Source organism: Esox lucius, chromosome 17 (assembly GCF_011004845.1).
Source record: "Esox lucius isolate fEsoLuc1 chromosome 17, fEsoLuc1.pri, whole genome shotgun sequence".
Classification (NCBI taxonomy): Eukaryota; Metazoa; Chordata; class Actinopteri; order Esociformes; family Esocidae; genus Esox; species Esox lucius.
Window position 1 is genome coordinate 25281752 of NC_047585.1, and position 288358 is coordinate 25570109.

The 288358-nt window shown below is 42.1% G+C and overlaps 7 protein-coding genes and 2 long non-coding RNA genes across 26 annotated transcripts; 3 read left to right on the forward strand and 6 right to left on the reverse strand.

The window, feature by feature from the left end:
- Positions 1–22118: 22118 nt before the first annotated feature.
- LOC117592713 (H-2 class II histocompatibility antigen, A-U alpha chain-like) lies at positions 22119–33364 on the reverse strand. The gene is made up of 4 exons (XM_034287579.1): positions 33282–33364; positions 23169–23414; positions 22680–22961; positions 22119–22438 (listed from the first exon to the last, which is right to left on the reverse strand). The coding sequence occupies exons 1-4, from the start codon at positions 33358–33360 to the stop codon at positions 22323–22325; spliced, it is 723 nt and encodes a 240-aa protein (XP_034143470.1). The 5' UTR covers positions 33361–33364; the 3' UTR covers positions 22119–22322.
- Positions 33365–53918: 20554 nt separating this feature from the next.
- Positions 53919–63473, reverse strand: LOC117592920 (rano class II histocompatibility antigen, D-1 beta chain-like). The gene is made up of 5 exons (XM_034287327.1): positions 63404–63473; positions 62841–63113; positions 55057–55338; positions 54474–54587; positions 53919–54307 (listed from the first exon to the last, which is right to left on the reverse strand). The coding sequence occupies exons 1-5, from the start codon at positions 63462–63464 to the stop codon at positions 54294–54296; spliced, it is 744 nt and encodes a 247-aa protein (XP_034143218.1). The 5' UTR covers positions 63465–63473; the 3' UTR covers positions 53919–54293.
- A 9740-nt stretch (positions 63474–73213) lies between these two features.
- LOC117592899 lies at positions 73214–73720 on the forward strand. Its single transcript, XR_004574633.1, has 3 exons — positions 73214–73264; positions 73446–73532; positions 73639–73720. It is a non-coding gene; the product is annotated as an uncharacterized LOC117592899 (long non-coding RNA).
- Positions 73721–93723: 20003 nt separating this feature from the next.
- Positions 93724–98810, reverse strand: vamp3 (vesicle-associated membrane protein 3 (cellubrevin)). The gene is made up of 5 exons (XM_010896153.4): positions 98709–98810; positions 96797–96869; positions 95081–95239; positions 94946–94997; positions 93724–94824 (listed from the first exon to the last, which is right to left on the reverse strand). Coding segments are annotated over exons 1-5 (303 nt in total). The 5' UTR covers positions 98711–98810; the 3' UTR covers positions 93724–94807.
- Positions 98811–101755: 2945 nt separating this feature from the next.
- LOC106024722 lies at positions 101756–182200 on the reverse strand. 9 transcript variants are annotated; one of them, XR_004574663.1, is made up of 23 exons: positions 182005–182200; positions 178020–178115; positions 170899–171002; positions 144084–144151; positions 138867–139002; positions 136171–136242; positions 132325–132478; positions 127090–128987; positions 124378–124504; positions 121086–121220; positions 116351–116487; positions 116092–116276; positions 115903–115981; positions 115545–115812; positions 114953–115467; positions 114703–114863; positions 114360–114612; positions 113745–113816; positions 113476–113496; positions 113212–113357; positions 112933–113004; positions 105386–107870; positions 101756–101793 (listed from the first exon to the last, which is right to left on the reverse strand). It is a non-coding gene; the product is annotated as a calmodulin-binding transcription activator 1 (long non-coding RNA). The 9 variants fall into 9 exon arrangements; XR_004574658.1 differs by lacking the exon at positions 101756–101793 and having other exon boundaries at positions 102415–107029; positions 107194–107870; XR_004574662.1 differs by lacking the exon at positions 101756–101793 and having other exon boundaries at positions 102415–105474; positions 106949–107870.
- A 141-nt stretch (positions 182201–182341) lies between these two features.
- On the forward strand, positions 182342–192237 carry LOC105025462 (dnaJ homolog subfamily C member 11). Of its 2 annotated transcripts, XM_034287044.1 has the most exons (17): positions 182342–182420; positions 183805–183983; positions 184509–184638; positions 184743–184816; positions 184968–185069; positions 185194–185322; positions 185463–185585; positions 185692–185765; positions 185934–186123; positions 186246–186331; positions 186447–186563; positions 187637–187792; positions 188034–188103; positions 188492–188549; positions 188703–188845; positions 189937–190066; positions 190204–192237. In XM_034287044.1, exons 2-17 carry the CDS (start codon positions 183861–183863, stop codon positions 190227–190229), a joined length of 1731 nt encoding a protein of 576 aa, XP_034142935.1. In that variant the 5' UTR covers positions 182342–182420; positions 183805–183860; the 3' UTR covers positions 190230–192237. The 2 variants fall into 2 exon arrangements, with proteins under 2 accessions (XP_034142935.1, XP_010894454.2); XM_010896152.4 differs by lacking the exon at positions 182342–182420 and having other exon boundaries at positions 183778–183983.
- A 4807-nt stretch (positions 192238–197044) lies between these two features.
- Positions 197045–200811, reverse strand: phf13 (PHD finger protein 13). 3 transcript variants are annotated; one of them, XM_029114126.2, is made up of 6 exons: positions 200651–200811; positions 200291–200334; positions 199572–199673; positions 197948–198148; positions 197412–197847; positions 197045–197286 (listed from the first exon to the last, which is right to left on the reverse strand). In XM_029114126.2, exons 2-6 carry the CDS (start codon positions 200330–200332, stop codon positions 197054–197056), a joined length of 1014 nt encoding a protein of 337 aa, XP_028969959.1. In that variant the 5' UTR covers positions 200333–200334; positions 200651–200811; the 3' UTR covers positions 197045–197053. The 3 variants fall into 3 exon arrangements, with proteins under 3 accessions (XP_028969959.1, XP_028969960.1, XP_012993644.2); XM_029114127.2 differs by lacking the exon at positions 200651–200811 and adding an exon at positions 200557–200633; XM_013138190.4 differs by lacking the exon at positions 200651–200811 and having other exon boundaries at positions 200291–200549.
- fbxo2 (F-box protein 2) lies at positions 199908–212913 on the forward strand. Of its 7 annotated transcripts, XM_034287356.1 has the most exons (8): positions 202663–202808; positions 208939–209037; positions 209243–209245; positions 210606–210673; positions 211132–211258; positions 211472–211564; positions 211876–212014; positions 212119–212913. In XM_034287356.1, exons 4-8 carry the CDS (start codon positions 210637–210639, stop codon positions 212251–212253), a joined length of 531 nt encoding a protein of 176 aa, XP_034143247.1. In that variant the 5' UTR covers positions 202663–202808; positions 208939–209037; positions 209243–209245; positions 210606–210636; the 3' UTR covers positions 212254–212913. The 7 variants fall into 7 exon arrangements, with proteins under 7 accessions (XP_019911388.1, XP_034143249.1, XP_010894452.1 ...); XM_034287358.1 differs by lacking the exons at positions 202663–202808; positions 208939–209037; positions 209243–209245 and adding exons at positions 199930–199979; positions 200822–200824; XM_034287355.1 differs by lacking the exons at positions 208939–209037; positions 209243–209245 and adding an exon at positions 205100–205102.
- Positions 212914–213331: 418 nt separating this feature from the next.
- Positions 213332–215008, reverse strand: svbp (small vasohibin binding protein). The gene is made up of 2 exons (XM_010896148.4): positions 214601–215008; positions 213332–214237 (listed from the first exon to the last, which is right to left on the reverse strand). The coding sequence occupies exons 1-2, from the start codon at positions 214712–214714 to the stop codon at positions 214151–214153; spliced, it is 201 nt and encodes a 66-aa protein (XP_010894450.1). The 5' UTR covers positions 214715–215008; the 3' UTR covers positions 213332–214150.
- Between the last annotated feature and the right edge of the window lie 73350 nt (positions 215009–288358).

The following is a 288358-nucleotide window of genomic DNA, read 5'->3' on the forward strand; positions in this document are numbered from 1 at the left end:
CCAGGGGGTCTGTACCTCTATATACAATTTAGACTATGTAAGACCTCTCAACTAGGTTTTCTAGAAACATAACCCAATGCAGAATTACTTCCTCAGTATCAATTAAAACATGGCAAAATTTAGTAAACATGTAAGGAATAACAAAATGTGCTCCCTGCACGTTTTTACCCACTTATTCCATAATGCATGAGATTAATATGATTACTTCTAATCAAATATTATACAAACTGAACAGTAACACTCCCATCAAATTAGTTATTTCTTAGCTAAACCATTTCAAAATGGCAAGATGTATTCCACTCAACCATAACCATGTTAGATTTTGTATAAAACAAACTTCTCAAAAACCTAATTAGACAAACACTGTAAAGGGATGTTGATTTTAACAGATGCCAATTTTCTGCAATAACTTTTGGAAACAGAAAAACAAAAATTCTTCATGTAACTCTCTAAATGCCTATTAAATTCACTTTGAACTCTAAGTTCAACTCTTTATCATCATAGATAATCATTTCATACAATCCCCCCTGCTTTCACGACAGAGTTAACGGAAATGAATCAAAGTGAAAGCAGAACCATTACAGGACCAAAAATGAAAAGAAAATCGATAGTTGGGAGGAATCTAACATTCAGTCAGAAAAACGTCGCAAACTGAATATGCAACCAAAACAACGTTAAAATGATAAATACACCCACAAATAAAAAGAAATATCCATAAAGGAAATAAAAAACAACTGTACCACACGGTTGCTCGTGTGAAGTAAGCATATTGAAACAACTCCCAAATTAGCATATCAAAATTAGCATTTCCACAGGCAATGGCCAAACTAAGTTGAGACCAACAAACATCATGATTCAATTTACCTCCTAAAGTCTAGGGAATTCACTCAATTTTAGATGTAAGTCTATGTCATTCAAAATAGTGGCGGACTGCCAAAATCGCTACTTCCATGCATATCTCATGCAAAGACATCAAATTTGTACTAGCAATTAACAATGTTGGATGACTTAAGGTCTCCACCCTCACTACAATTTGATTCGAAATCATAAATGTAAACATTAAAGCCAGTGAGAGGAAACTTATTTAGCTTTCACTTAATGTCTGATTAACCCAAAACTGAATATGCTTGTGTTGGTAAAATTAACATGGGTGAGAACAGGCTGAACACTCGAATTCAACCCTTAGTAATAGGCTACCTTGATATAATATTAAGAGTGGTGGAAGCCATCCCAGTGGACCTGCCCACCCTTCCTGAAGCTCTGAGCTCCACACGTATATGGTGAGCCATTTAACAAGGCCAAATGTTTGTTTATGGTCTTCAGACTATACTATCAATTTAGCCTACATCGTCCGTTAACTGAAGATTCAGATGTGGTGTCCAACACATCCTATAGTTTCGCATTTCATTAAAAATAAAAAATACATCTGCTTATCAATATCTACACAACAAGTCAACAGAAAACAGACATATGACTTCACTAAAATCAAGGAACAATCAGTGAGCGAACCCCAGGATAGAATTTAAACGCCAGCAACGAGCATCAGGCGTAGGTTTTAAAAACACAAGTAGTATCCCAGTTATCGTTGGTAAATACAAACTAAGCGAAAGAAAATAATGAACCAAATCCAATTGAACGTTTAAAATAAAACATCTAATCCTATGGGTTATTTATTCTGGGAATAAACAGGCTTTGGTTATTTGGGGAATAAACAGGCCGTAGTCATTTTACCCTCTTTTGCAGGCTATGACTATATTTGCTGAATCCAGTCTTCATTGGAAACAGCGAGTTATCTTAAAATTAAAACTTTCGCTATAGTCTGCATCCCACTCCATACAAGGAGAGAGAAAACAATATTTTAACCCCTCATTACGAAACCACGAGATCATAGTTTACCAAATCAGAGAAGCATCCCTCTAATTACATTTAGGACATTATTTCCATATTCAAACCGAAGTTATCAGGCTAACACTCCCACGTGTGCCAGCCATCAGCAAAACACTAGAAGGCAAATTCAATTACGCAATTTCAGCACAAAGGCAAAAGCCGAAAGAGTAGGCCTCGCATAGTAACCATATTAACAACGCAGTGTATGCGTTCACCCAAACGCACCCCAAACAACGCAAAACCTTGCGATTTCAAAACTTCCAAGTTAACACCAACCTTTAACACATACACATTATCCCACCAAGGAACACACAATGCAGCCAATCGGAACCCCCGTGCACAGGGATTACAAAAATGGACAAATGCATTTACTAGATGATGACCACAAACAGATAACGAAAAATGGCCGTGACTCGGGCCACAACCACACACAGAAGTGGCGCGCGCATGCACAACTTCTGTAGCATAACCACTGATCCAAACCATAAGCTGACCAACAATTGCGGCAATTTACTGGAGCAATCCCTACTCCCTTCTACAGGCCCTGAAAGTATGAGATCCAATCTCAAATGCATATTTAAGTCCAACCTAAATTGCAGATTTTCAAGCAATCCAACTGCTTATAATTCAGCACTAATAGCAACGCAAAAAGGTTAGCTGCACAGGAATGGGTGTCAGGACAAAACAAAAACGACATGTTTCTAACTACATTCGCTATTAACCAAAACACCTCAAAAATAACTTCTAGTTACCATACTTTCTCAAATCCATCTATCAACTTCCACAAAACCAACAAATCTGTCAAAAACCAACCACATTGTTTACTAAAGCAAATGAAAACTGTATAAAGGAACAATCTCACCGGTTGATGCTCCCTCCGTCCGTCTCCTGTCTGACCGTCCACACCCCTCCCTCAGGCGGTTCAGCGTTCCTGCGTGTTCCCGTTGGATCGCTCATGGCGAGGCCAAAGAGAAGCCGAAACTGTTCTCTATTCTTGCGGGAACAATACATCTGTACAGTCGTTGTCTTGATTTGCACAGGCATCTTCCCAAATCCAATGTCCAGTCGAATGTCTAGAGGTAGCTTCATAAATTTAAACGTAGCGGTTAGCAAAGTCTCTTCCTCAACCCCGGGTCTGTAGTCTTCTTTGGTCTTGTAGGGATATTTTCATAAAATGTTATTTCACATTAACCTGATGAAGAGTAGACAGAACGTCTCATGTGATCACTTGCATATTGAGTGTTAATTGATAAAACATTTAACCAGGGCTCATATTATTTTCCCAAACAGTTTAATGGTTAGGAGAGAGTGATGAACTATTGTTCCCATGGTCAGTGCAATGAGTGGTTGTTGTTATCTCATATTGAGGACAGAAGGACCTGTAGCTTGTCCTTGACTGTCTTGGCAAAATCTTGGGAGGATGAGTGGGCCCATAGATAAGGAAATCTTTCCATTTCAGAGAATAGGCTGAGTCATGATGAGTAGTGGCTGGGGGAGCGAATCCCAGAGGGTTGTGCAAAACATGATGGAAAATTCGAGAAGGATCCATCCAGAAATTAGCATATTGGGAGGACCTAATATCATTGTATAACCATACTGTATAAAAATGTGTGTTTAATGTTTGGAAGTCGGTGGTTCTGCAGACCAATATGGCTTGGTTGCTCTGCAGATCAGCACGGCTTTATGACGTCAATAAAGTCTACTTTTGGATTCGAAGGCTCCTGAGTCTTTGCATCTTTTATTGTCTGGAAATCTGAAGTGTTTTCCACGACAGTCTCAGCCGCAAACACCGGAGATTACGGATGTGTACACCTGGTGTGTACAACTCCCCACTTATGGAACTTTTCTTGACTCAAACAACGAAAAAGGTCCATATAGCTTGGCTACGTCGACTGTACGACTCCAACAATGCAGAGTCCCGAGCGGGATGGGACCATGTATCGGTCCGGCTGAACTCCGCGGGGTGGGGTGACGGGCGATCAGAGGAGAACGAGCCATCGAACCTGAGCAAAAAAAACTACAACACAGATCAATAGACTCCACACAAACTTTCCCAAAGCTTCCATCACTACACTGTCTACACACCGTAGCCTACGCCTTCCAAACAACTTCACATCATGCCACCTGCAACTCCCATACGTTACCACGTCCATCTAGCTCCAATCAGCCCAGCAGGCCGCGCATCCATCACCGAACGAAAACGCTAGTCGCCTGAAAACCTAATAACACTCCAAGAAACATCCGTTCACATGTACATGTACCATAAACATAAACACCGTTGCCAAAAACTTACCACAAAGCTTACACAACATCAAATGCAGCAAAAAACAAACGCGGCGAAACAAACACTATTTTATTGACAAATCTCATTACCATTCAAACCCAATGTGCCCCAACAAATATACCAGCGCCCTAACGCTTTCATCTCAATCAACGTGCCCTTAACATCGTCGATAGACCCGTCGGCCCGTAAGTGAGATGTTCAAGGCCCTAGCCTTGTCTGCAGAATTTAAATGTGCCCTAACACACGTACTTGCGTCCTAACGCAAAAAGGAGCCCTAACCCCCGTATAAATGCGCCCAAAACGCAAACTAAAGTGCCCTTAACTCCCGAGTTCGAAATTTAAGCCTGGGTATACCTGTACTGATCAGGCACGAGTCCCAGCTCCAGTCAGGCACTCTTTCTCAGCCCGTCAAAGGATAAGCCTCTTCTGGACGATACTAGAATTCCAGAGCTATCTCTGGCCGTGCACGGTTAACCTGTTAGGAAACAGACTCGAACCGAGCAGGAGTAGGATCACAGACGAGCACCCCAAATTGTGATGGAAATTCCAATGTATCGACACTCGGAGTAAGGGACACAGAGACAAAATTATCTTTGTACATTATAACCGTTTTATTAACTATTATGCACAGAGACTATTATGAGAGACACGTCAACCGCTTACACACACATAATCGTCTGAGGTGTCTCTAACTCCATACATGAACAATCCGTATTTATTACATAGAAAAAGGGGTGTGGTAAGATGCTGCCATCGGTCTTGTCACAAGAGTTTACCCAAAGGGTGGGCTGTCCCCCCACCTTATCCTTCTCAACTCCTGAGGAGACACAATGTCTGGATAGTCAACAGAGACACTAAAGGGTTATCCTGTTAGGAAAGGGACTCGAACCGATCAGGATTAGGATCCCGGACGTGCCCCCAAAATGTGATGGCAATTTCTAAAATCCAAATAGTTGTATGAAAATGGTAGGTAAGACAGGAGAAATCAATTGCGCAATAAACGGTTTTAATCTTGCTTGCAAGGAGAAAGTATACAGGTTACAAAGTAACAGTGGATAGTCTCTAAATAAAAACATCATTTCGACAGTATTTATTACATAGGAAAAAGGGGTGTGGTAAGATGCTGCCATCTGTTTCATGTCAATCAAACACCTTTCCCTTTGTTCTATCACACAAGTCAAATGCTATCTTCCCCCACCTTATCCTTCCTGCCATAATGTTTTCTGTAGTGTTTACCCAAAGGGGCCAACTGACCTTACTGCCCCCTGTTGTATCTTTTCCTATCCTGACCTAAAACCCATTGATCTGCATCTGGACAGACAATAGATGTCCCCTATGCAAATACCAGGTCCCACACATTCCTGTACCTATCTTAACAGTGGGACTCAGTCCTTTACTCAGTTAGAATACATTGTGCATAGAAATTTCCACAACACTTATACAATCAATACATCTACAATAGTCCACTATATTATTAGCATTATTCAATGATTTTTGTGAGATTTGTTATGGAAAATTTTAACTAAGGTGCATTTGAGAAATGTCTGTCTTTCTATTGGCTGGTATGTAAATCTGTACTTTGATTGTGACACACATGTCTTCATAATATCAGAGGATTAACAGGTATTTGGGCCATGTCCTCCTGCCTAGAAGAAGGATGTATTCTTTGTCGTCCTATACATGTATGAATGAGTTACTAGTTAAAGATACAGAGAGGGGTCTGGTGTTTGAATAGGAGACATCCTTGACCTTTAGAGGGGTACTCGTAAATCTGTATAACCGTGCACGGCCAGAGAAAGCTCTGGAATTCTAGTATCGTCCAGAAAAGGCTTATCCTTTGACGGGCTGAGAAAGAGTGCCTGACGGGAGCTGTGACTCGTGCTTGATCAGTACAGGTTTCCTGCGGAAATTGAATTTGGAGGTAAGAATGCAATTCGGTTAAAAAATTTTTTTAAGTTGGACTTTAAAATCTGCAGTAAAAGGTTGGACCTTTTAAAATCTCATTTGTGGGCTGACGAGCTTGACTTCGCTTTCTGGTTGGTTGAGTATAAATTAGATTTACTGGGTAAATCTGGAACATGGGGAAGTGCGACAGTAAATATTTGGCGGTCTCTCGTGTTTACGCTGGACCGGCAAAAATTATCACTGACGTATATGGTGTTTGGACATGTGAACAATGTTTCTTTGAGTGTTATTAGGTTTTCCGGCGACTGGCGTTTTCATTCGGTGATGGATGCGCGGCCTGTCGGGCTGATTGGAGGTAGATGGAAAGTTTGTGTGGAGTATATTAATCTGTGTTGTAGTTTTTTTTTGCTCAGGTTAGATGGCTCGTTCTCCTCTGATCGCCCGTCACCCCACCCCGCGGAGTTCAGCTGGACCGATAGGTGGGTCTCCTTGGAGGCCCGCTCGGGACACTGCATCGTTGGAGTCATAACGTGGCCAAGCTCTGTGGACCTTTTCGTTGTGAACGTGGAAATGCTGTGGGCCGCTGGAGGCCGTTTTCTGCTCCGCTTTGGAAGTGTTGAGCATGTCTACGAGTTTCAAGAAAAGTTTTTGTTCCTTAATACAGTTTTCATATGCTTTAGTAAACAATGTGGTTGTTTTTGTAAGTCAGATTTGATGGTTTTGTGGAAATTGATAGATGGATTTGAGTAAGTATGGTGACTAGAAGTTTTTTGAATATTGCAGTCAGGGCGGCTGTAGTTAGAAACATGTCGTTTTTGTTCCATGTCCTGACACCAATTCCCGTGCAGCAGTTGGACTGCGTGATGGAGTATAGCGTGCTCCTGTATGTTTGGATGTTTAAGTGTGGCGTTTTGGTTAATAGCGACTGTAGTTAGACCTGACAACCATTCCTATGCTGCTAACCTATTGCGTTGCGATTAGTGCTGGATTATAAGGCTCCTGTAAATTGCCGCAATTGTTAGTCAGCTTATGGTTTGGATCAGTGGTTATGCTACAGAAGTTGTATATGCACGCGCCACTTGTGTTTGTTCTGTTTGTGGTCATCATCTAGTAAATGCATTTGTCCATTTTGGTATTCCCTGTGCACAAGGGATCCGATTGGCTGCATTGTATATTCCATGATAGAATATTGGATCTCGTTTACAGAGGTTGGTGTTAACTTGGAAGTTTTGTAATCGCAATGTTTCGTCTTGTTTGGTGTGCGTTTGGGCGAACGCTTACATTGCGTTGTTAACATGGTTATTATGCGAGGCCTACTCTTTTGGCTTTTGCCTTTGTGTTGAAATTGAATTTGCCCGATGGCTGGCACACGTGGGAGTGTTAGCCTGCTAACTTAAGTGTTTAAGAGAATATCGTCCGAAATATAATTAGTGGGATAGCTTAGAAATTGGTATAATGATGATTCTGTGATTTGGTAAAATATGGTCTCGTGGTCTCGTAATGAGGGGTTAAAATAGTGTTTTCTCTCTCCTTGTATGGAGTGGGATGCAGACCATAGCGAAAGTTTTTAGTATTAAGATAACATGCTGTTTTCCATGAAGACTGGATTCAGCCAATATAGTCATAGCCAAAGCCAGTTTATTCCTCGTTTAAATAAACCCGTAAAATTAGACGTCCTATTTTAAATGCTAAATTGAGTTTGGTTAAATAAGGGAGTTCTCTTAAGTGTTTTCTAATGATAACTGGGATAATACTTGTGTTTTTAAAACCAACGCATGCTACTCGTTCATGGAATTTAAATTCTGGAATGGTACATTAGTGAATAAATAGGGTATTGATGTAAAGGTGTTTAAGGCTACATTGAGTTTCCTTTGGATTACTTATTGTACCTTGATTATAGTGACGTCATAAATCTGTTTTCTGCCTGGATCGCCATTCTTAAGAGTTTCTTAATTTCCACCATAATGTTGAGTTGTTGTATAGATAATGATAAGCACATTTTTACAAACTGCGAAACTATAGGATGGGTTGGACACCGCATCTGAATCTTCAGTTAACGAACGATGTAGGCTAAATTGATAGTATGGTCTGGGGACCATAAACAAACATTTGGCCTTGTTAATGGCTCACCATATATGTGTGGAGCTCAGAGCTTCCAATGGGATGGCTTCCGCCACCCTTAACATTATATTAAAGGTTGCAATATTACTAACGCTAAATTCGAGTGTTCAGCCTGTTCTTACCCATGGTAATTTTACCAACACAAGCATGTTCAGTTTTGGGATGACAAAACATTACGTGAAAGCTTTTTTCCTTTTGGTTGCTTTAATGTTTACATTTATGATTTCGAATCAAATTGTAGTAAGGGTGGAGACCTTGAGTCATCCAACATTGTTAATTGCTAGTACAAATTCGATTTCTTTGCATGAGATATGCGTGAAAGTAGCGATTTTGGCTGACCGCCACTATTTTGAATGACATAGACTTACATCTAAAATTGAGTAAATGCCCTAGAGTTTAGGAGGTAAATTGAGTCATGATGTTTGTTGGTCTCAACTTCGTTTGGCTATTGCCTGTGGTAATGGTAATTTTGATATGCTACTTAGAAAGTTCCTTTACACGAGCGACCGTGTATGTGGTACAGTTTTTATTTCCTTTGTTTTTCTTATTTTCTGTTGTTTTGGTTGGATATTCAGTTTGCGACGTTTACTGGATGTATGTTAGATTCCTCCTAACTATCGATTTTCTTTTTAATTTCGGTCCTGTAATGGTTCTGCTTTCAAGCTTGAAGTCATTTTCTGTCTTGAAAGCAGGGGGGGATTGTATGAAATGATTATCTATAGTGGAAAAGAGTTGAACTTAGAGTTCAAATGAAAAAGAGTTGAACTTAGAGTTCAAAGCAAATTAAATAGGTACTTAAAGAGGTTACGTGAATAATCTAGTTTGTCAAATTGGGTCTTTGAAAAGTATGTTTTATGTGAAATCTAACATGGTTATGGTTGAGTAGAATACATCTTACCATTTTGAAATGGTTTAGCTAAGCAATAACTAATTTGATGGGTGTGTTACTTTTCAGTTAGTTTGATATTTGATTAGAAGTAATCATATTAATCTTATGCACTATGGAATAAGTGGGTAAAAACGTGCAGGGAGCACATTTTGTTATTTCTTACATGTTTACTAAATTTTGCCATGTTTTAATTTGATATTGAGAAAATAATTCTCAATTTATATTTCTGGTAAACAAGTTGAGAAGTCTTTTAACTTTTAACTTGTTTGGACTCTTTAGAAGAGAAACAGACATTATCAAAATTGGGTATTCTAACTTAAGTTCTGTCCTAGTAGGCAATCATTGGAATGTTAATGGTTAACAGAGGTTTCTTTGAGGTGAATGAAGAGAAAAAAGGTTGTTTTACTATTGTCAATGCCTGGGGTGTTTCAAGATAACAACAGTGTCCCTTAGTGATAAGGTGACAATCCTCCAAGACCAGGGTCTGTTATCCTTAGGTTAGTAAACCACCCCCCACTCCAGGGAGAGCCCTGTGGTGATAAAGGAGTAAAAAGGGGGGGTCATGATTTATGACAGGATTTCAGAGTGTGTTTGATATGCTAGGATAATAAGAAGAGACTTGGAGACATTCACACTAAGTTTCATCTTGTAGAGAAATTAGGCTAAATAACATTTATGTTAGCTGACCTTCAAGATGGTGTGAAATGTTTGATTTAAAATAAGGTATTTGGTCCTTTATGTGAAACAATGGTGAATTTGATTGTAGTTCCAATACAACACAATCAGATGTAAATTATATAGGTGAACTGAGAATTGTTCATGAACTGCTCTTAGAGAGTGGTACTTCAATGTAAGCAAACTATCTTAACTGATGAGTTTTTAGAACAGTAATGAGAAATGTGAAATTGTGTTCTTCTGTTCTTTGTGTTGGTTGTTACACCAACTATAGAAAAGAGTGGAATTGTTATTTTGCTACACTAGCAGAACAGAAGCACCAGAGATGTTAATGTTATAACGATACTGTTATTGATTTCAACTGTTCTACTCTATTTGGAGAAAAGAAGTAGAGAGATATTAGAAATATAGGGTTTGAGTGTTTGATAGTGTGTGGTTCTAATGTATCAGCGAGATGCAACAAGCTAACGTGATGGACATATGTGATGATGTACTGTGCAGTTGGAACTAATCTTCTCAAGGATAATTCACACATTCAGATACAGAACACTTGAAAGCGATTCAACAAGAGAGGACTTGCTGGAGCCCAGAGAGAGACTGAGCTTGGCTTAAAAGGACAACTGTGAGGTGGCTGAGATGAGATGGATCTCACAGACAGACTGTCCTACTACTCTGGAGCGCTGCATGTCTAGGTGCTGCACGTCTACAGGATGCTGAGTTCCTGTGAGCTGAACTGATTCGAGTCCTGATGATTCTGCAATGTGATGGAGAAGGTAACCTCCGACCGAGAGGATGGAGGCGTAGGAAAGATCTACTGCACAACATCATGCTACGCTGATTGGGTCCATACCAGGTACATCTCATCTGCTGTCCAGGTAGCTGAGAGAGGAACCTGGGGTCGACGACACGCTACACGAGGATTGTAGTGTTTGAAGGTTAGACACAGTGAATTGAAGTCACTGAGGGAAAGTGAATTTTCTGGTGCTAGTAACCAGTCACTTTCTACTTGGCCTTTAGCTCTAGAACCTTTAGCTAAAACTGGTCAACTTGGAGTTCACAAGGGAGAACACACAGATTCTCCTGGCCTGGCTGATAAAACAGCTAGAATGGAGACAACAAGAGGTGTGTCTGCATTTGAGCTGTGAAGGACAACACCTTGGAATATACATCTGACTTTTTCGTTCTGTTACATCGGCCTGTCAAACAAATGGTTCAACTTTGGAAGAACATCCAAATGGAACCATGGAGAGGACTTTTCAGTGAATTGAGCAATTGGCATGAGGGAACTTTGTAACAGTGATGAATTGAAGGATGCATTCAGTGATAAGTGTTTATGATGATTTTAACATAAAAGTTTTGCTGTACTATGTTATGATTCTGTATGATGACAATGTGTGATCTTGGTGTTTATACGGAAGGTAATGATCTAGAAGAATGTAAAGGAGGATCCAGACATTTCAGATTTGCTAAGTTCTCTAATCACTAAGGGTAACGATATTGACTGGGTCATGTTGTTAAAGAGTACTGTTTTGTTGCAGTCTACATCCTAATGAGTGAACTGTTTAAGGTTTGATACCAAGGTTTGACATGGTATCAAGAGGATGGATTGTTGTGGAAATTTCTATGCACAATGTATTCTAACTGAGTAAAGGACTGAGTCCCACTGTTAAGATAGGTACAGGAATGTGTGGGATCTGGTATTTGCATAGGGGACATCTATTGTCTGTCCAGATGCAGATCAATGGGTTTTAGGTCAGGATAGGAAAAGATACAACAGGGGGCAGTAAGGTCAGTTGGCCCCTTTGGGTAAACACTACAGAAAACATTATGGCAGGAAGGATAAGGTGGGGGAAGATAGCATTTGACTTGTGTGATAGAACAAAGGGAAAGGTGTTTGATTGACATGAAACAGATGGCAGCATCTTACCACACCCCTTTTTCCTATGTAATAAATACTGTCGAAATGATGTTTTTATTTAGAGACTATCCACTGTTACTTTGTAACCTGTATACTTTCTCCTTGCAAGCAAGATTAAAACCGTTTATTGCACAATTGATTTCTCCTGTCTTACCTACCATTTTCATACAACTATTTGGATTTTAGAAATTGCCATCACAATAAGTTAGTGAACTGTTATAAGCTGTTGTAACCAATGAAGCAAAATATTAATTGTTTGTAATATGAGCTAAAATGGAAGGTGCAAGTAGGAGAATAGGAAACCCTGTTCAAGCGGTTGCCGGGGAGAGAAAGATTTAGTATGTCTGTCTTTTGAGAAACAGGACACAGGTTAGAGACACACACACACACAGTCGGACAGACAACACAGACACCACAAGGGGGGCAAGGGGGTACTTGTAGTTATCCTATGAGGAATAAAACTGGGATTGGGCCAATGGCACACACTTTGTAAGTTAACGCCTCTATCTTTTTGGGCGTAGTAGAAGTATAAAAATGATGTTTTGACTGTTGATCCTTAGACATTGTGCGGCGACACTTGTCTCCAGAAGCTTCTGTAATAAATGGATATATGATATGGTAATTGACCTGACTCCTGGTGTTTTATTCTCCTTTCCAACAAACCAACTCGGGGAAGTGTTAGACTTCAACAATTTTGGGGGCTCGGTCCGGGATTGGAAAAAGGGAGAAGGAATTCGACTCGGTCCAGTTGACCTACACGGGACTCACAGGTTCCAGCACCGGTGCATCATAAAAAAGGTAAGCAGAGCCTGTTATATCTAAATCTGCATATTGGCTGTGAACTAAATTGTGGACCTGTGGAAAACGTATTGGGATACTGGTTTAAATTCAGGAGGTCAGAGGAACGGTGTGTGAGTTAGAGTCTCACTGTAAGTTGGGTTAGAGGCCCGTTAATCGTTCTAGGGTTGACTACCCTACGCCACTTCCCGACGGGGACGGTGGAGAGTTGCGAGTTAGAGTCTTGGCAACCAGTCGGGTTAGAGGCCCGAGGACTTAGGGGCACCTCGAAATACTTATTGTGTGTAAAGGTTCAGCTGGGTTAGAGGCCCAGGGAGTTTGGAACTCCCCAAATTTTTTATAAGAGAACTGGGTTCAAGTCCCAAAAGTGTTGGGTTAGGGACCCGTTCAGCTGGGTTAGAGGCACAGGGAGTTTGGAACTCCCCAAATTTTTATAAGAGAACTGGGTTCAAGTCCCAAAAAATGTCTGGGACTCACAGTAACATAAGTCAGGTTGAAATGGACAGGGAGTTTGAGAGAGAACTGTTGAGAGAAGTGTTGAATTGTTTGTTGTCAAGGAGAAGTGAGGAGTAGAGTAAATTGTGTTTTAAGAGAATTCTTGTCTGTTTGTAATGAAGTATGTGAAAGGAGACTCATTGGGAGTGATGCGCATAGTGGATAAATTGACAGTAGATGATAGTGATATTTGCTCGAGTTCTAGAAAAGGGACGTCTGGATAGATTGGAAGAAGGGTTAATGAAGAAAATAGCCAGATAGACAAAGATTTAGTGGGAGATGTGCCATGAGAAAGTATTCAACAGTGGACAAAGGTTTTGGTCAAGTTTTGGGTAATTATTTGTGTAAACATAGTTTTCTTTAAAGTGGTTTCATTCAATTGTTTGAAATTATTGTAAAGGTGGTCTGTTGGTTAAGTTTGAATGAGTCCAGTTAAAGGATAGTGAGAGGAGTCAAATAGATAAGACGGCTTTTGGCTGCCGTCCCAGAAAGTAGGGAGTAACTCTAAGCCTCCCAATCCAGAACACAGAGACACTCTAGGAGAGAGGTGCAAAGGATGACAGACACACCAATTGAAATTCAGGGAAGTAGATTCCCAATATTAAAATAGAGCAAAATCAGGTTCTATATTGCAATATTAAAATGGCAATTGCTTTCCCATTCCAATTGGAGAATTCTGTGTACACGAAATTGTATGAAAATTGAGCTCATCTAAATTAAGAAACACGACAAAGACATGTCAAATTAGAATCAACTGGCCAGGGTTAAATGTAAAGAAAATGAGTGTAATATTTATGAAACATTGGTAAAATAGTAATTCCCAATTTAGGACATTTATAAGAGATAGCCATTAGATTGGGGTTTAAAATTGTTGATTAACACATAACTTTAAATTCAGTAAGTTAATGCTAAACTCTCCAGTCAAGGTTTTAACTTTGTGTTGTGCGAGATTCCATCTTCGTTTCTCACAGAGTAGGAGTCCTGAATCCTGCAACCCTGATACACCTTGTCCAATAAAGGGGTACCTCACACAGATGGCCCAGATCATTCCAAGGCCAAACCAAGCCCAGACCTGTGAGAGACTGCCTTGGGTCCAGAATAAGAATATTGGACACTGATGGTTCCAGCTGCACCACAGTCAAGGAGAGGGTGGAGGAATGGAGAGACGCATGCAGAACAAAGAGGCTCCTACATCCATGACTGTAACAGCCAGGAGCCACTTGACTGGACATGGGAAAATTAAGGAGGAGAAAAAGGGAGGAGAGATAGAACCCCCAGCATATGAAGATGACCTTGTACACGGTACAGACCGGGCACCATTATATCCAGTGTTACGTTTAGAGAAGGGGATATTATCTTTAGACACACAGAACAGCAGGCCCATAACTCAATTCACAGGAAAGCAAGATAAGAGAAAGTTGAGTAGGAAGGCGGAGTCAGAGAGCGAGACAGATGCTGAGGAGGAGGTGAAACCGTTCAAGGCAAGGGCAGTGTGAGAGTACGGGAGATACGAGGAGAGGAGGCGACTAGGAGATAATAGACAGGATGAGATTACAGGGGCCATAAAGAAAAGGTCAGGCCGTACTAAAGGCAGGTTAGGTGAGGACTCAAGGTCGGGGTCGGACGATAGTGACACAGTGAGAAGGACAAAAACTAGGCAGAAAAAGGGAAATTCACATAGAGGACGGGTGGTACTCACGGGGCAAGCAGTAGGGAGATGGACTGACTCAGACGAAGACCCTGACGCAGACATTAGCGGAGATGGGAGTAAGGGAGACGCAGAAGTATACTCTCTGCCGCGTACGCCCCCACCAGAACATAAACTACACCATGACGCAGTAGAATCAATTCAAAAGACTCAAAATAAAATGTATACGCGGTCACAAGCAGGGGAAGCTGGTTGTGCTGGGTTTCAGCTGCCTCTCTTTAGAGTGGGAGGCGGCGAACCGCGATATAAACCATTGGGGCTGGGAGACGTACAGGCACTGGTAGATAAATGACCCCCAATGGGAGAGGGAGGTGGACTATGGTTGTCACAATTTGATAAACTCACAGCTGGTCAAATGTTGGCACTGGGGGACTGGAGGGCAGTAGCCGCCCGAGCCGTGTCCGCCCAGGCTATGACTGAGATAGAAAAAGGGGCCGCCACTAGGCGGAGCCCTGACAACACCCCTTTCAGTCAGGTGGTCGGGCGCATAGCCACGGCCCTGAGGGAACGATTTCCCTTGCCCGCTGGGGCCCCGATGCCCAAGTTACCTTGGGAAAAAGAGCAACACCCTAGACAGTATCTAGAAGCATGTAAGGACACATGGGCCAAACACACAGGGCACCACCCGGGGAAGGGAGGTCTGCAGCAGGAGTGGTTTAGAAGGGCGGTCTTAGAGGGACTTCCAGAGAAAATAAAAGAGGCAATGATGGCAAATCCTGACTTGCCGGGTAGTGAATCACACGTATGGGAAAGACACATAGTGCATCATTTACAGCGGGCTAAAGATGATGAGACAGAGAAAGACAAACAGATACAGGGACTGAAAGAGAACCTGTTGCGCTTACAGCTGGGTGAAGCCAAAGGGAGGCTCAATGAAGGGAAAAAGAAACACAGACAGATGGCAGCCCTAGGCTCAGGAGAACCTGACACACCCGATTTATACCCTGTTCCCACATGGGCACCCCAACCTCATGGTGGCCGGAGGGCATTCACCGCGCCCTATCGACCAGGGACTACGAGGGGAGGTTATGGTAGGGGGAGGGGGCGGGGTAGAGGCAGAGGGGCTCCAGGAGCCCAAGTCCCATACGGAGCCTGCTTTACGTGTGGTGACCCGAACCACTGGTCCAGAGAGTGCCCACAGAACACTGCAGGGGGCAGAGGATACCCAAACCAAGGGGCAGCTCCAGTTCCCAACCCACACGCCGTCCCACCACCTAGCGCACCTGGACAATACCCACTCTCTTATGAGGGAGGGTGGGACCAGGCGTGACGGTCTACAGGGAGGGGAGGGGACAGCGGGGGAAGGGCAGACCCTATGCTGTCCCTGAATGTCGATGGGAAGGACTTCCCCTTTCTGGTTGACACAGGTGCCACTTTTTCCACCATCACCGCCCCTCCCGTCACAGGACTACTATCCTCCAAGACAGTGGAAGTTGTGGGGTTTGAAGGGGTGGGACAGACTTTGCCAGTGACATTTCCTCTTAAAACGATACTGGGTAAACAGGCCCTCAGCCATCCGTATGTGGTGTCGACAAACACACCAGTGAACTTATTGGGGAGAGACTTGTTGATAAAACTGGGGGCTAATATCTTGTGTTCTCCAGATGGACTAACTGTCACGTTACCAGACGGGACATCGGCGGTGTGCGGACCTGAAACCACACGCAAAGGGCAGTACCTGGCACAACCGGTGAAGGGTGAAATAGCAGAGATATACTGGGGACTATTGACACCGGAAAGGCCGGACAAACAGGGTTTTTGTCCCAGTACTTCAAATGGAGGCCGTGGATCTCCCTCCTCGAGCCGTACTTTCCTCCTCCAGACCCCCCACATGTAACCCTATTTTATGATCGGCAGGGCGATGAGGTGTATAGAGAGGGGTTTGGGGATGTAGTGTATGGGGACACGTGGCAGGTCGGGTCTAAATTCATATATGTAGGCCCTGAAGGGGTAGCGGCAGATGTACAGTTGACAGAGGAGCAGGATCAGTGGTACATGATGGCGGAGGAGTCCGTCCCACATCCTAAACACCAAGCAAAAGACCTGGGGCCCATGGTTAAAAGGGCGGTCGAATGTTCTGATTGGACACTCACTCAGGCGCCAAACGTATGGTACTCACCCAGCTGTAAGACGTATCGGTTAGAAGCACCAGGGACGGATTGGGTATATTTAGAGCGAAGGGATATAACTCGGGATCATGGGAGGGAAAAGATGGATCACCCTGTAGCCACAGCCAGACTTAATGAGTTACCGGACTCACTGTGGTCCAAGGGCCCCACGGACGTGGGGCTCACCGATTGCCCACCAGTCATCTTTAAAATCAGCCCGGGAGAGCCCATATGGCTGCCCCAAACCAGAGGCAGAGGAAGGGTTAGATGTGACATTGAATGGTTTGTGGCCCACAGGGGTGTTAGAGGAGTCAGGTTCCGCGTGGAACACGCATATCCTCCCGGTAGAAAAGAAAGGGACAGGGAAATACCGTATGGCCCATGATCTCAGAGCTATTAACAACATTTTACTCACACCCACTATACCGGTACCTAACCCGTATGTAGCACTCACTAATTTGACCCCGGATCAAAAATGGTTCACCTGCATTGACCTGGCTAACGCTTTTTTCTGTCTCCCACTAGCAGAGGAACTTCGTGATATTTTTTCTTTCACACATAGGGGTCGGCAATGGCGGTACACGAGACTACCACAGGGGTTCTCGCTTTCCCCTGGTATATTCAACCAGGTACTGAGAGAAGCGCTGCAGGGATGTTGCCTGCCGACAGGGGTAACTTTGGTCCAGTACGTAGATGACCTGCTGCTGGTGGCCCCGACGGTGGCCGCCTGCATCCAAGCTACAATGACGGTCCTCACCAGACTGGCTGAGAAAGGGTTCAAGGTGTCAAAAGAAAAGCTACAGCTGGTAAGGACGCAGGTCTCCTTTCTGGGCAGAGTAATCTCGCAGAAGGGAGCGGGGCTTTCCCCAGCTCACCGCACAACCATCCTCCACCATCCTAAACCCACTACTGTCCAGGAAATGCTATCATTCCTGGGGCTCACGGGGTACAGCCGCAATTACATCCCTAACTATTCAGGGATCACAGAGCCACTTAGAGCGCTAGTTAAGGAGCAGGGAATGCGTAAACTTAAAGCCACTCTCAACTGGACTTGCCCGGCCGACCAGGCCTTCATTTTGCTGAAACAACAACTAGCCACCGCAGCTGATCTGGCAATTCCCGACTACACAAAACCCTTTTTTCTAGATGTTTCTGAAACAGGACAAGTCATGAACGGGGTCCTGTTTCAGAAAAAAGGGGGAGATAGGAACATCCTTATGTACATAAGCGTAGGATTTGACAAAACCGAAAAAAGGCACCCCACCTGCACACAGCATGCAGCGGGGGTAGCGAGACTCATTCAAAAATGCGCACACATAGTGAGGGGGCATCACCTTCAGATACTCACAACACACAGTGTAGTGGCGTATGTAAATTCACAGATGTTCACTATGACTTCCCTCAGGCAACAACACCTAAGCAAAATTCTCGGGGCTCCAAATTTGATTTTCACACATGAAGGGATAAATATTGCAGACCGAATGGGGACGGGGCTACCACATGAGTGCGCGCAAGAGGTAGTGAGGGAGAGTAAGACCCGAACCGATCTGGAGGCAGAACCCCTCCCAGGGGCAGAGGACCTCTTCACTGATGGGTGCTGTTTCAGACACGAACAAGACGGCCTGAGGGCGGCCTTTGCGGTAGTGAAACTAACACCAGAGGGTTTAGTCACGCTGAAAGCAGAGAGGCTCCAGGGGATGCAATCAGCCCAGAGAGCAGAAGTTAGAGCACTAATAGAGGCCCTCAGACTGGCCCAGGGAACAAGAGTAAACATTTACACAGATTCGGCAAACGCAGTAGGCGCAGCGCACGTGGAGCTAGGACAGTGGTTAAAAGCGGGGTTTAGAACAGCAGGAGGCAAACCGATTAAACATGAGGCAGAGATGAGAGAACTAGCTGAGGCCCTAGACCTGCCCGAAAAGGTATCCATCATAAAATGCAAAGGACACGATAATTCAAATAGTGTAGTAGCTCAGGGAAATCAAGCGGCAGACACAGCAGCAAAACAGGCAGCAGGGTACACTCCGCGAGTGATGGTGGTAAGAGCAGAAGAGGAAGTGGGGTGGGGAGAAGGCCCTGAGAGAGACGGGCTAGTGAGACATCAAAAGGGGGCTTCCCCACAAGAGAAAACAATTTGGCAACAGAGAGGAGCAACAGAGACGAGCGGGCTCTGGAGAGGGCCAGACGGTAGAGTAATACTTCCACCAGCCATGCGGGGAGATAAATTTGCAGAAGCCCATGGGTTGGGCCATGTAGGGCCAGCACAGATGTTGAGGAACTTGTGCCATTGGTGGCACCCGTTTATGGTAGACATGGTACGTAACTACACTAGGACATGCACCATCTGCACACACCACAATCCAAAACCGACGATCAAACCTGAGATGGGGGCGTTCCCCATGACGACGAGACCTGGACAAGAGATAGTGATAGACTACACGGACATGGAGGAAACAGTATGGGGGTGCTGCTACATGTTAGTGTGTGTGGACATGTTCACAGGGTGGCCAGAAGCCTGGCCGGCAAGAAGGGAGGACAGTCAGACAGTGATCAAATGTTTAGTGAACCAGTACATTCCCAGACATGGCTTCCCAGAGAAAATCAGGTCAGACAATGGGACTCACTTTAAGAACAGTGATTTACAGAAGGTAGAGAGCTTATTGGGCCTAAAACATGCTTTTGGCACTGTATACCATCCACAGTCCCAGGGAAAGTTAGAAAGGATGAACCAAAACTTAAAAAACAAGTTGGCTAAGATATGTGCACAGACTAAATTGAACTGGGTGGATGCACTGCCACTGGCACTCATGACGATTCGATGCTCGTTAAATCAGACCACTGGGTTCACCCCATACGAGCTGCTGACGGGGAGACAGTTTCCAGGACCAGCCGCGGGGCCTGCGGTCCCGTAAGGGGAAAAGTGGTCCAAAGACCACAGAGTGTATTTTGATGAATTGCGAGCTCTCGTTTCAGAATTCACCAACAGAGTCGGAGAACGGAGGGACCTGCACCCGCTGGACCAGAACCTGCCCCAGGCGGAGTGGGTGTTGCGGAAGGTCATCAAGCAAAAGTGGTCGGAGCCAAGGTGGACGGGTCCTCATCAGGTGGTGGAGAGAACGAGTCATGCGGTCCGCCTAAGGGACAAAGGAGAGACGTGGTACCATTGGAGCCAGTGTACACCAGCGCAGGAGCCAGGGAGGTTGCTAACGGACCTCATCCAAACCGGGAAGGAGGAGCTTTCCCCAGTGTGGACGGAAGGAGGACCAGCACCAGCCGGACCGGTGCCAGGAGCGGACCCCAGGACACGGCGGGACTACGAGCGAGTGAAGGAGACAAAGGACGGCGTCAGGGGAATAGGCTCTTAGGGGAAAGAACTGAAGAATACTGTAACAAAAGGGGGTATAGGACACCGAGTGGCTACCACTCGTACCAAGATGATCACAGAGAAACGTCTGGGGAGATGATAGTAGAATGAAATGGTATATGGGAATTGGTGGAATAATGATGTGTGTTGTGTGTTGTTACAGGTTTCCCAGGTTGGCATTGGGTCTTCATTCCCCCAGCGAAGAGGTTCGCGACCCCATCTGAGGACACTTGTTTGAGGAAATTAGAGGGTATTGAATTGGACTATGTCAAGGGGTCGCATACGAGCATTCTGGGATTGATAATCCGCTGGAGGAATGGATGATCTCGATGTTCAGCCAGTGGAGAGGTTTGATAATGTCTGTTCTTTTATCGCTTGCTACATTTGGTGCTATAATGGTTACTTGTGGGTGTTGTTGTATCCCATGCATAAGAGGGCTTGCCATGAGAGTGATCTCTACAGCCATTGAGAAGGCTCCAGGATCGCCATCAGGGATGCTGATGCCTCTACTGGAGCAGCATGACCCGGGAGAACTGGAGCTTGGCGAATAGGGGTGATCTCTCTGGGGAGAGATTAAAAGGGGGAATTGTAGATGTAGTGATTGTATGAGTTAGTGAACTGTTGTAACCAATGTAGATGTATTGATTGCATAAGTTAGTGAACTTTTATAAGCTGTTGTAACCAATGAAACAAAATATTAAATGTTTGTAATATGAGCTGAAACTGAAGGAGCAAGTAGGAGAATAGGAAACCCTGTTCAAGCGGTTGCCGGGGAGAGAAATATTTAGTATGTCTGTCTTTTGAGAAACAGGACACAGGTTAGAGACACACACACATAGTCTGACGGGCCAGACAGAAACCAGGAGGGGACAAGAAGATGTTTGCGTTTATCCTTATAAGGAATAGAACTGGAACTGGACCAATAGCACACTTGTTTTGTGAATTTAACGACTCTATCTTTTTGGGCGTAGTAGAAGTATAAAATGATCTGTTGAATGTTGATCCTTAGACATTGTGCGGCGACACTTGTCTCCAGAAGCTTCTGTAATAAATGGACATATGATACGGTAATTGACCTGACTCCTGGTGTTTTATTCTCCTTTCCAACAAACCAACTCGGGGAAGTGTTAGACTTCAACACACGTCAAACGCTTACAAACATAACCGTCCGAGGAGTCTCTAACTTAATACATCAACAGTCCGTATTTATTACAGTGAAAAGGGGGTGTGCTAAGTTGTTGCCCCTCTGTCCTATGTCAATAAAACACATTCTCTTTGTTATGTTACTACCTAGTCTTCACACAAGGGAAAAACTGTCCTCCCCCCACATGGGTAACCTATAGAACTCTAAAGAGCTCTTACACGTCTGGACAGACAATAGATGCCCTCTAGGCAAATACCAGATCCCCCACATTCCTTTTCTTGAATTTGAACAAGAGTACTCAGTCCTTTAATCAGCATTGGTTAGAGAAATTTCCACAACAATCCATCCTCTTGATACCAAATCAACCCTTGGTATCAATCCTTAAACAGCCAGCAAAGGATTATCGACAAAGTATTAAAAATGAACAATTTATTTATGATTCTGTTAATTTGTCCAATTACATTTGAGCCCCTGAAATAAGATAACTGTGTATGAAAATGGTTGCAATTCTTTCGTTTAATACTTTTTTCCAACCCCTTGAATTAAAGCTGAAAGTCTGCACTTCATTTGCATCTCAATTGTTTCATTTCAAATCCATTGTGGTGGTGTACAGAGCCAATGTTATGACAATTGTGTCAGTGTCCAAATATTTCCACACCCAACAATTATTTTTAGTAGTCCTTATGTGATCACATTTAAAAAAAGCCACATATGAAAAATATTATACAGAATATTATTTTAATATATTAATGATTATAATGATAGTGATTGTTAAAATTAACAATAACACTACTGATATTGTGTTGCTACGTCTTTGAAGGGGAGAAGAGAGAGATTTTCAGAGTACACACTTTCCTCACACATTATCTGTACAGTTTACCCTCACATTCCTAGGGACAAAAAGTTATTTCTCTCATCTTGAGTACATATACACTTTAAACAATAATAACATACTTTAAATTAGAGCAGAATCCTCCATATGTATACAGATTAGACCATGATGCTCTGACAGCTGTAGTCTCAGTTTCACCTGTTCCCTTTGATGAGGAAGAATGTTCCGGTAGCCACTCCCAGCAGCCCCAGAGTCAAACCCACTCCACAGAACACTGTAGGACCCACACTGGGATGGGTCCCCTCAGGCTCTGTAGAAGAACACACATTACACATTCACCTTAGATATAATTGTGGGGGCTGACTAAAGGTCAATGTCTAATTTTCCTGTGGGGATTTTCAGTAAAATGTCAACACATACAGAGGAATAGCATCACATAATGTACTGTTGACTTCTAGCTAATAATTGAAACCCTGCAATTGTGACACTTAAATATGAACATGAAGTAATGCAGGCTAAATGTACAGTATTTCAACAGTGTATAATCTCACCCCAAATCCGTGTCTGGGGCTCAGAAATGCCTTTGTGATCCACGGTGCAGCTGTAGATGTCTCCCTCCTCTGGAGTGAAGGTCAGACTGGAGAACTGGCTATAGGAGAAGTCCTGGTTGGGGTAGGGATTGCTGATACGTATTCCCTCTGTTACATTCTGATTGTTCCTGGTCCATCTGATTCTCACAGGTGGTGGGTGGAACCCACTAACATGACAGATGAGAGTGTTCTCCAACCCCAAAATAACATCATCCCTGTGATAGATGCTGCTGTGAGGAGGGACTGAGGAAGCACATTTAACATCATAATCATTGTTACTGACTAAGCTTTACCATGTTTTTTTTGTAGTAATGTAAAAAAGCTACATTGATCAAAAGTGGAACTCTATGCCACATAGTATACAGCATATTGAAGTTCATAGTGAGATAACTATTTTATAACTTAAAATGTGTTGACTAATTCACAGACAATTACTTTTTTATCACTTACCTATTTTCTCTTCTGGTTTATTAAAGGCTTTTGAATCTACAACCAGGTTGTGTTTGCATATCTGTTGGCTGGATACAGCCCGTTCATATAATCCTTGGAAGCTGATTGGATCTGCAAATGGAGGCAATGCCCCCACTCCCTGGTGTTTGTTGAAGTCTGCAAACCATAGCTCATCACCATCCTCTCCAATCGTATTAACTCTATCTGAATCACTGCATCCATCAATAGATAAATCAATATGCAGAACTGAAAGAAAAGCAAGCAAATCATTTGGTATATTGCATTACATTTAGAAAACCAATCATTGTGGTTTACAGCAAATAGTAGATTATTTAATAGTTCCATGTTGATCTCCTGCTTTCTGAATATAAACCCCTATCCTCTTCTGTCCTAACGTGTTTCAACAAGACAGCGGTATATGTGATCCCACATGTGTCAGACCGTGATGTGAATTTCTTGGTCATAAGCAGACATATTGTTATGTCCAAATGTGAAAAAGATTGTTGAGTCCTATTTTTTAATATCCAACTTGCAATTGTCGCCTTGTATTATTGTAGAAACTCCAAGCAGGTTGGAGGAGTAAATAATTGTGAAGATGCCTATCTCACCACGTCAATCCTGTGTCGCATTGTAGACACACACAGAGACTGATTCATGACCCCCCCCCCCCCCCCCCCCCCAATTATTGTTTCATAGTCCCCTACCGATAGCGTACAATGTTCAACTATAACATTGTTTTAACTATTCTTTTTTAACTAGTCGATAACTAACACTAACCATAGCTCTGTTACATTCACCAGATATTCAATGTTAAGATAAGTAACGATATGTCCGATGTTTCACAATGGCGCGCCAGGGTCCGGGAATGTTAAATTCCCAAGGCATAAGATGTTACGGTGCATAATTTGTTGTTTAACAGTAGGGTGCCAAGGTTAGAGAATGTTTAATCCCACAGGCAATCGATGTTATGATTAGTGTGTACAACAGATGGTCTATAACCAGTGGGTGGTACCTTTCATGTTTTACGACGCCATAGGTGGCTGGCGTGGATTTAAACCACTGTGTATTTAAACCACACAGACACCAGATGTTGGTCATTCAGACTGGCCTGAGTAAACATACATGTACATTACAAAACATGGCAAATTCTACAGCAATCAACATGTCAATGAAAGCTTTTCTGAAAACCTGTGAGAATGTGGAATACAGCTTAAAAAAAGTCCAGGATGTGATTATGACCACTTGTGGACAACATTGTGTGTCCTTTCTCTATCAAATGACAAGAGGTCTTTGTTACAAAGATGTTATGTCTTTTTTTATACGGAACTAAAAATGTATTAGAGTAAGTGTGATAGATAAACATTTAATTGTATACAGCATGCTCAATCTTGTGAATCATTTATTTTGTATCATGGTTGTAAAAGAAATAGACAGTTAAAAGTATATCTCATGCCTGCTTTATTGTTCAAAAATAAAGGCAATTGTAAAACAACATTGATGTATTATTCATACAACAAATAGTCAATGCAAAAATATACACTTTGACAATGAATCACAAATAATTCATAACAATATGCAAAACAAATAGAAACAGCACACATTAAAATGGAAGCGATTTTGTGGAGTCTATAGTAGGGGATACAAATAAAGCTTCGGTTGATTCAGTTGTGGGTGGAGTGGTACTGGAATTTGTTGCCCAGGTGTAGCTAAATAATCTGTGTCGCCAGGCATTTGTTTAAACAAATTTATTTTACATCTTACAAGCTCATTTGGAATAGTTGTAAAAGGCATGTTGAGACATGTCATGGCCTCTAAGTACTCCCCCCACCCCAATGGCCTTCTAGCGTTAGCATGTTTTTTGGTTACGGTCACACTTTTACTGTCACACATGATTATCTCTCCTTTGAGAATGAATTCACCATTTGTCCTTGAAGTCAAATATTTAGCACTGAGCATTCTATTTGGAATATATTTAAAAAATGTCTTACTCCTTGCAGGCACATTGTCCAGAATTCATCAGTAAGGTTAACATTTCGATCAGCAGTTTGATTAGTCTCAGGCATGTTTACTACATAAGCCCCAGTCTCAGACCCGGGTAGACTTACAGTCAGTGTGTTTGTGTCAAGCTCCCCCTGTCTCACAACAGTCAAAAATCTTTGTAAAATGGCAGAGTATCTTTTAGCTTTCTCATGTAAATCCATCAGGCTTCAACAGTATATTGCAAATCGATGAGTCCAAATCATTTTCAACAGATTGTCTTACATCGGTGCTAGTTGTTTTGGATTCTCACAGTTTTTCTAACTGATTTCTGAGTGTGATCCCTGTTGTTGAACCACGTCTCGATGCAATTAGACTGGTTAGGAACTGCACTGCTACGCTTAGTAGCGGTAGTAGAAAACCTCCAGATTGGTTGATAGCGACTGAAATGTTCTTTATAGATATTAATATGATGTTGAATTTTTCTCTCTTCATTTATGCAGCTGCGATTCTGGCAAGGGTATATTACCATGCCTTACGTTAAGAGCAATTTAACAGTGATAGAATGAGGTCTGTGGAAGCGTTTTCTAATATAACTTTTTATTGACTCTGCTGTGCCTTTAATAGCATTTTCAAAAGTGTTCGAATTCTAAGAATGTGTTTAGACATGATCAAACTTTCTTACGAATGTACACAACAGGCCAATCCCTGGAAAACAATCCTGTTCTCAGACGGTTGTCTTCTGGTGTTGTAGCCTTACATTCTATAAATAACAAAAGGGTGGGTGTGTTGCATCTTTAAAACTCTCCATGAAGAATACTAAAAAACTAATCTGCTGATAGTCGCATGGGTTTTTAAACAAGATGAGATAATTTGTGTTAAAGTTAAGAGTATTACTTGATTTGCCTTTAACAAACATGTTTTTGACAAGGTAGATGGTTACGTTGGTGTGAATATTGTGTGAAAACTCTCTCCATCTCCAAACCCCCGATGCACTTTTCATAAAATCGTCAATTTTTTTTGCTGTTGAGTGTAATGCCTTTTGCTTTGAGACAGGTCAGACCTTTAACAGTTTTGTAACCATATGTCTTTGGGCCACCATTAACAAATTGTGCTATGCTGTCACCATCTGGTAACTCATCGGTCAAGTCACCCAAGAACGGGCATAGAGGGGGCACCCAATCCCCATGGCGTGTGACAAAGATCACTGAATCAGTATCTGTGTGGAGTACACGTCTATCCAACTTCTCCAAGAGTGAATACAACTCGAGTCTAGCATAAGCAGTTGTGAACGCGGCGATAAAAATATTACCGTGACGTGGTTTGATTGGTGTCTGTTTTGTGTAACGCCACTGTACCAATGCAACTGTGTCTGAGATGAAAGAGAAATGTCTAATTTCTATTTCACTGGAAAAAAGGTAGTGGCTAAACTCCTCTTTAATTAACATTGTGTTCATGAGGTTAGTCCGCTCACCCATCTTACCCCAAAGACTATTCATTGCCAATTTAGCCAAAGATCGCATAGCACTGTTTACAACGTTTTCCTTGTCAAGCTGCACACCCTCCTTTTCATGATATTCATGGATATACTGTTCTTTAGCATCATCATCAACCACTAATGGTGGGAAGCTACTAGCTTCCTGCTTGTGCTTCAGGAATGTAATCATGTAATCTGCACAAAGATTATCTGATGTTCTGGTGAAATTCCAGAATTTGAATATTTTCACAATGCGATAACCTTTCTCAACAGCATTAACCAGCATAATAGAAACTCAGTGATTCTGTTTTCTTTTTTTTTTTGTTCTGACAAGTTGGTATTATATCTTTCACAATGTTATAAGTTGTAAATAGAGCTGAATAAAACAAAAATAGTTTTTGTCCATTTTCATTTCAGGTTGCAAAGTAACCAAATGTGATTATTTTAAAGGGGGTGATTCTTTTCTATACCCACTATACATACAGTTAGTGCAAAAGTTATAAGGCAATAGCCTTTAAATTGTAAAATGCAATGTTATACAGTGTGCAAAGTGAGTTATATTTTGCAAGGCAGTTAGTGTGCAAAAGTGGTGTGGCAAAGACAATAGAGAGCATAACACTACGGCATATCTGTGCAAATGGTAGAGTGCAAAGGAGTGATAATATAAGACAATTGTGCAGATAAGAGTGTAAATGTGCCATGGGGCATGACAGAGATAATAAGGGCAACTATGTGCAAGAACAATGTGCACATGATGGAGGGGAGTTAACACGTACAAAGAATGGTCAGTAGCTCAGACAGACGTTTTTAAAGGCAGTGAGGGGTATGAGGGTCTCCAGTTTCAGTTTTTTTACTATGTTCCAGACGTTATAGTTATGTAAAAAAAAGAAAACTGATTATTATTATTTTAGTTAATTTGGATATTGTGTAAAACAAAAATATACTTTTCTTTAATACAAATTGTAGCTTTTATACCAAGTACAATCCACATTAATACCTAAAAGCTTATTTACCATTCTTTGATTCTGGTATCATTTAGTTCAGTAATTTCAAGTAAATATTATTTGTGTTATATTCGTATGGAAAAACCAACCAGGGTCATGGCTAAAAGCAGCTTCACCAAACATTAAATGTATATGGGTGCCTGTCTATTCAGTGCTTTAAAAATCAATATAGCAATTTTATTTTTGATATGGGGGTAATACAATAGGGCTCCAGGGTTATGGAAATGTTAAATTCACCAGACATTCAATGTTAAGATACGTGATAAATGATTTTGGAGAATTTTCCCCATTTATTATTTTAACATGAAATGGATTTTAATATCAAATCCACCCATTGTAATGGTCCCCCCCCCAAAAAAAAATATTGAAATTATATTAGATTAGATTCAACTTTGTTGTCATTGAACATGTACAAGTACAATACAACAAAATGCAGTTAGCATCTAACCAGAAGTTCAAATAGAAGAGTGCAAAAAAGACAACATTTTAACAATTAAGACCAATGTTATAAGTGGGATGTACAGTGAGGATTTCTTTTTTTTTTTATCCCCTGCTGAATTTGTACGTTTGCCCACTGACAAAGAAATCAGTCTATAATTTTAATGGTAGGTTTATTTGAACAGTGAGAGACAGAATAACAACAAAAAAATCCAGAAAAAGCATTTTAATGAGTGAAATAAGTATTCGACCCCTCTCAATCAGAAAGATTTCTGGCACCCAGGTGTCTTTTATACAGGTAACGAGCTGAGATTAGGAGCACACTCTTAAAGGGAGTGGTCCTAATCTCATCTTGTTACCTGTATAAAAGACACCTGTCCACAGAATCCAATCCACTTTATTTATATAGCACGATTTTAACAAACACAATGTTTCCAAAGTGCTGCACAAAAGATAAAACAAAATAAATAGATAACACAATAAAAGCACAGAGGTACCCAATATAAAAAATAAATGCAAAAAAAGAACACACAAAAAAAAAAGATTTAAATAAAAATTCAATAAGTAAACATCAATTAAAATAAGCAAATATACACATAACTTCAACACTCTACCTGGTGTTAAAAGCCAAAGAAAAGAGAAGAGTTTTAAAATTAGACAGAGAGGAGGCCTGTCTAATGTGCAGAGGCAGTCCGTTCCAAAGTTTTGGAGCTGCAACGGCAAACGCTCGATCCCCTCTGAACTTGAGCCTAGCTTTAGGCACCATCAGGAGCAGCTGGTCAGCTGACCTGAGAGATCGGTTAGGAGTGTAGGGGTGCAGAAGCTCAGACAGGTAAGGTGGGGCAAGGCCATTCAAGGCTTTAAAAACAACTAAAATAATTTTAAAATGAATCCTGAAATGGACAGGCAACCAGTGGAGTGAAGCTAAAATAGGTGAAATGTGCTCATACTTTCTTGAACCAGTTGAAGACGAGCAATGGAGGACCCACTAGCCCCTATGTAAAGTGCATTACAGTAATCCAGCCAAGTAGTCACAAAGGCATGGATTACTGTCTCAAAATGTTGTCTCTGAAGGATTGGTTTGATTTTTGCCAGCTGCCTTAACTGAAAAAAGCTAGACTTCACCACAGCTTTAATCTGGCTGTCAAATTTGAGATCACAGTCCACTTTTACCCCCAAATTTTTTACAATTGGCTTGCAATACTGTGCCAAAGAACCCAGATCAACTAGGGGAGTGGTCACAGAACTACCACCAAAGACCATGACTTCTGTCTTTTCTTCATTAAAATTTAGAAAATTCAAAAACATCCAAGCTTTAATGTGGTGTAAACACTCTAGCAGTGGATTAACAGAGTAGGACTGACTTTTTGAGGGGGACGTAGATCTGGCTGTCATCAGCATATCAGTGAAAGGAAATGCCATGTTTCCTAAGAATAGAACCAAGTGGGAGTAGATAAATCGAAAATAAAAGAGGGCCAAGCACAGAGCCCTGTGGGACCCCACATGAGAGAGGCGCAGTGGAGGACACCGAGTCATCAAGGCCGACACAGAAAGTCCGATGTGACAGGTAAGACCTGAACCATTTCAGTGCTGTGCCACTGACGCCCACCCACTGCTCCAAACGAGCAATGAGGATATCATGGTCCACTGTATCAAATGTTGCAGTCAAATCTAAAAGTACAAGGATAACACAGTGACCAGAGTCAGTAGCTAAAAAGATATAATTAAAAACTCTTAAAAGCGCTGATTCTGTGCTGTGCAGTGTTTTAAAACCGGATTGGAAAATTTCGAGAATACTTTGTTCATTTAAAAATCCATGAGCTGGGAATATACAATCTTCTCTAAGATTTTCGAGAAGAAGGGCAATTTGGAAATAGGCCTAAAGTTTGCCAAAATAGTAGGATGCAGCCAAGGTTTTTTTAATAAAGGCAGTACAACTGCATGTTTAAGATTTACAGGAACTACTCCAGACGACTGACTGCTATTAATAATCGTGAGACAAGATTGCCCAACAGTAGAAAAAACCTCCTTAAAAATTTGGGGCGGGACAGTATCATCCGGAGAACCCGAGGGCTTCAGATGACCCACAATCTCCTGCTCGAAAGGCAGGGTCACAGGCTCAAGCGTGTCAAACACAGCAGGGCAGGGGACAAACACCGAAGGATCAGAAGCAGCAGGTGAACTAAGTGATCTGGTAGACGTGACTTTATCAATAAAATAGTGAAGAAAATTCTCACACACAGCAGGAGAGGCCTCAATGACATTCTGTAGTGCATTTAAAGCAGAGTTAATAACTTTAAACAACACACGAGGTTTACAACAGTTTAGAAGAACAATGTCAGAGAAATAATTTCTTTTAGCCTCTTTAACTGTGGATTGGTAATAACGCCAGCAATCCCTCAATATTTGAAAAAACACTTGCAATTTGTCCTTTTTCCACTTTCGTTCAGCTCTTCGACAATCCTGTCTGGCAGTGTGGGTAGCTTCATTCAGCCAAGGCTCTGATTTGGCTTTCTGCTGCCTAGTCTTTAATGGAGCCGCAATGTCTATAGCAGTTTGACAGGTATGGAGAAACCAAGTTAAGAGCCTCTGTATTCTCACACACAGACTCGGGAATGATGCAGATTTGGCTGAAAACTGCGGAGAACTGAGCAGCAGTGGAGGGGTTAATAACTCGACATCTGCGAGCCGCAGCGCAAGGTTTAACTGTCTGACAGCATACAGCAGCTTCAAAAAGTACAGGCATATGATCCGAGAAAAAAGAGTCACAGACCACCAGGTTAAGAACAGGCAAACCATAAGATAAAACAAGATCAAGTGTGTGACCACGTTCATGTGTAGGAGCAATCAATCAATCAGATTCAAAAAAATGGGCTACATGACCATCGCCAAGCAGCTTGGTGAGAAGGTGACAACAGTTGGTGCGATTATTCGCAAATGGAAGAAACACAAAAGAACTGTCAATCTCCCTCTGTCTGGGTCTCCATGCAAGATCTCAACTCATGGAGTTGCAATGATCATGAGAACGGTGAGGAATCAGCACAGAAATACACAGGAGGATCTTGTCAATGATCTCATGGCAGCTGGGACCATAGTCACCAAGAACACAATTGATAACACACTACACCGTGAAGGACTGAAAGTCTGCAGCGCACGCAAGGTCCCCCTGCTCAAGAAAGCAGGGGGAGTCTGGAAGTGCGTCTGAAGTTTGCCAATTAACATCTGAATGATTCAGAGGAGAACTGGGTCAAAGTGTTGTGGTCAGATAAGACCAAAATCGAGCTCTTTTGCATCAACTCAACTTGCCATGTTTGGAGGAGGAGGAATGCTGCCTATGACCTCAAGAACACCATCCAAACCGTCAAACATGGAGGTGGAAACATTATGATTTGGGGGTGTTTTTCTGCTAAGGGGAAAGGACAACTTCACCGCATCAAAGGGACGATGGACGGGCCATGTACCGTCAAATCTTGGGTGAGAACCACCTTCCCTCAGCCAGGGCATTGAAAATGGGTTGTGGATGGATATTCCAGCATGACAATGACCCAAGACACATGGCCAAGGCAACAAAGGAGTGGCTCAAGAAGAAGCACATTAATTAAGGTCCTGGAGTGGCCTAGCCAGTCTCCAGACCTTAATCCCATAGAAAATCTGTGGAGGGAGCTGAAGGTTTGAGTTGCCAAACGTCAGCCTCGAAATCTTAATGACTTGGACAAGATCTGCAAAGAGGAGTGGGACAAAATCCCTCCTGAGATTTGTGCAAACCTGGTGGCCAACTACAAGAAACGTCTGACCTCTGTGATTGCCAACAAGGGTTATGCCACTAAGTACTAAGTCATGTTTTGCAGAGGGGTCGAATTCTTATTTCACTCATTAAAATGCAAATCAATTTATAACATTTTTGACAAGCATTTTTCTGGATATTTTTGTTGTTATTCTGTCTCTCACTCACTGTTCAAATAAACCTACCATTAAAATTATAGACTGATCTTTTCTTTGTCGTGTGGGCAAATGTACTAAATCAGCAGGGGATCAAAAAAAAAATCCCTCACTGTATAAATGTGCAGTGAAGGCAGATGCAAGTACAAATGGCAGTTCTTAATGTGCAATGAAGGCAAATTGAAGGTGCAAGGTAGCATGTGCAACTGAAATGCAGGGATAGCAGCATTGAGGTTCCCGAAGTAAACGTACACAACTGAAAACGTCCTTATCAGACTTGGCAAAGCAATGTCAGAGTCCAGTAGTACGAAGAGAGTAGTGCAACAAGGTCCCTGAGAGGCAGTACTATGCAGTGGGTGGGTGGGTATGGTTAGTGCTGGGTCACAGAGTTAGCAGGGTTACAGTAGCTGGAAAGAAACTGTTCTTGAGCCTGCTGGTGTGGGAATGAAGAGACCTGTACAACCTGCCTGATGGTAGGAAATCTGTGTCGGCTGCATCTGTGTCTGTCTCCTGCAAAATGACTGACAGAGTGCCCCCTCCCCCATTTTTTTGTGATAGTTTAAATTGTGACCTATGGGAAATATGAACTCAATAAATTGTTCCATTTATTAAATCTGCATAGGCAGAATTGGGTGCTTTTGACTGGTGTCCCCCAGGACCCCAATACATTGGTATTTTTAAAAAGCACTAATTAAAAAGAAACTGAAAACAATGATATGAAGTCATTAAGAACAAACTGATTGACACAGTCATGGAATATTGGAATGATAGAACAAAGCACCTGTGAGATATGACAAAAAGTACACCTCAGGGGTCTGTGGGTACCCCAGTCGGTAGGATGAGAGTTAAGCATGCTAAATTGATGACCCATGCAGAAAAACATATTTTAAAGGTTATTTTTATGTTTTAAAATACAAAGTTTTATTAAATGCAAGAGATACATTGGTAAATATATTTAGAATGCATACATTTGTATGGTAATATTTTACCTGGATTTACTGGATAAAAAAAAAGTTTTTACCATGTTTCCTATGAATTTCATATGTATTTGTTTTCCATAGCAGTTAGGTATATATATATATATATCACACCAAGTGTAATTAAGTTTATAATAAATGTGATACTGTAGCCAGAGTTGTCATATACATAACCAAGTTGTTTAACTCATTCAGTTATTTTCAGTCATAGTTATAAACAGTACTATTTATTATAATATTTATCCAAAATATACTATATTTTGATAATATTATTATTATCAACTGAATAATATTTACTTACATTTTCCTTCTGTATAGACCACAGAGGCAAGGACGAAGAAAATCATAGGAGTCTTCATGTTTAGACAACAGCAAATCATGCAAGAGGACTTTGCAAGAATAGTTTACCTACTGTATGACACTACAATATCTTTTTCACTACAAGTTTGCATCCTTAACAGTGAGACCAATCAGGTCACGTGTTTCATCCTTACTCAGCTGTAACTAGGTAGGCTGACTGACTAATTACAGGGTACAGATGTAAGAGATACAGGCTGGATCCATCGGCCCGAGATGTGGTGGGTGAAAAAACGTTTGCATACAGTTATATGTGAACAGCAGGAACATTAGAAGTGGCCAAATCAACCATTTGGCACATTCTGAGGAAAAAAAGAAGGCACTGATGAGCTCCTGCAACACAAAATGGCCTGTACATCCACGAAAGACAACAGATTGTAGGATCCTTTCCATGGTAAAGAAAACCCCCTTCACAACATCCAGCCAAGTGAAGAACCCTCTCCAGGAGGTAGGCATATCATTATCCAAGTCTACCATAAAGAGAAGACTTCACCAAAACAAATACAGAGTGTTCACCACAAGGTCATAGGCGGTTCTGGGGGGGGGGGGGGGTCCAGTGCCCCTGTGACAACAAGCTTGGACCCCCTTGTGGCCCCCCTAAATGTAGAGTGTGAAATAATTTTTCCTTGTGGCCCCCCTAAATGTAGAGTGTGAAATAATTTTTACCAAACTTTTTTTGTCGCGATCGTTTTTTACATCCGTTATTAGACCGTGGCAACGCGGAACAGAAATGTCACCCACACATTTTCTAGAGGGGCTGTTTAAAGCGGAACACAACAGTGCGTAGAACATGCATCTGCAGGTTTTTCTCTACTCAGAAGTTGGTGGAAGTTTTGCGCGAATATTATAGTTGAAGACTTCAAGCAAAGAAGGAAATATAGAGGTGAGTAAAGTTGGTAATATGTTGTATTATGTATATGTAAATGCATAACGTTAGATCAGCAAATTTTAACCTGGCCGTTTGTTATTTTGTGGCAGTTTGAAAAGGGATAAAACATATGATCAACAAACTCATGGTTCTGAGTGTTTTTACTCAGTAAACTAGTTGTAACATTAAACGTTTAGAAATAGTTAGTTTCCTAGCAAGTCAGTTATTTTCAGTAAATTAATTCATAAGCTTCTTGGTCCCCATTGCTTTTGCTCTATAGTTCTCAGCTTCTCACCAAAATGAAGAGAAAGAAGGACATCTTGTCGTTCTTCCAAAGAAAAGATAAGGTAGACAGTGAGACAGAGCCAAATGGTTCAGGTGTGGAGAGAGCAAGAGAGAGCAGAGAGCCTGTAGAGAGAGAGCAGGAAGAGTTGTCCATTGGAGAGACGGAGAGTGAAGGAATATTAGAGGAGGAAAGTGAGACAGATGGAGAGACTGAGGCTGAGAGTGATACACCTACAGAGGAGCCATGTGTGTCCACTAGCAGTGGACCATCAGGTTTGTGCTGTTGAATGCAATAAGTCAGGTTATATGGTTTATAGAAATTAATCAATTTGTGATTGAAATTAATTCTTATTTAACATGCTTGTGATATCAGGTGGATTTCAGAAGTTGCCTGATACCAATTGTATATCTAAAATTTGCCAAATATTTGTTATGATTTTTTTTACATTATACATTCAGGTTAAGAAGAGAAAAAACTGTAAACAAATAAATAAACAGGCATAAGTAATCATAACAGTAGTAATAACCACAAAAAGTCATGACAGTGTAATATGAAGGTGGTAAAATAAATATATAAATAGATTCTCATCAGCAAATAATGAAAAACTGAAAAATACTAAGTTAGACAAACAAAGTAATAAGTGCACTTAATTCTCAATATTTATGTAAATGAAAACTATTTGCTGAAAAGGGTATACATACTTTTATAACATATATTTTTTTTCTTGGGCAGATATCAGCAAATCCCGGGAAGAACCACCGGTGCAGCCAATGATGAATATATACCCAAGGACTCTGATGGGGGACCGGAGGAGGAGCTTCAAGGCAGCCTGGTACCATATCCACCCCTGGCTTGAATATTCCAAACAATCAGACTCTGTGTTTTGTTATGCCTGCAGGCATTTTAGCCTTCCCAAAGTCTCAGAGTCTGCAGAGTCAGATAATAAAGGGAACTTCATGGCAATTTAGAAACAATAGCTAAGCATGATAAAACTGTGCAAAAAAGGTTGACTTCCATTCATAATGCAAAATATACCAGCAAAGGGATTCAGAATGAGGTTCTGAGTTGTTTGGCAGACATGGTTCGAACTAAAATTATAGAAGAAGTGAAAGACAGTGAGGTCTATAGCATAATGGCAGATGAAACAAAAGATGTAAAAAAGAAGGAGCAGATATCTCTAGTACTCAGGTACTATTTCAGTGGAGCTGTCCATGAGAGCTTTCTCCACTTTGAATCGCCTGATCGACTAGATGCAGCAGGGCTTACTGACAAAATCATACACATATTAGTAAGTCATGGTCTTGAATACAAAAACAACCTAGTAGGCCAAGCTTATGACGGTGCTTCAGTTATGAGCGGGACGCATTCAGGTGTCCAGGCACGCATTAAAGAACAAGCAAAGCATGCTTTTTACATCCACTGCAATGCACACTGTCTGAATTTAGTTTTAGTGGATACAGTCAAAGCTATCCCTGAGGTAATATAATTAAAATGCAATTACAGTTACTGTGACATACAGAATATGTAATGCAAAATATAAAAATGATTAAAATGCAAATAGTTACTGTGACTGATACTGAATATGTAATGCAAATGGAAAAATAAAATGGAAATGCAATTACAGTTACTGTGACTAATACTGAATATGTAATGCAAATGTAAAAAATTAAATGGAAATGCAAATTCATTGTTGAATGGTTATATCCATGGTATTTTGCCTGATAATGCCTGCAGTGCAGAAAATTATATGAGAAGGTCTTAATGTAACTGGCCCCTCTAACAGTACACCTGGCCCCAGCCTGGCCCCCCCAGTTGAAATGGTCTAGAACCGCCACTGCACAAGGTGCAAAACATTCATAAGCCTCAAGAATATAAAAGCCAGATTAGACTTAGTCAAAAAACATCTAAAAAGCCAGCCCAGTTCTGGAACAGCATTCTTTGGACAGTGTGATGGTAATTCCATCGATTGACACTCTTAAAGGAGTAAGAAACAGAGACAAAATTCTCTAGGCACATTCTAACGGTTTTATTAATATTTGCAAATATGAGAGACGTGTCAAACGCTTACATACATAATCATCCAAGGAGTCTCTGACTCCATACATGCACAATCCGTATTTATTACAGCGAAAAGGGGTGTGGTAAGTCCTATGCTGTCCTATGTCAATAAAACACATTCCCCTTGTTATGTTACTACCTAAGCTTCACACAAAGGACAAGCTCTCCTTCCCCCCATAGGTAACTTCTTCAATTCTAAGAGTTCTTACAGCATCTGGACAGACAATAGATGCCCCCTTGGCAAATACCAGATCCCCCACATTCCTTTTCTATTTTCAATAAGGGGCTCTCAGTCCTTTAATCAGTGAGAATACATTGGTTAGAGAAATTTCCACAACAATAGATGAATCTAACTTCAACCTATACAAGAAAGATGTGAAGAAAAAAGTAAAAACATGGTGGAGGCAGAAACAGCCGGATGAATTCTGAAGTGTATAGGGATATATTGTCAGCTCAGATTCAGCCAAATTCAGCAAAGTTGATTGGACGGCGCTTCATTTTACAGATGGACAATGACCCAAAACATAATTCGAAGGCAACCCAGGAGTTTTTTAAGGCAAAGAAGTGGAATATTTTGCAATGGCCGAGTCAATCACCTGATCTCAACCCGATCGATCATGATTTCACTTGCTGAAGACAAAAGACCTACAAATAAACAATAAAGGAGGAAACCCTGCGTTTGGTGATGTCCATGCGTTCCAGACATCAATCAGTCATTGCCTGCAAAGGATTCTCGACAAAGCATAAAACATTTACATTTTATTTATGGTTGTGTCAATTTGTCCAATTACATTTGAGCCTCTGAAATAAGCGGACTGTTTATGAAACTCTCACCAACTTCTACAGGTAAACCATTGTGAGCATCCTCTCAGGCTGCGTCACTGTACAGCAGCTGCTCCGCAAGTCCCTCCAGAGGGTGGTGAAGTATGTGGAGCGCGTCATTGACTGCCATCTCCCCTCCATTCAAGACACCTACCATACTCGATGCCTTAGGAAAGCACCGAACATCATCAAGGACCCCAGCCACCTGGGCTATGGTCTGTTCACACTGCTACCATCTGGTAGACGCTACCGGTGCATCGGGGCACTTCCAGACTCAAACTGTTTTTTCCCTCAGGACATAAGGCTCCTCAGCCAGCAATACTGATCTATTATTGAAGGAACTGGATTTTGACCTGTTTTTGATTAATTCCAAATCAACAATGTAACAAATTAATTTAATATATAAAGAGAGTATTACAATTACACTACAAGTATCAAAGATAAATGTTCTCTGGAGATTCAAGACGTTCGCAAGAGCAAAGATGCAGGCAGGAGGGAGGAAAATGCTAGAGAGAGCTGCCCCAAATCCTGGGGGTTGATTAACTGTCCAAAGGATAACAAACTAGTCTTGAGGTATAGACCCCTTATCAAATAGGGACACATTCCGATCTGTTCTGGGGCCATCTCATAACACAGAGTGGTGTTAGCTTGAGAAGCAAACTATCTAGGCAATAATAAGCTAACTTTTTTGTCCCTGCATTCACATCTTACAGAAGCATCTCTTAACCATTAACATTCCAATGATTGCCTACTAGGACAGAAATTAAGTACATGTCTATACTAAATAGTGAAGAATCATTGAATATGTAAATAAACAAAGAATTGAAATTTTTTGGTTCCTTCGGTCCCCCTTCGGTTTCCATAAGGACACACATAATAAGCACTCACATTAAAGTAAGATTATTCAGAGGAAAGACAGTTACTTGGTAACAGAAACAAAAGCAATGACAACTGAAGAAAAACAATATGAAGCATAAAGTAGGACAAGTGAGTTCAAAATAAAGGAATTGAACTACTAAAAACCAAAGATCAGTGACCAAAATTATGGGAGTGAAAACGGCACAGATTTGTTAAAATAATCATATGGTATGATCATAAAGCCTATAAGACGTTATAGCCAAATCATCAATGAAATGTAGATATTATACAAATTCTGTCACGGGCTACCACGACACCTTAAGTCAGAATAAGGCCACCAAGTAAAACTAAACCATGGAACAAACATCTAGGAAACAAGTTTGTAGAATTCCATATTAGTGCTATTACCCATTTTATACTTGTACTGATTTTATTTGTATTAACTTTATTTTAATATTATAAAATCTTAGTGTACAGAATTTTGGTCAACATTGGTAGTTTAGAAGTAAAATAGACTTTGACTTACGCTCATTCATTCTTTCATGAAGCACAATAGCTGGTTTTGGTTAGTGTAGATGGTTTAGACCATAGTCTAGAAATAAACTGTGATTTTCACGTTTTGTTCTACAACTAATGGCCCTTTTCCACTGCATGGTACCGGTTCAAATCTACTCTCTTCATGGGGGACAGTTCTTTACTGTGTTTAAACACTGCCGTGTCCATAGATGGGGCTGTATAAACCAAATCGAATAAGAAGATTGCGCTGTAGCGAATGTGAATTGCACCCGAGCCAGAATACAACAAGGGATGGGCCATCTTTGTTCACACCACCAAGCTTTTTTCGATATCTGAGCCACATATATAGCTACAAGACTAAAACTAACACTAAAACTAATAAAAACTAAACTAAAACTAAGCATTTTCAAAAACTAAAAACTAAACTAGCAAACCCATTTTAAAAACGAATTAAAACTAAACTGAATTTGAAAACAAAAAGTCAAAACGAAATAAAAATAAAAATTTTGGTGGAGACTGCAATTTATTGAGTTCTGAGGAGTGTAAAATAACCTGATATTTAGGACTGAATAATAAACTGTTTGTCTTTACTTTCAGAACATTTGGAGAAGGTCAAGTGACTGACTTAACAGCACTTGGGTTGTCGATGTCAAAACACTATAAGCTGTGATTCAAATATTAAATAATGTTATGTCATTTTTACTTTTACACTGAATGTTTGCTGCTTCAATCCAGGTGAGTAGGCAGAAGTCTATTGTATAAATTTAGAAGAGGGTGTGAAAATTGTACAGCTGTGGTATTTGTATTGAGTGTGAATTCTGTTTAGAAGATGTGTAATGTTAGATTTTTGGTACGGCGTGTGGATTTTGTAAGAGGTAACTTTAACGTTAAAGGAATTTCCATGGGGTGTGAATTTGGTAGGCCTCTAGGGCAGTGTCTCCCAACCTTTTTCAGTTACTGTACCCCCAAAATGTTTTTGCACTGCTTTCAGTACCCCTGAAGTACCCCCTCATGTTAATTTCACTAGTAAGTCTATGGTGTCATGAGTGTTTTCAAGTACCCCCTGTGGAGAGGCCAAGTACCCCCACGGGTCCTAGTACCCCTGGTTGGGAACCACTGCTCTAGGGTGTTAAATGTGTATATTTTGTGAAGGCGTGAACCATATTTGATATAATAAAGTTCTGTGTAACATTATTAACGAAGGAATTATTTAAACTATACTTTTTTCAAAACATTACAGCAAATCTACTAAATAGCGATCAGATGGCTAAAAACTTCATCTGCATTTTGAGTTCACTTTGCCCCTAAACAACATAGTTTTTGTTGAGTTATTATTACACAATACTTTTTCTGACCTTTTTGAATCTTGCCCCTGACAAATAGCCCATATTACAAAACAAGACTAAAACTAACACTAAAACTAATAAAAACTCAACTAAAACTAAGCATTTTCAAAAACTAAACTAAACTAGCAAACCCATTTTAAAAACTAATTAAAACTAAACTGAATTTGAAAACAAAAAGTCAAAACGAAATAAAAATAAAAACGAATAAAAAATGCAAACCTATAATAACCTTGCTGAAAGACCATTTAAAGGCCTTTGCAGGTATTTTGGGTTAATTAGCTGATTAGTGTGGCACCAGGTGTCTTCAATATTGAACCTTTTCACAATATTCAAATTTTCTGAGATACTGAATTTGGGGTTTTCATTAGTTGTCAGTTATAATCATCATAATTAAAAGAAATAAACACTTGAAATATATCAGTCTGTGTGGAATGAATGTATACATTATACAAGTTTCACTTTTTGAATGGAATTACTGAAAATAATCAACTTTTTGATGATATTCTAATTTTATGACCAGCACCTGTTTATGACAGCTCGTTGGCTACATCTCCTGGCCAGGAGGTGTAATGGCCCAGGAGGACAAGGGCCTAATTATTACACCTGCAACCCATTATTGGGGGAGCAGTGTAAAATATTCGACCCGGTCTTCGCAGAACAGAGGGAGGGAGAACAAGACCTGTAATTCAGGGAGACCCAGAGCGAGAATGAACACGGGAGGCAATGTGAGCCCACAGACTGCACCACTAAGACCTGACCTACCTTGTGTTTGTGTTTTGGTTTTGTTATTGACTGCCAGTAAACATCTGTCCGGTCACTGAGAGGGATGTGTGAGTCAGTATGAGTGGAGTAACATCCCCTAGGAAACATGTTCTCCAAGCCTTTCTAGTGAGGTATAGCTTGTAGTTGTAAATATTTTCCACGCCTCATTTTCTTCCTTCATTTCAATTTGTCCAATTTCATCCAATTTGTGAACACTACAATCAATGTTACCAAGAATAGCATTATCCACCACTTTGATGGGCCAGGCACACCAACCCTGGGACGGTCCATGTTGCCCTCCCTGTAACAGAAAGAACATCATGGTGAGGTCAAGGGTCCTTACTGTTTTTTGCTTCCTACTCAGTGGCACCTTGAATAGGAACTGGGGTTTAAAGGGAGATTTCCTTTTTCCCAGAACCCCAGTCAGGAGTCTGTTCTGGGTCTTCTGTAACTATGTATTGCTGGGTTTTCCCAGTGTCCCAGGCCCACCACATCAGCTCTGTGCCCCTAGTCAGGCACCAGATAGTAACTGTCAGCTTATGGGTTGGGTCACAGCAGCTGTTAGGTATGTACTTTCCTTCCGAAATAACTTAGCCCCTATGACTTTGTTCGGCACTGTCTCAAATGCTTCCATTTAACGAGCTGAATAAGTTATTATTTTATCCATCTCATACGGTGTTTTATCCCCTCCTTCTTTTTATCGGACCTCACATGAGTTAATCTGTTTGATGAGAAGGTCCCCTGGGGAAAATATTCTATAGTTGACCTGGCTATCTTGTCTTTTCAACCAGGCAAACCCTACTCCCGATGTCAAACCTGGTAACACCATTCTAACTTTCCCAGCTCCTCTGGATCTGGTGGTATTTTAAGATCAGCTCATTGAAACTGACTATATCTAGTACAGTTTGGACTTCCCTGTGCTTTGGACCCCATTGTCAATCAATCAATCAAATTTATTTATAAAGCCCTTTTTACAACAGCAGTTGTCACAAAGTGATTTTACAGAGACACTCGGCCTTAAACCCCAAGGAGCAAACAACAGTAGTGTTAAATTTCAGTGGCTAGGAAAAACTCCCTAAGAAGGCCGAATTTTAGGAAGAAACCTAGAGAGGACCCAGGCTCAGAGGGGTGACCACTCCTCTTCTGGCTGTGCCAGGTGAGATATTAAGAGTCCAATTGGAATAATAAATACATTTCTCTGGGTTGAATCCAGTCTATTTGATTTTAGACTAGGTCAGAAGTATGACCAGGTGGACAAGGACAGGGACAGCAACGGGCCCCCCGAACCAGGTAATCCGCAGGTGTGGACCAGGACCTCATCTCTTTCTAAAATGTAAAACTGGAGGAGACTGAGAAAAGTTAGTAGTGCATTCCTCATATCCCCCAGCACAATAATATAGCAGCGTAACACTTTGTTCCAGATGGGAGCCCATGTCATCAGCAGAGGGATCTATGTATAGAATTCCCTGACTTAAAACGGGGTGAGGGGCATGACATTGCAACATTAGCATTTTCAATTGGTTACATTAGCCTCCTGAGACCTGTGTCCACTTATGAGGACACTAAGTTTTAGGCTTCCTGCACCATGTACTTCATTCTGCTTAACATATACCTATTGTAAAGCCCCAAAATTAGCTACTTTGGAAGCATGCGTTTCAGATATTAGGAAGTGGATGACAGAGAACTTCTTGCTCTTAAACTCAAAAATGACAAAAATGCTCGTTTTAAGACCCAAGAAACCAAGAGCGTTGTTAGCAGATCTCACTGTGAACCTCGACGGCTGCATGGTCGTATCCCAAAAAACTGTAAGAAACCTCTGCGTTACCCTTGACCCTGACCTCTCCTTTGATGAACATATAAAATGTCTCAAGAGTTGCTTATTTTCATCTTCGAAACATTTTAAAAATCTGAAACTTAATATCAAAAACTGATTCAGAAAAATGTATCCATGCTTTCGTTAATTCTAGACTAGATTACTGCAATGCTCTTCTTTCCGGTTACCCTGACAAATCAATAAATAAACTTCAATTAGTGCTGCACACGGCTGCCAGAATCCTAACTAGAACCAAAAAAATTTAACACATTACTCCTGTCCTGGCGTCCTTACATTGGCTGCCTGTTAGGGTTAGGGCTGATTTTAAGGTTTTACTCTTAACCTATAAATCAATACATTGACTTGCTCCTACTTACCTTGCTGAAATGATCCAGCCATACATACCTACACGTAACCTACGATCGCAAGATGCAGGCCTTTTAATTGTACCTAGAATTTCTAAACAAACAGCCAGAGGCAGGGCCTTTTCTCATAGAGCTCCAGTACTGTGGAATGATCTGCATATAAAGGTTAGAAATGCAAACTCAGTGCAAACTTTCAAGTGTCTACTAAATACTCATCTCTACAGCACGGTTTATAATTAGATGTAGCCTGGCCCGGGCGTGTGAAGGTGACCAGTAGGCTTGATACTGTCCACCCTTGCTGTCTTGCCAGGTGGGCTCTCGTCGCCACTGGGATGCCCTCCCTCCAATCCCTTTCGGGGGAAGAGTCACTGGCTTGTTGTTGACTCTCTGTTGCGCACTTGTGCAATGGGGCTGTACGCTGCTAGCAATACTCAGCCCTCAGGAGTTTTTCCTAGCCACTGAAATTCAACACTACTGTTGTTTGCTCCTTGGGGTTTAAGGCCGGGTGTCTCTGTAAAAGCACTTTGTGACAACTGCTGTTATAAAAAGGGCTTTAGAAATACATTTGATTGATTGATTGAACAAAGCATACATTATCAAAGCTCAGGGGAGGATATCCCCATTATATGGTTAAATTGATTGCAAAATTCTAATTTAATTAACATTAAAAACCTATTTCTTTCATCTCTCTCATCTCAAAAAAACTATTTCTACTTTTTAAAATACATTTTATAAAATTCATGACATATTTGGAATACATACATTTGTCAGGTAATATTTAATGAAATTATTAATATTTCACATTGTACGCTATATTAAGAGTGTTTCACATGGATTTCATATATATTTGTTTTCTGTAGGGGAAGTTAGATTTCTATTTATCAGACGCAAAAGGTAATAAAGATGTGATGATAAATGTGATACTGTGGCAACAGTTCTCATATTCTTAACCAAAGAGTTTCTTTCATTCAGTTAATTTCAGTCATAGCCATAATTTCTTTCACAAATCAACTGAGTAATATTTACTTACATGTTATTGCTGCATAGACCACAGAGGTCGAGGATGAGGATATTTACAGAGCTCTTCATGTTTAGAAAACAAGACAACTTCACAGAACAGTTAGCTTCTGACTTTGCAATCACATTTTTTCTTTCTCAATACAAGCAGCTTCATTAACAATAAGACAAATCAGATCAGGTATTTCACCATTACTCAGCTGTAACTAGGTAGACGCTTTCACAGCATCCGGTCTCAGGACACTACGTAGACTATTTTACGGAAATTCATGGCACCCAATTTCGTATGATATGTGATAATACGTTAGGTTACATTACAATGGGCCACCAAAACATATGATACATAACAAAATTATTAAAACGTAACATATCTTATGAACGCTATTACAATGTATCAAATGTTACAAGCGCTATTTAAATGTAAAATAACATACCTCTGCCAGACAAACATATGATATTTACGAACGCTATGAAAGATGAATATTTTACAAAATGTTTCACCTGTGTTTCAAACTGGTGACGTTAGAATGAGAAGGCATTGGATATGTGGATTTAAGATGAGTAACAGCAACATCAAGGTCTCTAGAATATGTTATAAAAGCATTTTATCATTAAAGTTTGGTTAACTTTAGGTATCACAGCACTGGGGTAAGGGTTAGGGTTAAGGTTTGGGCTACAGTTAGGAAACAAAAAATGTTAGGTTAAGGTTTGGTTAGGGTTAAACTCACTGCTCTGGGGTTCAGGTTAGGGTTTGGGTTAAGGTTAGGTATCACAGCACTGGGATTAAGGTTAGGGTTATAGTTTGGGTTAGGATTACAAAGAAAGTCACTTCAAACATATTTATGTTGTGACAACACCACTCGCCTTTGCTGGTTACAGGTTCCTCACTGGAACAGTGGGTAGCGCATCTGTCTGGGATGCAAAACGTTGCCGGTTTGTTGTCTGTTTTTTTTTCTCCATTCCGACTTTAACGTTTACTGAAAGTAATATATCTTACGAAATCCCCTGGCTAATATTTACATAAAGTAGTCTGCGTAATCCTTCTGAGACCAGGTTGTTCACAGACATCTCTGTTTAGGCTTTAAGAATATTTTGAGTAAGTTAGTATGTACAGGGAAATGACATGACATTAAGTTCACAGAAACAATGTCTAAATGACAGTTAAAACTCCCAATGACGTAGCATTCAGACAGAATATATAGGCTTTATCTCAGTGGGTTAGCATGGTATTTTAGTGCAGAAAGGATGTTATATACCAGTATTTATAGAGAAAGTGCATGCCATTTAGCAGATATTTTATCTAAAGATATTTTATCTCTGTTATTTTGAGAGTCCCAATTTCAATCTGTAGATAGTCTACAGAGAGTAATTTTATTAAAAAACAAATGTTAAACAACTGCTTAGGTTAGGGTTAGGCTTAGAAAAAAGATTTTGGGTAAGAGTTAAGGTTACGATACTTACTTTCGTAACTCCAGGTCTGTGAGTGGAGCATTGCCCATAGGGGCTTCGCTCCTATTGGTTTACCCCTCTGCCAATAGGCAGTCACTGAAAATGTATATATGCAAATCACACCTCTCATGGCCATCTGCCCATACTCTGCTCTGTCTCCCGACATACCTTTCTTCACAAGAAAAGCAGTCAGAGACAGGTCAGAGTATTAACCTTATGGGTGACGCTCCACTCACAGAACTGGAGTAACAAAAGTAACTATCTTTCTATATAGTGAAGCTTTGCCCATAGAGGCTTCGCTCCTATTGGTTTAGGGCAAAGCGAGCGAGACCAAGATGTACTCCCTGCCGGTCTCCTACCTCACCAACTAGATAAGTGCCCAACAGGACGGCTCAGGCGTGGAAAAACCACAACACTGAGCCGCTACCATCCCACTCACACCATACGTTTGCACACTGAGAAACGGCCTCAAACGAATGCATACACGGCACCAACCCAACTGGTACCTCCTCAATTAGTCTAGACTGAATCAAAGCGTCCGAGGCCAGCCCAAAGAACACCCCGAGATCCTGACTCGGCACACAAGCAGACGCTCAAGCACACATAATGCGAGCGTCTTACTAAAAACAGCACAGGCACACCGGAGCATCGGACGGAACCATGTCAAATGGACCGTCCCAGTAGTTCAACGGACCCAACTCACACCCCAGTCTTAGCCACACTGAACACAGAGTGAGCCAGCGTGCCCGCAGCCATGTCACGCAAGTAAAACCGGACAAAAGGTGACGGCGTCCCCCAAGACGCAGCCGCACAGATGTCCTCCACCCCCACGCCCCTAAACAGAGCGGCCGATGCCCCCACCCCACGCGTGGAGTGTGCCCCAAACCCACTAGGCGTAGGAGTGCAACGTGACTTGTAGATCAATCGCCTCACACAACCAGTGAGACAGATGCTGTTTCGACAACAGTGACACACAAAGAGCTGGGGCGCGGTCCGCACCATACTGTGTCAAAGCGTGCAGCGGACACAGACGATGCAACCTCTCCTCCCTCTCTCCCGCATGGGGAAGGGGAGAAAATGCTCACCACACCATCTTCATGGAACAAAACGACGCCTTGATCACCTTAGGGACTATATCATACAGTGAGGGAAAAAGCATTTCACCTTTTTCTGCTGTAACCACTGGAGGGTCAACTTGGCCTTGTGCTTTGGATCATTGTCGTGCTGAAAAGTCCAAGAGCGTCCCATACGCAGCTTTCGTGCAGAATAATGCAAATTGTCTGGCAGTATTTCCTGATAACATGCTGCATTCATCTTGCCATCAATTTTCACAAGATTCCCCTGTGCCTTTAGTGCTCACACCCCCCCAAAACAGTCAGACACCCCCATACTTCAACATGGGGATGGTATTCTGTTCACTATAGGCCTTGTTGACCCCTCTCCAAACATAGCGCTTATGGTTGTGACCATGGTTGAGACGTGTCAAGGTGTTGTCGGTCATATTATAACCAGCCTTTTTTGTGCCATTGGAGCAGTAAAAAAAAAATGTCTGGCAATTCGACCATGCAGCTCATTTTTGTTCAAGTATCGTTGTGACAACTGCACCTTTAATTGCCATTTGTGTCACCTTGTGTGTCTGTAACAAGGCCAAACATTCAAGTGTATGTAAACTTTTGATCAGGGCCATTTGGGTGATTTCTGTAATCTTTATGATTTAAAAGGGAGCCAAACAACTATGTAATAATAAATGGCCATCATATTTCTCACACTAAACCTACAGGAATCTTTCAAATCTATTCAAGTGCATAAGACACAAAAACTGAGTGAAACTGCCCTTGATCCTGATTTGTGTTTAGCGGGTATAGAGTAAAAAACATTCTCTCCACAAAATTGGTCCTATGCAATAAATCTTTATCTGAAGGATCCATTTAATTGCACTCCAGAAAATAGGAGTAGGGTTTGTAGGGTTTATTTTAACTTTTAACATTACTAACACTAAACATCGCATTATTTAAGGAACAAACACAATACATATTTTGGCCTGGAAATAATAAAATAATGGAAATGTTGCACAGTTCTCATAGCAGGGAATGCATGAATAATTAATATAACATGAATAACAGGAATTTCTAGAGGAGACCATTTGTGCCAGTTTGTGTGTACAGGCAGAAATATACAGAACAATAAAAGGTACTGGTAGTTCTGTGTTGGTTCAATACGGCTTGGCTGTTTTTATGGTGTGTTTCTATTTTTGGGTATATCAGCCACAAGGTTTTACACTGCTATATTATTCTCTGCGCTGCAGTTTTGGTTGTCCCCAATGTTTGCTGCTTGTCAGTATTTGGTTTGATGGTCCTTTTGTTGTTCTCTGTTGAGAAGAAGAAAATTAAAAGCATTTATTCCAGCTCTGCACCTCTGAATACAGAAACATACCAAAGACTGGAAATGAACACTTCTTGGCCTTCTGCATCAAAATAGAGGAGTTTGGAGTTAAGGCCTTGCAACAGACCACTGTACCGCTGAAGCTGCAACATGCTACAAAAATTGCAGATTGGCTCCTACATCTCACCATACTCCATTGTTGACAGACAAGTACATTATCAAAACACAGAATAAAGGTTGTGTCTGTGTAGATGACCCTGGAGTCATATAATTATCAGAATACAGAATAAAGGTTGTGTCTGTGTAGATGACACTGGAGTCATATAATTATCAGAATACAGAATAAAGGTTGTGTCTGTGTAGATGACACTGGAGTCATATAATTATCAGACAAATGCATTCTCCTTATCCAAAATGTGTCCATGTTGCTGGTATTAATAGATTTGACTGAAGACAAGAACACAAATAGATAATCGCAAGAAACTGCCATGTGGAGAATCGTAGTTGTCCTGTTTCAGCTCATTGCATCTTGTTAGTGATACTATTTCTGGTTTTGACTAATATCACATCTATGCTAATATGATAATACGGGTTGCTCAACAAGGTTGGTGACATTACAATATTCAGTAATGCTACTAGTCTAGACTACTATAAACCAGAGATATTTTAGAAAGTGCAGAGTTGTTTAATTAACATGTAGCTTAAGTGCAGGTGATGTCCCACGGAGTTCTCACCCAAGGAGTCATACAGTACCCATATCCTGGGGTCAGTTCTCATTAGAATGGTAGAGGGGTAGACATACTGATCACAGGTACTGTAAATACACATACACTGTGAAGGCTGGGATCGGATTCAACACACTGTACACGTTAGTAATTTACATATTACACATTTAGCAGACGTTCTGATCAAGAGTGACTTAGAGTGCTTTTGTTTCATACATTGTTTTTATACAGGTCTTCTGTGGGTATCACACCCACAACTCACAACATGCTTTACAAACAGACCGATCCACACAAGACATTATGAATTATTGGTCTATAGTTAACTGCACTTTGACAGGGGAGTTACATTCCAGTAACGCAGTTATAAAGACGTGACATTTCATTGATGTTGTTGCATCTTAACTTTGTGTTGGTGTAGCATTTAGTCTTGTTTGTCAGCTCTTGGGAGTCTAACCATCAACTTTGGAAACCTTCTATTCATAACACTGACGAATGACACCAGTCGAGTATTCATGATGTAAAGACTAATTCATTAAACAAAAAGTACTTATTTTTCAGGGCTTTATTCGATGGCGTCCATGTGTGACTTGGTAAGTATGAACGTTAGCTCTAGGCACAGGCTTAACTAAAGACTTGATGAAACTGTGGTGTGAATTTAGTTTTACATTTGAATCTGATGCTAATGGATTATTAGCAGAGAAGGAAGCAATCAAAAAGCATGTGTGTTAATTGTCTAGAAAAGACTTCTTCTGACATTATACTTCTTAATACAACATACCATTGCCATATCCAATATATGCTGTCAATCAGGGGAAGATATCTGAGTGAGAACATATAATTGATATAGCTGTGGTCAAAGGAGTTGAACTAAATAGACAATGATCAATCTATGGTCATGAATAATTTGTCTCTGTCAATAATTCTATTGAAATGTTGACATGCAGTCCTGTATATATATTTATATAAATCAACCTATATGCCAAAGGATAGTTCAGCCTGCTAAACATGTACTATTTCCAGTGAACTAATCCCTCAGCAGGTGTGGGATGGTTGAAGATCGATCCCATGCTTCCTCCAAGCATTTGTCACCAAGCCATCCAATTCTTATCACACTGATCTTTCAACACAGAAGCTTTGAGTTGATCCCTGGTGATTTAATTTAGACACTGCCAAACTACACACAAGGATTCACTAAAGAGCGATATGACAATGTGAATTCAGTCATGGCTGTATAGTTGATGAAGGTGTAGCTTCCCATTCGTATATCAACCAACGGCTTCCATGGTGAAGGAGCACTGGGATAAGAATCAAACAGCTTTGTGATGCATCCTTGGATGTACCTTCAACTATGCCACACTTGCTGTGGAGTTGCCGACAAGGTCAAAGGGGAATTGGATATGGCATATTTGGAGGATAGAAAAAGAGATAAAAAACTTCCCCTCCCCCAAAAAACGTTCACATTGATGGGATGAGTATAATATATTTTCAATAAATAAAATATTCCATGTTCATTTTCTGTTTATTCACATGCTTACACATCTAACTCTACAGTTTGATATCATTATTTTAATTATCAAATTCTTCACAATAGCTTATTCTGTACAGCAAACATGAAATATTCTGTTGGATAAGTTGCAGAATTGAAACCAATACTTGAATCACGTATGAGAATGGATAGGAAAGTAAAATTTTTTATTATCAGCACAATTTTCTATAAATACTGGATCAGGTGCTACAACAAATGTGCCTGAGAGTAGTTAACGGGAGAGGAGAGGGGATAATTGAGTCAATTGAAAACGTTCGATCAATCGAGCTACACTCACCTAAAGGATTATTAGGAACACCTGTTCAATTTCTCATTAATGCAATTATCTAATCAAGCAATCACATGGCAGTTGCTTCAATGCATTTAGGGGTGTGGTCCTGGTCAAGACAATCTCCTGAACTCCAAACTGAATGTCAGAATGGGAAAGAAAGGTGATTTAAGCAACTTTGAGCGTAGCATGGTTGTTGGTGCCAGACGGGCCGGTCTGAGTATTTCACAATCTGCTCAGTTACTGGGATTTTCACGCGTAACCATTTCTATGGTTTACAAAGAATGGTGTGAAAAGGGAAAAACATCCAGTATGCGGCAGTCCTGTGGGCGAAATTGCCTTGTTGATGCTAGAGGTCAGAGGAGAATGGGCCGACTGATTCAAGCTGATAGAAGAGCAACTTTGACTGAAATAACCACTCGTTACAACCAAGGTATGCAGCAAAGCATTTGTGAAGCCACAACACACACAACCTTGAGGCGGATTGGCTACAACAGCAGAAGACCCCACTGGGTCCCACTCATCTCCACTACAAATAGGAAAAAGAGGCTACAATTAGCACGAGCTCACCAAAATTGGACAGTTGAAGACTGGAAGAATGTTGCCTGGTCTGATGAGTCTCGATTTCTGTTGAGACATGCAGATGGTAATGTCAGAATTTGGTGTAAACAGAATGAGAACATGGATCCATCATGCCTTGTTACCACTGTGCTGGCTGGTGGTGGTGGTGTAATGGTGTGGGGGACGTTTTCTTGGCACACTTTAGGCCCCTTAGTGCCAACTGGGAATCATTTAAATGCCACATACTACCTGAGCATTGTTTCTGACCATGTCCATCCCTTTATGACCACCATGTATCCATCCTCTGATGGCTACTTCCAGCAGGATAATGCACCATGTCACAAAGCTCGAATCATTTCAAATTGGTTTCTTGAACATGACAATGAGTTCACTGTACTGAAATGGCCCCCACAGTCACCAGATCTCAACCCAATAGAGCATCTTTGTGATGTGGTGGAACGGGAGCTTTGTGCCCTGGATGTGCATCCCAAAAATCTCCATCAACTGCAAGATGCTATCCAGCTATACAGGTTTTCGAGAAAGAAAAAATTGCGGGGGGTAGGCCTTCTCTAGTAGAGGGTATGGTTGATATGGTAACAGAGATCGGTGAATTTTGTTCCCCATAGGTTATCATTTTGGATTAATGCTATAGCCTTTTTGATCTTTCCTATATTCCGCTCAGCCAATCTGTTTGTTTCTGGGGTATATTTGTGCATACACTCTTTACCCCATTTGCTAGACACCATGCATCAATCTGTTTATTTGAGTATTATTTCCTATTATCTGTTTGCAGTTCTGCAAAGGCTCCTTGGGCCATTCAAATTAAGTCCAACATCTTTTATAACATGAACTACTCAGGTGTCCACACAGGATTTTGCCATACTAAACATGTCTACAAGCACTATGAAGTACCGATGTCCCCCGACTGTAGCTAATAGAAATGGTGTCTGTAACCACCAAACTCTATGGTATTGTGGATTTGATTGTGTTCCGATAAACCCTGGCGAGGTTCCCTTGCTTATATTCCTGACGTGTCACACTTGGATTTCCCAAAGTGTTGTTTTCCATCCTATATCCTGTTTTTTAAGGAGGGTGTGCAGTATTGTTGCCCCTGGATGTCCACTATCCAGATGATGGGCCCTTATCCCTGCCCCGAACTCCATTGTTAGGTCACAGCCCTTAAGAATTATGACTTGTTGTATATTTACTAAGCTGTCAACATTCCTACTTCCTTTCCGAATCTCCCCAGTATTGGTCTTAGTATGGACCTTCTGTTGAACACACTCATATTGCTTTAGATTTTTAAGCTGGCTATTTATTTTCATCCATTCACCTTGAAATGTTACTTTGTCATTCCTGGATGTCCAAAACCCATTGCTTAACCAGATGGGTAAGTCAGTTATAATTGTATGGTGGGGCGGTAATAACTCTCCGTTACTATTGTTAAACGATGTACCTGTATTCGGTGTACCTATATGAACAATTAGTCAGTCTTTTGACGCTCAAGGTCACTTCTCACTTTACTTTAGAGTTAACATTGCAGAGAATATACTTACCTTTACCCTTTCTTAGACTAAGGTTATCAGACTAGCAGCAGGAATCATCAGGTACCGTCTTGTTCTGCAACACAGCCAGGAGGACTTTGGACAGTGGCAGCAATGAGTCTTTAGAGCCTGGTACTTGGGAGGTGTGAGTTAAACATGAAGATAATATGCTCGGAGCAGTTTACAGATGCAGCATGCTTTGCCATGGCAGCATACCCCAGGTAAAACGTGTTCACCCTTCGTAGTACAGGTTAATTGGGAAGTTACACCCAGCATCATCAAGTTACTCTTGAAATTACCTTTATAAGCCAGTTACCTCGCTTCATAGTATAACCCTTTGGTCAGAGATGTTCTGGGAATTCTCAGGACAACTGAGATTTTGAGGACTATACCTATTTAAAGAGGAGTCTTCTAATTAAGAGGTGTTTTCTAATTAAGGAAAACCCACTTCACTTGTTAAACATAGCTTCTTTTTTTTTTGGTTCACCTCAATCAGGTTGGAGAAATAAGCAGATCGAGCACATGAGTGCTTTTCAGTATTCTAGTGTACTGTCTATCCAGGTTAGTCTAAATACTTCCAACTTGGTGGAGCACCACCTTCTCCAATTTTCTGGATGCTTGCTTAAGAGCTCTAGTATTGTCTGTGTACCAGGGAGCGAGTTTCTTGTTGTGCATTTCTTTTGTTTTTAGTGGTGCAACCATATCTAAAGACATTCGCAGTGTTGTTTAGACCATCGATTGGATCGTTTGCTAATTTATTTACTCTGTCATCGATGAGCGAGCCTGGAAGAATAAAAAGGAATCTATTTCTAGTCTGACAATTTATATTACGGCTTTTAAAATTCATATTTAGGGTGTGAGTGGGTTTCTTGTTTTAACAGTAAATGTAATAAGACTGTGATCCGATATTCCAGGATTATGGGGAATAATTATAATATCTGTTTCTTGTGAAAGGACTAAGTCTAAAGTATGATTGTGGCAGTGTGTTGGACCTGAGACATGTAGGCCAAAACTCATTGGGTCAATTATGGCTTCAAAGGCTTTTTGAAGAGGGTCATTGGACTTTTCCATATGAATATTGAAATTGCCAAAATAGAATCTGCCATGACTACAAGGTTAGACAAGAATTCAGGAAACTCATTGTGGAACATTGTGTATGGCCTGGGGGGCCTGTAAATAGTAGCTATGAAAAAATATTTATCAGTCTGGTTAACTGTCATGAGTAAAACTTCAAAAAAATGAAAACAGTGAAGTGTTTAAGTGTAAAATTATATTTACTGTCATAAATATTAGCAACACCCCCCCCTTTCAGGATGCGCGGGGGATATGATCACTAGGGTAGCCAGGAGAGACAAACACACACACACACACACACATACTGAGAGGGAGACAGAGTTCTTACAAGTTCTTCCCTTTATTCGGGTTAGTCAATCAGCAGTACAGAGAGCATATATATATACATGCTCTCTGTACTGTAAAATATAATCATGTATATTTTACATGATTAACATATGAACTATACATTCTCTCCCATAGTCCTTATTTGGGGTCTATGTAGGACCTCCCCATTTCTTCACAGAGCCTTTGAAAGTTTTCTGTTTTCCTGGGGTCTTCGGATGGTTCACAGACAAACAACAAGAGGGAGTGGGTAGTTTGACCTAATCTGTTTCAGGCCCTGGGGTTTAGATTGTTGATCCGCCATTGGCTGCGGCTCCTGGAACCCTCGGCTCACATCCTGTACTCAGTTCTTTACCAACACACCTCAGCACGTTACGGGAGCACCCCTGTTGTAGAAAAAAGAGAAAATAATTCGAGCAAAAAAAACATTAACAGGCTGATTTTCAGAATCCAATATACTAATGGACACTATTGCATTATATTGTCATCATCTGAGAAACTCTTGTCCTATCCAAACTGTATTCATATTTTCTCCACATAGATGATCCTCACCAGCAGACTTCTTCTTGTAGTAGACCAGTCCTGCTAATGCTATGATAGCTCCCAGAACCAGCCCAGATGCCCCAATAGCTATCTTATTCCTCTCAGACTCAGGCATGGACGGGTCTGTCAAAGAGAAAATTACATTCATTATTTTGATACAACATAAAAACAATATATCAATTAAACACTTTCTACAACCACCATAATCTGACATGAAATAGTCCCATTTAGACTATTTCATGTCAGATTCAATGTACCGTTTTTAGCTCATGTATCACACACTGATCCCACTCAGACACTCTCACATGGACCCCAACCACTTCCACCCCCTTTACCTTGATCTTATAATCTTGCCTCATACATACTAACCCACTCCTGTATTAACATTAGCATTTCCACACATCATTACCCCCACCCTCAAACAATAACACCCCGTCGTTTGATTTTTATTTTAGTCATTTACAGACACGGTTACACCGAGCGAATTACATGCGTGAGTGGAAACACTTTCCATGGGAACGTAAGCTCCCTTCACTACCAAGTGAACAAAAATCAATACTGCAAAACCTCATTAACCCACTCCCACCCTTACCCCAGTCATACACCATGGGCTCCGGGAGGCTGATGTGCTCCACCATACAGGAGATCTTCTCTCCAGATTTGGGTGTGTACTCCAGATGGGAGTGGATCTGGTAGTACCAGTCCCTGTCAGCCAGCTCCTCAGTGGAGATCACATCAGATTTAATCTCATGTCCGTCCCTCAGCCAGCTCACACTGATCGGTTTGGGGTAGAAACTGTAGGCGCTGCAGATCAACATGGCAGGGTGTCTGTCACTGGGGGGCGTCACTGACCTCAGTCTGAGAGTGGGCTTAACTAAAGGATGTAAAAATCAACTTTTGTGTTAGACATAGATGAACAGTTATGTACTAATCAAATGGTCAGTACATTTTTGAAGAAGTCACACTACTGCATGTTCTGTCTATTTAAAATTATGTTAGTTTTTATATTCAGGGCTCGACAGTAACAATGGCCCGATGGCCCCGGGCCAGTAAAATGTCAAGTTGAGACTAGATAAAACTAGCAAGTCACTGTCCCGATTGGGCCACTGCAAAAAAAATTAAGATGGCATTATAAACTCTGATCTGGCACACGCACAAATAACTAGCTTGCAGCTCTGCCCTGACCCACCTAGACAAAACCAACATCTATGTGAGAATGCTATTCATTGACAATAGCTCAGCATCCTGTACCAGAATTATTGGAAGAAAAAAGTATGGAGAAGGCTTGAAACAGCTCATGATCCAATGCATACCACATCAACTGTAAAACACAGTGGAGGCAGTGTGATGGCATGGCTATGCATGGCTTCCAATGGAACTGGGTCACTAGGGTTTATTGATGATGTGACAGAAGCAGCCGGATGAATTCTGAAGTGTATAGGGATATATTATCTGCTCAGATTCAGCCAAATTCAGCGAACTTGATTGGACGGTGATCCACTTTACAGATGGACAATGACCCAAAAAAATTCTGCGAAAGCAACCAAGAGGTTTTTTAAGGGGAAGAAGTGGAATATTCTGCAATGGCTGAATAAATTTGTCCATTTACATTCGAGCCCCTGAAATAAGGGGACTATGTATGAAAATTGATGCAATTTTGAAAGGTTTGATAGCAATATTTTTGTTCAACCCCTTAAATTAAAGCTGAAGGTCAGCATTTCAATTGTATCTGGGTTCTTTCATTTCAAATACATTGTGGTGGCGTACAGAGCCAAAATTATGAAAAATGTGTCAGTGTCCAAATATTTCCAAACCTATATGTATTAACTTACACCTCCAACTTGCTCGAATTGCCATTTGTACTTGCATTTGCCTCATCGGACAACCACTCATTTCCACTCAGTCTTTTTGGGTAGGAGTCTATTAGCATTGCACATCTTGACGAGGCAATATTTGCCCACTTCTTTGCAAAAGCACTCCAAATCTGTCAGATTGCGAGGACATCTCCTGTGCACATCTTTCTAATTGACGTCTGAAGGTTTTGTGCCAAAATTGCCTGGTATTTGGAACTGTTTATAATTCCCTCCATCCTGACTAAGGCCCCGGTTACAGCTGAAGGAAAACAGCCCCAAAGCATGATGCTGCCACCACAATGCTTCACTGTGGGTATGGTGTTCTTTGGGTGATGTGCAGTGTTGTTTTTGTGCCAAACATACCTTTTGGAATTATGGCCAAAAAGTTCAACCCTGGTTTCATCAGAACAAAAAACATTTTCCAATGTGGTTTTGGGGAACTTGATGTTTGTTTTTGCAAATTTCAGCCGGGCTTTGGTGGTTTTCTTTGTAAGGAAAAAGCTTCTGTCTTGCCACCCTACCCCATAGCCCATTCATATGAAGAATACAGGAGATTGTTGTCACATGTAGCACACAGCCAGTACATTCCAGAAATTCCTTCAGTTCCTTTAATGTTGCCTCTTGTAGGCCTCTTGGAAGCCTCCCTGACCAGTTTTCTTCTTGTCTTTTCTTCAATTTTGGAGGGACATCCAGTTCTTGGTAATGTTTTCTCTACTTGATGATGACCGTCTTCACTGTGTTCCATGGTATATCTAATGCTCTCGAATTCTAAGAGCTGCAAAAGTTGGTTGATTAATGACTGTATCTAGCTAGAAAACGTCAGCTAACCGCTAGCAAACGTCAGCTAACCGCTAGCTAACAAATCGTGACCAGTTATTCAGTGCAGTGAAAATGAATAAACTATATAAAATGCATACAACGGGGAATGTAACTTCTAGAAAGTTTTTGCAATGGTTTTGATCGGTAGTAGTCACTAATATAATTTGTTTTTGTGTATTAGTGTTGGCTGTCTGTTGGTACGTAAGTTACACTTCTTGTCCCGATTTGAATGCTTTCTACCTGGTTAATATCATAGTATGGTCTTGAAACAATTACAATCAGGAAATAAAGTTATAAATACTGTTTGAGCTAAATGTGAGTAAATAACAGCGTGGTCTGACCAGCCATTGTTACGTTACTCGTAGCTAGGCATGCTAATGGTGCGTTCTAAACATGACGTTCTAATCACACCAGTGTGATCGTACACTTCAGGGACCACTCTAGACTGATCACACCGGTGTGATCATACGTGCCAAAGGGTTAATCAGAGTCACTTTAAATGATGGCAGGTGTGTAATGACTTCTATTTAACATGAGTTTGAATGTGATTCTTATTCTGAAGTTATAAGAGGTTGTGCACACTTATGCAACCAGTTTATTGGTTTTTATTTTAAAATGTTCCTCCTCAAAGATTTCAGTTTGTTTTTCAATTGAATTGTTCACATTATAGGTCACATTAAAAGTGGAAAAAGATCTGAAGTGATTTATCTTTGTTTAATTATTTTACATCACAAAAACCTGGCATTTTTACAGGGGTGTGTAGACTTTTTATATCCACAGTAAATTTCCTGCCCTCTTCTATTTACACTTCTGGTTAAATGCTAACTGCATTTCGTTGTACTGTACTCATACTCAATTACCATAAAGTAGAATCCATTCTAAATACAGGAATTTGTTTCCCCCATGTTGTCCAGGCACATGGACGTTTGCTCATAGGACAATTATATTTTGCTGACACTGTCGAGTTTTGGCTCAGTGGAAGCCTGCTTTATCAACAAATAAGTAATTGTGATGGTTCAAATCAGTTCAGTTTGTAAATCTGAATTACTCCTCTGTCATGCTGTCTGTCATACTCCATTTTGAAAGACATTAATAATAATAATAATAATAATACATGGGATTTATATAGCGCTTTTCAATGACCCAAAGACGCTTTACAAAAACAAGCAAAACAAAGAACACTGAGAAATAAAATATACAACAACAAAGGGGCTATGGGAAGGCTTGTTTAAACAGAAATGGCTTAAGGCGGAGTCGGAAGGTGTTAAGAGAGTCAGAGTCAAGGATGGATTGTGGCAGTGAGTTCCAGAGCCGGGGAGCAACCCTGGAGAATGCCCTATCACCAAAGCTCCGTAGCTTGGATCTGGGGATGATGAGGTGGCCTGCTGTACAAGAGCGGAGTGAGCGTGAAGGTTGATAGTGTTGAAGAAGGTCCGAGAGGTAGGGGGGAGCAAGTTTGTGGAGGGCTTTGTAAGTCAGGAGGAGTATTTTGTATTCAATGCGCTGTTTGACAGGGAGCCAGTGAAGCTCACAGAGGATGGGGGTGATGTGCTGCCAGGACTTTGAATGAGTAAGAAGCCTCGCAGCAGAGTTTTGAACCATTTGGAGCTTATGGAGGTATGAGGAGTTGATGCCGGACAAGAGGGAGTTACAATAGTCAAGACGGGAGGAGATGAATGCATGAATCAGAGTTTCAGCTGCAGGTGGGGGGAGGGAGGATTTGAGTTTTGCAATGTTACGAAGATGAAAGAAAGATGATTTGACAGTCTGTTTAATGTGTTGCTCGAAACAGAGGGTGGAGTCAAGGATGACCCCAAGGTTGCGAGCACAGGGGGAAGGAGAAACTACAGTGTTGTCAATGGTGAGAGAGAATGTGCCAGTTTTACTAAGGGTGGATTTGGTGCCAATGAGAAGTTCTGTTTTTTCACTGTTGAGTTTGAGGAAGTTGTGATGCATCCATATTTTTATTTCAGAGAGACATGATTCAATATGGGCCAGAGGTGGGTTGGTGAGAGATTTGGTGCTGAGATAAATCTGTGTGTCATCAACGTAGCAGTGGAAATTAAGGTTGAAGTGGCGGAGGATCTGACCAAGGGGGAGGATGTAAATAATGAAGAGTAAGGGACCCAGAACAGAGCCCTGGGGGACCCCCTGCGTGACTGTAGATATTTCAGATTTTTGGTGACTGAGGGAGATGTAATGGGTTTGATTTGTGAGGTAGGTTTGCAGCCAGGAGAGTGCGGTTCCCTCAACACCCAGACCCCTGAGCCTGGTGAGGAGGATCTGGTGGCTCACGGTGTCAAATGCGGCACTCAGATCCAGGAGAATCAGGATGTTGAGGGAACCAGCATCAGCAGAGATGAGGAGGTCATTGACAACTTTGAGTAGTGCAGTCTCTGTGCTGTGGAGTGGGCGGAAACCAGACTGGAGGGGTTCAAACAGGTCATTGTGAAGCAGGTGTTGTTGGAGTTGAGAGGCAACCGTCCTTTCCAGGGTTTTGGCAAGGAAGGGGAGGTTGGATATCGGGCGGAAATTGTTCAGGATGGTGGTATCTAGTCCAGGCTTCTTTAAGATGGGAGTGACAGGAGCAGTTTTATAGATGGACGGGACAATGCCATGGGTGAGGGATAGGTTAATGATGCGTGTGATGTAGGGACAGAGTGCAGGCAGGCAGGCTTTAATGAGACAGGCTGGAATGGGATCAAGGGAACAGGAAGTTGATTTGGACGAGAGTATAATTTTGGTGATATAGTCAGAGTCAATGGGGGAAAATGTATGAAGGTGAGTGCGAAGGACAGGCGGTGGACAGAGTGAGTAATCAGCGGTTGGAGAAAGGGAACAGGGAAACTGACCTAACAGTGATGCATTGATTTTTTTGATTTTGTCTTTGAAGAATGAAAGGAAAGTGCTGGCAGGGAGAGTATGTGAGGTATGGTTGTTATGGCGAGGCTGAAGTAGCTTGTTGACTGTTGAGAATAAGGTATGTGAGTTCATATTAGAGCTACTGATAATGTTGCAGAAGTAGGAGGACCGAGCAGTACTGAGGGCATCTCTGTATGTAGAGAAGTGATGTTTGTATGCTTCGGTGTGAATAGTGAGCCCCGTTGATCTAGCCAGGCGTTCCAGGCGTCTGCCAACCTGCTTCAGAGAACGGAGCTCAGGAGTAAACCAGGGAGATGAGGTGGTGAATGAAACATGCTTAGCTCTAAGTGGTGCCAGAGTGTTAAGGGAGGAAGAGAGAGCGCTGTTGAACTGATTTGCCAGATCATCAGGGTTGTTGGGAGCATGTTCCAGGGGTAGTGCAGAGCAAATGGCAGTGGAGAGATGGAGAGGGTCGACAGCTTTGATATTACGGAAGGAGATTAGACGCTTATCAGTGTTGTGGGGTATTTTGGAGGAGAAAGAAAAATGTAAAATCTTGTGATCAGACAGGGGGAAAACAGAAGGGGAAATATCTGAGAGGTTAAGGCCGACAGAGCAGACAAGGTCGAGTGTGTGGCCCTTAATGTGAGTGGGGAAATGGACGTGCTGGGTGATATTAAAACAGTCCAATACAGCAATAAAATCAGAGGCAAGTTTGGAGTTTGGTGTGTCAACATGAATATTCATGTCACCGAGCAGGAGTAGGTGGGGTGAGGAAGGAGTAATGATTGTGAGTAGGTCTGCTAGATCAGATACAAATGATTCGTTGTGTTTTGGGGGACGATATATAAGAATGGTGGTCAGGGAGCATGATGCTTTGAAAGCAATGTATTCAAATGAGGAGAATGAGGTAAATGACAGTTCAGTTAATTTGTTAGTGGAATTGTATAATACAGCTAGGCCACCACCACGACCAGTGAGACGGGGGTGGCACAGATAATTGTAACCAGGGGGAGTAGCTAAATTGAGTGATAAAAAAATCATCTGTCAGTTGCCAGGTTTCCGTGAGAAAAAGGAAGTCCAGTTTGTTATCCAGTATTAATTCATGTAGCAGTGGAGCTTTATTGTTAATAGAATGGGTGTTGAGGAGAGCAAGATTGGTAGTTCGACAGGGTGCAGTGGGGGTGCAGATGGTCATAGGTTGGAGGGGGCGAAGAAAAGAATGATTTATAGTTCGATATGGAGGGTATCTAGGAGGACGGGACTGAGACCATATGGAGATTATGTTGCTATAGGTGTTAGAGTTGGTAGACCAGTTACGTCGGGAGCCTCGATGTTGATAGAGACGTCTACAGAAAATGCCAGACGCACGGGCACGCTGGGTTACAACAGGAGGAGGTGGGTAGTTGTTATTCAAAGCTAGTAGATCCAAACGGGAGTAGAATATTATAGGAGGACGGATGTTGGGTGTGAGCCTTAATAATCCAGGGTACTATGTCAACAGCAGAAGCAGGTGGAGGTATGGTTGCTGATACATGGCAAAGATTATGGATCCAGTTGAGTTGTCAGAACAATCACACGGAAACACAAGACAGACTATAAAACCAACCTAGCCAGTACCAGACCCTGGCTGCTAAAAGACCCCACAGCACACACAGCCCTCACCAGTAGACAACAGACAAAAAGACAGTGGTGACTTACTCAGAGTAAGTCGTCTGCTGGAGCCCAGGTCACAACAAACAGGTGAAGACCAGGATGACACAACGCAGGCCAAAGAGGGATATATGAACTGTAGAGCTAACCAGCCAGCAATGTGGTAGTCTGGAGGAAAGTATGAGCCAATCAAGTTTAAAACGTGTTTCAGGTGAAATCCGGTGTGATGTTGATGTTATCAAAATGCAGAGGTGTCCATTGAAGTGGAATAAAATCGGAAGTCCTTCAACACAGTTCAACGCGGTTGTAACATTAGCGTTTCGGCTACCCAGCTCACAAACCACGCCAAGATTAGCTACTAGCTTTATGATGTTAGTGATTTTTCAAAACGAGGCAGTCGACTGATGTCCAACTTCACATCCAGAATAGCCAGAGGGTAAAGACAATAACATAAGCAAACTCATAAAAACAAAAGACAAACAATACGTTACAAGGACAGTTTCTAAGGAAAAGCGGCAATTCAGAAACAACGCCAGCAGATACTCTCCCCGGAAGTCAACACATTGCCAGTGTTCACATGGTTTATATGGTTATATAGTTACCAGTGACTTTTACTGCATGGCAACAATGTCCAGTTTATGACAGTATTGTACATAGGCAATGAAGTGGTCTTTTGTGGCTCACTACAAACACCAAGATTGTGGATTTGAATCCTACAGAGTTTAAATACAAATCAATGGCCTTAGGTTGGTAATTCTGTACTTTTCAATTTGAACACAGTAGGCAAAACAATATAAAATATATACAGTATCATCACCAAATGGTTTACTGATGATCATTTGGAAACAATGTGCATAGTGATAGTAAAAAGTATTTTAACAATAGAGAAGAAAATCTTATCAAAAGTGATGCATGTATGAACAATGTATTTCAATGTGAAACTGGTCATTCTAGATGTTTTTTGTGAAATGCCCTCAGATGTGACAAAAGGGCTTTTTTGATGAGCTTTTGTGTTTTTTGTACTTAGAGTGGTGAAATATTACCACATACCTGTGTGAGTAGTAACAAAGCTTCTGGAAAATAAATAGTTGTAGTTACAACTGTTATAAAAATATTTATCAAAAAAAAAATATATTGCATTTGATAAATGAAAGAAGAACATAGTCATGTGTTGAGGAGGTCTGCTCACCTGTCTTATCCATTATGCTTCTGTAGTGGTTCCAAGCATTGGGCTTGCAGACACTATCCCGCTCTGCTTGTATGGCAGCCAGGTAAGCAGTATCACTGTTCATTCTCTTTGCAATGGAGAAACCATACTCTGTGTATCCCACAAACTCACCCACAGTGCTGTTGAACCTGATTATTTCTACCTGATTAAAAACTTCAGAGCGTATGAACTCCATATCCTGGAGGTCCTTTGAGATGAATCTGCACTGGTCTATTAGCTGCTCAAAATATCCATCTAAAAAATTAAAAGACGTACCAATGATTTTAAAAAGGTTATTTTCAATTCAAAGTTACAACCAATATGCCATGAGAGTTGTACTTGACGGTTAATTTTTTTATTTTATTTTCCTGGAAGTCGCATTAAGATGTTGTTGTACTATAGTTTCTACAACATCTTAATGCCAACTGTCTTACTCCACACTGTCAGAGATTATAGAACAATATGGCTTGGTACATCTGAGTTACCATAATGATTTCCATGATTGTAACAACTGAGACATGATTTCAAATATTTGTACAACTTACCTGTTCTGTGGGATATGGACAAAATTCCAATCAGGAACATGTTGATGTTTATCAATCCCATATTCCTCTGTGTGTGATAATGAATTAAACAGCAGCTAAGTTTGACAAAATACACTGTTGTGGAAATTAGCCAATACTCTTTTGTAAACACTAAATGTCACATGTTACCAGGCAGATAATTTTTTTGAGAAGTGTATTAAAGGTTAAACTAAGGGAACATGTAATCATCACAGTCAATTAAACTTTAGGGATATCAATCTGTCCAGTTAGGAAGCATAAGCGATTGTGAATCAATGCCACCTGTTTTGTTGCAAATGAAAGTGACAAAAGGTGCACTGGAGAGGCAACAGCAAGACAAGCCTACAAAATGGGAATGGTTCTGCAGGTGGTGTCCACAGACAATTGCTCTCTCCTCATCCTTCCTGACTGATTCCTCTCTAGTTTTGCGTTTTGCTAGTGTCCTTGCAGGGCCGGCCCGTGGAAAGGTGGAATAGGCAAATGCTAGGGGTGCCATCCATCCTTAGAGGTGCCCAGATTATAATATTTTTTTACTAATACTATTTTAATACTATTAATTCAAAATATTACTAAAAAATTTCTTTATTAGGCCATATTTTCTGTGTTGCCCACAGTGTCTCCCTCCTGCTCTAGTTAGACTTACCTGATTGTGGGGGATGGAAGAGTTCAGTTTCTTAAGCGGTGAGTGTCACTGTACGTGAAACATGATAAATTAGCGGCAGTAGCCTACTTCAAACGATGTTAGAAGACCATCGCCCTCTGGTGCCCATGGAAGAAAAACATTCTTTAGAAATGTTGGCCCATATTGATAGGATAGCATCTTGCAGTTGATGGAGATTTGTGGGATGCACATCCAGGGCATGAAGCTCCCGTTCCACCACATCCCAAAGATGCTCTATTGGGTTGAGATCTGGTGACTGTGGGGGCCATTTCAGTACAGTGAACTCATTGTCATGTTCAAGAAACCAATTTGAAATTATTCGAGCTTTGTGACATGGTGCATTATCCTGCTGGAAGTAGCCATCAGAGGATGGGTACATGGTGGTCATAAAGGGATGGACATGGTCAGAAACAATGCTCAGGTAGTATGTGGCATTTAAATGATTCCCAGTTGGCACTAAGGGGCCTAAAGTGTGCCAAGAAAACATCCCCCACACCATTACACCACCACCACCAGCCAGCACAGTGGTAACAAGGCATGACGGATCCATGTTCTCATTCTGTTTACGCCTAATTCTGACTACCATCTGAATGTCTCAACAGAAATCGAGACTCATCAGACCAGGCAACATTCTTCCAGTCTTCAACTGTCCAATTTTGGTGAGCTCGTGCAAATTGTAGCCTCTTTTTCCTATTTGTAGTGGAGATGAGTGGTACCCAGTGGGGTCTTCTGCTGTTGTAGCCAATCCGCCTCAAGGTTGTGCATTTTGTGGCTTCACAAATGCTTTGCTGCATACCTCGGTTGTAACGAGTGGTTATTTCAGTCAAAGATGCTCTTCTATCAGCTTGAATCAGTCGGCCCATTCTCCTCTGACCTCTAGCATCAACAAGGCATTTTCACCCACAGGACTGCCGCATACTGGATATTTTTCCCTTTTCACACCATTCTTTGTAAACCCTAGAAATGGTTGTGCGTGAAAATCCCAGTAACTGAGCAGATTGTGAAATACTCAGACCGGCCCGTATGGCACCAACAACCATGCAACGCTCAAAGTTGCTTAAATCACCTTTCTTTCCCATTCTGACATTCAGTTTGGAGTTCAGGAGCAACTGCCATGTGATTGGCTGATTAGATAATTGCATTAATGAGAAATTTAACAGGTGTTCCTAATAATCCTTTAGGTGAGTATATGTTCCTTGAGGTCCAATAATAAGCCCTATGGGGTATGTTAGTGTACATTGTACCTTGGAGGACAGAAATGGACCTGTACCTCTATTTCTGACAGTGAATTGCAACCAACAGCTACATGCTCATAAAAGTGCACCTATAATAAAGTGCTCCACAGGCTCCAGGGGGTTAATAAATAACTTCTGAAGCAGCATTTGTGTAAGAAAAATATTCATATTTAAACCTTTATAAAGTAAAATTACTAGCTTCCGGCCTAACAGCCATACTCAGGCCCTGTCCCAAATGGCACCCTAAGCACTCATGGTCTTCTTACAAGTCCGCACTTTCGTGATGTAATGCCGCTTTGACTGTTGGGAAGAAGTCTGCTGCAGAGTCCGCATCAGTGCGGGCTCGGCAAAAGTGCAAATTGAGGGTGCATATCGACCACAAAGGGGGCGCTCGCGAGCACCCTTCTGAGGCCTAAAATGACAAATGGGAGCTTTAGTCTGTTGGTTGCAATCCACTGCCCTTATAAAGCTCAGAAGTGCCAGGCCAGAGTGTTTATTAATATTATAACTTTCTTATAAAAGAAAGTCACATACACCTAGGATGGCTTGAGGGTGAGTAAATCATTGGGTATATTTCCTTTTAAAGTGAACTACTCCTTTGATACACGTTTGTGGGGCAAGTATGGTGTGGAGGCTTATTGTAAAGTAATCATGCATAACCTGTAAGCATATCGCTGGTGTGAAAAGTTCATGGATTCATTTAAAACCAATGAATGTATTTGTTACAGTATGTGGACATAATATGCAGTTGATCTTCAGCTACAAGTCTAAACATTGTCAACTGGCTTAAGTCTGGCTAATGGAATAGGATATAACTCACTGTACGATTATTACATTTGCTTAGTGAAGACCAGGGAGATAGTGGTATGTTTGAGAAGAACACCCCACTGACTCTGCTTATGGGGCTCCAATCAAACATGCACATTAAATTGCACCTGGACAACACATTGGAAGGATAGGAAACACCAAGGCCTTAAACAAGAACAGAAGGTGTACTTCCAGAAGAAACTTGGATCCTTTGAGTGTATATGATGCTGAGTATGTTCTGCCAGGCTACTGTTATGAGCTATGATCTATGCAGTTGTGTGCTCAGTCTGCAGCATTTAATGAGCTGAAGCCAACAGATCAGAAAGAAAGATATGCTCTGACCTGGGGATCAAGACTATTGCCCTCCATGTATGTAAGTCAATAGAAGCGCCGGCCATTTGTGGTTCCACCTCAATTCGTTGTTTTTGCTATCAGTCCTGAAGGTCACGCTTCAGGTTTATATTTTGCTAGTGGTACTGTATAGACTGGTTGTAGGCAAAAGTATAGGTTGAGAAGATAAGACTGGGGTAGGAGAATGCTATCTGCTTTCACAGTTTGTCAGTATTCTGTATTTTGGCTAGACTGGCTCATCAATAAACCCTGAAGCATATCTGACTCCATATGATTCTGGAAGGGCCCAAATAAACTCAACCAAATGACACATGATGCATATCATTTAGTAGGCATAGTAAGTAAGCCCAGCTTAGTGAGGCTTCCTAGGTAGGGTGGATGGAGACCTAAAACAAAAAAATTGTCCCAGCCCTTTAATTAAGGATTTATTGAACGAGGATGTAAATGAGGCCATAAAAGCTTTGAAAGTGTTTTAACATTCAGTGGAATGCTTGTTTAATGTCTTCATATTATATCTGGGTTTGTTCAGTTTGTATTAACAAGTATTCCGTTTTTATCACATCCCTAAATGTGTGGTGGATGAAAAAATAATTGTTCTAAATTCAAACCCAACAACCAAGTTCATGATAGATAGAGGATAGATAGATAGCAAACCAATAGGCATACATCATTTAGATATTTTCATTAGTTGTAACTGGCTTGATTAATACTATTACCTGTATTGTAGCTTTGAGGCTGCTTAGCTAACTAACTAGATACCTAATAATTATATTTTAAGGTAGTCTACCATATTAGCTATAAAAATATAATATATATATATATAAAATGCATAGAGACAAGCATTTAGGATATACAAATACATATTATAGATAAAAATTATAAAATATATAATAATCTCCTTAGGCCAGAATTGTATTATTTTTTTGAATATTTCGATATATATATATATATATATATATACATATACACATACATACATACATATACACACACACACACACACACACACACACACACACAGCTATATCGGCAATTCATTTTGTTTAATATATACATACAGTACAGGCCAAAAGTTTGGACACATCTTCTCATTCAATGCGTTTCCTTTATTTTCATGACTATTTACATTGTAGATTCTCACTGAAGGCATCAAAACTATGAATGAACACATGTGGAATTATGTACTTAACAAAAAAGTGTGAAATGACTGAAAACATATCCATATTATATTCTAGTTTCTTCAAAGTAGCCACCCTTGGCTCTGATTACTGGTTTGCACGCTCTTGACATTCTCTTGATGAGCTTCAAGAGGTAGTCACCTGAAACGGTTTTCCAACAGTCTTGAAGGAGTTCCCAGAGATGCTTAGCACTTGTTGGCCCTTTTGCCTTCACTCTGCGGTCCAGCTCACCCCAAACCATCTCGATTGGGTTCAGGTCCGGTGATTGTGGAGGCCAGATCACCTGGCGCAGCACTCCATCACTCTCCTTCTTGGTCATATAGCCCTTACACACTCTGGAGATGTGTTTGGGGTCATTGTCCTGTTGAAAAATAAATGATGGTCCTACTAAACGCAAACCGGATGGGATGGCATGTTTCTGCAGGATGCTGTGGTAGCCATGCTGGTTCAGTATGCCTTCAATTTTGAATAAATCCCCAACAGTGTCACCAGCAAAGCACCATCACACCTCCTCCTCCATGCTTCACGGTGGGAACCAGGCATGTAGAATCCATCCGTTCACCTTTTCTGCGTCGCACAAAGACACGGCGGTTGGAACCAAAGATCTCAAATTTGGGTTCATCAGACCAAAGCACAGATTTCCACTGGTCTAATGTCCATTCCTTGTGTTTCTTGGCCCAAACAAATCTCTTCTGCTTGTTGCCTCTCCTTAGCAGTGGTTTCCTAGCAGCTACTTGACCATAAAGGCCTGATTCGCGTAGTCTCCTCTTAACAGCTGTTCTAGAGATGTGTGCTGCTAGAACTCTGTGTGGCATTCAACTGGTCTCTAATCTGAGCTGCTGTTAACCTGTGATTTCTGAGGCTGGTGACTCGGATGAATTTATCCTCAGCAGCAGAGGTGACTCTTGGTCTTCCTTTCCTGGGGCAGTCCTCATGTGAGCCAGTTTTGTTGTAGCGCTTGATGGTTTTTGCGACAGCACTTGGGGACACATTCAAAGTTTTCGCAATTTTCCGGACTGACGGACCTTCATTTGTTAAAGTAACGATGGCCACTCGTTTCTCTTTACTTAGCTGATTGGTTCTTGCCATAATATGAATTCTAACAATTGTCCAATAGGGCTGTCAACTGTGTATCAACCTGACTTCTGCACAACACAACTGATGGTCCCAACCCCATTAATAAGGGAAATAATTACACTAATTAACCCTGACAAGGCACACCTGTGAAGTGAAAACCATTTCAGGTGACTACCTCATGAAGCTCATTGAGAGAACACCAAGGGTTTGCAGCGCTATCAAAAAAGCAAAGGGTGGCTACTTTGAGGAATCTAAAATATAAGACATGTTTTCAGTTATTTCACACTATTTTGTTAAGTACATACTTCCATATGTGTTCATTCATAGTTTTGATGCCTTCAGTGAGAATCTACAATGTAAATAGTCATGAAAATAAAGAAAACGCATTGAATGAGGTGTGTCCAAACTTTTGGCCTGTACTGTATATATACAAATATATAAATAAATAATCTGAAAATGAATTAAATAAATCTCAAATCTCAATTAAACTTTCTAACTAACTGTTTATTCTGTAATCATAATATTAATAATAAAGTATATTTCACAAATAAAGAAAAGTGTAGCCAACTACACTCAGTATGTTTGTGCACACTGGCAACAGTAAAATTACATTTAGCACACAGTGAAAATGTCTTATGGGCATCTTAATATAGCGCAACATAGTTTGAAATCAAGGGTTTAAAGTTTGTCGTGTCGCTCGTGGGTCTCCAGTGAAGCTGAACTAATTCACACTCTGTCCGTCACACGTTCATGCAGGCTACAGATACACACTTCAGAACACATGACAGCTGTATTCGATTAAATTTGCAAGGTTTGTGAAATTAAATGTTTATTAGATATTCAAAGATTTGTTTAAATGATATGCGCATTTGCTGAAGCAAACGCTGTAATACTTTTCCGCATGCCGTTTACTTTCTTAACAGTTGTATATGATAACGTATTAGATATGATTTTAGTGTTAAACAGAGACCGTAAACTAATAAACACAGAGAATGTGAGTACTCTATGCTCAGTGCCTATTACGAGGACATAAAAGATCGCGATCTCTACGATTCGCTTGAAAAGTAGATCGTGGGCGTCTTCAAGATCGATCACCCCCATGGCTACATAACTGGTTCAGTGCATGTGGTTAGTGTTAAGAATTTTACGTGTATCAGAATTTCTGAAGAAGGACGAGGCTCCGGTCCAAATGGAAATTTAGCACAAAGATTTATTAATATGAATTGATAAGTCAAAATACATTAAAACCAACGAACGTGATCTCTGCCTGCGCCTGATTCCTCCAACGCTACACCACTAAAGTGTTACAACTTTTGTCCTGATATGTCACAAATACACACACACACAGGTTAGAAAAAGCTGTCTCCCGCGTTTGCTTACCATAATGTTTTCCAAACTAATGGCCCTTTTCCACTGCATGGTACCGGTTCAACTCTACTCTCTTCCTGGGGGACAGTTCTTTACTGTGTTTAAACACAGCCGTGTCCGTAGATGGCGCAGTATAAACCAAATCGAAGAAGAAGATGGCGCTGTAGCGAATATGAATTGCACACGAGTCACAATATAACTTGGGAGGGGCCATCTTTTCTCACACCAACAAGCTTTTTTTCAACATCCGACTGTAAATGATTGAACGCGGAGCCATATATATTCGTCTTTCTTCGTGTCCACAAGATCTGTAGCTTACTATTTTGTGTTTCTTCTTTTATCCACAAGTTTTGTGCTTCTTCACATACCAGCAGTTGAACAGGTACAGTCATGTTAGCTAACTTCACTAAATCGTGTTTCTTTGTGTATCCACAAGTTAGAATGTGGTGCTTATTCCTCGGAGCTTATATCAACTGTGGTATGTAACGTTAGCTAAGTCGTGTTTCTTTTTGTAACCTTACTCAGATGTGCGATTGCTAACTTGGCAGTAACATTGTCTGTTGTTAGCTAGATTAGATAAACCTGCACTACAATTCTGTTACTTGTGTGTGTCTTTGTGTATCCACAATGCTCCTTAACTAGACTGTGTCCTATGCTGCTGTAACACAAGCAACTGCCATTTTACTAAACCTCTTTTCTAAACATTGCTTTCAGATTAGGTTTCTGTAGTTTTGCTCCCGGAGGAGGATGACTGGGTGGCAGTAGTTCCACGCCTGTGGCTCAAACGGGGCCTTGTCTACTGGCCACCACACAGCAGAGGTGGGGGACTCGAGTCACATGACTTGACTCGAGTTTGACTCGAGTCACAATTTTCAGGACTTGTGACTTGCTTGATTAAAGTATGAAAATGACTTGACTTGACTTTGACTTGAGAACAAGTTACTTGAGACTTGACTTGACTTTAAGTGGAAGACTCGACAATGACTTGAACTTATAATAAACAAACAGCAATAAAATTATTTTATATGTTGTGACATCAGCACCACTAATCAGCGTATGTGCCTTTAACGCTGCACAATTCAAACCGCGCCAAACATGGCAGACAGTAACGTTAGTCGAGCTCCACAAATAGTATCGTTTGGATACAAGGACTTTGAACAGGACCGTGTGAATAAAAAAAGATTTGCCAGATGCAACATATGCAACAACGTCAAATTTCATTCGTTATTTTAAGAACCACAAGGAATGGTAAGAAAGTAATCTCTTTATATTCAGTTTCATAATATCTATAACGATTAAGTTACTAATGTAATGAATTAATCTTTTGTTTGTCATAATTTGGCCTGGTTGCATATTATGTTTTTTTTTTTTTCTTGTTAGAAATGTGACCATTCTCATTACTGAATACGTCTGGTAAATAGATGTAAGGGAATTTGACTATAACGGTGGCATAGCCTGAATTTTAATGTTGATCGGCATCTTAAAATAAGCGGGCATGTATATTATTACACGTAGGCTATAATGTCTGTATTAAATGTGGGCATTTTCAAGTGTTTGTGGACTGCGTGTGGAAACTAAAAAGCATTGTGCTTACACCATAACAGTTAACTTTACTGCATGAAAGGCTAACATGGAGGCGCCGATTTGATTACTAGCACCTAAACATTTCGAATAGTTTTTTTTTTTACTCATACAGACAAGAATAATTACAGCGTAATTACATATTAGGCAGTTTTTCAGTCACAATAATTAGTTTATAAGGTTGTTATTATTAGCCCTTAATACATGGATTGGCTGAATTCCTGTGCAGAATGCGTGTTATTTCTTGATAACAGACCGTTGCCATGAAAAACAGCGCGTTGCTATGGAAGCAGCAGGATTATAACCAGAGACGGAACGGACTATTTTCTTTAGAGGAAGCAATACAATCGTTTTTAAATCAATAAATTCCTTTTGAAATCAATATTTTGTTTCAAATTATAGATTTATTTGTTAGGTAGCCATGTAATAAGCAGGATAAGGTATAGCGAGGCGGTTGTTTGAGCGAATACAACCCCTTCAGGCTGATTCAAGATCCCTCCGCTTCGTCCCCCCAAAAAAGTGTACCGCGGAGGAGAACAATATTTGATTTTGAAATCGAGCTTCGCACCGAGCGCTCGTCAGAAACAGAGGACAGTGTGTGTGTTCATCTCTTTAGTACTGTGACTTGACTTGACTTGAAACTTATGAGGACTTGACTTGAAACTTATGAGGACTCGACTTGACTTGCTTAGGGTGAACCCTTGACTTGACTTGCTTGATTTATCTGAACTGTGACTTGAGACTTGACTCGAGACTTGATGGTTAAGACTTGAGACTTGCTTGGACTTGACCATGTGTGACTTGTCCCCATCTCTGCCACACAGCATCACCAGCAGGAAGTCCTTCAGCCACAGATTTGCCAGAACTATTTCACCACCTGAAGACACTTGGGAGGCTGTCCCTTATAAGCTCATCAAGCGTGCAGGTAAATTTGAAAACGTAATAATTTGAAACTTGGGATGAAAATGTGTTTTTAAGAGTAAATGCTTCCAAAACCTTATGTGGGAGACCACATGTGAGTGTCGCCAGAGGAGTGAAAATCATTCCAGCGTGGGCGCCTACCACCCCTAGGATGCACATCTATACCACAACACCCTGTGGATTGCAGCCCCAGAGGTATGTGAATTCCATGTTGATCTGGTAATTGCTGCAATGTTTACTTGGTTATACCATATTTACTTATTCACCAACTTTTATGTTTATTTTGAGGATGGAGCAAGCACAGCACTCCAAGGCACCAGAGAGGTACTCCACGCCACCATGTGGAGGACTGCTACATTCACTTAACCCAGGTGCTTAACCTCTGTTATTAAAGCATGTTTGCTTTCAATTTTATTTGTCAATTCTTATTTATTTTTAAGGGCAAGAAGGCAGAGATTGGGGGACATTTTGGCTCTGCACATGAGGGTAAAAATGAATATTTTGGTGGAAACTGCAATTTATTGAGTTCTGAGGAGTGTAAAATAACCTGATATTTAGGACTGAATAATAAACTGTTTGTCTTTACTTTCAGAACATTTGGAGAAGATCAAGCAGCTGATTTAACAGAATGTCTAGCTGAGGGCACAATTGGATCTACAGTCAGGTAAAAACAAGACTATAGTTAGGCTACCATCTTGTTTCATCATAAAACATTTAATTTGTCTGAATTTGTGCCCTTTACTAAAATGCTAAATACTTCACAGCCTTTCTGAAATTACATGTATAAGGCAGTTAGTTATCTTTATTTCACTATTAAAATACTGAATTTTTTTTGTGCTTTTTAGCTTCAGATAAATGGCAACTGAAGAGAATGTCGAGCTAAAGGCACAAAGCCAGCTTTAAGGAGCTTTTCTTCAGGACTATTCTTCAAAGTAAGTTACCTTGTAAATGGCTATTAGATTTTTGTGGTTAATTTATTACTTTTTCTCAAAAACATGTCAGACCATTTAAGTACAATATTTGATTACTGTATTACAGGAGCAGTAAGGAAGAATCCTTCCTACTGGGGTGCAACTGACAAGGCTATCCAGAACCATTTCACCAGGTACCCAAAAGGGGCAGCTGTCTGTGCAGGTGGGAGAAGACGTTGCAGGGTTACCAGGGACCTGCCGTGAATATGAATGACACAACTCCTGCACAAAACCACAATGCCACATGCTTGGATTCCGGCCCTTGCTTATTTAGTACTTTATTATGTTTATTTGGTACTTTTTCACACTCAAATATTGTGATTTTTCTATATTTGTTGCTGGACAGATGTATATTGCACATGTTTAGATTTTTTCAATTATTTTTCACATGTTTATTTTGTATGCTTGCTGTATAATGCATATGCTTTTTTGTATGCATCTTGCACTATTTGAAATAAATGTACATGTGATTCAGTTTTACTTATGCTTTTCTTTATCCTCATATTGCATTCAATAACATATACATCTACCCACACGCTTATTATATAATTTGTCTAAATAAAAACTTTTGAGATTTTTTTTATTTGTTCCATTGCCTGAATATTAACTGCTTGCGATCACTCCTTGCATGTTAAGTGAGGCGCTATTTCACAAAAACAGTGAAGTGCCCGTTAAGATCAGTTAAGTTGGAATAAGTGGTCCAGAGCACTTGTAAATTAACAAGTGTTACGTGCCGATGCTTTTGGAAAACGCGTCGATAAAATAACGAGGCACATGCATGCATCTTACAATCTGTAAGAATACGAGACGGACACAGATGGTGGAGGGGTTCTCTATGCAGAGCGTCGGTTTAATTCAAAATCCAAAAGGCAGTAGTCAGACAGGCAATGGTCGATACACAGCAGATCAGAAAGGCGTAGGTCGAAAATAAACAGGAAGACTGGTCGGTACACAGTAAACGCTAATATCACAGAGAACGGCTTAGTATGTCGTACAATTACAATACTTCACAAAGAAAAAGCAGCATCAAACTGAACAAAATAGGGAACAACTAATCAATTAACCGTCAAAGAACTAGAATTTTCAAATCCACCTTGATAATTGGCTTCTCAAATTGTCATCCTTTATAGTAGAACGAAGTGTTTTATATTGTGGATTTCTGCAGACCCTTAGCTACATGAATGATGTATTGAAAACACTTTTTTTGGACACTTACATTTGTAATAATGTGAAATAAAAATGCAAGTGCACATATTTTGATTTTATATTGAAAAGGATAAGTAAAATATAATGTTGCCTGTTTTACATGAAATCTGGATACCTCCAGAGGTTCAGAATAACTACAAGTTGAATGGTTGTGAAATAATAAAATGAACATGGCCTTTTTTTCCCTGTCGTCCACATCCGTGTTTTTCTCAAAAAATCTGTAAATCATTGAAAATGCCCACTGACCTTGTTCTGTTGTATTGTACTACCAAAAGCCACCACTAGATGGCAGTCCCTTGTGTTTTGAACTGAGGATTTTGAAAAAAAAATGCATGGGGTGTCTTGAATAGGGATGTTTCCAGTCTTCCTTTGGATGGTTATATCCACAGGTGACACCCCACACAACTCAGTCACAAGCTGCTCCACAAAGGCCAACCTGAGTTGGTTGGCATGTTTTGATTCTTCTGGATGTATATTTTGTACACATTTGTCATGGCAATGTCTCTAAAGTAAAAGAGTGAAATACTTGCAAATCAATTTATAACATTTTTGACATGTGTTTTTCTGGATTTTGTTGTTGTTATTCTGTCTCTCACTGTTCAAATAAACCTACCATTAAAATTGTAGACTGATCATTTCTTTGTCAGTGGGCAAACATACAAAATAAGCAGGGGATCAAAAACTTTTTCCCTCAATGTAGATCTCCTGGTCTTGTGGTGCACAGTGCAGTATTGGATTAGCTGGTCTCATAGGTGCACACCCCTCCTATATTTGTTGTATTCAGCAATGGTTACTGGGACTGGTACTCACTGTAGCACAGGACCCCTCATTCTTCTTTTGTTTGCTTTTGACTGTGTCTGCAGTTATACAAAATGTTATATCTTTACCTCTTCACAGGTTTCCCGTATAACCCACATAGACTCGGACACCAACGTTACGTTAACAGTTTATTTCAGTCACTATGGCCCATGAACTTCCTCTGAATCTTACCCAGAATCCCCCGGTTCTTCCTTACTATGGAATCATAGTAAACCAAAATACACAACACAAAGTCAATGGTAAAATACCAAAATCCTAACAACACAACCCATGTTTGTGAACCTTTTCATTAGCAATTTGCCTCATAAAGGGAATAAACAACAAATAGCACTCAAAGACGACCATAGACGGCTGAAAGTGCAATAAGAGTACGCTACAGTAAGTTTCCACTATCAACTTCAATCTACATAATTTAGAGGAAATAAAATGTAAATACCACATAGGCTGCTGCAGTTATTATAAACTAAGCAAATTACTCTGAAACAAAATAAAATGTACCATTCTATGCTAGTGTAGAAATAGAAAAAACAGCGTCAGTGCCACCAGGAAGAAACAATAGTTTTGTTAGCCCCTCGGCACAGCTCCTGCTGCCGGGCAATAACTTTCTCTTGGTCACTGGGAAGAAATGCTGCCGACCAGTTAAACCTGAATCGTTGATGAATCCAACTGAGACTTTCAACAGGTTTTCCCCACTGGAGTCGGAGTCAAGGCCCGAGCTGTCTTCAGAGGGGAATGATCTATAAGTTTACAATTTGAGAAATATAAGTTGACTCTCAAACATATCACTGAGTTTCATTCTTTTGAAGATTTACTCATGAAAGTTAACCAGGCCGATAAATCGTTTTACATAGCTACTATTTATAGGCCCCCCGGGCCATACACAATGTTCGTCAATGAGTTTCCAGAATTCTTGTCTAACCTTGTAGTCATGGCAGTTAGTATTCAAATTTTTGGCGATTTCAATATTCATATGGAAAAGTCCAATGATCCTCTTCAAAAAGCCTTTGAAGCCATAATTGACTCAATGGGTTTCATCGAACATGTCTCAGGTGCAATACATTGCCACAATCACACCTTAGATTTAGTCCTGTCACAAGAAATAGATATTGTAGATCTAATAATTTCCCCCCAAAATCCTGGATTATCGGATCACTGTCTTATTACATTTACTGTTAAAACAAGAAATCCACTTGCTCCACAAACAATGAGTTTCAAAAGCCGTACTATAAATTCTCAGACTACAAATAGATTCCTTGATATTCTTACAATTTCGCTCATTAACGACAGAGTAAATAAATCTGTAAACGATCAAATCAAGGATCTAAACTCAATACTGCGAAATACATTAGACACAGAGTTGCACCACTAAAAACAAAAGAAATACGCAACAAGAAACTTGCTCCCTGGTACACAGACAATACAGAAAATTGGAGCGAAAGTGGCGCTCCACCAAGTTGGAAGTATTTAGACTAGCCTGGATAGACAGTACACTACAATACCGAAAAGCACTCACATCTGCTCGATCAGCTTATTTCTCCAACCTGATTGAGGCGAACAAAAACAAAAACTTTGATACAGTTGCAAAGTTAACAAAAAAGCAAAGCTTATCAAGTGAAGTGGGTTCACTTTAGTTGTAAGGAATACATGAACTACTTTGATGAAATGATCATCACCATTAGAAAACAAATAACTGACTCCTCCTTAAATAGTTATGGTCCTCAAAATCACAGTTGTCCAAAAAATGTCCTGAACCTCCCTGATCAGGTGTCAATGGGGACACTTGAATTTTGATACCTTATCGCTCGACACATTTACAAAATTTGTAATGAGTTCTAAACCCACAAACTCTCAGCTAGACCCGATTCCAACAAAATTACTTAAGGAGCTATTTCCTGTGCTAGGTCAGCCAATGCTGAACATAATAAATTGCTCCCTTTCCTCCGGATGTGTACCAAACTCACTAAAAATAGCGGAAAGTAAGCCTCTTCTAAAAAAATCTAATCTGGATCCCGACATATTAAACAATTATAGGCCAATATCAAACTTCCCCTTCCTCTCAAAAATCTTAGAAAAATGTGTTACCCAACAACTGAATGTCTTCCTAAAGACAAATAACATTTATGAAATACTCCCATCATAGTACTGAGACTGCACTCGTGAAGGTAACAAATGACCTTCTAATGGCCTCGGACAAAGGTTCCGCATCCGTCCTGTTGCTTTTTGATCTTAGTGCTGCTTTTGACACTCCCTTCTCTTAGAGAGACTGGAAACCCATATTGGGCTACGTGGGCATGTTCTAGCCTGGTTTAAATCTTATTTATCTGATAGATATCAGTTTGTTAGTGTGGATGGCATATCCTCTGACAAGTCAAAGGTATGCTTTGGTGTTCCTCAAGGCTCGGTTCTGGGCCCATTATTGTTCTCACTATATATGCTCCCTCTGGGCGATGTAATCCGAAATCACAATGTAAACTTTCACTGTTATGCTGATGACACACAGTTATATATTTCAATGAAGCATGGAGAAGCCCCTAAATTAGCTACTTTGGAAGCATTGCGTTTCAGATATTAGGAAGTGGATGACAGAGAATTTCTTCCTCTTAAACTCAAGGAAAACAGAAATGCTTGTTTTAGGACCCAAAAGAGCGTTGTTAGCAGATTTCACTGTAAACCTCGAAGGCTACATGGTCGTATCCCAAAAAACTGTAAGAAACCTTGACGTTACCCTCGACCCTGACCTCCCTTTTGATGAACATATTAAATATGTATCAAGAGTTGCTTATTTTCATCTTTGAAACATTGCAAAAATCTGAAACTTTCTATCACAAACTGATGCAGAAAAACTAATCCATGCTTTTGTTACTTTTACATTAGATTACTGCAATGCTCTTCTTTCTGGTTACTCTGATAAATCAATAAATAAAGTTCAATTAGCCCATGGCTGCTACAATCCTAAATAGAACTAAAAAATTTGAACCCATTACTCCAGTACTAACCTCTTTACATTGGCTGCCTGTTAGGGTCAGGGGTTATTTTTAAAGTTTTACTGTTAACCTATATATCAATACATGGACTTGCTCCTACTTACCTCGCTGAAATGATCCAGCCATACATACCTACATGGAACCTTAGACCGCAAGATGCAGGCCTTTTAATTGTACCTTGAATTACTAAACAAACAGCCGGAGGCAGGGCTTTCTCTCATAGAGTTCCACTACTGTGGAATGATTTGCCAATTAAGGTTAGAAATGCCGACTCAGTGCAAATCTACTAAAGACACATCTCTACAGCATGGTCTATGATTACATGTAGTCTGGCCCATGGGTTTGAAGGTGACCGGAAAGGCTTGATACTGTCCAGCCTTGCTGTCTTGCCAATGCCATTCGGGGGCGGAGTCACTGGCTTGTTGTTGTCTCTCTGGTGCGCACTTGTGCAATTGGGCTGTACTCTGCTGGCAATACTCAGCCCTCATTCAGGGTGATTGTGGTTGGTGGGTGTCCCTTTGATTGATGCTTGGCAATGTGGGTGGATGGATTTCCTGCCTGTTGGGCCCTGTCTGGGGCCACAGTGTCACTGGACCCCCCTGTCTCAGCCCCAAGGTCTTACACTGCTATATTATTGTGCTGGGGGAGTAGGTTCAGTTCTCCCTCTCCACTATAAATCCTTGTAGATCAAAGGAATGCATTTTCTAAACTTTCCCTGTCTCCTGCCCTGTTTTAAACTTAGGAGGACATAAGGTCTTGGCCCACACCTGCGGAATACCAGGCTCGAAAGACTTGTTACTGACCCTGTCCAAAGTCCTTCTGGTTGTGTTGCAGATCAAGACGATACCTGACGATATCAGCTGCCACTCTGCTGACCCCCCCCCCCCCCCCCCCCCACGGTAAATACATTTGATTGGTAAAACAATGCAAAATAATAAAAAAAACATAATCATAGAATAGCATGTAGGCTACACTTACCCTATTTTACAAGTGAGTAAATTCCGTCCTGATACCTTTCATCGTCTGAAAGTTCAGACCCATTTTCACTATCCTCGCTTTCCATAATAATTTATGCCACTTCTTCCACCATGAATATCCGTTTGGCCATTTCTTTTTTTCTCAAAACAATTGCTTGTAGCTACAGAATGCGTGTTTAATACAATCCAAGAGCATAATTAATTTCTTGGGAGCATGGTAAGTGCGACACAAGCGCCTCTCCCCCTGGCACGCTCGCTCGCTCTCTCTCTCTCTCTCTCTCTCTCTCTCTTTTGGGGAGGGGGGTGACATGGATAGACTTCACGTTGGTTGTTTTACCGCAGTCTGTGATTTGTTCATGCATTGTAGACTTCTAAACAACAGAATAAGATCAAGTATAATTAGTTAGGGCTCCTGCTGAAATCCTGAAGGACTGTAGATTTTGTGATCACAACTGCGGGGCTTCTGGTTTACGAAAGTTTTTGCAGCAGAATGTCCTCTTTCACGTGGAAAAAGAATGAAGCATCTAGCTTCTACAGTTCTAGAGCAGTGAATAAAACTGTTGTTCACTGAGAGGGGTCCATCAACCAGTCAGCTTCTCATCAACCAGATGGGTGAACAGGTGATTAATATTCAGGTGATTGGGAACCAGGAAGTGAGTTGCGTTCATTGAGACCGGGAAGTGTCTTGTGTTCTGAATGTGGAGGAATGACAGGTGAACTGGAAGTCAGTCTCACACTATCATCTTAGTCAGAGGTCTCAAACCGGTTCCACGGAGGGCCATGTGTCTGCAGGTTTTGGGGTTTTCCTTTAAATTGGTTCCCAGTTCAGACCTAAACTATCAGGTTGGGATAGAAACGAACCAATTAGTGACCTAATTAGTCAATTAAGTACAAGGTGAGAGCTAAAACATGCAGACACTCTGCCCTCTGTGGAACCGGTTTGAGACCTCTGATCTTAGTGGTTTGGGGAACCAGGCCCAGGTCATCCGGACAAGTTCAAAAATGCTTAAATGTTTAGGTGCAATACATTTTTGGAAATAATCTTTAATACTTCAAATGAATGATTACAGCTCATGTCAGTTCCAGATGATGAACAAAATTCATCGTCATCCATTTAGTTTTTCTCCTTTTACCTCCACCATCTTGACTTCTGTTTTGTCCTCTCTTGGCCAACAAACAATTTTTCCTTTGTCTTTAATCTGTACTTGATCTGTACCACACTCTCCATCTGTCCTCTAGGCACGACTTCCTCAAAATCCATCTTGCTTAGCCGGAAAATGTTCTTCGTTGGTGATGATCCTTTTCGTTCTTGATGGTATCCTTAATGCACCATGATATTTAAACTTGAGCGCATGCGCATCAGAGGCAACACATTCAACCATATCCTCTAGTAGACACCCATCACACAGCCCTGTCTCATGCTTTCCTACCACCTTCAAAGATGAGTTCAGTCCTGTATACCCTAACCTCAATATACACCACATCACCTCTTCGCTCCTACACCCCATATTCCCTACCTCTACCCTCACCGTCCGCTGCACCCCATAATAGCCTCTCCCCTTCCTGTTACTATCCCATTTCCTCTGCCAACATTCATAATCCACCCCCTTTATCAACGCTTTCATTTATCCCCAGGAAAACCAAACCATCACATAAATTATCTTTAATCCCAACAGCACCATCATCATCTCCATCAACATCTCACCTCTACCTGACCTTCCAGTATGCTGCTAAACACCGCTGCTGAGTCGGAACACACCACCACTCTCAATGGTCTCACCTCCTTCACCCACCTCAACCCAAGAATCATCGCCGCTCCCAGCAAAGAGGGATGCTTTTAACTGGCCTACTTGCTTGATCCTCGAGATAACACCAATGTCATTTGAGATGGCCTCAGGAAGCATATCTGAATGTGTCACTGATTGATAAGGGTGCTATTCTACAGAACTAGTTTTGTTTTTCTTAGGTCAGTAACCAACCCCCACAACTTTAGTTTTTGGATATAAACCAGAGTAAGGTTTGGGAAAGCTCTCTTGCATTTTCCTCCCACCTGCAAGTTGCAAGTTCTCCAGTGAACTTATTTATTGGATACTTGTGCTGTAATTGTAATACTTTATACAAACCTGATTCCAAAAAAGTTGGGACACTGTACAATTGTGAATAAAAACAGAAATGCAATGATGCGGAAGTTTCAAATTTCAATATTTTATTCAGAATACAACATAGATAAAATATCATATATTTAAACTGAGAAAATGTATCACTTTAAGGGAAAAATAAGTTGATTTTAAATTTCATGGCATCAACACATAAAAAGTTGGGACAAGGCCATGTTTACCACTGTGTGGCATCCCCTCTTCTTTTTATAACAGACTGCAAATGTCTGGGGACTGAGGAGACAAGTTGCTCAAGTTTATGAATAGGAATGTTGTCCCATTCTTTTCTAATACAGGCTTCTAGTTGCTCAACTGTTTTAGGTCTTTGTCACATCTTCCTCTTTATGATGCGCCAAATGTTTTCTATGGGTGAAAGATCTGGACTGCAGGCTGGCCATTTCAGTACCTGGATCCTTCTTCTATGCAGCCATGACATTGTAATTGATGCAGTATGTGGTCTGGCATTGTCATTTTGGAAAATGCAAGGTCTTCCCTGAAAGAGACGACGTCTGGATGGGAGCATATGTTGTTTTAGAACTTGGATATAACTGTCAGCATTGATGGTTCCTTTCCAGATGTGTAGGCTGCCCATGCCACACGCACTCATGCAGCCCCATACCATCAGAGATGTAGGCTTCTGAACTGAGCACTGATAACAACTTGGGTTGTCCTTGTCCTCTTTAGTCCGGATGACATGGTGTCCCAGTTTTCCAAAATGAACTTCAAATTTTGATTAGTCTAACCACAGAACACTTTTCCACTTTGCCACAGTCCATTTTAAATGATCCTTGGCTCAGAGAAAACTCCTGCGCTTCTGGATCCTGTTTAGATACGGCTTCTTTTTTGACCTATAGAGTTTTAGCCGGCAACGGCAAATGGCACGTGGATTGTGTTCACCGACAATGTTTTCTGGAAGTATTCCTGAGCCCATGTTGTGATTTCCATTACAGTATCATTCCTGTATGTAATGCAGTGCCGTCTGAGGGCCCAAAGATCACAGGCATCCAGTATGGTTTTCCAGCCTTGACCCTTACGCACAGAGATTGTTCCAGATTCTCTGAATCTTTGGATGATATTATGCACTGTAGGTGATGATAACCTCAAACTCTTTGCAATTTTACTCTGAGAAACTCCTTTCTGATATTGCGCCACTGTTTGTCGCCGCAACATTGGGGGAATTGGTGATCCTCTGCCCATCTTGACTTTTGAGAGACACTGCCACTCTGAGAGGCTCTTTTTATACCCAATCATGTTGCCAATTGACATAATAAGTTGCAAATTGGTCCTCCAGCTGTTCCTTATTTGTACATTTAACTTTTCCGGCCTCTTATTGCAACCTGTCCCAACTTTTTTGGAATGTGTAGCTCTCATGAAATCCAAAATGAGCCAATATTTGGCATGACATTACAAAATGTCTCACTTTCAACATTCAATATGTTATCTATATTCTATTGTGAATAAAATATAAGTTTATGAGATTTGTAAATTATTCCATTCCTTTTTTACTCACAATTTGTACAGTGTCCCAACTTTTTTGGAATCGGGTTTGTATATTAAATTCATTTAATTTTATATTAATTCATCAACTATTTGGAAATCATCTACAACGAGTCAAAATCCAGTTCCATCACAAGTCAGCTTCTCATCACACCATATGCCAAGGTACTTGACCTCCGACACTTGCATTAATTCCTGCCCTTAAAGATGTAGTCTCACAACTTGAACCTTTCTCCTAGAATATATCATAACAAGAAACCAGCTGCAAGCCTAGTTCAGCCGGGTTGTAATAGAAATTCTTGATTGTTGTCCTCCCTAGATTCAAACCCAGGTCACCTACATGAAAGGCTGTTTCTTTAACCACTACACCACCGAGCTATACATTTGCTAGGTGTCGGTACTGCCTCTTGACCTTATATAATTTTGTCACCTATTAACATCTTGCCAAGTTTGAATATTTCGTTAGACACCATTAACCATTGTGTTAAACTGAGTAACTTTTCTTAGTAAGTTTACCTCCACCACAAATAGCTTCTATGAACATTATGGCTTTTGCTACTGGCCATTTTAACAACTTATTAGCCATCTGTAGATGACATTGATACTATAACTACTGTATCGATATAGGTGATGATAACTGACTTTATCGTCAAGTGAAAAGATATGAGAATTGTGTAGTCAGCAAAGTTTTTGTTTATCCTGAACAAATCCTAATATCCACCAGAACAGTTTTATTTTAGTCTTCCTATTACGTAGCTACTGAAGGTTGTAGCTGGCAAAGGTTTTGTCTGTCCTGAACAAATCCTGAGGCATAATATGTTTTAACAGTGACGGGAGGCGAACGTGTCTCTAACCACTACTGCAATACCCTGTAAATATCTAAGGAGTGCAAACCGTGTTATATAAAAAATGTAGCTAGTGTTCAGGCTTTTGGGCTAGTTTTGAGCAGTCTGTTGCCTGGAATTGTTTTCCTTTGACCTGGCAATCCTGGTTGCACAATGTTCCTTTCGGGGACTTTCCTGACAACTATCAATCTAGCGGTCTCCATTTTAAGTCTCTACAAACGTTTATTAATAACATAACATAACGTTAACATAACGTTAAACCCCTCACTTCTTGCCCCTTTTCCGTCACTAATATAATCACACCGATGCATCGCCTCAAACGCCCCATCTATAACATTGGCTTTATCCACATTTGTAACCACAGTAACACCACCTTCCACCAACAGAAGTATCCCCCGCAATCCTTCCCCAACATCATTGGCCAAGAAGCCAATCCTGTACACCACCAATGTACAGCACTGTGTTCTCCTCCAGAGTTACAACACTTCACTTTATCCCCTTCTTCACACTTGCCATACTCACGTGGTCCCCCTTATATAGCACACCACACCATGTACCATTTCCACACCATACAAAAACTTCTTAAACTCCTGCCCATTAGCCACCGAACTCCATGCATTCCATTGAAAAACACAGCAGCTACGCTGACACTGGAAACACCACAGCCACATGTCCCATACGCTGACACTGGAAACACAGCAGCTATATGTCCCATACGCTGACACTGGAAACACCACAGCTACATGTCCCATACACTGACACTGGAAACACAGCAGCTACATGTCCCATACGCTGACACTGGAAACACAGCAGCCACATGTCCCATACGCTGACACTGGAAACACAGCAGCTATATGTCCCATACGCTGACACTGGAAACACAGCAGCCACATGTCCCATACGCTGACACTGGAAACACAGCAGCTATATGTCCCATACGCTGACACTGGAAACACAGCAGCTACATGTCCCATACGCTGGCACTTGAAAAACCTAATTAAGGCATGCAGTAACTGTAACTCAGATGGACAGCTCAAATGTAGTCTAATTCACACTTATATCAAAGAATAGGCAAATAACCTAGGTTCATCAGTGGGCATCAGATTTTGTATTCACACCAACAATAGTTCTTATCTAAATGTAAGCTACTGTGGAGAGCTACCTTGCTTGACCAAACAGTACTTGATAATATTATGTAGGTAAATACAGTGGGGAGAACAAGTATTTGATACACTGCCGATTTTGCAGGTTTTCCCACTTATAAAGCATGTAGATGACGGAGTCAAAGCAGCATCTGTCTCATTGGTTGTTTGAGGCGATTGTTCTGGCCTACAACTCACGTGGTGTCCCTACGCCTGGTGGGTTTGGGGCCCACTCCATGCGCGGTGTGGCGGCCTCGACCGCGCTGTTTAGGGGCGTGGGGGTGGAGGACATTTGCGCTGCTGCGTCCTAGGGGACACCGTCGCCGTTTGTCTGATTTTACTTGCGTAACATGGCCGCGGGCACGTTGGCCCACTCTGTGCTCGGCGTGGCTGAGTCTGGGGTGTGAGTTGGGTCCGTTGAGCTACTAGAGTGGCTCATTTGACATGGGGCCGTTCGCTGCTCCGGGGTGCCTGTGCGCTTTTGTGAGGGACGCTCGCTTTTTGTGTGCTTGAGCGTCCGTTTGTGCGCCGAGCCGGGTCTCGGCTTGTTCTCTGGGCTGGCCTGGGACACTCCGATTCAGTCGAGACTGATTGAGTAGGTACCGGTTGGGTTGTGTGTGCATGCGTTTGGGGGCTGTGATCAGCACGCAACCGTATGTGCTTAGTGTGAGTGGGATGGAAGCTGCTCAGTGTTATGGGATGGAAGCGGCTCAGTGTTGAAGCGGCTCACGCCTGGGCCGTCCTGTTTGACACTTATCTCTTAGTGAGGTGGGTGACAGGCAGGGAGTACATCTTGAGCTCGCTCGCTTTGCCCTAAACCAATAGGAGCGAAGCCCCTATGGGCAAAGCTTCACGATAGAGAACTATGGTTACTTTCGTGAACCCAGTTCTATGAGTGGAGTGTCGCCCATAGGTTTCATGCCCTGACCTGTCACTGACTGCTTTTCTCATGAAGAAAGGTATGTCGGGAGGCAGATTGGGGTGTGAGCACTGCTTTTATAGCCATGGGGCAGATTGCCTAAAGCAGTGCTATTTGCATATTAAAATTTTCAGTGACTGCCGATTGGTAGAGAGGGTAAACCAATAGGAGCGAAGCCCCTATGGGCAAAGCTTCACGATATAGAACCAATGGTTTTCTTTGAGACTGTGGTCCCAGCTCTCTTCAGGTCATTGACCAGGTCCTGCCATGTAGTTCTGGGCTGATCCCTCACCTTCCTCATGATCATTGATGCCCCACGAGGTGAGATCTTGCATGGAGCCCCAGACCGAGGGAGATTGACCGTCATCTTGAACTACTTCTATTTTCTTAATAATTGTGCCAACCGTGTGCCAAATGTTGCCTTCTCACTAAGCTGCTTACCTATTGTCCTGTAGCCCATCCCAGCCTTGTGCAGGTCTACAAATTTATCCCTGATGTCCTTACACAGCTCTCTGGTCTTGGCCATTGTGGAGAGGTTGGAGTCTGTTTGATTGAGTGTGTGGACAGGTGTCTTTTATACAGGTAACAAGTTCAAACAGGTGCAGTTAATGCAGGTAATGAGTTCAACAGGAGGGCTTCTTAAAGAAAAACTAACAAGTCTGTGAGAGATGGATTTCTTACTGGTTGTTAGGTGATCAAATACCTATGTTATGCAATGAAATGCAAATTAATTATTTAAAAATAATCAAATGTGATTTTCTGTATTTATGTTTGAGATTTCGTCTCTCACAACTGAAGTGTACCTATGATAAAAATTACAGACCTCTACATGCTTTGTAAGTAGGAACACCTGCAAAATCGGCAGTGTATCAAATACTTGTTCTCCCCACTGTAACTAGCTAACTAGCTGTGTGATTAAGCTAGCAGAGTAACAGGGTATATTAGTTAGTTATGTTATTGATAAAAGTTTGTAGACACTTAAAATGGAGACGGCTAGTTTGATAGTTGTCAGGAAAGACCCCGAAAGGAACGTTGTGTAACCAGGGTCGCCAGGTCAAAGGAAAACAATTCCAGCCCAAAGACTGCTCAAAACTAGCCCAAAAGCCTGAACACTAGCTATATTTTTTATATAACACGGTTTGCACTCCTTAGATAATTTACAGGGTATTTCATGCACCGCACCCAGCATCTGAGCTGAACAGACCAGTATTTTTAGTGTGCGTTTAGATATTTACAGACAGGGTTATATTTGAAACGATAACTTTTGAACTGTACTTGCTAGAAGCTCACGTTTGTTTCCATTGGATTCCTGATTTCCTAACTAAATTACATTACATCCGTCCTTTTCCGTCAAGGCGAGGCAACGTAAAGTGACGTTGAGTTTACTCCATTTTGGAAGGTCTCGCCCCAGAGAAATACATTTTTGACGGTGAAAATAGCATCTAGATATTCAGCAAAGCAAGCATTGAGTGTAGACCATGTGAGTGTAGATCCAGGTGATCTGACCCTGGCATCATTCTGTCATGTGAGTGTAGATCCAGGTGATCTGACCCTGGCATCGTTCTGCCATGTGAGTGTAGATCCAGGTGATCTGACCCTGGCATCATTCTGTCCTGTGAGTGGTCAGGAAGATTTGGAAAACAATGTGTCCAGTGTAGTTGTAGTGATCCTTGTGAAAGTTGCTGTACTCACACTCAGTTGCCTGTTTCCAGTCGATGATGTATCACCAGAAAGGTGCTAGTGACGTCCCAACTTGTTGAACGTATAACTGCAACACTTTAGTGGTTAATGCTGTGAGATTATTATGAATGTAAGCTTTGTACCAAGTAAAATGTGTTTAGAAATTGAAGAACAACAGAACACAGTTTTGCATTCGCTCTCAGGAATTCCACACGATCACAAGAAATCACATTCTGTCAAAGCTGGTGGCTGTAATTAGTCAATGGGCTTATAGTACTCTGTTGTAGAATTATGGGTAGCCACGCCTACCATATATTTACCAGTGAACCGCCATTTTCACTGTGAGATGACAAACATATGCAAGAGACATTTGCTTCAATATTTTCAATGAATAATTGAATTCTCTCCCTTCGCTCAACCGGGTATGTTCTTACATTTAAAGCACTATACGTATTAACTGCTAATATAATATGCTCAAAGAATATAGGGAACATCTAATCATCACAGTATAACACCCAAGTCAATCAAACTTCAGGGATATCAATCTGTCCAATTAGGAAGCATGAGCGATTTTTAATCAGTGTCACCAGTTTTGGTGCAAATGAAAGTGACAACAGGTGCACTGGAGAGGCAACAGCACCACAACCCCCAAAAAGGGAATGGTTTTTCAGGTGGTGGCCACAGATAATTGCCATCTCCTTATCTTTCCTGACTGATTCTTCTCTAGTTTTGCATTTTGATAGTGACTTTGTCACTACTGGTAACATGGGGCGGTACCTGGAGTCCATTCAGGTTGCACAGGTAGTCCAGTATCTCCAGGATGGCACATCCATACGTACCGTCGCAAGAGGGTTTGCTTTGACTCCCAGTACAGTCTCAAGAGCAAGGCCATACCAGTAGACGGGCCGTTACATGAAGAGAGCTGGACAGGGCCGTAGAAGGGCATCAACCCAGCACCATTGACTGGCCCTGACGTACCCCAGATCTGAATCCAATTGAGAACCACTGGGACGTAGGATATTGGTGCATCCGATACCGCCAACAATGCCACAGATTGTCCAGGAGCTCACTGATGCCCTGATCTAGGTCTGGGAGGAGATCCCTCAGGACACCATCCGCCATCTCATCAGGAGCATGCCCAGACATGGTCGGGAGAGCATATGGGCATGTGGGGGCCATAAACATTACTGAGTCAAATTATGAGTTGCCGTGATGAAATTCACACAAGTTGGAACAGCCTGTGATTTGAATTGTTTAAATTGATTTCATTTTGGGTTTGAATCCAGCCCTCAGTTAGTGATTTTGGTTTCCATTGACCGTTGTTATGTCATTTTGTTCTCAATTAATTTAAGTTGCAAAGTTTATTTGTCAAAGCACTGAAATCGTCCTCCTGCACAATGAAATTCTTGTGATATGGCACCCAAAAACTAGGTAGTGAGAATTAAGAAAAATATATAAAGCAAAAAATAAAACAATAATATACATAACACTAAACTAGCAGCAGTTTATAAAGAGTACTGTAAACTAGCAACAATATGGGTAGAAGTATTTAATATTACAGATACCTATGTGTAATATGCGTATGAATAGTACATGCAAAGGAATATTCTAATGTACACAATGTACCTGATAAGACATCAGAGCATCTGAAATTAGTAGATCTGGTTGACGAGCCTTATAGCCTGAGGGAAAAACTGTTTTGTGAGTCTGGAAGTGCGTGCCCTGATGCTCCCCTAGCGTCTACCAGATGGCAGAAGTGTGACCAGACCATAGCCGGGGCGGCTGTAGTCTTTGATGATGTTCCGTGCTTTCCTAAGGCATCGTGTATGGTATGGTAGACGCCTTGCACCGACGGGAGATGGCAGCCGATGAAGCCCGCTTCCTGAAGCCCACGATCATCTCCTTAGTCCTGCAGACATTGAGAGGTTGTTGTCGTGGCACCATGTAGCCAGGACTCCTACCTCCTCTCTGTAAGTGGTCTCATCATTGTTGGAGATGAGACCCAGGATGGAGGTGTCATCCGCGAATTTGACGATAGTGTTGTATCTGTGAGTGGCCACGCAGTCATATGTGAACAGGGATTACAGGAGGGGACCGGGTATGCAGCCTTGGGGGGCTCCGGTGCTCAGGGTCAGTGCAGAAGAGGTGAGGTTGGGCAGAGGTGAGGCTGGAGTCTGCCCATCAGGAAGTCCAGGATCAAATAGCAAAGGAAGCTATTAAGTCCAAGGGGCCTGAGCTTAGGAACAAGCTTAGCGGGCACAATAGTTTTGAATGCAGAGCTGTAGTCCACAAACAGCATCCTCATATTTGTGTTGACTTTTTCCAGGTGGGAGCGGGTGGTGTGTGTTGTAATTGCACAATGTACAGAAAATATTTTTATCTTTAATGTATTTCGGTCATAGAGACCCGACGTGATGTAACTGTTCCCTTAATTGTTTTGAGCAGTGTATTTTAATAAGTTAAACTGTAACTTTTTGTAAGATAAACTCACTAAAATATATGCATTTCCAATGCATTTTTAGCAACAATGGCTTTGGGAAATGTACACTAAAATATTCCCTTTCAAGTGCCATTCAAAAGCATATGGCGCTCATATGTATCTACATCTATATCTAATATTCAATACTTGTACCCATATTGTGCATTCTCCTCATCCTACTCCTTCCTGATGCTAGTTTACGTTGGTAAGAATATGTATATTATTGACATACTTGCCATATCCATAATATTCAGTACTACTACCCATATTACAGTACTTTTTCAATTGCTGCTAGTTTTACAGCATTACGTATATTATCACTATCTTGATATTTTAGTCTTTGTTTTGCTATATTTTGCTTTATATATTCTTCTTAAATCTTACTATGTAGTTGTCGGGTGCCATGTCACAAGTATTTCATTGTCCTGGATAACGCGGTATATTCGGTACATTTGAAAAATAAACTTCAAACTTGGAACTTCTCATCTCCTCTCATCTTCATCCGCTTATCAGGTATCGGGTCACGGGGGCAGCAGCTCCAGCAGGGGACCCCAAACTTCCCTTTCCCGAGCCACATTTGCCAGCTCTGACTGGGGGATCCCGAAGTGTTCCCAGGCAAGTGTCAAAATCTAATCTCTCCACCTAGTTCTGGGCTTACCCCGAGGTCTCCTCCCAGCTGGACGTGCCTGGAACACCTCCCTAGGGAGACGTCCTGGGGGCATCCTTACCAGATGCCGAACCACCTCAACTGGCTCCTTTCGACGCAAAGGAGCAGCAGCTCTACTCCGAGTTCCTCACGGATGGCTGAGCTTCTCACCCTATCCCTAAGGGAGAAGGCAGCCACCCTTCTGAGAAAACCCGCTTGTACTCGCAATCTTGTTCTTTCGTTCATGACCCAGCCTTCATGACCATAGGTGAGGGTAGGAAGGAAAATTGACCGGTATATCGAGAGCTTTGCCTTCCGGCTCAGCTCTCTTTTCGTCACAACGGTGCGGTAAAGCGAATGCAATACCGCCCCCGCCTGCTCCGATTCTCCGGCCAATCTCCTGCTCCATTGTCCCCTCACTCGCGAACAAGACCCCGAGATGCTTGAACTTCTTTACTTGGGGTAACGCCTCATTCCCTACCCGGAGGAGGCACTCTGTTGGTTTCCTGCAAACTTGAACTTGATAACTATAATATATATTTCTCACAGTAAACTCATCAAATCCTTTCAGATATATTCAAATGCAGAAGGGGTAGAGGAGGATGGTCTCTTGACGGTTTCTGCCAACAATAGCCCCTTCAAGATGGAAATAATTGCAGCATTGATTCATCCAAAAACAGTCACCCACTCTCTGGAATGCATACCTACACAGACACATGTAGACTTATTAGTGATAAAAGTTAAATCTATTTTTATTTAAGCAAGACAACACAGCACTCTAAGGTCACAGAGTAAAACAGCAGGTATTTCTAACAGGTTAGATTTGGGTAAGGATTATTTGGAGATTATTCAATTCATTTTTGCTTTTAGAACAGTACATATTCATACAGACATGCAATATAGCAGGAGCAGGAGTATTCAACTCTTACCCAAAATAGTGTTTCCCAATCCTGGTCCTGGGGACCCCAAGATGTGCATGTTTTTGTTTTGCCCTACAAATCACACCTAATTCAAATGTTGCCCTACCACTTATATACCTGATTAATGTAATCAACCTATCATCAAGTCTTTAAATTGAAACAAGTGTGTGAGTGCTAGGGCAAAAACAAAAATGTACACCCCTTGGGGTCCCCGAAGACAGGATTGGGAAACACACCCCTACAAGGTCCAGAGCATGCTGGTTTTCGGTTCTACCTCATAATTAATTGCACCCATCTGGTGTCCCAGCCCTGATAAATGGGTTGCAATGAAAAAACTGAATGGTACTGGCCCAGAGATCCAGTGCTGAGTTTGGCGGTCATAGAGCAGTGCTTCTCAATCCAGGTCCTGGGGACCACAAGGGGTGTATGTTTTTGTACTAGCAATCACAAACCTGATTCAAAATATTTTGATAACGTAAATCAAGTGTGTAAGTGGTAGCGCAACATTTGACTTAGGTGTATACATGGTTGGGCCAAATAAAAATAAAATAAAAATGCAACCCTTGAAAAAACTCCTGGTCCCCAGGACTAGGATTGGGAAACCCTGGCATAGAGTAAAAACATTCTCGCCACAAAACAGTTCGAATTGGTTTTATGCAATAAATCTCGATCTGAAGGATCCACAGCATTACACTCCTGAAAATAAACTCTTATAGATTTTTGGTACAAAGAAAACTTTTAAAATAACTAACACTACACCAAATCATTTTTTGAATAAACACAATACATGTATTGGCATGACAGTTAAAAAATACTGGAAATATTGTACAGTTCTCACAGCTGTGAGTGGACTTGTGATTATTTTAGTATGAAGAACAGCAGTTTGGAGAGACTGTGCTTCCACATATTTATAAATATATGTATATGCAGACTAATAGAAGGCACTGCTAGGTCCATGTGTTGGTTTGATAAGGCTAGCTTGTCTTTATGGTGTGTATCTATTAGGAAGGCACTGCTAGCTCCATGTGTAGGTTTGATAAGGCTTGGTTGTCTTTACAGTGTTTTTATTAAGAAAGCACTAAATTCCATGTATTGGTTCGATAATGCTTGGCTGTCTTTGGGCTGTGTTTGTATTGTTTAAAGCAGCGGTTCTCAAACCTCTCCTGGGGACCTCCAGCTGTTCCATGAATTAGGTGTATCCCAGAGCTAGCATACCTAAATCAAGATTCCTACTATTTGTCAAACACCTAACTACTTCATTCAGGTGAGCTAGCTCAGGGCTACAATAAAATTGATAGTTGACTGTAGGACCCCAGGAGGGATTGAGAACCACAGGTTTAAAGCAGGAGAAATGTGAAGTCTTTCTTTGTCTACTGTTTGGTGCTTTGACATGAATCAGTCTAGAGTCACTTTAACATGTGGTACAGTTGGCAGATAAGTGTCATTGTCATTTTTATCAAAGAGAATACCAGTAAAGAAACAAGGTTCTTGTCTCGGTATAATGGGATTCTTTCTGAACTAAATCCTAGGTCGTATTAGGGCAGTGTTTCCAAAACCTGGTCCTGAGGACCCCAAGGGGTGCAAATTTTTGTTTTAGCCCTAGCACTCACAAACCTGATTCAAATTAAAGATAATAGGTTGATTACATCAGGTGTGTGAGTGGTTGGGCAAATAAAAACATGTACCCCTTGAGGTCCTTCAGGACCAGGTTTGGGAAAAACTGTATTAGGGGCACTCAGTCCCATTACATACAGTGAGGTAAAATCAGAAGTTAAGAAAGAAAACAGCTGAGAGTGGTGGAGATTCAATCTCTGCATATAATAACTTCCAACAACCCATGACAGTAATTTGGTGTGTTTCAACAACGGATTGGTCACATTTGTGTATGTGTGTGTGTGTGTATTAAAGGGTTGGGGGCTGCTCCTTGGCACATTTCAATATTACAATGGAGACTATCAGGAAGGCACAGCGAGTAAATCACTCAAGCATTTGTCTCGCTTTGCCACAAACAATCACATTTATAATTATTAAGGGAAAATATAACAGGAGAAATGTTAGCAATGTGCTTTACACCTGTTACTGGAGGGCCACATGGAGGAGTGTGTTACTATCCTGGTGGGGACATCAATCCCAGCAAAGATCTTTTTCCTTGTGAAGTGAATTCAGTGGTCCCATTTGAGGAAACAAAATATTTTAGGGGTGAGGTTTAGGACAAAAACTGAAATAGGGTTTAGGATTAGAATCCAGACCAACGCTCTCCCAGCTAAAACCTGACTTGTCTTCATTGCACCCAGTAAAGAATCAGAATCCACATGAATACATCTTTATTTCTCAGTTCTGAGTCATGTTTTCTTCATGTTGTTGACTTACACTGAGAACATCTCAAAACATCCAACTCATATCAACCTACTGAGAGGTTTAAGCTGGCCAAATCAGCACTTGGAAAAACGATGTGCTGTTGGGGTGAGCCCTTCAAAACCAGCAAAATATTTCACTCATATTGTAAGTAATTAGAGGTAATATTTCATAGAACACTGGAAACACTGAGCAATTAGTTTAAAGAGTGTTTTTGAATACAGTTAAGGTAAAATGGATTTGAATAGGAATAAATTTGGGTCCCCAGAAGGATAGTAAAACAGAGTGTGTGTTTATACACTATGTGGTTTGTGTCTCAGGATGACATTTATATGCATTTGAACCAGGGGTCTATTCAGTAGCTACATTCAGAAGGTCACAGACATTTTATTCAATACATTTCTAGCTACAACTCTTCCTTCTAAATGTGTCAGGATGGGCCCTCCAGGAGCAGGGGAAAGACCACAGCTGTAGAGAAAAGGCTTAGGAGCTCAGTAGGCTAAACCGTGAGACCTTGTGTTTCTGAGACATTCAGCTCTTCCTTCACTTGTATCATCACTCTCCTCTTCATCATTCACTCCACTCCTCTTCTTCCTCCAACAACTGACTCTTTACGACAGGTTCCAGACTGACAGAGAAAGCAGAGCAGTGAGACGCACAGAAACCCCACCAAGGAAAGTCAGATCCTCAACCTGGTTAGAACATTAATCCCCAGGGTGGTTGTACTGGTTCTACCAAGAGTTACTCACTGATGATGATGGCCACGATAATGACGATGACAGCTATCAGGATGGCCCACATCTGGACAGCAGACACACACACATCATAAACATCTGAAAATGCCACTCTCTGTGTGTGTTTGTGTGTGTGTTAGCGGTGTGCACCTTGCAGTTCTTCCACCAGAACTTCCTCTTGAGTTTAGCAGCGCTGGTCTCAAACTGGGAGGCTCCAGCCTGCAGCGCGTCCGCTCTGTCATCCAGCTCTGACAGCTTGGAGTCCCGTTCCAACACCTTGTCCACATTCACACGCATGATATCCACCACCTGCACGCACGCACACACACATGCAGACACACACGCACCTAATTTAAACCCATTGATAACATTACCCTGAACACTAAGGCCAAAATAATTACAGGAGCAATGTCCTCATTAGTCAACTTGATCTGATTAAACCAGAGGATTTTTTTGGTCATTTTTCTAATTCAGAAATACAATGTTTTAGTTGAAAAGGTAATGTACAGCGTTGTACAAAAGTTTGAATACCCTTGGAGAATTGGTAATATATGTACCACTTGTAAAGAAAACATGAGTGAGCAGGCAAAACATGCATTTTATTTCTTATGGGATTCACATTCAACTGTAGGCACAATTATAAAACAAAACATGGCAACAAAGAGAAAAATTAACTGACCCCTGTTCAAAAGTCTGCATACCCTCAATTCATAATACTGTGTATTGTCCCCTTTAGCATCAATGACAGCGTGTAGACTTTTGTAATAGTTGTCTATGAGGCCCCAAATTCTTGCAGGTGGTATAGCTGCCCATTCGTCTTGGCGAAATGCCTCCAGGTCACGCAAAGTCTTCGGGGGTCCTGTATGAAACGCACATTTGAGATCTCCCCAGAGTTGCTCAATGATATTAAGGTCAGGAGACTGTGATGGCCACTCCAGAACCTTCACCGTTTTCTGCTGTAACCACTGGAGGGTCAACTTGGCCTTGTGCTTAGGGTCATTGTCATGCTGGAAAGCCCAAGAGCGTCCCATGTGCAGTTTTTGTGCAGAAGAATGCAAATTGTCTGCTAGTATTTTCAGATCAAATGCTGCATTCATCTTGCCATCAATTTTCAAAATATTCCCTGTGCATTTAAAAAACATCAGTGAGCCACCACCATGCTTCACAGTGGAGATGGTATTCTGTTCACTATAGGCCTTGTTGACCCCTCTCCAAACATAGCTCTTATGGTTGTGACCATACAGCTCTATTTTGGTCTCATCACTCAAAACTACAGTGTGCCAGAAGCTGTGAGGTGTTGTTGGGCACATTGTAACCGTTGTTTTTGTGGGATTGACGCAGTAAAGGCTTCTTTCTGGCAACATGACCATGCAGCTCATTTTTGTTCAAGTATTGTCGTATTGTGCTCCTTGAAACAACCATACTGTGGTTACCTGTGGGCTTTTCTTCATTTCCCAAACAATTATTCTGTCAGTTTTTGACCTTGGCTTGGTATCATAATTTTCCACTTCTTAATAAGTGATTGAACAGTACTGACCGGCATTTGCAAGGCTTTTGATATCTTTTTACATCCTCTGCCATCTTTAAAGTTCCATTACCTTGGTATGCAGGTCTTTTGACTATTCTTTTCTGCTCCCCCCTCAGTATCTAGCCTGCTCAGTGCATCCACGTGAGAGCTAACAAACTCATTGACAATTTATACACAGCCTCTAATTGAAATTTAAAAAGCCACAGGTGTGGGAAATGTTTTTCACCTGTGTGTGTCACCTTGTGTGTCTGTAATAAGGCCAAACATTCAAGGGTATGTACATTTTTGATCAGGGCCATTTGGCTGATTTCAGGGTGAGATCAGTCATATTTTCATACCTCATCCACTTGGGCCTGTGTCTGTTGTAGGCGCCGGTTGCCAGGCGCGGAACCTTCTGGAACAGGAGCAGACCTGGAAAAGGCCAAATAAAAAGGTTTAGAGAGACACATACAGGTCCTGTCCCACTATGGTCAACCAGTGTAGATATTTGTCGTTATTCCCCTTTAAATGGTTGTGCTAGGCATTCAGTCAGATTGGGAATTGAAACTTGCCATTCTACACAGGATGACGTGCACCTCAACTGCAGTCCAAATGTAAACATACTCTCCATTCACAGTCCATTCAGAAAGTATTCAGACCCTTTCACTTTTTCCACATTTTGTTTATTACAGCCTTATTCTAAAATCTTTTTTTTTTTTTTATCTTCCTCAATCTACACACAACAACCCATAACGACCAAGGCAGAACAGGTTTATAGAAAGTCAAAAGGAAACCTAAAAGACTCAGAGTCGACTCTCTGGTCTGATGAAACCTAGATTCCACTCTACCATCAAGGTCTCCTCTCTCTCTTGTCCCTCTCTTTTTTCTGGTGTTAGTAACATGTCTGTTACTGAGCAATTACCACCTGACGGCACTCATTAATTCCACTTCAAGGAGGGAAGGTAGGAAGTATTCAAACATGTCCTTTCAAAAGGGGAAAACCACACCATGTGTCCACAGAGCCAGACACTGTTACCAAAGAACCAGTCATTTCTGTACAATAACAGTGGGCAGTGTGTCCTTCATCTAATGGAACTTCAATCAGGATGCAGATAGTGGAGGCCACAATAAGCTGACTTCCTACTATTCTGACAGAGTTCCGTTTGCTCATGTTCCAATAGAGTGCAGTGAACAGAAGTTTACAATGTTCACTGCTAACGTTTTCTATCATAGGTAGGGTACCTGGAAAGTTCATTAGCAAGATATTCACCTAGCGACCAACAAAGCTGCTCACAGGTGTACTCAACTAAATATCTTTATTACATTTTATGTCAGAAAGTCCAAGTTAAGACTGAGTAAAGTGTCAATCATTTATGTTGCCCTGCATGTGTAATATATTCAGACAGTAGCTTTCAGTAATTGCATATTGGTATAGTATACAGTACTTGCTTATGATAAACAGTATTATTAGGGTTTGTTTGATTAAATTGCAATCATTTTTTTTTAATAGTATTGTATCCTGCGTCCCATAATAAACATAATACAGCTGAAGTTCTAACCATTTGAAGGTAGAAACTAAAGAATTGTGACTCCTAGGTCAGATTTAGCCAAAGAGTGTAGTAAAAAAAACGAATCGTTCGCTAACTTCATATTATAGTTACTAACAGGGGAATGTGAGGCCTGATGTTACGTTTCTAAGTTTAACCATAATTTATCGTATCGTGTTTTGTACCGATATGCTACTGTACATTACCAACGAATGCTATTATGAAGTTATATTCCGAAGCTAAATAGTTTGCTAGTTAATATGAAATTGTTCCTACTTAGCCGTTAATAACTTCGCATCCACTCAACGTTAGCTAGTTTAAGCTAGTAAGTTAGCTAGCATTGGCTACGTAGCAAAGTTAAGGAACGGACTAAACTGCCCCAAAACACCCGTAGCAATCAAACTAAAGATCAGCTAGCTTAAAGTCAATTTAGCTTAATGACACGCCAACAGTGAGCACTATAACGACGCAGAATAGTTGTCTGCAAAGTGCTAGGCTGGTAGCATTATTATTAACGCGCTACCTTTGTATGCTATGATGCTAGTTTGAGCGAGCACTTGTTGCATTAAAGTTAGCTAGCCCACAGAAAGTTGGGCGTTGTTGACTTTAGGATTGTTGTTTTTATTTAACAAGAATGGCGCTTATTTGAAATTCAGATATTCATTAAAGTTCGTGTAGTTAATAAAATGTGTAACGGATCTGAGAAGCTTAAAAACATACTTACATGATTTTATTGAAAAGAGATCCAAAGCCCCGGTAAACATGTAGTTTGAAGCGGTGTCAGTCCGTAACGCTTCTCAACATTTCTAAGTAATTTAAAGTGACAGTACTTCTATAATAAAAGTACCTCAAATTAAGTGTAGCAATGCATAAAATCTATATCAGTGAGATTATTTGAAACAAACTTATCTGATTATATTTTATCTGAATTTTATATTTAAATCGTCGAATAAGTTAACCCTCCAGTTGTGTTCGAAAGGGGTTTACATCCTTAGTGTTCACTGGTCAAATTTGACCAATGTTTGAATTCATTAACAAGCACTGAAACATATATGCTTTGATATTTTATGTACCTTAGACCACATTTAACATACAATGTACAAATCGTCTTAAGTTTAAAATAGGCTAAATGTATCTATTTTATTACTTATGATGAACAAAACAGGCAAATATATTATTAGACCATGAGAGGCTGATGATGAACAAAATAATTAGCTAAATAAGTTATTTATATTTTCTTACATGTAACAATTAGTAATAATTGATAAATTTGCTGTGTCATGGGTCACAATTGACAGCATATACTTTCCTATGAAAAAAGGAGGAAAGTCAATTTAATTTCCTGAAACCACACTATTTTGGTCAATCACACTACAAGTGCCATCTCTGGCAAGGTGTGTGTGTGTGCATCTGTGTGTATTTATGTATGTATGTGTTCATGTTAATTTGCATGATGGGCAGCATGTGAATATTTATGTTTGTGCCTTGCAAATGTGTGGCAAATGGTCCTGGTCTTATGGTGCTGGTCTTTGTGTCCTTATTAGGGCAGCACTGGCATTTCTATCTCTTGTTTTGGATTTGTTTAGGATTAATATAACTCCACACTACAAAGGCATTGTAAGCCAAAACACCAAAGATCTTGTAAAAGACGACCATTTCCCACCTTGCTGTCATCCATATGCAGGTGTAAGTGCCAGTCACCTGGCCTAAGCTGTCAACTCCTCCTTTATTGATTGTATTCCAGGATTACTCCAGTGGAGGGCGCTCATCAGTATCACACTTTTGTTCCTCTAGGGTCACTATAACACGTGTGGTGTCTCCAGTTAAGGCAAACTTCGAGGAGAGCGCGAGAGAGCTTCGGCCTATATACTGCTATACAGCTGGGGGACAGGAGATGTGTGTGTGTGTGTATGTAATGAAAGAGAGAGTGCAGATGTGCACATGGGATCATATTTGTTGCATGTCACTCGACAATTGAATTCAAGTCAATATGCTTTCTTGGCATGAAACCATTTTTATATTATTACACAATATTATTATACTATTGTAATATGATTTTATTGTTATTCTTTTAGTTTTGCCAAAAAACTAAGCATATAAATTCCAAATTCCAACCAGTTCATGATCGGAATGGGGGAGATGGCAATGGCTGTGTAGGATGTGGTGTTATTAGACATTTTCTGAGAGGGTTTTCTGAAAATGGTATCTGTCTTAATTCAAGGGGAAGTCGTCAGGCAACGCCTAGTAAAGGTTGAGTGCATTGCCTAAACTGTGACTGCAAGAAAAAAACGAGAAGGAATGAAGTCAAAGTTTAAGACCGGATGACAGTATTCAGTGCATTGTCTTTTCTTTCCTCAAGAAGTAGATGCATATAGGCATGGGATGAACTTTGTGAATAAAGACAATGTAAACATTGAATGTTGATACTGTAACATTTGAATGTCCATTGTGGTAGTCTTAATTGAGAATTAAATTACTTATCAACAGATTTAAATTAATTAAACAACAAAGATGACTTTGTAATTATTATAATGTATAGGCTTGCATGAAATAACAAAGTACATTCTTTTTAAATCCTGTTGGGTCTTAAAAGACAAAAGACAACATATTACAATTTTATAAAGATAATTTGCAAATGAGTAGGCCAGTTTCTCTGAAAAGTATTGCAATCACACTGACCATAAAAAAGTACTATAACATTACAATAAAGTGCAAATTTTCTTTTTACTCTGATTTCATTTTACAGCAGAAGTTATGTAAAGCATTCAAAATACATTTTCCACATATAAGATCAATTCAAAATTATTTGCATTGACTCGGCAGCAGAATATCTTCTTTTTTTTTTTTTAAACATCTTCAACAATTTATGAAAGAAAGAGCATGAATGACACAAAATATTTGGAAACAAAGCAAGAGATGTGAGACAAAAAGATTGGAAAACACAGATGTCTAGCGCTATTTTAACATGCTGAGTGATGTTAGCCTATAGAAAGTTGTTACTATTACCTGTATTTCATAATTGATCACTTATATGACCCTTAATCTCAAGGTCAGGGGTCACTTCTGAACAGTTTGACCAGTTGTTATTGAAAGTTGAAATTGTACAACCCCATTTCCAGAAAGTTTGAATGCTATATAAAATGGGAATAATGCACCGATCCATAACAATTCAGGTCTGGGGAACGTGAGGGCCAGTCAATGGCATCAAGGCCTTCGTCATCAAGGAACTGCCTACATACTCTGGCCAAAAGGCCGGGCATTGTCCTGAACCAGGAGGAACCCAGGGCCCACTGCACCAGTGTAAGGTCTGATGATGGTACTGCAGTCAGGGTACCGTTGGCTAGCACATGGAGGTCTGTGCGACTCTCCAAGGATATGCCTCCCCAGACCATCACTGACCCACCGCCAAACCGGTCATGCTGGATGATGTTGCAGGCAGCATAACGTTCACCACGCTGTCTCCAGACTCTATCAGAGAACGAGGCGCCAATGGCAGAACTGTCAATTCTGGTGTTCTCTGGCGAATGCCAATCGAGCTGCACGGTGCTGGGCTGTGAGCACAGTTCCCACTAGAGGGCCTCAAGCCACCCTCATGGAGTCTGTTTCTGACAGTTTGGTCAGAAACATGCACAACAGTAGCCCACTGGAGGTCATTTTGTAGGGCTCTGGCAGTGCTCCTCCTCTTCCTTGTCGCACAAAGGAGCAGATAACAGTCCTGCTGCTGGGTTGATGCCCTTCTACGGCCATGTCCAGCTCTCCTCGTGTAACGGCCAGTCTCCTGGTATCCCCTCCATGCTCTTGAGACTGTACTGGGATGAAATGATGTATACTGATATCAAATGATGTGCACATCATTTCATTCTGATTTTATTTGCATTTTACGCAGAGCCCAACTTTTTTGTAAATGGGGTTGTAACATAACAGATCTCACAAAATAAATGCTTATTGCTCTGTGGGTTTAAGTGGAAAGCCTTGTACAGTTGATTCACCCTATTTAAAGAGCAACCATTTCTGGGTTCCTCTAAGTGTATACACAATGTGGGGGTGGGGACGAACAAGAGTCCAGGTTAGTGTATAAAACGATGAAGTGCATTTAAGAGTTAACTACAATCACAAAGCGATAGGCTGTAGAGTCTTCCAACCTAATTAATTACTGGGCCATAATGATTATGCCAGGTATGGAATACCTTGGGATATCATTCTCTGTGAGGAGCTACTGTTGCTGTTTTGTTTCAAAATTATGTATGTTAATTGTCAGGTGTTTGAAAGTTGTAGTCATATTGATGGGATTACATGGATTGCACCTGGCACCGAACAGATTCTGATTAACAAAATCTGTCTGCATCATCTCTGTGTGGTCATGAGCAGCATCTCTGTCTGCATCATCTCTGTGTGGTGATGAACAATGCCTCTGTCTGCATCATCTCTGAGTGGTGATGAACAATGCCTCTGTCTGCATCATCTCTGTGTGGTGATGAACAGCTTCTCTGTCTGCATCATCTCTGTGTGGTGATGAACATCGCCTCTGTCTGCATCATCTCTGTGTGGTGATGAACAATGCCTCTGTCTGCATCATCTCTGTGTGGTCATGAGCAGCATCTCTGTCTGCATCATCTCTGTGTGGTGATGAACAATGCCTCTGTCTGCATCATCTCTGTGTGGTGATGAACAATGCCTCTGTCTGCATCATCTCTGTGTGGTGATGAACAGCATCTCTGTCTGCATCATCTCTGTGTGGTGATGAACAACGCCTCTGTCTGCATCATCTCTGTGTGGTGATGAACAGCATCTCTGTCTGCATCATCTCTGTGTGGTGATGAACATGATCTCTGTCTGCATCATCTCTGTGTGGTGATGAACAACGCCTCTGTCTGCATCATCTCTGTGTGGTGATGAACAACTCCTCTGTCTGCATCATCTCTGTGTGGTGATGAACAACTCCTCTGTCTGCATCATCTCTGTGTGGTGATGAACAACTCCTCTGTCTGCATCATCTCTGGGTGGTTACTGTCATGTTATAATAGAGTAAGTATGATATGGCCTAAGATATATTCACTAATCAGCACACACACACACCCACACACACACAGTGTCGTCTCCATGCCCCTTTCCCATTCTAAAGCCCTGAGTTTAAATCTGGGAGAGTTAGCATTGCTCTGTCTAAAAAAACAATTGGGTGGTGGGTGCGTATCGGCGGTGTGATGTGTGTACGTGTGTATGTGTGTTTTTAATGAAATGACACAGTACGTTGTGTTTGCATGTCTGTCTATGTTGTTTGCTGATGCTAACATATATTTTTACATAATCACATTGGAGGAACATCAGTGTCAGGACAGATGAAACGAAGTGAAATATAATGTCTTGACATCAACCATACAACAGTTAAGTTCCAGACTGAGGGTTTTGCTCTACGCCATTCCAAAGCAATGAGGATTCACACAATGTCCATGTGTCTCAGATATTAATCACTGTATGGGGAATATCAGAACAGCATAATGGGTTTAATGTTTAACTCAATGGCCACTTTATTAGGTACACAGCCTGTTTTGGCTATTTGTAGCGCAAATAGCAAAACAGGCTGCAACTCAATTTACTAAGAATGCAGACTTGGTCAATAGGTTATGTTGATCCTTGAAGCAGATGTAGGCAAAAGGGGGTCCTACTTGATACTTGAAAGATGTACAATCTATCTAGTAACAGGTAATAAAGTTGCCAGTGAGTGAAAAAAAAAGTTTTTTATATATAGTGCCTTCCAATATATTAAAACCCTTGATCAATTCTCTCATATTGCTGAATTACAATTAATACATTGACATTTTGCTAATTTTCTTTTTTAAAACACTGACATTTAAAATCAATTGTAAGGCAACATTGGTTTTATGTTGGGAATGATAACATTTGGTAATATGTTGCATACATAAGTATTCAACCCTACACATTTAAATTTAGTAGACAACTTTAGGTCTTTTGTTAAGTATGAACCAGCTTTGTAAACTGTCAGACTGATTTTTGCCCATTGTTCTTGGTAGATTTTGGTCGAGGTTGATTGGATGATGCTTCTGGGCTGCAATCATCAAATATTGCCAAAGCTTTTCAATGGGATTGAGATCAGGACTCGGGCCACTGTAGGATATTCACTTATTTGTTCCACAATGTTTCTTCATGAAAGACTGAAGCAAGTACTCCTGCATATTTCAGTGTATTTTTCCTCATTCATTATTTCCTCAAATTTACCAAGGTCCCCAATCCCTACTAAAGAGAAACATCACCATTTGCATGGCTCTGCCACCAACATACTTTATTTTAGGGATGTCTTGTCCTGTTGCATGGGAACACATAGCTATTGGGGTTTAGCCAACAATCTCAATATTGGTCTCATCTGACAACAAGATGACCCCACCTTTTCTTACATCGCAGCTGGGTCATTCACATGGTTTCCATAGTACTTTTCGACTTATCCAGAGCTGGGGTGGGGTGACTGGTGCACCATTACCCCACCCCCAGCCTCTGAACACTGTAGCTCCCTCAAAGTTATTGTTAGCCTTTCTGTGGCTTTTTGCAGTCTCCTTCTTGTTCAAGCACTGAGTTTTGGGGTACAGCCTTTTCTTGGCAGTGCCCTGGTGGTGTGCTGCAGCTTCCACTTACTGATTATTAATGCTCACTGAAATATCCAAACTCTTGGATGTCATTTCCTAATCTACGCCTGTGTACTTGTCTAATGTATCTATTGTCTTAACTTTCCTTTACATTCACATCCTGACCAGTGATCCTTCAACAGTGGGTATTGATCCAGAAAATGTGATAGCAACTGTAAATACTCACAAGTGGAAGCCAATGGTAAACTGGGAGCTTCCACAGCATACGAGTTGAATATTTATGCAAAGCAACATATTTTATTTATTTCTCACAAATATTTCCCAATATAAAACCAATGTCACCTTACAGTAATTGATTCTCCATGTTAGTGTTTTAAAATAAAATAACAATTAACAAATGTTCCATTTATAATTCAATAACATTTGAGAATTGGTCAGGGGTTTGAAAACCTTTGCACAGCAATGAAATCAGGTATATACAATATGTAATAAGTCACAGGAATCTGGTGTGGTCCTGGGAGTAGGAGCACATCCATTTCTGCTCAGAGAATCAACGTTTCTGCTTTATCCAATATGTAACAATGTTCCTGATAATTTGCATGCACGTTCTGTATACAGGTAGGCACTTCCTAAACAAAACAGGCCGTATTCACTCAAAGCAATTCTATCAATCCAGTGAAAAAACGAATAGGAGTAACGGGAATTTGTTCCAGGGAATTTTAGGTGAGAACAATGAATTGTTAAGAGTACTGTCACATACAATAATGTATATTTGTATCGAAAGCAAATAACTGTGAGGACATACACGTTTAGTAGGCGTATGATCTCTGCAGGAAATCATCTCCCAACCTTGGCATTGCCGACACCACTCGTACCAACTGAGCCACAGGACTGCTGGAACACAAACAGCAACATTCATCACAGCTGAAATGAAATCATTCTCTGTATACTTTAGAAGAAGAGGTTATGAATTTCTTGCTTTCCCAGCCTCCAGTCACTGGAGATGTCTGTTCATATTGAATACTTATTTCACCTTCTAAATCAGGGGTTTTTTCACTACACGGTCAGGAAAAATTCCTGGCCCTCGTCCTTGGGTCCACACCCGTGTTTGTCCTGATAGGCAAAGCAGCATTCATAATCATTTGTATCACAGGCAACATATTTCAATTCATGGTAGCTCAAAATCAAAAGCATGACTTGTATGCATTTTGTTTGAAAGATAACTTGTTTTCTGCCTAGTTCTTTATATTTTTTTCTTAAACATAAAATGTAATCAATATCATGCTTTAGCAAAATGTTCTTTTGAATTACACTTATATCAAACACTGGTAAAGTGTAATAGTTAAAATCTCTTACAGTTCATAGCCACAAAAATGTTGATATTGTTTTGTTTGCCCTGTTTGTCTTAGTTCTCATGCACATCGATCCATGGTTAGTATTTACATTATTTACAAACAATACAACTGTCTTGTATACTGGGTGTCTATCTGTTCATGTTATTGGTATAGAAGTAAAATAATATAGAATCTTAAATACAGTATTTTCGTATGAAAAAGATCCAGGGTCTCCATATATACCCATACCTCGTCATTTTATGTACAGAGATGCTCAATAGTCAAAAATATGGGTTGGGCTTCCCTCTGTAAGGGCTAATATAGGGACCACTGTCCTAGATGGGATAACATATAGCGTGGGGACTTCTCAAAGTCAATAAGAAGTCAAGGCAATGCATTGTGACACTCTCGTCAAAACCAAATGCAGCGTTCTGAAGTTCACATTAAGAACAAATTGACAGAGACAGTTACCATCTGAACTGTCACACATCACCACACAGTAGGGGTCTTAAATGACTCGCACCAAAATGCTATTGTCTTTCTGTGAATTAACTTACGGTAAAACAATAAAAAAAACTTGAATACAATTAGAAAATATATAGATAAGGCCATACAAACTTAACGAACTGTTGAAAATGTTTTTTTAAGTATTTAAAAAAATAATAATGTTATGGTTGCCACTTGTTTGTGAAGAGGGGCATTCGTTTTTACAGTAAATCAACTTAGTATGGCCTGATACATAAACGCACAGAGAACCCAGGATACTTTCCTTACATTGAGCACATTATAAACACGGGGTAGAGACGGGTTGATGAGGACAGAAGAGAAACACCACTACACATAAAGACTAAAGAAACAACACTTAAGCAGTTTGGTTAGCATGCAGGAGCTTACAGCTCAAACACATGCAATAGATTCAAGAAGCAGACCCACACATCTGGCTAGCAAAATGCTGCCTCAGAAAATGACTTCATAGTCAAAGTTACAAATTAAGACATTGTTATTAAGACCCAATCTATTAATGTTTTTCTTACATTCAAGTGTAGTCCTTTTTGGGTGATTGGTTGACACGTCTCGCCAGCCAATCAAAGTGTGATGTCACATTGACTTGCCAACTGCCATAAAAGCCATGAAAGAACAAGAGTTAGCAGAAAACAGTGCATGCATACAGGACACAGGAGTGATATTTGGTTTATGATTTCCTTTCCTAAAATTGATCATTTAAAATAGAAAATACAGCAGGTCCCATTTAGATAATGCACGTCAATGCCATTGTTACCCATCAGAAAACCAAGCGTCCTATTCACTGTGTTGAACGCGATCAACGACTGAACAGGGCCTGTCTTCAAGTGCGTCCGTTTCCTTTTCTCTTTTTTGAAAAAGCATTGATCCGTAACGAGTGCAAAGATGCCGTGAGGGGATGTAGTTTCTCCCTGTGAGGAAGGTGAAAGGAAAGCCATACTCTGACCAGACAGGTCCATGTGTTCATCAGAGCAGCCTCCTAGATACAGTTGCCATGTGTCCCTGTCTGTTTGGGAGGCGAGGAGGAGAAGGGTTGTCCCTGTGTTGTGATATAGTTGCCATGTAGACCTGGTCCTCCCGTCTGAGTGTTACGTGTCTGTTTGGGAAGTGTTTCTCTGTCTGAAGAGCGGTGGGAGACCGGGAGGCAGGAGTGTAGACTGGGAAGTAACCCCACTGTGAGAACTGTCTGAGGAGACGGAGAAGGGAGTTGCCCCCATGTGAGGCAGAGGGAGGCAGGAGTGTAGACTGGGAAGTAACCCCACTGTGAGAACTGTCTGAGGAGAGGGAGAAGGGAGTTGCCCCCGTGTGAGGCAGAGGGAGGCAGGGATCGGACAGGGAAGAGATGGGTGTAGATGAGCTCACAGGGTGAGGCGGCTCTGTGTTGGGCTGGCTGGTGAGCTCTCAGGACCCCTGGCCTTTCTCTGCTCTCTTGCCCTGGAGGAGAGAAGAGCCCCTGGTCAGACACACACTCCACACACCAGTCTGATGGTCAGACACACACACTCACACCAGTCTGATGGTCAGACACACACTCACACCAGTCTGATGGTCAGACACACACACTCACACCAGTCTGATGGTCAGACACACACTCACACCAGTCTGATGGTCAGACACACACTCCACACACCAGTCTGAGGGTCAGACACACACACTCACACCAGTCTGATGGTCAGACACACACTCACACCAGTCTGATGGTCAGACACACACTCACACACCAGTCTGATGGTCAGACACACACTCACACCAGTCTGATGGTCAGACACACACTCACACCAGTCTGATGGTAAGACACACACTCCACACACCAGTCTGATGGTCAGACACACACTCACACCAGTCTGATGGTCAGACACACACTCACACCAGTCTGATGGTCAGACACACACTCCACACACCAGTCTGATGGTCAGACACACACTCCACACACCAGTCTGATGGTCAGACACACACACACACACACCAGTCTGATGGTCAGACACACACACTCACACCAGTCTGATGGTCAGACACACACTCACACCAGTCTGATGGTCAGACACACACTCACACCAGTCTGATGGTCAGACACACACTCCACACAATGGTCTGATGGTCAGACACACACACTCACACCAGTCTGATGGTCAGACACACACACTCACACCAGTCTGATGGTCAGACACACACTCACACCAGTCTGATGGTCAGACACACACACTCCCACCAGTCTGATGGTCAGACACACACTCCACACACCAGTCTGATGGTCAGACACACACTCACACCAGTCTGATGGTCAGACACACACACTCACACCAGTCTGATGGTCAGACAGACACTCACACCAGTCTGATGGTCAGACACACACACACACCAGTCTGATGGTCAGACACACACACCCCCACCAGTCTGATGGTCAGACACACACTCACACCAGTCTGATGGTCAGACACACACTCACACCAGTCTGATAGTCAGACAGACACTCACACCAGTCTGATGGTCAGACACACACTCACACCAGTCTGATAGTCAGACAGACACTCACACCAGTCTGATGGTCAGACACACACTCACACCAGTCTGATGGTCAGACACACACTCACACCAGTCTGATGATCAGACACACACTCCACACACCAGTCTGATGGTCAGACAAACTCCACACACCAGTCTGATGATCACACTCAGTTACTGTTTTCACAAGACTTAAGGTGGGCGGTCTCCTAACACACCCATACACAGAAATACAACCCTTCACCCACAAAGCCAAACATAAGAGCAGGATTTCCTGGGGCAGACCAAACAAGAGAGAAGCTCCTCCCACATAGGAAGCAATGTCACTCAAAGCATGCCCCACTCCCTGGAAGTAAAGAAGCAAGACCCGCCCCTGTCTGTCAGTCATGCAGCAATACCAGCATCATTCAGCAACCTCCTGAGAGGTGTAGAGGGAGAGAAGAGAAGAAGCCAGGGAGAGAGAGGAGGAGAGAGTGGAGGAGAGGGAGGAGGAGAGAGTGGAGGAGAGGGAGGAGGAGAGTGTGGAGGAGAGGGAGGGAGGTAGACAGAGAAAGAGAGTGTGTCTCAGGTTTGGACTGACCCTGAGTTTCCTCTCTCCCTTTCAGAGAGCTGACATGCAAACAGGCATCAGCCACAGGGAGAGAGAGGGGAGAGAGAGAGAGGGAGAGAGAGGGAGAGAGAGGGGAGAGAGAGAGAGGGAGAGAGGGAGAGAGAGGGAGAGAGAGGGAGAGAGGGATGGGGAGCTAGAGGAAGAGAGCGAGAGAGAGAGCATGAGAAAGTAAGAACCAGGTAAAGAGAAGGAGTAAGAGAAGCCCAAACTGAGTTACTGGTGCCTACTTACCCGTTTGAGTGGTCTATGGTCCATCAAGGGGCTTCACAGAAACAGCAAACAACACCGACGATTAGCACAGACAGACACAAACACACACAGACACACACACAAACACACACAGACACAGACACAAACACACTGGGTTGGAGCGAGGAGGGTTGGGGTACGGCCATGCTAGAGATATATAGTGATGTAGTGACAGCTGGTCTGACACCAGGATGTAGTGTGTATTAGTGATGTAGTGACAGTTGGTCTGACACCAGGATGTAGTGTGTATTAGTAATGTAGTGACAGTTGGTCTGACACCAGAAAGAGGTAGTGTGTATGAGTGATGTAGTGACAGCTGGTATGACACCAGAAGGAGGTAGTGTGTATGAGTGATGTAGTGACATCTGGTCTGACACCAGAAGGAGGTACTGTGTATTAGTAATGTAGTGACAGCTAGTCTGACACCAGGATGTAGTGTGTATTAGTGACATTGTGACAGCTGGTCTGACACCAGAAGAAGGTAGTGTGTATTAGTAATGTAGTGACTGCTGGTCTGACACCAGAAGGAGGTACTGTGTATTAGTAATGTAGTGACAGCTAGTCTGACACCAGGATGTAGTGTGTATTAGTGACATTGTGACAGCTGGTCTGACACCAGAAGAAGGTAGTGTGTATTAGTGATGTAGTGACAGCTGGTATGACACCAGAAGAAGGTAGTGTGTATTAGTAATGTAGTGACAGCTAGTCCGATACCAGAAGGAGGTAGTGTGTATGAGTGATGTAGTGACAGCTGGTCTGACACCAGAAGGAGGTAGTGTGTATGAGTGATGTAGTGACAGCTGGTATGACACCAGAAGGAGGTACTGTGTATGAGTGATGTAGTGACAGCTGGTCTGACACCAGAAGGAGGTACTGTGTATGAGTGATGTAGTGACAGCTGGTCTGACACCAGAAGGAGGTAGTGTGTATGAGTGATGTAGTGACAGCTGGTATGACACCAGAAGGAGGTACTGTGTATGAGTGATGTAGTGACAGCTGGTCTGACACCAGAAAGAGGTAGTGTGTATGAGTGATGTAGTGACAGCTGGTCTGACACCAGAAAGAGGTAGTGTGTATGAGTGATGTAGTGACAGCTGGTCTGACACCAGAAAGAGGTAGTGTGTATGAGTGATGTAGTGACAGCTGGTATGACACCAGAAGGAGGTAATGTGTATTAGTAATGTAGTGACAGCTGGTCTGACTCCAGAAGGAGGTAGTGTGTATGAGTGATGTAGTGACAGCTGGTCTGACACCAGAAAGAGGTAGTGTGTATGAGTGATGTAGTGACAGCTGGTATGACACCAGAAGGAGGTAGTGTGTATGAGTGATGTAGTGACATCTGGTCTGACACCAGAAGGAGGTACTGTGTATTAGTAATGTAGTGACAGCTAGTCTGACACCAGGATGTAGTGTGTATTAGTGACATTGTGACAGCTGGTCTGACACCAGAAGAAGGTAGTGTGTATTAGTAATGTAGTGACTGCTGGTCTGACACCAGAAGGAGGTACTGTGTATTAGTAATGTAGTGACAGCTAGTCTGACACCAGGATGTAGTGTGTATTAGTGACATTGTGACAGCTGGTCTGACACCAGAAGAAGGTAGTGTGTATTAGTGATGTAGTGACAGCTGGTATGACACCAGAAGAAGGTAGTGTGTATTAGTAATGTAGTGACAGCTAGTCCGATACCAGAAGGAGGTAGTGTGTATGAGTGATGTAGTGACAGCTGGTCTGACACCAGAAAGAGGTAGTGTGTATGAGTGATGTAGTGACAGCTGGTCTGACACCAGAAAGAGGTAGTGTGTATGAGTGATGTAGTGACAGCTGGTATGACACCAGAAGGAGGTAATGTGTATTAGTAATGTAGTGACAGCTGGTCTGACTCCAGAAGGAGGTAGTGTGTATGAGTGATGTAGTGACAGCTGGTCTGACTCCAGAAGGAGGTAGTGTGTATGAGTGATGTAGTGACAGCTGGTATGACACCAGAAGGAGGTAGTGTGTATGAGTGATGTGGTGACAGCTGGTCTGACCCCAGAAGGAGGTACTGTGTATGAGTGATGTAGTGACAGCTGGTCTGACACCAGAAGGAGGTAATGTGTATTAGTAATGTAGTGACAGCTGGTCTGACACCAGAAGGAGGTAGTGTGTATGAGTGATGTAGTGACAGCTGGTCTGACACCAGAAGAAGGTAGTGTGTATGAGTGATGTAGTGACAGCTGGTATGACACCAGAAGGAGGTACTGTGTATGAGTGATGTAGTGACAGCTGGTATGACACCAGAAGGAGGTAATGTGTATTAGTAATGTAGTGACAGCTGGTCTGACTCCAGAAGGAGGTAGTGTGTATGAGTGATGTAGTGACAGCTGGTCTGACACCAGAAGAAGGTAGTGTGTATGAGTGATGTAGTGACAGCTGGTATGACACCAGAAGAAGGTAGTGTGTATGAGTGATGTAGTGACAGCTGGTCTGACACCAGAAGAAGGTAGTGTGTATGAGTGATGTAGTGACAGCTGGTCTGACACCAGAAGAAGGTAGTGTGTATGAGTGATGTAGTGACAGCTGGTATGACACCAGAAGAAGGTAGTGTGTATGAGTGATGTAGTGACAGCTGGTCTGACACCAGAAGAAGGTAGTGTGTATGAGTGATGTAGTGACAGCTGGTATGACACCAGAAGAAGGTAGTGTGTATGAGTGATGTAGTGACAGCTGGTCTGACACCAGAAGAAGGTAGTGTGTATTAGTAATGTAGTGACAGCTGGTCTGACACCAGAAGAAGGTAGTGTGTATGAGTGATGTAGTGACAGCTGGTCTGACACCAGAAGAAGGTAGTGTGTATGAGTGATGTAGTGACAGCTGGTCTGACACCAGAAGAAGGTAGTGTGTATGAGTGATGTAGTGACAGCTGGTCTGACACCAGAAGAAGGTAGTGTGTATGAGTGATGTAGTGACAGCTGGTCTGACACCAGAAGAAGGTAGTGTGTATGAGTGATGTAGTGACAGCTGGTCTGACACCAGAAGAAGGTAGTGTGTATGAGTGATGTAGTGACAGCTGGTCTGACACCAGAAGAAGGTAGTGTGTATGAGTGATGTAGTGACAGCTGGTCTGACACCAGAAGAAGGTAGTGTGTATTAGTACCTGTGGCGGCATCGGAGCAGGAACCTCAGGATCTTGCGGGCAGCCTGGTTCTGTCTCTTAGTCAGAAGACTGCTGCAAGATGACAGACAACTGTCAGGGTGCTCTGGATGTATCTGTAGCTGCGGTTGTGTCAGTACTTTAGAGAGTGTCTGTAGCTGTGGTAGTGTTTGTACCATAGAGAGTGTCTGTAGCTGTGGTAGTGTCAGTACCTTAAAGTGTCTGTAGCTGTGGTAGTGTCAGTACCTTAGGGAGTGTCTGTAGCTACGGTAGTGTCAGTACCTTAGGGAGTGTCTGTAGTTGCGGTAGTGCTGCTGGATCAGGACTGCTGCTCTGCGGCTCTGTTGGAACTTCCTCTGTTCATGAAAACTGCGGAAGCGGCTCTGTATCAGGATGGCTGCCAGCGTCATCCTCTTATAAAGTGCATACTGAAAGACATAACAGTAGACTAGTGCATTTATGGTCAACAATTTCAACATAATGTACATTCAAACAATGTGTTATAGAATAAAGACGTAGAGATTGAGAGAGCGAGAGGGACACTACCTTCAAGGCTATCCATGACAGCTTGACAGAGAGATTGAGAGATAGGGTGAGACAGATAGAGTGAAAAGGAGGCAAAAAGAGATAGAGATGACAGGGAGTGAGAGAGGACATCCAGTCACAGTGCACCAAACTTGACCTGCAGTAGATGGTTTTTCAGAGTAGATCTGAGCTGTCCTGACTGAAAACTGTGCTGCATGGTGCTGATTGGAAAATGGGGGATGATATGTTCTTGTGATTGGTCTGATCTGAGGTGGATTTAGTAACTCTACCTGTTTGTATTTCTTATAGCAGCGCTGGACCACTGCTACTGTCTCTTTACGTTGCTCCTGGATTGGCCGGCCCTAGAAAAAAGATGGAGTTGTAAACACGGGCAAGACCAAGAGTGGACATATGAGCCAAGGCTAGCAGACCCCAATGTTTATAACCACTGGATTCTTTCAATCTTGTTGCAGTTAACAGACAGCAACATTTGTGTGAGGGAAAAGTGAGCAATAGAAAATGATTTGCAGTGCAGTGCATGCTCTGCTAATGCAGGGTGAATTCAGACATCCACCCATGTACCCATCCACACATTTACCCATCCACCCATGTACCCATCCACCCATTTACCCATCCACCCATGTACCCATCCACCCATGTACCCATCCACCCATGTACCCATCCACCCATTTACCCATCCACCCATCCACCAATGTACCCATCCACCCATTTACCCATCCACCCATGTACCCATCCACCCATCCACACATGTACACATCCACCCATGTACCCATCCACCCATATACCCATCCACCTGCGGACCAGGTGGGGGACCAAGAACAGCATCTTCTTTGGCTTTTAGTACATTTTAGTAAATGACGAAATTAGGTCGTTTTTATCCATACCTTGTACTTTCTGAGGGTGTTGTGGGCGTGTCTTGCAGCCTCATACAGTTCTCTTTGCTCTGCCTCTGTCAAACTGAGGTGGGCGGGGTTGGGGTCTGGGCAATCCCCTCTGAAAGATGCATGCAGGAAGGAGCTCCAATCGGCTGGCGAGGGTAGGCCTTGCGGAGCCAGGGGACTTTCCTGATCCTCGGGCCCAGAGACTGGGCTTGGTATGGGGCTTGGGCTGGGAAGCTGGTGCCTGGAGTACAGGAACCTGAAGGAGCAGATGCGATATGAGTGGAAGTGTTGGTTGTAACATACAATATCCCAGTCTCATGCAGGAAGAGGCCTGTTCTGCACTCACCGCTCCACATCACTAATGTAACTAGCCAACCAGCTGACATCACCGCTGACCCCAACTGACTCTGGGGGTAACGTCTGAGTCTCCTTGGCGACAAATCCTTCCTGTTTGATCCTGTCAGGAGTGGCCTCCATGATCTGTTCTGCCAGTGTCATCATGTTCATCTGCAGCAAACACCCACACCATAAAAATGAATGAAGCTAGTGCTGAGTAGTGTTAGGTCAATGGTCACATTAAGTTAAGCCCCTCCTACCTGTAGGTCTTCACTGTCCTCCTGGAAGGTCAGCAATTCTGCCTCCTCCCCCCTGGTGGATACGCCCCTTTGATGCAGACGATGGGACAGTCTCTCCTTTCCCAGGATCCTCCTGGCTAAACTCCGCCTCCCAAGAGCCTGCCGCAAGCTATACCTGCTGCCACCCCCTGACCCCCCTAACCTGGCCTGCAGGTGGGAGAGAGGGGGGTTGGGGGTGTGGGGGTTTGGGGAGTCGGAGCTGCTTTTAACAGTGTTGAGGGGGCTGAGGTTGGGCAACTCAGAGCGTGTGGGTTTCGGGGGATGAGATGACGTGTGAGGGGGCTTTGGGGAGTTGTCTGGCCATGGCTGGGCCTTCAGGCTGAGCCTGAGTCTCTTGGCTGGTGGAGTCTCTTCCTGGTTATCCTGTGGGCTCCTGTGTTGGCGCTGCAGCTGGGTTTGGCCCTGGTGAGCCCAGGTCTGAACCTGACCCTGGTCCTGGGTGCTCTGCTGGGGTTCTGTCCTGGTTCTCCTCAAGTCTGGAGAGACAAAGAATTGTGAGACAGCAATCCTCCTGGTTAAATACCAAGATGTAACCAAGGTAACCCCTTTTCACCTGGGGTAGAGGTGGGGGCGACGCTATCACGCTGTGGACTGGGCTCTGATTCGCGGCTCCATCTGTCCATCCAGGTGAAGGTGGGCGGATCCTGAGTAGGAGGAGCCTGCTGCAGCTGCTCCAGGAGCTCGGCCAACTGAGTGTGTCCCCGTGAGCGTGCAATACTGAGTGGCAGGCGGCCCAACGAGTCCGGGATGGCCAACGCTCTGGGGTCCCACTGGTACAGAACCAGAGCGGCTTCTGTGTGACCCAGAGCACAGGCCCACATCTGCCGAGCAGAAAGCCATTACCCACACAGCGGTCAATAAACACACACGTTCACGTAGCGCCGCCAACGCCCTCACACACTGTCCCTTACCAGGGGGGTGCAGGAGAAGTGGTCCACATTGAGAGGGTCCACTTCTAACTCCAGATCTATGCTGTCTGCATGTTTGGTGCTGAGGAACAGAGGAGTCAGGTTGGAGTCATATTCTAATGTACCAGTGTGCGTGTGTTTGTGTGCGTGTGTTTGTGTGCGTGTGTATGTGTGCGTGTGTGTGATTCTCACCGCCAGCGGATGAGTGTCTGTATTAACCCCGCGTAGCCCTGGGCCGCGGCCAGGTGCAACAGGGTCATGCCCCGGGAGCTCCGGCTGTGGATCAGCTGATTGGAGGAAACCCAGCAGGGGCGGGTCATCATCTTCTCGCACACCACCACCACGCGGCCTTCGAACGAACCCTCGGCTGGGGAGAGCTGGGAAGGGACAGGGGTCAGTCGATCAATCGAACAATAAATGTATTCATTTATCAACCGACCATCTGCGTTACCTGGGCCTGGTGGTCAGTTAGACCTCCTCCGCCCGTGGTGGATGAGCTTTCAGAGGTCTGATGGTGATTGGTTATCTCAGCCATCCTCTGTTCCATCTGCTCCAGACGCTCCAGAATGGACATCCTGAACTGGGTATCTATGGAAACACACAAGGGCCGCATTGTGATTGGACAAGTGGGACCAGCTGATTTGACTTGTTATAATAAGAGAACAACGTGGCCCGTTAATGTTACAGTGGTAAAGTAACTGCTTGCTGTTAGCTCTTTAATATGAGTCTGAACTGGAAATGTGTTTTTTTTTATATTCCACTCTCCTTAGGACACCTTCAAAGAGGGAGGTCACAGTCAGGGGTCAGACATCATTGACCACCTTGCTCAAGGACAGAACAACAGCATTTTCACTATGTAGGCTCTGGAATTCTATGTAGGCTCTGGAATTCTATGTAGGCTCTGGAATTCAATCAAGTACCCTTTCAGTTACTCGCCCAGTGCTCTTCCAACTCACACGCCGGCTGTCTCATGGGCAGGACAGACATGACATCCTCACCTACTGCACATGGTTGCAAGTCTGCTTCTGCTAGCATGGTTTTCTTTAAAAAAAAAAAAATACTGTATCCGTCAGACTCTTTCTCCCCTGTAAAAGTTCCCAAGAAGTTTAAGTAACAAAAATGTATGCAATTCCCCAAACAACTGAGTTCTTCTGAAAGGAAAAACCCAGGAGAACACAGTGGTTTTAGCCTTCTCCCAGTTGGAGATACTGACAAATCATCAAAGGCAGTTTCTTTTTTAAACAATTACAAAAATAAGGGCAAAGACTTCTGCGAGTTTTAACCACCTTCTGCTTGGCGTTATATGGGGAGATCATCATTACTCCGTTCACAGGGTGTCCTTTATCCCATAGCAAGAGAAACAGGCCGGACTTGGTTTAAAACATGAAAAACCAAGCTTTCTATGGCTGTTCGTTTGTATGTGTGTGTACTTGCGCGCGTCTTTGTTCAAATACTACTGCAGTGTTGCTGCAGTGCAGATTATGTCATCCCCACCTGCTGCTCTGTCTTTCTCCCCCTCCCTCTCAAAACGCCTCTCTTTCTTTCTCGCCCTCTTTTCTCTACTGCTCTCTCTCTCGGTCTCCCTCCCTCCCTCTCTCTGGTCCTCTCTCTCCGGATGCGGCACACGAAGGAGGCAAAGGGGGCAGGGTGACAGCTATGACATAAGAGCTCCTCCCCCGTAAAGCAAGTACTACAGCCAATCACAACGGAGCATACGGGCAGCCAGCTACTCAACACAGAGAGCTCATCTGAATGAACAGAAAAACAAACTCAACATATTAGCTTCCCAGACAAACGCCGTAAGGTCAGTGGGCTCCCATGGTCTGGTCACCACACACTGTTTAATACAGTTGGAATCAGTAGCGTAGATAGGTGGCTGAACTGATGCCCTGGAGTGGGACAAGCTCCTTATACTTTCAATACGTTTGTCCACAAACGGTGGGTAAACTGTCAAACCCCTGGTTTTGGTACCCACACATTGGATGGACAGACAGGTTAATCCTGTAGTCTGTCTGAATGAGTATGTTGTGTTATTAGTCTTCTGCCAGTGTAGCCTGTCACTAGTCACCAATGACTCAGGAACCACACGGACTCACCCTCCCAACTTGGACACAGGCAGCAAAGTGTTTCTGTCTGCATGTCTGTAACTACAAACCTGTGTGTCCCAATCAACAAACACATTTGTGTGGCTCGCTTGATATGTTTGTATGTGTGTTAGTCACTTTTCCCATAGTCCAGGCCCGTCAATCCTCCCCATTCACACCGTCCTCCCGTCCTCTGATGCCCCCGGGGACCCACACAGTCAGAGCCTGTCAGTGTCCAGGGAGGAAACCGTCCTTGCCAGTGGATACATGACCATTGCTGACGCTACACTTGTCCAATATTTATTGATATATTTGATATGATCAATTTGCTGGTACAGACAATGGCAAACTAGAATTAGATAGAGAAAAGTTTGAAGACTTTTGACCCACTTCTTTACCTAGTCTACATCCTAATACATTATTGTGATTTGAATAGTCAGAATAACAATGTTTTCTTGTTCAATCTTGAAGCTTGACTACAGTTAATAGTTTACCATAGGCTTTCAGCACATATCAGCCTAAACTCACTGCTGTGTTATCCACCACTCGTTATAAAATCAAAATACAGGCTATCACACTTTAAGCATTGTGGACGTATTTCAGAACGTACTCCCTCTCCTTTACGTTTATTAACTTAGTTTACAAGTTGTTAGTTAATTACCCTACATGTGGGCCTGTGTCTTTACAAAAAGTGAATTGGCCAGGCACAGAACGACAACAGAAAGTCCAAACGGATGAGCTAAAAGGACCATAGCCTACAGACCGTGTCAGACATTAGGCTAATTGAAGTCCTATTTTAGAAGTTGACAGTCAAAAAAGAGAAAGAGTGAGGAGGAAAGATAACGTATCTTTCCCAGCAAGCGTGTTAGCCTAATAATTTGACTGTAAATGTACATAACATTATCAAGCGGTTGACCATTTACACAGGTTATACCAGTGTCCCACGATGAGGAACTATGAGCAATTACCAGGTACATTATTGACAACGACAAACGCAATGAGCTCACGCATATTCCCGAATTATAGCCTACTACACCAGTCAGTGAAAGGCGAAAATGTGATAAACAAAAATCCTCTAAATCGCTCTAGCATCTCTGAGTCTTTCATTCCCCAAACACTCATTCCTAGGTAATTACACAAAACAACGACAGCTAAAAGTCAATTTAAACAGAATAGTATAAAGCTACTAACCGGGAAGCTCAAATAGTGCTCTTTGACACTGTCCTTCTTCTTGTGTTTCAGTCCTCTTTTAGTTTGAGGCGTGCGACGCTTGCTACCATGCAACAACAATATAACAAAGTGGAAGAGTGGAGAGAGGGTCTCTACCCTCCCCTTCCCATTTCGCGCCGTTTCTTTCCCCGAAAACCGTTAGGTGCGTAAACAGAAATGACGTTCAATCTCGTCTCGCCGCAGGGAAACAGACGCCCCTGGTTAAATATAGGTCCGCAAGCAACCGTCGTATCAGTCATTATCGCTGGGAGAGAAAATAATGAAACACAGAAGTCAGGAGCAATAGCTACAGTAGCTTGACCAGACGCTTTTTTAACAAAGGCACAGATGACAGTGAAGTCTCTCAGGCGTGAGTAGGTTATAATGGAAATAGGAAAGACATTATCAGTAGGTTAATAATCTCTTAGGTTGCATTCTAAAATGTTAGTAAATCATTGAAACCAGCCTCAATATGGGGCGACCGACCACTCTTGCTACGTCTTTCATTCGGTCGGTCTGGTCGAGATTATGTAGGGAGCGGCTATGCACAGAAATGGCGTCTATCCACAGCCTGCGCTGTGGAAATAATAATGAATTATTATTTGTCGATATTCCGCTTTGTACAGACTATGAGTGGACACTGGCAAAAATCCCATCACAATCGAAATGTAGCTGCATTAAGCATCCAAGCATTGTGGAGTGTTCTCTTTATGTAGACCGCAGTGGTGTCTTTCTGTAGACGCATTGCCGCACTGCCGCTCTTCTCTCTCCGTCTCTCATCTCACTCTCTCTATCTCTCTCTCTTTCTCTCCCTCTCTCTCTCTCTGTCTTCTCATTCTCTCTCCGCAATGCGGGCGACAGAACAGGCCACCTTCTTAGCGTATCCATCACATAAACTGGAGCGAAAGGATTCAAATAAACGCACGTCCTAAATTAAAGGCATGGCAGAATTGAAACACCTTGTTTCACAGGGTAGCCTAGTGTTTCCAAAAATTCAGAAGGGTAAATGGGCTTGAGGGAAAATATTGGCAGAGAAACACTAAACACAGTTAATCCATCTGAGGAGTTTAGAGTCAGAAAATGGCATTGCCATTCCAGAATGTCAAGAGTATGTTGTAAAAGTTGAAAAGAACTGCAATCACAGACTCAGAGCATAAAGTCGTCCATATGGCACCTGTACATTTACTATATAATGCCTCTCTCACAAAGGTTTCCTGAAGGGAATAGTGTAGAACACATTTTAGATTTTATTAAACAAATAACAACAGGCAGTGGACAATGCCTTTTGGAAAACACTTCTCTTAAACCGAGTGGTTCAAGGCTAGTTGTGCTGCCAGTACTGAAAGGAACATCTATTTTCCTTTCCACTGTCACCAGGAAGATTAAAACCCATATCCCATGTCCAGTGTAACCAGGTAGATGAAATACACACGTACTGTCCATTGTTACTGGTAGATTTGAACCCATTCAGTCCAGTGCTACCATTAGATTACAACCCCCACATTCTGTCCAGTGCCAGCACTAAATTAGAACCCACCCATTCTGTCCAGTGCCAGCACTAAATTAGAACCCACCCATTCTGTCCAGTGCCACCACTAGATTAGAACCCACACATTCTGTCCAGTGCCACTACTACATTAGAACCCACACATTCTGTCCAGTGCCACCACTAAATTAGAACCCACACATTCTGTCCAGTGCCACCACTACATTAGAACTCACACATTCTTTCCAAACCTTTGAATTCAGCCTTCCATGTTGTCTGTGAGTGTCAAACGCCACTAATATATGAAACTCATACAACACGGCCTTTCATAAAAGAACACACTTTTTATCAAGCAGAGTGTCTGTGGCATTGTCCATGGTGCTGAAACAGGCCTGTATCATACTCACCATCCAGGGATAACCAGTCGTGTTGTGAGGAGGGCAGGGCTGGCAGGTCTCGAGCCTTATACTCAAACACCACAGAGGAGGAGATAACATCTCCACCCAGAGCCACTTGAAGCATCACCAGACCTGTGTCATGGGCTAGGACACACACCCAAACAAACTGGGATTAGTATTACAACCCTGTTTCTAAAAGTTTGGACGCTGCGTAAAATGCAAATAAAAACAGAATGCAATGATGAAAATAGTACAAAGACAACATATCAAATTGTGAAACTGAGAAATGCTATTGTGAATTTGCCCATTTGAATTGGATTTTTTTGCCCATTTTGAATTTGATGTCAGCAACACATTTCAATAAAGTTTGGACAGAGGCATGTTTACCACTGTGTCGCATCTCCTCTTCTTTTAACAACACTCTGTAAGCGTCTGTAAGCTTAGAAGACCAAATTATTTTTGAAAGTGAAATGTTTTCCCATTCTTGTTTTATAAAGGATTTCAGCTGCTCAACAGTTTGGGATCTCCTTTGTCGTATTTTTTGTTTCATAATGCACCAAAGGTTTTCAATGGGTGACAGGTCTGAACTGCAGGCGGGCCAGTTTAGCTCCCAGAGTTGTTTTACTATGGAGCCATGCTGTTGTAATATGTGCAGAATGTGGTTTGGCATTGTTTTGTTGAAATAAGCAAGGCCTTCCCTGAAAAAGACGTCTGGATGGTAGCATAAGTTGCTTCAGAACCTGTATATATTGTTCAGCATTAATGGTGCCTTCACAGATGTGCAAGTCACCCATGCCACGTGCACTGATGCACCCCAATACGATCACGGTTGCTGGCCTTTGAACTGTGCACTGATAAGAAGCCACATGATCCCTTTCCTTTTAGGCCAGAGGACGCAGCGTCCATGATTCTCAGAAATCATTTTTATTTGTCAGACCACAGGACAGTTTTCCACTTAAATGCCTCAGTCTATCTTAAATGAAATGCATCATGTCTGGATCTTGTTTCTATATGGTTTCTTATTTGCATGGTAGAATTTTAACTTGCATTTGTGGATGCAGCGACAAACTGTGTTCACAGACAGGGGTTTTTCGAAGTGTTGCTGAGCTCATGCAGTCATTTCTCTGGATTCTCTGTATCTTTTCATGATATCATGTACTGTAGATTGAGATCCCCAAACTCCTAAAAAACCTTGCAAAGTTTGCAACGTAAATAATCCTTCTTCAACTGTTACACTACAGCTACGGAAGAAAAAAAAAAGTCCTTTCCACAAATGTTGAAAAGGAAAGTTTTGAGTGAGGAACAGAAGCGTTCAATTTGCAGTGATCTCTTAATTTTAACCCTTCTGTTCCTCACTCAAAACCTTCTTTTTTGAATTTTTTGGAAAGGAAAGAAAAATGTGCAGTGGTCTTATTTTTTCCTGAGCTGTATTTGCCCAGGCAGTCTTTCACAGAGTGGTGAACCCCTCCCAATCATCCCTCTGGGATGCTCTTTTTATACCCAATCATGTTAGTGACCGGTTGCCAATTAACCTAATTAGTTGTGACATTTTTTGTATTAAACAACTGTTTTTGAAATGTATTGCTAGCATCAATTTCAAAGTGGGCATGTATTTTTTAAGGAACAATAAACATTTTCATTTTCAACATTTGTGTTGTCTTCGTACTACAGTGAATATGAAAAGTCTACACACCCCTGTTAAAATGCCAGGTTTTTGTGATGTAAAAGAATGACCTATAATGTAACAATTCAATTGAAAAACAAACTGAAATCTTTGAAGGGGGAAACATGAAAAATAAAAACCTTACAATAACCTGGTTGCATACGTGTGCACACCCTCTTATAACTGGGAATGTGGCTGTGTTCAGAATTAACCAATCACATTCAAATTCATGTTAAATAGAAGTCATTACACACCTGCCATCATTTAATGTGACTCTGATTAATCACAAATAAAGTTCAGCTGTTCTTGTAGGATTTTCCTGACATTTTCTTAGTTGCATCCCAGAGCAAAAGCAATGACCCGCAGAGAGCTTCCAAAGCATCAAAGGGATCTCATTGTTGAAAGATATCAGTCAGGAGAAGAGTATAAAAGAATTAGCATTAGAAAAGCATTAGAAATACCATGGAACACAGTGAAGACAGCAATCATCAAGTGGAGAAAACATGACACAACAGAGACATTACCAAGAACTAGATGTCTCTCCAAAATTGATGAAAAGACAAGAAGAAAACTGATATGGAGGCTTCCAAGCGGCCTACAGCAACATTAAAGGAACTGCAGGAATTTCTATCAATTACTGGCTGTGTGCTACATGTGAAAACCATCTCCCGTATTATTCATATGAATGGGCTATGGGGTAGGGTGACAAGACAGAAGCCTCCAAGCCCGGCTGAAGTTTGCAAAAACAAACATCAAGTCTCCCAAAAGCATGTGGGAAAATGGTCTGATGAAACCAAGGTTTAACTTTTTGGCCATAATTCCAAAAGGTATGTTTGGTGCAAAAACAACACTGCACATCACCCAAAGAACACCATATCCACAGTGAAGCATGGTGGTAGCAGCATCATGCTTTGGGGCTGTTTTTCTTCAGCTGGAACCAGGGCCTTAATCAGGATGGAGGGAATTCTGAACAGTTCCAAATACCAGGCAATTTTGGCACAAAACCTTCATGCGTCCGTTAGAAAGCTGAAGATGAAGTTCATCTTTCAGCATGACAACGACCCAAAGCACACATCCAATTACACATAAGCATGGCTTCACCAGAAGAAGAATAACGTTTTGGAATGGCCCAGCCAGAGCCCAGACCTGATTCCAATTGAACTTCTCTGGGGTGATCTGAAGAGGGCTGTGAACAGAAGATGTCCTCGCAGTCTGACAGATTTGGAGCACTTTTGCAAAGATGAGTGGGCAAATATTGCCACGTGAAGATGTGCCATGCTAATAGACTCCTACCCAAAAAGTGCTGTAATTAAATCAAAAGGTGCTTTAGCAAAGTATTAGTTTAAGTGTGTGCACACTTATGCAAGCAGGTCATTGTGAGTTATTTTTTATTTTTCCCCCTCAAAGATTTCAGTTTGTTTTCCAATTGAATTGTTCACATTATAGGTCACATTAAAGGTGCATTCTGTTTTAATTCCATTTTACATAGCATCCTGACTTTTTTGGAAACAGGGTTGTACAACAAATGTTGCAGACAACAAATACATTTGAGTGTATGCATGTGTGCGTTATCTTAGCAGTAGCAGCGCAGTACTGCTGGGATTATGAGTGTGTGTGTCTGTGTAATTTGTGTGTTACCTGGGCAATAGCAGCGCAGTACTCCTGGCTGTATGAGAGCAGCTGGGACACTGATGTGGTCAAACAGACAGTTGTACTCACTACCAGTCTCCAGCCACGGACCTGTTATCAAAACCTTTACCCCACCCTGAAACACACAGACACACACTAAATTACACACATAAATCATCTCACTCTGAAACACACATACACACAAACTTTAAAAATTGTTTCACCCCAACCTGAAACACACATTAACTATAAACATGCTTCACCCCACCCTGAAACTCCTCACCAACTTACAAACATGCTACACGTCACAATGAAACACACACATACAGTTGTGTTCAAATGTTTGCATACCCTTAGAGAATTGGTAATATACAGCTCCGGAAGAAATTACTACGGCAACTTTTTCAAAAAATTCGAAAAGGAAGGTTTTGAGTGAGGAACAGAAAAGGTTAAAATTAAGAGACCACTGCAAATTGAACGCTTCTGTTCCTCACTCAAAACATTCCTTTTCTACTTTTTTGGAAAGGAAAGAAAAAGGTGCAGTGGTTTCTTATTTTTTTCCCGGAAATGTATGTATCCTTTGTAAAGAAAACATGAGTGAGCAGGCAAAACACTTCTTTTATTTCTTCTGGGATTCACAATCAACTGCAGGTCATAACAGAATGGAACAATCATAAAACAAAACATGGCAACAAAGAAAAAAATGAACTGTCCCCTGTTCAAAATTCTGCATACCCTTAGTTCTTAACACTGTGTATTGTCCCCTTTTGTATCAATGCATGGCGTGCAGTCTTTTGTACCAGTTGTCTATGAGGCCCCGAATTCTTGCAGATGGTATAGCTGTCCATTTGTCTAAGCAAAATGGCCTCCAGGTCATGTAAAATCTTTGGTCGTATTGCATGAACCACACGTTTGATTTCTCCGCGGAGTGGCTCGATGATATTAAGGTCAGGAGACTATGATGGCCACTCCAGAACAGTCACCTTTTTATGCTGTAACCACTGGAGGGTCAACTTGGCCTTGTGCTTGGATCATTGTCGTGCTGGTAAGTCCAAGAGCATCTCATGTGTAGCTTTCATGCAGAAGAATGCAAATCATCTGCCAGTATGTTCTGATAACATGCTGCAGTCATCTTGCCATACATTTTCACAAGATTCCCCGTGCCTTTGAAGCTCACACAACCCCAAAACATCAGTGAGCCACCACCATGCTCCACAGTGGGGATGGTATTCTGTTCACTATAGGCCTTGTTGACCCCCTCCAAACATAGCACATATGGTTGTGACCATAAAGCTCTACTTTCGTCTCTTCACTCCAAATTACAGTGTGCCAGAAGCTGTGAGGCGAGTCAAGGTGTAATCAGGCATATTGTAACCAGGCTTTTCTTTGCATTGGTGCAGTAAAGGCTTCTTTCTGGCAACTCGACCATGCAGCTCATTTTTGTTCAAGTATCGTTGTATTGTGCTCCTTGAAACAACAACACTGTTTTTTACCAGAGCAGCCTGTATTTCTCCTGAGGTTACTTGCAGGTTTTTCTTTGTATCCCAAACAATTATTCTGGCAGTTTTGGCTGAAATCTTTCTTGGTCTACCTGACCATGGCTTGGTATCAAGAGATCCCAGAATTTTCCACTTCCTAATAAATGATTGAACTGTATTGACTGGCATTTGCAAGGCTTTGGATGTCTTTTTATATCCTTTTCCATCAATATAAAGTTCCATTACCTTGTTACGCAGGTCTTTTGACAGTTCTTTTCTGCTTTTTAAAATCATCAGAATCAGCCATTGTATGCAAACTTATGAGCACAACTGTACAAAAGCTTACCCACATGCAGTGATGTTGTGTGTACGTGTGTGTCTGTATCAGTGTCCAGTGGGGAGGCCACTCCATATATGTTTGTTCTGTATGTTAATGTCTCCCTGGTCCAGTCTGACTCTTACACTCCTCTCCCCTCTGGTCACTGACGTCAAAGCTCAGCCACACGGACCACGACAGGTCATTGAAGGAGAAATCCAATATTTGGGGTGTTTTTTCAGTCTGCCTAGATAATTATGACGGATTGTGTTTCAGACACAATTATAGACTACAGCAAGTGTTTTTCTTACTTCTGCACCAGGAAAGTTCAACTAATTAAGTTATTGGTTAAACAAGCCTACTATCTGATCAGAAAATGTTTGGAGTCCTGTTTTGTACCAAATTACGTGGTCTTTGTGTTTCAGCAATGGTTTGATCGCCCTAGTGGTGGGCAAATGTGGTTGTCCTTGTTATATTTCTGGAAGGTGGATTTTCAAAACTGATGATTGAAAATTGCTAAGAAATCACTATGAATTCTTTATATTGCGGTTATGGTAAATGGTCCATCTACCAATGAAATTCTGAAATGTTCGTATTTGCATTACATTAGGAAATTGAACATTTGGCATGTATGATATATCAATACCAAATTAATGGACATACTGTAAATAGGAAAATAGAAAAGCTGTGACATTTTCGTTTGATGGTTTAAAAAAGAAGACAGACTGGATATAAAATGGATATAACAATACAATTCTTTTACACCCTCAAACACCCCCATTACATTTGACATTTACTACCAATTAGCTGAAATTGTAAATCTGATTGAAAGAAAACTGCTTCATGGATTACAGTTTCTCTTGAGCTGCAGATCTATTTCAGGATGTGGAATCATCAAATATTCAGCTGAAAGTCCTAGTGACTCACCTCTGGGAAAGACCATTCTGGGGAGTAGTCAGTCACTCCAAACAGCCTCCCTGCCTCTGGCAGCAACGCCAGAGCTCCCTGCTCCACTTCTGAACCCTGAATGGGGGCTGCTCCTGCCCCCCGGCCCTCTCCAACCCCCTCCTGGGGCATCAGAGCAGGGGTGTAGAGTGCACTGCCCCCTGTCCCCACCTCAGCCCCCCCTCCGCCGCTCTCCACCGAGATGAAGTCATTAATGAGATCAGAGAACTGGTTCCCGAACGATGCCTCAAAGCCTTCCAGGCTGATTCCCCCTCCTGTCCCCTCAGCTCCCCCAGCCTCCCCCACAACCGGCTGGGGGAGAGTAGAGCTGTACAGCCCCCCCTCCATGGCTGCTCCGGCCAGAGACCGAGGACTATCCACCACTGAACTGTTAACTCCTGCATCCCTGACCCCGTTACAGAATAGGTCATTCTCTCCTCCTGTTTCTTGTCCTCCCTGTCCTCCTCCACTCCTGGTTGGTGGTTGTAGGTATTGTTCTCCACCTCCACCAACACCTGTGTTGTTTTTGTAGGCCTTGTGCTGTTCCCCAGGCTTGACTAGGAACTCTGCCCTCTTCTGTGGCTCTTTTTCTGGGCTATTCACCTTCCCAGATGTCCCAGTGTTACGCTGGTCTTTGTTCATTTCCTGCCCCCCAACAGGAAAGCTCCCCAGCCCAACCAGCCCGCCCTGCCCAATTCCCTCACTGTTGCCATGTTGGTCAGGGGAAGGTTGGTGGATGTGTGTGTGAGGTTCTCCGTTGGTGCCTGTAATGTCAGTCTGTGGTGTGGTAGATAGGCCCAGATAAGCCTGGGTCTCCCCTGAATCTTTGCCTGTCTCTGAGGCACTGATCTGAGGCAGGCTGGGCTGGATGAGGGGGGTCTGGGGTGAAGCCTGCAAGAACAGACTGGGGGAGTGAGGGTGTAACTGCTGTGCCAAGCTCTGGGCACAGGCTGATGACATCACGGCACTGAAGTCCATCTGCTCCAGCGCGGTGCTTGGGCTCAGGCCCGCCCCCTCTCCTGCATACCCACTCTGATTGACCAGAGGTTGTTCCAGGGGCGTGTCCTCGGTCTTGATGTTGTTAACGAGTGCAGCGTTGAAGACATAGCTGTTAGCCGTTATTGACTGTGGAGCGCAGCGCAGACCTTCATCACCTTTACAGCTGTCCCCCTCTGCCTTCCCCCCTCCTCCCCCATATGTCTGACCCTGCTTAGGGTTGTTCAGGAAGCAGTCTGGGTCAAAGTTCATGCTGGTCTCAGGAAGGTTGACTCCAGAACCTCCTGAGTCCAGACTGCTGGAGAGGACCAACTCTCCCCCTTCTTCTCTTAAACCCACCCTCCCAGGGAACGCAAAGCGCTGGGTGTCCGGTGCAACAGCCAATAGAATCCCAGCGCTGGTGGCGTCATGTGTAGAGCCAATCAGGTGGGCGTGTTCAGCGGTGTACACCGAATCCCCCGTTACCGTGGCAACCTCAGACATAAACACAGCAGCAGAGCTTTGTGATAGGCTGCTGGCCAGGCTGAGGGCAGGACTATCAGCAGTCATGTCACTGGTGATTGACAGTGGGGAACTCTGTGTGGTGTCAGGAACCTCCACCTGATTTGTGGATGTGGAGGAGACTTCCATACTGCTCTGGGGAAGCAGAGTGGGTTTGGGCAGCCTGCCATTCTTTTTCTCCCCTCCTCCTCTGCTCCTAACTCCCGATCCAGGATTGGGCTCTGTCTGCCCCTCAGACACATCACTGTTCTGCACTTCTGACCCCGCCCCCGGCCCTGACCCCGCCCCCGGCCCCGGCCCTGCTCCTGTCTTTGCTTCTACTTTGGGGGAGATGATACGATGTTTGGCTGTGGAGCATTTCTGGTGCAGGCTACTCCCGGCACCTGGGAGACAGAGGACAGTGACCAAGAGATATGAAGGAGGGTAGGAGAAGAGGGATAAAGACAGAAGGGCGGGTTAAGACAGAAAGAGAAGGATGAAGACAGACAGAGAGTAGAAACAGAAAAGATATATCACTGTTACATCACAACACACTAACACAGAAAAGGGTTGGAGGCTATGCTTGGCAGAGTTAGTGGGGCTATTCCCTTCCTGGTTGGTCATGTTTGGTGTCTCTTTGGACAGAGTCACAGGTTTGTTCCCTGCTGACATAAAACCTGCTTGATTCAGCGGATTCACTGAAACTGTTGTCACGAGTACTGAACACAAAGTTTGGAGATGATGTTCAGAGACCATCTTCAAAATCTTCCAGTTTACTTGTTGTTTCTCATGTTATAATGGTCTGTGACCAGTTAGAGATGTTGCCCTAGGGCAGAGACCTTCAAGACCCAACAATATTGCCTAGCTGTCAAAAGATGCAAAAATATATTTTTTTAACTGTCTAAATCTAGCAGTTTGTTTTGACTGAATCCTATTTTAAACATTTAGGTGTTGTCATTTCATTTCAAGCCTCAGGAGGTGTTAAGCAGACACATTAACAGTAGAAAATGAAAGGACTGTGTTCAGCATCAACAATCCTCCAGCTCACTGTAGAGCCACTCTAACTCATGTTCACTCATGACTGATGAATGCTGGGTATTCTGGGCAGACACTCTTTGCCTCCGTGTCTCCCCTGTGTAGGAGGACAGACAGCCAGCCACACACAAACACAGATATTTAGATATTTTATTTGAGGCCTCAAATCAAATTAACATTCAGTAAGGACTGAAATATGCCAAATGTTTCTAAATGTGAGGAGAAAGACAGACTTCTCCTTTACCACAGAAGGTCGTCATGGAGCCGTATTGCACTAGATTTGACCCGTGACCTTATAGCCTGTGATATGAAGGCCATGTACTTTCAGCCTGTGAATATGAAGGCCATTTACTTTCAGCCTGCAAATATGAAGGCCATGTACTTTCAGCCCGTGAAGATGAAGGCCATGTACTTTCAGTCTGTGAATATGAAGGCCATGTACTTTCAGCCTGTGAATATGAAGGCCATTTACTTTCAGCCTGCAAATATGAAGGCCATGTACTTTCAGCCTGTGAATATGAAGGCCATGTACTTTCAGCCTGTGAAGATGAAGGCCATGTACTTTCAGCTTGCAATATGAAGGCCATGTACTTTCAGCCTGTGAATATGAAGGCCATGTACTTTCAGCCTGTGACTATGAAGGCCATGTACTTTCAGCCTGTGAAGATGAAGGCCATGTACTTTCAGCCTGCAATATGAAGGCCATGTACTTTCAGCCTGCAATATGAAGGCCATGTACTTTCAGCCTGTGAAGATGAAGGCCATGTACTTTCAGCCTGCAATATGAAGGCCATGTACTTTCAGCCTGTGAAGATGAAGGCCATGTACTTTCAGCCTGCAATATGAAGGCCATGTACTTTCAGCCTACAATATGAATGCCATGTACTTTCAGCCTGCAATATGAAGGCCATGTACGTTCAGCCTGCAATATGGCCATGTACTTTCAGCCTACAATATGAAGGCCATGTACTTTCAGCCTGCAATATGAAGGCCATGTAGTTTCAGCCTACAATATGAAGGCCATGTAGTTTCAGCCTGCAATATGAAGGCCATGTAGTTTCAGCCTGCAATATGAAGGCCATGTAGTTTCAGCCTGCAATATGGCCATGTATGTTCAGCCTGCAATATGAAGGCCATGTACTTTCAGCCTGTGAATATGGCCTGTGACTATAAATATTGTAAGCTTGCACTGATAGCCAAGGCTGTTATTCATATACACTGCTCTAAAAAATGAAGGGACCACTTAAATCACACATCGGCTCTCGATGATTGAAATATATTCTAAATCTTTACTGTACATTGTGAAATTCGTTGAGAACAAAATGACGTAACAACGTTCAATGGAAACCAAAATCACCAACCATTTTAGGGCTGAATTCAACTCACACCAAAATTCAAAGTAAACAATTGAAATCACTGGCTGTTCCAACTCTGCGTGAACTAAATCACAGCAACTCATAATGAGACTCAGTAGTGTGTATGGCCCCCATGTGCCTGTATGCTCTCCCGACAACAACTGGACATGCTCCTGATGAGATGGTGGATGGTGTTCTGGGGGATCTCCTACCAGACTTATATCAGGGCATCAGTGAGCTCCTGGACAGTCTGTGGCACTACTTGGCGATGTCAGATGCACCAATACATAACATCCCAGAGGTTCTTAATAGGATTCAGGTCTGGGGAACGTGTAGGACAGTCAATTGGCATCAATGCCTTCGTCATCCAGGAACTGCCTACACACTCTGGCCACGTGAGGCCGGGCATTGTCCTGCACCAGGAGGGACCCAGGGCCCACTGCACCAGTGTAAGGTCTGACGATTCGTCTCAGGGTGAAATCCTGTAACCTAACAGCAGTCAGGGCACCGGAGGCTGGTTAGACCCTCCAAGGATATGCCTCCCCAGACCATCACTGACCCACGGCCAAACCGGTCAGGCCGGATGATGTTGCAGGCAGTGTAATATTCACCACGGCGTCTCCAGACTCTTTCACGTCTGTCACATTATGAACATGCTCTCATCTCTGTCCCTGTCCTGTGAAACCTCAATGGGCTGCAGGTACCGCCTCATGCTAACAGAAATGACAAGGACACTAGCAAAACGTAAAACTAGAGAATAATCAGTCAGGAAAGAAATGGAGAGAGCAGGTTTTTGTGGCCAACACCAGCAAAACCATTCCCTTTTTGGGGTTTGTCTTGCTGTTGCCTCTTCAATGCACCTGTTGTCACATTCATTTGCACCAAAACAGGTGACACTGATTCACAATCACTTATGCTTCCTAACTGGACAGATTAATATCCCCGAAGTTTGATTGACTTATACTGTGATGATTATGTATTCCCTTGTTTTTTTGAGCAGTGTATATATATGGTTTCATCTGGTTTCTCAGCCTGCAATCTAGTTTATAACCACTGAGAGGCAGTGTGGTTACTCAAATCGATAATCGGAAAGGAAGAACTAGACTCAGCTCTGTCATACCTCGTGTAGGGAATCATCTAATGATTTGGAACTAGACTCACAGCTTTATCATACCTCATGTAGGGAATCATCTAATGATTTGGAACTACACTCACAGTTCTCACCATGCTCATGTGAATAATTAACTAATGATTTGGAGTTTGGGAATTAATTCTTCTATGACAGAAGATAGAGGAAGGGGAGATCAGGTTGTAAAAGGGTTTGAGTTCAGGGGTTAAAGAGATGACTCACACATGGGTTTGAGCTGTCCAATAAGCTCCTCCTTGCTCCACTTGGCCCACTCCTTCCTGTCTGTGTTGATGGAGCAAAGGACCGGTCCGCACGGCTTCCCACTGTCATCCACTGCCGGCACGTTGAGGTAGTGGACCAATACTATGTCTGGGTTCTACACAGAGACACCAGGAGACACATTTAATCACATTCAGGTAGTGGAACAATACTATGTCTGGGTTCTACACAGAGACACCAGGAGACACATTTAATCACATTCAGGTAGTGGAACAATACTATGTCTGGGTTCTACACAGAGACACCAGGAGACACATTTAATCACATTCAGGTAGTGGAACAATACTATGTCTGGGTTCTACACAGAGACACCAGGAGACACATTTAATCACATTCAGGTAGTGGAACAATACTATGTCTGGGTTCTACACAGAGACACCAGGAGACACATTTAATCACATTCAGGTAGTGGAACAATACTATGTCTGGGTTCTACACAGAGACACCAGGAGACACATTTAATCACATTCAGGTAGTGGAACAATACTATGTCTGGGTTCTACACAGAGACACCAGGAGACACATTTAATCACATTCAGGTAGTGGAACAATACTATGTCTGGGTTCGGCCCATTTAAAAAACTAAAATGGGTAGACAGAGAGGACAAAACATTGTGGGGGAATAAGAGGAGGCAGAGACTGAAACATCAGCCAGTTGATACTGTTATCAACCACCGCATGGTGAAGCCAGCACAGTGTCCAGACACCATGAAAGCAGACAACAGGAGTTTCCCTACTGTATATCTAAAGCAATCTACCAAGGCAAAACCAACAACCCACATCAACAAAGGGTCTTAGTTGTTTATTTTTCTTATTTTCCACCTGCTTTGGGAATGTAAAAAAAAATTCACATGCTGTTAAAGCCATTAAAGTTACATTTAATTTAAAGAAAGACAGATATGAGAGAGACACAAAGTAAGTGACTGAAATAAATTAAAATTGAATTGAGAGAGACAGACAGAATGATAGACTGAGAGACAGACAGAATGAGAGACAGACTGACAGACAGAATGAGAGACAGACAGAATGAGAGACAGACTGACAGACAGAATGAGAGACAGACAGAATGAGAGACAGACTGACAGACAGAATGAGAGACAGACAGAATGAGAGACAGACTGAGAGACAGACTGACAGACAGAATGAGAGACAGACAGACAGAATGACAGACAGACAGACAGACAGACAGAATGAGAGACAGACAGACAGACAGACAGACAGAATGAGAGACAGAGAATGAAAGAGAAAGTGTTCGAGATTTGCTTTAGCAATGTTATTTTTCACAATTACATAAAGCCTTTCAATTGAATTTGAATGAAAGAGAAGAAGAAATATAAGAGATAAGAGAAAATGTCAGGCACAGACAGAGTGACAGACAGAGAGATACATACAGAGACAGTATAAAGAGACCAAGACACAGAGACAGTATAGAGAGACACAGACACAGAGACAGTATAAAGAGACCAAGACACAGAGACAGTATAGAGAGACACAGACACAGAGACAGTATAGAGAGACACAGACACAGTACAGAGAGACACAGAGACAGAGACAGTATAGAGAGACACAGACACAGAGACAGTATAGAGAGACACAGACACAGTATAGAGAGACACAGACACAGTACAGAGAGACACAGAGACAGAGACAGTATAGAGAGACACAGACACAGAGACAGTATAGAGAGACACAGACACAGTATAGAGAGACACAGACACAGTATAGAGAGACACAGAGACAGAGACAGTATAGAGAGACACAGACACAGAGACAGTATAGAGAGACACAGACACAGAGACAGAGACAGTATAGAGAGACACAGACACAGAGACAGTATAGAGAGACACAGACACAGAGACAGTATAGAGAGACACAGAGACAGAGACAGTATAGAGAGACACAGACACAGAGGCAGTATAGAGAGACACAGACACAGTGACTGTATAGAGAGACACAGAGACAGAGACAGTATAGAGAGACACAGACACAGAGACTGTATAGAGAGACACAGACAGAGAGACAGTATAGAGAGACACAGAGACAGTATAGAGAGACACAGACACAGAGACAGAGACAGTATAGAGAGACACAGACACAGAGACAGTATAGAGAGACACAGACACAGTATAGAGAGACACAGAGACAGAGACAGTATAGAGAGACACAGACACAGAGACAGTATAGAGAGACACAGACACAGAGACAGTATAGAGAGACACAGACACAGAGACTGTATAGAGAGACACAGACACAGAGACAGTATAGAGAGACACAGAGACAGAGACAGTATAGAGAGACACAGAGAGAGAGACAGTATAGAGAGACACAGAGACAGTATAGAGAGACACAGACACAGAGACAGAGACAGTATAGAGAGACACAGACACAGACACAGAGACAGTATAGAGAGACACAGAGACAGTATAGAGAGACACAGACACAGAGACAGAGACAGTATAGAGAGACACAGACACAGACACAGAGACAGTATAGAGAGACACAGAGACTGTATAGAGAGACACAGACACAGAGACAGTATAGAGAGACACAGAGACAGAGACAGTATAGAGAGACAGAGAGAGAGAGACAGTATAGAGAGACACAGAGACAGTATAGAGAGACACAGACACAGAGACAGAGACAGTATAGAGAGACACAGACACAGAGACAGAGACAGTATAGAGAGACACAGACACAGAGACAGAGACAGTATAGAGAGACACAGACACAGAGACAGAGACAGTATAGAGAGACACAGACACAGAGACAGAGACAGTATAGAGAGACACAGACACAGAGACAGAGACAGTATAGAGAGACACAGACACAGAGACAGAGACAGTATAGAGAGACACAGACACAGAGACAGAGACAGTATAGAGAGCCTGGGAACCCGGTGGAGAAAGGAGGGGAGGTTGGGGAGGGGAGAGAGAATGCGGGAAAAGGAAAGTAGAGGTCAATGAGGAGTTCAGGCATTGCATGTCAGAGAAGAGATTCTCATAAAAGTTTAAACAGCTCAACCTCCCTTGTCACTCTAACCATGATGTGTGTGTGTGTGTGTAAGCTTGCTCAAGTGGTTGTGTGTGTGTCTGTGTGTGTGCCTGACCCATCAAATCATTCACTACAAGTCACTCAGCTCTGGCTCCAGGAGTGTATGAAAGATTCAGGACACACACTTGAGTTAGGTGGAATATGTCTGTGTGTACACACAGGCATGGGTAAAGACCCATCATGTTGCCTGTCACCATTGACTACAGCCCCTACCCATCTTTTACATGATTGAAATAAGTATGTGTGTGTTAGTGTGTGTGTCTGTTAGTGTGTGTTAGTGTGTGTGTCTCTTAGTGTGACTGGTATTCTGTCTCTGTCCCTTATATGAGCAGCAGAGTGAGTCAAACATCTCTATGAATAAATAACACGCTCCTATACACAGGGGACAGCAGTGTGTGTGTGTGTGTGTGTGAGTGTGTGTGTGTGTGTGTGTGAGTGTGTGTGTGTGTGTGTGTGAGTGTGTGTGTTTGAAGCCTGCCAGTGAGTATGCCACACACATACAGAGACGGGCCTGTACATCTCCAGCTCAGTGGAGTCTGACTAGGTCAGATGCTGCTGTGAAGAGGCCAACACCTCAGACCTGAGTCCCCTGTCCATTCACACCTGTGATGAACACACAGGACCCGTGTCAACCCAATACAAGTACATCACTCTGACTCGCTTCTCATTACAGGAAGCTCCAGCTGACTGACTGCTTTCACAAGGATATAAGGAATGGCTCAGGTGGGAGGGGCTTACCTGGAGCAGCCAATAGCATCTGCGATGGAAGGTAGGGATGATTGAGGAGTGGACATAACAGCCATACAGACACTGAGAGAGAGAGATAGGGACAGGGTTAGAGTTACAAACACACACGTGGGTTTTCGTCCATGACATCACACCATGATCACAAGGTGGAGGAGAACGTCATCTACAGGCTGCAGTGCCTCCTCTCGCCAGCAGAGGATGATGTCACACTGTCAGAATGCAAAAGAGAACGGAGACAGAGAGAATGAAAGACAGAGAGAAAGAGAACAAGAGAGAGACAGACAGACAGACAGACAGAGAGAACTTCTATTGAATGAGGCATGATAGCAGTGATGACCTTGATGGTTACCCCTCTTCTCTCATCCCCTCTTCTCTCTTGCCCTCATCCCCTCTTCACTCTTCCCCTCTTCACTCTTCCCCTCTTCTCTCATCCCCTCTTCTCTCTTGCCCTCATCCTCTCTTCACTCTTCCCCTCTTCACTCTTCCCCTCTTCTCTCATCCCCTCTTCTCTCATCCCCTCTTCACTCTTCCCCTCTTCTCTCTTCCCCTCTTCTCTCATCCCTTCTTCTCTCATCCCTTCTTCTCTCTTCCCCTCTTCTCTCTACCCCTCTTCTCTCTTCCCCTCTTCTCTCATCCCCTCTTCACTCTTCCCCTCTTCTCTCATCCCCTCTTCTCTCTTGCTCTCATCCCCTCTTCACTCTTCCCCTCTTCACTCTTCCCCTCTTCTCTCATCCCCTCTTCTCTCATCCCCTCTTCACTCTTCCCCTCTTCTCTCATCCCCTCTTCACTCTTCCCCTCTTCACTCTTCCCCTCTTCTCTCTTCCCCTCTTCTCTCTTCCCCTCTTCTCTCATCCCCTCTTCTCTCATCCCTTCTTCTCTCTTCCCCTCTTCTCTCTTCCCCTCTTCACTCTTCCCCTCTTCTCTCATCCCCTCTTCACTCTTCCCCTCTTCTCTCATCCCCTCTTCTCTCTTGCTCTCATCCCCTCTTCACTCTTCCCCTCTTCACTCTTCCCCTCTTCTCTCATCCCCTCTTCACTCTTCCCCTCTTCTCTCTTCCCCTCTTCTCTCATCCCTTCTTCTCTCATCCCTTCTTCTCTCATCCCTTCTTCTCTCTTCCCCTCTTCTCTCTTCCCCTCTTCTCTCATCCCCTCTTCACTCTTCCCCTCTTCTCTCATCCCCTCTTCTCTCTTGCTCTCATCCCCTCTTCACTCTTCCCCTCTTCACTCTTCCCCTCTTCTCTCATCCCCTCTTCTCTCATCCCCTCTTCACTCTTCCCCTCTTCACTCTTCCCCTCTTCTCTCATCCCCTCTTCACTCTTCCCCTCTTCTCTCTTCCCCTCTCCTCTCATCCCCTCTTCTCTCATCCCCTCTTCTCTCTTGCCCTCATCCTCTCTTCACTCTTCCCCTCTTCTCTCTTCCCTTCTTCTCTCATCCCTTCTTCTCTCTTCCCCTCTTCTCTCATCCCCTCTTTTCTCATCCCCTCTTCACTCATCCCCTCTTCACTCTTCCCCTCTTCGCTCTTCCCCTCTTCTCTCTTCCCCTCTTCTCTCATCCCTTTTTCTCTCTTCCCCTCTTCTCTCTTTCCCTCTTCTCTCTTCCCCTCTTCTCTCTTCCCCTCTTCTCTCTTCCCCTCTTCACTCTTCCCCTCTTCTCTCTTCCCCTCTTCTCTCATCCCTTCTTCTCTCTTCCCCTCTTCTCTCTTTCCCTCTTCTCTCTTCTCTCTTCCCCTCTTCTCTCTTCCCCTCTTCACTCTTCCCCTCTTCTCTCTTCCCCTCTTCTCTCATCCCTTCTTCTCTCTTCCCCTCTTCTTTCTTCCCTTCTTCTCTCTACCTCTCTTCTCTCTAGCCAAAGGCAGAGTGCATTTCCATACATTTCCATTCTTTATGAGGGTCCATCTTCCCCAAAGGCTGTTCCCTTCATCATCCCTCTCTGTCCTTTTATGCCTCCCTCTCTTCCTCCCTCCCTCTCTCCCTACTTATCTCCCTCCCTCTCTCTCCTCCCCCGGTAATTCACAGTCTTTATGTCTACATACACAATCCTCCCTCACTGCATACGTGCAATTACTGTTCCTGCTGAATAATCAATTATAAAGCTGTGACATGTGACTCACACATGCACTTGGACGCTTACACACACACACACACAGACACACAGACACACACAGACACACACAGACACACACAGACACACAGACTGGATCGATACTCCTTTCTGTTCCTGCTGAAGGAAGCATTGACATCATCTCTGGCCTGAAGCCAATCACACATTTATCCTCCAGAAAGGGTGTGTGTTTTTGTGTGTGTGTGTGTGTGTGAGTGTGTGTGTGTGTGTGAGAGTGTGTGAGTGAGTGCATTGGTAACATAAGAAACAGCTACAGGGGAGATGTTACAGATTGATGTCACACAGAGGGAGAGCAGTCCAACCCTCTTCTTTCTTCCCTCCTTTTCCATCTCATTAACCTCACCCCCTCTCCTTCCTCATCCCCTCCCTCAACCTCCCAACATCTCCCTCCCTCCCTCCCTCCCTTCTACCTCCCCCCTCCTCTACCTCCTTCCCTCCATTATCATTCTCTATTCTGAGTTTTCTATGTGATTCTCTAGTGATGTTCTATTTACAATGTGTGTGTGTGTGTGTGTGTGTGTGTGTGTGTGTGTGTGTGTGTGTGTGTGTGTGTGAATGAGTGTTTACCTCCACTCCCTGGACTTTAAGCTTCATGTGGTCCTCCCTGGTGGTCTTGCCATCCTTCCTCTTCTTCCAACAGTATCCATCCTTCCTGTACTTCACCTTCTTCCTGTTGTAGAGGATCATGGAGCCATTCTGAGGCCTGGGACACAGGACAGATACACCAGTCAGACAGGTGATAATACTGTAGATCGCCGTCATGTCACTCATGGCACAGATGACTAAGCCTCTGACAGTCTGCACGCACAGACTCTCTCGCAACCATCAGAAAAGGAAACAATTTAAAACAGTGAACTGACCAATAAAAGACAAGTTCTTCGTAGATAAACGTCTCAGGTTTTACTGTGGTACAGTGACCGTGCAGCCTTTCCTCTACAGGTAGCCAGGTGTTCTTGTGTCTGCCCTCGGTTCACTGCTGCTGGTGTGGTTCTACAAATCTCTGTCATTTCACCCCTCTGTGTTCCATGGTCACAGCTCGCCGTACGTATGCTAACTTATTAGCTCTCTCACACACACTCGTTAATATTTCAGCAGAGCGCTTTAGCGGCACACTGTGAAAACTGTTCACTCAGCTCCTGTTCCTCAAAGCATTGAACACCCCAACCCCCCCCACTCTTTCTCACACACACCGACACAGACACACACACACATTGTGTACACTTAGAGGGCAGATGTACTCCTGGGTGTTCGATGAGCTCAATGTCATTCCTGGAACTCCTCAATCAATCACCATATTACTGAAAATGTAAGACGAATGTGTGTGTGTGTGTGTGTGTAAAGTGGAGTATTTGCCACCTTATCTCTTAAAAACAGACAGAACAAGCCAGTCAACAATCAATAAACCACACACACACACACAACAACCCCTCCAGTTTACCCCATCATCTTTTCTTCTCTCCTATGTCCTCATTGCCTTTCCTTCTCTCCTATCCCTCAATCTTTCCTCTCATCTTCTAAATTCTTCTCTTTTTACTCCCCTCCTTTTTTCGTTTCCCTCCACAGTAAAATTACATGTCCAGAGATCCCAGGAATCATAGCCATTTGTTTTTGGAATACCCAGTTAAACTGAATGTACTTGAAGCTTGTTTTCTTTGACACCTGAAATGTTTTGTGTTTCAGTGTGTTTCAGTGTGTTTCTTCTCAGTAGTAGAACCACTTTCAGATCAGATCAGAGCTGGATCTAGTATATGTTTCAAGCCAATGTGACTCATCCCACTGCTGTTGACTCTAATTATGTTACAGAGAAGATAAGGGATGTGTAACAGTCTTCTTTATGATTCCACCAGCAGCACCACACATGCAGGCATGCTCTCTCTCTCGCACACACACACACACACAGTCAAACACACACATAATACACCTTCTAACACAACTAACAAACTGCACAGAAGAGTTTTTGAGTGTGAGAGAAGAATAATTAAATTAAGGGAAGGTTTGAAAATCTTGGCTTGCCCATAGACACCTGTTCCTGTGTGTATCAAAGACCCCTGGTTCTGTGTGTATCAAATACCCCTGGTTCTGTGTGTATCGAATACCCCTGGTTCTGTGTGTATCAAATACCCCTGGTTCTGTGTGTATCAAAACCCCTGGTTCTGTGTGTATCAAATACCCCTGGTTCTGTGTGTATCAAAACCTCTGGTTCTGTGTGTATCAAAGGCCCCTGGGTCTGTGTGTATCAAATACCCCTGGTTCTGTGTGTATCAAAGGCCCCTGGTTCTGTGTGTATCAAATATCCCTGGTTCTGTGTATATCAAAGACCCCTGGTTCTGTGTGTATCAAATATCCCTGGTTCTGTGTATATCAAAGACCCCTGGTTCTGTGTGTATCAAAGACCCCTGGTTCTCAGTGTATCAAAGATACAAAATAATTAGCTTTAAGTAATATCCATATTAATTGTATTTGATTTACTAACATTTACAGTGGTTGACAATAAACATGTATTGTGGTTGACAAAGGTTTGCTATGACTTGGTGAATTAGTTTCTCTAGATAATAGACTACTTCCAATCATATGTTTAAAAAAATGAAACATTCCTTTAATGAATGAATAAGTGAGTAAACTGAACAAAGAGGATGACAAAGGGACAGGAGCCTGTTTTTAGAATGTTATAACCATAATAGGAGGCTGCTATTACAATGAACCACAATATAACTCAATGTTATTGCCCAATACAACATATACTATAAGCCTGTTACTATAATGTTATAACCTTGATGAGAGTCTGCTATTAGAATGTTATAACCCTGATATGAGACGCTATTACTAAAGGAACACGATGTAAGCCTGCTACTGGAGCATTAACATGATCCTGCTATAAAACCCTTTGTAATGGTGATTTGAGCCCCATACAACAGCATAATCTACCATAATCTGGCTCCATTTCTTTGGGGTTGTGAATTGAATGGATCAGGGTCACTGGCTGTCAATAGCTGCCTTCCCTCAGACTGCTAGTGAGAGTCAAAACCAATTACCATAGATCTAAGAGCTGGTTGCAGGCTGGTCTCCAGTCAAATGTTAACTAGATTAAAGTAAACCGAGTGTGACAGTAACCCAATACCATATCGACCCATGGACATATGATTAAATTGATATACACTGTATGCTAATAGCTCAACCTCAAACTCTGACGGAAGTTGATAAATAATATTGTCTATAAACGTAACCAATTCCTTCAGATCCACATAATGGTGTCTTAGGCTTGGACTCTCTGGGTAGGGCACTATGGTAAGATTTGTCATATGTTGAGGTCTGTTCATGATGTATTAACTCTCTTTTTTTCAATATCCTTTCTCTCAATTCTATTTCAATTCATACATCATAGCAATTCAATGTGCTTTACAAAGAAAAATATATGAAGGTACAATAACATAACAATATATATTATGTTTAAGCTACTTTGGAAACTACTACTAAACAGACATCAGTCCTTGGTTCTGGTAGTGGTACCGAGGCCCAGAGAGACAAACTGGCATCATGGCATTAGACTCCAAGGTGTTATTTTAGAGTTTGACCTCAATTTTGAGGCCCCATCTGTAATTAGCATTAAAAGCATCGCCCAAATTCATGAAGTGAAAGTGTATGTCCCGAGACACAAAAGCTGCTTTGCAAGTGGAAACTGACTCAAAAAACACTGTTGTTTTGACTGTGATGAGTCGTCAGTATGTCAGTGTTTATTTGCCCTGTATGCATTGTTTGGAGTTTTCGTCAGAATATTTTACAGGCATTGTTTGGAGTTTTCCTCAGGAAATGTTACAGGCATTGTTTGGAGTTTTCCTCAGGACATTTTACAGGCATTGTTTGGAGTTTTCCTGATAAATCATGTCAGAACCTTTCCACCTTTAATGTGACCTATAACGTGAACAATTCAATCGAAAAACAATCTGAAATATTTGAGGGATTTTTTATTTTTTTTTAATAACTCACAATAACCTGTTTGCATAAATGTGCACACCCTTAAACTAATACTTTGTTGAAGCACCTTTTGATTTTATTACAGCACTCTATTTGGGTAGGACTCTATTAGCATGGCACATCTTCACGTGACAATATTTGCCCACTCTTCTTTGCAAAAGTGCTCCAAATCTGTCAGACTGCGAGGACATCTCCGGTTCACAGCCCTCTTCAGATCACCCCAGAGAAGTACAATTGGATTCAGGTCTGGGCTCTGGCTGGGCCATTCCAAACCGTTAATCTTCTTCTGGTGAAGCCATGCTTTTGTGGATTTGGATGTGTGCTTTGGGTCGTTGTCATGCTGAAAGGTGAACTTCATCTTCAGCTTTCAAACAGACGCCTGAAGGTTTTGTGCCAAAATTGCCTGGTATTTGGAACTGTTCAGAAATCCCTGCATCCTGACTAAGGCCCTGGTTCCAGCTGAAGAAAAACAGCCCCAAAGCATGATGCTGCCACCACCATGCTTCACTGTGGATATGGTGTTCTTTGGGTGATGTGCAGTGTTGTTTTTGCACCAAACGTACCTTGTGGAATTATGGCCAAAAAGTTAAACCTTGGTTTCATCAGACCATAACACATTTTCCCACTTTTGGGAGACTTGATGTTTGTTTTTGCAAACTTCAGCCGGGCTTGGAGGCTTCCGACTTGTCACCCTACCCCATAGCCAATTCATATGAAGAATACGGGAGATGGTTTTCACATGTAGCACACAGCCAGTAATTGATAGAAATTCCTGCAGTTCCTTTAATGTTGCTGTAGGCCTCTTGGAAGCCTCCATATCAGTTTTCTTCTCGTGTTTCATACATTTTGGAGGGACGTCCAGTTCTTGGTAATGTCTCTGTTGTGTCATATTTTCTCCACTTGATGATGACTGTCTTCACTGTGTTCCATGGTATATCTAATGCTTTGGAAATTATTTTGTACTCTTCTCCTGACTGATATCTTTCAAGAATGAGATCCCTCTGATGCTTTGTAAGCTCTTTAAATGAGTCACTTTAAATGATGGCAGGTGTGTAATGATTTGTATTTAACATGAGTTTGAATGTGATTGGTTAATTCTGAACACAGCCACATCCCCCGTTATAAGAGGGTGTGCAAACTTATGCAACCAGGTTATTGTAAGGTTTTTATTTTAAATGTTTCCCCCTCGAAGATTTCAGTTTGTTTTTCTATTGAATTGTTCATATTATAGGTCACATTAGAAGTGGGAAAAGATCTGACATGATTTATCTTTGTCTCATTCTTTTACATCACAAAAACGTGGCATTTTAACAGGGATGCTTATTGAGAAATGTGCAATACTCTATATAGTTTGGACTAATTGAGACATGTTTAGTACTCTATATAGTTTGGACTAATTGAGACATGTGCAGTTCTCTATATAGTTTGGACTAATTGAGACATTTGGTGTAATCTGGAGATCTGAACTTGATATTTTTTACTTGTTTACTTTCTCTCTATTCTCCATCTATCTACCTTTTGCTCCATCTTTTTCTCCTTCCATCTATTTATGCTTTAGCATATTCATATTAGATGTGAAATCCTGCTAACCTCTCTCTTAAACACACAGGTCCCCATACAACCTGAATTAAACATCACTCATCATCATACATTTACATCCATTAATGCAACATATATTGCATTAATGGATGTAAATGTAGCTGAGTAGGGTTGGATCATTTCACATTCACACACTTCTAGATAACATGCTGAATATAATGTACGTGTGTGACTGTACATGACTGTGTATGGGTTAGTGGGAGTGTGTCTTACCTGGTCTTGGGTGATGTTGTCAGCCATTCTTCATGTTTCTCAAATGTGATCAGATACGCCGCTATCTCCTAGAAAGAGAGACAGAAATTGTTTTTTTTAGCGTGCTAGTGCAGTGTGTGCATGTGTTTGTTTGGGAGAGAGATAAAGCCCAGAGGATGTTTCTAGGTGACTTGCCGATGACAACTCCCAGCCAGTCACTCTCTTATCGGTACTGCAGAGTTAGAGTTTGATTAGAAAGTACACCTGGAGAAGCAACCGAATCAGACACAGAGCAACACCGAAGGTCCCCCTTCAATGAAGACTTACTGCTTTCCCCAAAATGTTCAGAACACACTAAAACATTCAGGTAGGGGCCAGCGTTGTCTTGGCTGTGAAGTGTGGGACCTAATATAGACAGGTGTGTGGCTTTCCAAATCACTTCCAATTAATTGAATGTATCACAGATGGACTTCATTCACGTTCTAGAAGCCACTGTATCTACAAGGAAGTGTCATCATCACCAAGGTGGAAGAGGTAGCAACCTGGTAATGGCAACATCATTAATATACATAGAAAATACAATTGGCCAAGGATACAACCTTAAAAAACACACATAAATACCGGCAGAGAAAGCAGCCCCTCTGATTAGACAGATTTTATACGGTCAGAAGTGCTCTGAGAGCCCTGGGTTGTTGAGTCTATTAATTAGGATGTGAAGGTTGATGGAGTCAAAGGCTTTAGCCAAATCAATAACAACAACCACACCAAACTGCCTGTAGTCTAAAGTTGAGGACATTCAGCTCTGAAGCCTGACAGTACAGCAGAGAAAAAACACTGTGGGAGATGACTGTTCATTCATTCAAAAACATCTGACAGGCAGGGCAAGATCCAGATAAGCCTTTAGCAGGCAAGATCTAGATTGTCTTTTAAAATTGGAGGACTTATAATACTTATAATTACTTGTTTAAAAGGTAAGGGATGAGATAAACGGCATCAAAAAAAGGGCACAGATTATCAAGCCCAGCTCTTTTGTAAAGCTCCAGATTTTGATGCGCATTCTACACCTGGTTCACCAGTACTGGCTGAAAGGAGAAACAGAATCAGCTCAGACAGTTAAGAGCTGTTGTTTAAAAAGGCCCGCTCATTAAAGTGTTTTAACAAGCGTTGGAAAAAAATAAAACCGAGATGGCATTGCGAACATTAGCAATACTACAGTGATCACTAAGGTATTGGCAGGAGGCTAAAGAAGTGTGTTTGGCAGGCATATTAGTGATAATAATGTCTATGAGAACACCAATGCTATTCGGGTGGGGGCCTGTACAGTTTTGGTAAGCTGTGCAGATTTATGTGAGTTGAGCATATTATATCACAGGTCAGTTCACCCATTAACACAAACTCTGAAGAGGGTTCATGGGCAATATGTTAAATTAGATCAGTTAGCAGACTGCAACAATGAGAAAAACATTTCTTGAGAGATAGGGCTGTGAAAATGTTTATGAATATAATGCAAAGTTCGGTCAACAACGGTAAACACTTATTATTTGTTTTAATGTTGTGGCACCTATTTGACAGATGATACATAGGCGTAAGGGCTTAAAATGTTCAATATATGGTGGCATTCTGTAATAAACCCCAAGGCTACAGAAAAAGCACACTTTTCTAATGATGCGCAATTACATATGTGAAACTAAATCTTTACCACACATCATCCCTGCTGTATTATACTGACATGCGTAATTCAAACAAGTTGCATGATAACATGAAAAGAGATGTAAATGACCCATAGTTTTACTACAATGCAGAGAGAGTGAATTGAATATCAGCCTTGGAAATACAAGCACCGGTGGGCACCATGATCAATCCTGGTAGCCAATATATATAACAATAACATCCTTGCTGAGACATGAGAGGCCTATAATGTCTGTTGAATCCCCAGGGAATTGTTTGAAGGGTGCTCGTGGGAGGAATCAATGGATGTACCAACTTGTTGCTGCAGAGTTATTTTCCTGCTGTGTGAAACTGGCAAATAAAGGTACAGTCTCTGTACTGCATGCTCTCTGTGACAACGAGAAGAAGTAGTGTGTGTGATGTCAAGATTGACACATTATCCCATAAACCTGTCCAGACATATTATGCACTATGGTATAATCAAATTTTCTATCCATGAATGGGTGGGGTCCACTGAGGAGCAAAGCAATATACAGCACTGTTGTAACATCTACCTATTCTATCTATCTATCTAGCTATCTAATCTATCTACATCCTGTTTCCATTGATCATCCATGAGATGTTTGAACAACTTGATTGTAGTCCACCTGTGGTAAATTAAATTGAATGGACATGATTTGGAAAGCCACACACCTGTCTATGTGTGGTCACTCAGTTGACAGTGCATGTCAGGAAACACCAAAAACCAGTCCAAGAGGTCGAAGGAATTTCCATTCAGAGCTCCAAGACATGATTGTGATGAAGCACAGGTCTGTGAATGATACCAAAATATATCAGCAGCATTGGTGGTCCCCAAAAACACGATGGCCTCCATCATTCTTAAGTGGAAGAGGTTTAGATCCAGAAACTCTTTTCCTTGAGCTGTCCCCAGACTGAGCAGTCAGGGTGGATGGGTCTTGGTCAGGGAGGCGACCAAGACCCCAGTGGCCACTCTGACAGAGCTCCAGAGTTCCTGGGTGGAGATGGGAGAACCTTCCAGAAGGTCAACCATCTCTGCAGCACTCCACCATCTAGGCCTTTCTGGTAGACTGGATAGACTGTAGCCAGTCCTTAGTAAAGGGCACAAGATACCCCACCTAAATGACTCTCAGACCATAAGAAACAAGATTCTCTGGTCTGATGAAAACAAGATTGAACTCTTTGGCCTGAATGCCAAGCATGATGTCTGGAGGAAAACAGGTACTGAGTATCATCTGGCCAATACCATACCTACATGATATCCCAATATCATCCCTCAGGACGGAGTACAGACAGATCCCTGAGGAAAACCTGTTCTAGAGCAGAGGAGAACAAGAGCACACAGCCAAGACATCACAGCAGAGGCTCCAGGACAAGTCTGTGAATATCCTTCAGTAGCCCAGCCAGTGTCCGGACTTGAACCCGATCAATCATCTCTGGAGAGACCAGAAAATGGATGTGCATTAACGTTCCGCATCCAACCTGGCAGAGCTTGAGAACTTCTGCAGAGAAAAATGGGATAAACTCCCCAAATACAGGAGTGCCAAGCTTGTATTTCAAAATTGACCCACTTATTTCTTTTGTATTCCCATGAATGGAAATAGCATTTTAGTACACTCAAAATATTTCCTTAATTGATCTCAAATATTTGAAAGATACTATAAAATACATTTCATGTGTGTTATTAATATGTTTATATAAATGAATAACACACATTCAATATATTTGATATTATCATTAACATATATTAAGAATATATTGTGTCCCTTCTCATTGTCTTTTCTTTCTGAGGGCACTGTAAAACAATACAAACTAATAACAAAAGTGTTAGGTCTGGTTTTGTTTTTTCATCTCACCCTGTAAATATTTTTTTTTTATCTTAGACAGTGGTGAGTATTTTATTTTGGCCTACAAAAATGTATTTGGTACATACCCTTTTGGAATTGGCCTATTTATTTGCCTTAACCATGTTTTTTAATTTCATTTTGATCATTTGGGTATACCATTTGGTTCTGTACAACAGGCACTATAGTCATTCCACTATCTTTTTATGATAAGAGAAAGAAAACATGCTGGTGTTCCTTGTCAGTAAACTTAAGTTAAAAATATACATATGGAAAAAAAATATCTAGACAATCTATCACAGTTTAGATGGCAGGGCACAGGCGCAGAGTTGTAGTAAGATATTCCTTTAATGGAGAATTGCAAAACAACAAAGACAATCCACAGTAGCAACCTGTAACATAAACACACAAGGTATAAACAATGAACCACCCAGCAGAGTGGACAAAAGCAACTTAAATAGGGTCCCCAAACAGAGGCAATGATGTACTGTTGCCTCTAATTGAGGAGAACAAAAACGGCCCTGGCAGAGATGCCTAGAGGCCTCCTATTATGATAGGTCCTGACAATGGCCCCCAGACCAGCACAGAGATGTCTTGGGGCCTACTATTCTGCTAGGTACTGACTATGGCCCCCAGACCAGCACAAAGATGGGTAGGGGCCTACTATTCTGCTAGGTCCTGACTATGATCCCCAGACCAGCACAAAGATGGCTAGTGGCCTACTATTCCGTCAGGTCCTGACTATGGCCCCTAGACCAACACAGAGATGGCTAGGGTCCTACTATTCTGTCAGGTCCTGACTATAGCCCCTAGACCAGCACAGAGATGGCTAGGGTCCTACTATTCTGTCAGGTCCTGACTATAGCCCCTAGACCAGCACAGAGATGGCTGGAACCATCCTCATAGCCAGGACCTGACATAATCGTTCATTATTGCACTCTTTTATTGCATCAGAGGTCATAACATATCTACACAAATATCTGGCCCATTGCCCAGTCTTAGTATAGCGATTATACTGTAGGCTATGTGACAATGAGAAGATACAGTGGCTGTACTGTAGGCTCTGTGAAAATTACAATATACTGCAGGGATATTCAAATCTGGCCCTTGAAGACTGTTCCACTCCATTTTTTCATTGCAACCCTCTAATAAAGGACTTATTCAGACTTAAGACACCAGGTGGATCTGATTAATGATGAGGTAGAACAGAAAACCAGCAGACCCCGGCCCTCGTAGGGTAAGACTCGAATACCTCAATATACAGCGTCTGTTCAATGACAATGTGATCATGCTACACACATCAGAACCATAATAAGATGCCAAACACCCACATTCAATGTTATCTCCTTGCTAAAGAATACATTCCCTTTCCTCTGTTTTCCAGCTCTTATGCATGTGTTTCTGTGTGCGGTGTGTGTGGTGTAACCACTTCTTCTGACACTATTGTACATGGGCACCTCTGTTAGCACACATCTCCTCCAGCTCTAAGCTAGAGACTGATCTGGGAGAGATCCCATTCATTTATTAATCTATTCATTAACTCAAACATCCAATGGCTGTGTGTCCCCTGTGCCCTTTCAGAGAGGGAGAGACAGAGAGCGAGAGACCAATTAAAGACTTGCTGTTTAAACACAAAAGGAGAGGTCAGCTGAAAAACACAAACAAATAAATACATGCACAAGACACACAAACACATGAATACATACACAAGACACACAAACACATGAATACATGCACATGACACACAAACACATGAATACATATACAAGACACACAAACACATGAATACATACACAAGTCACACAAACACATGAATACATTCACAAGACATACAAACACATGAATACATATACAAGTCACACAAACACATGAATACATGCACAAAACACACAAACTCATGAATAAATACACAAGACACACAAACACATGAATACATACACCACAAACACATGAATACATACACAAGACACACAAACACATGAATATATGCACAAGACACACAAACACATGAATACATACATTGACACACAAACACATGAATACATGCACAAGACACACAAACTCATGAATACATACACAAGATACACAAACACATGAATACATACACAAGATACACAAACACATGAATACATACACAAGACACACAAACACATGAATACATACACAAGACACACAAACACATGAATACATACACAAGACACACAAACACACTGAGAGTATGTTTGTGAAGGTTGATTCTTAGGAAATCACTGAAAGTTAGTCTCTAAGGTAACCAGTGATGAAATGCTCTAAGCACACAGTGCGACACATCCACCCATCAAGAATGCAGTGTGTGCGCAAGAGTGTATGTGTCTGTGTGTGTGTGTGTGAATACAGGGACCAGACAAAGAACACACCAGGGACTTAGTCCAAAGACCCAATCCTAAATACCTGACCCCTCTTCAGAAACAGACATAAGCACACACACACAGAAATATATTCACACATATATTGTACGTTAAAATGTCAGGATCTTTTTTAATAACAGTAGTTTTGCTATATCAGCCTTGCTTGAACCATTAAAGGGGAATAACAACTAATATCTAAGATCTGTCTAAGTTTATAAATAGCTTGTAGTAATTGTTGGACTGTCTATCTTTGCACACAACTCTCTTAGTCAGGAAGAGCAGGGTTGAGCTAACAGGGTCAAGCTAATCGCGTCCGTAGACGGCTGGTGGAATACTGCACGAGGCAACGAGCCTTGGATTTGTTAGAAAAGGTATTCCTACGACTGCCACTTATCACATACAATGTATATGGCATGTACCAGAATCTATTGGGGTTTCCCGAATTTTGTGTTTTCACTAGTTTTTCCCATAAATAATAGTATGAATAAAAATAATTCCCATAAATAATCGTTATTTTACAAAGTTGTATCAAATTGCTTTAGCAAGAGGAGAGTGATATAACGCTGCACTACCGCTGCTCGACTCTGCTCTTCCTGATTGAGAGAGTTGCCAGTTTAGAGAGACAGCCCAACTATTAACTCAAGCGATTCATCAACTTAGACAACTTTTAGTTGTTCCATTTTCTCCCTGATCAGTCTTGATCATTCTATTAACACACAAGAATATATAAAGGTATATAAAGGTTCTCTTCTCTATTTTTAGAAATAGGCCATGTTCTCAGGTGGACAAAGTTTGGAACATAGAGTGAATGAGTGGGAAGTCACATATGAATGAGAGCAGGAACCAAAGGGAAATCTAACTCTACAGTTGTGTTCGTAAGTCTGCATACCCTGGTAGAAATGTTGGAATTGATTTTGAAAATATGACTAATCATGCAAAAAGACTGTCTTTTATTTAAGGATAGTGATCGTATGAAGCCATTTATTGTGACATAGTTGTTTGGCTCCTTTTTAAATCATATTGATTACACAAATCACCCAAATGGCCCTGATCAAAAATGTACATACCCTTGAATGTTTGGCCTTGTTACAGTGACACACACAGGTGAAAATGGCAATTAAAGGTGAATTTCCCACATCTGTGGCTTTTTTAAATTGCAATTAGTGCCTGTGTATAAATAGTCAATGAGTGTGTTTGCTCTCATGTGGATGTACTGAGCAGGCTAGATACTGAGCCATGGGGAGGAGAAAATAACTGTCAAAAGACCTGCGTAACAAGGTAATGGAACTTTATAAAGATGGAAAAGGATATAAAAATATATTCAAAGCCTTGCAAATGCCAATCAGTACTGTTCAATCACTTATTAAGAAATGGAAAATTTGGGGATCTCTTCATACCAAACCAAGGTCAGGTAGACCAAGAAAGAATTCAGCCAAAACTCCCAGAAGAATGTTTCGGGATACAAAGAAAAACCCAGGAGAAATACAGGCTGTTCTGGAAAAAGACAGTGTAGTTGTTTCAAGGGCCACAATACAATGTTATTTGAACAAAAATTTGCTGCATGGTCGAGTTGCCAGAAAGAAGCCTTTACTGCACCAATGCCCCAAAAAACCCTGGTTACAATATGCCCAACAACACCTTGTCACACCTCACAGCTTCTGGAACACTGTAATTTGGAGTGACAAGACAAAAATATAGCTTACTATGTAAGCGCTATGTTTGGAGAGGGGTCAACAAGAATACCATAACCACTGTGGAGCATGGTGGTGGCCCACTGATGTTTTGGGGGTGTGTGAGCTCTAAAGGCATGGGGAATCTTGTGAAAATTGATGGCAAGATGAATGCAGCATGTTATCAGAAAATACTGGCAGACAATTTGAATTTTTCTGCACGAAAGCTGCGCATGGGACACTCTTGGACTTTCCAGCACGACAATGACCCTAAGCACAAGGCCAAGTTGACCCTCCAGTGGTTATAGCAGAAAAAGGTGAAGGTTTTGGAGTGGCCATCACAGTCTCCTGACCTTAATATAATCGAGCCACTCTGCGGAGATCTCAAAAGTGTGGTTCATACAAGACCAACAAAGACTTTGCATTACCTGGAGGCATTTTGCAAAGACGAATGGGCAGCTATACCACCTGCAAGAATTCGCGGCCTCATTGCCAACTATTACAAAAGACTGCACACTGTTATTGATACTAAAGGGGGCAATACACAGTATTAAGAACTAAGGGTATGCAGAATACTTAACCAGGGTCAGTTTTTTCTTTGTTGCCATGTTTTGTTTTATGATTGCGCCATTCTGTTATGCCCTACAGTTGAATGAAATAAAATGTGTTTTGCCTGCTCACTCATTTTTTCTTTACAAATGATACATATATTACCAATTCTCCAAGGGTATGCAACCTTTTGAGCACAACTGTATATATATATATATATATATATATATATATATATATATATATAGCTCCGGAAAAAAACAAGAAACTACTTTTTCTTTCCTTCCCAAAAAAGTTGAAAAGGAAATCTTTGAGTGATGAACAGAAGCTTTCAATTGGCAGTGGTCACTTAATTTTAACCCTTCTGTTCCTCACTCAAAACCTTCCTTTTCGGGCTTTATACAACTGAGCAAGAGGGCAAATACATTACAATGTAACTAGATTACATTGTCTAGTTTGTGAAATCTCACAGGTCTTCAACTGGCAGCTTCATTAAGTAGTACCCGCAAAACACCAGTCTCAACAATAACAGTGAAGAGGCAACTCCTGGATACTGGCCCTCTAGGCCAGTGTCTGTGTTCTTTTGCCCATCTTAATCTTTTCTTTCAATCGTCTGAGAAATGGCTTTTCCTTTGCAACTCCGCTAAGAAGATTACTATTTAATGAAGCTACCAGTTGAGGACCTCTGAGACGTCTGTTTCTAAACGAGACAATCTAATGGACAAAACATTTTCTTTTCTTTCAAAAACAAAGACATTTCTAAGTGACACCAATCTTTTGAAAAGTAATTTATATAACAACTATTTAGTTACAACATTTGGTGTAGAATTACAGTTTAGTTTGTATCGCCAAACCCACCTGTCCTATAACAATAAGAAAACAAACAAATGTTTTTGTATGTATAGTTTGTTTCCCTATTTTGTTTGACCAAAATAAACAGGACCACTTCATTGTGGAAATGCAGAATCTAGGTATAAGGGAAAATACACTGACAAAATTGATCTCTAAAAAGGTGGAATTAACAAAAGCCTGGAGTAGGACTCATGGAGGTGTCATTTACCTCCATGCACAGTGAGGAGGATGGTTTGACTGGAAAACAGAGTCACAGTCTGAAAATTGTAGAATTTTGATAAATCTTGTGGTCATTGACTCTCCAAAACTACAATTAGACATCACCTCAATTGCTGACAGGCTGTTTGGACATCTTACCAGAAAAACCCTCCATTCTCAATAAGACATCTGGCCATAAAACATGTTTGCAATCAAAGTTCCAATGACATTTACAAAACTCCAGACCTTGACGTTTCAGTCTTGATTAAAGCACATTATTTTCAGAGGGGAAAGCATAACTATGTACAGGTGGAAAACGAATGCTGAATTCGCAACAACAGATTGTGTTTTATTAGAGTAAGTACACAAAATTCTCATGATTAAGTAATAACTAAAATTCTATGCTTATTCTACTGCTATTTAAATTACAATTAAAACCACTACAGGGCTACAGTCACTATTTCCACCTTTACTTACAGTCACCTCTGCTCTAACTGGCGTACTGAATGCAACTAAAGCCAGACAAATAAACGTACTGGTAAAAAATATATCCTGAAAAAAAGGCTGGAAAGGATGAATGATATCACGATACGCCCCTCTAATATCATATCGAATTATCAATATACCAGGTGCCCACCACTGGTTTCACACAGACTTACCAAAGCAATCTCATTAGTGGAAATCACCCAGATATAATAAAAGCTTTGGAGGCCAGGAAACACCTGCAACCCCACACACACGTTTTTTATAAAACAGACATTAACCACACACATACAACACACACACACACACAAACACAGACACAAACGCACCTACACACACAAACACTCACAAAGAATATTCACCATAAAAGCTGATGACAATCTAAGACCGATACCCATCAGGTGAATGGCACTTTTGCAGTATGAACACTACCCCCTTTCAGACTGACATCTTTATTGGACTGAAAGTCTCTGCTGCCTATAAATCCATCTGCAATAAGGGCTGGTGTGTAGGTTTACCTGTAATTTCTCAACCAAACCAAATATCATCCCACTGAACAAAAGGCTTTAGCTGGCTCATGCAGCTGGCTAATTCAGTTTCCATGCCAACTGTTGCAAAGCCTCTCATCAGAATTCTTCACAAGCTCGTGTTTATGCTATATGCAGAGACACTAACAATCACACGAGCAAACACACAGACTCAGATTTTCTACACTTTTATTTAAGGCCATAACTCATGTAGGCATGTTATCTGAAGACCCCTGTGAAGATGACCAAGGCTCCCAAATATCAGTCTGGCAAGTTTCCACTGATAACACAGGCAGTTCAGGCATGACGTGAGGGGCTGATCCTTAAACAGCCTACTTCCTTAATGAGGCCCTGCCCGCGGCGTCCCCCCAGAACCCCAACAGACCTGTTCAGAACACAGGAGAACACGTCATCTTCAACATGAGACCCACACCTTACATAAGAACGCTTGTGGATGTGCACTGTTGGAAAGACTACACACACACAGACACACAAAGGCACGCAGGCACCCACACACATCCTTCCCCAGCATCGGGTTGTCATTGGAGAAGGCGGCCTGTGCCACGCGACCTTCAGCTCGGCCAGCGGGGACCAGCCCTGTCGCCTGGTTGGCCGAGACGCACCCATCACATCCATCTCTGTCACCCCGGGCCAGGGAGAGCATTCATCACACATACATATCCACATTGCCCTCGCACGCTCGCTCAGTAACTGACACACACACGCAGTCACACAACACTATGTACACTCTGTAACTGACAGACACGCAGTCACACAAAACTATGAACACTCTGTAACTGACACACACACAGACAGTCACACAACACTATGTACACTCAGTAACTGACACACACACACGGTTACACAACACTATGTACACTCTGTAACTGACAGACACGCAGTCACACAAAACTATGAACACTCTGTAACTGACACACACACACATTTACACAAAACTATGTACACTCAGTAACTGACACACACACACACACAGTCACACAACACTATGTACACTGTAACTGACAGACACGCAGTCACACAAAACTATGAACACTCTGTAACTGACACACACACAGACAGTCACACAACACTATGTACACTCAGTAACTGACACACACACACACGGTTACACAACACTATGTACACTCAGTAAATGACAAACACGCAGTCACACAACACTATGTACACTGTAACTGACGCACACGCAGTCACACAAAACTATGAACACTCTGTAACTGACACACACACGCAGTCACACAACACTATGTACACTCAGTAAATGACACACACGCAGTCACACAAAACTATGAACACTGTAACTGACACACACACACATTTACACAACACTATGTACACTCAGTAACTGACACACACACACACACACAGTCACACAACACTATGTACACGCAGTAACTGACACACACACACGGTTACACAACACTGTGTACATTCAGTAACTGACACACACACAGACAATCACACAACACTATGTACACTCAGTAACTGACACACGTACACACACACAGTCACACAACACTATGTACACTCAGTAACTGACACACACACACAGTCATACAACACTATGTACACTCAGTAACTGACACACACACACACAGTCACACAACACTATGTACACTCAGTAACTGACACACACATACAGTCACACAACACTATGCTGAGCAGACTGGATCTCTGAGGAGGCTGTCTGCCTGCTGCTACTCCATTGAGTGACGGCTTTATAATGAACACAGTCCCTCTCCCCTCCTCTCTCCCTCCCTCTCTCTCCCCCCTCTATCCCACGCCCCATCCCTCTCTCACTGTCCCACTCTTTATATCCTCATTTCTCACCCTCTCCCATCCTCTTTTATTCTTTTTGTCCTCTGTTACGCCTTGTCCCTCTACTTGCCCTTTATATAAGTATCTCTGTCACCCATTTCTGATCCATTACAAAGAAACAGTGTTTAGAGTAGATCTAAGCCTGGAAATCACCTACAAGTGAGCCTGTACGACCAGGTCATATAAGGGTTAATAAACAGAAGAACAAACACACGGACGCAGAGGGAGTATCACTTGTTTCATTTCCCTCTCCTTTTCACCTACTCTCTCTCTCCTCACCTCTCCCTCTCCCTCCTCCCCTGCCTCTGTGTCACCTCTGTTTGTGTTGTGAGCGTAACTCTGTCAGGGGGAGATAAGTGGTAAACATTAAAGGCTGCAACAAGTGAGTGGCGTCTCAGACAACGTGAGGACCCCTGCTGAGGCTGTGGTGTCTTGCATAATGCCAGTCAGAATGTCCTCAGAAAGACCCCTAAGAATTATCTAAACGAAAAACACACCAGCATGTCATACACACAGATACACACACACACACAGTCAGTTTTACAATCCATGTCTTTCTCATTCTCTCTTTCCACCATCCATAATTATTTTGTTTTAAAGTGGTATTCTATCTCTGTACTCCTGTGGTAGTGTTTGTTTTTAGAAGTCCATAGTTCCCACAAATTCCCCTCTCTGTACCTGAGTGGGTTTGGCAAAGCAAGCCACTGCTAGCTCACTGACAAAAATAGCTATATGCTAGCTATTGTAAAAAAATAAGATGTTTACTTTGATGGTTGAGGGAGAAACTGTTTGTAATATTGAACCAAAACATTACTGCTGAGGTTATCTAACATTAAAGCCTTCAGGATGCACAACAATAAGCTGCTACAAAAGACCAGCATTGCCTAGTTTATCTGTCACTGAGTGACTTCATCAATAATGAGGGAAGCTAATATGGTCATATTCTTATTTCAAATAGTTAAGTAGCAGCACTCACTCAGGAAGCATACCAACAACACCCAAGAACTGCGGTCAACACTTGCTAGTGCTTGACAAGCACTGTATTGTCCCACTGTGTGGAAAGTAGTGTAGCTAACATTAGCAATGGCAAGTACTAATGACTCATTAATCTACAAATAATACCCCATATTGACCAAGCAATAACATTTTTTTTTTATGTTTGCAAATGTATAAAAAAAATCACATTGTATTGTATTTGATCATAGAAAGAAGGAAGGGAAAAGTGCAAGAACGCTTTTCAAATTTTATTTGTATACATTTTCTGCTAATTATAAATTAAAGAGTATTGGGGAAAGATACTTCACAAATAGTTTGTTATGGCTAGTATTTACATGCTAAGTAGACCCCCATGACTTTCTCTTGTATATTTTGGTCCAGGAGACAACTTATTCCCAGCCACACAGTTTGGCCACCCCTTTACCTACAGTGCTCTGTCCAGTTCCTTCTCCAGGCTAAAACACAAATGATATAGTCAAGATAGGAGGTGTCTAGTACCCCCAGGTTATACAGTACACAAAAGGAAAGATAGCATTTCCACTCCCAAAGAAATACCAAATAAAGCTGTTGAGAAAACTCAAATAAATATAAGCAACAATTTAGAGCAATGGAGGAATACACAGGCTGATACCAATCTGAAAAGTGAGCCGAGTTGGCCATATTTCTCCTCAAAAGGTTAGACACTCAGTCAAAATGTGTTTGTCCACCACACGCAGAAACGGGAATTCCAAACCACACATTGCATAACATTAGCTAGTCTGCCAAGCTGGCTAGCTGTTATGTAGTTAGCTGCTAACGCTAAATCTAAGAAATCACATTTCTGTCTCTATGCAACAAAAATGTATGTGGGTAGTCAATACCAGTCTCAGGACAGTCAATACCAGTCTCAGGGCAGTCAATACCAGTGTCTGAACAGTCAATACCAGTCTCTGGGCAGTCAATACCAGTCTCAGGACAGTCAATACCAGTCTCAGGGCAGTCAATACCAGTGTCTGAACAGTCAATACCAGTCTCTGGGCAGTCAATACCAGTCTTAGGGCAGTTAGTACCAGTCCCAGGGAAGTCAATACCAGTCTCAGGTCAGTCAATACCAGTCTCAGAACAGTGAATACCAGTCTCATGGCAGTTAGTACCAGTCTCAGAACAGTGAATACCAGTCTCAGGACAGCTAGTACCAGTCTCTGGACAGTCATTAACAGTCCCAACGCAGTGAACACCAGTCTCAGGACAGTGAATACCAGTCTCAGGACAGTGAATACCAGTCTCAGGGCAGTCAGTGTCCGTCACATGCTCACGTCTCACACAGTCAGGCTCATTTCACCTTGAAGGGCAGAGAGCTGCAGAGAAGCTTGTAATCCCAGACGTCTCTGATTCCTGTGGGAAACATGTTTCTGGTGCTGCTATTGTTTCAGATGTTGGCTGTTCTTTTACTGAGTTAATGAATTTCTCTCTCCTGATACCCTGTCTCCGTTTGTGTGTGTGCATGTGTGTGTCTGTGTCTGTGTGTGTGTGCATGTGTGTGTCTGTGTCTGTGTGTGTGTGTAAGTGTGGTTTGTGTGTTTCTGGCATTCTGTCTTTCAGTGTACCTCTCAGTCTCACGTTCAATTTCACTCCTTCTCTCTCTGCTCTCTATTTGTCTCTCTTTCTCTCTCTTTCTCTCTGTACATCTAAACGTATTACAGAAGTCCCTCGTCCAGGACTATCTCATTACCATATTCTAATTACGCTCGTTAAGGAGAGGGTTAGGGAGATTAATGAATACATTTGAAAATGGGGTCTCAGAGGTGATTGCCAGGTTTGTCATTCAGATGAAATAGAGTTTGCGTGTGTGTGTGTGTGTGTGCAGGACATCTTGTCCAAATCTATTGTATGATATTAAAAGGCTGTTCTGTAGCAATGGTCTACACACCAAAGTAAACAGGGCGACTGTACAGTTGATGGGCATGTTGAACTAATGAAATTCTCTATTCGGAATTCTGTTTGTCTCTGGTAATAAAGATTTTATGATATTTGTTGGTTGTTTTGGACATGGACTTTGAAAAACTCATGTTAAGTCCATACATATTTTAAATCCCTTCAAGCCTCAAAGAGGGAGTGGGAATTGTGGCAATAACATTTAATTTTCAACCATTTCAAACTGAACTAAAACTCACCCCCATATTAAAGATGGTTACTCCTAGTGTGAGATGATGTGAGAGATACTGTAACTGCTCCCAATTCTGCAGGGGCCTATCCAACACATTAGGATGGAGAGAGCTGAAACACAGGTCAGACAGTCACATCCCATTATCTAATGACCCATTATAAACCAGGTGGTTCCATCTTGAAGACTGATTGGCTGTAAGCCATGATAAACTGTATTTAAGCAATACGGCATGAGGGATGTGGCACAGTACTGTATATGACAAATATAACACGGCTCCGGGCTGTTCCTATGCAACACAGAGACTCTGAATATTATGTTTTGAATGGTAATGTTGGCCATGTACCACAAACCAGTGAGGTGCTGTTGTAAGCTGGTTACCAACTTAATGAGAACAGTAAAAATCTCTTTTTGTCAAACCCATGGTATACGGTCTGATTTGTCATGGCTTTTAGCCAATCACCAGGGCTCAAACCGTCCATATATTTATTTTAACTACTATAAATAAATGTTTACTGTTCTAGTTAATAGTTTATTATATCATAAAGGCATCTTGGGGTTGGTGGTATATGGCTAATAAATTAACACAAAGAGCTATATTCAAGGTACTCTGCATTGCATTGCTTCAAAGAACTCCCCTTAGCCGAGTTACATTGGCCATATACCACACCCCCTTGTGCCTTATTGCTTTAGGGCAACTTGGGGAATGAAAAACGGTAAAACTCTCCCCTTTCATCGATCCCTCCTTCACTGATGACTACGGCTAGTATCCAGATTGCGGGTGTGCTGACGCGGCTGCCAGGCATTTCTTCAGTTTTGAATGTGTCATCTTCACAGGAGTGTCTTTAGGGCCGAAGCCAAACAGCACTCCTATAGCCAAATGTATGATTGATCTTTTATTTTATTTTCATTATTAAATTATTGAGGCTGACGGTGCATTGATCAGTTGTATAGTTTAAATCTGTTATTTGTAAATATACCTGCCTGCCTCCCAAAAAAATAACTTGAACTAAAAGAAAAACAACAGCACCTACGCGCGCGCACACACACACACACACACACACTAAGCTAAGCTAAACTGTAGGACAGGAAGAGGACTGGAGTGGGAAGGTGGGTGAGTCATTACATTGAAAAGGTTTAGACTAATGACACGGTGACACTCTAACAGACACACACACATACTCACACACAAACACACACACTTACACAACCAGCCCAGCCCCCTGTTTTAATCTCCAGAGAAGCTGTGAGATTTGATTAGGATGACTTTTACAAACACACTCTCTACATGAGAACAGACATGTCCATTCATCTCGCAGAGAGAAGGATAGCGAGGGAGGCAGACAGAAGGAGAGAGTGAAAAAGAGCAGAGAGGGTGAGAAATTACAACCAAACTAATTATAAACCAAATTACAACACAGTCAAAATAAAACTACATTACTTATTGGGAAACAAAAACAAAAGTACAAAGCAAATGCTATCCGGCCTTACTTCAGCAACACACCATGGCATAATGCTAATTGCCGATGTTGAAAACTTTTTTTTAAAGATACAGCCCCTTGCCACTGAGAATTGCAGGCAGAAACCCCAAGCGCCCTGTAGAGGCAAGGCCATGTGATCACTCACTGTGGAAGACCCAAAGACAGAGCTGCACTTCAGCGTTTCCATGAAACACAAAACAATTAGAGAGCATTACTTGCCTAAACTTTAAACTATAATTAAAAGTTTCAAAAACCTCTCAGATAAAGAAAAGCTGCCAATCCTATTAGGGGGGAACAAAGAGCTGTAGGCTGGCAGCACACTCTGTAACAGCCAAGATGAGGGCAGTGAGGGACAGTGTGATGAGGTAAAAGACAGCCAAAACATTAGGTGGGCTAACAACATCTGGTTGGTGCATTAAGGAGAATAACGGCAAGCACTGGTCATCTCAACAATGGCAAACTAGTCGGTAAACCAGGGAAGTCCAAATAATGCTTCTCATAATGACACCACTGTCTGACAGATCAGGAACATTCTTCAGGAGGGAGACATGGATGTGTCAGCCAATACCATCCACAGAGGACTTCAATCAGCCAAACTACACAGGCTGGACTGCAAGTTGGGAAAACACCGGTTAGATGGCTTGAAACAAACCTAAGAGAGCCTGCAGAGGTCTGGAAATGTGGATTGTGGACAGATGAGACAATTAACATGAACAAGAGTGATAGTAATAGGGAGGTGAACAAGCCTGGCAGAGCATCACCAGGGAAGTATGAGCCTGGCAGAGAGTCATCAGGGAAGAATGAGCCTGGCAGAGCGTCATCAGGGAAGAATGAGCCTGGCAGAGCGTCATCAGGGAAGAATGAGCCTGGCAGAGCGTCGTCAGGGAAGAATGAGCCTGGCAGAGCGTCATCAGGGAAGAATGAGCCTGGCTGAGTGTCATCAGGGAAGAACGAGCCTGGCAGAGCGTCATCAGGGAAGAATGAGCCTGGCAGAGCGTTGTCAGGGAAGAATGAGCCTGGCAGAGCATCATCAGGGAAGAATGAGCCTGGCAGAGCGTTGTCAGGGAAGAATGAGCCTGGCAGAGCGTCATCAGGGAAGAATGAGCCTGGCAGAGTGTCATCAGGGAAGAACGAGCCTGGCAGAGCGTTACCAGGGTAGAATGAGCCTGGCAGAGCGTCATCAGGGAAGAATGAGCCTGGCAGAGCGTCATCAGGGAAGAATGAGCCTGGCAGAGCGTCATCAGGGAAGAATGAGCCTGGCAGAGCGTCATCAGGGAAGAATGAGCCTGGCAGAGCGTCGTCAGGGAAGAATGAGCCTGGCAGAGCGTCATCAGGGAAGAATGAGCCTGGCAGAGCATCACTAGGGAAGAACAAACCTAGCAGAGGGTCACCAGGGAAGAACATGCCTGACAGAGCATCACCAGGGAATAACAAGCCTGGCAGAGCGTCACCAGGGAAGAACATGCCTGGTAGAGTATCACCAGGGAAGAACAAGCCTGGCAGAACGTCACCAGGGACAAACAAGCCTGGCAGAGCGTCACCAGGGACAAACAAGCCTGTCAGAGTGTCACCAGAGATGAACAAGCTTGGTAGAGCATCACCAGGGACGAACAAGCCTGGCAGAGCGTTACCAGGGAAGAACAAGCCTGGTAGAGAATCACCAGGGAAGAACAAACTTAACAAAGTGTCACCAGGGAAGAACGAGCCTGGCAGAGTGTCATCAGGGAATAATGAGCCTGGCAGAGTGTCATCAGGGAAGAACGAGTCTGGCAGAGCGTCACCAGGGAAGAACAAGCTTGGCAGAGCGTCACCAGGGAAGAATGAGCCTGGCAGAGTGTCACCAAGGAAAAACAAGCCATGGAGGTAGGCCGACAAATCAAAATGTGCTTTGTCAGATAGGGTGTCTGGAAAAGGGGAAGAACTGCTGTGTATTTATGAAGTTAGGTGTGCATTCCTGTTTTACTATCTGAGTGAGGACTGACCTCTCTACAACCGGAAAATCAGAGGAAATGTTGTCTTCATTTTAACAAGCAACATCATCTGACTTGGGGTTAGGTTTAAGGTTAGAGTTAGAATTAGGTTAAGGGTTAAAACTAGGCTTATGATTATGGTTAAGGTTAAGTGCAGGTAGTAAGTGTTAGGTTTAGGAATTAGGGGTAAGCTAAGGTTACGTCTAAAGGGTAAATTATTGAGATTAAGGCTTAAGGATAAGAGTTAGGTTTAAAATGTGCGTAAACTTTACGGTTAGGTTTAAAAGTATTTATATTTGGGTTTGTTATGAACCCTTGGCTGCGCAGGCCTACTGCAATTGCCTCTCTCTTCTGAGCCCTGTGAAAATACAGAATCTCTGTGTATTATATGCATGCGGGGGGCCACTATCTCAATGTAAAAGAGCATTAAGTGCTTTTGAGAAGGTTCTTTCTAATTGTACTAAATTGCAGGTCACTTTTTGTTGTATCTCATGGTTTGGCATTAGGATTATGTTAAATTAAGGCATAAAAGTTAAGGTATTAAGGTTAAGGTTTTGTTCATTTTAGGGTTAGGTTAAGGTTAGAATCAAGGTTGGGGGTAGGGAAAATACGGAATTATTTTTGTGGTCCCCACAAGTATAGAAAAACAACCATCTGTGTAGACAGGGAGAAGATGAGGTAATGAGATGTTCCGGGCTCCTGACACTGTCAGAGCCATCACACGCTCCTCACTCACTAACACGGTCCCCCTCCCTGCATTAGAATGTCTGCTCCACAGAGAGAAATGCTACACACACACACACACACACACAAGGCAGAGATTTAGGGCAGTGAGATGTTCGGTTCCACCTGAGCACAGTGCCTATTTCACACCCTTCACAGTCCTCAAGGACCAAAGCCATCTATCCCTGTTTGATGTAGCTGGTCTGACAGCTCTTATGGGCTCAGTTTAGATCCGGACACAGGAGGAGGGGAACATCAACTCCGGCTAAACAGGGAAGAAGTATCTGATTTCCTTATGAAGCTCCCTCGTACTATTACCTAAAGAAGTGAACTTGCATCAGTTAAACCAGATAATGTCTAGACCAGTGGCGTCGTTAGGCCTGGGCGTCGGGGGCTATAGCCCCGGAGTTTTTATGAATAGCCCCGGATATCACATTTACCAAAAATAATAATAATAAAAAAATCGCCCCTGATCTATTAATCTATAATTACAATCGCGCATTATGACAATGTGGACATGTAGGCTGCTAGCGTGTACATTCAGATTTTCCACATGTACATTCAAAACCCTGTACTTTTCTGTCCCGGGCGGGGCGGGGGGGTGGGCTAAGCCCTGAATGTATTGTGATCCTAGCAACGCCTCTGATCTAGACTACACATAAGTAGCCACATCAATGGACACTTGCAGTGGTTGTTTAGGTTATTGGGCCTGGTGAATATTTACAGAACATAACTGCAGAAGAACACAACTCTTTGCACTCTTTACAGTCATGTACACACATCAAACAAATCTAAATCAAATTATTCAAAGGACTTCGGTTTCTGTTCAACATCTCTTTTTACTAGGAAAGACTTGTAAAAAGAGACGGGCAAGATCTCACCCAATCAAGTTCCAGATCTTTCTAGGACTTTGCAGCTTTGCTAGTCATTCTTCAATGGCCGTCTCATAAAAAAAAATACTTATTTTGGGTATGTCTGTATTTAGGCAGAAAATCACAAATTTGGGGTTTCACTTAAGAGCATAAAAAGAGAGATAGAAATAGACAGAGAAAAATAAAGAAGACATAGAGAGATATCTCCTGTTCACTTAAAAGCCTGAAGGACTAATTAGTGCTCTCTCCAAACACATGAAATATTTCTCACACTCTAAAAACAGGGGATGATTAAAAATAAAATAATATGAATCACGTACAAAGAGCTTTATAAAAGCTCCCCCTCCGGTGTGTGTTTGTTTGTGTGTGTGTGTGTGTGTGTGAGAGAGAGAGTGTGGGTGTCTGTGCGCCCTTCGTTAGCCCTTCAGGATGGGTTCTTTGATGTGGGAACAGAAGGGCCTGGCTGAGCATGTCCCAGATGAACACTGCCTGTTACTATGGTAACCTGTACCCCCACCCTACTCCACACACACACACACACACGCTCACACACACACACACACACCACCTGCCGTGCTTGAATGATGCATACCTCCATGGGTGTGGATGTGTGTATATATGTGTGTGTGTGTGTGCGTGCGTGCACGAAAGCCTCTGATCAACCGTTTGTTCACACAGTCATGTAAACATCACGCGGCGACACTGCTTGACACATGCGTGTGTGAAATATCAAACAGAGAGAACACAGAGGACAACGAGAGTACGACACACTGCAGCTTTCTCTGTCTGTCAGTCTGTCTGTCTGTCTGCCTGTCTGTCTGTCTACCTGTCTGTCTGTCTGTCTGCCTGTCTGTCTTGCTCCGTCTGTCTCTCATCTATCTACCTATCTATGGTAGGTCTACTGTCATCCTCTGAATAATTCTTAAGGCGTGGATAATGAACCACAGATGGTTGTCTAGGATACAGCGTACCAGTTCAATTTCTACTGTGCTTGTCATTGACGTTAAGCTATCAGTCAGTTTATTACCATGGGAACACATTCAGCCCCAGTCTATTATTGAACAGAAACCTCAGACATCACTACATCCCCCAATCATTTCACACACGGCTGGGTGAAGAACACAAGGTGGGAGAGAATCTGACAGGGAGAAAAGGAGGGTGTGCGTGCATGTGTGTGTAAAGGTGAAGGGGGGTGTGTATGAAAAATAGGAGAGAGAGCGAGGAGGTGGAGGGAGAGAAAATGCAGGGGTCAGCGAAGTGCACAGGAGGGGCTGAAAGGTTGAGGGGAGCCATGCATGACAAAATGAAGGTCACACACTAGTCAGAGACAAACACACACACACATACATACATACATACACCCATCAGCCATAATATTATGACCACCTGCCTAATATTATGTAGGTCCCCATTTTGCCGCCAAAACAGCCCTGACCCGTCGAGGCATGTACTCCACTAGACCTCTGAAGGTGTGCTGTGGTACCTGACACCAAGACATTAGCAGCAGATCCTTTAAGTCCTGTAAATTGCGAGGTGGGGCCTCCATGGACCGTACTTGTTTGTCCAGCACATCCCACAGATGCGTGATTGGATTGAGATCTGGGGGATTTGGAGGCCATGTCAACATCTTCTAACACATCAACTTTGAGGACAGAATGTTCACTTGCTGCCTAATATATCCCACCCACTGATAACGAGATCATCAGTGTTATTCACTTCATCTGTCAGTGGTCATACTGTTATGGCTGATGGTGAGTATATATAAGCAGACACAAACACATGCACACAGGGATGAGGATATCAGCCTTCCTACTGAGAGACAGAAGGATTAAATCTCTGCTAATCAGAGCTCTCCTAATCCTGACACGCCATGTCAATGAACTCTGAAAACACCAACTGATGTCCCACCCGAAACCAACTGATCTGCCCCCAAACATCAACTGATCTGCCACCAAACACCTACCGATCTGCCACCAAACACCAACTGAACTGCCACCAAACACCAACTGATCTGCCACCAAAAAAACAACTGAACTGCCACCAAACACCAACTGATCTGCCACCAAACACCAACTGATCATGCCACAAAACACCAACTGATCGTGCCACCAAACACCAACTGATCTGCCACCAAACACCAACTGATCTGCCACCAAACACCAACTGATCTGCCACCAAACACCAACTGATCATGCCACAAAACACCAGCTGATCTTGCCACAAAACATCAACTGATCTGCCACTTCAAATAGACAAAAAGGCTTGTTAACTTTAATGTCATGTTAAAAGTATGTTACATTTCTTAAGAATGGAGATGGGGATATAACACACTATTAGAATGGTTTAAAACCTGAGCCTAACCCCACACCCAGTCCTACCAGGACCTACAGGGACACAGCCTAACCCCCACACCCAGTCCTACCAGGACCTACAGGGACACAGCCTAACCCCACACCCAGTCCTACCAGGACCTACAGGGACATGGCCTAACCCCCAAATCCAGTCCTACCAGGACCTACAGGGACACAGCCTAACCCCACATCCAGTCCTACCAGGACCTACAGGGACACAGCCTAACCCCCACATCCAGTCCTACCAGGACCTACAGGGACATGGCCTAACCCCACACCCAGTCCTACCAGGACCTACAGGGACACAGCCTAACCCCACACCCAGTCCTACCAGGACCTACAGGGACACAGCCTAACCCCACACCCAGTCCTACCAGGACCTACAGGGACACAGCCTAACCCCACACCCAGTCCTACCAGGACCTACAGGGACACAGCCTAACCCCACACCCAGTCCTACCAGGACCTACAGGGACACAGCCTAACCCCACACCCAGTCCTACCAGGACCTACAGGGACACAGCCTAACCCCACATCCAGTCCTACCAGGACCTACAGGGACACAGCCTAACCCCACACCCAGTCCTACCAGGACCTACAGGGACATGGCCTAACCCCACACCCAGTCCTACCAGGACCTACAGGGACACAGCCTAACCCCCACACCCAGTCCTACCAGGACCTACAGGGACACAGCCTAACCCCCACATCCAGTCCTACCAGGACCTACAGGGACACAGAAACAACAACACTCAAAAGGCATGACTCCACTACACTTACACATACTGTACAAATACACACACACACACACACACACACACACACACATATTTAACCATTCATACACAGATCATGTTGAGATCTGGTTCAAAGCCCACACATACACAACAACAGTCACACATGCACTTGTACACTGTTTCTTTTGGAGAAACTCAAAATGTTGAAGTTTAAAAAGAAGCAGAAACACAACATGTCTTTTTAGCCAGTACTAACTTTACTTTGAAGTATAAACCTAACATTAATTCCTAACCCCTACCTTTACCCTAACATTTAACCTTATGCTAACCCTAAACCCTTAAAGATTACCAAATCTTGGCTACTGGTTGTAAAAGTGACATCTACAGTGCTAGCAGAATTACTGGCAACCTAGGTGGCTCTCAAAAGTATTCAGCTTTTCCAGATTTAATTTTATGTTAAAACATGAAATTAAAATGTATTTAATCAGGAGATTTTGCCACTGATCAACACAAAACAGTCCATAAATTTTTTCTAAATTAATTACAATTATAGAAAATGTATTTTGTATATTTGGAAATTAAAATATATGCTGCTGGCATCAAATTCAAAATGGGCATGTCTTTTTCCAAAAACAATAACATTTCTCAGTTTCAACATTTGATATGTTGTCTTTGTACTAAATTCAATTACATGATTACACAATTTGCACATCATTGAGAAGACAAAGTAACACTGAAAGCAAAATCAGGATCAGAATCAGGATAGAAACGGAGTATCCATGCAAAAAGATCACTGGTAAGGGAGGCCACAAAGGAGTTCCACTCTTCCACAACCGAGTGGAGAGACTGTTCATACTATAACAACAGCCTGGATGCTTCACAAGAGTGGCCTGTGATGGCCACTGCAAAAGCTTTACTCTACGGTCAATGAACCACTTTTGTGTGGATTTGGAGGCATGCTTCAGATCATTGTCCTGCTGGAACATCCAACAATGACCCCATTTTAGCCTCCTGGCAGGCAGACAGGTTTTGGCATAATATCTCTAGATACTTGTTGGACTCCATGTTGCCATGTATCCTCACAAAGGGATTTTAGAAGTAAAACAACTCAAAAAAATCCCAGATATACGCTTTTGCACGTTTATCACAGCTTTTGTTCTTTTTTTTATGATTGTTCTACTAGTGGAGATTTTCAGATGTATGGCTATCTGTTTATAGCCATTACCTGATTTGTGTACAACTTTTTGTTTCATTTCATTTGTTCTCTGGTCTTCCCATGTTGATAGAGGAGAAAGGGAGATTAGCCTGGGTGTCACCTCACATATACCTCAGTGAGACAAAATGTCATGGAAGACCACTTGATAGTTCCCAAAGATAAAATCAAAAAATCTATCAAAATATACATAAAATACATTTTCATAAAACATTCTATGGGTGCCAATAATAATAATAACAAATGTATTATTATTATTTTCTTTTAACAGCTTTCACTCAAATATAAGGTATATTCATGTGATTTTCTGAGTGTAAGATCAAGCTGATAATCAATAATGATATTTTTTCACAGCCTTTTTTGTTGATATTTAGCTAGGTTGCAATTAATTCTGGAGGGCCCTGTATATGCTAAATTCTGCCAAATGTCCTCAAAACCACTTGCTTTCAAACTAGGAATTTCATGGCTAACTGAGGTATGATAGTGATTCTACTAATAGATTATTCACATATAAACAACATATTACACATCCAAAATGAAATTAAAGGGTTTCAAAAAATATATATTCTCGCAAACATCCCAGACAACATCTTAAATGGCCTGACTTTTCAGCCATGTTTAAAGTTTTCATTTAATGTGTACCAATATAGTTTTGGTCCTTAAAGGGAGGGAAGTACACACTCACACACCTTGGAGAGAGATTGTAATCACTGATCAGTCATCATCACCATGCTCTATTAGCAGCATTTAGCACCATGACTAATTATAAATGAACACAAAGACATGCTGCATGCGCACACAAACACACACACACACACACACACATCGCAACACTGTGCCTGTACAGGAAGACAGATAGACAGACAGATAGGAATGCCTATAGAGGGAGATAAACAAACAGATAGACAAACAGACAGGCAGGCAGAACGCCTATACAGAGAGATGAACAAACAGATAGACAGACAAACAGACAGACAGGCAGGTAGATAGACAGGTAGACAGATCGACAGATAGACAGACAGGCAGGCAGAACGCCTATACAGGGAGATAAACAAACAGATAGACAGACAAACAGACAGACAGGCAGGCAGATAGACAGGTAGACAGATCGAAAGATAGACAGACAGGCAGGCAGCCTGTGAAGAAACAAAAGAGCTTTGAAGGAATCCTCCAAGGGACAGCCAACCTTCCCCTGAACTGAAAGATGGAACACGTCTCTGTCTTGCAAACTCTACACAAAGATCCCAGCACTAAGATCACAAACCACTCTCCATTCTGAACCACACTCAAACATTATTCAAAACCATATTTTCCTTAACTGTAACACTTAACTTAACACCAAAAACCTAACCTTAACCCAAACCCAAACCATAACCCAGACCCTAACATTAACCCAAACCCTAACATACAAATCATTCAAGTTTTAGGAAAAGGTTTATTTGGTTTCAGTACAGCAGGTAAATAAATGCATGTTCACAAGTTTCCTGACACAGATTATTGTGACGGAGACGTTCTGTTGGGCCGCACCAGATACCACTCTGATGACGCGTTCATAACCATGTGGGAGGTAAAACCATGCTGGATGTGTTTATGCCCAAAAATGGACATTCAGAAGCACCCATTTTATAACGTTAGCTAGAATGCCAAGCTGGGTCGTATTCATCTAGACACCTCCTAAGGCTCTCTAGAGTCATAAATACATTGTTTCTGCTATTGCCCATTTAAACTCACCAATGTTTAAGGTCTGGATGACAATAACCACACCGAATAGTGTGAAATTATAGATGATATTTTAGAACTCCTTAAACCTATGTAAAATAATAACTATAGCCTATAGGCCTAGATTTTTCACCATTTTTCACCATTTAGTTACCATTTTTGTTTTTATGTAGGATTAAATAACTATCAACTAAACACAAGGTCCAACCAAAATGTACCTTCTCATTTTAAACCAGCCTGGAGAGAGTTTGGGCCCACCACACTGGGTTACATGAATGTATTAATCCTGGTCAACTGCGGTGCTGTTGCACCCCAAAATATGAGTTTCCCCTCCAGCACTGAACTCCCTCTGTCTCTACCTACCATTCAAACTGAATCAGAGGCAAACCACCAGTGACCACAACAGTATCTGTAACACTACATTCAACAAAGTGAAGGAAGACGCTAACATCTGGAAAACACACAAGTTTATCATAATCCTACTATGGGGTCCTCCTACCCCATCGCCATAATGGAAACACTGGTCATTTCAGCACAGGTTCCCCTCTGTAGGGACTCAGCAGTCCCAGGGTTGGGCACAGGGGGGCACTGTCTCTCACCTCGTTGGTGTTCCAGCGGTGGCGCTCCTTGGGTAGAGAGGAACATTTGGGCAAACACTCCAACAGTTTCTTAGGAAGGTAGATCTTCAACTGGCCATGCTCATCTACAGGGAGAAAGGCAGAGAGCGGAGAGAGAGGTCCAAGAGGAGACCGTGAAGAGAAAGGAAGGAGAAAGAACGGGAGAGACAGAGAGAGAAGAGAAAGAGAGACAGAGTCGTATTTGATTACTCATAATTACTAGACACCTGATTCTATTTAGATCCAAGCATTTCGTACTGAGACCCATAAGTATAACTAAGACCAAAGCTAATTTGTCCTGTTTCAAAGCATTTGGAAAATATAATTTTTCCATTTGGTCTCCTGTACAAGCTAACTGAAACCATTGTTGGGGGAAACGTATTGAATCTATGAATACAAACAGCAAATGTCCAATTACGTTGTTAACAAACCAGGGATGGAGTCTAAGCCCCACTCTACGGGCCAGTATGCAGACAATGTAGTTGTCTACTACACAATCTGAATATCTTATATCAGCAAGGTGCATGACAGTAAACATCAAGAAGAACAAAACCTTCATTTCCAAATCTCAAGATTTAAAACGCATCATTGAATTAGGGATAACAGGCATAGACAGCCTATCCAGGCTTCAAATAAACTCGAAGGAAACGTCTGCTCGACGGTCGATGAAATGAAAGACAAACCAAAAGGGTTTTTTAGGTTACCAAAGGACAAATCTAAATGTAAATACCAATTACTAACAAATACCATTTTTAGATCTACAATTTAACCACTTGCCCTATATGGAAGTGAAATGTGGGGTCTGGTAACCTATCAAGTTTATAACATATGGGAGAAATAACCAATTCAAAAACCTCATGCAGAATTCTGTGAAAGGATACATTGAACACAGACAAAAGCACCAAATAATGCATGCATGAGAGTCATCACGTTATAATCAACCAAAAACAAGCCATATTTCTTTCATTGTAACTATAAAAATCTGCTAACGTGTATAGTAAAAACAAAACATATCAAGATATACAAACCACGATCAAACCAAGTATAAGCAACAGAAATTAAATGGTGTTAACTACTGGGAAAACATTTATCGCAAAGTCAACTATAATGCTATTTGGTCTTCATGTTCCTTCAGATTAACAGCCCGACCAATTCAATCTTTCAATAGGGCGTTTTTTATCCAGAAAATATGACAACAACATTAATGGTTCACAGATGGAGGCCAGTAGTGATGGAATTGTGTCCTCATTAAGGCCATTTCTTTCATCTGTGTGGAGCTTCCACAACACAGGCGGTAGAATGCCTGACCACAGGAACAATACCTTCTGCAACACACGCTGACACTACATTATGTATGTACACTGTATGTGTATGTGTGTGGTATGTACGTGTATATGGGTGTGTGTGTGTGTGTTCGAGAGACATAGAGTCAGTGAGAATGTGTTCAGGCACGTCTGCCCACCCTAATCAATTATGCATTTATTAATAGAAGCCCTGAGAAGGCAGAATTTCAAACAGCTGAATGGCGCTGGCTTAGTTAAGGCCTAATTTCTTATTTAGCAGCACTCCGGACTCACTGCTATGAATGCCAATCAGGGTTTAAATCCTCCCCTCCAGCCACCCACATACACCCACCCACACACACGTTTGTGTTATTATCCTTCTGGGGACCGAAACATGTATTACCATTTAAGGTTTTCTCTAACCCCTATGAATACACATAACCCTCAAAGTAACCTTAAAGTTACAGGCCAATAAAAAACTTTTAAACTCAATGTTCTGTTATCCCATCACCAAATTATGTCAACTTTTATTCACACTTGTTGCCAAAGCTTGGTTTGGACTTGAACACTTCAGAAATACCATCTAAAACTTTGATCTCAAACCAACCATTAGGTTTAAAACTACACCCCGATGCCAAACTGAACGTTTATCCCAAACCTTACCGGGGAAATGTCCCCACATGGTAAAAGAGGTCTTGTTTGAATACAATTAAATGGCTTATTATAATTGCATGACTCATTGTGCTGAAGGTCAATGCGAAGACTCCCAAGCTTTCCCCACTGCATTTCCCCCACGTGTTCATGACCTTTACATTGTTGGGGTTCCACGAACTGCTGTCTACGTCTCTTCAGGGGGAGAAAACATCCATTGGTGAACCCGAAAGTCCGTTGGGGTAGAAAAGAGTTTTGGAACGGATTCTTAAAACCAAAATTCCTCAAACTAATGAGTTTAGGTATTAATTTAATTAATTAGTTCAGGGATTATAATTGGGCAAGGCAACGAAAAATCACTGGGATTGAACAAATACCCTCACCATACACACATCCCACACACACACACCCTACCTAGTGTCCTCATGTCCAACACGTAATCAGAGGAATCTATGTCAGGGCCGGCCTTAGAAATATACACAAAAACAACATTCAACCAGATGATCAAATGTGCCACAATACACATTATGTACAGTGTGTGTGTTAGTGTGCGTGTGAATGTACACAGTGTATCTCTCTCTCAGGATTAAGCACAATGATACTAATCCCAAAAAAGGACAATTGCAATCAGTAACACACACAAACTCACCCTCCCATTAGAACAGCATCTTTACAGGCCCTGCAGTGAAACAATCAAACACAGTCCAACATAATCCCCGTCCATTAGCTGATTCATAATTTACCTTCTAAAAGTGTCATCTCAACATTCAATACTGAAAGAAACTATACCCCTGTGAGAAGGCTGTCATTTCATTATAAAAGCTTCTATAATCAAAACCGCTTTGAACGCAATTGTTCATTCTCCCGGTACTGATATTCTAGGGTGTCTGGGGAAATTTAACGTTAATGTAACATTCCCCTTTTTAAATAAAATGACTGTGACGGAGAAGCTCATTGCAAAAATAAAGACAGGAAGAGAGGGGGAGGATCTGGGGGGTGGAGGGGGGGGGGGCTGTAAGAGAGGGGGAGTGAAAGGGGAGAAGGAGGTGAAAAGAGGGGGAAATGGGGGAAGAGAGGGGGAGTGAGAGGGAGGAGGAGAGGGAGGGAAGAGGAGATTAGGACTCGATATGCATCCAGAGGCAAGCCGATAAATAAGGGGAGAGGAAGACAGAGGGCGAGAGGGGTGAGTATACATGCTAAATCATGGATCTGATACACCTCACCTCAAGTCATCCTCAGCTAAGATGCCACAACAGAGAGAATGCTGGGATCTGAGGAACCTTTGAAGTTGTTTAGTTTGTCTGGTTGAACAACCAACCCATCAGTCAAGCAATCTATTCATCAATAAATCCATCATGCCCCATAGCAGATAGCCTTCCCCTAAGGAATGTCAAACCCACAGCCTCCAGTTCCTGCTCCTGACCCTCCCCTCCCCTCGCTCCTTTCCCCTGTCCCCCTTCTGTCCCTCCCTCAGATATCTCCATCTGTCCCTAACTTCTCTCTCTCAGCTCAATATCATAATTTTTCTCTCTCTTTCATCTGTCTCTCTGACCTATCATGTCCTTGGGCTCTTTCTGTCTATCCCATTCATGTCTGTCTTCCTATCCCGTTCCTGCCTGTCTCTCTATACTGTTCCTGTCTGTCTTTCTATCCTGTTCCTGTCTGTCTCTCTATCCTATTCCAGTCTGTCTCTCTGTCCTGTTCCAGTCTGTCTCTCTGTCCTGTTCCTGTCTGTCTCTCGATCCCGTCCCGTTCCTGGCTGCCTCTCTTACATGGCCTGTCTCTCTCTTTTTCCTTTCCTATTACAGTCTGTCTCTCTGTCCTGTTCCTCACTGCCAGTCTGTCTGTCTCTGTTCTCCTGTTTTCGTTTATCCTGAGATTTTGTGTTTCAGGGCAGATCAGGAGAGAAGACAAGAAGAGCTGATAAACACACAGTACAAATCAATAACCTCCTCACAAAACACTCTCTCTGCCTCGCCTCTCTCTCTCTCTCACACACACACACACACACACACACACACATATACACAAAAACACACACAAACACACATTGGGTTGACTGTTTTGTTCTAGGATCAATAACCAATCAAAGCACTCATCACCTTTATAGCTCCCCTTAATACTACAGCTATTCCCTGCCCCACCCCCAACTCTCTATCTTTCTTGCACACACACATTTTCTTGTTGTGTCTCTCTCTCCAACATGTCAGTTAAAGTCAGCTTTATCTCTCAATTGAAAGCAACATTTATGTCATGGGAAAAAAATATTTACATTGCCAAAGCAGGTTAAAAATAGGAAAAAAATAATTAGAATAATTAACCATTATTATGCATCTCAGTTATAAAGTGCATATCAATGTAAAACACCGTTATGGTTATCCCCTGAAGGGAAGATCAGGCAGATAATATAAAAGGTAATACTGATGTGTCTTTCTATCTGCCTATGTTTCTCCCAGGACCAGTAACACAATGAGCAACTGCTGCTCACACACACTCACACACACACACACTGCATGGGCATGCATTAATAAACATGATCTGTAACAGAATTTGCATCATAGAGTGTGTATAACCTGTAACTGAGTAATCTAGTTTAATCCACAACTAAAATTTAGTCAGAGAGCTTTTCACCACTATAGGGTCATGTGATGTGTGTGTGTCTATATGGTCCTGTGATGTGGTGTGTGTCTATAGGGTCCTGTGATGTGGTGTGTGTCTATATGGTCCTGTGATGTGCTGTGTGTCTATATGGTCCTGTGATGTGTGTGTGTCTATATGGTCTTGTGATGTGTGTGTGTCTATATGGTCCTGTGAAGTGGTGTGTGTCTATATGGCCTTGTGATGTGGTGTGTGTCTATATGGTCCTGTGATGTGTGTGTGTCTATATGGTCTTGTGATGTGGTGTGTGTCTATATGGTCCTGTGATGTGGTGTGTGTGTCTATATGGTCTTGTGATGTGGTGTGTGTCTATATGGTCCTGTGATGTGGTGTGTGTCTATATGGCCTTGTGATGTGGTGTGTGTCTATATGGTCCTGTGATGTGTGTGTGTCTATATGGTCTTGTGATGTGTGTGTGTCTATATGGTACTGTGATGTGGTGTGTGTCTATAGGGTCCTGTGATGTGTGTGTGTCTATATGGTCCTGTGATGTGGTGTGTGTCTATATGGTACTGTGATGTGGTGTGTGTCTATATGGTCCTGTGATGTGGTGTGTGTGTCTATAGTGTCCTGTGATGTGGTGTGTGTCTATAGGGTACTGTGATGTGGTGTGTGTCTATAGTGTCCTGTGATGTTGTGTGTGTCTATAAGGTACTGTGATGTGGTGTGTGTCTATATGGTACTGTGATGTGGTGTGTGTGTCTATAGTGTCCTGTGAAGTGGTGGTGTGTGTCTATATGGTCTTGTGATGTGGTGTGTGTCTATAGGGTCCTGTGATGTGGTGTGTGTCTATATGGTCCTGTGATGTGGTGTGTGTCTATATGGTCCTGTGATGTGTGTGTGTCTATATGGTCTTGTGATGTGTGTGTGTCTATATGGTCCTGTGAAGTGGTGTGTGTCTATATGGCCTTGTGATGTGGTGTGTGTCTATATGGTCCTGTGATGTGTGTGTGTCTATATGGTCTTGTGATGTGTGTGTGTCTATATGGTCCTGTGATGTGGTGTGTGTCTATATGGTACTGTGATGTGGTGTGTGTCTATAGGGTCCTGTGATGTGTGTGTGTCTATATGGTCCTGTGATGTGGTGTGTGTCTATAAGGTACTGTGATGTGGTGTGTGTCTATATGGTCCTGTGATGTGGTGTGTGTGTCTATAGTGTCCTGTGATGTGGTGTGTGTCTATAAGGTACTTTGATGTGGTGTGTGTCTATAGTGTCCTGTGATGTGGTGTGTGTCTATAGGGTTATATGATGTGGGGTGTGCCTATAAGGTACTGTGATGTGGTGTGTGTCTATATGGTCCTGTGATGTGGTGTGTGTCTATATGGTCCTGTGATGTGGTGTGTGTCTATATGGTCCTGTGATGTGGTGTGTGTCTATATGGTCCTGTGATGTGTGTGTGTCTATATGGTCCTGTGATGTGGTGTGTGTCTATATGGTCCTGTGATGTGGTGTGTGTCTATATGGTCCTGTGATGTGGTGTGTGCCTATAGGGTCCTGTGATGTGGTGTGTGTCTATAGGCTCATGTGATGTGTGTGTGTCTATATGGTCCTGTGATGTGGTGTGTGTCTATAGGGTCCTGTGATGTGGTGTGTGTCTATATGGTCCTGTGATGTGGTGTGTGTGTGTCTATATGGTCCTGTGATGTGGTGTGTGTCTTTATGGTACTGTGAAGTGGTGTGTGTCTATATGGCCTTGTGATGTGGTGTGTGTCTATATGGTCCTGTGATGTGTGTGTGTCTATATGGTCTTGTGATGTGTGTGTGTCTATATGGTCCTGTGATGTGGTGTGTGTCTATATGGTACTGTGATGTGGTGTGTGTCTATAGGGTCCTGTGATGTGTGTGTGTCTATATGGTCCTGTGATGTGGTGTGTGTCTATATGGTCCTGTGATGTGGTGTGTGTCTATAAGGTACTGTGATGTGGTGTGTGTCTATATGGTCCTGTGATGTGGTGTGTGTCTATAAGGTACTGTGATGTGGTGTGTGTGTCTATAGTGTCCTGTGATGTGGTGTGTGTCTATAAGGTACTTTGATGTGGTGTGTGTCTATAGTGTCCTGTGATGTGGTGTGTGTCTATAGGGTTATATGATGTGGGGTGTGCCTATAAGGTACTGTGATGTGGTGTGTGTCTATATGGTCCTGTGATGTGGTGTGTGTCTATATGGTCCTGTGATGTGGTGTGTGTCTATATGGTCCTGTGATGTGGTGTGTGTCTATATGGTCCTGTGATGTGTGTGTGTCTATATGGTCCTGTGATGTGGTGTGTGTCTATATGGTCCTGTGATGTGGTGTGTGTCTATAGGGTTATATGATGTGGGGTGTGCCTATAAGGTACTGTGATGTGGTATGTGTCTATATGGTCCTGTGATGTGGTGTGTGTCTATATGGTCCTGTGATGTGGTGTGTGTGTGTCTATAGTGTCCTGTGATGTGGTGTGTGTCTATAGGGTACTGTGATGTGGTGTGTGTCTATAGGGTTATATGATGAGGTGTGTGTGTGTGTGTCTTACCGTTGGTGTCATTGTCATCACTCTTAGGAGGGGCGTGTCCTGTGTATCCCACGGCAATTCTGATCATCCGTTCTGGATTCCTTATCCTCTTCAACCCTACGAAGAGACAGAGAAATAGAGACAGAGAGACCAACAGAGAGAGAGAGAGAGAACGAGAGACAGCAAGAAACAGAGAGAAGGACAGGGAGAGAGACAGACACATAGACACACAGAGAGAGACAGAAACAGAAAGAGACAGAGCGAGGGTGAGACAGAGATAAACAAAGCGAGAAAAAGTGAGGCAGAGAGAGAGCAACAAAAAGAGAAAGAGAAAGAGACAGAGAAAGAGAAAGAGACCAACCAAATCATGAGAAAACAAAGAACTACTTGACACTAGAAAAAATGTATCGAAAACAGAGTAACCAGTGGAGCACAAACCACACTGAACATAAAAAATTATCTCCTGATTTATTTGCCATCATTTATAAGTATTTGCACATCTTACTACACTTGGTTCTCTTTATTTACTGTTATTTTACCAGATAATTTGACTGAGATCATTTACAGCAATGGACTAGCAAATAGTTAAAGGAGGGAGGAAAGAGTCAATTAGAATCAGTGAATGATTAGGTAGTCTTGTTGATATGATTGTACATTTGGCCAGGACACATGAGTTACCCCCCTACACTTATGATCAGCGCCATAGGATCTTTAGTAACCACAGAGAGTCAGGACTTCCATTCAACGGCCATCTAGAATACATTACCCTACACAGGGCAATGTCCCCATCACTGCCCTGTTGGACTGCTGGGATTTAGACAGGAGCAAAAAATGCCCCTTACTGGCCCAGCAACACCACTTCCAGCAGCATCTGATCTCAATGACACAAGATGGAGCCTGCTTAGTTTCAGAGATGAACCAGCAGTGGGATGCAGGGTTCTATGGTGCTGACAAACAGCTTATAATTTAGAATTCAAGATGACTACATCATTTTAACATGCGTGTGTAATGTTTACTTCGACTTTCAGATTTGAATTTGGTTAAACTTATGTTATTTACGGTATAATTATAATATCAACAAAAGGTTTCCCATTCCAATAAAAGGTACATTTTGACAGAGAGAGAGCAACACACAGTGAGACGGACAGAGATCAACGAAAAGCAAGAGAGAGAAAGAGAGAAGAGAAATATACAGAAGAGAAAAAGAGAGACAGATACTTTTGGCAGCATATTCTCAGTTTGAAACCTTCCATCCAGACTAAAGTCATCTCAATACGAGTCCCTCCATCCAGGCTAAAGGAATCCCAGCATGAGACCCTCCATCCAGGTTAAAGTAGTTCCAGTATAAAATCCTCCATCCAGGCTAAAGTAATCCCAGTATGAGGCCCTCAACCCAGACTACAGTAATCCTAGTTTGACAAACTCCATCCAGACTACAGTAATCCTAGTTTGACAAACTCCATCCAGACTACAGTAATCCCAGTTTGAAAAACTCTATCCAGACTACAGTAATCCAAGTTTGAAAAACTCTATCCAGACTACAGTAATCCCAGTTTAACAAACTCCATCCGGACTAAAGAAGTTCCTGTATAAGACATTTCATCTAGAGTTGACTAAAGAAGTGACCACTGGCTTCAACAACTTCTACATGTACTTTCATCTCTTACGTTCCCTGTTTCCCTGGTCACTGTTGCTATGATACAGACAGAATACAGTAAGAAGTGGTCATGAAGACCTATTACGGTTCAGTCTGTGATGACCATTGATCTGCTGAAACCCTTCATCAGAGCAGCCATCTTGTTTGCTATACCTTTATTCATAGTTTTCTACAGTAGCAACTTTGTGTTACCTGGCTGAACAACAAGGTGGGACATCATCAGACTTGCTCGGCTGGTGGTTCATCTTACCCTGAGCAGCTGAAACAAAGTGCCCTTGTTGCCTACATTTCCTTGACTCAGCTGTGTGAAACACTTGAGGCAGACCAAAACCCCAAAGCTCGGTTCTGGTGACGCTCCTGGCAACAAGACATCACCAGTGGATTTCAGACATCCAAGGATGAGTCTGTTATCCCCTTCATGTGTGTTTGTGTGAGTGTCTGTGTGTCTGTGTGTGGCAAGGCGGTGCTAGTCCATGTGTATGTGCCTTTGGGCTCCTATTCGCTGATCTCCTGGAATTTCTGTACTCAATGGGACTCTCAAACCACGGCTTCCAAAAGGCCTTTGGCTACGTAGTCAGTAAGTTTGTGTGTGTGTGTGTGAGTGTGTGTGTGTCTGTGTGTCTGTGTGTGTGTGTGTGTGTGTGTGTGTGAGAGAGAGAGACTGAGTGAGAGACTGAGTATGAGAGAGTGTATTTGTAAGCATTTACACATGTTTGTGATCCTTTTTTGTAAGTGTGTGTGTTTCTCTTTTTCTAGTAATAACCCCATTGAAGATAAAGTCCCTTGGAGTCCTGGGATGTAACAGGTCTTATTGACTGTCCTAACTGCCCCATTGAGCCAGTCTCTCTCATGACTCAACTTCCCTCCCTAGAGAGCGTGTGGTTCATGGTCCTTAACTTCAAACCAGGATTAAAGGTAAGCAATATCACATCACCATGCACACCAAGGCATCTTATCAACATCAGCACAGTTCAAGCCTGCCATTACCAGCTCCTTCTATTGTGTATACATGCCTCGCTGGTTCTAAAGTCGAAAATTAATTTGTATTCTTTGTCACTATCTTCTAAAGTATGACAGCACCTTAACGCGTGCTGTTATTTCTCAAATAACATGCGTGTAAGTAATCTCACATGTTCAAACATGTTCAACCATTGTAATAAACAGCTCAGCATCAGACCAAACCTTAATTCAAATGGCCAGGTATATATTCCCACAGGCATCAGGGGTGAGGGTGATTTGAGTGATGCTGTAGATTCCAACCAAAACGTTAAGAAACAGTACAAACATCTACATACTATGTATCCCATCTACAAATAATGATGTTGGAGCTAAAACCCAAACACCTCACAGCATGCATGTACACACCCACCCACAAACAAGCATGCTGCACACAACACAGGCGAGCTCACGAGCACGCGCGCGCACACACACACACACACACACACAGCTCATCTCTTTACACACTAGTGACACACTGAAAATAACTAAAAGCAACAACATTTTTCACAAAAAGGAACCTCTGGTTTAGAGCCAGGGGCTGAAGTGTCTACCTTCAGGTAACTCCATAACACCATATTTACCTGGAATGTAAAACACCATCTTTACATACTGGAATGGCTATAGGAGACACTTTACGGTGCCTTGCAGCAATAAAAGCACCATCACTCTATGTTAAACAGCGTGTTAAAAACACAACAACACATTGTGCCTGACCGTACAGCCAGGGGTTGCGTGCTTGTCGAGGAATCCCTCTACAGATGATACACGGACGATTTCTTGCTTTTAGCAGCATGTGTGTATGTGTTTGTATGTGTATCTGTGTGCGTGTGAGTAAAAAAGAGAGAGACTGTGTGTGTGCGCGCGCGCGTACGTGTGTGTATGCGTGAGGTAGAGGCAGTGTGTGTCTGATGCCTGAGCTGAGAAAGCATCTGAATTCCTCCAGCGTGAAGCTCTCACATCCTTTCACATCCACTCAGATCCTGTTACGCTCAGTGGCGTAAACCTGCTACCCAGGGGAGACTCTGACACGCGAAGGAACGAAGAAAACAACATTCCCACGTATACTGCATCTAAACAAACACGGGGTGTTTGCGTTATTTACTACTATTTTCAACCTGCTCTCGCTAACCGTTTGTCATCGAGCTGAAGTCTGTTGCTGTAGCCTCAGCATCTCTTCAGTGTTCGTGTTTTCAGGACAGGACAGCGAGAGAGCGAGAGATGAAAAGCGATAAGCACCTCTGTCTCTCTGTTCCTCCATTCCCTTAACTGAACACTGCTTCTCGACCCTCTCTCCCCCTTTTCGAGGTCAACAACAACATGCACAGAATCATCACCTTATTTCTCTCTTACCTTCCGGCTTGTTTTCGGCAGCCATTTCCCCTCCGCGCGCCTCATCCCTCCTCCTCCTCCTCCTCCTCGCGACCTGGGGGGGACCACGCGCGTGCACGGCGAGGACAGCTCAAGGAGGGGGGCGGGGAGTAGGGGGCGAGCCCGCTGAACAAAGCTGCACTATTGGTTTGAGGTGTGATGACTGACAGCGGGGCTCCTATGTGATGCTTCGTGAACTCGCGGAATCTATATCGCTCTCAAAGCGTCCATCATTCCAGTTTTGTATCGAGCAAACTCTGTCTCCGCCCCCAATCTCCCTCTTTTTCTCTCTCTCTCCGTCACGGGGACACCTTGAAAATCTCTCAACTAAGAGACGATGTGAGACGCAACCGACCGAACTCCCCCATCGGGGTTTATCGGCCAGAGCTTACTGACAGGTCCTATATACTTTTGACGTAATATTCCAGGTCGTTTGTTGTAAATACGGTTGTAATGATTTATGAATCCAAATTCATTTTGATTCCATGTTTGGACAGAGTATAGTGAATATAATGGCTCAATAGTATTGGGCTTTAGCACGGATATCAGCAATATTACACCAACAGTACCAAGCGGAGTGTGGCATGTTAATCTGTCACCAAATATACACGTAATACGTGTATATGACACATTGGCGTTCACCCCATGGAAGCCATCCAGGACACTGAAATACAGAGGTAGTGCGCGTGGGCTGGAAGGCTCTGTCACTCACCAGGGTGCTAAAGCGCGTGGTGCTGAAAGGACAGCTCCACGCGCCCACGGACTTTCATAACGTCTGCACATCAAATGAGACATTCCTGTAAACAACAGCAAATACGTGTACATTCATACTTATAATTTAAACTAATTAGGACAATAGGTACAGTATGGCATTAGTAATGTAAACACCTACATCGGTTTATCTTAATCGGCATATTGATCCTAATTAGTATAAAACAACTCAATTTTTTAACAGTCGCGTTCCTGCGGTTTTATAACTGCGCATGTTCCAGATGAAGCTAAGTCTTTAGTGTGAGTTGTGAACCACTGAAAGTGTGCATGTCTAGAGGTAGGCTAGTATTTAAATACACTCTAATTTTGTACATACCAACGGAATCTCTGAATCGAATAACCAGCCAAAAAAATAACATGGTTGCTTTGGTAGAACGTTTTTTTAATTATTATTCAGAATTAGCTTGACGTATGCTAATTAGGGAAATCGTTATTTATATAAACTGTGCAAATGTATAACCATTATATGTCTGAAAAGCTATTATTACAGTACATACTAGAATTACATAATTGTGTCAATGTAACCGCACTAAAAGTGTCTAGGTGTGAATACCCCGTAAGTCCGCTTTTTTCATTGTTAACGTGCTAAGTGCCCACCCAGTTTAACTTTCTCAGTGTAAATGGGAAATTCACACTTTTATAGTGCTTTCCAAAAACACAGGCTACAGTATATTACAGTATATTATATAGTTTGCAATAGTGGTATTATGCAATAACCCCTCATTCCCTCCCATTTCTGGACAATATAACAATGTCCAATTTAAAAGCAGATTAATTAACATAATTTAATTTTCTATGCTCACATCAACTTAAGGGTAATTTATTTAAGTACTTCCACACTATTTGTAGATCATCCAAAATTGTTTGTATGGCACGTCGTGTAGTTTTCTTGGAACAGAAGGCTCAGTCCCTGCCCTGGCAGTCGCTTTCCATCACTACATTTGTCTACGGTCGATATTTCAGCACCATAGACAGCACACACACTTTCACCTTGACATCTTTCAATGACAGGATGTCTGGATTCCGCCTGGCCACACGGCGCCGCTAGTGCACAGCCACACAGACCAATGAGCACACAGAACACTGGCCGGAGGCGGGGTCGATTCATTGCAAAGATGGCGGCGGCCTTAGACGATGAATTAGAGTTGGATAACCAAGACTATTATTCTCTTCTCAACGTCAGGAAAGAGGTAAGGGGTCAGTATACGTATGTAGTGTATTCGTTTTTTTTTCATCAATTAATCCCTCTCGATCCACACCGTTTTGAATTAGCATCCGGTTGGACGAGATTACTGATGACATTCGTCTCGGTCGGTCCATGATCCCTCCCATCATCACATTGATTGAGATCTGCTGAGAGACAGACCAACCTCCCTGTCAAACGTAGCCTGCCCTGCCAATATTGTATCTTGAGACGGTAGCAACTATGCCAGTTGTCGAATAGCATTATTAGCTACAGCTAACTGATTACAAGCCTGTCATAATTAACTGCATAGACAGACAGGGTCAACTGGTTAATGCATTACTGTGTTTGGACCTTTCCTTATCTGTCACTGCTAGTGTGTCATTGTTTTTCACTCTGTCTTCAAGTGCACAGAGAAAGAGATGGGATCAAGCATATTGATTACCTTATTTTGTATATCGAATTTGCATTAAGCCATGTCATTGTAGACATCTTTATTGTAATCCCCTCCCCCGCCAATTGTGTTTTCCAGGCCACTCAAGATGAGTTAAAGGCCTCTTATAGGAGGTTATGTATGCTGTACCACCCAGACAAACACAGAGACCCAGAGCTCAAGAGCCAAGCAGAGCAGCTATTCAACCAGGTGCACCAGGCCTATGAGGGTATGTTGGGTTTTCCCTGTCACTGACCTGTCTCAACAAACAGCTTGTCCGTTACTGTTGTAAAACAAGAGTAAAGCCTCTCTCACTCTTTTCGGTCTTTCCAGTGTTAAGTGACCCACAGTCCAGAGCAATCTATGACATCTTTGGGAAGAAAGGCCTGGAAGTGGAGGGCTGGGAGGTAGGCTGTATGCAGTGTGTGTGTGTGTGTGTGTGTGTGTGTGTGTGTGTGTGTGTGTGTTGTTGTGTCTGTACATACTCTGAGGAATTGTAACTAGTGACACAGCAGGACAGGTGATAACTCAGTTGTGTGTGGGTGTGTGTGTGTGTAGATTGTTGAGAGGAAGAGGACACCAGCAGAGATCCGTGAGGAGTATGAGAGGCTACAGAGAGAGAGAGAGGAGAGGCGGCTACAGCAGAGGACCAACCCCAAGGTGCACACACCTGTCTTCCTGAAACATCCATGGCACGGCCACACCTCCCCACTGTCTGTATGTAGAGTCAACATCAGAGCGATGGACACTGTGTCAGTTGTCATGTCTGACTCTGTTTATTCAGGGGACAATCAGTGTGGGAGTGGACGCCACAGACCTGTTTGATCGTTATGAGGAGGACTTTGAGGAGATGCCTGGTGGAGGATTCCCTCACATGGAGATCAACAAGATGCACATCTCCCAGTCTATAGAGGTACAAACACACAAACATGCGCGTACACACATTTGATTCCATGTTGGTCACCAGGATGCACGGACACACGCTAGCTAAACTCATCCGTTATGATCCAGTAGCGTGTGTCCCCTTGGGCTGTTACATGTTCCTGTGTCTAGGCCCCATTGACAAACTCCGACACCGCAATGCTGTCTGGCTCTCTGTCCACACACAATGGAAATGGAGGAGGCAACATTAACATGACAGTGCGCCGGGTGACGTCTGCCAAGGGCTGGGGAGAGGTAGACGCACACACAAACACACACACATTTATCCGACTTGCTTTTAAGAGAACACCACTTCAGGGTGATCAGGTCTGTAATTGTCGCTCTGTGTTATTGTGCGTAGTTGGAGTTTGGTGCGGGGGACATCCTGGGTCCTCTGTTTGGGATGAAGGTGTTTCGTAACCTGACTCCACGATGGTGAGTGGCCAATAGAGGGACAGCGATTCGGCCTCCTTACACTACAACACTTCTAATGCTGGCCTGTGATTCGTCAGGGTTTGATCTATGACAAACTGTTATAGAACAGTTGCCCGAGTCGGAATACACTCACACACATAATTGAACCCCTCTCACTCTCTCTTGTAGTTTCCTGACGGCTCAGTGTGGTATTCAGTTCTCCTCCCGCGGTGTTCGTCCCAGCTGTTCGTTAATGACAGCGCGCCATCTGGACCAGAACACTATGGGTTACCTGCAGTGGCGATGGGGACCGCACAGCTCCATGACAACTAGTGTGGTCCGGGACACCAAGACCAGCCATTTCACATTGGCCCTGCAGGTACGCGCACACACACACACACTCACATGCACTCTAAGACTTCTCTGCTACTGGGTTTATTTTGAGTTGAATAAACCACATGTGTTTTTCTGTCCCCACTCCTCTCTCCTCCTCTTCTCCAGCTGGGTGTGCCTCACTCCTACCTGATGATGAGTTACCAGTACAAATTCCAGGATGAGGACCAGACCAAGGTCAAGGGATCTGTCAAGTATGTGCGCGCGCGCACACACACACACACACCCTACATGTGAATACATAGTGTGGTAGTCCTGGTCCTTACCAGTATTGGGGTGTGTGTGTGTGTGTGTGTGTGTGTGTGTCAGGACTGGTTGGTTTGGTACAGTGGTGGAGTATGGAGCAGAGAGGAAGATTAGTCGTCACAGTGTCCTGGCTGCTACTGTCAGCATCGGAGTCCCACAGGGAGTCACACTGAAAATCAGGTACTTTAAGTCATTACACAGTCTGTGGCCAATACTGAGAATGTTTCATATGTCATACGGTGTTACAGGTTATATTACAGTATAACATGTGTCATAGTGTGTTACAGGTTATAATACAGTCTAAAACATAGCTTTATAGTGTGTTACAGGTTATAATACAGTCTAATACATAGTGTTACAGGTTATAATACAGTCTAAAACAAAGTGTCTTAGTTTGATACAGGTTATAAAACAGTCTAATACATAGTGTCATAATGTGTTACAGTTTATAATACAGTCTAATACAGGGCTATTCAAATCCGGTTCTAGAAGGCCAAAACACTTGTGGTTTTTGGTTCTACCAGCTAGTTGATTGCCTTCACCTGGCATCTCAGGTCTGAATCAGTCCTATATTGTTAGTACAGGCTAAAGCCAGAAATGTTTCCGCCCTCAAGGACCGGAATTCAATAACCCTGGACTAATATGTAGTGTCATTGTGTGTTACAGGTTATAATACAGTCTAATATGTTGTCATAGTGTGTTACAGGTTATAATACAGTCTAATATGTTGTCATAGTGTGTTACAGGTTATAATACAATCTAATATATAGTGGCATAGTGTTTAACAGGTTATAATACAGTCTAATACGTAGTGTCATAGTGTGTTACCGGTTATAATACAGTCTAATATCTAGTGTCAGAATGTGTTACAGTTTATAATACAGTCTAATATGTAGTGTCATAGTGTGTTACAGGTTATAATACAGTCTAATATCTAGTGTCAGAATGTGTTACAGTTTATAATACAGTCTAATTTGTAGTGTCATAGTGTGTTACAGGTTATAATACAGTCTAATTCATACAGTAGTGTCATAGTGTGTTACAGGTTATAATACAGTCTAATACGTAGTGTCATAGTGTGTTACAGGTTACATTTCAGTCTAATACGTAGTGTCATAGTGTGTTACAGGTTATTACACAGTGTTTGAGTTACATGTCTGTCTGGTCTACCAGTAATTCTGCCAGATCTGTCCCAACATCCACTGCCAGTACAGTTACTGTTCATGTCAAGTAATGTTTCCTTGTGTCCCCAGGTTGTCTCGTGCCAACCAGACCTACCTGTTCCCCATCCACCTGACTGACCAGCTGCTGCCCAGTGCTGTGTTCTATGCCACCGTGGGCCCCCTACTGGTCTACATGGCCATACACAGACTGGTCGTTATACCATACACACGCGCACAGAAACAACAGTGAGCTTCACACACACACACACACACACACACATATTCTCTGCAGATTTACTTGACGTGTTACAGAATGGTTATTAGAATGATGAATAATGTCTCCCCTATTATGTTGTGTCTGTCTCTGTCCCTTGTTCTGTGTCTGCCATGTCTGTCTTTGTCTGGCTGGCTTGTGTCGTCTTCTATCCGTCTGTCTCTGTTTGTCTATCTGTCTACATCTTTCTGTTTGTCTTTGTCTGCCCCACAGAGACCTGGACCTCCAGAGAAAGAGCTCAGAAGTCGACATTGCCAAGAAGAAACAAGAGGCTGAGTCAGCTGTGAGGAACACACACATCCCACATATGCAGTACATTTACTGTATTGATTATCATTGGGATCATGTATCTTCCTGCCTGACTCTGATTATCATTGGGATCATGTATCTTCCTGCCTGACTCTGATTATCATTGGGATCATGTATCTTCCTGCCTGACTCTGATTATCATTGGGATCATGTATCTTCCTGCCTGACTCTGATTATCATTAGGATCATGTATCTTCCTGCCTGACTCTGATTATCATTGGGATCATGTATCTTCCTGCCTGACTCTGATTATCATTGGGATCATGTATCTTCCTGCCTGACTCTGATTATCATTGGGATCATGTATCTTCCTGCCTGACTCTGATTATCATTGGGATCATGTATCTTTCTGTCTGACTCAGGTTCTGTTGATGCAGGAGTCTGTGAAGAGAATCATTGAGGGGGAGGAGTCAAAGATGGGTGAGTCACTCACCACACTCACCACACACAAGCACGCCTCTTCAGACGCTGTTGCCCAGCGGCTCCATAGCATGTAAAAATTGTTTCAGTCCACTGTGTGTGTGTGTGTGTGTGTGTGTGTGTGTGTGTGTGTGCCCCTTCCTCCTGCTCCAGGTCTGATCATCCTGAATGCTTGGTATGGGAAGTTTGTAACAGACAACAGCAGGCGCCAGGAGAGAGCCCAGGTTATAGACGTCACCGTCCCTCTGCAGTGCCTGGTTAAGGACTCCAAACTCCTACTTACGGAGGCCTCCAAGGTGAGGATATGGACATTTGGGTCTAGGTGCATTTCTGTATGTGTTGGTCCCAGTGGCAAACTGTGGCTATTGGGCTGATGTCTTCTGTGGGGGGATTGAAACCTCTTGAATGTTGTATTAAACTGAATAAGTAAAATCACAGCCTCACTTTTGTGCTTTATGCTCCCGGCATATAATGTAGCTCTAATGCAAGAGAATCAATGCTTTTTGATGACGTCCTAAATTAATCAAACAGGCCTGAGCTGGAATAAGAGCACAGTTGAGCTGGAGCGGTGAAAGTGTAATTTGGTTCGAGCGTAGAGAAGTTTAAACAGTCTGCTTCATCACCCTTCTATATACCGACATAGCCTGAAACATGCGGTTGAAACACGCTTGTTCCCAAATAGCCTACATCAAAGGCAAATGGTAGCCTAAATAATTACAGAAATGAATGCAGGGTTTGTTATGGGTTTTTTTATGTATGGAGAGAATATGGAATGATTTATAGCAGAGCATGAAAATGTATGTTATGTGCGCCCCTAGAAGACGGCTCAGTGTGTGATGAGTGGGAGGGAAGACCGTTTAACTCACATACTCAGGTCTGTGCTTCGGGCAGCTACCGAACTGTCACCTCCAGCTCAGAATAATGAGACCGCAGCAACACCCACACTGTGAATTGACCACGTTACGATACATCTGACTAACAGAGCTATAACAGTCATGGACACATTGTGTGACAGATCTTCAGGCCAAAAATGACTGAATAAACCGCAAAATAAAAAACTATTTCATTCTATGCACAGGATCTAAAAAGCCAGTAATCCCTAAAGATTACAATACAGAAGACATTTTCAAACTCAGATATACAACCACAACACAATGCAAACATCTTTTGTCAAGTTCCACACAAAGTTGGAGTGCAATGCAGTCGGCCTCACGCGATCAGTATTTTGATACACGGCTAACAGCAAGTGAGCTTTAATAAAACATATTGTTTAAAGTTTATATTGAAACGTTTGTGGGGTGTGGCAGTTTTTTTATGACCTCCCTGTGTGTGTGTGTGTGTGTGTGTGTTTGTCTATGTGTGTTTGTTTGTCTGTGTGTGTTTGTAGGCCGGGCTGCCAGGTTTCTATGACCCGTGCGTAGGTGAGGAGAAGAGTCTGAAGCTGCTTTATCAGTTCAGGGGTGTTATGCACCAAGTCCTCTCAGCAGACACTGAGGCCCTACGAATACCCAAGCAGTGTGAGTATACAGCCACAAGGATCCTGGAACCACAGCCATACACTCTTTACAAAACCAAACGCTCAACTCCATGACATTGAAATGGGAGATTTATTACAAATGCACTATGCAAAGCTTAATGTTCTGATGTTTCTCAGCTCACAGAATCGACGCCGTGGCATAGGAATCCTCTGTTACTGACGCAGCAAGGGACAAGTGGAGACAAATACAGACAAACACTGACAAACGGACATTGACAAACGGATTGACCAATGGGAAGAGAGAGACGAGCAAAGTGAAGATAAATGCTCACTCTTTATCTCTCCCCATCACACTTAGGGATGTAGAACGTATTCCTCTCCTGAGTGGTAGAGGATGTCAGCAGTCCTTTCCTCCCTCTAAATCCTCTAGATAGCTAGAAGGCTGTTTGGGTGTCAGTGTTTCCACGTCAAATAACACTATTTGCCTTGTCAAATAAGCTTTTCATTTACCTTGTCAAAAAACATTATATTTCAGAATGTTTGAATGGGCTGAATTTGCATGGCAAGCCCAGCACCAGTGCGGCAGGCATCAGCGACGTATGTCACAAAAAGGTCTGCAAACAAGCGCACACAGTGGTCAGAAAGATTGGGAAAACGTCTGTGCGAGCATGTTATGTGATATTGAACAAACAGGTTTTAAAATGTTAGGTATTCCAACATTGATTCTCTCTGACATCCCAAAGCAGGGAAGACATGGTGGTGATATGACACTACATCATTTTGTCAACATTGATGACAGTTTGGAAATTGTAGGCATGGTTTCTCCATATAAGATTTACTTTGGTCATGCAAAAAACACAGAGTATCATATATTTAGGGGGGGTTATCTGTTAGCTTTGGATTGGAAAGCAATAACCTGAAACTGCACAAACTACATTCTTAGCACTGATTTAGGAATTTGAAATCAGGCAGCCGTTATTGAACTCTAGCCAAGTTCATTCAACCTAATGCGACCAGTTTTGTTTTCAAATCAATGAAATCAATAAATTATACAATAAATATATTATACAATAAAACATTAGGACAAATCACAGATGAATTATATGAACACTTTGAAATGGCACTCGTTTATGCATATTTGTAAAATCAATAGATACAAAAGTTGACTGTAAATATAATGTCTTTACCCTCAAAGTATCTAAGTAACTGTAGTCCAACTGAAGGGCCACATAAAGATGTGGTAGGTTATTTGATTCTTTACTCTGTGTAGAGGATTCTGCTGATTTAGTTTTTGTTGAAACAAAAACAAACTACGTTAAATTGTAAGGTACTATTTTGATGTTCTGTGTTTGAAATGAACCAGTTGGAACATTTGCTGAATGCATCAGTGATTCAAACTATCAGAACTTTATATCTATGGTAATACTAGATAAAGAAATGTATATAGATGTTGAAATGTGTTAAATGACATGCAATCACACTGAGGTCCTGATTGGTCAAAAAGCTTATTTAATGCAACAAATTGTGTTTTTAATTTGACCTATAATTCCAATAACCCAAACAGCATTTTGTGTGTGTGTGTGTGTGTGTGTGTGTGTGTGTATATGTGTGCTTGGAAATTGTTTTAGGATCTTCCTCAACTCGTTTCCCTAGAAATGTGCAATATGACTCCAGGTGTATATATCAGTCTACTAAATAACATATACAACTTATATTGTACTAAAAGGTTTTACCACGTTACTATTCTAGGTGTAATTACCTGGTACATCGCTAACTCATGCAAACATTACGTTGAACAGAACTATGCATGAAACGTTTTCTGCAGGTTATGTGGTTGCCAGTCATTCTTTTAACATATAGGGCACACCCATAAGGATTGAAAATAATGAAATGTTCATTAACACTACTCTATTTGAAGGCACCCCACTAGCCTCTATGTGACTGGAGCCCTGGTAGGCTGCTATGAGTTGGTCTGTTTGAGATGGACGCTGGGGAGCAGCTGCCTGAGCCACTGTGACTGATGTACAGGGTCCAGGATATCATTCATATACAATACAACCCCTTTTCCATAAAAGGTTGGGATGTTGCATAAAATAAAATGCATATAGAAACCGAGTACAATGATGTGCATATAATTTATCTCTATATTTAATTGAAAATACAATTTTATTGTTTTTTGGAAAAATACCTCCCCATTTTGAATTGGATGTCAGCAACACGTTTCAAAAAAGTTGGGATAGGGGCACTGTGTTTCATCACTTTTTTTAACAATACTCTGTAAGCGTTTGGGAACTGAAGAGACCAATTGCTGTCGTTTTGAAAGTGGATTATTGTCCCATTCTTGCTTTATGTAGGATTGCAGCTGCTCAACAGTTCAAGGTGTCCTTTGCTGTATTTGTCATTTCATTATGCACCAAATGTTTTCAATAGGGAATAGGTCTGGACTGCAGGAAGGCCAGTATAGCACCCAGACTCTGTTATTGTGGAGCCATGCAGTTATGATTCATGCAGAATTTGGTTTGGCATTGTCTTGCTGAAATAAACAAAGACGTCATCTGGATGGCAGCATATGTTGCCCCAAAACCTGTATATATTATTCAGCATTAATGGTGCCTTTACAGATGTGCAAGTCACCCATGCCATGTTCACTAATGCACCCCCATACCATCACATTGTGTGCTGATAACAAGCCAGATGGTCCCTCTCCTCTTTAGCACAGAGGACAGAGCGTCCATGGTTCACATAAATTATTTCTAATTTTGATTTGTCAGACCACAGGACAGTTTTCCACTTTACCTCAGTCCATCTTAACTGAGCTCAGGCCCAGAGAAGGTGGAGGCGTTTCTGAATGTTGTTTATATCTGGTTTCGTCTTTGCATGGTAGAGTTTTAACTTGTATTTGTGGATGCTGCAACGTACTGTGTTCACAGACAACTTTTTTGGAAACGGGGTTGTAGACAGATACCTGGCAAAATATAGGAAACACTTACAGTTACAAAGACAATTGAAAGCAGGTTCTTCCAGAAACATTTGGATGTAGAGTTAATCAAGCCCTTAATGTCATGCTTGGGGTTAATGTAGAAAAATGTGGGCTGGCCCAGTTTCTCATTATTTTGGCTACCATGGCAACAGGAGGACAATAAAAAGGATAGAAACCCTATATAAATCAAATTGAACAGTTATGGCGGATTCTGGATTCTGTGTTGGTGTTTCTTTGATTTGGCAGATGACTTTGTGAGAGTTTGTTTGTGGCTAAAGCAACTGCAATGGATATAACAAATATTCACCCCCCCTTTATTCTCACATTTTGTTGTGTTGGAGATTAAATGGATTTGATAAAAATTCAGTATATTTTGTCAACCTTCTGTACAAAATCTGTATTGTCTAAGTCACCCCTTGTTAGAAACTGTTAGAAACTGTGATTGGCATTGATTACATATGTGGCCCTTGTTGAGTATCTCTTAAAAAATATTTTTGCATATGCATTGTGAAATATCTTCCCTATTTTGTTTTAATAATTTTTCAATTCTGTTTATTTTTATACATCTTTTTAATATCTTCATGTCATTGTGGAGTCGAAACAATGTTGTTCATCCATCCTCAGTTTTCTCCAATCACAGCAGTTGAACTCTGTTGGTGTTTTAAAATCTCCAATAACCTCATGGTGATATCCCTGATAAATATCCTTCCGGTCTGTTGACTTGATCATGCTCGAAGAGACATTCTGTCTGATTTGTACCCATATGCTAATCAAACAACTCACCAGTCTTTGTTTTTGAATCTGCGGTTAAAATACAATACTTGAATGAGGGACCTTATAGATGTTATTTGTAAAGTAGACAGAGCAGAAACTAATTTAAAAATTATTAATACTTATACAGTTATTTTTTATTAATATGTAAACATTTGTAGAACTTCTATTCTATTTGAATCCCACCATGTGATGCCCATTTTAATTGATTATTTTAATAAGGGGGTGAATAATTATTATACACACAGGATGTTCTTACATTTATGTGTCCCATCACTGTCAATGAAAACAACAGACACCTTGGCTCCATTGTATTTATATACATCTGTTTAACCTGGTGAAGAGTGACATCATTTATTATCAATCCATCCTTTATGTGCCATATCAGTCTCTGTGGTAATAGTTTGTGCTTTCAGGTTGTTTTTGTACATGTAGTATCCTACAGATCAGAGGCACACTGTTTTAAACATTGGTCCTTTTGACAGAGTTGGACCTCAAGGTCACAGTCTTCCGGTGTATAAAAGGGAACATACAGTTCCCGAAGAAATTAAGAGACCATTGCACCTTTTCCTTTCCTTTCCAAAAAAGTCAAAAACAAAGGTTTTGGTGAGGAACAGAAGGGTTAAAATTAAAAGGCCACTGCAAATTGAATGGTACTGTTCCTCACTCAGAATTTTCCTTTTCAGCTTTTCTGGAAAGAAAAGAAAAAGGTGCAGTGGTCTCTTAATTTTTTTCCAGAGCTGTAGTGTAAAGACTGTTGACAATGAGCAGCATATTTGAAGACTCACATTAGTAAATGTACAGTCTTCATCTTAGTCCGTGTTTAGCCAACAATAGAAATAGGCTGTCTGGTGGTGGAAACTAGAGAACCATCTACTTTTCAACACGGCTCCTATTGTCTGCCATCAGCAATCCTGTGGTGTTAAAACCCTCCATGGAACCGTGTACAGGCCTGTGCTGTCAGGACACCACCGTAGAGGGAATCATATGTAGCAGATAATGTGGTGACCCCTCCTCCCAGATGTTTTGGGCCTGGCGCTGAGGTGGTGTGTCAGTGTGTCGGGTTGTTCACAACTGTGCTGGTCAGTTCTTTTCCGGTATCAGTGTGAACTTTGTGACTGAGGTTGACTTACTCAAACATCCAACACACTGTACAAAATGAGACAAATGGATATTCAGCCCATGAGACACTGAACATGTCCTTGTCTATAATGATACTTTTGTTTCCCTTGACTACAGACAACCAGCCTGTAGTCACCCTTTCACCCTGGTAGAGACAACCAGCCCATAGTAACCCTTTCACCCTTGTAGAGACAACCAGCCCGTAGTCACCCGTTCTTCCTGGTAGAGGCAACCAGCCTGTAGTCACCTGTTCATCCTTTTAAACAACCAGCCCAAAGTCACCTGTTCATCCTTGTAGACAACCAGCCCAAAGTCACCCATTCAGCCTCTCTGGCACCTGCCAGAGGTAAACAGAGGGACTGCACTACACATTCCTGCCCCAGCCATGACCCAAACTACTGTGTAAATGTGATGTGTGGAGCTAGTGGACTGTGTACTATTATAATAAAGATGAGCTACGGACTAATATGTTGTGAATTTTTTAACAAAACGTCAGTACACTGATGTATTAGCTTCGCCCTGTATCTGTCAATGATACATGTATTTGTGCTTGGCAAGCAGGCAGAAACAGACTGACAACCAGGCTAGTCATGTCATTCTAGCAGAGGAAGTGAGACACAGGAAGGTAGGTTTAAAATCTCCATTAACTCTTTATTTACAAAACTTGAGTTTCACAGAAACAGTTTGCGCCGCAAGGTTTCAGGGATTCATGACTGTTGTAAAGATTCTGAAACATTCCACATCGGTTATTAAAAGATAAGCAGAAAATGGCCATGTATCAGTGATGTATTCATCTTTGGCCACTAACCCAGTGATCCTGTCAGGTAGAAAGCCCAGACCAGCATCCACTTCCAACAGCATGTCCGTCAGTGACATTGGGATCTATGGCTTATATATGTAGACACAAACAACAATATATACACAAGCTTGAACTTAGACAAAAAAAAACATGAATTAGAAACTCTGATTAGTCAAAAACATCTTGACACTTCTCCAGAAACAACGCATAGCCAAATCCCAGAGCCCTGTAGTGATCAGAAAGTCAAATTCAATCCTGAGGTGTGAATGAGTACACCTGAAGGGGACTGATACACAGGTAGGGGTCAGGGGCTTTTGCATTACCACCCACAACTCCGGGCCATGTTGTAGACTATAATACTGCTTTTTCAGGTCAAGGAGAACAAGCATAGCGGAACCCCAAAACTCAAGACTAGAGAAAGGAACAATGGTTCTGAATATATCCTGTTCCCCATAGCACTCTACCCTGAGGGAGGGCTGAGAACCAAGGGAAAACCCCCCTCTGGCCCCCCCTCCCTAGAGCACCAGACTGAATTAACTGAATGATTGTTTCCAACCATTACCTGTACATGGCATTGTTTGTTAACCCACCCCCTCTGAAAAAATCCTGTGGACTAAGTGCAGACCTTCAGTCCACTACCAGGCTCTAGATGGTGGAATCATAACCTGAACAAGTCAAAAATTAACAAACAAAACTCAGGAACATGTTCTAACAGTGAAAATATTTCTATAATAATCTCCTGACCCTGTTTGAAGCTTTAGACACAGGCTTTTTCAGGCAGACAAACATAACGAGGCAATTTCACAGACACAAATCAGGCCTACTCCAGGACAAAAAAATTCATTCCAATAGAGTTCCCCACTGATGTTGATTTCTTAGTCCTAGTCTAGGCTTTATCCATTTCTGTGTAACCAGCGCAATGACCTCTAGTTGGCAAGTCAATCCACAAGACAAAAAGTGCAAAAAGACAACTGCCTACATCTCCCAGAAGGCATCCTACTGGGTAGCAGCTGACAGGGCCATTCTATCCAGCAGTTGAAAAGTTAAAACCAGTTTCCAGTGTTCATGCGAGACTTCTCTAGTCTCTACCCAGTCTGAGCCAGCCAGCCAGTCTGACCTGAGTACAGAGAGTCTAACCCTGCTGGTCAACTGCTGTATTCAGTGATTGTCTCCCACAGTCTGGAAGGAGGCAGAGACAAGCCTTTGTGTTTCTAACATATATCATTAATAATCTGAAATAGCACTGGGATCAGTTTAGTCAGGGGGGCGTTCAAGAGATACGGACTGTAGACTCAGTATCCTCCACAACAGGGGGTGGGCGTGGGGTCAGAAGGAATGGGGGGGGGGGGGGGGGGTCACTCCAGCAGGTGTTTGCGGGGGCCAACGCGTGAGCGGTATGAGCGGCGAGCGTCTGCAGGGCCCAGGGAGTCTCTGCAGCTCTGACACGTGTAGGTCTCTGGGACATGGGACTTCCTGATCTTGGCGCAGGACAGATGGATCCACATGTTACAACGGCTGCACTCGATCATGGCCCGGCCCGCAAACGGCTTCATACAGAAACACGTCACCAGGTCCCACGAGTCGTCGTCTGAGAAAGAGAAAACAGCTCACACCAACGCCCAATAACACCTCGACGTGGGGCCCAAGGGCTTCACAACAAAAGGCACATATGAATGACACCTTTGGGGAACATTTCAACTGACGCTGTCTTACCAGAGTCCACCATTATGTCTTCGTCCTCTCCAGAGCCAGCCTCGTCCCGGAACACCACTTGTTTCCCCTGTCTGATCACCGTCCTGTTACCAGGGAAACCCTCCACCCTCTCCACCTTCACCACGCCCTCTTCCGGCCCCTGCCCCTCCCAGCCCGCCCACTCCTCATTGGGCTCGTGTTTACAGGAGGAGCTGATGAAGGGGGAGAGGCGCTGAGTGGCTGAAGGAGGAAGGGGGATGGTGAAGTCATCCTCGGGCTCGTCTTTGATTGGTCGTCCTCCCAGGGGCAGGGGAAACTGCGGCTCAGAGATGGTTACGTAGGCCTGTCGGGTGGAGTTCGGCTCACTGGCCTGGCTCCTTCTTTCCCTCCTCCTCTTCTTCAGTTTTTCGGTTTTCCTGCGGTCATCTGGGTGCAGGGAGGACACTATACGGCCACGCTGAAGAAGAGGAATTAATTCAGGATTCGGAAATTAGTATGAGTAAAGGTTGGATATAGCAGTGGACATCGTATCAGTAGATCCTAAACTCCCCACTTACATCTTTCCTAACATGGCTGGATAGTGAGTCCTCAGGGTGGAGTCCTGTGGAACTGAGTCGTCTCCTGTTCTTGTCCTGCAGGGGTTTAGGGGGACTCAGGGCGCAGGAAGAGGGGGGTCGAGGGACAGGAGTCCAGGCATCGCTGTCTGCTGTGCTGCCTGTACTGTTGGGAGGGCTGGAGCTACTGAGCACAGGACAGTCCTGGATAGGGAAATTAGATATTAAATACAGTATGTGTTTACACAACATTTCCTAAGGACCAGAATGGAGGTGGGGGTGAAACTGTTGTACAATCCGACAACATTGGCAGACAAACCCCACACGCGCACACATATACACACACACACACACACACACACACAATCTGAAACTATTTCAAACCTAAACAGCCATTAACAGTAAATTCACGACAGCTGAACAATAATGTATAACTATGTTATACACGGCCTCAATGACGCCACCGCATTTGGCCATAACAATGGAAATCCCTCTGCCTAAGATGTGTTGAGTGATTAGCCCTAAACTGAGGGGCTAAGTCTGGCACAGGACAGAGTAGTAGAACAGTTCTGGATGATGTACAGCAGTATGCTCCGGGTTCAACAGGTCCAGGATGCTGAGGTTGGTTGCTCCACTTGGCTGAGGAAAGGTCTTCGGGGTCTGGTTCCATTACAGCTACTCACTCCATTGTCTCTGTCCAAGCTAGGAAGGGGACCGCAACAGAAGCTCCAATCGGTCTTTCGGAGGAGTTCTGCCATCACAAGACTTATTCTGTCCAGTCCTCTGAACACTACAGTTAAGGGAAAGGGTCTAGGGGCGCAGAAGCACAGGGCCACTGTCTAGGATGAGTATGGAGAGACTATGTTGGCCCTCTTACCCTGGGAGAGGGGGCAGGGCTGTGTTAGGTGTGTGCCCCTTCAGGAGACACAGCAGCTGATTGGCTAGCGAGGGACAAGGGCCAAGCAAGGAGGCTGCCAGTAGCCACGCCTCCTTCAGTTCTGTGGATCAAATAGAGGGTCAACACAACACGCTAGGGAGGGGTTAACAAAGATACAGTCAGCATGTCCAGGGCTCCATTCAGAAGAGCACAACACCCTGATTGGTTCAGAAATGTCATGCTGTAAAGTGCTGACTCTCAAAGATACACGGCATGGGCTATTTTTATCTTGCTGTTCCTTAATGTTAGATTACTGAATAGAACCCATGTACTACATTAAAACCATTACCACCCAGAAGAAATAAACAATTCAACATTAAAATCAATGTAATGTATTGTAGCTGAATGTATGATCTTCACAACAAGAGTTAGGATGCTGGGGAGTTAATATACCACACAGAGGGGATGGAGGAAGAAACAACATTGTGAAGAAAGTAGTAAAAGCTCCAAGCTCGATAATCCTCAAACACATGAGTTCTATCCCTGGTGCCTTGCCCCTATAACCACATCAAGGGAGTGTTACCTCCACATATAACCAGGCAGTGTTATATAGCAAGTTCACAGTTCTGCCTAACTATTCAGAGAAAATAACAAACCACAAGGGACTGTACACCACACACACACACACACACACACACACACACACACACACACACACACACACACACACACAGGGTTTTCTTTACTGACCTCCTGGGGGTAGGGGATATAGCCTGCATAAGCCAACACAAATGTGCAGAACTTGTTGAAGTCCTCAACAGTCCGCCTCTTCCTGTATGGTGGACTGATCCCCTGCAAGTCAAAACACATCAATAGGACGTCAAATGTGTTCAAAATGTGAACACATTGATAAAATGTTACATAAGACCAAATTACAACAAAACATGAATAGTCAGTGCATTTAAGTTGAGGTAGTGAACATTAAAAATGAGATTTTGACTTCCAATCGTTTGCAAATATATCATGAGCAAATTAGCTAGTAAATAAAGCCAACACTAAGCTAGCTAACTACGTCTGTGCCAACAACGGCAACGCGTTTTACGTTACAGTAGTTGAAAATCGTTCGCACTAAAACTTGGGATTTCTTGGCTAATTAAGGTACAGTAACAGTTATGACACATATAAACCACACATTACACATCCAGCCAAAAATGTGATTTTCAAATAAATACTGAAGTTTGTTAGCTTAGCTAACGACGTGTTAGCTGAATGGAACAGAAACGTGAGAGTATCACTAGCTAGCTATGTTTGTAGCTAGTTACCATCATAGCCCATAGTTTTAGCTAGCTGGGCAGACAGCTTTAAGCAGTATATAAACGTACAGACACTAGGCTAAGCGCTAACAAAGTGGTGTAACTAAGTACAGTAGTTCTGAATAATAATAAGATTAATAATTAATGATACTGTACCTCTGATCCAAATGTATGCGGTGACGAAGTAACGTTGTCCATCTCTAAAGTGATCACAAGACATACGATACATACAGTATTATTTAAACAGAAAAACGAGCAAAAATAACCAATGGTATCAGTTGAGTGCACAAATATTCTTAGCCAGATTGCAGCCGTATAGCTACTGCAGCTAGTTTAGTGCTTGTGTCTTCGACGCTGAAAACAACATGGTCCATGTAATAACATTAACCTAACTAAAGAACGCAAACCAATGGCAAAGCTACCTAGTTAGCTGACGTTAACAACCTATGATGGCAGGATAAGACTCGTTAGCTTCCTCTATTCTAAAAAAAAATGTATACGCAGAGAATGTTTCACCTTGGCCTGCCGTGGACCACCCGATATATTTGCTAGAAATTTGTAGTTGGCTGTAATCCAAATGTTACTTTAAAAAACTGTTCCCAACCAAAATATCGTTGCCTATCTGTTCCGCGGAGTGCCCATCACTAATGTCACTCAAGCTTTGGTCACTGAGAGGAAAAGAGAGAGACCCGCCTCTTTAACTGAGATGTTTAAATGGATATAAAATCCTATTTTTATATGGTATTTAAATTAAGGTATTAATAGTCCCAAAAGTCTATTTTTGGATTGGAGAGGGAGAGAGATATTATGGGAAACCTGGATTTGTGTGTTAATGTGTGTACTCCACACAAACATCCCCAGAAAGATAGTTAACCTAAAAATTCGAACCCCACCTTCTGTAATAGAAAATGTGATTCACAGCCAAGGGCTAGTGTGTAGGAGTGAGTTTCATATTTGGGGGTACACATTTAAAATATTTGCAGTGTTCTTATTATTGGGGGTGATCAATTTATCTGCTTCTAACACTGGGGGGAACATGTCTCTCCCGAATCTCGCCTGTCGCTGGTGTGACGTCAGTTCACTCTTAAAGCACACAGGCAAGGGCGTAGGAGTAGGGGGGACAGGGGGGACATGCCCCCCAATGTTAGAAGCAGATACATTGGTGCCCCCCCCCCCCCCCCACAATAATAACAACATTTTGCAAACATTTTAAATGTGTTCCACTCAATATGAAACTCATTCCTATACCCCTTGCCCACATGTCATCTGTTCAGTGTCGCCATGTAATGCATTTTGTTCCTTGAGTTCCACCCATTGTGGATAGGCCAATAGCATCCAGCCGCAGACCCAGACCACCCAATAGCATCCAGCGATCTGCACCAATGTTCACTTGTGTATTCGAACATAATCTATCTGCCTTTCTTTTAGCAGATTTGCTTTCTTTTGATCTAAAACATATTTTCTTAGGTGCTGTTACATTCTGAACTTCAATTTTTTATACAATTGTCTCACTAGGGTGTCTCGCTGCTTGATACACAAAATGAGAGTGGTCACTTATTTCTTTCAGCCTCATTACTTTTCCATTTTCCCACCAGTACACAAGCTAACCATTATTTTCCTTAGCAGCAGTACACTGCATATGGACGTTATTTAGATGCGAGCCTGGGACCTTCTGATATGGTAGGAATTAATCCACGATCCAGATTAATAGAATAGCGAAGTGTTAATACAAAAAAATGTACATACTTCATCTTTAAGGAAAAACTAAAAATAGGACCTAGGGTTAGAAGTAGGATTACTTTTAGGTTTAGACATTTAGGTTTAGTTTTAGGTGTTAGTGCTAAGTTTAGATTTGGCCTAAAACAAGGCTGGGTTTACAGCTTACAGGGGATATTGAACATGGATTTCTGGGTCCCCATAAGTATAGAAAAAATGTGTGTAGTAAGAGCACAGGGAGATTGTGACCAAGTGTGACATCCTGACTCCCTCCTAACTCTCTTTCTGCAAGCTGATTATCTGTGTGTCCACTGACCTGCATTTGTGCTGAGTGAGATCAGTGTTCTGCTGAGCTTGTTTGTGCTCTTTTTCCTCTCTCTCTTCCCTTGCAAACGATGTGAATGTGTTCTAAATAGCAGGGTCTAAATGTGTGTGATGCAGGTCTAGTAACCATGTATTTATCATGAATTTACCACTGAGATAGTAAAACCTGACAAATCAGTCCCCACAAGTCTTTTTGCTGATCCGCACTAGAAAAATGGCTATTTCTGGCTTAGGAGTTTGGTTTAGTGTACAACTTACAATTGTGGTTAGTGTTAGAATTTAGGTTACTGTTAGGTTTGGGCTTTATAAGTTAGGTTTATGAGGTTAAGGTTAGAGTTAGGTTGAGGCTACGGTAATGGAACATGGATTTCCGGTTTTCTAGTCCCCACAAGGATAGAAAAATAAACGTGTGTGCGCATGCTTGTGAGTGTGTATGTGTGTAGTGTGTGTGTTCACTATATAACACAGAATAGCAGGGCGGTGCTACACTGCAGTGGATATTGTGTGTCAGAGAGACCCAGAAGCAGCAGCCGAAAGAGAGCAAGAGAGGGAGAGCAATCGAGTGAGAAAGCAAAGTAATAGAGTCAGAAAGAGAGGTGGAAGACTGCTGTTTGTTTCTGCCAGTGAGTACAAGGTACAGTCTCTACAGTTTTGTTAATCAACTAGGAAGATGGTGCTGCAGTTGAGAAAACAGATCATTTCTGTTTGTATCTGAGGCTGCATGACCTTTCGCTGTACAGTAAATGAGCCAGACATTTCCGACTGTGCAATTACGAAGGAAAACATGACAGCATCGCAGAATATTTGGTCAGATTTCTGCAAAATGCTAGTTTGTTTTGTCTAAATGAACAGTTTGCTTATAGGCCTGTATTTCTTTTGTCAAATTGTATGAATTACTATTTTGGCCAGGTTATCTCTGTCTTCTGTTCTCTATCAAATATGTTTTTTTGTTAGTTGTAGATGTACCTTTCTAAACAAAATTTGTAAACAATTTAATATTTATGCAGTCTCCCCTCACGTTCCCTCTCTTCTGCCCATGCAGTGTCCAATATTATGATGGGTACACTCTGGCTTTAAGGCTGGGTGTGTTTGTGAGTGTGTGCCTTTACTCCTGTGATGTGAGTCAGCAGACAGGGTATTAAGAGATCATGTCTGGGCCTGCTTGGGTGCAGTGGAGTGGATCATTATATACTGTAGAATGAAGTATTGATAATGCTGGTTTGGGATCTGTACCACTTTGCAGTCTATTCATTTTGGTTGTTTCATCTTTGTATTCTAAGTGGTGTACTCTCCTGTTTGTATATATGAAAACACATTTTTGTATTAGCTTGCCTAGTGTTTTCAGACTAGTGCAGATTTTGTTTTGAAACATTTGTAGGCTTTTTGAATAATATTTAATATAGAGTAATAGGGAAACATGGTGCAATGTTCTTATGTAAAAACCCTTCATGAAAAGCTTCAAGTAGAAGTAATTTCATTCACAATCATAAATATAATTGTATGATTTGGAAGTAGGGTGTAGGAGTAATTAAAAGAAAAACCATGCAGATAACCTAAAGGTGTCTATAAGCCCTTAATAGAAAAAAGGTACTGAGGTGGTTCAGACATATTCTTTCACCATAGCAGTATTAGTGAAATGTTTCACAACGTCATAGGTTCTATAATTTAAAAATTAATGGAGGCATGTTTTGTAGCAAATATTGTACCCTTTTGTGTTGATGCTTGATCACAGTAGATTAGGTTGTTATTGTTCAATAGAGCCATTGGATTTGAGGATTCCTCATTGCCTGGAAATGTAGATGGCCCTTTTCCACAAGTGGAATGCTGAAGAAATTCTCAGTTTTAATGGCACATATGATATTAATACCATACTAACAGACAAATAGGTAAATAGAGCAGCAGTGAAATTACCCTTTAAAGCTAACTAGCTACTTTGGCAAATAAAATTGCATGAAAGTTTAGGCAATAACTTTGCTTTCCCCTCTGGCTTACTTATCGAATGGGTTTTGAAGAGATGAGAGAGGAAGCGAAGCATATAGTTGAGTCGCATTTGTGTGGGAAAACAAAGAAATCTTGCGATGTTCACTTAAGACAATTCCCCAAAAACCTGAATGAGGCAACCTCTCCCACCCTGACATAACTTCTTATTGTCATGGATGAAAAGCCAAGTCCATGTTGCTATGCCCTTCACCCTAGCTTTTTGGAATGTACACTTGTCAAGCTGAAATGGCCCACAATGCACAAGGATCACTGCCTTTGCCATGGTGGCTACACGTCTGTGAGAATTACAAGCTAAAACATATGTGGCAAATCAGTTCCATTCCTTTCAAGTAGTTAACTTGACTACCATGAGGTGTTCATCTTACATCTGGATAGTCAGTGAATAAACTGAATGGAGTGAAGGGGCTCTAATTTAGCAAGGAATTGATGGCTTTAATCAATATTGAATCTATGAAATATATTTTCTAATAGCAGAAAGAGTCACAATAAAAGCAGTCATTACACCCATTGGAACTGCATATCACATTTCATAAATCAAACAGCATTTTTGTTGGGGATGAAAGTTAAAACCAATCTGCACATCAGGACCATTATATACAGAAATATGATACAGCCCAGCCCCAGAGATGGATGCGTTTTAGCCGAGGTCCTCAGAATATTTCTCTACAGTCATTGATACCAAGGGTGTGCCTTAAGAGTCTGAAGTGAAGTAATCCCAGCTGCGCTGGGAATAAAAACACGATATGGCACCTGTTTACAGTATGGAGATCACACACTTTGGTCGTGGTATGACAGAGTACATCCATGTATCCGATCTACTGTACCCCTAAACCATATCATCCATCCTACTCTCAATAACATCAAGTCTGTTCTAATGTGCTGTGTACTTGCAGAAAATGGCTGCACAGTGTTTTGTCCAGTGAGACCTCCTAGGGCTTAACCCAAAGCCCTCTATTCAATGGACTACGCACCAACGGACTGAAACACAATAGTTGCCCAGTGACAGGTACCCAGGCAACCACTAGTACTGTGCAGGGGCATTCACAAAGAATTGGTACAAATCCACTGTTGAAGCAGTGACCTGCGGTGGGGTTAGAGTAGGCAATGAGAAATACACTGAAATCTGATAAAACTCACTAGTCAGGTTAAACTCCCCAGCAAATGTATTTCCATTATGTGTGTCATTAGATTGGAAGTGTACTGTCGTTGTCCCATACACGTATCTATGGAGACTGCGCTGGACAAAGCCGAATTACTTTTTCTAAAGTTCGTCAGCGGGGACTTTTTCCCATGATGCAAAGCAACATGTGGCCCTTTACAAAACAACCGATTAAGCAAAATAGTAGCTTGTCTTATTGACAATACAAAATATGGCCCACAAAATTTGGGAGTAGGCCACACTACTTTTTGGCAGACTACTGTACCCCTCAAACGTCTAGTCTGAAAATAGCCTCGATGTTCGCAAATTTGGGATGAATGTGCGCTACTCCGGCTTTGCCCGTCCTTGATGGCACGGATGATAGACACATTTGATGATAAACGTTGTGAGGAATGACGGAAAAGTTGGGGTAGTCCTATTTGGCGAGGCGGGCATTGCCACTTTCAAGGACACTACGCTACTCCCACTCCAGGAAAGGGCATGTTCTCCCACGTGTTCACACGTTTCAGACATCGCTTACCTACCTATACTACTGACTATACAGCTCTGGAAAAAATAAGAGGCCACTCCTAATTTTTCTTAAATCAGCATCTCTACATGTATGGCAGCCATTCCATTCCAGTGATGTTAAATTCCAACACAGGCACATTGATTAAGGGATTACGTCAACCAAATCTAATTTAATGAGGAAAAGTATAAAAACCACTGCTGTGGTCGTCACTATCCTCTTGCAATAAGACCAGCTGGATGGCAAAAACAATGCAAGTTGTACCTCAAAGGTAATTTGAATAAAAAAATAACTATTCAGCATGACAAAAGAGTTGAAAAGAAAAGATTTAAGTGAGGAAAATAAGGGTTCAATTCTGGCTTTACTGGCAGAGGGTTACAGTGAGGTTGCTTCCATCCTGAAAATTTCAAAGAATATAAGATACAAGGTCAAGCAACAGACATTGGGACAACAAAGTTACAGACTGGCAGAGGGTGAAAACAACTGTCCACTGACCGAGATGACAGTCAACTCATTCGAATGTCACTCAACCGTAGGATGACATCAAGAGACCTACAAAAAGAATGGCAAACAGCAGCTGGGGTGAACTGCACAGCCAGGACTGACATCTATAATCAGTAGTATGTGGCCAATTAATATCCTCTATAGATTTTTGAGATTCATGTGACGCAGGCGCATCTCGAAACCACACATGCGGCTAAAATCTGTCAGGTTGAACTCCCTAGCAAAACTATTTCGATTTCGTGTCATTAGATTGGAAGCATACACCTTATAAAGGGAACTACTGTCGTTGTACACATATCTATTCAGACTGCCTAGGACAATTCTTTATGAAAAGAAATATTTTACTATATTGATCTCAGCACGTTCGGGTGAGACCACTGGTCTCACCTGCATGAATCTTTTCAAAATCTCGTCAACGGAGCCTATTTCTCACGAGGTATGCCATGCCTCATGTGACCCAGATAAAGCAAAAAATATTAGCGTGTCTGATTGACAATCTAATAATTTAAAGTCTGAATGCTGTAAACAATTTTTACTTTTTGTAAACGTACTTTAATTGATGACCAATCCTGAACGAATCGCTGTTTGCAGATTATTCAAGAAAGCGTTGCCAGCCCTTGACCACATGGTGTCAGCAGTTGAGAACAGCAGGTAGGGGTAGCGGAACAACTAGCGCAACCACACAGACACTCGGTTCTTGCATACTATTCATTTAGGAAACCTCTGCCTAATATAAAGTTCTGCCCCTTGCGCTGTTGTAAATCCGTAAAATCAGATGTTGGTGTACACTTTCACAAATTGTTCTTCAAAAGATAAAGTGGAAAAAGGTTTTATTTGCCACAATGAATGCGGCACTTCCATAGCTGTCTAGGCCAGTTAGCTTTGCTATGCATTCTCGCGGGACTGGGGAGCCAGTGGATAAAAGGTTTTTGGCACTTTTCCACTGCATGGTACCGGCTCGACTCGTCTCGCCTCTACCCACTTTGGTAGCTTTTCCACTGCATGCGCCAACCGTATTTTTTATTTTTTTGCATCCTCTTGAACTACAGAGAAAAGCAGGGTCCCCCCCACCCTCTTGAGGAACAGAGCCCCGAGCTTTAGAGGGACTGGTGGAGAGCGGTTTAGCCATTACACTTGTAATAGTAAAATTTCTTGTAATTAAATCCAGAAAATCTAAATCAAATTCTGGCTAAATTGAAATGAAATCTGTTGACAAATCAATAATAACCTAAGATTTTTTTAATTTGTAACACAATATCATACATTTGTATTTCTTCCAAAACCCCAGGGTGGGCAGTGCCTACCCTGCCTACCCAGAGCGCCGCTCACTGTGTAGAAGTGTGAGTGATCTCTCACATTCTCAGAGGGAGTAGGTTTACACTTCTTCAAAGGAATTTCTTTGGTTGTTTCTGTATGAGATTTAATTTTAACATCGTTCATCTATGAAGAGGACACTTCTCTAGTGTGTCAATGGGAAGTTGCTCACTGAACTTGGATTCAACGCTGAACTGCAGTTAGGCCAAGAGACTGGCGTCGCAATCTGGGAAGAAACCTAGAGAGGAGACATACTCTGAGGGGAGGCCGTCCTCTTCTGGCAGTGTTGGGTGAAGGTTATAGGAGTACATTACCTTTTTAGGACTTTGCACAGGGACACCTAGGATTCATCAAGCCAGGTAGTCCTAAGGCGTGGTCCAAGCACTCGTTCATTTAACTTAAAGGGGTCCTGGTATGCTGAAGTGCAGATCTGAGGGCACAATTTGGCAGTCTGTTTGAAATACCACAGTGAGCAAGTCAGCATGACGCCTGGTGAAAATGACTGATGACACCCAGATCTATTGATGACACCCATCTGACGCTCAGTCCTTTTAAAAACATGACCAATTGAGCTCTGTTGACATAACTGAGTGCCAGATCAGAAATAATGGCCAAACAGGTGTCAAACTCAACCTAGCAATCAGGAAGCACCTTACTCTGGGTGTCCCTGAGCATATTAAATGCCACGTTAAAGTCAACTAAAGTGAGACCTTTTTGATCCTGGCCTTGAGTTTTCAAATGACTGTTGCTTCTCCACTATCAATAAGACATCTGTTCATGGTCTCTGACTCACAGAGGGGTTTTGGCCAAATTCAGATCCTTGCCTTTATGAGAAATGGAACACAGTTACTATTTCCATAATTATAAATGGATGAAAGCCACTGGCCAAATCCACCGCATTAAACCACACATGCTCTAATTTGATTTTGGACAGAACAGGTGTAACAGATGACAGGAATGGAACTGTGACTGTGCTTCCTAAAGTGGCATGATGGCAAATCATGCCACTTTAAACACCACAGGGTCAGAGAAGTACACAAGACTTAGCAGCAGGGGAAGTAATTAGTGTTACCTAGGGTTGTTTGGATATCCTGTTGGGTCAAGAGGACAGGGTTATCGTGACAGGGTCAAGAGGACAGGGTTATCGTGACAGGGTCAAGAGGACAGGGTCAAGAAGAAGACAGGGTTATTGTGACAGGGTATATATCTTTTTAAAATTTATTTTACACCCTTTTTCTCCCAATCCCACTCTATAACTTTGCGCCACTCCTACAACAGTCCCTGCAGTGTCCGGAGTGTCGTAGATCGCCACAAGCTTCCTTTCGAAACCTGTCCAAACACCCAGTCTGCTTCTTCTACACCTTCTCCCTTAACCAGGTAGTCAATGTGAGCCAACACGCTGGAGGAAACGCTCGGATTGCCTTATGCATGGCCAGGTCAGGCACCCACCCCACCAGAGACGTTGCTGGAACGCGGTGGCACAAGGAAATCCCCTATAGCGGTTACCTCCCCCCAGACGACGCCAGCCCAATATGTACCACTCTACCTGACCCCCTGGCCACAATCGAACCCACAGCCAGAGACCACTGCGCCACTCGGGAGGCCCGAGGACAGGGTATATCGTGACAGGGTCAAGAGGACAGTGTTTCAAGACAGGTTTAATAGGACTGAGTTATCGTGACAGGGTCAAGAGGACAGTGTTTCAAGACAGGTTTAATAGGACTGAGTTATCGTGACAGGGTCAAGAGGACAGTGTTTCAAGACAGGTTTAATAGGACTGAGTTATCGTGACAGGGTCAAGAGGACAGTGTTTCAAGACAGGTTTAATAGGACAGGGTATATCGTGACAGGGTCAAGAGGACAGTGTTTCAAGACAGGTTTAATAGGACTGAGTTATCGTGACAGGGTTATCGTGACAGGGTTATCGTGACAGGGTTATCGTGACAGAGTCAATAAGACATTGTTATCGTGATGGTTATCTTTTGGTATCTTGCTGGTAATGGGAATTAATTTGGGATGTGCCTCCAATAAAACATCAGTGCACCATTGGGTTCTTAATTGATTAAACCAGCAACATATCAATTAGTTTTAACAAACTGTACATCGGTATTTAAAGATAGTAGGTAAATCTTTTCACAATAAACTCACTAATATATATTTTTTATTATCACTGTATGTCTCTATGTGTTTTTTTTAATATAAATAAATATGTTTTGGGGAATTACAAAACAAATTTGTGAGCATTTAAAGATATTAATACACACAGCCCTACAGAGCTCCTCCCCCCAAAAATATTTTCCAAATACATCTTACACAAAAAGGGAATTTTCAATGTTCAGTCCACTGTTATTATTTGTATTTAATTGTTGCACCAACGACCCGAACAAATTACTTGCCAATAAAACACAGATTTGTATTCAAATTAACTTAAATGATTTACAACGTTTGACAAAGATCATGTTTTTTAAAGATCTATAAAGAAAATGCATTGAATTAACTGGTTTCCTGGAAACAAGAATGAAAACTCTGAGAATGTCATTGAAGAGTTATAAAACATTATAAGGCTGAGAGACCTAGTATTCCTACATGTCAATGTAAATATTACTTGCTTTGTACAAAACAGAACATTGAAATGATATAAGAACCTTCCATATCATGAATGCCATAGACAATAAGAGCTTCTTAATGGTAAGACTCGATCTGCAAAAAGCATTTGACTCATCCTAAAATGAACACATACTGATGAGGAGTAAATGAACAAGAAGCAAAAATACAAGCTTACTTAGTCCCCCTATTCTTTGTCTTTGGAGTTGAACCATCACCACTTGCCCTACACACTAGATACAATTCAGATGTTTTTACACACTTGAAGACTAAAAACAGAGTGTGAGTATGTGTGTAGGAATGTAGTTGGTCCATTGGTTCTATTTTGTTTTAATTCCCTGCTGTCTCCAGAATCACCACCCTGCTCCAGTCATGGCCAGGAATCTACTAAAAAACCCAGCAGGGGAAGGTATGAGAACACTACCACACTGTCTGTCTTTGCAATCATTTATTTGTTTTATATTTCTGATTAATTTAGACCAATTTGAAGATTTATTTTTTCACTTCAACATAATTCTTTTGTTGATCAGTGGCAGAAAACTCATGATTATATCTATTTTCATGTCATGTTGTTACACAATAACATGTGGACAAGTCCAAATTGGGTGAATACATTTGAGAGCCATTGTGTCCCAAAGTATATAGTGTAAATCGTTAATTATGTTTGATTTATATAGTGTTTGTTTATTTGTATTTTACATGTCTGTTGTCCTGTCATCTTTCAAATCTATGCCTTTGACCAGGTCATCATTGAAAATGGTTGAAGTCGTGTCTGATTTCTGTATTCTGTAGTGCTCTCAGAGAATTAACTCTCAATAGACTGTTAAGATTGTGCCTGCAGAAAGTGACTTAACACTTCCCTTCCAGACCAGATGGAATTCTGGGAGCTGACGGAGAATGGCGGGAGCCAGTGGCAAGTGGAGGACTTGCCAGGAGACTGTGGCTACGACTTTGTTGACGATGGAGTGACCAAATTCTTCAGCACGTCTTTCGAGTCAGTAATGGCACAATGTTACAAAGTAGGGATGTCAAAGGACCATGCTTTTAAAAGCATTTAAGTTTGAGCTAGTGCACATTTGGGACGCGTAGAGAAAGAGAAATGAGGAATTCAAACCCAGAGTCCATCTTTAGCAACATAGACACAGTGTGCAGGTTTTTGTCTGTGTTTGGCACTGTGAGTGTGAGGATGTCTCTCCCTCTGTGCCAGGCTGTGTCTGAAGAGGCAGGTGGTTGACCTACTGGCAGAAGGGTACAGTCCCGACGACCTGGATGCCCAGCCAGCTGTCACTGTGGAAGACTGGTGAGAGTGACACTAGATACATTATTAGGAAATCAAATCAAATGCACATTTCAAGGAGGATCCATTTAGGTTCTTGTATGTACTGGTGCATCTCAACAAATTAGAATATCATGGAGAAGTTCATTTTCCCCCCGCAATTCCAATCAAAAAGTGACACCTTCATATATTCTAGATTCATTACACATAAAGTGAAACATCTCAAGCCTTTTTTGTTTCAGTCTTGATGATTACGGCTTACAGCTCATGGAAATGAAAATACAGGTTCTCAAAATATTAGAATAAAAAGAAATGTTGTGTGTGTATGTGTGTAGGTACAGTGGGAGGTCGGACTGTGGGTGCACCTACCAGTTGACAGTGTGTCTTTTGAATGAGAATCAGGAAGTTCTTCAGGAATTTAAACCTGAACCAATCACTCTGGACCCAGACTGTGACAACTGCTCGTGGAAACAGGTATTCTGGGGGAGATCGGCGTTCCTTAATATGACCATAATACAATATGATCCTGTCGCGTCTATTTCTCATCACATCCAACTTTCCTATTTGCCTTACTCCAGATGAGACACACTTTCTCTAACTATGGTCCCGGACTGCGCTTCATCTCGTTCGAACACGGAGGACAGGACACCAAGTACTGGGACGGCTGGTTTGGAGTCCGTGTCACTGGGAGCTCAGTTACTGTCGAGGCCTGAGAAATGAAAGGGTGGGACATTAGGAGAAGATGGGAGGTCCGGGGAGGAGAAGATGGGAGGTTCGGGGAGGAGAAGATGGGAGGTCCGGGGAGGAGATATGAAGCATAGAGGGAATAAAAGGTGAAAAAAAAAGCAGTGTAAAATGAGGAATGAGAGAAAACATGATCTTAGGGGACCACCTATGCCCTTTACACAATCCTTACATAGCAGCGGTTGAAATGTAAGGAATACAATATTACTAAATAGCTGCTTTGGAAACATATGACATGCATTAGGACGTGTGGCCCCTTAGTCCTCAACGCATTAGAATAAACAGGAACGTGATTCTCTGAGCGTAGCTTTATTAACAGTGTAAATGGGTTCTACATGACTAACACACGACACGGACGTAGGTGACATCTGCTAACTATCAGGTTTGCACAGATACACAGGCCCTCTCGCCTGTCGAGTGATTACCTTTCTAGTTTAGTAGGTGCTAAGTGATCATAAATACAGAGATTGTTTGGAACAATTAATAACCACTTCCAGACTACGATGGTAGCTAATGCATTATTTTGTTCAGTACTGTACCAAAGCCACAGAAACCAGGTTATTACTATCATGTAAAAAAAGACAGCTTCATATGCTTAATAATAAAGTAAAAAAAGATGCATCAATCAAGGATTTGCCTCTTCTTGTGTTACATTTTCAACCGAAGAGTCATGTATGTATTTCATACTGTATAGAGCGTAAGGCCATCATTACAATTAAACTACCATAAAATAAAATCCTGTTATATGGGGATTAGCTTCTCTCCCATTCTCTCCTACACAGTCAATGATTTGACACACACACACACAACCTCTGCTTCCTACCAGTCAAAGGATAAACCAGTTGGTAGTTAAAATATTATGGTAGTCAACATTCAAGCTTGCAGATACTTTCTGAATGTTTTCAGGTTGTCATGGAGCAACCTTGGTTATTTGTGATGTTAGGGGCAAAGTATTTAGGTGTTATGTAGTTCCAGTAATGTAGGTCAACCTCATATATAGAGACCTACATCAGCATCAAGTAGAATTGGCGAGATTAGAACACCCGGTACACGTTTACAAACCACCACAAGGTTTATTAAAACAACAAAATGTCAGTGTATCAAATATACAGCAGGTTCAGATTGTCACAAATACACTGATGAAGTAAAGTGACATAAAACTAAGACACAGTATTATTTATTTGGACTAAACTGTGTCAGTAGTATATAAGCTTGCTATATAGTGCTTTACTGTCATTGTCATACACAAACAACAGGCTACTCCAAAACAAGTGTTTAAAACCAAGCAATCAAAAAAGCACCATTACAATTGACACGGTAGATTATGAAAAAGGAAGAAGCAGAAGACAATCATTTAAACTGAGGACAGTTTCAACTGATCAACGTTGTAACACTTTTTGAATGGTGGTGATAATCGGTGTTTCAGGCAATACAAGGAGAAAGGAGTGACGTCCAGCCATGGCTGGGACTGCATCACAGAGCCTCAGATTCATCACCTCCACACATGTTGGAATCAGCTGCTGGGGCACTAAAGCCATGTGGCCTTCTGGGACTGCAGCCGGATAGCCCTGTATTGCACAGTCCGTCTCCGCGCGTTGAACACACCGAAACACATTCCTTATTACATTCACAATGCAACACTTGGAGAATGTTGACAACCAATGGCTGTATCTCCAGAGTCGGTCTGTGTGATAACAGGGCCCGTGGAGACATCCTTCAGACAAATCACTCACAGTTCAACATGTCTGTGTGATGTAGAGGTTCTGTGGTTTTACTGGCTGCATTGTTGAATTGTGGGCCAGGGCGGCTGAAGGGTTAAGGTCCGTGGGGTGGGGGGTTGGGGCGAGGGGAGGCTGTCACTGTCCGTCACTCTCCTTGGGACTGCATCTGCTTGCAGAAGGCTTCAAACTGCTGCTGCTCCAGCTCTGTCATGACCTTATTTAGGGCGTAGATCTAACACACACACACAATTGAAAGCAGGGGTAAAGTTTGTGTGTAGGCTAACTGGTTATTGTAAGTTATACTTGCCCACTGAAAGATTTCACTTCTCTGCATAAGTGTGTGCAGTTTAAGCTATCCCAACAATGGCTTTATCATTATGTTCTATTGAAATCTCCCGTGCGGATACCCTTACCCAAATATTTGAATAGGTGTGTAGCCTAGTAATGCAATCTCTATTATTATTTACTTTTTCATTTTCACAAACGTATTCTACAGCAGGAAATGCCTGTTTACAAAACCACCAATGAACACAGCCGACCTACTACTGTAAATGGAAAACAACGCGGTTACTGTTATAATCTGGGCTAACTTTACCTCTGCCCGCTGCCGCTGTTTCTGTTCCTGCTGGGCAGATTTCTGCTTGGCCCTGTCTCCGCGGGTAGGAGTGGAGTTCAGTTTCGGCTTGTCTTTGCGGCAGGCGGGTTCCATGGTTAGTGACTTATAACAGGCAACGGAACTACTCGATCAGTTCGACATGAAGACAAAAATGTATTGAACAGTTATTGAGCACTGTGCCCACCAACAATAGAGTATCTTAATTTACACCACCACGGTTAAGCGTATCTTCAGCTATTACTATGGCGAGCCACCACTTTATCACATACAAAAACAGATAATCTTCTTTGATAGGTTACGTGCTTGTATTCAAAAGACTCGCCGAATGCGGAATTAAAAAATGTCAACACAGACAACAGTTCTGAAAGGAAATCGTGTGCTGTGCAACCAGAAAATAACCCCGGAACGGTTCACACAGTTATAAGACTTACCAACGTATGTTCCTACCTAAGATTTCTGATTTCATTAAAAATCGCGGAAAACGTATGCTTTTCTTTTGTTTCATTTATTTGATTTATAATACCAACTATATGTGTACAATAAGTGTATGTGTATAATCACACGAATCTTACGCGCAGTTTCAGTTTACGTCAGAGGATAAAGCCTATGTAGAGGACCAATCATCGACCACAAGATGTCGCTCTTACCCTATTGATGAAATTATCTGGGTACCATTCTCTTTAGCCAATATTCCATCCCTTGCTATTAATTGTCATTTCCAAATCGCTTACACACTAAGCTATTTCGGACAATTTCAGAAGGAACACTATTTAAGTACCATTCATGTGTTTTCGCACGAATGGGTGTAAATTCAACCTCCTACACATATCTCTGGAAGTACATTTGTCCCCACATTGGCATGTAGAAAATTCAGCCATTCAATACACCAAACTCATATCATTGACACTCTTCACACTTTCTGTGGAATTGAGAGACAACTGTTGATGGTGGTAGACTATACATTATTTGTGGCTAAATAACTAGCCATTGTGAATATCTTTGTAGAACACAAATTCTACATTCAGAGATATCAAATAAGTCAAATAATGAAAGACAATGATATCTGACGCTTTTGTGTGGCAGATGAGGCCAAGGTTTAATGTATCTCACAGATACAATGGTTTTGAGTATGTTGTTTCATTTTGTGTGGGAAGTGGGATTTTATTCAATATAGTGTGTGTTTTGAGAAGTGTGTTTTTACGTGTGAGAACATTTTGTACACATTCAATAAATGTGTCAGCAGTTGGGAAAAACTTTAAAAGCAAATGATAAGAGAAATGTCAACAAGTGGAATGTAATAGCTGATATAACAGTGTGGAACAGAACCATATACTTGTATCACATAATTGTACCTACATACATTATTTAACAGACTTATCCAGAGCAACTAACAGCATTTATGTTATTATAGACTTACACTGTTTGTCTTATTGACGTTCTTACAATTTAGAAGTAGTAAGCTAAGTCTTCTAGTATTTCTATGAATTGGCAACAAATTGAAAGGGGGGTGCATTCTACCACAGAGGGTGTGTTGTTTGAACATGTATAAAGCTGATGAATATAAAGCCAATGGATTCACCATTACACCAGTTATGGTGGATAAAACGAGAGACCCTTCTACATTTCACCAGTGATGGTGGATCAACGAGAGACCCCCTTCTACATTTAAACAGTGATGGTGGATAAACGAGAGACCCGCTTCTACATTTGAACAGTGATGGTGAATTCAATGAATGACCCCTTCTCCCTCATTGTTTGTGATCAGGGCAGGCCCCTCTGATCTACTTATTGCCTCAGCCCACTGACTGGCAGCCCCAGAGGAAGACATGTCACTGGTTAACTTTCCGAGTGGGGTATGTCAGGAGGGGAATAAGTAAACCAGACCCAGGGCAACTGTCACCTCTCGTAGGGGCTTGCCAGATATTATGAAGGAACCGTGAGCTCACATGAGAAAACATGCTCACTTTAGAAAGGGAACACCCACTTACACAGACAGGAATCTTATTTAACCTCCATCTTTGCTAACATACATGAAAGATTTACAGTACAATTTAAGCTTATCGTTGTCTGTCAACTAGACCTTTAGCAGAAAATAAAAATACTAAATATTTTAGAAAGGTAAGTTGTTTCTTGTTTGATAATACTTAAAATATTTCTCTGTTTCATCTTAAAATGTATTTTGCGAAATATGGCAAGATTGTTTCACAATAATTTACAGTTCACAGACAATCTCTTTCAAAGCTTGGGCCATCTGTGGTGTGAATCCTGAGTATGAGGAGGAGAAAGAGCTTAAGGATCTGTAGGCATGCTCTTTTTTTCTCTGTTCTATTCCATTCTTCCAAACGCATGGAAAAGTAAAGCGTCATCTATTCATTTTTTACGAGTGTGTGATCAGTGAGTGGAGGAATGTGGATGGGAGGATATCTGTGAACAAGCAGAGAGCTCTTCTTTCCTGAAGATGGGACAGTTTAATGCCTTGCTGAGCTCAGCTTGGATTACCCAGGTGACATAATTTAAGGGCTTGATTTGGGGGCTAAAGGAGGAGAACATTGCATCTGTGTGTACGTGTGAATATGTGTTTAATCAGAGAGACTTGGCTAATAGTTTGTCTTTGTTATCCCTACAGATCGGATGGCAGAGTTCATGAATATACTGTCACCACGGAGACAGGCATATTCACACAAACACCCTCACTGACCACCCAGAACCACCTGACACACGCACATACATAAACACTCACGCACACAAACACACACACACACACACACACACACACACACACACACACACACAGACGTACACCTACATGCACACCTACATGCACATAAATCTAGCCTGAGTGAGGAGTGAACCTGCCTCCAGCTGAGGGGTGGCCCAGCATAGATTAATCTGCACGAGAACAAGAACATCCATTACTGTAAAGGACAGAATAACACAAACACACTCTTAGTCTGAGGGGAGAATCTTCTCAGAACACATTTCTCTTCATGAGTGTCCACTGAGACTTAATGATATCACCGAGGGGAAGATCTGTTAACCTGAATAGATGTATTTGTGGTGTGTGGTTTGTGTTTTAAAGTGAATCTGTAGTCCTCGGTGTGTGAGCCCTCTGGCTAGGCTGTGCCAGGGAGATTTATCATGCTACATTCCCATGGAAGTCCAATGGAATTCCGCTAGCATTCTTATGGTTTACCTGGATTTCATCAAAAGAGTGCTCACCCTGGAATAATACAATATCCTGAAATGAACAACTGATCCAACACATACAAAGGCCCACGCATCACACATGCAATCACATACACACTCACCCACACAAATACACACAAGCATAGTGGAATTCTGTTAGTAGAAACTTTAGGGTAAAGACAGAAGAGCAGTGGTAAAGAGGAAAGGTAAGGAGTGCAGGTAAACAGAAGAGGTATGCATTAAAAATGTTTTCCACAAAGGGTTCTTTGGCTGCAACAATTTTCTGGTCCTTGGGAAAACCCTTTTTGGTTCCAGGGAAAACCTTTGGTTTAAGAATGGTGAAAAAGAGGGTAGAGAAGATTCACAAAAGATAGACAGGTAGAGGTGACTTAAAGGAGTGAGGTAGAAGTGAGCTGTAGAGGCAGAAGGGACGCATTCAAAAAATTGTTAGGTAGGTAGAGAGAATGTGAGGTAGAATGAAGTGAGGTAGAGCAGTGACAGAGAGATGTGATAAAGATGAGGAAGGTAGAGGTGATGAAGAGACAGATTGGTTAGAGAGAGGCGAGGTAAAGGAGTAGAGGGGAGGTAATTAAAGCTAAGAAGCAGATTCAGGAGATGACTGGAGGAGAGAGATGGTGTGGAAGTGTGATTCCAATCTGCGTTGTTGATCTACTGTATATAAAACCCGGGGGAAGCATCAGCTCACAAACGTTACACAGCACACAACCCCCTGGCCCTATCCACACACATTGCCTTGCCATAACCTTCCAAGCCTGCCAGTCTGCTCAACGCCAACACACACACAGTAAACAAGCAAGCACATAGGTATGGATACACACACACTGCCATCCAGCACAACACACACTCAGTCCCTCAATCCTAAAAATAACATACTGGCCTGACTGTGCCTAAAATATCCTTCTGAGTCTCTCTCTTTCTCTCTGTCTTCTTCTCCTGCACACAAAAACACACACTGAGTTCCTTCCTTCACACCTGCACTCTCTATGACCAGAGAGCGATGTGTCGCCAGCACAAACAGCGCAGCGCCAGCCAGCAGGAACTGGGTCAGGAATGAACAGGATGTGATCTCACAAGACGAGGTCAACAGGCTTCTGACAGCATTGCCACCCACACACTATACACTACACACGCACACAAACACACACACATGCACACAGCCATGTTTGTGCACCTATGAGGGCTAATTATCAGATGCTATTAACACCAGCCAGAGCAGTAAACACCTGGCTAAAGACCACAGACAGATATACAGCTCATGGGAAACCCAGGCTGGAGTGAAAACCCATGTATTTATTACCTGGGTCTGTATTTTAAGTCACTAATGCTAATGTAGCCTAGCAGAGGTGGTTCAAATAATCACGCTTGTAGGATGATGCAATATTGTCTGATTGGTTACCGAAAATTGGCTTCTGAAAAGTCCAAAATTAATTGTTTTGAAGTCTGAGTGATTCTTTAGCCAATACTATTTTAGTTACCTCAATATTTGTGCAAACATTCCTAAGTTGGCTAGTTTGCCTTAAAATGCATTCCAGGACATTTTCACAATGAACAAAATCTTTGTTTAAACCTCCCAAGTGGAATCACTATAATACCTCTGTTAGCAGTGAAACTTTCAACATTAACTAGTGTTTTTGATAACATGGGGCACAAACCAGTACATACATGCCACTGTACACAGTTTTTGGGGACTATTTTTGTCTTGACAGTTCCACTTTCACAACCAGTGGCCAGAAATCACAGAATGCATCCATGACATTGACAATGATTAGACATTATCTACACAATCCATATTTAGTAATTATTACAAACTGATTGCTGTTCTCTTTTGGTCAGAATGTAAATGTGCAGTGGTGAAATATTCTGGGTTAACAAAATGACTGGCTTAACAAAATGTTCTCAGAATTTGTCACTTAAAATTTTGTCTCAGATGGTAAATTAAGGGAACCTTACCAGAAGGAAGTATATTAAGAACTTGAAATTATGCCAGTAGCACGTAAATGGGATTCAGCAAGACTATTAGCAGACTGTTTTGCAATTGTTTACAATGCATGGCTGGATTGTGTTTATAAAAATGACCAAAATGTTATTCAAATAGTTATCAAAAACATGAAAAATAATTAACTTCATAAGCCAATAGCAATACACAAGGCAAAAAGAGAAAAAAATACATGATTTACATAAATGTTAGCATTTTGTGATAGAACTTAAACACCCATATAATGAAAGAAACAGTTATGAGGGGTGCTATGCGCATAGAGAATGATAGAGGACTGTTTTCAGCTGGGTGGGACATTTCCAACCAGTCATCAGGAAGAATTAGGAGTGATCAGCCAATTGTTACAAAGCAAAATAACTAAAACTAAAGAGCCGACCCTGAAGAGCCTATCTATTCTATTTTATTATTATTACGTTGTAAGAAGATGAGGAATTTTTTAATGTAAGTGATCAGGATTTTTAGTTTTATGAGAGTCTACATAAAATGTATTAATATGTTTATATGTCAGACTTACAGGTGCTGGTCATAAAATTTGAATATCATCAAAAAGTTGATTTATTTCTGTAATTCCATTCAAAAAGTGAAATGGAATGGAAATATATCATTACACACCGACTGATATATTTCAAGTGTTTATTTCTTTTAATTTTGATGATTATAACTGACAACTAATGAAAACCCCAAATTCAGTATCTCAGAAAATTTGAATATTGTGAAAAGGTTCAATATTGAAGACACCTGGTGCCACACTCTAATCAGCTAATTAACCCAAAACACCTGCAAAGGCCTTTAAATGGTCTCTCAGTCAAGGCAACACAATCATGGGGAAGACTGCAGACGTGACAGTTGTCCAAAAGACGACCATTAACACCTTGCACAAGGAGGGCAAGACACAAAAGGTCATAGCTAAAGAGACTGGCTGTTCACAGAGCTCTGTGTCCAAGCACATTAATAGAGAGGCGAAGGGAAGGAAAAGATGTGGTAGAAAAAAGTGTACAAGCAATAGGGATAACCGCACCCTGGAGAGGATTGTGAAACAAAACCCATTCAAAAAGGTGGGGGAGATTCACAAAGAGTGGAACCACCACACACAGACATATGCAAGACATGGGTTTCAGCTACCGCATTCCTTGTGTCAAGCCACTCTTGAACAAGACACAGCATCAGAAGCGTCTCTCCTGGGATAAAGACATAAAGGACTGGACTGCTGCTGAGTTATGTTCTCTGATGAAAGTACATTTCCTTTGGAAATCAAGGTCCCAGAGTCTGGAGGAAGAGAGGAGAGGCACAGAATCCACGTTGCTTGAAGTCCAGTGTAAAGTTTCCACAGTCAGTGATGGTTTGGGGTGCCATGTCATCTGCTGGTGTTGGTCCACCGTGTTTTCTGAGGTCCAAGGTCAACACAGCTGTCTACCAGGAAGTTTTAGATCACTTCATGCTTCCTGCTGCTGACCAACTTTATGGAGATGCAGATTTCATTTTTCAACAGGACTTGGCACCTGCACACAGTGCCAAAGCTACCAGTACCTGGTTTAAGGACCATTGTATCCCTGTTCTTAATTGGCCAGCAAACTTGCCTGACCTTAACCCTATAGAAAATCTATGGGGTATTGTGAAAAGGAAGATGCGATACTCCACACCCAACAATGCAGAAGAGCTGAAGGCCACTATCAGAGCAACCTGGGCTCTCAAAACAGCTGAGCAATGCCACAGACTGATCGACTCCATGCCACGCCGCATTGCTGCAGTAATTCAGTATTGAGTGCTGTACATGCTCATATGTTTCATGGTCATACATTTCAGTTGGCCAACAAATCTTCTGAAATCTTTTTTTTGTATTGGTCTTAAGTAACATTCCAATATTCGGAGATACTGAATTTGGGATTTTCATTAGTTGTCAGTTATAATAATCACAATTAAAAGAAATAAACATTTGAAATATATCAGTCTGTGTGTAATGAATGAATATAATATACACGTTTCACTTTTTGAATAGAACTACTGAAATAAATCCACTTTTTGATGATATTCTAATTTCATGACCAGCACCGGTACTTGACATAACAGAAGTTGAGTAATGCTTAGGTTGTTATGAGTATGCATATACGTTGTATAGGTAAGTGTAAATAACATTGAGAAACTTTGAGTATGACAGTCCAGGTTCACTACGCTAGCAAAGCATCTCACTCTCCATTGAATAAAGGCAGTTGATGTGAACACCCCTCATGAAATACAATACAACATATGCAAATAATAAGCTGTATCCTCCAATCAGAAGAGATGAAGAGCCAGGAGCTTGGTTTATGGGTAAGACAGTTTTCTGTTGAACAGCACACCATGCTGCCTAGTTGACAACATCAGTGGTGCAGATTCAGTTTCTAGAAATGTTCTCTTCCTGTATGTTGTACAGATGCTCCTCACACCCCAGTTTCAACCATTCTAATTTTGTGTGCCCTGCTTGCTCAACCCATGTGGAGTCTCTGGTGTGGCGGTGTTCAGAGCTCTCCACCTCAAGCCCAATACCTCTCACCCTGATGGACTTATGTATTACTCCAGTGGTGGTGGCGCTGGGGTACTCATTTCCATGTCTTCTTTTGAAGTCCATTCTGTCACTGTCACTTCATGCTCCTTTCAGGCTTAACAGTGTTGTCATCTATCGTCAACGAGATGCCCTCGGTGTCTTCCTCAAGGAGTTTGACACCTTGACCCATTCCCTGATGATGGCTGACCCCAAACATTACTGGGTAGTTTCAACCTCCTGCCTCCTGCATTCAATGCCATTCCTTTCACCCTTTCTATTTTGACCTCACCCTTTCCTGGGCCCCTCCCATTTACAAGGCTGGCAATTTGCTTGTGCTTTACTAGATGATGTCTGTCTAATAATCTCACTGCAATGTTTGTCTATGGTGGCCTCTTTAGAGTATCAGGTCTGTCTATGGTGGCCTCTTTAGAGTATCAGGTCTGTCTATGGTGGCCTCTATAGAGTACCAGGTCTACTTACAGTATGGTGGCCTCTCTTCCATGGGAAATGTTAGTGGAAAATAAGAACGATTTTTGAAAACAAATATAGAATAAAAAATTCAAAGTAAATATTATAGACAGGTTTTGAAAGGTTCTGTCTCTGTGTTTGTTGTAATAATCTCAGGGCTCCCCTAAATAAATACAAGTTAAAAACGAATAATTCCAGGAATGGAGGGTAGCCAGGCTGGCTGGATTGTTCTGGAGACTGAGAGACTTTAGACACTAATCTTTTGTCTTTTCTTCCCCCTGTAGACAGAGCCACAGTCACTGTCTGCTTTTATATGATGTTCTGTGTTACATTGCACATGGTCTCCCCTCAACATGGTGTTTATGCTTTGTTTTGTATATAACCTTGTATGGCTGGACCAATACAGAGAGATTTGGAGAAAGTCCATGTAATGCTTTGTAGGTTAACAGTAAAACCTTGAAATCAGCCCCAACCTTTCACTGTATGTTATTCACACACTCACACACACTCACACAAACACACATGTAAATGCGTACACCAAAGTCGATTGCCCAACATTTATGCTTAAATGTAATCTTGGCCTAATGCCTAACCCTAACCCTAACCCTAACCCTGACCCTAAACCTAACTGGTGATGTAGACCCCTAATTTTTACCCAATTGGCCCCATACCAAACACAAAATTGCCTTTTTCAGAACATGCCAGGAAAAAGTGTACCCATTGCTCATCTTTTTCTGATTTAACCTCAGTGTGGGGAATTTTTTTTGTCCTCACTATATGACAAACACACACACATAAACTGTGGACAGAACACACTCCTCTTGTCTCCTGGAAAGGGAGATGATCCGACCTACATAATCCCAATGATAAGTGGACAAGGATGGTGTTGTGGCAAAGATAGAGAAATGCCGGTGCTCCTCATCACTCATGACCAGTCCATAGAGTTGTGTGTGTCTTTCCACTGTCAGTGGGGAGTCTTGTCAAGAGCCCAAGGGATTACCCTGTAATATATCTAGGAACTCCAATACTCCCAAACTCATACCATCTCAGGTCTCGTCCTTATCCACCTCAGCCTAACACTCCCCCATCCAACCCTCTCACACTTTAACTCCTCGTCTGTGGTGTGGGGTGGAAGAGGTTGGAGGGGTGTGGAGGTGGAGGTGGGGTGAGGGGTGAACAGGCTTCTCTTTAAGCCCATGTGGGAGACAGGAGGGCCAGTGTGTTTGGGCTGGCGAGTCCCAGGCTTCAGCCACGGCCTCCTCTCTTCCCAGGAGCTGCTTCTCATTAGAGCTGTTTGTTTTGGCAGCGGCCCGGTGGCACTTAGCAGCTCCACACACTCAAACGCACGCGCGCGCATTCACGCGCACACAGGCCCAAACGCATGCCTGAACTGAAGCACACACACAAACACACGTGACGTGCACACTATTTGTTTTGGCAGTGTCCAGGTGGCACTTAGCGGAGCTGTGCTGTGTTAGTGATCAGGCTGACACACCACTGTGTTTATGTTTGCAGAGCCCGGACAAACACACGCACGCCCACGCACACACCCCCATCCACACAGACCAACACCCACATACACACCCACGTGCATGGCTATCATGCCCCACTGTATGTTTATGCTTGCTGAACACTGACACTGTTTGATTTAGATCAATAATCGATAATGCCATAAAAAGAGCATGTCACGCCTGTCTACTGTGTCCCCTGCCAGGAGGAACACACACACACACACATACACACAGGGCAGGAAACAAGCACAGCGTTCTGTCCTAAACCAGAGTGTAATTTGGATCCTAACCCTCACAATTTTCTGTCTGGGACAGCCTGTGGACAGTGGCTTGTGTTAGGGCTGGTGTTAGAGATTCGGTTTCTCTGGCTGTTTCTCTACACACACCAGGAATGTAATAAACAATGCACGCATTCTTAGGAGTTGGCACACACACAGACACACAGAGGGATCTGGCGGCCTCCCCTGCAGTTAGAAAACCAATTATACATAACTCAGCCCCCAGTCAGTCAGATCTGCTGTACTGGGATGACAGTTTTGCAGTAGGAATTTGTCGCGGCAATGTTTCCCAAACACAGGGTTGGGATGCCCTGATTGGCTGAGGCTGGAACCTTGGTTTAGTACATCATTACACCGGTTGCTTTTGACAGCTGACACAGTAAGAGTCAATTAAGTCACCAGGGAGCTTGATAACTAAAAGTACTATAAGGTATATATTGTGAAAACTGTCATGTCTTGATGTTGTCGGCACGTGTCTGAATCCTAACGCCCACAGCATCACCCATAAACCTCAGCTCCCAGGTCATTATGGTGATTTGGATGATGGTCAGTAGCAGCCGTGTTTGTATTACCCATGTATGAGGTTGTCAAAACAAGGTGTGAGGTCAGAGGGTCAGTGTTCCGAGGAACGACTAAGGAGCCTGTTTTACCCAGAATGCTCCAGTCAGGCCCAGCTGTGAAAATAAATGCACACACTCACACACAGGCCACGGGGGAGCCAGGTGTCTCTGCATGAATGATCTCACTGTGTCCTACCTACGTGCACACCCACAACCACACACGCGCACGAGCACATCCCCACTTACACACGCACACACCTGTCCATCACCTTGTACAGCACCCACAGTGAAGCCGCTCAGCCACTCGTCCGTCCAGCCTCACCTGTCACCTGTTAGCTCCACTCCTTTCTCCGGGGGCCACAGGCCAGGGAGATCACCACAGCTCCCGGTTAAAATGAAACATTTGTCCCCAAAACGCTGATGTGTGCCTTGAAAACGGGCCACTAGAGGAAATGCTGAGCTCTATTACAGTGACGTACTGCAGGCATGCTGGAGCACTGGGTTTCGGGATGTTTTGATGTGTGGTTTGCCTTGTGTATTTAACCTGTTAAAAAACGGGAACCTTGAACTCTGATCCTTAACCCCTTGGAAATAATACCTAAATGTAACAGCAGACCAGAGTAAGAGTCACAGTCTGACCAGGAGAGTCAGATCTTTTTTCTTCGGAGTCGGGGTATTTACTGAACCACATCGCTCACTAGTTCCCAGCTCCTCGCCGGGGTTTCTTCCTGGGTTCCCGACCCAACTAGTGTTTTCCGAGCCACTGTGGATCGATTCTAATTGTTGCTAGCTGTTTGGGGTTTCAGGCTGGGTATAATGTAAAAGCACTTTTCAACAACTGCTGAAGTAAAAAGGGCTTTGAAAAAATTTGACTGACGGATAGAGGTTTATCCTCCCTGTAAAAACGTCCGTTTCTGATGAAAATTGAAACGTCTGAATGTAGAGCGACTTTGTGATACATCACTGCGTCAGCAGCACTCTAGTCATACTGCCTCAGCCTGCCACTGTCCTGCTGGCCTGCGTGTGCGTTATTCTCGTTAGCCTCAGCAGTGTGTTGACTTGCAGACATTATCGATGTGTGTGCGTGAACGTGGGTATGTGTATGAGGGTGAATGAATTGGAGGGAGTGTGTGTTATTGACCCAGGGAGATTGGAGGCTGGCTCTCGAGGGAGTAGTGGGTTAGTCGAAGCCAGAGCGCTGTTAAAACCAAACAGTCTTAATGAATGATAACTGGACACCCCCACCACTTTTTAGCAGCAGTGAGAACTGAATACCCCCCCCCCCCCCCCCCCAGAATGCAGTTGGATTGGTAGAAGCCTGCTCATCCTCTGCAACTTTGTCTTAACCTGATGTTTGTGTGTGTTTGTTCAAGCATTTGAATCTGTGTACGTCAGTGTGTGGTATTAGTGTGAGTGTACGCGCGCCATATGAAGGCGTGTGTGTTCGGGTGAGTGGGATGCTGAATGGCGGTAAGGTTAAACAGGGCAGGTGCTGCAGGTGTTGCAGATCTGCTTAAGGCCGTTTCGCTCTCTGAGCTGCATTCAATGCGGGCGCTGTAAGTAAGTGCTTGATTCAAGTCTTTCAGCAACGTTTCCTAGGTGATTATGCCACAGGGGTTTACTTAACACTGGGAGCATGACAGGTTCTGAAATGCTTCTCCCTGGAGCGAGAGAATCTGTCTTGGGTCACCAAAAGACTCCAGTTACAGAAAAGCAGCTCCTTCAGAAGGTGATCCACCTTATCAAAACCCCTCACACTCGCACACACACATACACACACACACACACAAAAGCATGGATATACACACACAGAGACAAATGAAATATTGTCCTGTTACAGACCTTCTGATTGCAGAACAGAACATAGAGGATGGATAATATATGCAGAGATATACATCTTCGGAAACAATTAAGAGAACACTGCACCTTTTTCTTTCCTTTCCAAAAAAGTTGAAAAGGAAAGTTTTGAGTGATGAACACAAGTGTTCAATTTGCAGTGGTCTCTTAATTTTAATCCTTCTGTTCCTCACTCAAAATAAAAAAATTGGACTTTTTTGAAAAGGAAAGAAAAAGGTGCAGTGGTCTCTTTTTTTTTTCAGAGATATAGGAGATATATACAGAAAATATGTTTGAAAAGATTGCCACCAACTGGTGGTGCTACATTATGTTCCCTTCTGTGGATCCAAATCAATTAATAAATAATCTACTCTAATCAACCAGACAGTAATCTACTCTAATCAACTGTAAAATACTCTACTCTAACCAACCAGTCAGTGATCTACTTCAGGCAAACCAGTAAGTAATCTACTCTGGTGAACCAGTCAGTAATCTACTCTAACCGACCAGTCAGTAATCTACTCCGGCGAACCAGTCAGTAATCATCACTAACCAACCAGTCAGTAATCTACTCTGGCCAACTAGTCAGTAATCTACTCTGGCTAACTAGTCAGTAATCTACTCTAACCAACCAGTCAGTAATCTACTCTGGCCAACCATTCAGTAATCTGCTTTAACCAACCAGTCAGTAATCTACTCTGGCCAACCAGTCAGTAATCTACGGTAGCCAATCAGTCAGTCTCAATGTCGGTCCATCTGTTCATCGGTCCGTCAGTTTGTCATACATGCTGGTACTAGGTGGTTTGAGTTAGTCACACTCCATCTCTCTCTCTCCAAGGTAGCAGGCATTACTCTTGGCAACACTTCCTGCTGGGCTGCACTGTGATTGGATGGTCAGGAGAGCTGGGCCTGGCCGGATATCAAGGCTTTGGTCACGCATTCACAGACGTGTCTATGTGTATCCACTGTGTACGGAACAGAAATGTGTAATAAAGATTCTGACGTATTGTTCACTGTGTCTTTGCCAGTTTCTTGGTTTTGTGTTCATCTACTTATAAGACTGGAAATATGAATCCAGACCTACAGTATACCCTGGTCACATCACAAAAAAATAAATGTTTAGCATGATATCCTCACATTCTGTAAATATAGCTCAAATTTCATCAGGCGTTCCTAAATTCACCAAGGTTTCAACCTGAGACATATATGCCTTGCAATATGTTTGTAGAATGGAACACAAGAAAGGTTTGCCGTACAACGCACATAATCTCTGGAATATCTATTATCTCTGATATTCAAGTTGCACACAATATGTTTTTCAGTGTGGTAAATGTCACACCAATTTAAAATGCAAGAAATTTTTTATATTAAAAATATTAAAATATGACAATAGCCAGGCAATGTGAAACCACCTGTTGACGTTTAGGCAAATTGATACATGATCCATGGTGTGACCGTTTCTGCTTCATGCAAATCAGTAGAAATGGCTAATTAAGGGCAAGTTCCAGAGAATAGGCAGGTTTTTCTGAGTTTCCACTGAGTGTAAAACAAACTGTGCCATGGGGGAAAGAACAACCATAAACAGGCAGCATGCCAACCAGAAAAACTGCAGGCGAGGGATGAACAGGGTCCATTAAGTGAACTGACTGATAAAGTGAAGCACATTTTGGCATTGGGCTGGTGCCCTCAGCCCCTAGTGCCATGCACGCATGCACTCATACATACAGGCCTGCACAAGCATCCGCGTTTGTTCAAACACACACACACACATGTCCCTTTTTTCATCCTTGTGTGCAGCAAAATGTTATTCCCTATTTTCCATATCCCCTAATCCTAAACTGAACCTAATCCTAATATTAACCCTGACCCTAACTTTAAGATCAAATAACCTAATCATTAAGCACAATGTTAATCTAACCGTAACACCTAACCCTAACCATAATGGCTTGTTTCCTGCAACTTGGGACTTCTGGTCCCCACATGTATGTACCTTATGTGATGAAATTGCTATCAAAGTGAGGACCACATTTTTTTTCCCCCATTTAAGAAATGGTCAAAACGTCAGAAACATCAACACAGATAAAAGCTTTCAGATTCCCTTTTACCTCCACACCACCTCTCACCTCTAAACCACCTGTCATCTCTGCTCCACCTCTGATCTCTACACAACCTTTCATAACTACATAACCACTGATCTCCACACCACCTCTCATCTCTGCTCCACCTCTGATCTCTACACAACCTTTCATAACTACATAACCACTGATATCTACACCACCTCTCATCTCTGCTCCACCTTCATTGCTGCACCACCTGGGATCTCTACAACACCTCTGGCCACCTCTGATCTTTACACCAAAAGGGGGCTAAATTTGGTTGTGATGTGACTAAACTTTAATTTCAGCACGTGGAAGAAGAATTCAGACATGAAAAGATCATCCAGAGAGCAGACAAGAAGACGGCTTTAAAACCCAATACATTTTTTGCTATGAATAAATGCCATATGAAAGGTAGATAATGTAGAAATTTACCAAACAACCAGAATTGAAAACGTTTTCCGGTAACACAAATAAAAACAAATAAAATGTTATTGAGCAAAATAGTAAGGTGGCCGATGATATTTTGTTGTAGGAGTATTTTTAGCCACTTCGCTAAACGACTTGCTGAAAATATTAATATTTCCACAGAAATTTCAGAAATGCTAATTAATGACATGCTAGTTAACATTTGTATGTCACTAATAATCCCTAAACATTGACAACTTGATCAAATGAATACTCGGTAAAAGAAGATATATTTCAATAATTCCATTTCTATAATGGGGGACGCTACGCTAGCTAACAATTGAACCTGTGATGGCACGAGTGTAGCGAGTGCGTAAAGGTGAGGCAAAACGGGAAAAGAAACAAAACGGATGAGAGCAGTCAATAATCTTTATCTTTATATTTCGTAATGTAAGAAAAGCACACCTATACGGTTTTGTCATACAAATAATAATCTGTGAGGTGAGGGAGGTGAACTGCAGAATATAAACACAACTAAACAGAGATCGGAAACAGGTGCGTCCCCGGTATGTGCTGCTGCCATCACATGGTTAGTACACCCGCGAAGTGGAGCGCCGGAGAGGAAGGGGATGCAGGGGAGCAGCTGTGCCATGCATCACAGAACCCAAGTTGCGATAATGCATTCAGTTTGTTGATTGTTGATTGTGATGTCACACATAGATATATTCAATAAAAACATGCAACAAGATTTGCTTCAGTTTAAAAGACCCAACCGAGGGACATGTTTATTTGAACAACTGTTTTCCTCATTCAAACAGCTGACAGCAGAGTTCTTCAATATCACTTGTAGGATTGGTATGCTGTCCTCCAGCTCAGCTCTGTGTATGTCCACCAATAACTTTGTCTCATGTATACAGAGAAAATTACAATGTACGCACTTACTACTGTAGATGGTAAATTAATAAAATGCTAAGCGATCCTAACTGGTCGGATTGAAAGAGCACTCACAAAACTGCCTAGATCTTTGTTTGTGTCCTCAGAGTGAATGCCAACCAGATGGTGGATGTGTCTACAGACATCTTCAAACTGTCCCTGTTTGGGGCTTTAGTTCTCACCATCTGTAAGAAGACCACCATCATCCCAGTGCCCAGAAAAATCTACTGAAAATAAATGTCCTAACGACTGTTGCCCTGTCAGACCTGACACCCCTATCATGTGTTTTTTGAGGCTGGTCATGGACTTTATTCAAGGCAGACTGTCTGGATCACTGGACCCACTCCACTCTTGCCACACGCACACTTCAGCTGTTACTTCTAGAGTCCCTTTTAAAATTCATTTCTGATCAGATTGTTACTATTAACTACTGAAAATGTAATCCTCCACTTCCCCACGTGCCTGGCAGATACAATCACACCAATCTCTGCTTACACATCAACAGGTAGTTTCAAGTTGCCAGGCTATCAAGATGTCCTCCCACTCCAACTGCGATAGTCTGGGGTCATACATTTTCAATAGAGTGGCTACAAGTCTGCCAGCGACAAGTGGCAACAAGCCTACGTCCACTGCTTTGGAAACCTACACCCAGAGCTTCATTTGTAAATCGGGAGGTGGATCTGGTGGGATTAGAGGTACTGGAACAAACTGAGCGAATCCTGTTCTGGCAGGATCTGGCTCTAATTAAGCACCGACTACGCCACTTGCTTATGGGCAACAGTATACAGTAGTATACAGAGCAGAATTTACAGAACCAGTCCAAAGTTGGTCCATTGTATGGGCAAATGTATTCAAACTTTTGACTGGTACGGTAAGTCCATAGTCTGTTGCCTAAAATACTCCACAGTTAGATAACCAGGGGAAACAATTACATTCAACCCAATGACCTAGATAAACTTTCACTAGATCTTGGCCAATACAAACCTTCGAAGCCACCAAGCCACCGTTATAATACTCCTTTTGGAGCTTTGAGCATTGGGACTTGATGAGAAATACAATTTAAAAAGCCAACTTGAAAACAAAGTCACAATCTCTAGCATATGGATGGCAGCTAGCTCAGATGGATGCTGGAAGACATTTAACAGGCAAGCATCAAAGTAATAGTTATGGAATATTATAATAATGTGGCTTGTTGTGAGAGACTGCTTTGACTGCTCAGAGTAATGTATAATAATAATAATAAGTAGATCACATAGATTCATTAAACATTTCCAGTTCAGCACTTGAGAAGCTTCCCTTTGCAGCAACTTACATTATGTAAGACATGAATGTAAGCTGTTATATAGCCACTTTACTTTAGAAAAATATGGCTTCCCTTGAGGCCAATGGGTGAGACAGGAATGCTAGGCTAGTTACTTTACAAAATGATAAACCATTTGTGATTTTATTAAGCATGGATGAAGCGGTAAGCCAAAGCCTAGACATGGAAACTTTGTATATACCATGCAAAGTTACTCATCCTGCCGAACCATTAGATCACATCCTGGGTTTATTGAACATTTCCACTTGTTCTCTTGAAAATCCTCCTTTTGTTGCAACTCATGTAATAAATAAATGGATGCTGTTATATAGAAACATTAATTTAGGTCGCTAGGCTAGAGGCTTTACAAAGCCATTAACCATCTGGGAGTTTATTAAGCATGGATAAAGTGGTAATAAATGTACAAAATAACTGCTGTTCTTTTATTGTTGAACAAATATTGTGACACTGACTATGAATTTAGGTGCAGCAGCAGTAGCAACATGACATGATTAAAAAAAGGCAATCTGCTCCTAGCTCATTGATTATTGTACTAAGGGTTTTTCTTTATTCTAACTATATTGTATAAGGAGAGAGGGAAAGAGATGAATAGAAATAGAGAGCAAGAGAGAGAGAGAGGTGTTAACCACTAATTCAGAGAGTGCGTTTTGGTCTGTAGACTGTAATGAGAAACAGACTGACAGGCCAATTAGTGTAACTTAGGCTTATAATGACTGGCAAGTCCACTACAAGACTCTACAGTGCAAGCTGTCACTCTGCGTGTGTCAAAACAATGTGAGTTTCATTCTAAAACACTCTAAAATCTGTGATTTATGTATGTGATACTTACCTCAACACTGATATAAAGACAGAACTGTAATGATATCACACGCACACGCTCTTCTCTTCACCCCTCTCCCATGCTATCTCCTTCTTCACCTTTCTTTCTCTCTTTCCCTTATATCAGTTTCTATCAACAGCTCAGCCAACTCTACAAATCATCCAAATCACACACTGCTCTTTCATGAAGCAGCCTTTGGGGTGGGTTCCATTTGGCCTTGTCTACAAAGCGGACAAGAGAATGTGTCTCCTTGGTATGTGTGTGTGTGTTGTGTGTGTGTACATGCTCAGGTTCTGTAAGTCTTTAGCCAGAGAGAAAGGGAGAAATATAGTTGCATCCAGCAGTGGTGCTGCTAGATTCAGGTTAGTGTGTGTACTTGATGTTGGACACTTTGCATGCTTGGACACCTGTTCTGAATAAACTGCAGCACTTTAGCTTTCTATCTCATTATCTTGGGGTTCAAACGCAGGCCTCATGTACACCAGAAAAGTGTATTGACCCGCTAAGCCAAAGCCTAGACATGGAAAATCTTTTGATCCAAGGCAAAATTACTCATCACACTGAACCATTAGATAACTTTCAAGTTGTTCACTTGCAAAGCTCGCTTTGCTTTTGACAAAACCATTTTGATTGTTTATCGACTGATTATTATTTCTGATATTGTTAGACTGGTCTTGGTTTGATGCTTAGTTAGTATGTGAAATGTGTGTTGTGTTTGTGTGGTGTTTGTGTGGTGTGTGTGTGGTGTTTGTGTGGTGTGTGTGTGGTGTTTGTGTGGTGTTTGTGTGGTGTGTGTGGTGTTTGTGTGGTGTGTGTTTGGTGTTTGTGTGGTGTTTGTGTGGTGTGTGTGCCGTGTTTGTGCGCTGTGTGTGCGATGTGTGTGCGATGTTTGTGCGGTATGTGTGGGGTGTTTGTGCTGTGTGTGTGGTGTTTGTGTGGTGTTTGAGTCGTATTTGTGTGGTGTTTGTGCGGTGTTTGTGCAGTGTTTGGGTGGTGGGTGTGATGTTTGTGTTGTATTTGTGTGGTGTTTGTGTTGTATATGTGTGGTGTTTGTGTCGTATTTGTGTGGTGTTTGTGTTGTATTTGTGTGGTGTTTGTGTCGTATTTGTGTGGTGTTTGTGCGGTGTTTGTGCGGTGTTTGTGTGGTGTTTGGGTGGTGGGTGTGATGTTTGTGTGGTGTTTGTGTTGTATTTGTGTGGTGTTTGTGTTGTATATGTGTGGTGTTTGTGTCGTATTTGTGTGGTGTTTGTGTTGTATTTGTGTGGTGTTTGTGTCGTATTTGTGTGGTGTTTGTGCGGTGTTTGTGAGGTGTTTGTGTGGTGGGTGTGGTGTTTGTGTGGTGTTTGTGTCGTATTTGTGTGGTGTTTGTGTTGTATTTGTGTGGTGTTTGTGTCGTATTTGTGTGGTGTTTGTGCGGTGTTTGTGTGGTGGGTGTGGTGTTTGTGTGGTGTTTGTGTCGTATTTGTGTGGTGTTAGTGCGGTGTTTGTGCATATTGAACAGCTCAACTCACTGGAGAATCCAGACACATCTGCTTCTAATGGTTAACCCGTAGTGGTCAGCAGAATCTTCACATCCCTGTGTGACTGCACAGTCTTCATGTGCTCAAATATTTACTTTATTTGATAACAGATGATGAAAAATGACCCCAGTATGGTCCATTCATTAGGTGATGTTTGATGCAAGACTCTCTGTTTCCATTCTATAGTGTAAGCACCAGTGATTGTGACCAATAGTGACTGATGAAGAGGGATCATTGGTTGTCCGTTGAATATGAAACATTCCATTCTCTTCACCCGACTGACTGTTTTACTGACTGACTGTCTTACTGTCAGACCCCATTCATACCAGACCTGGTTTGAATGAGGTAACCTTTTAACCTTTTTGAATAAAAATACGATTATTGAGTTTTGGATCTGGGTCCTGGTCTGTCTACCACGAATCTTGACACATGCACTCCTCACGTGTTAAACACTTACTTGGGTGAACCAATCACCAAAACATTTAGCAAACTAAGTATACAGTACCAAAATACAAGGCCAAAATGTAACAAGAAAATGGACCAGGCAAGCCTATTTCGGCCAGCTCGCGATTAGAAGGGATGAATGTTGTTGTCCTGGCTGGATTCGAACCAGGGTCACCCCTGTGAGAATATGTGTCTTTAACCACTATGACACTAAGCTATATGTATGCAGAGTGTCGGTACAGCATCGACATTAGATCATTTTGTCACGCAACATTAGATCATTTTGTTTCGCATTAACATCATGCCAAGTTTGAATATTTCGCTAGACACCATTAAGCATTGTGTTAAACTGATTAACGTTTCATATTAAGTTTACTTCCACCACAAATACCATCTATGAACCGTATGGCTTTTGCCTCTGGCCATTTTAACAGCTTATTAGCCAGCAACTTACTACTTGGAATAGTATAAGAATTGAGCAATTGCTAGGGAGACTGAAGATAAACTTTACGCTGCCAAATCTATTTCATTTCATCAATATAGGTGACAATAACTGACTCTTTCTTTGAGAGAATCATGTAAACCCATAATCTTTTATTGCCCAAGGGGTTGTGATCTGGATTGTATTAACCGAAAAAGCATGCACGGATGCATACTTCGAAAATCCAGCATCAAACACCCTGTCAAACTTCACGTCTCAAGGCATTGGCTGTATAAAATGAGCATGGCTCCTATGTGGTCAACATACAGTCTGTTTAAAAAGAGACCATATAAACATTATCAAATTCCTTACAACACCCATCAGAAAATGATATTTCTGACTGACTATCAGACTCACAGCAGTTAGCATGGACACACACACACGGTACACACAAAAGCCTCGGCCCCCCAGGCTTTTCATATTTTACTTGATTCAATTATTCAACTAATCATCAAGCCCTTGACTGATTGAATCAGGTGTGCCGGTTTAACGTGAAAGCCAAACATTTGAAACATATGGGCGGGCTGAGGAGAGGGCTGGGAAACCCTGCCATACGGGTTGGTTGTGTGGTGGTGGGGTGGGAGGCTGAGGGTCTTACTGAGCCAAGGTGAGGAAAGGATGCCCCCCCCCCCCGTCTCAGTTGAAGCGATGTGTGGAGAGAGCAGCAGATGATCCTGATAAGAGGATTAGTTTATATAACATCTCTCCCACAGCTGGACCATGATCAGATATAGGCACAGATACACCCCCTCTCGCCACACACACATCTATACTCACAGTGTGGAAGGATCTGGGCGATACGGCTGACACATCCAGTCATTAACACTGTGTGGGTAGGGGGATACATCACCAGGCCTGGGATTACTGGGGGTCTTCGGAGTGTGCATCTTGGAATACAACCAAACAGGATAGAACATAGCTAATATTTGTATCTGGTCTCTCCTTCCTAATGGGTGGTAACGCATTTCTGGTGATTTGTGTACAGTATGTGTGATGGTAGTGGGGTGTTACCCAATGTCACAACAATGAAATAATAATGAATATATACACAATGAATTCATCTGGCCAACAAAGTACAGACAATTTGCAAACTCAATTATTAAAACATCATCTCAACCATATTTTTGAGTAAATAATTGCATGCAGCTGTTTTGGTAGACCTGCTTATTATATGCTAGTTAGCAATTGTGCAAACTTTCGAAAGCAACTTAAACTAAAACAGATTTACACACACACACATTATTCACAGCAATGTAGGGCTTCAATCCATCTCACGACAGTCCTGTCACAGAACTACAAGGTTTCATGCTAATGTGATATGTTGGGATTTCCTGGTGCTATCACTGAGAACGTTGTTTACACTCATCGGATGTTTCCATGGGAACGGGGAGAGAGAGACACACAGACACAGACAGATGGACAGTCGCTTGGTGACAAAATGAATAGATAAATCACATCGCACATGCACACACACGCGCAGACACAAGTCCAAGGAGCAGAACTGGCTGCTGACACTGTAACAGATGAATGACAGGCGGGGAGCAAGGAACGCTCAACGATCACAACACACACTGTTACACAAACACATAACCAAGTCCAAATAAATAGTCCATACATTATATGTACCTACATGCTGGAGCTGGGAATCCACACACCTCACGCTACAACGTCGAAACAATCCTTACCTGCTTCTTCACGTTTGTTGCGTTGTACTTAATAAATGTAGGACTAAAAATTAATGTGCCTTCAACGTACATGACCAAAAGAAAACACTATTTAGAAATTTGACAGAAATGTGATAGAAATGTGAAATTTATTGATAATTAAAAACTGAAATGTCTTGGGCGTGCTATACATAACCAAACCCCCTTATTATGTATTTTGTAGAAGTGCCTCGGGCAGCGATCACAGCTTCTCGTCTTCTTCCTCCACCAGTTATGTGTTCATGGATTTGGAGAGTTTCTACCTTTCTTTCTTTTGTAGAAGTTCTGTTAAATTGGTTGGATAGTGATCTTTAGGTCCCCCCACAGATGTTCAATAGAGTTCAAGTCTGGACTTTGGCTGGGCTGCTCAAGGACATTCACAGACTTTCCTAAAACCACTGCTGTTCATTTGTGTCTCTCTTATTGACCCTGTGTTTTCCCTGTGTCTCTCTGACTGACCCTATGTTTTCCTGTCACTATGACTGACCCTGTGTTTTCCCTGTGTCACTCTGACTGACCCTGTGTCTCCATGTGACACTCTGACTGACCCTGTGTCTCCATGTGACACTCTGACTGACCCTGTGTCTCCATGTGACACTCTGACTGACCCTGTGTCTCCATGTGACACTCTGACTGACCCTGTGTCTCCATGTGTCTCTCTGACTGACCCTGTGTCTCCATGTGACACTCTGACTGACCCTGTGTCTCCATGTGTCTCTCTGACTGACCCTGTGTCTCCATGTGACACTCTGACTGACCCTGTGTCTCCATGTGTCTCTCTGACTGACCCTGTGTCTCCATGTGACACTCTGACTGACCCTGTGTCTCCATGTGTCTCTCTGACTGACCCTGTGTCTCCATGTGACACTCTGACTCTTTGTGTGTCCCTGTGTCTCTCTGACTGACCCTGTGTCTCCATGTGTCTCTCTGACTGACCCTGTGTCTCCATGTGACACTCTGACTGACCCTGTGTCTCCATGTGACACTCTGACTGACCCTGTGTCTCCATGTGTCTCTCTGACTGACCCTGTGTCTCCATGTGACACTCTGACTCTTTGTGTGTCCCTGTGTCTCTCTGACTGACCCTGTGTCTCCCTGTATCACTCTGACTGACCCTGTGTCTCCCTGTATCACTCTGACTGACTCTATGTGTGTCCCTGTATCACTCTGATTGAACCAGTGCTTTCCCTATGTTTCTCCAATAGACCATGTATCTCCCTGAGTCTCTCTGAAAAACCCTGTGTCTCCCTGTGTCTCTCTGATAGACACTGTGTCTCCCTGTGTCTCTCTGATAAACCCTGTGTCTCCCTGTGTCTCTCTGATAGACACTGTGTCTCCCTGTGTCTCTCTGATAAACCCTGTGTCTCCCTGTGTCTCTCTGATAAACACTGTGTCTTCACTGTGTCTCTCTGATAAACCATGTGTCTTCCCTGTGTCCCTCTGATAGACCCTGTGTCTCCCTATGTCTCTGATCAACTCTGTCTCCCTATGTCTCTGATAGACCCAGTTTCTCAGATAGGCCCAGTGTGTCCCCGTGTTCCTGATAGACCCTGTGTCTCTGATAAACCTTGTGTCTCTCTGTGTCTCTGATAGACCATGTGTCTCCCTGTGTCTCTGATAAACCCTGTGTCTTCCTGTGTCTCTGATAAACCCTGTGTCTCCCTGTGTCTCTGATAAACCCTGTGTCTCCCTGTGTCTCTGATGGATGCTGTGTCTCCCTGTGTCTCTGATAAACCCTGTGTCTCCCTGTGTCTCTGATAGACCCTGTGTCTCCCTGTGTCTCTGATAAACCCTGTGTCTCCCTGTGTCTCTGATAAACCCTGTGTCTCCCTGTGTCTCTGATAAACCCTGTGTCTCCCTGTGTCTCTGATAAACCCTGTGTCTCCCTGTGTCTCTGATGGACCCTGTGTCTCCCTGTGTTTCTGATAAACCCTGTGTCTCCCTGTGTCTCTGATGGACCATGTGTCTCCCTGTGTCTCTGATAGACCCTGCGTCTCCCTGTGTCTCTGATAAACCCTGTGTCTCCCTGTGTCTCTGATAAACCCTGTGTTTCCCTGTGTCTCTGATGGACGCTGTGTCTCCCTGTGTCTCTGATAAACCCTGTGTCTCCCTGTATCTCTGATAAACCCTGTGTTTCCCTGAGTCTCTGATGGACCCTGTGTCCCCCTGTGTCTCTTTGACTGGTCTTGTGTCTTCATGTATCTCTCTATGTGCCTTACTGTATCAGACTCTCCTGCTGTTCAGAGGAAATCTGGCTCAGAAAAAACACTTTTTCACATTTCAGTTCTTCCTTCCTTTTCCTCCTTCTCTCCATCTTTCTTCCCCCACTCCACTTTCTGGTGTACAGTATAACACAAGTCCCCCTAATGTGTAATCTGCACCATCTATGTTTATTCCAAAATAGTTTAGGGCTGCGTCCACATAACACATGTTACAAATGGTTAACAGCTTTTTAATAGATAAACACATCTTTGAAAGATGATCAACATTTCTATTATAGATTGACGGTTTTGTCAGAGCTGGGATTGAGAGCCATATTTATGCTTACATTCGAGAAACTGGTAGTCCATGTGCGTCTGGAGATAGGTGTGTATAGGGAGTTGGGTGTTTATGTAGAGATAGGAGTGTATGTGGATATGGGTGTGTATGTGGAGTTGGGTGTGTATGTAGAGTTGGGTGTGTAGGTAGAGATAGGTGTGTATGTGGAGATAGGTGTGTATGTTGAGTTGGGTGTGTAAGGGGAGTTGGGTGTTTATGTGGAGTTGGGTGTGTGTGGGGAGTTGGGTGTGTATGTGGATTTGGGTGTTTATGTGGAGTTGGTGTGTTTGTGGAATTGGGTGTTTATGTGGAGTTGGTGTGTATGTGGAATTGGGTGTTTATGTGGAGTTGGGTGTGTTTGTGGAGTTGGGTGTTTATGTGGAGTTGGGAGTGTATGTGGAGTTAGGTGTGTATGTAGAGTTGGGTGTGTATGTGGAGTTGGGTGTGTATGTAGAGTTGGGTGTGTTTGTGGAGTTGGGTGTTTATGTGGAGTTGGGTGAGTATGTGGAGTTGGGTGTGTATGTGGAGTTGGGTGTTTATGCGGAGTTGGGTGAGTATGTGGAATTGGGTGTTTATGCGAAGTTGGGTGTGTATGTTGAGTTGGGAGTGTTTGTGGAGTTGGGTGTTTATGTGGAGTTGGGTGTGTAAGGGGAGTTGGGTGTGTATGTGGAGTTGGGTGTTTATGTTGAGTTGGTGTTTATGTGGAGTTGGGTGTGTATGTTGAGTTGGTGTTTATGTGGAGTTGGGTGTGTACGTGGAGTTGGGTGTGTATGTGGAATTGGGTGTGTATGTGGAGTTGGTGTTTATGTGGAGTTGGGTGTGTATCTGCCTCATATTCTGCTACAACCTGTAATATGAATCTGCAGGACATTGCTTTAATTCTGGTCTAAACAACCTGCCAACCAATCTGACTAATTATACACAGTCACAAGTCACACAAAATATCAAAACACTGGCGGAGCCCCGGACCTGCTCTGGAAATACAAAACAAAAATCAGCCCTCACTACTAGATCTCTTTATTTACTGTGGTAAGGATATTTTTTCTCTTCAGTCCACAGCTGTCACACACACACACACACACTCAAACTCACACAGACACAATGCTCCTGTTCATCCAGAGATCTGGGCCTGTAGCTGATAGCCCATTGAAAGTGATCTCATAAAGGGCATCTAGTATAAATATTAGAGTGTGTGATGAAGAAGTGTGTTTATTCAAGTCACTAATGATGTTTAAATACTTTCCATCATCACACTGATCCTGATTGTTTTTTTCCTCATTCTTTTGTGAAACATCATCAACGCTTGTTGTTTTCTTCCAAATCATAACCACATGAGAGGCCAGGTATGTTCAAGGGGGCGCTGCTTCCTAAACTCCTAAACTGCTTATATTTTAGGAATAATGTTTATGTATCTAATCTAAATTAACATTGTTAGATTTATTTTTTACAACGTCTTGAATGGAGAAGTTTTCTGTCACTCCACATATTGATTTGCAGACTTGTTGAGCAAGCAGTGTGTGGCCAGTTTTGGAGGATGCCTTCACCTATCTTTGACTCTCTCCGAAGCTGTTGGGAGTTGGTATGACATGCAAGATACAAGATTGTAAATAAAGGAGAAATGTGTGTGTGTTTTTTTTTTTTTTTTGGGGGGGGGGGTGAGATATATTTAAAATATATCTATATATATAATTAATTAATTAACATCCACATGCCATTTGTCATCAGACTTCAGTGTCTGTTTAACCACAAAATATTCTTGGCAAGCTACGAAGTTGAGTTAATATTCTTGTGGCTGAGGTAAAGTCATCCTTCGTCCCCCCACTGAGGGTCAGTCAGAGGTTGAGCTCATGTTGAGGTGACCTGGATTACAGGGCTTCATACCTGGGTGGTGAGGAGAGGGCCTCCCCATCTCCCCTGTCCGGACCCGTCGGCCGTTTCTCCTCACATCAGACTTCCTTGTCTTCCTCTCTCCTCTTTCTCTCCCCATGGCCCCCACGCCTCTCCGCCTCCCCACGAATGGAATGCGTTATCTGGAATCAGTCTATTTTACTCAACAGCAATAAAAGTGTGTGTGTGTGTGTGTGTGTGTGTGTTTGAGTGATATAGAGAGGTTCATGGCGTGATGCCCACAGACTCTTTAGGGCAGGATATTACAGAGGTCTGGAACACCTCAGGATTTATTAACACGCTTGTGTGTGTGCGTGTGTGTGTGTCCTCTTGTCTGAAAACATACTGAGCCTTGAGCCTCTCATGTGCTCCTGCTATTCTCTCCTCTCTACTCCGTATGCTGCTCCTCCATCCTCTTGCTTTTCGCATCTGCTTCCCTCCTTCCTTCTCCTTCTCATCCTCTTTGTTCTCCTCCACCTCTTCCTCCACCTCCTCCTCCTCTCTCTCCTCTCTGTAATAATGGAGGTCTCGGGACTGGAATGCTATCTGTTTCATCTTGTTTTCTTTCAAGCGTCTCATTATGGATATGGATGGAAAGCAGATACACACAACACTTAATGTACACACACACTGTCACCCCCCCCCCCCCCACACACACACACACACACACATATACACACACATACACGCACACAATAGAACGTACACAATGAGTCCCACTAATGTTTCCGACACTTCTCTTATCAGTTCCACCTTGGAGGCCTGGTCATAGCCATCTGTTACTGCTGACAGCAAGTAGCAGAGATTTGTATGATTAAACTGTTCTGCTGCTTAGATGGTTAAACTATGTCATTACATTTCAAATGTTTCAATATTATTATTAAATGGTTCTGCCTCTTGGCCAAATATTTTAACATCACAAATGTTTCAATATTCTGTAGACTTCCCATCCCATTGTCTTTATATGTTTGGCTACTACTGTTGTATGTCTGTGTGTATGTGTGTCTTGTGTATATGTGTGTGTGTCTGTGTGTATGTGTGCCTTGTGTATATGTGTGTGTGTCTGTGTGTATGTGTGCCTTGTGTATATGTTTATGTGTGTGTGAGTTGAGACAAACTGGTCCTCATTGACCCTGGTAGGGAGTGTTGAGACAGACAGGTCCTCATTGACCCTGGTAGGGAGTGTTGAGACAAACTGGTTCTCATTGACCCTGGTAGGGAGTGTTGAGACAAACTGGTCCTCATTGACCCTGGTAGGGAGTGTTGAGACAGACAGGTCCTCATTGACCCTGGTAGGGAGTGTTGAGACAGACAGGTCCTCATTGACCCTGGTAGGGAGTGTTGAGACAAACTGGTCCTCATTGACCCTGGAAGGGAGTGTTTAGACAGACAGGTCCGCACTGACCCTGGTAGGGAGTGTTGAGACAAACTGGTCCTCATTGACCCTGGAAGGGAGTGTTTAGACAGACAGGTCCGCACTGACCCTGGTAGGGAGTGTTGAGACAGACAGGTCCTCATTGACCCTGGTAGGGAGTGTTGAGACAGACAGGTCCTCACTGACCCTGGTGTTGGAGTGTTGAGACAGACAGACTGAAGTCCAGTCTTGTGCTAGTATGACCTCTGGTATGACCTCTAGTATGACCTCTAATATGACCTCTGATGCATTATGCCTTTGTTTCCTCTACCCTGTACCCCCAGTAGAACAGACAGGTCTACCTGCAGAGTCTTGTTGAACCATGCATAACTCTCGGGGAATCCCGAAAACATTGCCCACAATTCCACATTTCTAAGAGATTCCTAATGATATAGATACTGTATAATGTTCTGAGGTTGATGACGGAAGTCACTTTTCTGTTATAACAGACCGTGTTTCCTGTCACAGTGATTCCCATCAATGGTCAGCCTCTATGACCTTAAGTCATAAAAACATCAAGAGTGGGTCCACTGCTTGAGAGCAAAACATCTGTTAGGTGTGTGTGTGTGTGTGTATCTGTGTGTGTAAAGTTATGTGATAGAGGAGGCCTGCTGGTTGTGATTAGTTCCTATGGTGAGAGCGTCTCATGGACTGGGGAGTCGTATGCTAAGTGGTCTGGGAGGGCAGATGCCTTTTCATGGAACAAAATTCCAAGACAATGAAGCTTAGATTGGAATAGGAAAAAGCCCCAGCCCACACCATCACACAGATTCACCCCTCAATTAGATCAAAGAACAATGCTGAACAACACACACACACACACACACACACACACACACTCACAGTACATCCATACACATACCATCACATGTCCGGGGCAGGATTGATGGTTGGAAACTCTTCCACAGGGACTCATAACTCTGGATACTGATATGAGGACCAGACTAATGTGAAGACAATATTGGATAGTAGAGGAGCTCTGATCAGTTCTTTTAGCTGGGAACCTGTGGCTACATGCAGATGCCCATACATACCAAACTAAGTTGTGATCCTCAAACTGACCAACCAATACAATTAGCGTACTTGCATGATTCAGTGCACTGTCCATGTTTGATTCGGTCTGTGTTTGATTAGTTAGTCTGTTTCAAGGTGCAGTCTATGTTTAAGAGTCCAGTCTATTTCAGTGTACAGTCTAAGTTTGAAGGTACACTATATGCTTTTTCAAAGTTTTCATCTATATTTAAGTGTTCAGTCTATGTTTCAGAGTACAGTCCATTTAAATGTGTTTAGTCTTTTTCGGTGTACAGTCAAAGTTTTTGTGTTCAGTCTGTGTTTGAGTGTTCAGTGTATGTGTAGGTATACTGTCCATTTGAGTGTTTAGTGTGTTTGAATGTCCATCTATGTTTGAGTGTTTAGTCTATGTTTGAGTGTTTAGTCTATGTTTGAGTGTTTAGTGTGTTTGAGTGTCCATCAATGTTTGAGTGTTTAGTCTGTTTGAGTGTTCAGTCTATGTTTGAGTGTTCAGTCTATGTTTGAGTGTTTAGTCTGTTTGAGTGTTCAGTCTATGTTTGAGTGTTCAGTCTATGTTTGAGTGTTTAGTCTATGTTTGAGTGTTTAGTCTATGTTTAAGTGTTCAGTCTATGTTTGAGTGTTCAGTCTATGTTTGAGTGTTTAGTCTATGTTTGAGTGTTTAGTCTATGTTTAAGTGTTCAGTCTATGTTTGAGTGTTCAGTCTATGTTTGAGTGTTTAGTCTATGTTTGAGTGTTTAGTCTATGTTTGAGTGTTCAGTCTACGTGTGGATGTTCGGCCTGTGTTTAAGTGTATGTCTACATGAAGCATGTCTATTACCAACCCTAAGCGTGTGTTGGACATTTGTCTTTAATTTGCTGGCGGAGGAAAAGGGACTCAGCTTGGCTGAGATGGGAGAAGGCTGTCATCGCTCTGTGAGGACTGGTCTGCCCTGTTCAGCACCCTCGTCTCCCTAATGGCTTCCAGTCGCTCGTAAAGACGGGAAAAACACTGAGCCATGGGAAACCGTGACAGAGGAGCAGCCTTGAAGCCCATCACAATGGTTGTGTGTGTGTATGTATTTGGGTGTGTGTAAATGTGTCTTCAGAATGGGAGACCTTAAGGACAGACTACCTCTGAAAAGATGGCAAAAAATCCACGGGGACAGACATAAAGGGAGAGACAGAGGGAGAGAGAAAAAGAGAATGAGAGCAAAACACTAATTCTGTCAGACTTGACAGTCAATCTAAGAAAGACAAAAATAATGAAACCAAAAGAGGACCAGATGCAAGAACATGAATTCTGTTGCCATAAAGAACTACACCTACAGTACTTTGGCCTAAATGTCAACACCCCAGGAAACTACACCTACCTTGGTCTGAACATCAACAACACAAATAACTACACCTACCTTGGTCTGAACATCAACACCACAAATAACTACACCTACCTTGGTCTGAACATCAACAACACAAATAACTACACCTACCTTGGTCTGAACATCAACAACACAAATAACTACACCTACCTTGGTCTGAACATCAACACCACAAATAACTACACCTACCTTGGTCTGAACATCAACAACACAAATAACTACACCTACCTTGGTCTGAACATCAACAACACAAATAACTACACCTACCTTGGTCTGAACATCAACAACACAAATAACTACACCTACCTTGGTCTGAACATCAACAACACAAATAACTACACCTACCTTGGTCTGAACATCAACAACACAAATAACTACACCTACCTTGGTCTGAACATCAACAACACAAATAACTACACCTACCTTGGTCTGAACATCAACAACACAAATAACTACACCTACCTTGGTCTGAACATCAACAACACAAATAACTACACCTACCTTGGTCTGAACATCAACAACACAAATAACTACACCTACCTTGGTCTGAACATCAACAACACAAATAACTACACCTACCTTGGTCTGAACATCAACAACACAAATAACTACACCTACCTTGGTCTGAACATCAACAACACAAATAACTACACCTACCTTGGTCTGAACATCAACAACACAAATAACTACACCTACCTTGGTCTGAACATCAACAACACAAATAACTACACCTACCTTGGTCTGAACATCAACAACACAAATAACTACACCTACCTTGGTCTGAACATCAACAACACAAATAACTACACCTACCTTGGTCTGAACATCAACAACACAAATAACTACACCTACCTTGGTCTGAACATCAACAACACAAATAACTACACCTACCTTGGTCTGAACATCAACAACACAAATAACTACACCTACCTTGGTCTGAACATCAACAACACAAATAACTACACCTACCTTGGTCTGAACATCAACAACACAAATAACTACACCTACCTTGGTCTGAACATCAACAACACAAATAACTACACCTACCTTGGTCTGAACATCAACAACACAAATAACTACACCTACCTTGGTCTGAACATCAACAACACAAATAACTACACCTACCTTGGTCTGAACATCAACAACACAAATAACTACACCTACCTTGGTCTGAACATCAACAACACAAATAACTACACCTACCTTGGTCTGAACATCAACAACACAAATAACTACACCTACCTTGGTCTGAACATCAACAACACAAATAACTACACCTACCTTGGTCTGAACATCAACAACACAAATAACTACACCTACCTTGGTCTGAACATCAACACCACAACTAGGCTGTAAATTATCTGAGATTCAAGTCAAGAGGCCTTCTATGCCATCGAACAGAATATTAAACCCAACATCCCCTAAAAATCCTACAGTCAGTCATCGAACACAAAGGACCAGCTGAAAGCTGCAGATGTGTCCACCGAACACAATGCACAACCCATACTCATCTCTGTTCTCACTTCCCTTGACACCATTACGACACTGTACATAAATAATATTATAATATTTTGAAATGCCTCTGTCCTTGTAATGTATATTTAGAGTTTAAGACATTTTTTTTCCCCCTTCTGTTATTTTCCATTTGCTCTTGACAATATAAACAAAAAATCCCATGCCAACAACATTTTTGAAATGAAATGAATAGAGACAGAGACCAAGAATGAGAGATAAAGAATCTCTCTCTTCAACGCAAAAAACTGTCAATGCAATTCAGTCTTCATCATCCCCAGCAGACTGATCCATGGTTGAAAGGGATAGTATTGGTATGTGCTTCTCCAACCACCAGTATGCTTCCCGTATACTGTCGTGACTTTGAAGTCAACATTATCTCTTTATTGACACATGGAATGGATGTGTGAATGGATGTGTGTGCCATCATTTTCAGTGTGTAATCTCGGACTCCTTTGAAGTAAATAAGCAGGTCTTTCTCAACAAGCCGTGGTATGGAGGTAGCGCGTATTAATGGGTGACGTGTCTTCTATTACATGGAACTTTGAACTTAACAGGTTTCTCCTCATTGACGCATGTGTATGGAGGTAATGTAAGTCCATCCTGCCAACCAGAATTTACATTTCTGTAATATATCAGAAGCTCTTATCCAGCGCTACTTACAGTAGTAAGTGCATGCATTGCCTTAATGGTCCATTGTGGAAATCAAACCCACCCCCCTGGCATTGAGAGCACCACAGTTCTACAAACTCAGCCACAAGTGACAAAACCTCTCCGTCAGCACAAATCATCCCTCCATTTTCCTGTTGGGAAATAACCTAGAGTACCGAACTATCTGAGGTCAATGCAAATGCCATTCTGCATGTTAGTGGAATGCTAGCTTTATGCTACTGATATGCCTTCTGAATTTGAGCAGCATGTTAGCTGTATGGTAGCTATTTGTTGGCTGTATGGGCAGAGGCAGACAGGCAGGCAGGCAGGCAGGCAGGCAGACAGACACCAATGTGTGTATTTATAGACCCCCTGGAACAGAGGCACACTGAGCCCGATACACTGTGAGCCTATACACACACTGTCCACAGTCAATACACACAGCCTCACCTGAGAATGGTACCTTTGTATAACTCAGAGCCAGGCTGTGTGTGTAAATGTGTGTGTAAATGTGTGTGTGTGTGCTCGCATGTGCCCATATGTGCCTGTGTGCGCTGGTCTGTTTGGTGACATATATTTGGGCTCAATACTGGCTTTTCATGGCTCGTGTTACCGTGGTTACTGCTGAGGGTAGCTGCCATGGCAACAGGAAATTAGAAAACTGTAATAATGCATGAGGGATGGGGGCTGATTGGTTTGTAGAGGGGATGTGGAACGGGGAGCGCTGTCTTCACTGGGAGTTGATTGGTTGAAATCCATTCTGATAATGTGGAGTTTTGCCTGAGGCCGTAATGAAATACGATAGTTTACAAATCAACTGTCTTGGCTTTAGCTCAGTGGGCTAACACAACTGCGCCCAGATCACATGGGTTGTATGCCCAACATTCACCTTGGGAATGTTAGTTTAGAGTGCAGTGTGTGTATGTTTGACGTTCCATGGTGTGTGTTGAGGACACGTGTCTGGTGAATTAGGGTCAGATTAGAGGGATTACGTGTGTTGGAGCCTTCATGTGACAGATACAGTTCCCATGTCTGTGAATAAAATTATGTGCTTCTTAATCACGACAGACCCTCCTAGCCAGAATGTCCTCCTCTGTGAGTGTGTGTGTGTGTGTGTGTGTGTGTGTGTGCGCGTGTGTGTGACACACATGGGAATAGCTGTGCGCTTGCATTCTTCAGACCCCTCATCATTGACAGAACAGAACGGAGATGAAATGCTTCAGCACATCAAAACATTTCTCTGCACGCTCTTGAGGCCCTCACAGAGAGACTGTGCTAGCTCAGTAAGCTAAAGCCTAGGCTTTAGCTCTGGGAGTTAGATAAGGTCACAACATTTTACTAGATAAGGTTAGATAATCACATCTTTCTCTCTCTCTCTCTCACACACACACACACACACACACACACAGACATGGGACATTGTGGAGCGAGTTGGCAGCAGTGTTAAGAGCCCTTTTCTATCTAAAAGAGAGTGTGGGTGGGCATATCAGCTATCTTAGAGTGTTATTACATTCTTCTCTGCAACCCCCCCCCCCCCCCCCCCCACACACACACACACTAAACTACCTGTACCTTCACCAGAGAGCTGTGCATTATAGTTTTTATTCCACATCTGTCCATTTAAGATTAATTCTGTACATGCTCTCGACCCCCACCCCCCCCCCACACACACACACACACACTCACATACACACAGACATGTCTCTATGGTCTGACACAGGGAGTTTTGTGGTAATGGGCCCCAGCCAAACATTCACATCCCAAGAACAAGATAAGGATCCTGCAGGCAATTAAACATAATACTTCTGGGGTTGGAGGAAAGCGTGCGCGCATACACTGATGCATGTTTGCTTTTCTATGCTCGTGGGGACCTGAAACCTAAACCTGAAGTTACCTTAACCTAACCATTATGCCCAAATGTAATCCAGGCCAAACACCTAACCCTAAACCTTAACTAAACTGGTAACAATTCTAACACTATATCCAATTTAGTTTTGCATACCCTAAAGTAGAAATCGCTAAAGGGGACCTGCCAATTTTTTGGGGGGGTTTACTACCTTTGTGGGGTCTCCGTGTCCCAACATGTTCACATAGACCTGGATCACACACACATGCAGATACTACAGGTAGAGATAGTAAAGAACGATTCCACTTACCTGTTCTGATCTACAACAGGAACACCAAGTCAGTCTACGCTTTTACCATTTGGGGAAGCTCTTCCTTAATGATCTTAATCTTATGTCTGTTCATTTTCATTCTGCAGGAGATGTTTGTGTACTTGTGTGTTTTTGTGTCTTTATGTGTTTGAGTCTATAGTCTATGTGTAATATTCTGTTAAAACATATCATTAGAAAAAAAGTTTGCCACAGATTTGATGTTTGTTTTTTGATTCAATTCAATGCATCAATGAATTGTTTTACTTTGACTTTTTTTTACTTTTTGGTTCATTCAAAATAATGGGACCTGTTGGTTAGTCAATGAGAAAGCCTTGTTAATGTCCTTCACCAGTCTGAAACTTTGCATGCTGGGGAGACTTTGAAGAGACTCAGATGGGAAATTGTGAAAGTTGAGAAGACAGCTTTGTACATTATTTCCCAACTTTGTCGTTTAGTGTTGCTTAGTTTCTATTACGGTCGGACGTGATTGTTGCAGTGACACAGAGAGAGAGAGAGAGCAGCTGTTGTATAAGCTATCTCTGTACTGAAGTATTTCGTCCAGCTACTTCGAACTGACTAGTTGGTGTGGATTTAGAAACAGGGCCACGTCCTTGGGTTTTGTTTTTGGACTAGTAGTCTCTTGTCTTGGAGTAAACACTCCAAGCAACACCTACGTGACGAACAGTGTTTTTTCTTCTGCAGCGCTCCACCGTGTGCAAACGTTTTACCTTTTAAACACCTGGTTGTGTATCGTGTGTTGTGTTACGGTGTGATTGGGATTTGCCTGTGCGTTCTCTTGAATCAGCATGGTGCCAATGCCACATCCACCCATGAGGACCGGCAGGCCCAGAACTGCAGAGACAAGAGGCTGGTGAACGTAACTCAATGAACCCTGCAACCGCTGTAGCCTCTCAGGGCTCATGAGGAGAAGAGGAGAACCACTGGGCCGAGAAACGGAGGACTGAGGGTGTGATGCCTGAGAGGGATGATCATGGAGGACGTCTTCATTCCTATTCCTGTCCTTTACCTTGACTTGACTTGAAAACACTACAGAGTTTAAGCTGAGGGGAGGTAGAAGGTAAGGTGAGAAAAAGGATATTTGAATTGTAATTGACCGTCCCTATACGCACGCACACAAACACACACACACACACACACAGCTGGACTGTATCTAGTCTCTTGGTGATTGATAGCAGAGGTAACTGTGTCCCGCCCTCACATATCCCAGGTTTCTAGGGTAACTGCTGATTCCCCCTTAACCCCCCCCGCACAGCGCTGGGAAACTCCTAATGAGTTTCTACGGCCAAGTGACTCTATATCATACACACATTCACACACACAGAAACCACACACACACACACACACACACGGAAAGAGAAAACGACACACACACTAGCTTGTGCGGCCAGTGTGCAGTGGGATTTATGGCTATTGTGATAAGCAATGAGTACAGCAGTGGTTTAGCAGGCTGAAATAGGACTGTTTTAATAAGAGCTGATTTAGAGTGGGGCTCCTGGAATAGTCACATACACACACAGGCCCATCATGCACCAGATTCTGGGGGGGGGCACTACATACGTACGGATGTGTTGTGGGTGGTCCGGACGGGAACTATGCCCCCTGTCTGGATGTGGGAAAATGTTGCCTTTTTCACACCTCAACAACCTGGAGCCACCAACTATGCTTGATTTTAGGCACAAAGAAAAATATTCTGCATATCCAAATATACATAATGAGCTATTTATATATTTTTTTATTCAGATTCTTCTAAAAAGACAAAAGATGCGTCTCTGCATCACTTGAAGTGAAAAGGAACCTCTGAATTATTCCAACCAGTTCGCCTTCAGGCATGCCAACTACGGTATTTAGATAACTTGATTGATAGTCTGAAACGGCTCTTTTGTAAAAGTTATGAAGTTGGAAAATTGGGAACCTATCTGGGCCCTAACATAAGCCAAATTTAGGCTACATGGTCAACTTGATCAAACTCCTTTGTTCCCTATGGGCATGACACTACAGACACATAAACACACACACACACACACACGCATACACACACAAACACACACACACAAACACGCATACACCCACACACATTTGTTTTTCTATTCTTGTAGGAACCTGACACCTTAGCCTGACACAGCATTCCATGTTCCCTATTTCCATTCCCTAACCTTAACTTCAATAACCTAACTTTTATGCCAAAACTAAACCCAGCGATAATGCATAGCCCTAACCCGAAACCTAATTGACCGTGCCTTAACTTGAACGTAACCCCAATTCTAACATTACACCCAATTGTATGATTTTCTAACCTCGAAGTCCAACCACTAAACCATGCTTTCCTTAGTGGGGACAAGCCAGAAAACCATGTTGGGACCAAAGCCCCCATCCACTTACAGAAGAAGGTGCTGGAGACTCACTGCACCAGACAACTTCCTCACAGTCTCCATCTGGTTATTTTCATGTACATACTTTAATTTAGACAAATTAGGCAAACGAATGAATGATAACCTGCCATGTTATTTAGGTTTTTAAGACACTTCATCTTTCCTTCTTTCCTTCTTTCTCTTCCCAGTCTTTTCTTGCTTATAATAGCAGGACATCTCTTTCCAAAACGGATTTGTGTGAGAGGTAGGAAGAAGAGGAGGGCTGAAACTAAATCATAAATGAACACATGGCTATCACTGTCCTCTTCCATTTCCAATGCTACAAACAGTCATTTTTGTTATAATCTGTAAAATGTTACATTTAATTACAAAAACACTGGAGACAGGTAGCAATATCTAAAAAAAATAGAGAATTATAGTTTTTTTTCAGGCTTTGAGGGATCATAACTAGGTAGCTAGTAATAAGATTGTTCTCTCTCATTCTCTCCATGGTAATTGGTTTTTGTCTCAAACGGGGGGAAATAATCTCGGTAGATTGCATGATTGTACATCCATCTGATGTTCGAAGACAATTTGCAAAGGTGGATAAGAAATGTTCATGACTTGATGCTGTCAGACACTTCTACCTTTGCCAGCATGTTCCTTAGAACTCTCATGTTAGTTGCATGCAGTTTACAATGTTATGTCAATTATTTTGGGATTTATGATCATTTCAAACTATAAATTGTAGGTAGCACAGAGGCCCTATCAGATGGACCAAAAATACAGATAATTTTATTATAACATTTAATCTGTTGTGGGAATTGAATAGATACATTCCATATCCATTACAAACAACTGTAGATATTTGTTATGTTATGAAAAATATAGTGAAAATAACTACATTTAGGAAAATAGGGCATCTTGGAGACCATAACACTAACGCTGTTTTACAAAATTAACTAAAACTATGTCTAAACTGTGTTTTCTCTAAATTAGGTTTAATGTTTGGTGTAGAACATGTTATTATACACAATGTAAAGTGTGAATGAAAGTTTTTTTGTCCGATAATCATCTGTTTACATCCCAATAGGGCCTCTCTCTAAATTCTAACCCTAACTCTATTTCACAAAATGATCTAAAACAATATCTTAACTCTATTTTTCCAGCTGTATATTGATAGATGATTTAGAACATGCTATGACATAGCATGAGAAGTGTAAATGTAAACAACATCATTTTTATGTTCTCAGATAATCATACCTTTACAACCCAATTGGGCCTCTAGGAGACTTCTCTTAAACCACACCATAAATGTCCCTAAATGCACAAAGCAGACAATGCAGCAAAAACAACAATAGGTAACATTTTCAACCTGGTAACCTATTTGACATATTCTAAGCAATAGTCTCAACTTCCAAACTTTCATATTTTACACAGAGGTCAGGGGTCGTTCCATAAGGATGAATTTAATGCTTTGCGGGTTAATTTTCAGGATCAATAACTGAAGAATTCCACAGCAGAATTGTCTGATCTAGTCCCAACCTACAGATAACAGTGTAGGGTTGCTAGATTTAATGCTCCCAAAAATGTTACCTATTGTTATTTTGGTATGGTTGCATGTTTAGTGCATTCACAAACAGTCAAAATTGTATGGCGATTTTGACAATAATTGTATAGATTTTAGGCCATATCTTGGCCTTAGATAAAGATACAGGCAAGCTACTTCAGCAACTCCTTCAAGACTAGTTTCCAGGTGACATATTCTAAGCAAAAGTCTCAACTCCCACTACACAGGGGTCATTCCATAAGGATGAATTGAATGCTTTGCGGGTTAATTTTCAGGATCTATAACTAAAGAATTCCTCAGTAATATTATCTGATCTGGTTCCAACCTATAGATATTAGTGTGATGTTGCTGGATTTTATACTCCCATATAACGAATTTGTAGATTTGTCACATTATCTTGGGTATTGAACAGGTTAAAGGTAAGCTTCTTTTGCCATTACTTCCAAATGTCGCCAATTGTTGTTTTTGCAGCATTGCCTGTTTTTTTCTAGTCAGGGTTATTTATGGTAATGGCCCTATTTGAATGATAAGACATGGTTCTAACAGCAATGAAGTTAAGTTTTTGTCCTCTCCACTTCAAATAACATCTCATAGAATGTTCTAAAATATCTGTTAACCTCAATTTAGTTTTGTGAATTATGGTTAGGTTAATAGAGTCAATGAGTTTTTGTTTAATTGTATTACGTATTTCTAGTTTTAATGGTTTGTAGTTTACAGGGCATCATTACAAATAGACGGGAGAGATATGTAATCTTACAAGGAATAATTTTTGGTCATATGTGTATTTTTTCATATATAGCTGTAATGGCCCATTGACATGAAGTCCAGAGTGTCTATAAATATTGAAGTAGCCGAGATGCCCTACCGAGTAGCCAAGATGCCCTACCATTGTAGCCGAGATGCCCTATAGGTAGCCAAGATGCCCTATAGGTAGCCAAGATGCCCTATAGGTAGCCAAGATGCCCTATAGGTAGCCAAGATGCCCTATAGGTAGCCAAGATGCCCTATAGGTAGCCAAGATGCCCTTACCGAGTAGCCAAGATGCCATTACAGATATCTCCCTCTCTCTCTCTCTCTCTCTCTCTCTCTCTCTCTCTCTCTCTCTCTCTGTGTGTGTCTGTGTGTCTGTCTTTCAATCAGCTACAATCAGTTGTTATATATTTTAGATTGAAGATGTCTACATTTAGACACTGGAGACTAGATGTCTTCTGTCAACTTCAAGTTATAAGTGAATAAAAATGTGTCGAATTTATTGACACCCTTTCTAGTTTGTCTTTGAGCATTTCCAGAAGCTGCTGTCTGACTGAACAAACTAATGAAGTGAGAGTCTCTTTAAGTCACACACACTAATTTCACACACGCACATTAGCACATGGCTATACACACCCAGGGGGATTTAAAGAGCCTTGCCTAGGGGACTGGTAGAAATATTCAGCATAGCGCCATTGTCCTAGCTAAGAGTTGTTTTCTATTTATATGTGGGGCAGATCAGCCATGATCCAGCAGACAAACCATCTATATTAGCATCATTTAAACTAAGGGTTGTTGTTCTTGTGGGGTTTGTGTGACTGCATACATGCTTGACTGTATGTTTCTGTGTGTGTGTTTGTTTTCCTTGGAATGAGCATGTGCAGGTGCTGGAGAGTGTGTTAATAACAGCAGACTCCTCCTAAGTGTGGATAACAGCACCTTAACTCCAGGAGTCACATAACGCCTGGAAAACTGACTGAACACGGTGACAAATACAAAAAATAATCCACAAACAGTTCTGAACACTGACTGAACACTGTCACAAATACAAAAAAATACTCCATATTGGTCACAAACAGTTCTGAACACTGACTGAATACTGTGGCAAATACAAAAAAATACTCTATATTGGTCACAAACAGTTTTGAACACTAACTGAACAATTCAATGCTTTTTTGAGAACGTACAGCGATTTACTTTTACATTTGTATTATTGTAAAATTATTTTTGAACTACTCTTTTTACCAGCTTGAGTACTGATTCGTTTTTCTGATGTCAGTTTTGTTGATTGATCTGATGACAACAATTAATTTTATCTCAGAATGAATGATGTGACCCGCAGAATTACTTCGGAAAAATCCAATGATACCACAAATTCACATAAGGCATCACATGTTGCTGAAGCATGACATTGGGATGTGATAGGCAGCCCTAAACACGTCAGCTGAAATTTTATCAATCACTTTTAAATAATTCTACTGACAACAATTTCAAGGAATTTATTAAACCAGCTAATACTTCAGCTGGTTTAATGAACTTTCCGCGTATTCCCTTAAATACCTGTTTGCCTCTTGTATGATATAATTAGAAATGATCTTAAAATACATCCTTGTATGATATAATTAGAAATGATCTTAAAATACATCCTTGTATGATATAATTAGAAATGATCTTAAAATACATCCTTGTATGATATAATTAGAAATGATCTTAAAATACATCCTTTTACTGGACAGTTGTTGTCACATTGCTGTGGACATTCTTTTTTCAAAATTATTATAATTATTTTTCGCCCCCAACAATCGTTTCTGCCAGAAATCGACCCACGGCTGAGTGTACTTGTCGAACTCTGACTTGAGCCATATACACACATACACACACATACACACTCACACACACACACACACACACACACAGACATGCATGCCCACGCATACACACATGCACAGACATATTTTTCAGTGTGATTGGCTGAATGACTGCGGATGGAGATGACAGATGGATGGGTGGCATGGATGAATGCATGGCTCTATTTATTGAAGGTGGAGGCACAGACGCTGTGTTGTTAGGACAGGGCTCAGAACATGACCCCATGACCCTACTGGCCCCCTCAACACACACTTACACACACACTCCAACCCCCAACTGAGGGTCATTCGCAATATGTTTGTCAATTGCTCTAACTTGATTCTGCAAGTTTGTTCCCAGAGGAGTAGAACCAGATGCCTATCCAGGAAATAACCTCACACGTCTAAAACAATAAATATACATAACAGTAATAACTAATAAATAATTAGTTAAGAGTAAGACATGCAGGTTTAAAATAAGACTGTCCAAGCGGGAGACAGGTCTGAAGTGCGACAGGCCTGTAGATATTAGAGCACAGGCCATAAATCCTCCTTTATTGGAGTGCAGGGCGCAACCTTTCTCTCCAGGGAGCCTTTATGAATGAACCACTCAACATGGAGGTGTGTGTGTGTGTGTGTCTGTGTGTGTGTGTGTGTAAGCACCAGTCTAGGAAATGTCGCCGTTCTCCCAGTTTATACAGGAGATCCCCTCAGTCATGGACCCTTGAGATAGCGATCGATAGACAGTATGAACTGTCATACCAGGTAGATTTGGAGCTGGATATAGCCTGTACTGTACATATTGAACCCCAGACATTCATATTTGTTAGACTCAGCTATTGTTGCCATAACAATTTGAAGTATTTTAGTATGTCCCAATTGAGGTCCGGACTTTAACTTGGTCATTGATGGAGCTTCACATTTTTGTTCTTGAGGCGCAACAACGTTGCTTTGGCCTGGTGCTTGGGATTATTGTCCTGCTGAATGGTAAATGTATTCCTGTACCGAAGAACCTGCTTTGGTCGTGTGATTTTTGCGGAACAAAGCAGGTTCTAGAATTTCCTGAAGTATTTGCCCCATCAAATTTATTTCAATTTCTACAGTTTGCCAGTCCCTGCAGATGGGAAGCAGCCCCACAGCCTGATGCTGATGTTAACATATTTCGCCACAGGAATGATGTGGGATGAGACATGGGCAGTGTTGGTTTTGCGCCACTTTTAGCACTGAGTTGTGGCCAAAAAGCTCTATCTTAGTCTCATCTGACCACAAAACTGTCCTGCATAGCAACAAAGTCACTGTAACATTTTCAGATAGTAGCTCAAAGTGATTGTTGACTTCTCTGTGGCTTTCCTTCATCTTGTTTTAACACTTGACAGGCTGTCCTTTGCAGTGCCTGGGTGGTGGGGAGCAGCTTCTACTTCCAGATTGTTGATTCAACCATGGTCACTGGAATATTCAAACAATTCTATTTATTTTACATAAAACAACGGTAAAACACTTAACGTTGAGAAGCTAGTGCAACAATATTTGGTTTTAGAAAATTGGTTTTGCATTTGCAGTTGAAATTTAAACTTTAATCACAGTTGTAAGTCTGACCCTAAATATAACCCAAAAATAATCTTTTACCTAGTGGCGACAGGCTAAAAAACCTTGGTGGGGACTAAGTTGTCAAATTATATTGTCTTTTTTGGGACTTATTGTCCCCACGTGTATGGTAAACCCAATATCTGTCTTTTACACACACACACACACACACACACACACACACAAACACACACACACACACACACACACACTGGGCTGAGTTGTCCCTCTCCATACCACCTCATTACTGGGCTCCTGGTTGGAGTCTGGCACAGTTGATTCACTCTAATTTCAGAACTGTGTGGTTGTGTGACTGTGTGTATGTTTAAGTGTTTGGCACCTTCTCATGCAAGTGTGTGTGCTCTGTAAAAACAGAGATAGATTTACATCTGATCAGCGTTAATTTGACTTGAATTTGACCGTGTGGTAATAGTGGTCTTGTGAGGGAGGAGTGTTTCTGTGAGCCAGGAGTGTGTCTGTGGGAGAAAAGTGTGTCTGTGGGAGAAGAGTGTGTCGGTGGGAGATGAGTGTGTCTGTGAGGGAGGAGTGTGTCTGTGGGTGAAGAGTGTGCCTGTGAGGGCGAAGCGTGTCTGTGAGGGAGGAGTGTGTCTGTGAGAGAACAGTGTGTCTGTGAGGGAGGAGTGTGTCTGTGAGGGAGGAATGTGTCTGTGAGGGAAGAGTGTGTCTGTGAGGGAACAGTGTGTCTGTGAGGGAGGAGTGTGTCTGTGAGGGAAGAGTGTGTCTGTAAGGGAGGAGTGTGTCTGTGAGGGAAGAGTGTGTCTGTGAGGGTGGAGTGTGTCTGTGAGGGAAGAGTGTGTCTGTGGGTGAAGAGTGTGTCTGTGAGGGAGGTGTGTGTCTGTGGGAGAAAAGTGTGTCTGTGGGAGAAGAGTGTGTCTGTGGGAGATGAGTGTGTCTTTGAGGGAAGAGTGTCTGTGAGGGAAGAGTGTGTCATGTCTGTGAGCCAGGAGTGTGTCTGTGAGGGAGGAGTGTGTCTGTGAGGGAAGAGTGTGTCTGTGAGCCAGGAGTGTCTGTGAGGGAAGAGTGTGTCTGTGAGGGAGGAGTGTGTCTGTGAGGGAAGAGTGTGTCTGTGGGTGAAGAGTGTGTCTGTGAGCTAGGACGGTGTCTGTGGTTGAAGAGTGTGTCTGTGAGGGAGGAGTGTGTCTGTGAGGGAGAAGTGTGTCTGTGAGGGAAGAGTGTGTCTGTGGGTGAAGAGTGTGTCTGTGATAGAAAAATGTGTCTGTGAGCCAGGAGTGTGTCTGTGAGGGAAGAGCGTGTCTGTGAGCCAGGAGTGTGTCTGTGAGGGAGGAGTGTGTATGTGAGGGAGAAGTGTGTCTGTGAGGGAGGAATGTGTCTGTGAGGGAAGCTTGTGTCTGTGAGGGAGAAGTGTGTCTGTGAGGGAGGAGTGTGTCTGTGAGGGAAGAGTGTGTCTGTGAGGGTGACATGTGTCTGTGAGGGAGAAGTGTGTCTGTGAGAGAGAAGTGCGTCTGTGAGGGAAGAGTGTATCTGTGAGGGAAGAGTGTGTCTGTGAGGGAGAAGTGTGTCTGTGAGGGAAGAGTGTGTCTGTGAGGGAGAAGTGTGACTGTGAGGGAGGAGTGTGTCTGTGAGAGAGGAGTGTGTCTGTGAGGGAGAGTGTCTGTGTAAGTGTTTGTGTGTTTGCAGAGTGGTGATATTAGTTTGTAAGGCAGAAACCACTGATTGAAAGGCAAATGTATATAATTATTATTTTGGACCATTATTATCCTATAATAAGACACTACATATACTGTACTATATACAGGCTGGTAACGGTCTAGAGTTTGTACTAAGACACAATACTCCGAAGTGAGATGGGAGAGCCCAACCCTGGTATTAGGGGTTGATTTTATTCAGTGTGCGTATCACAAGCCTTGACGTCACCTCTCATCCATGGATGTGTATTCTGGAACAACAGAGACCAGTGCAGAGGCAGATCAAGACACTTTGAGGCCAGCAGCATAGTCAGCAATCAGGCCTTTCAGATTACTACTCTGATAATCTGCACACTAAACCATCTGTGTTAACAAACCACAATCAAGACGCGTGTGATAACTGATTTGCGTTACACTGTGTCAGTTCACCCAGTAATCAGAGGTTTGACAGCCGACGTGATCTCTGCATTACATTCATGTTCCAGAGGTGCTCCCAATGTGACTAGATTGTAGGACTGATAGTACCTAAAGTAAACCATACAAAATTCAGCCGACAAAACAGGAAAGGTCAGTTTAGGCTTAGGGAGTTAGGTTTAGAATTAAGGGTTACGGTAAGAGTTGGGATTAGGGTTATGTTTAACATTAGTTTTTATACTAATAAGTTGTTGGTCCTCACAACTATAGTGCTATGAAAAGGTGTGTGTGTGTGTGTGTGTGTGTGTGTGTACACCAAAGTCCCACCAAAGAAAATGAATTATGACAAATTGGTCCTAACAAGGTTTTTAGGCCTATCCACCACTGAGGCATTACAGGTTAGATTAAGGATTAGGTGTTCAGGTTAGGTTAAGTTTAAGCATAAAATGTTGTTTTTTGAGATTAAGGTCTGGGTTACGTTTAGGGTTAGGGGATAGAGAACATGGATTTCTGGTCCTCACAAGGATAGAAAAACAAATATCTGTGTGTGGTCAACAGGTTGACCAGCTGTGGTCTCTGTAGCGTTTTGGGCCAGGGTTTGGATTTGATACTGTAACACAAGCTATGCAACACAGAGCAGCTGTGTGTGTGGTGTGTTTGTCTTTGTCTGTGTTTGTCTGGTGTGTTTGTGTTTGTCTATGTTCATGTAGTGTCTTTGTGTTTTTCTGTGTGTGAGTGTGTGTTTGTGTTTGTGTGGTGTGTTTGTGTTTTTGTCTGTGTGTTTGACAGTGTGGTGTGTGTGTTTGTGTGTGTGTGGGGTGTGTTTGTCTGTGTGGTGTGTGTGTTGGTGTGTGTGTGGGGTGTGTTTGTCTGTGTGGTGTGTGTTGGTGTGTTTAGCTCTCCTGGATGTAACACAGTGACAAGATGTTCAACAACAGTTAAAATCTGTATGAGTTTCATGTGGAGCTACATACATTATTTACGCTGCTTCACTGGACTAAAGTAAGGTGGTTCTGAACGCAGCCCACTACTCTTCTACTGAACACAAACCCTAGAAGGCACCACCACTACACTTCTACTGAACACAAACCCTAGAAGGCACCACCACTACACTTCTACTGAACACAAACCCTAGAAGGCACCACCACTACACTTCTACTGAACACAAACCCTAGAAGGCACCACCACTACTCTTCTACTGAACACAAACCCTAGAAGGCACCACCACTACACTTCTACTGAACAGCAGTGTTGGATTGGTTACTTTTTAAATGTAATCAGTTACATTTACCTGTCCACATTTGTAATCAGTAAAGTAACGTTTTGATTACTCAAACTCTGTAACGTAATCTAATTACTTTGAGGCATTGAGGCATTGGGAAAAAATCAGGAATAGCCTATTACCAATTGAACACCTTTGGCAGGATGAGGTGAGGGGGTTAGGGCCGGGGGTGAGGGGGTTAGGGCCAGGGGTGAGGGGGTTAGGGCCAGGGGTGAGGGGGTTAGGGCCAGGGGTGAGGGGGTTAGGGCCAGGGGTGAGGGGGTTAGGGCCAGGGGTGAGGGGGTAGGGCCGGAGGTGAGGGGGTTAGGGCCAGGGGGTATATATATATATATATATATTTATTTGTTATTTTTTATATATATATATTTTTTTCAAAGTAAATATAATTGAAGCCCTTAAAAAACTATCCGTAATGGCCCTTTTCCACCCGCTTTGGGAGTTTTTCCTCCGCTGGGTACAAGATACTTTTTCAGTTCCTGCTTCGTCGAGGTTCCAACGGAGCTGAAGTGATACCAAAAGGTGCCGTGAAAACAAAGCAAACTGATTGGACAAGAGTGACACAAAGTGTGCAGCAAAGCAAAACAAGCTGTTTTACTGTTAGCTGTCCAGTGTCAGGTAATGGTTTTATGAGACGAGAACGGCGCGTCTTTGCGGCTCTGTCCTAGGAGTCCTTGCATTGAAATGGGTTAATTTCAACGCCAGTGAATAGGAAATCAACTCGTTATCCCCGTTAGAGACCCACAAAGATGCACCATTTCTGTTACAAAAGGACCTCATCTAGTTTTTCTATAGGCTATGTGGCATACATTGCACTGGTCAAGCCAAACAGAAGCAGCCTACTAATCTTTCTAACTATTTTTGCAGTCTGGAATGTATTAAGACCAAAGTTACTGCTGACGCGTGCTTCCTCACTACTACCGGTATAAACGCAGCCTTGTTTACAGTAGGCTACTCTTGAGTCAGTCGGCATGGTATTACAGCCGGCAAATATGTATCCCTTTAAATGGAGATGGAGGGGTTGTGTAGGTTGTTTAAAATGTGTTGGTTTTGAGTTGTAAGGTGCATACACTTAAATCTAACAGAACATTGCAATTACGTCATCTTTTATACTGCAGGGCGATAATTCTATTCTACTTTTTCACAGTATCAAACAGGGTATGTGACCATATTATCCAGATTTAGTTTACTTTTGATTTGCCACTTTTCGTTCAAAGCTTGTCAATATAAAAGGAAATTGACGGAGTTCATTCAATAGATTTTTCTGTTCACTGCGGGGTTTACATTAGTTGGCGAATGCCAGCCTTTCGCCAGTATCAGGTGTAGTTGTATGATATCTCCATTGTTGTTCCCGTGTGTGTCACGTTGGAGGTGGCGTCACGGCAGTTTTCCTGTGATGTCACTATGGGCAGGTTCAGGGTACTATCTGCAGTGGAAAACGACCCGAGGCGTGTTGAGCCGAGTACAGCAGGTACAAAGCAGTGGAAATGCTTCCCAGGTAGAGGCGAGGCGAGCAGAGAAGAGATGAGCCAGTTGAGCCGGTACCATGTGGTGGATAAGCGCCAAAAGTTCTACTTTGTTGTCTGTGAACATTGTTCACTCTACTGTAACTGAACGTAGCTCAATGGTACCTCATGCCATTATCCTGTAAACATATCTAATGAGTAATTCCAGTCTGTGATCGTAGCCTTGTTATCTCTGAACATCCGGTGTGTATAAAATAATCCCAGTGTGTCTAAATCAGCGGTTCAGAAAGCACAGCGGGTATCAAACCAAGGCCGTCCGCAGTCTACGTTAGCCCAATGACCTACGGTCGGGATTTTAAGGTCGGGAGCAAACACAATTTTTTAAGTCCTAGTTAAAATTACTCATGCAGACCAGACCCTCTGCTACATCAGCCAGACCAGTCGCTTTGGAGAATGTTTGTCAATGTCCTTCATGTTATCCACTTTGCAGCTTTCAAGCTCTAATTGAACGAGGAAGTTGTGGGCGTGTTGGAGTGCAGGAGAGAGGGGTCAGGGTAAACACTCTGGTCCTTTTATCCGTTCTGGGGTTTTGAACTACGTTAAACCCATAGATTGATTTTTTATGAGCTGTATACAGCTCCGTGATGCACTGGGAGGGCTTGAGTTTCATGACAGGGGTTAGTTTGTTTGTCTAGATAGAGGCAGAAAGGAGAAAGAAGGGGGACAAAAAGAGAGAAAGAGAAAAATGAGGATAGAGAAGACAGTAAAATTGAGAGATTAGGGAAAGGTGAAGCGAGATAGCAGGAGGTTGTGAGAGTCAGAGTGGATTCTAACAGTTTGTTTAGGTTATCCCTGACACAGTAGGGTCAGAGGTCAGGGTCAGCTCTGATGCAGAGCATCTCTCCTCTCTCATCGTCACACTCAAATCTGCTGCTATATACTGTATCTAAACCATTATGACATGTTCCAACAGAAACAAGATATGTGGCACCACATTCTGTCTCTACTACTAGGTTTGACCAGAGCACCAGAGGGTAACTCCTTCTCAGTCCCTCTGTTAGAACATCCTTCTTCCAGTCGCTCTATTAGAACATCCTTCTCCCAGTCCCTCTGTTAGAACATCCTTCTTGTAGTCCCTCTGTTAGAACAACCTCCTCCCAGTCCCTCTGTTAGAACAACCTCCTCCCAGTCCCTCTGTTAGAACATCCTTCTTCTAGTCCCTCTGTTAGAACATCCTTCACCCAGTCATTTTGTTAGAACATCCTTCTCCTAGTCCATCTGTTTGAACATCCTTCTCCCAGTCCCTCTGTTAGAACATCGTTTTCCAAGTCCCTCTGCTAGGACATCCGTCTTCTAGTCCTTCTGTTAGAACAACCTCCTCCCAGTCCCTCTGTTAGAACATCCTTTTTCCAGTCGCTCTATTAGAACATCCTTCTCCCAGTCCCTCTGTTAGAACATCCTACTTCTAGTCCCTCTGTTAAAACAACCTCCTCCAATCTCTCTGTTAGAACATCCTTCTTCTAGTCCCTCTGTTAGAACAACCTCCTCCAGTCCCTCTGTTAGAACTTTCTTCTCCCAGTCGTTTTGTTAGAACATCCTTCTCCTAGTCCCTCTGTTAGAACATCCTTCTCCCAGTTGCTCTATTAGAACATCCTTCTCCCAGTCCCTCTGTTAGAACATCCTTCTTCTAGTCCCTCTGTTAGAACAACCTCCTCCCAGTCCCTCTGTTAGAACATCCTTCTTCTAGTCCCTCTGTTAGAACATCCTTCACCCAGTCGTTTTGTTAGAACATCCTTCTCCCAGTCCATCTGTTAGAACAACCTTCTCCCAGTCCATCTGTTAGAACATCCTTCTCCCAGTCCCTCTGTTAGAACATTCTTCTCCAAGTCCCTCTGCAAAAACATCCATCTTCTAGTCCTTCTGTTAGCACATCCCTCCCCCTCTGCAATTAAACCACAAATGTAAAATACTCAACTTAGCCATTAGAATGTCTATCACTTGAACACTGTCGTTTTTTGTTTTTTTTTGACCAACCTGACTCAGTAAATGGCATCAGTCACAAGAGGTCTCTCTTAGTGTGAGGTCCTCCAATCCATAAACCCACTAAGGGTGAATTTACGATGGAGGATTTGAGCTGCATACCTTAGATTTATTTTTAAACTCATCCATCTCAACGTGAGCAAGGCCACGCTATAAGTCACCACCATGAAGTATAAAATAATAAAAGGAAAAGGACAGAGTGCAGAGGGAAGGTATGTGTGAGATTGTTGTTCAATTCGCTGCGAAGCATAAATGCTAATTATCACCTCACTGAAACTGCGGCAACCTCTCCTTACAGGTACATACGTGTAATCATACTTGCTCGCTCACACACAAACACACAGACACACACACACACACAAATACATTCTCAGAAACTCTGTGGTCTGCAATTCCTGGTAGAAAGACCTAGAGGGCGCTATAGTGATTACCCCAGAATACAATGGAAAAATAATACTCTAAGATTCCCATATAATACTAATGTCATAACAATGTCAGCTCCCATAACAGGGTCTGTAGAAAGTGCCGGCAACTGTATCAGACTAATAGTAAAGCAAACATCTCTGTAGGGTGGATATGAAAGGTGGAGTACTCTGTGGGTGCTATAGGCCAGCCATGCAGACATCTTACAAGTTCAGAAAATACAGACACCTGCGTACATCATTGTAGGGTAGATAGAAAATACAGACCCTTGTGTATATCACTGTAGGGTTGATAGATAATACAGACCACTCCATATATCATTGTAGGGTAGACAGAAAGTCCAAACCCCTGTGTTTATCACTGTAGGGTAGACAGAAATCCCAAACCCCTGCGTATATCCTTGTAGAGTAGATAGAAAGTCCAAACCCCTGCGTATATCCTTGTAGAGTAGATAGAAAGTCCAAACCCCTGCGTATATCCTTGTAGAGTAGATAGAAAGTGCAGAGCGATGCAGAATGGCTCAGTGGTTCTGAGGTTGGCATGGCTCTCTCTGGTGCCATGTTGAAGCCTGGTGTAGGCCAACGCAAACACCTCCACTCTGAAACAGCACTGTAATCTGCCGTCATTTACACTGTCATACACACACTCGCCTGCATGCACACAGAAACACAGGCAGACACACACACCGGTCAAAGTCTTATTTTAGAACCTATTTTGATTTCTCCTCAATCTGATGCTGCTACAGTCCTGCTTAAAAGTGCCACCTAGCATTTACGCGGTGCAAAACCCAGAGTGTGTATTTATATACACCACTCTTAGTGTTATTGCAGGCTTGAGCCAAGTCAGAGAGGGAGAAGTGAAACTCAAGGAGCCTCTCCAACTACAACCGACACACACAGGGAAAGACTCATTAAGGATTTCATAAATAACAGTGCTCAGTGCCAGAAGTCAATCACAGGGGCAGCGGTGGCTGTGGACTAATACAGCCTCTGTCAAGGGGTATGAAACTGTTTGCCACAGGAGGTAGTGGGAGCCTTGTGTTCGAAGGGGTCTTAGTTTGAGTCTCTAGCGCTGCTATGTTTCTTCTACTATGCTACTATTGTCTATCAGATGTCTATCATGTCTATTTCAACCATGTTATACTGAAGTACATAGCCCTCAGAAACACACTTTCCTGTCCTCATTTATCTATTGTCAGTTGACTTCTCTTTCTCTACCCCGTCCCTCCTGTCTCCTACTCTCACTTTCTCTTTCACCCTCCTTTTCTACACCCCCCCACCACTCCCTCCCCACTCCCTCTCTCTGTCTCTGCTGTGTTGTCAAGTCACTCATGACTCATCTTGTAGGACCAGAGTGACCTTGGACTCAACTGTGAAAGTATCAAACAGTATACATTCTTGCTTCTGGCTTTCATATGCTGGTGTTGTTGGGCTTCTCCGTTACCATGGTAAAGTTGGCAGCATCCCAGGATGATGACATCTTAGAGGTCGTGGGTCAGGGGGTGTGGCCCAGGGATCCAAAGTGCCAACACTTTCCCATGAACAGTGGCAACCCAGCCCAGAGCTGAGAACAAGCAGTGGTGCTTTGTTCACACAGCAACACACACACACATAGACTCACATAGTAATACACACACACTGTGCTATCAAACCTACAATCTAGTCATAACGGGAACACCTCTGGAACGTTAATGTAATGCAGAGATCATGTCTGCTGTCAAACCTCTGATTACTGGATGAAAACAGCCTTCTGTCCTCCTCTCTCTCCCTCTCTCTCACACATACACCCACACACAATATGTAACCGAAACCTTAACGTCCCACCATAACCCTAACCCTTCAGAATTAATCCCTAACCCTAACCTTATAATCCAACCTCAACCCAAACCCGAACCATTCAGAATGCATCCCTAATCCTAACCTTAAAATCCAACCTCAACCCAAACCATTCAGAATGAATCCCTAATCCTAACCTTAATATCTAACCTCAACCCAAACCCCTAACCATTCATAATGAATCCCTAACGCTAACCTTAATATCTAACCTCAACCCAAACCCTAACCATTCAGAATGCATCCCTAATCCTAACCTTAAAATCCAACCTCAACCCAAACCATTCAGAATGAATCCCTAATCCTAACCTTACTATCTAACCTCAACCCAAACCCGAACCATTCAGAATGAATCCCTAATCCTAACCTTAATATCTAACCTCAACCCGAACCATTCAGAATGCATCCCTAACCCTAATAAGTGGCAGATAAGATCAGTGAGAGCATCTTACCAGTAACATCTAAAGAGTAACTAAAAGGTTGTTTGAATTACTCCCCAACCTGTCAAGGTGAAAAATAAGTAGTTCTGTCCCTCAGCAGTTACCCTCAACTTCACCTGGGTCCTCATCTTGGCAGCTCTCTGCACCTCTCCAATTCAGAGGGGCTGGGTCTTATTATATACCAAATCTCCACCAGGTCTTGCGTGGAAACTGCCTAATGTTTATTTTCCCTTAATACATAACCTTCACTTTCATACCTAACCTTACTATCCCTGTAAGCAGTACCATGCACAGACCTTCTGAGAGGCATGTGCTGAATCTGAAAAGGTGAGCCAAGTTGTCGGCTCACACGTATGGACTGAGTGACGCGAGTACAAAAACGGACGACGCATTACCGTCGCAGCGCGGGATGCCTGTCACCATGGCAGCTGGAAAGGGCACCAGATAGAAAAGGGTTATTCAACCAACTAAATTTAAGAAATACCACTGTAGTACATAACAATGTCTGAAATTATGTCGGGAGACAGAAACAATACTCCAAATTGGGTTTTTGCTGAATTCAACATACCAATGTAAGAGTATGAGATCATCCTGAATAGACCCATACGCATAGACCCACACAACTCTCTCTCTTTCTTTCTCTTACCCAGACACAGCGACACTTTCACACACACACACACACACACACACACACTCACCCCCACACACACACACATATAGACACACATATAGAGACACTTTCACACACACAGACATACATATAAACACACAAAGACACTTTCACGCACACACACAGACACACATACATAGACACACACACACAGATACTCTCACACACACACACACACACACACACATATATATGGACACACACACTGTGGAAACCATTTGAATATGAGTGAGGTATAAATAGTCTCCCAGAAAACCCATTACACACACGCATACGATCATTGATTTATCTCACACACGCCTAACCATTAAACCATTACCCTAATTCTAGCCCTAACCTCATGCCTAACTGTTCAACCATTACCCTCATTCTAGCCCTAACCAACTGCCTAACCATTAAACCATTACCCTAATTCTAGCCCTAACCACATGCCTAACCGTTAAACCATTACCCTCATTCTAGCCCTAACCACCTGCCTAACCATTAAACCATTACCCTAATTCTAGCCCTAACCACATGCCTAACCGTTAAACCATTACCCTCATTCTAGCCCTAACCACATGCCTAACCGTTAAACCATTACCCTAATTCTAGTCCTAACCACCTGCCTAACCGTTAAACCATTACCCTCATTCTAGCCCTAACCACCTGCCTAACCGTTAAACCATTACCCTCATTCTAGCCCTAACCACATGCCTAACCGTTAAACCATTACCCTCATTCTAGCCCTAACCACCTGCCTAACCGTTAAACCATTACCCTCATTCTAGCCCTAACCACCTGCCTAACCGTTAAACCATTACCCTCATTCTAGTCCTAACCCCATGCCTAACCGTTAAACCATTACCCTCATTCTAGCCCTAACCAGATGCTTAACCATTAAACCTTTACCCTAATTCTAGTCCTAACCACGTGCCTAACCGTTAAACCATTACCCTCATTCTAGTCCTAACCCAAATTGTAACTTTTCTCCTAAACGTACCAATGTTTTGGTACTCACAAGCATAGTAAAACAAGAACACACACACACACACACAGATCTCTGTTATCTCTGAGCTGTGGGAGTACCTTCACAGTGTGCCCAGTCATCTCCAACTATCTGCCTAGGAAGGAGACTGGGACTTCCCTGGAAGGAAGTGATGCGTTAATGAGCTTGAAGTGGAGTGCAATACAAGAGAGAGTAATATCACAGCGGTTTCCATCTCTCCGTCACAGGGTGTCAGTTTCAAAGAACAACAACATAGTTATCATGTCTAAATGCAGATGACTTACTGAACAAATAGAGCGTGATAATATTGTCTCACGGAGCAGAGAAAACATAAAGTGATGTAGGGGATTACAGTCAGACACTGGTTTCACAATCAATGTTTTGTTTGAATCCACTGGGGCACAGGACTTCAGACTGGGATGAAGATTCATCTTTCAGCACATCAATGACCCAAAGCACACCACCAAGACAACGCTGGAGTGGCATGGGGACAAGTCTGACTGTCTTCAAGAGGGCCAACTAAAGCCTGGACTTGAAACCCAATGATCATCTGTGGGGAGACCAGATTATTGAGGTTCACCGATGCTCCTCATCCAACCTGACAGAGCTTCAAAGGATCTACAAGGAAGATTTGGAGAAACACAGTTAATTTTCAATAAATTGGCACACATTTCTAAAACCATGTTTTGACTTCAAGTCAGTTAAATACCTTAAAAAATAACTCTATAGTACCACAAATAGTGGAGAAAAAGAAGGGTTCTGAATGCATTCCTAAAGGGACTGTATATCTGAAGATGGGGTGGTAGAACCTTGGCCCCTACCTGACCGGGGTGTGTATGTATTTTGTGTGTGTGTGTTGGTGTGTGTGTGTGTGTGTGTGTGTTGGTGTGTGTGTGAATACAGTATGTGTGTTGTAGTCTTCCTAAATATATGTACAAGTGTTGGCCCTTGTGCCACATGTCTCTGTTCCCCCCTGTTACCCTGCAGGCAAATACCTGGGATTATTATGGGATAGCACAGGAGCTTAACAGGAGCCCAGCTCTCACTCCTCACCCCTCCCTCACATCTCAAAGTGTACACCGCAGTACCCAGGTGCATGCACACACACACACACACACACACACACTCTCACACACAAACACACACTCACACACAAACACACACACTCACGTACACACAAACACACACACACACACACACACATATACACCGGGACACACACACGCACACACACAATCACATACACACACATACACGGACACACGCTCACAGATTTAGTCAGTCAGGCTGATTATGGGAGAATGGTGCACTGGTGTTACAGGATAAGGGACTGCATGTCCACAGGAATATGACTTTACTGTCGAGAGAAAGGGGGAGAGAAAGAGAGAGAGGGAGAGTCAGAGAGAAAGGGGGAGGGAAAGAGAGGGAGGGAGAGTCAGAGAGTAAGAGTGAGAGTGAGATGGATAGGAGAAGGGAGAAAGAGAAAGGTAGAAAGGGTTAAATGGAGAATTCTGGTAGAGAAACTCACTTCAAAATTCCATAAACATTGTCAATGGTTGTAAGCCTGTAGAAACTGGACAGTCAGAAGACCCTACTCCGGTACTCTGTAACTTATTGATTAGGAATAACTGTTTCTCGATTGCTTACAAGCATCGGTCAGTACTGAAACCACAATAACAAAACTCTTCACACAGTGAGCATTACCAACAATCATCGTTGCAAAACAATTAATCTCACACCCAAATCTCACTAAAATCACCAAAACACTTCATACATGTCTCAAAACAAGCTTGTTCAACCAAAACACTGGCAACAATCCTCACTCAGAAACACACACTGTTACTCATAACAAACTGACTTAAAAAAAACAGTAACAATAGGGAGTATTACATAAATGAAAAACTTTTATCTTGTATGTTTAAAAAACACATAAATCAGTATTTGATTATAGAATAAGAAAAATACCTCACTTTATTGTATTTACTGTACTAATGTATATGGAACCAGAATGTTCTTTATTCTTTCTACATCTTTGCATATAGTAAATTATACTTTTGAAAAAGATAAAAATAAAATCTCCAAATTACAGGGCTGCAATAATAACAAACAAACATCAACATGTATAGCAGTGGTTCCCAACTCCGGTCCTCGAGAACCCCCAACAGTACACATTTTTGTTGTAGCCCTGGACAAGCACACCCAATTCAACTCAATGAGAGCCTGATAATTAGTTGACAAGTTGAATCAGCTGTGCTTGGCTGGGGATACAATGAAAATGTGTACTGTTGGGGGTACTTGAGGATCGTAGTTGGGAACCACTGATGTATAGTATAATCACTCGCCTCTGTGTATTGTATGGCCCAATTAGTGGTTCATGTAACAACAGTCCATCAGTGGATATTGCTGCGCACATTGTGATGTTGGCACCCCTCTGGCCCGGGACATCCAATGTGGCTCTCTTCCCAATCATGTTCAGAGTTCCTCTCAAAAGGCACAGTGTACAACTGTTTCATCCTTACCTGATGTTGTTTCAGGACTCTACAAATAGTTGTTATGCTTACACTGTGAATATTTGCAAAGGCAACGTTGTCTGCCAAGACTCTGTCTCGAATCTCAGTGAGTTTTATGTCATTGTTTCTGATGACCATATAAACAATGGCAGTTTCCTGCACATCAGTGAACATCCTTCCTCTCCCACCTCTATGAGGTAACCATTGAGTCCTAAGCAGATATGCGAAAGCAATTACACACAAGTCTATTTACTTCTGCAATGTGCAACTCAGTCAAATGCCCTTGTAGAATACAAGTTACCTGTTGGTTTGCCTGAAAACTCTAACAATAGATGCCACTGTTGAGTGTTGCAGATTTGGCTGCACTCTCTGACCAGCCTCTCTCATTGAGAGACCATGATTTACTACATGATCAATTACAGTAGCTCTGATCTCATCTGAGACTACAGCTCTTGATCGTCCTCTTATTCTTCTTCCACCACGCATACTTATTCCTCGCCCCCTCCTAGCCACTCTTCTTCCTCTTTCAGCCTATTTCTGGCTGGGTCCATTTTCTGGCTGGGTCCACATCACAATGCAAAACTACTCAGCAGTTGTCTCCTTTTGCAATGAAATTGAAAGAGTAACAACTGTGTAGATGTTCATCTACAATGAGAATCAGCTGTGGTTGGTCCAATTGTTTTTATAGCATCTAATTTTAAGATTTAAAATATATTTCATTAAAATGTTAGAATTGTAGCAAATTGCTGTCTTATTCAGTTTTGTATTATGTTATTGTTTTGAACTTAAGTTTAACAGTTTTGAAAACAGTATGCAAGCATGTGCAAATTTGCTTGTAAGTACACAGAGTTTTGGCGGTTGTTGTGTCGAAGTGAGAAAATAATGAATGTAATTTGAAAGATGTAGTCATTGAATGCATTTTGTACCAAAGCAATGATAATTGATCCTCAGTTTAGCCCACTTATACTTCTGTTGTGCTCACTGTGTGAAGAGTTTTGAAATTATGTGTAAATGTGTTAATACCCTGTTTGGTTATTGAATAACTGCTAATAAAGCTTATAGCACATTTAGGTTCAGGATTACTGCTAATAAAGGTTATAACACGTATAGGTTAGGGATTACTGCTAATAAAGGTTATAACACGTATAGGTTCGGGATAACTGCTAATAGAGGTTGTAACATGTATTGGTCAGGAATAACTGCTAATAGAGGTTGGAGTATGTATTGGTTATGAAAAATGGCTAATAGAGGTTGTAATATGTATAGGTCATGAATAATGGCTTATAGATGTTGTAATATGTATAGGTTATGAATAATGGCTTAAAAATGATGTAATATGTACAAGTTATGTATAATGGTTTATAGAGTTTATAATATGTATAGGTCATGAATAATGGCTTATTTATGTTGTAATATGTATAGGTTATGAATAATGGCTTATTGAGGTTATAATATGTACAAGTTATGTATAACGGCTTATCGAGGTTGTAATATGTACAGGTTATGGACATTGAACAAAGCTAACCTTACAACAGTGGATAAAACAGTATCAGGGTATATTCATCAGCAGTTCCATTTAAAATCAATTATCACGTAAAACCACAGACTAATGGTCTGACTGTGCCATGGGAAGGCAAACCTTTGGCATCCACACAGTCTGTCCACGTTCTGATCTGGTGTGTGTGTGTGTGTGTGTGTGTGTGTGTGTGTGCCAACCTGCAGTATAAAGCCCAGTCAGATTCCGTTACCAAGGATGACTGTGTTGTCAAGTGGGAGAACTGTATGCCATCCTGTCGTTTGCTAATCGTCCCCATGGTAACAGCTAGCTGTGACCTTTAGGACAATGGTGGACGGGGTCGTAAAGAGGGCCGCAGTGCCTGGAGAGTTATAGCCGTGTGTGTGTGTGAGTTATAACCATGGGGTGGTTTTCCCACCGTGTGAAGGGCTGTGGTCAGCGTCTAACCATGAAAGGCCTTTAAGAAACTGCATATTCTGGTCCTGTTCTAATGAATATGCCTAACAATGAAGATTAGTGCCGAGAACACTACTTTCTCTCTCTTGCCCCATTCAGCTTTCCCCTTACTCTCCCAAACAGAAACAAAAACTCCAAGAAAGGTCCTCCCCAATGTCCTGTGCAGTTAACTGTGACCCGTACCTCCCTGTCACTAGCACTTAGAGACAACTAGCTAAGGCCTGTGCTGCTCTGGTCTGTTCTGGGTCAGGGTGGATCCGTAGAGGCCTGTTGAAGGAATGTTGCTCTTCAGAACCTCTCCCTTCTCTCCTTCTCCCTGCTATCTTCTGACCACCTCCTGATCTCTTAGAAAGATGGTTATTTTCAGATGGGCAGGATTCTACCAAGAACCTGTCATTCTAAGGCCCTTTTTTATTTTGGTTAAAATGAATGCATTCACCAAATCTGTCTGGATGAAAGTGTCTGCTGAATTGATTAAAAGTCAAAAAGTTACACCCTCAGTGTATTTGTTTGTTAATGTAATGTTGGAATGCTATGCCAAATGATGACAGGATTCAAGTCAAAACATTATCTTACAGTTTTTTTTTCCAATCGCTAACACACTAAAATGACATGCACAGCACAATTATTTAAACTGACACACAGAGAGCAAAACCTCTTCTCAAGTCCCCAAAAGTCTAAACACATGTTCTGCTTTACACAAATTTTGCAATCCAAAATGGCCCTTTTTAAATGCACTGAACACGGTTCTCTGCATAACTCAACAATCTGACATAAAGTCACATGTTTGCCATTTCAAAACACTGCCTTTCAAAATGACTCTACATGAGCTAATTGGCCAATACATGTGCCACCTGGCCAAACACCTCAATGGTTGATTGTTACCACTTCAATCAGGAAGTAAGCACTATGAAAAGACAACGGAAGACGAGGTGGGGCTAGAGAGGTAGAGGAGTTCATGGCCAAAGAAGACAACAACTGTCAAATGAAATCAGAGCAACCGTAGTTGATCATGTCACCCACCATAGGCTGACAGTGCGAGAGGCTGGACTTTTTTTTATATATTAATTTTTTCGGCAAATTTTTTCAGCAATTTTCTTTTTCAGTTTTTTGTGAGCCCATTTTTGTTCAGTCCAATGTAAATATATCTGCTGTGCATATGTTGCACTGACTTGTTTGGTGAAAAAAAATAATACTAATGTTTCAATAATGTGTGTGTATCTGCAAATATTTCTGTGCATGTGAACAATCTGAAGAATTGTCTACAATTTGAACTATTTTAGTATTATGGCAAAGCATACTAAAGATTAATGCTTTTCATAATGCCCAACAGTGTGTAGCTGGTTAGACAAAAATCTGGTAATATGAATGAAGTGTGTGCCTTTTCCTGCAAAAGTTTGATTTTGATAATGTATGTAGTTTTGGTTGCAGTGCTTCATTTTGCAGGATATATGAGGTATTTTGCAGTTTGGGTGTGTGGTTTTGTGAATTGTGTTAAGTATTTTGATAAAACCAGCCTAGTTTTCAAAATTGTGTTTTAACAATTGGAAAACACTGTAAAGAGACAGTTTGTGTTGTGTCTCACTGTTCCGTACCTTGTGTTGTGTCTGAAAGCTAATGGTGTCATATTCCACAATAAGTCATCCTTTATGTCTCACTGTCTACAACTCTCAGCAAAAACATGCTGCCCAAATAACATAATGTTGTCTAAACTAATATAATTTATTAGTAGTTGAACATACTGAACCCGTAACTGGCATTGTGGTTCCGATTTATTTGCTTTAAGGAGTTTCATACATCAATGTTGCCAGATTCGGCATTCATTCTGAATGCAGGATGTCAGACATTAAACATTTCAATTGTACTTTATCTCCTGGTGGTTTCTCATAGGAATAAAACATAACTTTGCAGTGGAATGTGAATTGCTGGCCTAATGTGGCCTGTAAACCAGGAGTTCCCTAACACCACTGTGTTAAGATGTAATAACTAGGTACTCTAGAAATGTGTCATGAAAGAGGAAACATTTTAGAAGATCAACTGGTTCTTTGTATAACCCAACGCAAAGCTCCAGAAATACTATAGAAAGCACATTTTTTCAATACAATGTATCCCTGACAACCCTCTATCTCCTCTCCGCTTCCCCGTTCTCTGTTCTCTCTCTGAGTTGACTTTTACATGGTATCCTGAAACAATACAATCCAGCTGTGAGGTTGTAAAAGCTCTGGAACACCACTCAAGCACCAGTGGAGGCGGCAGAGTGCAGGCTTATGGCTTCAATTAGCCTGTCAGATGCTAATAAAGCCTGTTAAAGAAAAGCAACTATGCAAATCATTTTGAGAGGCCTTTCAACCCCCTCACCACTCATAAACGCCTGGATAGAAAACATCCCATCCTCACGATTGCTGTGGTATCACGGAAGACAGACATAAAGAAACACACCAGAGATGCTTGCATGCACGCACGCACACATACACACATACACACATACACACACATATGTTTGTTTTTCTTTCCTTGTGGGGACCCAGAAATCCACGTTACCTATCCACTAGCCATAAACCTAACCCAAATCCTTACTCACTAACACTGACCTTAAGTGGATAAAGGTCAACCCAAATTCTGACACTATGCTCAGTTGTAAGTTACCTTAAACCTAGTCTTAAGTTGGATATCCATTTCTTCCTAGTGGGAACAAGCCCACAACCATTTTTTCAGGTTTGTCTATATTTGTGGGTCTTCAAGTACACATAGACCTGGATCACACATACACACAGCCTGCCTCTGGAAGCACTCGGGACAGAAACACTTTGGGGAATCGGACTGCCAAAGTTGAGGAATCTTCGCATAGACTTCTTCTGTTTCTAGTTTATAACACTCTCTCCCCTCCTTGGCTGTACTCCACTCAGTCATTAATATACACACACCCTTATGCAGGCATTCATTCACACACGCACCCATAGGGACACACACACACACACACACACACACACACACACACACTGAGTCACTAATAACCCCGCACATAATTCCAGTATATTAGATACGTGGTTGTTATAACGTGACCAAAGTCGGCAGAGCTGATATCTATCTGACTGATTGGTGTCTTCAGGGGATTACTACCCAGTGTCTCATGCTGTGTGTATTCATTGATTTCAGGCACAAATGTGCCCCAAGATGCTACCATTTCATCTGAGTAAAGTGCTTGGGCATCCAGAACCAGAGTGAGACAGTCTGTCTGCTGTATCCTGTAGAGGTCAGAACCCTGTGGACTGAGTGGAGGAGGAGAGGCTCTGGGAGTGTTCACATGGGGCCAGGCCAGGCAGAGCTAGAAACCCCTATACACACAAGCACACACTGCGAAGCTGCGAGATTCTGTGTGTGTTCGTATGTGTGGAAAAACTGTGAGATTTACTATTGACACATATACATCTATCGGTCATCTCACACTGAAAAACTACAGGCAAAAGTAAATCTTAACATTGAACGAGGAAAGGGAAGGAGAGGAGGGTGTTTTAGTGCTTGGCCTACTGAGGCCTGATAACCCCATAGGACAGACGGGGTCTTTCGGGCTGGAAACCCAGTTGGTCCATCAACACTGAAATATGGGTCTGAGCTGTGCTGGTGATGTTATGTATGTTTTTTATTATGATTATTTCATGTGTGTGTGTGTGTGTGTGTGTGCAAATGGTTCATCTACAGTACAAGTGTGTCATAAGCAACAGAAAGAAAATGTCAGTCTTTCTGTCTTTCTATTTCCCTTAAAGTAATATCATGATATTTATCAAATATTTATCATTAGTGATTGAAAGTTACACTCTGTTTACTGACTCTGATCTTTTTGAGTCATTCATTAAAAATAAATCTTTCGAGTCATTTGATTCATTTGTGTCAGTAAGGACATGAGTAGGCCAGAACCCCTACCAGAAAACCATAAACAGGATTCATTGCTTATCATTCAATCTTTCCCAAGTATTTTTTAATTAAACAGAAACTGTATGAGTAGATAATATAAAGGTGGTTCGATCATATAATTCAATGAACAACACACATGATTAATTACCACATCCTGTGTCCAATTATAAGTCCTTAACATTTTCTAATGTTGTCTTCAGATTTATCTGTTTTTCTCTGCGCACGTAAACAGTTGTTCAAATGAACGAATCACTCAGGTCTTTTTAAGCAAAAGCTTTTTGTTTGGATTCCCGAAATCTGTGTGTATCATGGCAATCATTAATCAATCAACTCCATTCATTGTTGCAACCTGCATCCAATTACCAGTTATAAACATGTCTTCATGTTGCTCCCATGGTTTGATATATTTCTTGCTGTGAAAGTAAAACGGTCGGTTGGAGCAGTGACCCGGAGGACAGTGAAGGAATCCTGCCAGCTGTTTGAATGAACGATAAAATGCAACGAGTCCCTAAAAAAGGACTTGTGAGTCTTGGGTCAGTAATAAGAGTAGTTCAAAAAGAAGGAATCATTCGGGAACTGCACATCACTGTTTTCAGGCTTTCAGCCTCTGTGGCTCTGCCCTGCCCTGTAGGGGCCAGGCCGTGATAGGAAACAGGAGTTGCCCAGAAGCCTTCTGTCATCACACAGACAAAGTATGTTGGTTCCCAGGGCAAGGCCTGTTGACACCACCCAGAAACCCCCCGAGATTATTTTGCCTAAGCACTCTGCTGACTGCCATCATTCAATCCCAGCTAACACCTTACCTTAACACTTCCTGGATTTCTTTTTTACAATGCAACATAGGAAGGTAATTATAAAAACAAATGCCCTGCATTGAATTAGCAAAACAGTTAGTTACCGTACATCTTTGGGAAAAGGTGATTAGCAGGCCTTTTGAATGCAATGCATCTTCTGAGAGAGTGGCTTTGCAGCAGGTTTTGAATTTACTACGGCTCAATATTAGCTTATCGAATCTTTGAAATTGTTGAATCATGGAAGAGTGGTGACAAAATGGCATGTTGAATCAACAATGTTGTTGGATTGCTGTGGAACTGTGCTATTGGAAACACTAAGAAAATGTATTTGTTGAAAAACTGAGAACTTTGCACTTTTTAATCAGTGAACTGCAATTCTGCACTTCCTCTTTTACAATGTTTTCTGGAAGGCTGCATCTAAAACATACAGAGGAACCGACTGGGCCAGAATCTCTGCATTTCAACTGTTTTTATTTGTGTGCAACATGAGAAGCGTGTACCTGAAAGATAAGAGATCAATACCTGTGGAAAGAGTTATGGAGAAATGAAGAGAAGACGTAATTGATTCAAAATTCAAAGCTTCAGCTAATGTTTTTAAGAACAGAGACCAAAGGAACTTTTATTACAGGCTGGCAAATGTCAGGGACCCATTATTACAATGTTTCTAAGGCCTCTATTAGAAAGTTCATCAGCTTCTACTTCTCGGATAAAGATTGAAGCTAAAGCTAAACATGCAGCTCTTTTACAACATGCTGCCGCTTTGAAGCAGAAACATGAAAAGAAAGACATTGGTTTAACTGTTAGTAGTGAAAAAGGTTGGCAATGGAAACTGACATTACATCTACAGCCAATAAGATCAAAGTAGGAACAAAGCAGTCACACAAAGAAAAGTAAATAAGCAAAATAGTAAAGGATTCTAAGCACCCAGAAACATTAGCTCACATTCCAACCAGACCAGGCCAACTCACACAATATCAACACAGCTTACATTTCCTTTTTTTTTTTTTAAATAAAGCAGAATATCACAGGAAGACTGTGCAGGAGAAACAAAGGAAAAAACATCAGCACCTGATCTCACTGGAGACACTACTTGGTTTCACCCAGAACCCAACCGGGTCTCAAAGAAGACACCTGATCTCAGTCAGATTGGATGTGGAGCATCAGTGATCTGTTCAAAGGAGTTTGTAATCTGGGCTCATTTCACATCAACATGTTGTGATTATAGGTAAACTGTTGTACTCACAGTCATCACATGCCATCTTTTTTATTTATTAATGTGATCACTGTACCTATCAAGTGTTTGTTCCTCAAATTAACTCAGGAACACTTTCATTGTAGCTAACACCTTCACTGCAGTAATACCTTCACTGTAGCTAACACCTTCACTCTAGTAACACCTTCACTGTAGTAACAGTGTTACCGTAGCACTTTTCTCCCTAAATAAATGATTGCACTTTAGAAACCGCAGTAAAAGTGCTGAAACTGTATCCAAGTGTGATTTCTTGGGTGCAAACCTTTGCAGTCACTCTTCATTCTGATTAAAATCTGTTTTATATGGGCTGCAGCTAACAATTCTATGTAGGTAACAATTGGCACTTCACTGTAGCTGATAGTTTATTATAGATAACACTTTATCGTGCACTACACTCTCATTTAAATTTCTTACATTGTGATTATGTGGGTTTTTTACCCACAATCATTACTAAATTACTTTGTTAAATTCATAGCTACCTGCTGCCAAATAGGGATCGCTGTGCAACAAATTTACCTTGTTCATCGAGTAAAATAAATAAATAATAGAACTCTGTTATAGGATGGGAGACAACTCCAGGGCAAATGTATCTACTGTACTTTCTTTATTTTCTGTAACGCTTCATTTATCCATTAATATTACTGATTGCATTGTACGCACCTGGTTAACCAGGACTAAGAGTACTGAAGGTGTCATCACATCTTTATACAGTCTGCTCCCCAGGGCTTAGACATGGCTGTTTCTTCTCACACTAACAGTCACAGTAAATACAGGGTGATATATGATAGGAGAATTCTTGGGATGAATGGAATATTTCTGCCGGCGTTAGAATGACTTATTTGTTTAATTATCGTTCCTCTGTGGTTTGAGGGACACATGAAAAAAAACAAATGAGAGAGACAGAGACACACTCAAACACACACATGCTAACACACAAATTGGACAGCTCCTTAAAGTTAACTTGTGTATTTACAATTTTAAAATAAATAATAAGAGAAAAGTGTACAGCAATGTAAAGGTATTGACTCAACAACAACAAGAAACAATAATAATATGCAAACAACCCACAATTACCCAGACCGTCAGTTGGGAACAAAACCATATTTTCCAGGAAATGGAAGAGTCATCCAGCTTTATCACCTTGTGCCAGCCACCAGCCCCAGCCCCTGTACACTCAACCCCCAGCCCCTGTACACTCAGCCCCCACCCCCTGTACACTCAGCCCCCACCCCCTGTACACTCACCCCCCACCCCGCATTACAGCTGCCCAGCTTCTGAATCTCCATCTCTTTCTCCTTCTGCCTTTCTATCTCTTTCTCTCCTTTTCCTCTTTCCTATCTCAGGCCCAGACCTGTCAGTAGTGTAGCTGTAGGTCTTGGCGCGTGGGAGCGAGAGCTGAGAGACTTACAGTAGTGATAAATAACACTAATGAGCTGAGAGACTTACGTGAAGTGATAAATAACACTAATGAGCTGAGGGGTTACAGAGGACGGGCCCGAGACGGATGGAGAGAGGGACAGAGATTTTGGCTGTAGTTCCTGTCCATATTCAGCTCACCTCACTCCACCCTTCTTATGACTTTGGTTGCATGCTGTCCTCCTTTACCTCTATTTTCCCCTCCTATCCCTTCGATGACTGTTTCAGACACGCACACACACACACACACACACACACACACGCACGCACACACACACACGCACACACACACACACACACACACACTCACACACTCATCATTTACTAGCTGCAGCAGCTGAGAGTAACATGTGAATAGGACATACAGTAAGTAGACTGTGTGTTTGTCCATGGAGGTGTGAATGAGTGTGTGTTTATCTGAGAGCCATGGGGAGTCCTGGCTCAAAACAATTAGACATGATGGAGAGGTCTGGCAAGTGGTCCTGGGAACCACACACACACACACACACACAAAGAGAGACTCACACACACACACAGAAAGAGAGAGTCACACACACACACGTACCCTGGGAATCCAAGGAGGTTTGGGAAACATGCAGAGTGGTTTTCGCAGGGAGAGGGAGCCTTTATGTTATGCTGTTTGCTCTAGTCGTTTTTAACTGATCCATTAGGGTCTGGTGCTGCTGCCAATAACTGGGTGGAACAGCTCACACACACACGCACATACAAACACACGCTCAAACAAATCGATGAGACACTTTCCCATAGGGGTGAGCTTATTGTTGCACAAGACGCCATTCCTATTGGGGTCAAGGCAAATAATGTCATTAACCTCTAAAAGGAACCTGGCATGGTGTTATAGCAGGGTAATTCAGCATTTAGTGGTTCAATTCTGGGAATGATCTTCCTGAATTAGTCTGTGAAAACAGTTGGTTACCTGCAAGTTCTGGAGAAAACCCTTACTGCAGTGAAAATAGGGCAAATGTGTTTCTTACACATAACGATATGAATGGCCAAATCAAACTTTTAGTTTGTTTTATCTTGCTATTAATCTTGCTGTTGATCAAGACAAGACAAATTATGAAGGCCTAATCTTAGCCTCCAGGCCACATAGAGGACACAGACGGGTATGAAATATGGATCTTTTTAAATCACAGCTAACAGTTCTTTGGTTAACACAAAGCACAATATTGGTCATGCCTGGTAGAATAGATTTTATACAATAACAGGTTACCAAGCAAGCTAACACATCCCGTCAATGGTTTGCATATTCCAATGCCTGGAAGCCATCCAGCTGAGCTGGGGATCCTCAGTAAGTGCTGATGATTTGGTGTAGGGCTGCAACAACTAATCGATAAAAATTGATAAGGTCGATCTTAAAAATTGTTGGCAATGAAAGTCACTATAGATTAGTTGGATCTACAGGAGACAAAATTACATTTTGGTAAATATTGAGGCTGAGAAAGGGGAAGCCACGTAAAACCCAAACATGATGAAAAAAGTTTGTTGCAGAACTCTCATAGCATGGGAGCACGACTGTAATGCATGAGCATGATAGAAAACACGTTGCCTTAATGACAGAAGATAAAGAGGCCTCAGCACGTACATTAATGAAGGCATTGCAAAAGGATAAGAAAAACACTGAAGACTGAAAATGTTATTTGAAATAAAACACTTGCATTTAATCCAGGGAATGATGTATTTTCTCTATCAGATTAAATGATTAATCAAAGTAGTAATCAACAGAATAATCGATAATCAAAATAGTTGTTAGTTGCAGCCTTAACTTGGTGTAATATGCATTAATGAGGGTTGAAATCATGATGTCATCTCTAAAGAAGAAAAAATTTTATTAACTAAACACTTTTCATTTCACTAGATTTATATTACATGCAATACAATATTTACCTTGTTAGCTAAGATTGCTGGGGTGTCCAACAAATTTGAGATACAGTATCTAATGTCCGCATCTCTATCAACTAATCTGACTTCACTTGATAATGACAACACTGCCATCTGTCTAAATACATTCGATGGCTTGATAAGGAAGGCAAGAAATGATTAGGAGTCAAGCTTTCTCAAACAGTTACTGCAGTCACTATATGCAGTTCTTACAGTCATGACAGAACTGCATCAAAAACGTCTTCTGAAATGTTTTTGAAATCCATCCAACATCATCATGGGTGAAATATAGACAGCGGAGTACTGAACGTTCTGCAAATTTGGATGGAAGTGTTTGGAAACAAGATTATCAAAAGGTTCTCTTCAAATGCTGCCGAACAGAGGTATTCAGTTCATAGGCTAGTGAAGCTCCTTTTGTGGTTCTGAATTGACAGCACCTCTGTGGAGAAAATACCTCTTCCAAGGCGTGTTCTTTTCATACAACTCTCATAACAAGTTTGAGTAGGTTCAATTGAACTAGCGGAAAGGCAGTGACTTCGCTTTCCTCTGTGTTCAGTTTCTGATACCTCCGCCTACTGGAAATTTCTGCAACAACATCTGCTATTATATGTATGTGACAAATAAAACACTACATTTTAGCTCCAGACTGTGAACAAACCTTGGCGAAAGGACTATCTGCTGCAAGGTAATATAAGCACATACTCTATCTGCTGCAAGGTAATATAAGCACATACTCTGTCTGCTGCAAGGTAATATAAGCACATACTCTGTCTGCTGCAAGGTAATATAAGCACATACTCTATCTGCTGCAAGGTAATATAAGCACATACTCTATCTGCTGCAAGGTAATATATGGACATACTCTATCTGCTGCAAGGTAATATAAGCACATACTCTATCTGCTGCAAGGTAATATAAGCACATACTCTATCTGCTGCAAGGTTATATAAGCACATACTCTATTTGCTGCAAGGTAATATAAGCATATACTCTATCTGCTGCAAGGTAATATAAGCACATACTCTATCTGCTGCAAGGTAATATAAGCACATACTCTATCTGCTGCAAGGTAATATAAGCCCATACTCTATCTGCTGCAAGGTAATATATGCACATACTCTATCTGCTGCAAGGTAATATAAGCACATACTCTATCTGCTGCAATGTCCATATCTCTGTCCATATCTCTTTACTCAGGTCATCACTCTCTCTCTCCATATCTCTTTACTCAGGTCATCACTCTCTCTCTCCATATCTCTTTACTCAGGTCATCACTCTCTCTCTCCATATCTCTTTACTCATGTCATCAACCTCTCTCTGTCCATATTTCTTTACTCATGTCATCACTCTCTCTCTCTGTCCAATTCGTCTTACTTATCTCCCTCACCCTCTCCTCAAACTCCTCAAAATAACACACCAATCCTATTCCTCAAACTTCTACCTCTCTTTTTTCCTCTCTCCAACAGAAAGAGAAGAAGACATGAAGCAATAAATGATTACCATCTCTCCTCTCCTTTCAGGCTTTACACTCGCAAAACACATCTGGTCTTATGGAGGCTCTGTTCAGACGCATGCACACAAACGCACTTACACACACACACACACACACACACACACACATAGGGCCACATCACTCAGACCCACCCACATTAGACCATGTTACCTGGATACAGAGCTGGGAATCTCAAGAGAATGTAGGTATGTGCCTTCGGTGCATTTTCCCAACTGCACGTTGTATGTGAAGGGTGGCAGGTTTAGTGAGGCTAAGGCATTTTCAATTAGGTTTAGTACCCTCAATGTCCAGTCCACAGTGGTTTTATGGCCTTGCCTTGTGGACGGCTGAACTGAATGCTGCATTTCTCTCTTTATATTCCCAGGAGATTTACTACTTAACCCACAGCTGGCTCTGACTGACTAACCATTTCATGACATGGCCTGCTGTACGGTTGGTTTCATTCACAAATCCACTCCGTCCAACGCCTTGTTGTCCATGCTAACGTGGCCAGCCAAGATGTTCATCACAGGAGACAGACTGTTGGAAAATCTTGATCGATATTTTGCTTATTCATGAAAACCTTATATAACCTTGATGTCATACAACCTTGACATATTATAATATATACAGTGTACAACCTTCAAACACAATCTTGAAATGTTCTGGAAGCAACGAGCATTGTATTAAGTGGATGGTATCCACCCAAATAGTCTGGGAGTTTGGATTTTGTCCCAGGACTTCAGGGCAGCCTTGAGACAATGACTGGCCAAACCGAGCTCTGTGAAGACTGACTTAAATTCCCAGCTGTATTGTTCTGCCTCTTGAAGATGACCAGGTTTGTGTGGATGGAAGTCCAGTGCATGTAATTCATAACCAGAGGGCTTTCTCATCCAACTCCTGATCTTAGTGTCACCTTACAGGGTTTAACATCTAATATTCCTTCTAGTAAGACTTTAAGAATGACTCAGCCATTCACAAGACCTTAGGCCAAACAGAGCAATTTTGAGCAATTTAACAGCAGTTCCTTTTCCATATCCAGTCATGGATTGTAAAGCTTCTTATGGTAATCCTGTACATATTAACATTATCCACATGTTTTTAAAATCATAAGGGGCTTGGATTTCTGCACCTAAATATATAGAGTCTATTGTTTAAGTTTGACTTCATTAAGAACTGGGTATCTTGGTCAAATTTGAGGATTATTCATCAAAGAAGACAAATTACATTGCATTAGATGGATCCAGTTCATTTAGATCAGATAGGATAGGTGAAGGGAAAAGTCAATATCCATTCTTAAGCTATTTGAATTGTTAGCCCTAAGCCATAAGCCTTACATTAGGAAACAACTGTAATGTTACAATTGTAGGTGTATATCATCTACCATCCTTTGAGATTTAAACTTGGACTTGCAAGCATAGGATTCAGAGAAACATATTACATACTTCACTACACTTTTAATACTTGATTGGAAATGACAATTCAGTACACATTAATTATATTCACGATTTATTTCAAATGTATAATCATTATTAACCTGGAAAGATACCAGACGAGCCCAATTCAGCCGCCCCGCAATTACCAGCGACAAACAGTGTCAGCCTCATTGGATTCGAACCAGGGTTTATGAATGACGGACTATGTCCTTAACCACTACGCCACAGGGACACACGTGTACAGAGTGCCAGTATAGTGTCTCGACATTAGATCATTTTGTCACACCATATCTCGCCAAGTTTGAATATTTCGTTAGACACCATTAGGTATTGTGTTAAACTGACTAACATTTCTTATGAAGTTCACCTCCACCACAAATAGAATCTATGAACTGTATGGGTTTTGCCACTGGCCGTTTTAACAGCTTATTAGCCAGTAAGAGGCTTACTGGTATCTACTGATTACTTGGAATAGTCATAAGAATTGAGCAATTGCTAGGGAGGCTGAAGATGCAGTTTACACTTCCAAAGCTATTTCATTTCATGGCATAACAACGTTTGTTTTTCTTTCATTTGTGAATGACATTGATACAATAACTATCAATATGTGAAGTGAAAAGATGAGAGAATCTTGGAAACCCCTACTCTTTTACTGCCCAAGGGGCTGTGATCTAGCCTATATTACCTCAAAAAGCATGCATGTATGCGTAGTTTGGTAATGCACCAGAAACAGTTGTAATATAACTGTAAAGAGTTTTATTTTAGGTTTATTATAACATAGGTACTGAATGTTGTAGCCAGCAAAGTTTCTGTATATCCTGAACAAATCCTAATGCATCATTTGTTTTGATTGTGATGATGCTCAAGTGTGTAACCTCTGACATGCAAGTTCATGTCTATAGCCACTACGCTATTTAACCAGAGATGGTGAGTCCGTCAGTCAGTCACTCAATCAGTAAGAAACATCTGCGCTTCTTGGCCAGCTCCGCTTACGCTGTCCGGCAATAATGTAAAGAAAATTAAAAAGTAAAATGTTTCATTAATTTATATAAAATACATTAGTGTTGCGTCATTTTGTATTGTGTTATATTAGTTGTGTCACAGGCATATTAGCAACACATTTATAAACCAGAAAAGGAACCAGCCAAGCCTAGTTCAGCAGGCCTGCAGTTAAATGTGATAAACATGGTAACCACCCTCACTGGATTCAAACCCAGGTCTCCTATGGGAGTGGCAGTGTCTTTAACCGGTACTCCACGGGGCTTTATGCTTGTTCAGTGTCGGTATAGCATCTCCACATTGGATCATTTTGTCACGCGTAAACATGCCAAGTTTGAATATTTCATTTCTTATTAAGTTTACCTCCACCACAAACAGCATCTATGAAATGTATGGCTTTTGCCACAGGCCGTTTTAACAGCTTATTAGCCAGTAATAGGCTTACTAGTATCTAACTCACTACTTGAAGCAAAGTATTTGCTGACCCAAAAAGCTCACACGAATGTGTACTTCGAAAATCCACCAGAAATAGTTGCAACGTAACCGCAAACAGTTTTATTTTAGTACTACAATGAAGTAGATACAGAAGGTTACAACCAGCAAGGTTTTTATCTATACACAACAAATCCTAATACAGAATTTGCTTTGACTGCAACGAGATTCAAACGCAGGACCTAGTAGTCACAGGTCAACGTCGCTTACAGCTATACACTATTTAACAAGGGGTGGCCAGCCACTCAGTTAGTCAGTCAGTAAGAGACATTCATTCTTCTTGACCGGCTCCGCTTAAGCGGTCCAGCAAAAATGTAATATCAGTAAGTAACACACTTCTACCCCCAGGAAAGTTGTCTTTTTATGGACATATGGATGTGTAATCTTCACTTCCACACTATTAATAGATAATAATTTACACTCAAGGATTATGCATTGCAAACATATATACATACAACGTTTATAAAGATGCAATTTCATAATGCAGAAAAATAAGTGCACCCCTTGCTTCAATAGCCTGTGTTGATTTGCCTAAAATAAATTAATGGAGTCATTTCTTTTGCTTCAGCCCATCATAATCAATACTACGCAGCGTTATCTGGATGAACTACAGGAAGTAGAGCAGCACAGTTGGGTAGCATATGTTGAGGATGTACGTGTAGCCAAACAGCAGCACAACTATATGCTGTAGGCCCATGACTGAATTATAGAGGGGTGGAGTGGCTGAAATGGCACATATTCACCAGCATAAAGACAGAATCCAAATTAAATGTTTGGAAAACATGGTTTATTATACCCTTTGTAGCACTCTTGAAAACGTAGTGCTTAATATTTTGTAGTCCTGAGTAGTATACTAAACACTATATACTTATAGTCTTACACATACACTACACATATTTTGGTTTTCCTTCAAGAAAAAAAGTGCTGAACTTTCCTGTTCAACCGCAGCTCAGACAGAAACACCACATATTTGTTTTAACCATTTATTAGAGAATTTATGCATAGCAATGTACATGCAAGGTCTTGGCATTAGGTTCTGCTCCTCTGGAGTAACTCATTGACATCACATGATTATTTATACAAAACTACCAACAGTAACATCACCATAATATTATTAATAGCAAAAGCAATGAGCAAGGTAGCCACTACCGATCCCCCCAGAATAGAAAACACAGAACCAAATGGGTAGAGTCAGGGCTGGTGAGTGGATTCTGACCAGAGTGCTAGAACGACCATCTGCCTGACATTTAAATAGGCAGGTATAAATCTGATGCATTGCTGACCAATTACCACTCGGGTTTCCTGGCTGAACTGACTGCGCTGATTCTTTACATACAGGTGATACAGGTCAATAATCAAAAACACTACAGTAAAACACTATGACTACTGTATGAATGATAACATCACTTCTGACAGAAAGGAGTTTATTATGGTGTGCTCCGGAGGTTTGTGTCCATTGTCACTGTATGAATATGAATTCAAGGACGTGTCATCCGGAGAACAGACTGGATTGTTCCCTGCACTCCTGAAAAACCACACATTTCCCACAGAGCTCAAACACACACAGACAAAC

Coding starts and splice junctions, on each gene's coding strand:
- vamp3 (XM_010896153.4), bottom strand. Junction 95,240..96,796: donor CACAGGCCCAAGTGGATGAG/GTATGAAAATAT, acceptor GCGTGCGTGCAG/GTGGTGGATATCATGCGTGT. Junction 94,998..95,080: donor TCTGGTGGAAGAACTGCAAG/GTGCACACCGCT, acceptor TCTGCTGTCCAG/ATGTGGGCCATCCTGATAGC.
- LOC117592713 (XM_034287579.1), bottom strand. CDS start 33,360: ATGATTTGCTGTTGTCTAAACATGAAGACTCCTATGATTTTCTTCGTC. Junction 22,962..23,168: donor TAAACCAGAAGAGAAAATAG/GTAAGTGATAAA, acceptor GTGCTTCCTCAG/TCCCTCCTCACAGCAGCATC. Junction 22,439..22,679: donor GCCCCAGACACGGATTTGGG/GTGAGATTATAC, acceptor GTTCTTCTACAG/AGCCTGAGGGGACCCATCCC.
- svbp (XM_010896148.4), bottom strand. CDS start 214,714: ATGGAACCCGCCTGCCGCAAAGACAAGCCGAAACTGAACTCCACTCCT. Junction 214,238..214,600: donor AACAGCGGCAGCGGGCAGAG/GTAAAGTTAGCC, acceptor TGTGTGTGTTAG/ATCTACGCCCTAAATAAGGT.
- LOC105025462 (XM_010896152.4), top strand. CDS start 183,798: ATGACAGGATGTCTGGATTCCGCCTGGCCACACGGCGCCGCTAGTGCA. Junction 184,817..184,967: donor TGGAAGTGGAGGGCTGGGAG/GTAGGCTGTATG, acceptor GTGTGTGTGTAG/ATTGTTGAGAGGAAGAGGAC. Junction 188,846..189,936: donor TACTTACGGAGGCCTCCAAG/GTGAGGATATGG, acceptor GTGTGTTTGTAG/GCCGGGCTGCCAGGTTTCTA.
- LOC117592920 (XM_034287327.1), bottom strand. CDS start 63,464: ATGGGATTGATAAACATCAACATGTTCCTGATTGGAATTTTGTCCATA. Junction 63,114..63,403: donor GTCCATATCCCACAGAACAG/GTAAGTTGTACA, acceptor TTAATTTTTTAG/ATGGATATTTTGAGCAGCTA. Junction 55,339..62,840: donor AAGCATAATGGATAAGACAG/GTGAGCAGACCT, acceptor TACATCCTTTAG/TTAAGCCCACTCTCAGACTG.
- phf13 (XM_029114126.2), bottom strand. CDS start 200,332: ATGGACAACGTTACTTCGTCACCGCATACATTTGGATCAGAG. Junction 199,674..200,290: donor CGCATACATTTGGATCAGAG/GTACAGTATCAT, acceptor TTTGACTTGCAG/GGGATCAGTCCACCATACAG. Junction 197,287..197,411: donor AGACATAATGGTGGACTCTG/GTAAGACAGCGT, acceptor TCTCTTTCTCAG/ACGACGACTCGTGGGACCTG.
- fbxo2 (XM_020055829.3), top strand. CDS start 210,637: ATGGCCAGGAATCTACTAAAAAACCCAGCAGGGGAAG. Junction 211,565..211,875: donor GCTGTCACTGTGGAAGACTG/GTGAGAGTGACA, acceptor GTATGTGTGTAG/GTACAGTGGGAGGTCGGACT. Junction 212,015..212,118: donor ACAACTGCTCGTGGAAACAG/GTATTCTGGGGG, acceptor GCCTTACTCCAG/ATGAGACACACTTTCTCTAA.